Source organism: Pipra filicauda, unplaced genomic scaffold (assembly GCF_003945595.2).
Source record: "Pipra filicauda isolate LSUMZ 115617 unplaced genomic scaffold, ASM394559v2 scaffold2_size9829703_pilon, whole genome shotgun sequence".
NCBI lineage: Eukaryota > Metazoa > Chordata > Aves > Passeriformes > Pipridae > Pipra > Pipra filicauda.
In genome coordinates, this window is record NW_024104421.1 from 4,419,756 (window position 1) to 4,645,322 (window position 225,567).

The following is a 225,567-nucleotide window of genomic DNA, read 5'->3' on the forward strand; positions in this document are numbered from 1 at the left end:
CAAGATGGAAAGGGAAGTCAAACACCTCATTTATCCCCCTATTGTTCCAGTAGAACACAGTGGCCACAGAGTTCGTCTCAGCACTCTCAAATAAAGGCACCCTTTGAGTGTATTTCCCTGGAGTACAGTCTGGTACAAGTAGACATAGTTTCTTTTCTTTGTAGAGGTTCTCCAAAGTGAAATAAGATGCTGAATTCTCAGCAGGTTCCATACACACTCAGTATTAAGTTTTCTGACAATAAGAATACCCATCAAATTCCTGCTGCCTCCCCCCCCCATCCAGAAAGACTCATCTTTTATTTCTTGAACACCACCTCTGCATGAGGTGATTCACTGGAACACAGAAACAGTTGCTATAAACAAAGCCACCATTCAGTCACAGCCAAAGATGAAAAAACGAAATCAGGCTAAATTTAAATGTATTCCAAGTGTTGCAGTGAGCAGATTGTTTACTAAGGCTTTTGTTCACTGACACTTTGCCACAGAATCCAAAATATTGGTCCTTTTATTTTACCAGGATGAAATACTGTCCTGCACACAACCCAACCAAAATCTTACCTGCTCCTTTCAGAACTTGCCAACTCACCATGTTTGATTGTTTCAGCACCTCCCCAGCAGTGACTTGTCCTTGTGGGAGAGCTGCATCAGTCCTTGAGCTTCATGGGCAGAGAGGTGGGAGCCCTGGAAGTGGGAACAGCCAGGGAAGAGAAGAGGAGCCAGAGGTGGTGAAGCAGGTGATGGCCATGGCAGAGGGGTGTAGCTGGGGGTGACTGAAGGATTTGCAAGACAACTACCCCCCTCTTCTGGGCAGGAGAGATCAATGTGTCTTTCCCTACAACAGGCAGTGGGGAGCACCAGAGGGTACCCAGTCAACCTAAACCAGTGCCTCTCAAAGGTCTGGGACATTTGCTCGTGACTCCACGTGAGCTCACAAGAGTGGTGAAACTCCAGCTGGAGATATGGGGTTTATAGTCAGTCGCACTTCCACTGGGACAGACACCTGGGAGTTGTTGTCCTCCACCTGGTAAGGGCAGGAGCTCTGGTTCTCGAGACAGTGCTTGTGCCAGCTGCAGAGCACTCTGCTTTAGAAGCAGACTGTAACACAAATGGAAAGTTACAGGTTGAGAACACTTGCAAAGTTACTTTTAGCTGCCCTTTAAACCTTTGAATCACAGTTTAAACTCCCCACCTCCCTCCAAAAAAACCCCAAACCCACCAAACAAAAATAACAAACAAAAAACCCACCAAACCAAACCACCAAAACCAAACAAAAACCAACCAAACAAAAAAACCCACCCAGACCAAAGTACCTAGCCATACAAGAGTTCAAAATGCCATTTCAGTAGTCTTGGCACCTTGGCAGGCAAACCTTAATTAGGGTATATGGTAGGGAAAGTTAATAATTTGTATAATACAGTAGCCAGGTATAGGTACAAAAATGGGTCTCTCTGCTCCAGTTTGTCTCCAGTCTGATCCTCTCAGGCCAGTTCTCACTGATCTTCTTGATAATACCATATATTACAAATCCTTTTTTTCCCCCTGATATGGTCTTATTAAAAAAAAAAACAGCCAGCACTAGCTGCTCTAAAAGCATGCAAAATGTCTTTCAGGAGCTCTTAGTGATCTCTGCTTGACTTCAGTAAAATCTTTTCAGATGCTATTTCCTCAGGCTTCATCTCCATATTCTCCTTGTCTTCCCAAAGCCTGTCCTTCAGGCGTTTGTATTCTGAAGGAGAAAGAAGCAATCTCCTTGTCAGACAGAGACCACGAAGTCTTGTTTGTGTATGCAGGCTGCATCTTCCTTGCACTTTAGTATCCTTGTTCCCCATGAAAGAGTATGACTCTTGCATATTTTCAATGGTATTTATAAGCACTCAGATTAGTTCTGTACTAGTAAATCTGGTTCTCAATTACCTCTTAAAATAAAGGGAGACTGTGTTTTAAAGGCAGTCTCTCGAGCTCAGCAGAAGAATCTCTTTAAGATCTGGTAGCTTTTAAAAAAAAAAATCTAAATCATCCTAATTCCATTTTTCAGTAGACCTTTCAATACAGGATATCTGGGAGCGGATGTTACACTGTGGAATTTCTCTGGCAGCCCTTGAAAATGGCTGAATATTCTGTTCTTTGAAGCACAGCTCGTTACTCAGCCCCCTTCTGTGGTTCTGTGCCTGGCAAATGCAGATATGAAGGGCGTTACGAGACGCTCCAGTGCTGGATTCCCTATAGCAAAACCACAGGGAAATGCAAACAATGAGCCAACACTGCCATGTAGTCTCTGGCAAAAAAGCAAAGTATAAATATATCTGCACTTGAAACCATGGCTGTAGTGTCTCCTGATCTATCAGCATGAGTTCTATTGTTTTCTAAGTTGGTGTTTTGAAGAAATAGCTCGTTTTCAACAATTTCCTTTATCTCTGAGTTTTTATGAGGCTGCTACATGTACATAGCTTATGCTTACCATTTACATTTTTCTCTACCCATATGAGCCTGCTGAATTCTCCAAAGAATATCAGATTTCAATGCACTTTGCACTGCTCTTCCCTTACCTCTAACGACCAGGCCATTCTTTAAAGCAACCTCCAGTTTGAATTGGTAATGTGAGCTTGCTGTGTAATTCCCTGACTCCTTTACAGTGACAGCCCTAATGCCTTTTTATAATCTCTCATCTTTTACTGTGCCTCTGCAAATTTATTCCACATTTCTGAGAGCAACCTATTCCCTCTTCTCATATTTATGTGCACTGTATTTCTGGGTTCCTTTATCTTATATAAGTCATGTTTTCAAACCTAATATCAGCTCTTTCTTTCCAGCAGCTATAATAAACTAAATATACAACAAAGAGTGTAAAACCAGAGAAAGTATATATCTGTGCCCAGCTTGCTTAGACCTGCTCTCATTGTTCCTCTGAAAGATGCAATGTCTTCTTCTTTACAGTCCTTTTACTCTCTTCGACCCCAACACTGGCAGGAAATTAAGGCCCTTCAAAACTCCCTCCTCTGCCCCTCTATATGCATATATGTTTGGTAAAAACATAATTCTCCCTTTTCTGAAGGCTGGGATTCTTGTGTAAAATCACAGACTTTTAGACACAGAGGACTGAAGGGAAAGCTAAGGTCTCAAAAGAAAAAAAAGAGTCCCAAAAGACAGAAGCACTGCTTCTCCATCCCACTCCACCAGCTGCTTTTAGTGCCATCATTTCCTTCAGTCTGATCCCCCTGCAGCACATTACTTTATATAGGGAAAGCTGGTCCCCTCAGAGACTTACCATAACTCCACAGACAGAAGAAGACCAATATAGGCACACACAGGACAGAGGAGGTGCAGGGGCTGGATCCAGACACAAGCCAGATTGCTGATTTTGGAGACAAACAGCAGTTATGAATATAGGTTTATAATCCCACATTAAGATTGTGACACTCATGCTTAATTATTACAATGCAGTGAGACATATGGCAGGTGCCTGTGGCTCGTTTCTATAAAGCAGCAGCAGGAATGTCATGGAAGTCACCAGTGTCTGAGAAAGGTTCAGTCCTTGACTTGTGCTGATGGAGAATTCACTTTCCTGAAGACAGAAGTCACAGATGCTCACGTGGACCACTTACAACATCTAAGGCACTACACTGCAATGTTGTGGGAAGGTCTGTTGAAGAGGCATGTAAAAAACCTTGACTTTTGGACCATTTCTGGTTCCTGCCCCTTAGGTGACTGTCTAACCAGACAGGGTCCATGCTAACACTGAGCCATACCCACCCCTTGGGTAGAGAGGCAGTATCATAAGCACGAGTTTGCATAAACCTTTATCTCAAAGAAACAGTAATTCTCATTTATCAATGCAATAGTTGACATTAATATAATTATTTGAAACATAGGTATTATTACAGCTGGGTGCAAGATTAAGCTTAATGTCCTAGCTGTTACAAGGACTATCCTAAAAGCACTTCACATCAAGAATTTTGTGAATGATATTTAAGATTGCACATGATATTCTATATCTGAACTCGTACCAACTTGAATGGTTGAACTAACACTTAGGCTCTTATTAAAATATTTAATTGTGCCATATATAGCTTGGTGAGACATTAATTATTTCACTCACTTGGAACTAATCCATAAGTCTAAGGAGTTCACAGGTATATTGGGTAATAGAACCTCTATAAATTCCCAAGGACAAAGTGGAATGTATAATTTTATTTTCTCATTAATGTTAGATATGCCTTACATACAGCATCAAGTCTGGGCTGAAGAGAGAACTAGAAGTAAAAATGCCCTGAGCACATCTCTAGGTGTGCAAAGTTCACTGTATGGTTGTAAAAATGTAGTTGAAATTTGTACAGTAATGATGTCTGTGATACAGCCATTCATTGGGAATCTCTCTACGGTCTCCAAACTGGTGTATCCAGTAAATCCCATCTGTGTAATTAAAACCACTGCCACAGTTTCATGTTCCAGATATTGCAAGCGTGCAGCCAGATTGTCCTTTTCCATGCCAGCATCAGGTATGAAATCCATCTTTTTTTCCTTCAGTTTGGTATCTGTGACTTAATTTGACCCACAGGTTCTGCTTGCAGTCTACTCCCAGAGTATGTCCCCAGTGCTGAGTTTCTAGAGTAAACTTTGGTATAAATCCCCCTGATAGTTACCAATCCTGATTCAAAGTTTTTTCCAAGGTCTAGGGCACACATCTCTAGTCTTTCACAACAGTTTCTAATCTTAAAACACTCTTCAGTTGGAGTGACACACTGATTGAAGCAAAAAAATACCATTGCAGGAGTGCAGTGTTCGATTCTTATTTGTATATACCACAGCATTCTCATTTTCTTTTCATGGTTATTCAATGGTCTATCTTCAATGGTTTATTGCCTGATGGGTAATAGCTGCTTTCTAATCAATTTTAGATTATTTTTCTCCATATTTACTCCTATCTTCTTTTACAGCCCTTTTAAACCAAAATCAATTTCACTTTTGCCTCAAATAGCCCTCCTGGCTGTGCAAGCGTAGATTCTTGAGCTTCGTTCCTGGAATCTAAATTAGAGCATTCACCGTATTAATCCTGGTCCTAAACAGAGAAGCACACACACGTTCAACTTTTCTGAGATCCTGGCCAAGGCACACTGAAACCATCCACAATTTAGATCATGACTGCTGTGTCTGAACAGGGATCCCAAACAACTCTGGGGCACAGCTTTATGTTACAAGCACCCTAAGTCTGGGTTCACACCCAAGATGACAAACCCATCCCCAGGTGCTGTTCCAGTGCTAACAGCAGCTCTGTACCCAGTTAGCATGTGCAGTGCCATGCAAAGCACTGCTGTATGGCAATATCTTACGATGCTAAAAACACACTTATACCTACCCTGCCTTTGCATCACGCTGAACAAGAGCTACATCCAGCTTTCCCGCACTTACTCTGTGGAAAGAAAGCAGTGGAAGAACAACGTCCTTCACAGACTCATAGAATGGTTTGGGTTGGAAGGGACCTTAAAGATCAACTAGTTCTAAACCCCTGCTATGGGCAGGGATGCCACTCACTAGATCAGGTTGCTCAGGGCCCACCCATCCTGGCCTTGAACATGGAGCATCCACAACCTCTCTGGGCAATTTCCTGCTGTGCATCTGTAATCAAGCTCCTGATTGACCGTGACATCCCACCACTTTGCTGACTATCCTCTGTGCTCTGCTACAACTACACGGCACACTGGATCTCTCCAGGGATACAGATGTCTTTGCCCTGTGACTGCAGGTGGCAGGACCCATCCTACTGCCCTTGCATCCTCAAAGTGATATGGATCACATGGAGTACATCAAAAAACAGTGAGTCTCAGGAGGGAGGAGAGGACACAAAGCCTATTGGAGAACAGAGCAAGAGAAGGGGTGAATGCATACCTGGTGAGTGCTGCTGAATAGAAGAGGAATTTACTTGGAAAGCATGGGGCAATCCCAAAGCTGCCATGCTGTGTTGCCTGGTGCCCTGTGGTGACGTCACGGAGCTGTATGGTCTCCCAGGAAATGTCTTCTACAAAGACATCAAGTCCAACACCTCTCACAGCAGCACCCAACATGAAGATGAGCCACAGGAGAGACGAGCAAAACAAAACACAGGCCACGGGAGGAGGTCAGCATGAGGGCATGTGCATGCCCACAGTGCTGCAGCAGTGAGGGAGTCTGAGGAACTGGAACTGAGGTCTTCTCCTTGAGCAAAGGAGAAGGTCTGTGACAGCTCACAGACCATGGCCATGGGGAAAAGCAGGCCAAGAGACTATAGCAAGGAAATATACCCAGCAGCAGAGCATATGTGGTACCTTCACAGGAGCCCTGCAGTTCAGTATCATTATCCTTTCTTCACTCCTGCATCCTCTCTCTCCTCCCAATGAGGAGAAGGGATCATAACAAACCCTCCCTTTTGCAGCACTTATCTCTTGCATGCACAACCATTGCTGCATTGCAAAGAGGCTTCTCTGTTATTCACTGACAGGATCCATTCCTCCTCCTGGAGGCACCATGAGAGAAGGGGTTGTGGGTGCCCAATGCTCCCACAAAGTGGGAAAATTTTTGTGCCAACAAAAAAACTCTAATATATTTCTAAAAAATGAATAGAAACATTATTAACGACTAAGTAATACCCAAGGTGGCACTACCCAAACATAATCTGTCTCAGCTCTTTACCTCTTGTATTTATGGCTCTCTCAGTACAAGGCAGTAGATACACACTAATCCAGTCTCTAATTTACTTAGGGGCTCTCAGTGGTGTGGCATAGTGAAGTATGACATTTGAGTGAGTTGCATTCCCATATAAAAGCAGTTTCTTTTTGGAGGGTGCAAGTCTTTAGGTGAAGTGGGAGAAAAACCTAAAAACCTGGGTTGTAGATCTTAACAATTAGGAGCTCCTGGATGTCTCAGTGCTGAAGTTAGTTCCAAATGAAAGTCACTTTCTTCTCTGCAGTAGGGAAGTTAAAAGAAATAACCAGCAGGTGAGCAAAAACAACACTGTTTTAATGAAAAATGGAAGAGAGTCTAGACACCAAAGCTAACGCAGGGAAAAATAAGGCAGATTTCACATAAATGATGGAGAGAGAGAGAGGGAAGAAAGTAAAATCTTCAGAGGTCTGAAAAAAGTAGTAGCAGAAACATTCTTTATGTGTATGCGGGTAAATCCTGTTCTTTTCCTCCATCAGCAATTTATTGTAATAAATTAAGGGAAGTGGCTGATAACATTTAAAAGTGCAGATACTTGATACCCCCAGTTCTTTTTCCTGGCTAGGCATAAAGCTGTCTGCATCTGGAGACAATGAAGGGATGAACTGGTTTAAAGGTGAGGAAAGATTTAGTGCCGACTTTCCACCTAAGCGCCTGTGACCGTGAGGAAAGATAGTCGGGTCTTCACAGGTGTCCTCCCCCGCTCCTTTCCTCACCTCTCACGGGCAATGTGCTTTGTCCTAAGATAAGGACGCCGGGTGGGTTTGGCAGGAGGAACTGTCTGGATGCTTGCATAATTAATACATTCCAGGGGGGGAGAGCAGAGATGTTTCTGGGATCGGCTTTGATGCACATCTGCCTGCATAAGGTTGTAAAACGCTGCTGGAGACGGGGCAAATTCGCCTCCCAAGGTTACAGGCAGCTTCTGGGTGCAGTGCACTAGTATGGGCGGGGGAAGATGCTACAAAAATAGTGTGGGTGGGTGTGAATCCCCAAAACTTACCCTGAGAGCAACGAAGCTTAAGAAAAACCCTGTCATCCATTCAAACCAGGGGCAAGGTGTGAGCCCCCAGCTGGCTCAGCCGATGTCTCCCTGGGATGGCGGCGTTTCCCCACATGTCCTCTCACATGTCCTCTCAACCTCTTTTTGCTTCTTCTGTCTTTATGTGATCTCCTTCAATCTTCTCGTCATGGGTAGACATTCCAGATCGCATTCCACTTAGTTTAGGTACACCCTTTAACATTACTAAATCAGGATCATCTCATTTTACTACTTAACTTTTATAGATTTTTTTCATTTTTGTAATGAAAGTTTAAAAATAATCTGTGAGAAGAGTGCTTTGCAGAAAAGCATAAGAAAAACTGTTTTCTTAGAAATATGATGCGGTAATAAATTGGAGTGTATAAAACTGGAGAGATCATCTCTCTAAGGAGCTGTTCTGTGCTTGTTTAGACAATATCTTTTGAGGCAGCCAGCAGTTTTTCATTAAAAAAGAAGTATGATGTGGGGAGATAAGCCCAGGTTAATGGTGCTTAGGTGAGTGCCTGTTTGTTTAAGCATCTTCTCATGTTATGGTTCTTTGGAGAGGGGTCATATTGAAGAGCAGCTATTTGAGTGTAGTGCCCAGTGTGAGGATAAATTAAAAAAATAAAATTAAAAAAAAAAAAAAGGGAAATTACAGAGAGGGAAATTGTGGAGATGCAGGAGGAAAAAGTCCCCAGGAGAGTATTTTACGTAGGAAAACAATAAAAAAATGGAGGCAGAAAATGGGTAGAAGAGGAGAAAAGGAAGATCTGCTTCCCAGGACAAGAAAGGAGGTACCCAGCATCTTTATGAGGCCACTTCATCACCTTCAAATGTCTTGGTGATTGGGGAAGTCCCTGGTGACTGGAAAGACTATCACAGTCCTCACCAATACGAGCAGGAAGAATGATCCAGGGACAGACAGATCAGTCAGCCAGCCTCTGTCCCTGGGAAGGCTGCAAAGGAAATCCCAGCAAATGAATAACAGGGTGATTAGAAACAGCATGGACTTACCACAGCCTGGCCATGTCTGTGACTGCTGGTGACGGTGCAGTGATTGGTTTCTTTGGATGCAGAGTGTGGTTGATGCTGTTTCCTTGTCTGTAGTAAAGCTTTAAACATGGTCCTCTATAGCAGCCTTACAGCAAAAAGCTGGTGAAATGTATCCTGTCTTGATAATCACACCTGTCCCCATTTACATCTCCCTACCAGAGTCCATCCAGCTGGCACTCTTATTTTGTACTTCAAAGGTAACAACCCTCAGAAGGTCTTGGGTCTTGCCTTCTTGGGTGGACCTAGGTTTCTGTTCCTGTGCCTGGCAGATTTTTGGCCTCTGAATTGCTGAGAGCCGAGCGTTGACCCTCACGCTCCCAAGTGTGTTGTATGCAGCCGAGTGCTATTCTTGCTCAGATGAGAAGAGTTCTGGATAACTAGAGAGTAAAATGCTATTGTGAAATACTGGGCCTCCACACGTGGTTAATAAATCATGTTTTATAGGGTGATTTTTCTGTGTATCTGAAAAGCACCATATATTTATAACAGCAACGGTTCTGAGAAAGGTTAAACGTGTCACTGCTAAAGAAAATGCATTACAAAGCTGATATTGCTGGAAGGACAAGTGCTTTTTTTTGCAAGAAACCATAAGGTCTTGAAAAAGGACAGACAGGAGCAGGGGTCTCACAGTTCTGTCCCTAGATGGCACCAATAAATCTGAAGAGGAACAGAAATACTGTTTCAGATACTGATGTACAATGGTGGGCTGGGTTAGCCAGTTCTCAGACCATCACAGCAGCAGTAGCAGCTCTGTCTAACTCTTCCTAAGCTCCCCTAAGCTGAGCTTGTCATACAAATGCAAAGATGGAAGACTGAGATGCCACTACTTAGGCAGGCCCCTTTTTTGCAAGTCTCAGAATTATGGTGCCATTAGGATTAGAAGAATTATAAACAAGCCCTCAAACAAAATGCTCAAACACCTCATTCACCCCTTTGCTACTAATAACTAAGTCAAAGCTAATGCTGTAAAGAAATTTAACAGCACTTGAAAATGCAGTATACAGAGGTATTTTACAACCCACAATACTTCTTGCTACATGGGTGTGTTAGCAGTGTTTACCTACCAGAGCTAACTGCAGCTCTCACAGAAGAATATGCAGCAGTCTTGAAGGTCCAGCTACCTCATACTCCCAGAAGGCTTGGGAAATTGTTTATGGGAAGTTGGGTGTTTTGGTTGATTTGAGTTTTTTTAAGAAAAAGAGGTTCTCTGTCTTTTTAAGAAAAGGGATCATCTGAAAGCATATAAATCCAAAGGAACTATTGAGTAAGTTTATGGACAACTCTTCACACACCACACCCCCACCAGTAAACAATGCTGGAAAACTGGTAACAATGGACGAGGAGAAGGCTGAGGTACTCACGAGGTACTCAACAACTTTTTTGCCTGTCTTCAGGCAAACCTCTTGAGTGGATGGACAGCAGGATGGGGACTGGGGGAGCAAAGAGCTTTTACCCTGAAGAAATACAAATCACTCATGCCAGTACAAAACACTCAAGCATGTTTACTCGACTGAAAGAGTTGTTCCTCTATAAGCAGAAAGGAGAGAAGGCAGTGGTTATTGCTGAGCTGATTGGAATGACTTCCTAAATTCCATGCATGGGAGGGTATTTCCCATGGCTGCCACACTCAGATACGATGCTTTCCAGAAACAGGGAGGTTTCCATCACTCTTCCCAGCAAAATTTAGTATTCCAGACTTTGCACCTGGATATTCCAACAAAATGCCAAATCTGCTTTTCCAGTACAATTCATTACGCCCCTGGATCTCTTGGGAAGTAAGTAATGGAAACACACCAGCCCTACAACTGGAAAACACAGTATTTCAAATTCTCCTATATGAGTAAGAAATAGTCATGGCTTTTGTTTCGTCCTCCAGGGATTACTTCTCCAGTGTTTAACGTGGCAATCCATAACTTCTGAGCTCATCATCTGATGGATGATGTGCTTGGCAAAAAACAAACCTGAAAGCTTTGGATAGAACTTGGGCATTTTTCATCACATGTCTTCCCACAGACACCAATGCATCTCAAAATCCTTTATATTCCTTTTTCTGCAGAAAGTTTCCAAAGGATTCAACTATCTGAAGCCACAACAGACACTGCAGGATACCAGTGTTTCAGGGGCCCTCTGCATTGCTGTTACATTACATACTTATCTGGGAAAAAAAGGCCAACAAATTTGTTACCACTGCTTATGACTATCCACATTAATTTGCTCTGAGTAAACATGCTACTGGCACCACTTCACTGCAAAAACTTCAGATTAGAACTGAGATATTTAATTTTTATCTTGGCAAGGTGATGATTGAACTGTGTCCTCACAGACTTCTGCAGAAATTTAAAAAATACCTCAGAGCAACAAGTATTTTGATGGTGAAAATTATGGCAATCCCAAACAGTTGTGTATCCTGGATTTCTTCTTAGTATACAGGATCACTTTTGATCTATGGAGGCAGGGCTATTGTCCTGTGAAAAACTGCAGGAGGAGGAGAGGTAGAGACTAAGTGTTTTATTAGAATCACCATATAAAACATTACCAAAGGTATTGTAGGTTACATCTTCAAAACTGCTTTCAGTAGCGGGGTGAACCTACAAGATGGAGGATTCCAAAAAGTCTTATAAGAATGCACCTTAACACAATACACAGGATACTTCTGAGACTCTCAGAAGAAAAGCTGTGAAACAGTTAATCTACCATAGATGAAAAACTTCGAAGAAGCTGGGAAGAAAGACCAAGAGTTCTCCTAAGGGTGAAAGAGATGGTTAAAAATGGCCTTTCTCACCGTCAGTCTAAGAAGTGTATTAAATCTAAAGTAGGTCTGTTCTGAATAACTCTCATACAAACCAGGAGAGAGTTTTTTTACCCACACATTGAGGTGATAGTAGTCAAAAAGAGAGCAAAATTTAACTTTAGTCCAGTATATCCCCCATTATTTCACCAGTTATTCTCTTATATTTAAGAGAATAATTTTTATTACTCATGCTTTTTATGGGGGTCCTTTTTTTTGTTAGAAGTCTTGTCAAAAGCATGTTTGCTTTTAAGATGCTGAACGGTGTTTTTGAAATGGCTGCTACTAAATTGTCTAAGGCAGAACAGAATATAACTTCCCTCTGTTGGGCTGGTGAGCAGATTTAAGAGGCTCATATTTCTCTTAATGCAGCTGGACGGGCTTTCTTTCAGCAGAAGCAGGCTTTGAAAAGTGTTTGTTGCTATATCATCTCATTTTATACTCAGAGATTGCTTCTCAGAAAATATAAACCAGTAAACAATCTAGAAGGAAAATTCTAAAACTCTGAGGTGCAGAAGTATTTAGCACCAATCCTGGATATTTGCATCTGGATATTAGCATCCCCAAAAGCTTCTAGATGGAACAGAATGATGCAGGCTGTGTTCCTGTGAACACTGACTCCTCTGGTCCAAAAGCTGTTTTATCAAGGGAACAGGTATGATACAGATTGCAGAGGTGGAAACATCTAGTAAAGGCTATGGTGTCCTTCCAAGCAATGTTGTCAATACATTGCACAGTGAGATCTCAAGATCTGAGGAAAACAGAGAGGGAAAGAGTTCATCAGGTTCTCCCACACCAGCTTGGTTAAAAGTTTTTGTGCCCGAATTTTCCTCTCCAATAGGAAGCACTGGCACTGTTTGTCACTCAGAAGGCTTCATCCCTGTTGCACAGGTCAATAAATGCACCTCACTGCATGTAGAGATGCCACCAGGAAACTTATTTTATTGTCCTAGATCTGTGCACTACATGAGACCAACACGTGGCTTCTGAGAGAGATGTGTTTTCTTTTTCCCCTCCAGCTGAAGGCCAGTCCCCAACAGTAGACCCCAGGGGTTAATAGTGGGACCAATACTTCTTAACATCTTCATAAATGACCCAGACAAGAAGGCAAAGTGCACCCTCAGATGGTCCAAAATTGAGAGGAGAAACAACCCCATACACCAGTACAGGCTGGAGAAGACTCAGTGGGATCTTATCCATATGTATAAGCACCTGGTAGGAAGGAGTAAAGACAGAGCTAGTCACTTATCAGTGATGCTCAATGGAAGGATGAGAAGCAACAGGGACAAACTGAAATACAGGAAATTCCAATGAAATGAAAGAAAACCCTTTTTTTCCGTGAGAGTGGCCAGATACTGAACAGGTTGCCCAGAGTTGTGGAGTTTCCATCTTTGGAGATATTCAAACCTCACTAGAAACAGCCCTTTACCACCTGCTCGAGGTGACCCTGCTCTGGGCAGGGGTTGGACTGGAGACGTCCAGAGGTACCTTGACCCCGTGGCCATTCTGCAGTTTTGGAGTGATAATGGTCAGCCTGGCCCCAGGCAGCCAGGTGCACCAGGCCCTCTCTCAGGGCATTTTCTGTCTAAGGCACTCATGGACATCAGCCTTTTTAGGACATTCCTGTGACAGATCATAGAATCATAGAATCATAGAATCATAGAATCATAGAATCATAGAATCGATTGGGTTGGAAAAGACCTCCGAGATCATCGAGTCCAACCCTTGGTCCAAATCCAGTCCATTTACTAGATCATGGCACTCAGTGCCACGTCCTGTCTGCGTTTAAAAATCTCCAGGGATGGTGAATCCGCCACCTCTCTGGGCAGCCCATTCCAATGCCTGATTACTCTCTCTGTAAAGAATTTTCTCCTGAGATGGTAGCCCAGGGCTGAAACCAAAGACAGTCCCAGAGCAGCACAGAAACCCCATGTAGGTCTTTGATGCACCTGTTTCAGCTCATTCAATTTACCTTCAAGATGAGTCGAAGTTGGAAGTTTTTCTGAATTCTGGATTAGGATGTCTCTGAAGAGCAAAAGAAAATTCTGAATGTGTTCTGATCTTATTCTGTCGGCCAGTAGAGGGAGGAAAGAGAGAGAAAATTCTTGATTCTCTGAGACTGAATAGCAATTCTCTATCATATTGGCACCAGGACTTCACAGCCCCAGGGCCAAACTTGCTCTGTCAGAGCTATTGTAATGGATAAAACCACATGAGATTTAGTTATTCTTGTAGGTATTGTAACCACATGGAACAACCTGCTATGTGGCTAATATCAAGGACTGAACCCAGCTGTAATCTGTCCTGGTAGCTGACTTATCACTTTGAACAAGTTTCCCGTACACCCGGAGCAGCATTTGATGCATTAAAGTCTGTGTTTCATTTAAACGTTTTTCCTCTAACAAGGCTGTAAATTGATCAAACGAGACTGCTCCACTCCAGCCATTCAGAAGGGTGTTCTCTGATACAAAGTGAGGAGAAAGCACTCTCAAGGGATTTACTTCCAGCAACTACCCCTAAACTGCATCCTGGACTGAAAGGGGACAGGGGACAAGATCAGTCCTCCACCCCAACATTTCATTGCTTTCAACATTTCATTGCAGAGGAAAAGAGTACTGTTCTTTCCCTTTCTGATGCCCTATCACTAAGCGAAGTAATAAATACCTGGTGAGTGGTTTGCTCACGTGCAATACTGAAACAAGTTAGCCTCACAGAAGATAAGGTTGCAGGACCTACCCCAGCATGCCACCACTTCTAACAGAATTGCATCTGTATGTTGCTTTCTTATAGCAGCAGATTATAAATGATGCATTTAATGCTGGAAGTTATTGATGGAGAAATATAGGAAAATAAGTTATAGTTCAATATAAAATTACATTATCTTTGTCTGTATTCAATTTCAAATATGGTTATCCACTTGGCTCTGGCCTCAGTAAGTCCGAAGGGGAACAGGATCCAGGTTGTGCTGCTGCTCCAATGCTGTTCTGTCACCGAACTGCATGAGCTGCACCAGACATCTTCATTTCTCCCTCTTCTTCTCCAGAACTCCATGTTGGCAATTTTAATAGAGTTCTGCTCTCAAAATAGTATTTCCAGGACTGCATGAATGGTGTTGAGTCCCAAGTGCAATTTGCAGGGCTGAATGTATGGCACATAAAAGCCAGTCAATCAGCCCTCAGTGACACAGATTCTTCTGCATATAATTGCCTCATGAGCAGCCCTTTGGAAAAATTGTGCTCAGGCTTGAGCCTGACTTTTGATGGAGATGCCTGTGAAGCTTCTGTCTGATGTTTGTAACTTGCTATGCACACTCAGTTACTCTGCATAACCTTTTCTAGAGTGTGAAAAATGTACACCTTCTGGAACTTTTTCAGTAGAAAAATGGGAAAGTAAAACATGATGGAGATTCTCTCTCCTTGCTTTGTTATTTTAATATGTCAGATTCTTCCCAGCTGAATTTCATCGCAAATGAAGAAACATGTTGTGTACAGTTAAAAACTGCAATACAATCAAGGATAGGGGATATGCTTCTCAAAGATTAATACGAACCTTAATGAACACTGAGACGTGTCCACGTGGTGGCAGCAGAGGAGGAAAGTGAGGAAATACCTACGGGAAGCCCGAAGATAAAACATTAGTAACCTGATCTGAAGCATTTCTTAGTTAAGTGCATACTTAAAAGCCTGCATGTTCAAAATTAGGGCTGTGATCCAACGTGCTGAGCATCTGTGACTACTCTAATCCAGCCGGAAGACTCAATCACCATCACAATAAACAAACGTGGTCACCTGGCACACACACACTCATCTCCCTCTCAAGAAAACTGATTCAACTGTCACAAGTCAGGAATAAAGAAAAATGAGCTTAATAAAAAAGAGGTGGACAAGAAAAACCCTCAAGTAACTAAATCATGGTTTTCTACTCTGAGAAATATGCGGTATAATTGAGTCTGTTTTATTTTTTAAACAGTTAACTCTGCTTTGCCTCTTGCAAGCCAGGTGACTGTATTCTTCCTTCTGCATCACCACTCTGAAAGGCTCACATAGCTGGACAAGGCTCCCAGCACTCTCCAGACTCCTAACTGGTACGGAACCATGTGGATATACACAACCCAGTCATCTCTAGGCAAAACTCCCAGGGAATTACAAGGGAGGACCAGGACACAGCACAGACTTTTGCTAAATTTCATACTTTTACTTTGGAGGAAAAAGAATGTACTGAATTCCAGCCGAGCTAGAGAAGGAAGTGATAGAGTAAGATGCTCCTTAGGCTTTTCACAGGAACTGTATTTCCTGAGCAACTTCTGTGAGAGGAGAGGGACAATTACTGAGGAATTCAACTTAGACTGCCCCCACTGAAGTGTTTTAATTTCTTGATCACATAGTGAGAATAGCTCCCTCCCAACTGGTCTCATTACCAGATATCCCAAGCAATGCTGTGCTCACAGCAGAGCAAGGTCCTTTTTCCGACCCACACAGCATCAACATTAGCCAGTGCTGCCAGTTCCTCAAGAAATGGTGTCTGTTGGTGGTACCTTCACATACAACAGGGGAACACAAAGCAACTAATCCTTATTAGTGTGTGAGTGCAATCATTCCGCATCAAAAGAAAATATACACACGCAGAATGTGTCCCCAGGGCACAGGACAAGACAAATGTAGTTTGTTGTTAAGGATGGGGGCTGAGCACCAACATTAGTGTTTAGGGTAGCTCTATATCATGAAAATTCAAAACCCAGTTTGAGCACTGCCTGCAGTTTCCATTAACTAGGATTCTTCTCCATGGTCAGGGGAAAGAAAGGGAGCAAATAGCAGTGGTTAGGGACCCTGGGCAATCTGTCATGGACTGTCTTCACTGGTGACCAACCGCAAGTCTTCAGGACCTAGTTTTACTCTCCAACTTCCTGCTAGGACTGAAGAGTCCTCACTCCCGAATAAAACATCTGTACTCTCTCCTTCTGGAACCTGCTCTCTTTCTTGCAAGTCTAAACATGGAGTCTGTCATGATTTTAGAGCATGGTGTGCTCCTGCTGTCATGCCTTTACATACGAGTCCCCATCCTCTGCCTATGGCACACATTCCTTACACGTCTTCTATTCACTGTATCTTGTAGTGTTCCAGGTCTCCTGTCCCCTTCTAAGTATTAAATCTCACATACAAAGGCAAGTTAAATACAGTTTAGGATTCATGCTGGAAACTTTTGTCTGAAAACAGTGGAAAGCAGCACATCACTTGATAAGAGCCTGCCATTACAATTCACTGTAGTGAGCAGACATCTACCCATAACACACTGATTTTCACACACACGAATTCAAAGTGCTTGAATCTGGCACAACTCCACCTTGCTGGTCAGAGGCAGCAGCAGTGACCCATTTAAACTGCCTTGGACCAGACCTCCCTTGTAAATCAGTGGGGGTGATATAGGGTGATAGCATTTCTGTAAAATGCCTTAGACAGGGGAGAGAAAGGACCTGGAGCTTCAGACTGTACTTTGGAACCACATGGGAGAAACACAAGGCTGGCCATACCTTAGTACAGGGCAAGTAAATTAGCAATCATATCACTAAATGCTGTGAATTTTAAAAGGCATTTTGAATGGAAGCCAGTTCCTCCAAGCTCTGCTGAAGCTCCAGCTGACTTCTACCTTATATAACCACCTTTTTCAATAGACTGGGTAGAAGTTAGTATTTACTGAGCCAGAGACCACTTTTCTCTCCAAAATCGCACACTGAAACTATTTATGCTACCCTTGATATGCATGAATTTCAGGACCTGCTAGTCAGCAATAGATTTTTGCTGGGTTTTTTTTGCAGAAATATGGCATTTAATAGGTCCATTCAGGACTACCAGCCAAGCAACTGTGAGTTCCTCTTGAGCAGGCAGGCCCAGCTAATTTCAAAATGAATTGCTCTGTGAAGGAAGCATAGCACTTCCCAGCTCACAGAAATGGTTTACTGGCCCAAGTCTCATATAAAATAGTCTCTTGGTGAGAAGCTGCACAGTTTTTAAAAGTGTCAGAGAAACCATTAGGTGATAAAAATTCACAGAGCAATTTTGCCAAAGAAAAAGCGTAAATAAAAAGTGCATCATTTCTCTCCCAGACTTTCTCGCAAGTCAGCTGCATTCAAAGAGCTGTGCTGCAGCTACAGGCAAGCTAAAGGCAATTAAAAAGCTTTGGCTGCCTTGTGTCAAACCTTCAGCTTGTACTCATGCACTTTAATCAGAAAAGCAGCAATTACATAAACAGTGCCACTAAATTAGGGGAGAGCAGAGAGTACAGCAAGCATAGATCAAATCCTGTATGTGTCTTGAGAAGAAAATAGCAACTGATCCTTATTAGTATGTGAATGCATTCATTCTGCATGCAAAGAAAATATACATATGAAGAACTGGCTCTTGCAATGAAATGTAGATGCTAAAACAACAGCTTCCAGCCAGTTCAGGCTGTTTTGCTTCAAGGATATACGGATCTGCTTTTGAGTTTGTAAGGGTTTAGTTACGTCAAAAGTTACGGATTCTTCTTGGAGGCCTCTCAGTCCATGTAAAAATGTGACAGGTTACTTAGAGCATGAAAAGGAGGGTATCTGAGCCCCAACATTAAGCACAAGCTTTTCTGGGAGAAAAAAGTAATCAAAATTTCACGCCACTCATCTTAATCCAGCACTTGCTAAAATTTTAAAAATCTCTGCTTATAAAACCAGCAGCTTGTAGTTTCTTGTTAAGCTACTTTTAAGGAAAGACAAAAAAATCCACAAAGCGAGAGCAATGAATCAGGAGAACATCTTCATTGCAATTACATAGAACATCCCTCTTTGATAGGACAATCAACTTTGTGCAGCAACAAAGAGAAGGACATTTATAGCAGCATCAGGATGTGCTGCATTCCCAGCTACTTGAGAAATTGTAATGAGAAATCTGTTTGGGATTTCGTAGTCCCATTCCTTGTGCCACAAAAAGCTCACACACACCATTCAAGCACATCCAGCTAATGCCAGGCAGCAGCCCTCCTTCTCTCCCCAGACTTTAATATACAACCCCCAGAGCCCAAGGAACCGAAAAGCCAGGTTAGTTTGAACTGCAGCTTGGGCTGGTGGAGGAGTTGGTGGTCAGGAGAACCTTCTCCTGATTTTAAATTCCTGTGTTGATATTGTAGCCAAATGGCATAGAAGAGTTAAAGCTGGTGCAGCAAATACTTACTGTGCCCTCTTTAAGCATAAAAGCATCAGTGCTGTGGGATTTGTGCATGGATATTTCTGAAAGGATGAATCAGGAATAGCATTTGGAGTGTGGTAAAGCTGCTGTCCTGCAGTGAAGAGCTATTCTGCAAAAAAAAAAAAAAAAGAACAAACCACAAAAATCACACCTCAATGCTGTATAGATTAGTTTATGATCTACCCTTGCTTCAAACAAGTCTAGAACTAGAGAAAAGAGCTCATTAGAGTTCACACTTATGGGAATTACTTGTCACGCTTTAATTATGCAACCCTTCCCCAACATCTATGCCTCCTTCTTCAATATTGCAGTGCCTCTTCCTTCAAAAGATGCAAATAATTCTTGGATCTGCTGTTCCCTTTCCCTCAGAGGTAAATCTATAATATAAGATCCAGACTTGCTTGTAGAAAGCTGGAAAGGGAAAGCTCCTCTGTACAAAGTGCTGCACCTCAACCTGGATTGTGTCTCTTCTCTTACCAAATGCCTCTGCATCAAATAGGTGGTCCAAAAGGAGACCAGGCAGCAGATCTTGAGGGACAACATAAAGAGCAGATATCCTACATATTAATTTCAATTTTAGCTCTGCACTGTAAGTCCAAATTATTTTACATGGTGACACTTGCCTTAGCAGATTAGCAGTTACACCCCTCAGCACCTGGTTGCCCCTTTCTATGTCATAAAAAAAAAAAAAGTTCAGAGGAGTATTAATTTCTCTCCTTCAGGTTTGCCAGAAGCTTTCCTAACACTCTTCTCCCAGTGAAATTTAAGTTATAAAGTCCTGTGTGGCAGGCCAGGGGGTTCTGCTGCCACCACAAGCATGTCCCAGAGCCTGGTTTCACCCTGCAGCTCTGTCAATCTCCCAGGGCATAGACAGGACTATTCCTAGGACAAGGCTGTCACTTCACTGGGAAGCACATCCTCTTTCCAGATATAAGAAGTGGTGACTGGCACATCAGGAACCCTGGGGACAGGTTTCCTTCTGCCTACCTCCCTGCCACCAGGAGCAGGCATGGTGACCCATCCTGCCTCCACATCTTGGGAGAATAACATACTGACTGAAACCTTCAAAGGCCACACTTATTTTCACGATAGGAAGCCTCTCTGGTCTGTGATACAGCACCAAATTACAAACCCTAAGCTGCTCTATTTGCACAGCTGAAGACACATTGTGGAAATCACATCTTTAAGCCAAAACCACAACATATTTACTGTCATGATGGCAGAGCAGTTTTTTAAAGTTAGTTATAACACAACAAGTCAGTCATCAGCAACAGCAGCCTGACAAAATACTGCAATTTACAGCTCTGCTAGTTCAGGGGAACTATTATTTTTGTACAGATTGACTGATGTTTTCTGAATTGTGCTAGAATATGAGGTTTTCTTTCCAAAAGCAGCATGGGATGTGGATAAGAGAAAGAAGGGTTTCATTTAAGCAACAGAGACACTGCTATTTGGTACGTCCACTAAATCAAAAGTTACACACATGATTTTTTAAGTATTGTATGTATGTATGTATGTATTAACTATTAGCTATGTACCTGAATGACCTGGTGTAAGGGCAGGCTGCAGTTCTTCAGCCATTTAGCAGCAGATGGTTGCTAAGTTCACTTGTTTACATGACATCATGTTGCTTCATCACATAAACTCCTCTGTTTATATTTCCATATTTAAGTGGATTACAATATACAGCACAGAGATGGAAAAGAGCTTCCTATCTTCTGTTTAAAGAATGGATGTGTATGTAGTGCACAGTAGTGCTGAAACCAGAGGAGATGGATGCAGGCAGAGGTTTCCTGGCTTGTAATTTATTCATACATGTGATAGGGCTGAGCGTTAAAATCCTTCTTCACAAGCACATTTCACTTCCAAGTCTAATTTTGAGCTACCAGCTCACAGGAAAATTTAGGTAAGTCAGACACTACCTTTTCGCCCCCAAGAAGGTATATTTAAAAGAAAAAACAACCTTCTAGCAAATGGAATCATGTCAGTATGGTCTTCCTAATAGGAGAGACAAGACTAAAAGCTTGGCATAGATAAATCTCTCTGAAACCTGAAGGCATATTTACAATGGATGAGCTATCACACCAAGTTTCAGATCACTTCCTTTCCAGTAAAGCAACACTGCAGCCAAAGCAGTCCATCTTCTCTATCCATGCTGCTGCAGCAGCTACTTCCCTCTGGTAAATCAGATTATCCAAGAGGAACAGGGATACCAATCCTGACAGATGAATACCAGCTGTGTAAAGGACTTGACACTGGCCATGCACCCAGACGCTGAAGGATAATATTTCCTAGGCACCTTTCAGGAACTGAATTGATATCAGTGCCACAGCACCGCAAGGTTTACTGCAGTAGAAAAGAGGATTTCTGAAACAGAGCACTCAAGTCTGAACTTCCAAAGAGGAAGGGTTTGGAGGGACGTGATCCCGGTTACAAACCCGGTGTACATGACAACCTCTTTACTGAGCAAAAATGCACAAAAGCCTGAAAAGCTTCTGTTCTAGTTAATCAAATATTTTGTTCTGTGACTGGTGAAATCCAGTGTCTGAAGGCAGAAACCCTGGTGCAGACTGTCAGGGACCCTGGATGACACTTGTCACTGCCTCAGATTGCAATACTGACCAGCTTGTTGTGTCTGTCAAACAAACAGATCTGTGGCCACCCAGAATCTCCCTGAAAGAAGGAAAAGGGGAAGACGAGAGAAGGAGAAAGCAAGGGGTTATCACCTGTCAGCAGTGTCAAAAGCATCCACATCCAGGAAGCCAGGGAGGGACATGGCTTTGTGTCGTGGTTGTCTGCAGCACATTCCACACTCTCAGCTACACTGTGCTAAAAGTTGCCCCTGTAGCTCTCTCACAGATGTTAATCTCTTCAATATTTTGTCCCCAGGAGTCTCCCATAGCACAGGCCTCATGGGAAAGGAGAGAGATCTCCACTTGTTAGAGCTTGGCAACCAGTTCTTTCCCTGGAAAACCCAACATCATCAGCGAGTTTACAGGGGTAGGAGTCACAGCCCTTTAACTGCTCCTGGGAGGATATCAACACACTGTTGGGGACAGACCCCAGCTTGGGGTCTACATCCCTTTGCATGTGTGTTATTCATGTTTTTCATGTATTTCACGTATTTCATGTGCTTAAGGAGAAGGAGTCACTCTCCAGACAGTTGTATGGAGCCACCTTGGCTTTTGCTGTTGTGTTGCTTGGATCAAGGGGAGCCAAGCCCATCAGCCAGGAGCAGTAACAGGGTGTCAGTCAACAGTGGAAAGTGTGCATGATATGTTGAGGCCTATAGTCCCCATAACTCATCCTTGCTTCTTGCATGGGTCACCAAAAGAACAGAAATGTTGGGCCAAGCCCCTAAGAGAGAGTAAAGGTAGCACGCCACCAGGGATGGATGCCTCTTTGCAGGGCACAGATGATCACACACAAACCTTCTGACAGCATCCTCAAGTCTGTCACGAACTCACCAGCTGTTCCAGGTTACCTCCAGCCAGGTAAGTGGAGTGATTCCTTGCCACTATCTGTGCTAGACTTTGGCACAGGGGCCAGTCAGACAGGACACAGACCAGCTCTGTGCCAGCTGCACCCAGGCACGTGTATCCCACATTTCTTGGAAGAGGGTCAGTGGCTGTTTGGAATGAGGGGGTGGTACAGCTCTCTTCAGTTTGCAAATGGGGGAGCAGTTTCTCCTCCCCAGACAGAGACATCCCAAGGAGACATGAGGTATATGACCACACTGCCAAGCAGCAGTGGTGACATGGACCAGAGACCCTGGACACTCACTGTGAGTGTGATTTCATCTCCCTTGAGTTCATTCCCCTTTGCTCAGCTTCCATCTTGGCTTTGCCTTTCCCAAAGCTTCCCGGTTTTCCAACAGAAGAGACAGCCTCGCTCCTAGGTGGAAAATGTTTCATACACTGCAGGCAACACTTAGGGAGGAGGGGAAATCTCTCTTGGCACTGCTCTCAGTCTGAGCTGGCACTGCCCTCGATTGGTCATGATGCCCTTTGATGTCAGAGTAACCTGTACTCACTGTCAGCTCCTGTCTCTCCCCATCCTGTTGTTAAGACCTTGCAGCAGTGTTTGTTCCTCTCCACAGTGTGCCAGCAGCTGATTGTTCCTGTTGAACTGTCTGTGTTGGAAAGCAAATTCTCATCAACACCAGGTACATCTTTCCTGCTCTTACTTCTGTCAGCCCTCTGCTTTTCTTGCTTTTTAACTCGTTGCTTCATCTCCCCCCTCCTCCCAAATATCCCACAACAAGACTGCAGAACAGATGAGACAGAGCTTTAATAATGTATATGTTCCCTTGCTGTACTCGCTGGATGCCCAAGAGCACTGTTTTAATGAGTCAGATCAGGCTTTCTCCTGATACCACTGTTTGAGGCCACAGCACAGTCAAACTGAACATATTTTGAAGGCTGTTTCTAAGAAGATGAGAGAGGAGGCCCTCCAAAGTGACATGGATCCAGGGCCTTGAAGGAAGACACTTTCCTCAAGCCAGTTTGACCCAAGACTTCACTCCTTCAGTGCAGAAACCTCCCATCATCAGTGCACATAGTTAGACAGTTCTTTGAAGAACTGTGCTATTTTCTTTGTGGATACTATTAAGAGGACATGGCAAGATCCATGTGCTATAAAGCCTCCTTATTCACATGTTCTGTGCTTGTGCACTGGCTCTATTTACATTACATTTCCCTAATGCTTAACATTTGTCTTCCATTTTTATCCTTTCCTTCCTCCAGGTCCTGCCCCAAGCTGTACACAGCAAACTGGAAGGAGTAACTTCTCTCAGCTCTGTCCAAGCTTGGCACTTTTTTTATAAAAATCTAAATTATATACTGCAGCAAAATATTCCCCTAACAAGAATATTCTGGGGTTTAGACAAAGGGTATAGGCAACTTAACATCTTTCTTTTAAATTTCAGTTCCTGCTGTCTCAAACATTACTTTGTTACCAGCACAGAGGTGCATATTATGTTAGTCCTGTACATACCAGTCTTTATGAAGAAAAAAAAATAAGAACAGCTCCCTTGGGACATGCCTGCTTATTTTTGGCTCATTAACTTTAATGATGTCATAGTACAGCGGTAACAGGTTGGGAAGACAGGTAGAATAGGTGATCTTTTCTATTCTCTAGGTCATGTCTAGCCTGTACTTTTACCTTGAAGTCACATTCCTAACCCTCATTCTGTATTTTAGCCAGATAAGAGGAATCAATCCTGCCTGAAGGTTTGCTGTTCATTTCACCCCTACCATCCTTCACTGTGCAAGACACACAGATGTCTTCCCAAGCCCCTTCCCACACACATACTAAACACTGTGCCCCATGTCTGAAACCTATTATAATCATTAACCCTGGCACAGCTGAATGTGGTGGGACTACAAATGGCACATGGATCGATGTGTTTCTGCAGCTCCAGGAGTGCCAGGTCACTTCTGAGAGGAAACCCACCAAGACCACAGCCACACGTGGCTTTAGCAAGCAGAGGACTGACATCATTCACATCTGGCAACAAGTATTTGCTTCCCCACAACTGTTCTGTCTGAGCACTGGGCAAGGAAAAAGGAAAGCGAATACATTATTTCAGTCTAAAAAACCCTACAGTTCAGGCAACAGAAAGAGTTCACAGTTCACTTGCAGCATCTACTGCCGAACAACACTCACACTTCAAAACTTATAACCTTACCTCACAGAGACACCTTTGGGAATCCAAGTGGAGGTCTCAGTGCTTTGGGTGCTGTGCTGCCAGAGAACCTTGACTTGTACCTCTAAAGTTTTGCTGCTGTTACAATTAACACCGGGAGTCCAGAGGCGTGTGAGTCACTCACCTTCTCAGGCACCAGACCCCAGTGCAGATGGAGCTTACGTTGAAGCTACGGGTCTTGATGAAACATCTGAGACCTATGCCACCATCATAGGAATCCATGTAAAACAGAGATGAAGGTTCAACAGAAGGATGTGGTACCTCTGCCTAACTGAGGCCAGGAAGTACCTAATACAGCCATCAGCATGTCTGGGGGGGGGCAGAGGACAAGCTCTCCCAGGACTGCATGCATACATTAATTACCAGGTACACATCAAAGTCCATACTCCATCTCCACTGCCACCATTGCAAGCAGCACGGGATACTACACAGGAAGATTTAAGCTGCTGGAGGGCAGCTCTGCATGTACATCGACACGTGGGAGACAGCAAGCCCATCTCTCTTTTCCAGGATTGACAAGATGGCTATAGTAATGGCCCTGCCTGGAGGCTAGCAAGATGTGTACAGGCTGGCAACGTGTCCTGGGTGAGCAGCTCTCCACACATTTTTCAGGAAAACATATTCCGCACATGAGAATAATTTCCTGACCTTTTTAGCTGAAACAGTATTTATGAAGTGTTTCCACTACAGTAAGTCTTCATTTTCCAAAATCAGCTTGCTACAGCGTTCCCAACCATCTCCAGTAACAGCAAATTAAAGAGCACATAAACAACCTGTATCCCACAACTACCAGCTTCCACTGATCACAAGAGATGTCAGCACAAGAAAGGAAAGGAATGAAACTGGAAGGGAAGAGTATTTAGTTTCCTCAGAAACTAGTAAAATAGAAGATGAATCTGGGGGGGGGAAAGGTTTAACAGAAAATAAATCCATTAAAATCTTGTCAGTGGTAGAACTGGTACAGATAAACCTACTGAGAATTTTGAGGGCTGAGGTACAACACATCCCCCTATTTCCCCTCTTTTGGTGGATCACACTATGGGATCTAACACTAACCTTTTTGTAATGGACTCCCCCTCTCCCTTCTGTGTGCCACAGGAAAAGGCACAACCCTCTAATAAGAGCAGCCAAGCTCTCAAGCAAAAGTTAGCACAGATGGCTTAAACTGGTTTTTTTCTGCTTCCTGTTTGTAGTGTCGGGTTCCAGACAGTGGTTATTAATTAATCTGAGGTCAGTTACACGCTGAGACCAATCATTCCTCCCAATAAGCATCTGGTTTAAACAAAAGCAAGCCAATCCAAAAACTAGTTTAAATAATCACTCATTCCTCAGGGATGTTTCTGTACTTGCTTCAGTGGCAGTGTGAACTGCAGAGATACAGGGACTACCACCCAGTGTCGGGTGCCTGGGGTGAGCACTGAATTAACTCGCTGCAGTTTTGAATTCATCAGAGCATGGAAGAGTATCTTGAAATGATCTCAGACAGCAGCTTAAGGGAAAGTACATTCAGCAAATAAACAGTGTGATAACAACAGCACTGCTTTGTGTCTGTCACAGTTTAACCCCAGCTGGCAACTAAGCCCCATGCAGCACTCGCTCACTTCCCCACCAGCAGGATCAGGGAGAGAATTGGAAGAGTAAAAGTGAGAAAACTTGTGGGTTGAGATAAAGACAGTTTAATAGGTGAAGCAAATGCCATGCATCCAAGCAAAGCAAAACAAGGAATTCATTCACCACTTCCCGCTGGCAGGCAGGTGTTCTGCCATCCCCAGGAAAGCAGGGCTCCTCACGAGTAACAGTTACTTGGGAAGACAAACTCCACAACTCCAGATGTTCCCCCCCACTTCCTCCTTCTTCCACCAGCTTTATATGCTGAGCATGATGCCACATGGTATGGGATATTCCTTTGGTCAGCTGTCCTGGCTGTGTCCCCTCATAACTCCTTGTGCACCCCCAGCTTCCTCGCTGGCAGGGCCATATGAGAAGCAGAAAATGCCTTGACTCTGTGTAAGCACTGCTTAGCAGTAATAAAAAACATCTCTATTACCCAAAACCCTTTTCAGCACAAATCCAGAACACAGCCCCACACCAGCTACTTTCAAGAAAATTAACTCTGCCCCAGCCCAAACCAGCACAGTGACATATGCAGAGAAAGACCCAGAGTCTCACTTAACACTGGCTGCTGCCTTCCAGTTCACTTTGTGTTGGCTGCTCATACAACTCTACAAGAAGGATTTTGAGGCCCCTGTATCCTACAGTTTCATCAGTTTTGAAATGCAGGGTCAGGAAGCTGCTTTAACACAGAGAACATGCTGAAAGATTTTTCTGACAAAATAAATTGGCTGTGTTCAAGGCCAGGTTGGACGGGGCTTTGAGCAACTTGGTCTAGGGGAGGGTGTTCCTGCCCATGGCAGGGTGTTTGGAACTGTATCATCTTTGAGGTCCTTCCAACCCAAACCATTCTATGATTCTATGATGTTTTTGCCTTGCATTTATAGTTGCCACAAAGCTGATTAAAATGCAGAATGCAATGTTCTAGAGATGTGAACATTTTATTACATGGTTTGGTGGAATAGTCTACATTGTTTTCAGGAATTAAAAAAAAAAATAAAATTGACTACCATCACGCCCTGGTTTACTGGGGTGAAAGGAGAGTGGGTCTGACAGCATACTTTTTAGGGTGATGAGGGAAAGGAAACTGAGCTTGCTGGAAACATGAAAGTTGTAGAAGCTTGATAAGGATTTTAAACTTTCACCTTGAGGATCCCTCTGGCTGACAGCTGGGAACATGCTTCAGGCAGACTGGTCAACCTGGCTAAAGTTCAAGCCTTCATACAAAGTGCAGAGTTCTTAGATTCAACATATTTAAGATTTTTTGATTTAGCTAAGGTTTGGGACTTTTCTGGTGAGGTTTTGTTTTGTTGTTTGTGTTTTTTTTTTTTTCTTTCAAGTATCCATGCATTTCTCCAAACATATATAGCAGCCTTGGTAGCAAGAATTGAAAGTGAATACAGTAAAATAAGAATGTGAAGAATTAAGAAAGTACATTTAGTACTGACATGGCTAATGTTGTTGGTGACCATTTCATACCCAAATGTTGACACTTACCCATGACAGAGATTAACTCCCAAGCCATAAATATAGAATGTGCATAAAAAGAAGAGAAGGATTTTTTTTTTTTTAATAGGCTTTCTACTACTTCCCTCTCATCAGCTTTATGGAAAGTTAAAACCAGTTTTACCTCTGTCAGCAACCTCCATGTTTCCAGTTTCCTGACCTGAAAGGAGAGTGCTATCTTACCTGAGGTACACAAATACAAAGAGATTACAGACTATTCTGTGGAGGGGAGTCTGAGCCAAGAGGATTTTTTAGCCAGGCTGCAGGTGAATGGAAAAGGCATCTCCTCATTTTCAGAGCTAGGGTTTGAAGTTCATCTTGGAAAAGTGCATGTTTGCATGAAAAAGCAAACAGATCTCTGGTGACGCTGCTGTAAGGCTGATGCATTTTAATAAGAGAAATTTAATTGCTGTGATTTACTTCTGAAGCCCAACACACTTGCCCAAGCAGATGTGCTCATTCACACAGCAGTGAGGAGCACAGGTAGGACAGAAGAAAGGGGCATGGGAGAGGATTAGATGTGGCTCAAGTTGCTAGAAAGGCAAAATACTTTGCTTCCACAAACAGAAGAGTCAGATTGGACACATCTTTCCAGCTCCAAGTTTCTCTGATCTGAGGGATCAAAGTACTGATTTGCTTAATGGTGCCAGGGCAGTGCTGTTCACAGAGAAAACTGTCCACCCATGTCACCAGCTCTGTCCCTGCCTGGGAAATAAGAATGTGAGGGAGGTTTCCTTTGGTCTTTAAGCTTAGAGCCCAATTAACTGTGTAGCTCCCTGGGCGTGGGGCAGAGGTGAAGTCTGGGGAGGTAAGCAGTGGTAACAGCAGCACCTGGCAGCATTATTGCCTGCTAGGTGGAGAAGCAGAAGAGAGATTGTAGAAGGAATAACAGACAGACCACAGGGAGAGGGGATTCTGGTTTTGTAGAGCAGAATGGAAAGGGGCAGATAGAGAGCAACAGATAAGACAGGATCTCTTTTTTACAGGTTTATAGCAGGAAATGAGCACAGTAATTAGATCACTACTTGTGCATTCAATCAACACTCAAGGTCTCTAATAGATTTGTTATTAATAACCACCATTTCTCTTCAGAACAGATTTTTTTTTAATATATGTAACTGCAATACTTTAGGCTCTACTTCTTCACCCTCCCTACAAAATCATAATAGACTTATCCGATGGTGTTTCCTGAGTAGAGGAAGTTGAGAGAAAGCCTTTCATGGCTGCTGAAGTCCTGGAAGGGAAAGTCGCTGTCACTACTGAACCTCAAGATTTTATGGGATAGATAGAAGTGTCACCACTGAAGTTGCCTGCAAAATAGACCAGAATGGGTTGTGAGCCTTTTTCTCCTGAGAGCTGCAAGTCACAGTCTTTCAAAATGCAGTGTCAGAAAAGATTTCACTTTCTAAAAGCTTATTAACGCAAAATCCTGATGTCATTCAGCTTTGAGCTCATGCATTAGTCTACAAACATGGCCAGAAGAAAACTTGCTATACTTCTAACCAGAATGGTGACTTCCTTCAAACAGACAAATAGTTAAAGACACTCACTGTAACCACTACAAATCACTAGTGTCAAATCCCCACTGCCTGGACTACTCTGGTCAGAAGAAATCCCTGCCCTGACAGGCAACACCTCCCTCATGCTCTTTTGTGCAAGACACCGTGCAATGCTCACAAGGCTGCAGGACATCCATCTCCTCTGGGGAATAAGCCACTTGGGGCGTCTCACATAACTAAAATCTGGCACTGAAGAACCTTGTATCAATAAGTGCTCTTAACAGTTCAAATTTCCAGTCTGTGCTTTTTCTTCCATGTACAGAAGATAACTTACACAGCTTCGCGTCCCTGAAAATGTCCTACATAAGCCAATAGCTCCTTAGTGAGGTAGGCACCTTCCCTCACTTAGCAGGGCTGTAGGAAAAGCTTCCCTCCCTTTGGCCCCATCACTTTGACCTGCTGCCTTGTCTTTGGCACACAGCTTCAGACACACACAGCAACTTTCATGCTTCCAGTTAAAGTCTGAGAAAGAGCATCCTACACAGACTCACATTGTTCCAAGGCACAGCCATGCCATTATAAGGACCTTATATCCAACAAGTTTGATTGCAAAAATACTTATAGGATGGGAAAGATACTAGGCTAGCTGAAGTAACTCCAAGTATCAGAAATCCTTCCTGGAGCATGGAAGTGTGCCATGTAAAAATCCCTTGTCTGTCAGCAAAAGAAACTTGGTTAAGCTCCTCCATTTCTCTCACCCCAGAATTAAGATGAGCTCTCTTTTACCGAGTAACTCTTTCGTTAGTCCAAATCCTTCACACACCACCAGTTGGCCGTGACAATTAGACAGATTTCTTTCAGTCCAGAAAGTCCAGGACTTCAAGGCGAATAATGGATTTTAATGGGGCTACAATTCTCCTGTGGCAGCTGCAGCACAAAGCAAAGAACAAAGTCACAATGCTGGCATATTTAACAATTGGCTCTGATCTCCTAGGGATAGCGATCAAAATGTGAGCAAAGGCAAAAGGGATTGCAATGCCCATTAAAAAAAGAAAAGAAATAAAAAAATCAAAGGCGGGATATTGGTCCAAATCTATTTCGGTCATATGATTTATTACTTCTGAAGTTAACCTTCCAAATGCTTTAGAAGTCTGTGGTATTACCACCTGAATGGAAAGTTATCTCTTACCTTAACTAAGCACGATAAGGGAGGAAGAAAAGGAAATGGATGAAAGTGCCAAAAGATTTTTAGTGAAATAGTTTATTGTCCCCTTTTTTAGCCCTTCAGTTATGCCACATTCAGGCCTCTGACATGGTCAGAGCTTTTCCCAGAGGTGTCAGGTTTGTCTGCTCTTTGCTGCAAACAAAATACTGGCACCGACCAGCTTTCCCAACTCTCTTTGAGAAACTTGCCCAGTTTTCTAACATGAACTGAAGCACCCCTGGATTCATTAAAAAACACATCACAGATGTTTGCAGATTTCATGGGAGTTACAAAAGCCAGAAGAACTTGGGTGCTCACCTGGTGGCATTTGTGTATCTCACGTGGTATCCCAATGGCTGAATCATTCCTTCCCAATCTGTGAGTGACATCTATGCCTTGTGACAACTCCGAGCTCATCTGCTTGGGCATTTTTGGAGCATTGACAGTTTTTTGTCCTTGAAAGAATAAGAATGTAGAGCATTAAATTCAGCTTTAACATTAAGTTTTTGAAGGACTTGCACCAGTAAGAAGAATTCCTATGTGACCCTCATGGAAAAGCATAGATTATGGTTGAGATACAATCTGAAGAGCAAAACCTTGAAATACTCCTTTTGAAAGTTCATCTGGAAAAAGAGATGTGTTCAATTAGAGGTCAAACCAATCACAGAAACTTCTACATTCCCATTCTACCAGGCCAGATCTTGTTCATTATAATCCTACAAAAGTGGTTTCAAGATTCAGCATTGTGCATATCAGACAGTTTTATACAGGCTAGAGTTTCAGAGAGCTCTGTTTTTTCATACGTTTGGAGAACATCTGTCTGTGAAGTCTCTGGAAAGCCCATAAATGCATCTTGAAAACAAGTATGTTCCCGAAGCTTCAATCAAACATGTCAGTTAATCTTGTACAAGTGTTTGTACAGCTTGACTGTACCTTGGATCCTGAAGCAGAGCACCATCTTCATCCCAGGTCTGGGATTTGGGAGAACCACAGGAGACTGCACAGTACTGCACAGAACAGATAGAAGCAAATCCAAGCACAGTATCCCCGTAAAAACACCATTTGAGAAATGTAGGCCACAGTCATACAAGTTACTCTGTGGAAAGGTGAAAAAGCAAGGAACTATTCACATTTAAAAGACGTTCAGCTCCAGTAACATGGCAGTCCCCTCTTGACAAGGCAGCGCCTCCGGTCCCCGTCCTGCACTAGGTGACTTACTGCTGGCCAGCAAGGGTTTGCTCAGTTTACTGCACAGTATCAGCTGCCTCAAGTCTACCTGCAAGTCTAGGCATTTTATTTTCTTTATCTGTCCTGAAAAATTGCTTGACTACACATGGGTTTGTTCTTGGGCTTAAATTGAAAATTGGATGAGACAGGGAATTTCTGCCATTACTCCATCTCCACTGATAGGTACTTTCCATTGTTAAGCACACTAAATTATTTTCTGGTTACTTACTGGCTCTCTGAATTTTCCAGCCTCTTTCTTCCCTATCACAACATCATCCTAGAGTTCCAGCTCATACTGACATTAAAGCCTCATTCTGTGTTTTAGTTCCTTGGTTAAAAATAATTTGGTTTAGAGACAGGCACCCACAAACTTCTGTTATTCACCAACTCCGGAGAAGGAGGGGGGGGGGGGAAGAAAACAGGCTGTTTCAATATGTTGGCATATAAATAGTCATAGGAATCTAGTTTAATATACCCAGTCTTGAAAAACTGCCAGCCATAACAAATGCTATTACATAGCAGTGAGCCTGTGTGCTGGAGGACGCTCCAGGGAGCTATCTGTGAGACTCCTATTCAGGGAGAAGTTTGACTGATGGCCCCATTTCTGATAGTATTTTCCTCTGTCCTCCATGTAAATAGTTATGATAGTTAAACTGCTATTCTCAGCTGTAATAGACACAGGTTTAGATTTTTTTAATTGCCTTCTATAAATTAGTTCTTGGAAGAAAATAGCTGTGGAGTGCTCCAAGAGCTCCTTAGCATATCCTCTATCCTTCTCCTCTTCTGTGCTTTCACTCCCAACTCAGAGTTAACTGACATGCTAAACTGTAGATTTGTTGGGTTTTGGTTTTGTTCCTTAATGACAAAAACATTCCTAGCATGTTCCATTGCTCTAACAGTCTTCACTTGGAAGCATTACTACTGTATTTGGTAACAAAACAAAAGAGTGTTCTTGTTCAAGTGTCATGGAAGAACAGCTTATTTTCCCTTTAGCCCTCATCTACACCAAGACAGAAGTCAAATAGGGCCTCTTCTCTTGAGCATTAGCCATCACCACTAGTGTGATGTTAAGAGGATGAAGGTCCACACACAATAGCTATTATCTAAAAACTTTCTCCAAAGGCATCACTTAATTTTGGAAATATTTGGGGAACACGTACACTAAAACTTGTCCACAGGACTTCCAAAAGCTCACAGTGTATTTCTCCACCACATTGTCTACCAGTAAATAAGTGTGAGTATCTACCAAGAAGTTCTTCTGTATAACATCTGCAACCACAATAAACTAAACCTATACAGGGGTAGCATAAAGGAGGAGAAGGAAAAAACCCACAGTGAAAGGCTGGGAGGAGATGCTGGGGGAAGGAATAGAGATCCTTCAGCACACTCAATAAAACCTTTGCAAGATCTAGTTTCTTGAGTTTTCCCCCACTCATTTCCTACTACTTCCCCCTCCCCATTTACATTTTGTGCCAATAATTTCCAGTTAATTCCTTTTGCTTCCAAGTTTCTGCCTGATACAGCACTTCCTCCATTTCCTCCTTTTCCCCTACTCTGTGTACAGACTCTTCAAAACAGGAAACAAAAAAGCATTTCCTCCACGCATTTTGAAATGGAATTCCCGTGATGTTCTCCATCTCCTTGCCAGGCTGCACTTCCAACAAGATTTTACTTCTCTGCACAGCATGCTGTACACATGCAGACAGAAGGGCCTCCAGAAACTTAAACTTCCAAGTAAACAATGTTGAAGTTCTCCCTTTCTTTTTTATTTAGCTTTCTTTTAATTCTGAGGATTTTGTTAATCTAGACTGCTAGATGCTTGATGGGATTACACCTCAGCAGGGTCACGGTTAGCAAAACTATACCTTCTGCATAGAAGTTAATATATTTTTTGGTATGAAGAGTCACACCTATTTCCCAGCCCCTGATGCCTCAGTGTCGTTTATTCCAAGAGTCAAATCATATGTACCATCACTACATCTCACATGATTATCTCAGAGGATGTGGAGGAAGGGGGCTCGACTTTGAAAACTAAGCTGACAATATAGGAAGTCAGGAGTCACTTATATAGACAGGTGTCCCTGAGGGTTTGCTCAAACATCACAGTTTATTTCTATGTAGTCCCTTTTACTGGTCTCTAGGATACTAAGAGGGCTGTTCTCCTACTGGATCAATGCAGCACACTGACACAGGGATTAAGGTCTTCAGCCAACCTTACAGCCTGGGCTCTGAAGCTTAACTTAAGGCTGCCAACATGTCGAAGCCATGCAGCTGGGGCTTTCTGAAACTGGCCCAAGTGAAGGAGTGAAATTTCTAGGACTGAGTGTCCTCAGCTGGATCATTTGTTGTTACCTTGCGCTTTTCTTGCTCTCTGATTCTCTTCATAAATCCCAAGAAACTCCTCTTGGCGGTTCAGTGATGATGTTATTGACAGATTATAGTAATATAATCTTTGCCATGCCCTTCAGAGAGAGTCGGAGTATCCAAGAGCACTCTGTGCTTCCCACATAACGTGATGAAGAAGGAGCAGATATAAATCCCCAGGCTCTTCTAACTCCACTTCTGGTGCACATTCTGTGGATAAATGTGCACTTCAGTGATAAAAGCATTAAGACAAGACAGTAAGAGCTTTCCACAAAACCTGGCAGTCCTGCCCATGATCAAAGAGAGTCTAGCAGGTCAATAAAGTCAGTGGGAAATGGGTTTCCAACATTTAGTTTTCTAATTTTTTTTAAAACTGTTCCTCCCCTACCCCAGTATTACTGGACTTTCTGGAAGTCTGAAGATCCTGATATCACTAGCAAGGGCACAGATATTGCAGTCACTGCAAAGGCTACAGTGATAAAAGGCTTAACCTCCGTAGGGCACCTCTCTATCTATGTGTATAAATATTTAAAACGCATTCCTATCAGTTGGATCATTTCTTAGGGTCCAGCATTCGAGCTGGTACAAGCCTGAAGGAGCTCTCAAAGTGTACATGATCACAAGGCAGCCCTCTTGCCTTAACCTTGAAGAGCCAGGCAGAGACACAGGCTAGGCAGCACAAAGGAGTGAGCTGCCAGGCCTTAGGGGAAAGCAGACTTGCTTGCAAATTTGCTTTGAGCTGTGCTTTGAATCAATGCCTGGAAAAGAGATAAACAGATACCAAGTTGGTCACGTAGCTGGGCTAACAGACCTACCAACCTCAAATATTCGCTCACTACTGAGGAAGAAATGCAATTATTTTTTTTTTAAATTGACCTTGTGATCAGTTCTTGACAAGAGTTATGAAATATTATGCTTTTGTCTATGAACTCCCTGGTTCTCCAGAAACACAGGAGGAGAGCAGGCCTAGCCTGGAGCTGCATGCACACACAGTACAGTCAGATTCAGCACTCGTTAAATAAGAGACCAAATCAACAGGGAAATATTTGGAAGCATCTGAGTGGTTATAACAGAGCAGGAGGAGGGGAACAAGATCACTAATGAGAACTGCATGTCCCTTTAGTACCAAGCATAATAGGGTTGTTTGTCTCCCAAGGCAGCAATTTTTAAAGTCATACCCTCTGTAGAGCAGCTTGAATTCTGTTTAAGTGTGCTTCCTCCCACACCAATGCTTTATGGGCTTTCTGCTCAGATGGGATGCTGACACCACGCCGTGTCTCTGCGTACCTGCACGGGATACTGAGAGCACAGAGGGGAGGAGCTGAGCCCTCCTGCTGAGTAGAAATCCTTCAAATCCAAAAGGGAGATGAAGAACATTTGCCTCCTGAGGAAGGTGCTGCGTTGTGAACAGCTTTACATAGCAGTGCTTGTGAGAGGGCACGTGTAGGGAAGAGTGACTTGCCTTAACTCTCAGTGGAAGAGAGCACAAGGAGAGTACCCTTCCCCCAGGAGATCTAGCTTTAAAGAAATCCAAACCTCTTACACCATGGTCTAAGTTAAATGCAATGAGTTAATCACACAGTTTTGCACAAGCGCTCCTGCACATACCCAGCACTGTTGAAGGGTGAGGGCCCTGTGCTGGCATCAGGGGACAGCAGGGAATGCCAGTGTAGTGCGGGTGCTGCATCCTGGAAGAGGGTAAAGCCCAACAGGCTGAGCTACAAGGGTTTGTCTCTAGGTCCATTTTAAAAGCTGTTTTTTCATTCAGGTTGACACCAAATTCAGGTAAACACCCAATTCAGGTCATTGCAGCACCGTGCACTTGCCATGGCTTTGAGCTCACCCAGAGATGAGCAGTTCAGCTGAGCCAAGCCTGCTGCAGGGTGGGCAAGAGCCTTATGCACATTTCCAGCCTCTCCTAACCGGCCCTGGAGCTGCCGTGCTAATGATACCCCCAGAGTTTTTGGCTGTGCTGCACTTCCCTGTGGAGAGAAACCATGCCCACCTCCTATTGCTTACCACTTTGGGGAACCTATTTTTATCTCAGTAGTGTGATGTTGTGGAGCACCAGCAAGGATGCCAATGGGAAGAGGAGGAAAGCACACGCTGCATGCCAGCAGCCTGGCTACTGCACAAGTCTGCGAGCAGTACTGGTAGCACGTCCCCTCCTGAACAGATTGCTTTTTAAATTCGTGAGCAAATGAATTCTCCAATTTGTTGCCAAAGCTAGTGTCACCCAGTAACTGAGGGTACTTTAGCCTTTTCATCATTCTTCCTCCAACAGTGTTGGATGTGGAGAAACATTTAAACGCTTACTAGCCAGGAGGAGCCACATTAGTAGGACAGGGCTGTCTGTTGTGCTTCAAAAGCAGCAGTAAGCTGACAGTGTCTCACCCAAGACCATAGCTCTGTTTAAGCAAAGTAGATGCATAAGAAATTAAGTAGTTCTCTCTGCCCTGAGAAATTCAGTCTAAAACATGGAAGATGAAAAAGCAGTACCTTATTCCAGGTAAGGGAATGGTAAGGGAGAGAGAGAGCAGATTTAGCAACATATCCAAGGAATTCTGCAGCATCAGTGGTAATGGATCCTTGCTCCACTATGCAAGCCCCCTGCTTCTAGCTACAAGAGGGTCTTCCTTCCCTCGCCTCTGCTCACCAGCCTCCCTCCCTCCCCTCTCCCTGTGTACACACACACTTCCCAGGACAAAATCCAGAGAGCAGTATCCACTTGCACAGAGATGTTAGGAAACTCAGACCTGTTAGCAGTTACCACCCAGAGCTGATCCTGAACTGAACCAGCTCCGTTGCCTTCTGCAAACCAAGCACTGCCTCCCGTGGCACACGGGAGCTCCACACAGCTCTGCAGTCCCCCCGCCTGCACGCCTCTCCTGTTAGCTTTGAGGGCTCCTGTGCTGAGGTCTCTGGTGCACTGCCACTTCCCTGCAGCATGGTCTGCTCAGCATCTGAGGAGAGGCACAGCACGCTTAGAGACAGCTTAACACAGAACTCAGAATAGTCAGCATGGCCAAGCACTTCCCACAATAGGAAGACAATGACATGAAGGTCAGATAAAGGAGGCAAGTACCAGTATACTGATACTTTGAGTCAGTATCTGGCTCAAAGAGCCCTCAGGGCTTTGAACCTTTTGCATGAAAGTGTGTGTGAGAGCTGCATGCAACACTACAGGCTCCACCTCTGAGAAAGATTTATACTACAGAGCTGAGCAATTCCCTGCATGCCTGGCCATGAAAGCCATTACTGCCTTCAGAGTCAGTGGTCAGCAGCCAGTTGTGTCAGATCCAAGGGTATGGAAGATATCTAGCTAGCTCCCAGCTTATCTGTGGGGCTGGTCTGGCTGATGATCACCATACAAATGATGACTTGTTTTGTCACCTGGTTTTAGTTTAGAAGAAAGTTCTCTCTTAGCAGCACCTGTAGTAGCATTTCTGTTAGGTCAGCGTGGGATTATGAATGATGCCACAAGGGAGAAAGACTGGCTGCTGCAGCACAAAGCAGGAGAATCCAAGTGCTCATCTGACCTGAGAATAGAGCATTATTCACAACATGCCCTTTTCTTTAATATATACTTTAATTTCCTGCTCATAAGTGCAGCACACTTTATTCAGTATACAGGGAAAGGAGATTAAATTTATTCCTGTGAGCAGAAGTCTTCTATTTTCTGCTGGCAGCAAAAGGATAAAATGTAGGATGGGTAGATACACAAAAACTCTGTCCAGGATTAGGTTTTTCCTCTTAAGAAATGCTGTGGGACAACCACAGCTATTCACTAACATACTTGGCTGTATGTGTGCACACGCAGGGAAGGAGGATTGATAAAGCTCTGGAATACAAAGGTTTTGCATCAGCAGTATCCTAGTGCTACTACTTCAAGCCAAAGTGAAACATTTCTGTAGAATGACAAATCTATTTATTTAACATGGGGAAAAAAAAGACTTGAAGCTATCTGGTGTCTCTTTGAAATCTCTCAAATTTCATCAGATTAAACAAGATGAAGTGGTGGATTTCTCCATTTGCCAACGAAACTATAAAGCCAAATTCACCTTGACCTGAGGAGCCTCAGCAGGAAAGAAACATCTGGGAAAGAAGGAGAGAGAGAGTTGGTTCGGGGAAAGCAGTATGACAATGCTGAGTTCACGTGGGGCACTTCAAATAGGTTTGCTCCCCTAATTTCTTTGCATGAGAGCCCCTCCAGCTTAAGAACAGAGGCTTCTTCTTTTTGTAAGATGCCATCACTTTCATGCAATCAGTCCTTATTCACTAGCATATGCTACTCTTTCTCTGGCAAAATTTATCCTCCAGACTTCTGAATACGATGCTAATTATATCTAGATCCATAGATGCACAAGTTCAGTTTACTGCATTTCCCAAACTATTCTGCCCATCAAAGCATGGGGCTGGTAGGCATTTTCACAAGCAGCTGTTTTTTGCTGATAGAAGTATCTGTTCAAAGATTATGATCGATTTGACAGTCAAAGTGTTAAATTCAAGTCTTACACTTCTGGACCTTCCATTCTAATTTCCAGTAAGCTTTATTTAGGGGGGAGGCATGAGGAAGAGGAGGAAGTGGAGACTTTCTGCAGTAAGTCACCTGGACTTTTTTTCCTTCATCTTAAGCTGCCCTGAAAAGCCTATTAGACAAAACCTCAATGGACTTGGGATATTTTATACAAAGGCATGATATTCAGGACTCACCTCCCTTAGACAAAGAAAACTCACTTTTCTTCAGCAGTCCTATCCAGTCCATGAAAATCCTCACCCGTGAAACCAAAGAACCTTGGTTTCTTTGGGCTGGTACAGCAAACAGCCCAGCTGACAATGCTGTAAAGCATAAATGATCCATTTTCAGGGTTGCAAACCAAGGGGCCACCAGAACCATCCTGAAACCAAAAGATAGAGGACTCACAGGGGTCTCATTTGGCCTCTGCACTGCTGCAGCTAAAAGAGAGCTTTTGAAATCAGATGTGCCCGGAAAAGCCCTCCTGCAGGAACTGGGAACACAGCCACTGGTGCGACTCAGCCCCAGCCTGCAAAGAAGAGACTGATTTAAAGGCTTGCTTATCAGCATAAAGTGAAGACTGAGCACAGGCTGCAGACAAAATATGACTCAATAGTCCTCCTTAGTGTTACATATCATTTATTTGTCTGCCATTGGATTGCGTTATTGAGCAGAACTCACATTTTAGCTTGACAATGCCTCAGTCAGAATTACTTTGCCTTCTATTTACTCAGCTGTCCTTACCTGCTTGCCTTGTGATTTTGGAGACATTAGTCAGTTCTTGAACACTGCTCTGAATATAAGAGTTCTATAAAAACAATAGAAGTCGTAGTTTATCTTGACAAAAGAGTGCCATGAAAAAGAGTTCCAAGCAAGCTCCAATGGGAAATGTTTCAATGGGATCATAAATGGGTCTTGGGAAGTGCAAGGGAAGAACATCTCTCCTCCACAGGTCTCATAGAAATTACCATTCAAAGAAAGCTTTCTAAACTCTGTGGTCCCACTTAAGCAACACTGCACACTGCTTATATCTCCCATACAGATCGACTGTGTTGACTCCTGTAAGTGCATCCACTCCAGGGACAGCATGTTACTGGAGCTCTTAACTGTCACCTGCTGTTCTCCCTTCTGTCCTTCCCAGTCCCTTTCCCTAAGTGATCCACAGACATATATATGCAAACACTTTCAAGAGTGCTCACCTTTAATTTTACTTCACCTGACAAGAGTCCTGGCCTCCCACGGAAACAAAGCCTGTACAAAACATCCTGGCAGTGATCCCTCCAGGGTAACTGAAGTAGCAATTTATCTCACATATTTCGTTCTCAAGTACAGGTACTCATGTCTGCTGCAGCTCTAGCTTGGATCCCATCTGGTTGGAAAATAAATTTGAGGTTAGGTCTGGGCAGAAGAATAACATAGTTTTGATGGAGAAGTAAGTTCTGCTCATAAAGGGCAAACGTGCAAAATCAGAAGACCCACCTTCTTTGATGATGCCCATCCAGACACAGCATAGAGGGAAGAGAAGGATAATGTCTCTGTGCTGCTGGGCAGGCACACTGGCCTGACAGCAGTGTTGTACTCCAGAGAGATGTTGAGCTGCATCAGGACAATAGCTCAACATTCCAGAGTGCGGATACACCATGATGTGACTAGGGCAGAGAAGTGCATGCTGAAAGGGTATTTGTAAAGGAAGAGGGCAAAAATGACAAGTTATGGTCGAGCTCAAAATAGGTCATGAAGAGAAGTAAAAAAGGTGCAAGGACTTTGAAAAACAGATTCCCTACCTTGCCACTCAGTTGAGAAAATTGCTGGGATAGTTTATGTGGACCTCCTGAGGCTAAGGTGAAGGCTGACTACTTCACTGTGCAAATACAAGCCTCAAGGTTTTGCAGGAGACTAGTGTGAGTTACTTGAGCTTCTTTTCCTTTTGTCCCATTGGGAAAGAAGAGTCAGCAAGCTTTTTATAGACAGCTATATTGCTCGGCACCAAGGGAGTAAGATGCTGAAGACACTCAGTCGTCTCTGCTAGATTTTAAGACTTTTTACTGCTGGTAGTAAGAACCAGGTATAAAACATGCTTCCTTACACTGCAAGTTAGTTGAATGAGACCAGAGTTAATGGATTTCCTTTCTCATTCTTCAACCTGGGCTACATATCAGTCATTTTGCCTTGTTGTCAATGCTGTTTTATCTGTGCATATAAGTCTGTTTTGAGAAATATTGTAGGGTCAAATACACCAAAGTAAACATTTCTAATGGTACTGCTTGGGTTTTACCTGTTGTGTTGACCTTCTTAGGGCTCTATCATGGTCTCTTGCTGTCATAGTCCAGTGCAAGGGTTTATTGGATCTGTAGAATAAAAGCAAACATATTGGAACTACTTACAGTCAGTCATACAGATTCCTAATTCAGCAGTCATACATCCCTTCTGGGTCTTCTCTAATTAGTCACTTATTCCTAGGACTGCTGAGCGAGAGCTTCTCACCACGACAAGTGTGTTGCATCAGTTCTGGCTCTGATAGCAGATACTTCAATTAACTTTAATGGATCTCCTACAAGGAAGACCAAACTGTTCCCATCTCTAAAATCAGTGTTCATGGCGGAAGGGCAGAAGAAAGGCTTTTTTAGAGGACAAGAGGGTGTGAATATAATTTATAGCTGTGCACCCAGTCTGGAGGAGCAGGGGGAGTTCACAGCATGGGGAGAGGAGGAGAGTGTGCCTGGGAACATGCAGGTCACACTCACAGCTACACACAGTGGGCGGCTGTCAGCAGCCATGTAGGGCTGATGACAGTCCCACTGCACTGGGAGCGTTTCCAAGGAGCTTCAGGGAGGTGTGCCATGGCCAACAGTGAGGACAGGCCTCCTCAGCCCCACTAACATGCTTGAACAGCCACTGGGGAGTAACTGGGGAAAAACCACAGGTGTTTACCAGAGCCAGAAAACTAGCCATACTTCCACAGGCAAGTTTCCTGTTTTCCTAGATAACCTCATGCCATGGATATACAGCAAGGCCAAAGATGCAGGAGAGAGAAAATCTGTCTGCTCTGTCTGGAAGTGGTGGGGGTAGGAAAAACAGATACATGAAAGCTTGAATCCTAAGGCGGTGAGCCCTTCAGGGAGCAAGTGAGGCTCAGGCACTGAAAGCATTTCTCTCCCATTCTCTGCTTTGTCTCTGCTCCCAATAGGAAGTGCATGCAACTGAAAAGGAGAGGATGTACCACAAGTATGGATAATGAGTGGTGGAGCACCTGCCTATCACTTTTCACACATGAAAGTTCACAAAAGGAGAACTTGAGGTCAGAAAGCATCTACCTTACTGCATAAGCCTCTTATATGTGAGGAAAGCTCCTCAGACGAGATCAACTGAGCAGAATTTAATTTCTTTACCTAAGGGAACATCCTTCAAAGGCAACATTGGTGCAGTTAATGCAAAATCTTTTCTTCCTGCCTCCTCTGCAAGAGAAGAAAATAAGAGTTAGCTCTGACTTGGGCCAACAGCTCTGGCTTGTCCCCCCAAAGTCTCCACTCTGGAAGGGAAAAGTTATTCATCTGCCTCAAGCAGCAGCTGGCACACACTCATGAAAGTAGAAAACAACAATAGCAGACTAGTCCCCAGGATCAAGACTCTCCTCTATAATGAGGTTTTCAAGGGAAAAATCAGACTGACAATTAACAAGGCTGCTTGTTTCAGGTAGCAGAAGTCAGTCATTTCTCAGTGAAAATAAAAAAGCACATTTGATTCATCTCCCTAATTTAGCAAAGGGAGCTCTGCTACAAGTAGCTATTCTTTTTTAAAGTTACCTCGACAGAATGCAGCAGGATTAGCCTAAAAAGTAAGCTCAGGTATCTAAGAATAGCTGCAGATGATAAGGAAATTGTTAGACACAGCAAGCATCTCTCTACTAACCTGAATGAACCAAAGTGAGCTGGGCTCTAAACCCTCTGAAGCTGTTCTCCCCATCACTTTCAAAATGTACCAGCATGGTATTCCCTGAACTTGGCCCCGGCTTGGGAGCTGAGAATTCACAGAGATTAGCTGTGGGAGTGAACAAGAATCCATACTTTTAGGATGTCATCCTGTAAGGGCTTGTGGTTTTAGCTAATCTAGGCTTCTCAAAAAACAAACCATAAAGACTTGATGACTTTCTAATGAGAATAAGAACTTTTGATCTAACTTTTGCCCGCAAAGCAATGATAGTCAGTGATATCAGTAAGCAAGAGCAAGCAATAGTAGCCGGAATTAATCTACTGTAGTTACGTTACATGAACATGAAAGTAATCCTAATTTCCTCATAGTGGAATTACAAGTAATCTTCAACAGACAATTTGAATGCCCTCCATTGCATGAACCAAAACTCCAAACCACCAAACCATACCTGAGAATTGTGTCTGTCACCACTGAGGGCTGCAAGCAAAGTCTCTCTTGAATGGTCTGTGTACAGGTTGAGGACCTAGAGAGCAGCTCCTAGACTTTTCTTCCTATTGAGAGCATCCAGTTTACATAACAGCTGGAAGACCCATAATTCCAGCTGGATAGGAAGCTTGAACTTTACTCCAGATGAGCTTTCCTGTAAGAATCTGAATTTTTTATGGGAAAGTTGTTCTGGAAAGCATCGAGTGGAACTCTCCAGGATGCTGAAAGCTCTGCCCTGAAAGATTCCAGACCCAAATTTGTCAGCCTTCTTCCTCCTGCTTAAATACTCTTTTCCAATGGAAACCAGATTTCTTTTCATGAACTGCAGTGTTAATACTTATGCAGCATTTGGTAAACACATGCAACGAAATTACCACCACAAAATAGATGGGGAAAAAATAGAAGCATTTGCCAAAGATCACTTGTCAATGACAAACCCTGAACAACTCAAGCCTTTTACCCAGATTCCTTAGTGCAAAGAAAAGAGTGCCAGCCCCTGACCACTCTACTGTCTTTTGGTTGACATAGAGGTCTGTAAAGAAGTAGCTAGAATTCAATCAAATATCTTCCCTTCTGAGCACCAGATTGCTTTTCACTTTAAGAATAAATATCGAGCTCTGCAAAAGTGAGCATGGTGTCTGGAAGCTGTTTTTTTGAAAACGACAGGCTGTTACAATGTGGGTTTTTTTCATCCAGGTAGGGATAACATCTGGAAACATAGAAATTTAAAAAAAAAAAAAGGAAAGTTAAAAACATTTCTTTCACTAAAGTTAAAGATTTTTATATTGATGAAACTGAAGCAGATTTAAAGTGAGAAATTAAAAAATATTTGCTTCTGAAAGTATGGGAAAGAGATGCCCCAGGTTAGCAATTTTTCATTAATGAATTTCCAACAGTACTAGTTCAAGGTAATAAGAATTCACATCCATTTCAGTAGAATTAAACATGCACTAACAACTGTTCTTTCACTCTGCCTTACTTTGAACATTTGTCTTTTACAACGACACTTAGAGCCAAGTTGCTCTTGCTCTCTCCTTTGGGAGAGTGATGAAGAGCAGAGGCCAGATCCAGCAGCACACACTTGTGCACTCCACTGTCTCTGCAGCAGAACATGAGCCATGGTCTTATATTCAACCCTGCAACAGCAGCGAGACTTTGGACCAGGATGTGGGATCTCCTGTGCCAATGGCATGTTTGGCCGTCATGATGGGCAAGACAGATGGGCCTCAAAGCTACTGCAGAAGCCCTTTCAGTGGTACCAAATACCGTGTTACCAGAGAGAGCATATTTTGCTGATAAAACATGCCTGTTTCCACAGGATTTCTAATTTAAGTCTGAAACAATTAGCGCTCACACAGCTGGTTTTCTTCTTCATCACCATAAATAGTAACTGCATCATAAATGCAGCCTGGGCTAAGCCCTGTGGCAAAGTCTTGAAACTCCAGCTGCAAAGTGGACAAACAAGAGGGAATCGTCAAGATTGAAACAAACTTCTGAACCTCTGGAGAAAAGCTTGATTTTGGGAATTCTAGGAAGAATTTGGGCATGACTTCCCTTGGTGATCGTGTCACCCTTTGCATCAGAAGAGTCTATAGGGAATATTGGCATGACTGCTCCTTCCTGTGCGGGGCTACCGACAGGTCTGCAGAGGATGAAGGTGGCCTAAACTTTGTCTTAAGGCATTTCAGTTGTCATCTTTACTGCAGCACTCAATGCCTTGTACTTCTGAAAGGACTGTGCCCCATATGGATTGCCCTTTCAAGAGCTTTTCCTTCAAGCATGGGAAGTGGGTGATTTTTCATTTGTTTTGTTTTTCATCCAGACTGCAAGTTCTCACACCAGCAGAGCAGCAGCAAACCAAGCAACAGGTCTGCATATCCTCAGTCATCCCTAGGTTTAACACTGTGTCATGGTTTAACCACAGTTGGCGTCTAAGAACCATGGAGTCATGTGCTCACATCCCCATCCCTCCTCACTCCTGGTGGGATGAGGAAGAGAATTGCTAATAATAAAGATAAAACCTGTAGGCTTGAGTTAAGAACAGTTTAACAGTTGAAATAAAATTTAATAATAATAATAATAATAATATTATCAATAATAATTGCAATGAAACGGGAGACAGCAAAAAGAGACAGAGAGCAATAAAACCCCAGACAGACAAGAGTTGCACAATGCAATTGCTCACCACCCACTGACCAATGCCCAGCCCATTTCCCAGCACTGCTCTGTGGCTCCCAGCCAACACCCCCCCAGTTTATACACCGGGCTCAACATTCTATGATATGGAATATCCCTTTGGTCAGTTCACATCAGCTGTCCTGGCCACGCTCCCTGACACCTTCTTGTGCGTATCCTCACTGGCAGAGCATGTCCTTGACAGGGTAAGCACTACTTTAGCAACAACTAAGACATCAGTGTGTTATCAACACTATTCACATACTAAACCCAAAACACAGCACCAACTGCTGGAAGGAAATTAACTCTATCCTAGGCAAAACCAGGACACACCGTTTTCCACCCCTTAGCCAAGGCAACAGGGGAGGAGAGATGTTTCTGCTTTAAACAATGTCGGTGGCAACAGGACTCATCCTAAGCTTGGTGGGATGCTTGCTGCACACAAGATGCAGCAGGCAATAAAAAATAAGAGAGGTGCTGGTAGTAGGAGTGAGGACTATTGTCAGACAGCCCATGCACAATGAGAAGCAGACACTTTGGTATGGACTAAGAAGTAGCTTGTGGGGGAGGTTGACACTGCCTTGAGAAAAGAGCTGACTCTCTTGTTTGCAACATGCTCTCTGCCTTCCCTTTGTCCTCAAATCTGTGCTGGACTTCAAGATAAAGCTATCCTGGGATGAGGCCGGTGCCTATAGATTTCAAGCCCTTACAACAGTCACAGCCCCTTCACACAGGAGTTCAGAGGTGATGTCTAATTGACAAAATATGCCCTGCAAAGAATCAGTGACCTGGAGACTTTACAATTTGCAGTCTTGTGCGTCACAGATGTTTCTGGCAGGATTTTATTGAATTGCTCCCCTGAACAGTTCTCAGTGCAGAGGTTTAAGAGCAGTTTCTCTTTTTATTACCTTTACGACATACTCTGCTGGACCTTCAATGAGCCAGTGGCACTTCATGTCCCTGGGATACAAGCCAGGCTAATTAGCAGTATCAATCTTCCCCTCTTCCACTAACACTGCGACACTGCCACAGCCAGAGCCTGCAGTACTCAGATCGGAAAGGAGACAATTTAACACATGGGATTAGACAGTACTTTCAATAAACACAAATCAACAACTTGATTTTTAAAGAAACCAGGCACACTAAGGGTAGTTGTTATTTTAAAGGGGTCAGGAAGGAGAGGAAAGGAGTTTCTAACAGCATCAGCAAGATCACTTGCTTCGGAGTCCTTATGGGTGGCCATGAAGGTGAGCCCACAGCCACAGCCAGTGTTGCTCCCACCAGAAAAAAATATAACCGTGGCCTGGTCTGACTCTGCCAGCAGAGGGGCTGGGAAGACATCCCCGCAGGATTTACCTGAGGAAGACAAGTAGTTGTAAGGGTGGGCTGAACATACATTTATTCAGGCAGATCTCAGAGTGGTTCACTAGGCTAGATCCCATCAAGAAGGTCTCGTCTCAGACCAAGTGGAGGAACTATTTGACTTTCATTACCTCTAAAATATTTAGAGGTAGTACAAAGAAATTGAGGCAATTGGACTTCATCCAAAACAACCACATGAACAACAAATATTCCCAGTGGATGAATTGCATGACTAAGGATCAACATTATTGCCAACACATCACCATTACTAAGTTAAAGTGCAGAGGCAGTGAGTATTTTCAGGAAACTATTATCGTTTCAGAGGGACAATGGGCCACATTTCTTTGTCTCATCTGCATGGTTACCCAGTTAACTGTGTGCTTGTTATACCATATAACATAATTTCAAGCTAAGAACCAGCCCATGAGTTGTGTCTTCAACACATTACTGGCTACACTAACACATCAGAAGTCCACCTGGACACACACCAGCTAAGTAAGGCTAAGCACGCAGTTTCTTCTGCTACCCAAGGTCCGTAGGAGTAAAACGGGTATATTGGAGACAAGGCAGAGGGGGCATAGAATTATGCACAGTTGAAAGATGTTTTCGAGACACCCATCACACTGCACTAGGAGCCAGCACAAATATGAACATGACCCTCAGTCCTACCTGCCCTGCTCCATTTGGGTGTTTTCTCTAGTTCTTTAAATTCACGGTGGAAAATACAAATTGCTTTCAAAGGTCAGCTGGATTTGCTGCTCTTCATGACAATGAATGACAAGAAATTATACCCAATAACCCTTGCACCTCCAAGGCACCCAGACTTACTGATTAGTTCTCTTCCATTCAAATAGAGAGATGCATGGTCAGGGTCACATCCAAGTTGGTATCTACATCTAATTTAGTGAAGCACATCAAGATGATTTTGTCCTCTGGTACTGTTATATTCCAGGTGCACAGGTTAGAAGCAAGCAATAGTAAAGGCATGTTTCTGCGTGGCTGAGCTTTGCCCTTGTCAGTCCCACCATGAGCTGGGAGTCTCACCAGAAGCTGAAAACCGATGTCACCAGCTCCACCTGTTAAATTTTATGATCTTCCCTCTCAGCATAAGCCATCGGGGGAGAGAGTTACCAACAGCAGAGGACTGCCATGAATTTGATCAGCATCAGGTGGGGATTGATGCTTCCTTACAGCAGCAATAGTTTTGTGCCATGTGACTGATGCACCACCAGCCCAGTCCATCTTGTTCCCCTGCCTCCTGCAGGAGTTGAAAGCTTCTTTGTGTGAGCTGAGATTGATATGGGCAGACCAAAGGATAAAGGGTACAACAGATCTCTAGCCAGTCACAGCCATTTTGTGAGAGTGGCTTGTACAGGATCTGTATTACAAATAGACTTTTTGTCTTACTACCTTCCCCCGCAGCGTTATCCTGCCCAGCAAGCACAGCTGGAGATTTGCATTGCAGGGAACACACAGCTGCTGTTCATCCAGACACTACTGAGAGTGGTGCCTGGTCTGGCAGTGGCTGGGGCTTCCAAGCCCAGGGAAACACTTTGGTGGGTGCCATGAGGAAAATTCAGTGTTTGGCTACTACAGCCAAACTCCAGTTACCTGTTGTGAGGGACATTATGCTCCAGAGCCTGGGGGTACAGAATGAGATGATTTCCTCCAAAGAGCAGGATGCCTTGGGAACTACACTCTGCTGGTGCAGGGAGAGGGCTTGGCACAGCAGCTAGAGAGAGAAAAGGGTTATTGCAGTACAGGCACAACTGATTAAGCCACAGGCTACAGTACTGCAGTTGTTTCAAACACAAAGTGCTTGACATGCAGCTGAGAGATGCCTCAGATGAGAACACACGATTTCCATCCCAAAGTCCTACTTAAAAATCCCCAAACTTCCATTTGTCCCACTGACACCGTGGGCTTGCATTTGTCCAGCCTGCTAAGAGCTGACATGGCTAGTCCAAGCTCATTTTTAATGAAACACTACTTTTATGTCGGCCTCCCCTTCGTCTCCTCTGGGCATTTGGTCTGTGTGAATCCCGGCAGCTCTGCTTTGCGAGGGGTAATGCACCCACTTTGCAGCCACATGGCTTCTGCTCCTTGCAGTTGCTGCACCCAATTAAGAGACACCTTCTTGTCTGCAGACAGTCCCCCTTTGAAAGCATAATCATTAAGGATCCCTAGCAAAGCCATAACAGGTTGGGTATTAGTTAGTAGCAACACCTCAACTTTGATGGCTATGACAGAAATAACACTATCTCTTTAATAACTTGTATTAGCCCTGTAATTACCTGAACAGAAAAATACAAGTGGCCAGTGGGGAGTCACTAGACCTGTGCCTAGCTATAAAAGGCACTTCCAATAAGCCCAGAAAACTGTGGCACTTAATTCCATACCCCTCTTCCCTTTCATGTTCAAAGTTGTATTTGATGAGGAGATAACCCCTGATCAATCCTGCACACCGTTTCAGGAGCACAACAGCAGTTCAGATTTCAAGCTGGAAAGCATTCAAAGCAGACTTTTAATAGAGCAAGGCTGGTGTGCAGCACTCAAGGGACACCTCACTGAGCTGGAAGGGCTGCATTCAGCCAGAAAAAGGGCAGCTTGAGTAGCCTTCTGCTTCTCCTTCAGGGGATGCAGGGGTCAGACTTGCTATTATAACATGGTTTCTGAAAGGGAACTTATATGTTTAAACCTTTTGTTTTGCCATCCCAAATTAAAAGATAATACACCTTGCTGCTGATGCAGTGTCTGGAAACCAAACAGAAGTGCTGTGGGTGGAGAGGAGGGAGGCAGCAATAGCACGACAATTTGGATTCCTATGGTGCTAAACAGGTAGGAGTGGAAAAATACCTTCCCAGTACTCACACCTACCCTGTGTCATGTGTTGGGCAATGAAGTCACAAACAGCCACCTGTGAGAAGATGCCTGATGAGCTCTGGGCCATGGTGCTTCTCATGAGGGTATCCAAACCTGTAGCACAACCGACCCCCCAGGACACCACACTGGTCAGAGTTCAAGTGGCACCAGATATCAGACACACAAAGGGGCCTCCAGAGTCACCCTGTCCAAACTTCACTGGGGAGAAATTGTGACATTTATTCCTCCAAACTCCTCTATTGTAGGCAATTGCCCAGTGGGACTGTCTGAGCAAGGGTATCAGAAGGCTTGAGTGTGTGTAAGAGGAAGTGGTCACAGCACCAAGCCTGACGGAGTTCAAGATTCATTTCGACAATGCTCTCAGGCGCACGGTCTGACTCCTGGGGATGGTCCTGTGCAGGGCTAAGAGTTGGACTCAATGATCCCTGTGGGTCCCTTTCAACCTAGCTTATTCTGTGATTCTGTGACCTCAGGTGGGAGGTGGGAACTGCCTTCTTTACAGCCTCCTGGTAGCATTGCCCACGCCAGGTTCCCTTGCCCATGCCTGGAGTCCCACCACTGAAGGTCACCCCCGGTTTCAGTAGAGGTGGTGGCGCTTGTGTGCAGAGATGGAGGTCCTGCTGTTAGCAATGCCCAGGGCAGGTCTAGGCAAGAGGCCAATCATGATTCAGTCTCCTGCTCACATCCATACTCCCACCTGTAAAAGACTGCTCCTGCCTTCCTTATCCTGAAGCTCCTTGTAAAGCCCTTACTCAGAGAAGTGCTGACAGCACTTTCAGTGCTGTTGCTTCCCTTTCTCCTCAGGAGAGAAGAAGGTTTGTGGGTGGACAGGAACAGCCTGCTGCCCAGCAGGAGCCAGGGCAGACGAGCTGTTACCTTGCACACCATCAGCAAAGCCAGTGCACAGCAAAGAGCCCCACACCCTGCCCTCAGCACCATGCTGCGGGTCTGGCTCTCGATGAGGACAGCTCCACCTCCTGCAGGACAGGAGCCAGTGCTGCCACCTTGTAAGGATGGCTCTGCTTCCACAGGCTCCAATATGCACACATGAATATGCACAGCAGCAAAGTGCAACCTTCCCTAATGTGCTCCAAGGTCCCATGCTGCAGGAAAATGCTGATCTGCACATCCCTACAGGGGCTGGTCCTCTGACAAGCAGAGGAGACCCAATGAGCAAAGGGTACTTGAATATTCCATATGGCAGGAGTCACCTTCTCTTGCATTTCTATTTCTGAAAGGAAGTGTCTCCTTTCCCTTATCCATTATTCTGTTCCTGCAACTGTGACCAGAAGACTCTGCCATTTGACTCTCCCTCAGACACCTTGCCCCAGCCACTAGTCACACGCAGTGTCCCAGCACAGAAGTCTTCATCCTTTAACCTCATCCCCTGCAGAGGAAAGGGTACACAAACAAGTGCAGGAACCACATCCTTCCAGTAACCTTTCTGATTTACAGGCACAAACTGCCTTCAAGTCATACTGTTTCGATAATTCCCTTCCCAAAACATCATAGTCCCCTATGGGTATTCATAAAATGAGAATACAAACCAAAGTTAGCCACATTAAATTGAATATAGACATGCCAAATTGAGAGGAAGGAATCAGGAAGACTGAATGTTAACATAAGCACATGGATGCTTGGGAAGAGGACAAGGAGGTGGAACAGCCTAGCAGAGACAAGGAGACTGGATTGCCTCTATCCATCTCACATACTGTGGGAATGATTCTGTGTTTGTGAGAAACTCTTTACATCTTTCTCCCCAAAGACCAGTGTTTATCAGATCAAAGGAGTTATGTAGGACATGCAAAACTCAAGTTCAATCTAGAGTCATATTGGTTTGCTTTTCCTTGATATTGGGAGAAAAATGCATCATAGTTCTCCTTGGCAGCTTCAATGGGGCACTGGCAGTGCCCAGCCTTCAGAGCAAAGTAGGGACCCCTGAATTTTCCTCAGATGATGTCAAGCCCAGTTCACACCTGGATATATATATCTGCTTAACCACAGAGTACAGGCACATAGGCAGCCCTCAAGCAGCCTTCCTCATGCTGCCTGCCAGGATGTCTGAGCTCAGAAACAAACATTTATTTGGTCTTATTTCCCTTATTCTTTCCATTATGGGCAAACTGTAAGGCTATCACTGACCGAGCCAGTGTTTTGAGACATGACAGTGACAGAAGGTTATTTTGTGTTGGCTGATCTGCCATCTGATGGTCACAGGCAGTCATGGCCTGTATGATGGCTGTAACCCAGCATATCTCTACACAATACAAGAAATTGCCTTTGAAAAGACTTGTGCCACTTCCTTAACTCTGACACCCTCCAGTTGCCTCCAGAGGCTTTGCTTTTGCCTGCAGGAGTACTCAGAGCAAGCAGGTCCTAATCCAGGTGTTAATGCTTCTTGGTGGGCAGGACCCTTGCAGCCCACTGCTGGGTGCTAGCCCAGGGCTATGCCAGGGGGAAGCCAATGGCTTTCCAGCAGCTGGTGGAGAAGGAAACAATTGTACAAGGGCAACACAAAGGCACACAGGAATCTCACAAAGCAAGCACAGGCATAGCCAGAGAACAAACCCTCAGGGATAAGCTTCTGGGACAATTAATCAAAGCCTAGGACAAGAATTAACCCAGTTGTGATAAGAAGTAAAGGCATAACTGAGGGGACATGGAATCTGCAACCCTACGGTCTGGTTCTGCCCTGAGATCTGGGGCTGGCCTTCAGAAACAGGACTTTTGGCCAGGCTGATTTCACATTAGCAGCAATGCAGAAGTTTCCTGACTTCCAGCTGGAAAAACTGGACTTTCTTTCAAATGGATAGATTGGTTTCTTGTTTCATCTGCTATCCATCAAGGCACTGTTCATATTTGGGAAGCACAGAGCTGCCAGGAGAGGTGCCAGCAGATTTCACTGCAGCCAGCTTGGTACAGGGAAGAAGATAATTTATTCTTCACCTTGGGACTCACAGAGCCCTCCATTTTTGACCTTGAAACATCAAGCTCAGCCCTTGTTACCTGCAGTCTGGGATCCTAAAGGGGATAGGAGAAGCCTTAAAAACAACGGGAACTGATTGCTAAGTCATTTTGACCCCATAGATCCTCCTTTCTAATTTTGTTTTCAGTGCATTTAAGGAGATGAGCAGAGGCCTAGATCAGAGAGCTTTATGATGATTTTAAGCAGCTACATGTAGTTTGAGTTAACACTACACAAGCATATGCCCACTATGGGTTTTCTGCATATTTTATAAGCAGTATAATGTCACAGTTAAACTCAGAGTAATCAACTCCAGCAGAGTCAAAACAACATTCAGTACTTCTTTTAGCAATTAGGTAGATAGACCCACTATCAGAGCAGTTACCCAATAAATAGATGGGCAGTAGATCCCATCTTTAGCAAACCGGATCTCTAGCCCTTCTCTAGGGATTGCAGCAAGTGCTCTAGGGTGCAGGGTGGGACACTTTTGCACTCAGTGAGACATGCATTGGGTTCATTGATCTCTCTGATACCTGTCATTGTGAGAAATACTCACAGGAGTGGAAACTTGCCTGGGTTTCATCTGTCTGTGTTTTCCGTCACCATCTCTCACATCACAGTGTGAAACAGCAGTGAGCTCATTTTGAGATCTTTGCAATTAGGGCAGATGAAAGCTCTGCTGAATTATTGCCAGAATAGGACAAAACCCAGATTTGAAGCAGCTGCCCTTTCTCTCCAGACTACCTTCTCTCGAGAGTCCAAGAAACCCCAGTACTCAAACAAGAGCTTTGAAACCTATTTATCACTGATTTCTAGTAGATTTATAGGGTTTTGTTTTGTTTTTTTAACACCGCTTCTCTATGAGATTGCACCCCTTCAGGAAAGTCCAACTGGTGCAAATTACCACCACGCTATTTCACCCACGCAGCCTTTGGAGATGGCAAGTCCAGGCAGCCTGGCAGGCACACACTTTATTATGGCTCTCTGCCCCTGTAGTGTGGCCCCAAGCATTTTAAATCAAGATATCAAGGGTTCAACATGAGCCTTTGTTTCAATGTTTTCTAGTAAATCAAGATTTATTTTATTTTCCCACTCAGGGAAACCCTTACTTTCATTTTATAATCACTTCCAGCCATGAGCAACAGACCCACTAACAGTGCAGCTCAGCTTTAATCCCCAGGAGGCTGTTTACTGGAAATGGAAATTTCCCACACTTCCCAGCAAAGTCTGACACCAGGATTGCCTGGCAATGCAAATGCTGCAGTAATGGGAACAGAGGAACAGCACTGGCAGCATAACAGTGGAGAGTAAAAGCACTGACTAGTTTTGCACAGAATAGAGAAACAAGGAGGTTCCTCATTATCAAGGTTAATCTTGCGCATTGAAATTTTTATACCGTAGCAACTTTCTCATTATTCAACATTAGTCCTCAAAAATGATGCTCGAATTGAGCAAGAAACAGATGTGAAGATGACTGGTCTGCAATTACATTATAATGGATTATAAAAGGGCTGGCAAAGGGGCCACTTATATCATTGTCCCTGCCCATTAAGAGGTCTTTAGCATGGCCTGTGAAGCTGGTCTTGCATTAAAAGTACAGAAGACAACGTGACTGCTGAGTGATGGGATAGTTGCCAGGGCTGCTTTTACCAGGAAGGTGCAGTACTTCTCCTCCTGCCTCAGATATGCTTCTCTGGATGCTTGCTTAGGTCAGCAGGGTCTTTTAAAGACAAAACCATATAGAATTAGTGATTTAGACGTTTAGAAAACCATGGTAGCATGGGGATTTCCACACCCTGATTTCTGCCCCAGGGCTGCCCACATAGCACAGAGCTTCCCAGGCTTTGGAGAGAACAATGCAGAGATACAACAGGAGCAAGCAGGGCGCTGGGGTTGCACTTCAGCCCCATGGCTCTGGAGTGACACATCCCATGGACCTGACTGTGGCAGAGCACTGGCCTCGCTCAGCGCCGCAGAGGCCACTTCCCTCCCTAACTGGGACCGCATACCTGGGCTGGGAACAACCCGTGTCCTAAGGGGATTTTTTGTTGCAAGAGGTTTAAGAGTGAGTGAGGAGGTGAGACTGACTTACTGCTTCAGGTGGCCATGCAGTGGGCAGCAGTAATAGGCACATCTTCTTGGACCAGACTGGAAAGCTGAACAAGAAGGACTGTTAGTCCAACTTCTATTCCTGAGTGACCAGCATTCAGTGACTTGAGGATGAAGGAGAGATGGCTTCTTCCTCTCCTCCCCAATCCCAGACAGGTGGGCAGTATGCCACAACATGGACCTGACAGGGCTGCCCTCCAGGCTCCATCTTCCAACAACTAATCTCAGCTGCAGAGTATCCTCTGGGCTCCTCAGGTCAATGGGACAAACTCCACACTTCAGGACTACATAGAAGACCTGAAAAAAGAGTGTTTTTTCAGTGAGACAAGACCCCACATGCTCAAATGCATCAACTCAGACTCTTCTGGCAGGTAGTGAATTAATGGGACAAATCCCAGGTGCCATAGCTTTCCTGACTCTAGTCTGAGCTCCAAGCTGAAGGCAATTATATGGAGATAAATGAAACACACAGAAATTGCATTTTTTTTTGTAAGAATCTGATGTGTGCAAAGCTGAGGTCTCCTGTGACGTACTTTCATGGGGTGTGTGCACAGCCATAAAAAAGCAAATCTACATTTCATCCAGTAGCCTAATTATTCTTAATGAAATGCAACTGGGACTTACAAAATTAAGTAACAAACGCAACAGGTTGTAATGATACCACCAGACTACTCAAAGGTTATTTTTAAAAGCTTCCATACTTTAAGTGGCCCGGGACACTTAACCTGTGCCAGTAAAGTCATGATGAAAGATGTTGTCTCTGAACTGAGCTGGCCCTGCACTCAGTCTTGACTTTGGTCTGGAACACACCAGAGACACAGCTTTCTCACAGGGCTTCTGGCACCAATTGTGCCTTAGAGATGTGAGCAGTGAGCACAGAGATATTTTGACTCAGGGATGTCTGGGTATGGTTAAGTCTTAAGTGCTATCTTGAACTGTACAGTTTGAGATAAATCCATGGTGATCCCATTTATGTTTTCTGTGGAAAACCCCATCAGTCCTCAGCCAGCAGGGAGTGATGTGCACAGTGACAGGCCTGCCAGGGACCATGCTAGGTGGAGGAGGAAGGGGTGTGCTGTTCCCCTGGCCCAGCTCCAGAACACAACCATCACACCAAAGATCACACAGGAGGAGGGATCTCAAATGCCTGGGATGCAAAGAAAAGGGACCGACTGCAACTTCTCACACCAACTGGAGGTCTGCTTCTCCAGGCTGGGTAGTTGTGGGAAAGGGGTAGCATCAGGTCTCTGTCTTTCTTGCTGAGAAGAGGACAACAGCTCTTCCTCCATTCCTTTCAGCTGACCTGTGTCTGCACCAGCTAAAAATCGTGTTAATCACTCCTGTCCAATGTGTTTCTCATGCCAACAGGAGGGGTCCCCTGCCTCTCCCAAGCCAAGGCTGGGATAAGAGCTTAGTTCCCAGCCATGCAAATATAAGCAATACAATGCTCATGATTTGGGAGGTACCTGAACTGTGCTTGTCCTGGTGAGAGCCTGAAATAATTCACTGGAGTCACCAGGAGACTGAAACTGGATTACACCACTTGAGCCCTCTGTATAACTTTGGGTCTGTCCTCTGTGTAGGCTTGAAGGTGATGCTACTTGATAAAGTTGACAGGCATTAGAAAGCTCACCAGTTTCTCACACTACCTTATGAGAGTGCCAGTGCACTGAGGAGCCCATGTCTTTCTCCTCTACCCAGATGGCTATCCACCCCAAGACCTCAGCAGTAAAAAGTGGCAATCACCCACAAGGTTGTGGGGATCCTTGCACAACTCCTGCAGCACTCCAGGCTGTAGAGGGACTCAGCTACTTGCTGCCCTGTTCAGCCCAGCCTCTCTCTCTCCTCCTTTTTAAATAGAATTTTATCATATTCCCAGTTCACTTTCTGGCCCCAAAGCACTTGACTACTGCAAAGCTCAGGCACAATTTTCTAAGCCACTGACCTGGACCAAGCTCTCCCTAGCCCTTGGTGCTGACTAGCCTTTCCAACAGGAGACTGTGGTGATTATTGCTATAGCAGCGAGTCCACTAGAGAAGTAGAAAATAAATAGACTTTATCAGGGTGGTAAATGATGGAGAAAATACCATTCCCTTAGGTAGTGAGAGAAATAACATTAGCAACAGCAGAAGGACCAGCATCATATTGGAGCAGCGTGGGAAGGCTGGCAATGAGCTGGTTATCCCTTCTCTTGTCCCCGTAGATCAGGTGTTTTTAGCGTTGTCTTCATTACCAGGAGGAAGTTACTCTCAAGATCACCATTCTTCTGCCCAGCTTGATCCACTTCACAGCCTGCCTTGTGCTTGTTTCCCTCTCTTACCTATAAACAGCCTTGGGGCATAAATTTTCACATGGATGTGGGAGCAGGCCAGAGAGGGATTCATAAATACATTAGCCGCTGCAGAAGGATGTGCAAGGATTTGAGATCATACTGCCATCCATTGCTCTCCCAGGCACTGCTCTGACCTGGTGCCCCAAGGAGACCAGTTAGCAAATGCAGTGGGACCAAGCTATTTCTCTTTCTTGCACAGCCAAAGGACCACGTGGCAGCTGAGCAGCCTGCACAGGAAACGGCTCACCTGCCACAGCAGCCAAGGAGAGGGCTGTGGTGAGCAGCACCTGGATGGAGAGGGTATGAAAGGCTTCCAGTCTCAGCAGAGCTACAGAAAGGGCAGCCAAAAAATCACCCGTCAGTGGCAAGCACAACCAAGCATGACTTGTGAAAACTGAGTGGTTACAATCACTTGTTTCATACCTGAAAAGTGCAGACGATACCAGTGCTTGCTGCTGTAGCCCCCTCGCTGGGCACATCTCCTCACAGACCACGCACAGGACTCATCACATAGAGCAAGAAGGGACAAGAGCAGTGAGAGGAGCCCTGCTCTCACCACAGCCCAGGAAAAGTACCCAGTGCTGGAGCCCAGGCTGTGCTTCACACAGGAGAAACAACTCAGGTCCCAGCTAACTAGCCCCTTTAGTAGATGAGGTGTCAGTCAGGGCTGCAACACAGGTGGGTTTGGAGGCTCTGCGGCCATGTCTCACTGGGGATTTCCAGCTCCCTTGGCTCACCTGTTTGCAGTTTGCTGCCTCCTTCCATGGACAGCAGCAGGATCTAACATCTCCCCTCACCATTGCTGCCAGACCTGAGCTGCCTCAGCCCTTGCAGATGAGGGTTGGCACAGGCAAAGGCAAGTCCTGCCAAGTTCCTCGCTCCGTGGTCTCTGCTTGCCCAGGCTGGCCAGGAAGAGCACATTGATAAAGCATGGTGGTGTGCTTGCCTCCTCCTTCCCAGAGGACACCAAGAGAGCTGGACACCTCCAGCAGCTTTTCATCTGTGAAGCAATACATGGGGTTTACAGAGAGGCTCAAGTAGCTGTCATAAGGATGAAAATTATTTGACCTTTTTTTTTACAGAGAGAGCTGCTATCCACATGCTGCCAGGGCAACTAAAGCATGGAGCTGTCTTTCCTTTTTGGGCCGGGAACCAGAGGGACCTCCAGGTGCTGCGGTGCCTCCAGGCACACAGGGCCCTGGCATCACCCATGGAAGAGGAGACATCTCCACCCCACCTCAGGAGCCCCTGAGCAGCCGGGGGGCTGCACAAGCACTGTCCAGCCTGTTCCCACTCGCCAGGGCACTGCCCATCCCTGATGTATTCCTTGTTCTGCCGAAGGGCAAGAACTACACACTGATCCACAGGGCAGGATCCAGGCTATGACCTGGATGTACATCTCATTTCTTCATCAGTACAAACGAGGATCTGGGTAGGTGGGCGCTGGATAGAAGCTCCATTAAGAAACTCTGCACTGTTGGGATCTGGGAGAACTTCAGGATGTATGGCCTGACTTCTGAGTGAGCCTACAATTCCCCTTCATGCTAAGTTCTGCACACAGCAGGATGGCACAAAACACTGTGGCACATGTTCAGGGCTTTTGATTCTCTTTCAGGTCCATTTTCAGTAGAGGTGTTTTATCACCATCACGATCCCCCGAGTGAACTCAAACACTAGAAGGATGCTGGAGTATGTCTGCCAGGAAGAAGGGATTTACAATGAAATTAGTTTCTTTTTAATTTCTTTTTTTTTTTCTCTTCACACTCTTTAGACTTGTTTGACACACTCCTGACAGAGGCATAAAGCCTGACATGAAGAGCTTATGTCAGAATAACATGTCCAACCATCAGGACCATGTAAGCACCAGCCCACATCTTTTCTCATGCTCAGGCTCCAAAAAAATGCCTCCTCCAATATTTTTATATGCCCACAGTCAAATACACGTGCTGCACAGTTGCTCCTATATGACCAATAACTGGCACTCCAGGGGCAGTAAAACATAAGTGGAGTAAGAAACTCTGGCCCTTCCACCTCCAGAAGAACTTGTTCATGGTTGGTCCTAAAGAAAGAGAACAAAACCAGGCACAGCACTTACTTTTCTTACTTTTTATATAAAATAGACATTTACATACATTTTCTTTTGCAAAGACTTTGAGCATAACTCCTTTATGTGAAATCTAGCCATTAATCCCACAGTGAAAAAAGCAAAGACTTTGCAAATTCCTGTATCGCTGACATACATCCAGCTAAGTGCGAATTTATTTTTAAAATATCTCTATTCCATGGGCTGCTTTCTTATTTTTGTTTTTCTTTTTTTTTAAAGATATGCACGACTAATTTAAAAAAAATTAGATACAGAAATAAGAACCATATGAACAGCAGGCAATGCAAACGACTCCTGCATGAGAGGAACACACAGAGTGACATCCACTTCAGGCAGAGATTTCTACAGTAATACAGTTGTAGAAGCCATAACTTTTACAGAGGATACCACTGGAGGTATCTTCCAGAAGAAAAAATTTTCAGCAAGTCAGTACAAGCATGGCAATGAACTTTTGCACAAAGTTATCAAGGTTACCTGAAGCAATTTTGCCACCATAAAACACTAGTGAATGCCAAGCGCTTTTTTTTCTCTTTTCCTTTTTTTCTATTTTTTTTTTTTTTTTTTTGCTGCTGGGTTTAAATACACATGAAAGCAAAATGGTGCATTTTGCTGCAAGAGACTGAAGGCTGGGGGAAAAAACCCTGTAAGGGCTAATTTTGTCCAAAGATTGTGCATAATTGCATATATGAAAGATAGAAATTGAGCACTTGGTAAACTTAATCACAAAAAGATTGAGGCGATTTAAGCATACGCCAACTGCTTCACTGAATTGGAGGACAAGTGGGGCAAAAGACCATACAATGATATTCTGAATTGCCGAATTACTAAATCAGAATGACAATTATCTTCTTTCACCAAATATTGTACACCATATCTGGCCTGGCTTCTATAACTGCTGAGAAGCTTTCAAAGTTTTTAGATAATTTTAGGGGTATCCAGCCTCCCCTGCAAGTTAGGCTCTTTATTTTGAATTTTTTTTTTTTACTTATGCTTCTTTCCACCTACACGCATGCACAGCCCCCTGTCCTCATCAAGATCTCTGGAATGAAGGCCATTTGCACTGCTGCATTCACTTACTGTTTGGCCAAAACAAATTGCCTACACATTTGTTGGAAAATCTAGTACAAGGATTCTATGAGAGAGAGAAAATACCCCCCCACTGCATAATTTATCCTGGGGGACAGAAAAAGGATGGAAGCAAAGAATGTTGGAATTTAAATGAGAAATAAAATAAAACAAAATCCATCAGCTGCAAATATTATTCATGGAGAAAGGAAAAAGCAACAAAATTATTATGTTTCTTATTTAGAATTAAAATGCACAGTGAGTACATGAGAGTCCTGTCTAACCAGCTTTCCGTTAATTCTCTGCTTTAATATTGGTGAGCACTGAGGTTTAGCCAATGCAACTTGCAGAGAGCATGAACTCTCCCCCACCAGGCAGAGCTTCAGCCATTTATTAATTTGCAATCTCTGCTAACCATGCTGAGCACTGGACTTGGCAGAAAACAATGTATTTGTAACTCATTATTTTAGAAGCTGTGCAATGCTAGAGGAAGAGGACATTTCCTATGATTAATTAAGATAACATACAGTTTATCACAAGGTAAGTCGCTCCATTTATCTTTCACAATAGCATTCCATTTTGGTGGAGGTAACCCATTTCATATCATACTCCATTATTCTTCTTTGACTGCAATAAACCTTTCACATGATTAATGCCCTGAACAAACACAGTGTTTCAGCACGGGCACCAACAAGACAGGGAGTCAGCTCAGAACTTCACAAGGGTTTAGCTGCTTTGGTAGCTCACGGTCTGTGCCATTCTCCAAATATGCTGCCAGTTTGCAGACTGTCATCCTGCATAGATGGGGTATAAAGTGCTGGTTCAAGAAAGTGGGGTTCATTAGTGAGCCCTCCTCTCTCCATAACTACCATAAACCCAGCTCCAAAACATGGAGAGTCACCCTTTCAGCATACAAAAACTGGTCCACCTGGGATTAAAGTCTATGGATCTGTTATCTGTCTAATTCAGGCAAGTGGATGAACACATGCCATGCTTTCCAACCAAACCACCTCCCTTACTGGGAGGATGGTCTCATTTTTCTCCATTGTTCTGCAAGTAAAACAGTGTTGCACAAATGGTAATCCTTCTCCAGGATCTGGGAGAGGGGCACCCAAAGCTATACTATAGTTCTATACATGCACCAGTTTTAAGAGGTCAAGATGGCTTTGATCGGGTTCTAGGACAAGAAGGAGACAATAATTTCTACCAGGTCTCTCAGGAAAGACAAACTAATATTTAAGCTGAAGTTAAAAACATAAAACTAAGTCTTCCCTCTCACAAAGCATTGCTATAAAAAAATACAACTTCTTCTGTATTTGAAAAAATACGTTTCATTGGCCACAATTTTAAAGCCACACACTGCAGTGAGGCTTGTAGAATATACAGTATTTATTTAATATATCTTTATGAGGCAAAGTTTATAGTTGATACGCATTTTTCAAGGAGGCATATCTCCCCCCACCCCTATCCCCCATGCTTTGGCTGGCTGTTGGAGCACTCTGCAGATGCTCCAGGGGGGGCTTTGCATGGTACCACTGTTTGGGGCTGCACCAAACACTGTTCTGCCAGCCCCCAAACTCACTGCCACGCGGTGGAACCGCAGGCAGCCGGCCAGCCTGGGATCATGGGGCTTTGGGGAAGCTGCCCTGAAGGCAGGCTCACCTTGGGGAGAGGCAGAGAGCTTTATGGTCCAGGTATCTCCGAATATCCCAGTAAAGAACTGGCAACAGCCTCGCAATGAATGACCCCGTCTCCTCCTGGACATCTTGGTAGCCCAGGGCTGTGCAAAGTTATTTGTGCATGGTATCCAGCAGAGCACCTGCACTAGGGACCTGCAGAGACATCAGTTCAGCAAGTCCATGGCCACAAAAGTCGTGTGAAAAGACAAGAGAGGGTTGCTGACCCAGCTCCAGGAGCTCAAACCTGCCCTTGGCCATGCAAAGCAAAGTAGGCTGCTTGGGCTGGGGCAGAAGAGAAAATTTGCCAGCAAAAGACTTGCTTATTCTGGTCGCAGCTGATCCCCTGGAAAGCTGGTTTGGTGGGAGAGAGCCCAGAAACATGTTACTGCTTCTTCTCCCACAGTGGTCTCTCTCCCTCCCACCTCTGCCCAGCTGTGGGCACTGGCTGGTCTCCTTGGCTCTCCAAGCCCTGGCAGGGCAGACAACTGCATCAGTCTGGACTCCCTCTGAGCTCCAAACACAGCTGGAGTCACATCAATAACTTGTCAGTAATTTGACCACCAGTAGCAGCTAGACACCAAGCTTTGAAAATTAAACCAGTGAAGCCACCAGCACATCTGTCCCATCACACTGAGTGAACCTGGAGCTTGCTGAGGTGCCATGGCCAGCACCAGTTAAATCCAAACACCACATGGGTACCTGCCACACAGGCTTTTCCTGACAGATGTGTTTTAAGGCATGGCATACCTAATCTCAGCTGTCCTTTACTAATAATGCCAAATCCCGGGCTGCTTTTCTGCAGGGACTGGCCACAGTCAAACTCAAATAAAACAACTTTTATAGCAGTTTCCTGCTGCAAGAGGAACAAACTGATGACCTACCCTGATGTCCAAACCCAAAGGCGCCAAGCACAGTCCCACTAACACTGTCTGCGAACTGGTACAAACCCCGGTAGAAGCAGCAGAAGTGCTGTTATTGCAGGGACAGTGTGGTCCAATGTGCTCTGCAGCCATTTACCTTGGAATCCTTAGATGGAATTATTCGAGCACGCCCCAGTGGTACTGCGTTTTAATAACTTCAGACAATACAAGTCACAAAGCCCAGCCATGTGGCCAGCTGTGAAGGATATTGCCCAATTCATATAAAACAGAGAAAATATATTAATTATTTGATTATTATAAGTTAAATAAATAAAGCTCAGCAATATAAGCCCCAGTTTTGAAGAGAATTTGTTTTCCCACTTCAGTATTTAAAAATATAGATTTATGACTGATTGGCTATAGGTCATTTTCTGTATCTCTCAGGGGAGGGGGTGAGAACACTTTGACAAAGTGTTTTGTCAGCGTTATCACCATGATAAGTGGGTTTTGTCCCTGCATACCCATAGAAGAGCCTCCTTAGTACCTTTCCAGGCTAGGAAATCTTCCCTAATCTCTCTGTGGCTTTATTTTACCTCCTGTATTGATCTGATATGTTGTTTGTTTTTCATACTGGGGACTGAGCAGGAGGATAAATAATCCTAGAGCTTCCTAGATGCTTCCATTTTTTTCAGAGTAATAACTATTTGCCTGGAGGGAGAGGGCAAAGGATAAAGCCACATGATATTTGACGAAACTGTTATCATGAACCTGAATTACTACAAAATTAATGAGTAAAACATTCAGGTTAGGTTTTCCCTCAAAGGATCATTTGCCCTACTTGTGGAATCATCCTTCCAGGGCGATATTTAGATAGTTTCCCTTTCTATAGGATATTTTTCAAGTCTCATTTAGAGCTATAAAAGTGGCCACCATTTCCTCAGCATTAACCCCTTGGAACCTTTTTATGTGACCATTATGACCATCTTTCCTGTCTGCAGCAGGACCTGGCAGCACTTGCAATGAAGTCCATCAGTAGTACCCTACATGGACAAGGTGAGCCTGTGTTGAGTAAGAGGAGGTGCTACTTCACCCCTGCTGCAATGGATGAGTGCTTTGTCTCCATGGTTTCCCCAGTGATAACCAAGATATTGAAGGTACATGTCCCACCCACACTCCCAGCGTGATTAAAATGGGTTCAGCCTAAACACAAATCTTGATTAAAGGAAGGTTTTCATTAATTCTCCAGCATGTCCCACAGGAGTCCAGTGTCTCCTGTAACTTTGGTCAAACATAAGCATGCGCTCAAAATCTGCCTTCCATAATTCTGAGTCCTATCAAAGTTCCTCCAGTATCACTCTGAGCAACAGGCTTCCACCATACTCTTCTCCAAGGGGCACGAGTGTCTTTCCACTGGTGACTAAACGCTATGTTTGGTCTTTTTCCTGGACTTCCTGAAACCGTTTCTCCAAGCGATCCAGTTTGGCCAGATTCTCCTTCAGCAGCTTGCTGTTTGGAACCAGCTGTAAGGCTTTCTCATAGTAGTCACGGGCAGTAACGTAGCTCCCCTACAAAGAAAATGAGTGACAGATCTCATTTGCATTCCCTGACACAGAAAATTCATTTCTAGGGAAAGGTGAAGACCATAATACAGGGGAAACAGGGTTTCTAGAACTTGACACTGTTAGGTTTACGAGAATTACGAAATAGATCACTGAGTGCTGTTTGTTAGCTTAAACTTGATGAAACACAGTCGGCAAGAAGGAGATTTACATTTTTCTGTTATGTTGTACCAGGAGAGTTAATTTTACCCAGCAACAGGATAGCTTAAGGACATCACACAATGTGACTCCTTAAGACCCAAATCATAATGATATGCTAAAGTATTCAAAAAAATAAGCAACCACAGGGCAGGCTGTCTATTTCCATAATTTTATGCCAGTATTCTGCATTAGACAACTTTACTAAATTAATTAGGGAGAGAGGAACGTTAAAAGTCAACTCATGGTGACATTTTTCTCAGGTAGGTCAACAACTGAAGCAGGAAAGGTTTAGGGATGGGCAGGTTGTTCCTTGCAGCCTGCCCTTCTAAAATGTGAGATTTACATTACAGGATGCATATTAACAAGCAGCCTGGTTGGGAAATCCTAGTTGGGGTGGAGAGACTTTCCTCCTTTTTGGATAAAAAATGTCAGGGACACTCGCTGTTCACAAACATGCAACTCTTGGCAGTCTGAAACCAATTTAGCTTTCTATCCTGAGTAGTAGTCTCTGCACTTGACAGCTTAAGGAAAAGCAAAATTATCATACCTTGATGTGCTCGATGCCTCCCATATTCATCCAGGCCTGTGCTTGGTCTGGGTTGAGCTCCACAGCCCGTTTATAGCTCTACACAAACATGAAACATTTTTAGGTTAAAAGTCTGACTCTTCAAACAAAACCAGTGCTGGAGGGGAAAGAGAAACAAAGTTTCCTCTCCTGAAGCCATTTAAAATGTAATTTCAAATTCTTCTCATATAAAATGCACAAACTGAATTTCAGTTTCTTTACAGCAGAGGCAATATAATTTACTGCTTCAAGGCTGAGTTCATCTCACGAGTTTTTCCTGCCAACAGCACTGTGTGGGGAGCTGTACCTGCTGTTCTCTCCCTGCCCCTTGCACCACTGGGGTCTCCCACACATCAGGGTCAGTGACAACCACAATGCCTGCCAACCACAAGCCATGTGGTTGCTCTTTATCTGCAAGGCTTTAATTTGGAGCTGGCAGCAGACTACGGTACAGCCACTTGCGTGGAGGTTTCACAAGGACCTGAGGGCAGTGCCATTGCTTCTGCCATTGTGGGAGAAGAAGCAGCAAGGACCTTCTGGACACTGTCAAACAGCACTGTTTTTACAGTCTCACAACAGGAAGGGATTCAAATGAGGACTAAACATCTCTAGGATATTGAGACTATTCAGAACTGTCCTAATATTCTCTGAATAAGAGAATAATAGAATGGTTTGGGTTGGAAGGAACCTTAAAGATCATCTAGTTCCAGTTCCCCTGCCATGGGCAGGGATGCCTTCCACTTGCCCAGGTTGCTTCTGTACTATTATTTAATACTAACATAATTTCTGAGCTACCAAACTTCCTGTTCCACGGTTAAAGCCCATCTCTCAGCTGATAGTTAATGAGATGAGATTTAACAGCATGGTGAGTACTCACAGGTCCCCAAGTTTCCAATTGAGTTACATGGGGTTGGTCATAGACAGCAAAAGAGGCTGGGGCTGGATCGATTAAGGGTCTGATCAATGAGAAAAGGCTCCTCCATAACCCCACCACAACTCTGTACTTACATATCCCAGAGCAGGGAGCTGTATTTCCATACAGGAATGAGGAGAAAAGGTGCAATTAAGTCTGGTAAAGTTAGCTGGCCCATAGCTTTCCCTTGTACCAGTGATGAACTCTGAGCTCCTACAGTCAATAGCCAAGGTGTACGCACCAGCAAGTATTAAATGCAATGAGCTAACTCTATCTTTTACAAAACTATCCATAGGTCTTAGAGCAGTCATACCTCAAAAGCCTTGTCAAGGAGGTTCTGTTCTCTTAGCTGGTTTCCTTTTGTGAAAAAAAGCTCTGATATGACTTTTGGATCCTTTGGTTTTAGCTGAAGCGCTTTTTCTATAGCTTCAAGTGCCTGTGAAAAAGCAAGAAGACGCTGCGTTACCATATTCAGTGCCTTTCCACATCTCATTCTCTCCTCACCACTGAGGAATCCCAGCATAAGAGTCTTCTTCCTCCTTCCCTTGTTTGCCCCACATCGTTAACATATGTGGAAATGATTTTTTTATATGCCTGGGGCTGATGGGCAGTGGGGCTCACAGCAGCAGGAGCCGTAAGCAACAAGAAAACTACACCACTTAGCCTCAGTGCCAGCACATAGATATACAGAAGGTTTTAGTGAAGAAATAATCTACTGGATGTGCACTAAGACACGTGATGTGTCTCTGGAGAGACGGAGTGTAAAATTCAACCTCTGTGTGCAAGTCCTAGGGACAAGGGTACCCCATGGCCATAGTACCTTGGCATAGTGCTCCTGCTTGCTGTAGATGGCTGACAGAAGGCGGTAGCACTCCAGACATTCCACGTCCTCACTGAGTATATGGTTCATCATCTTTTCGGCTTCCTTCGTTCGCCCCATCATTGCTAAAACCTGAGCCTACGGAGACACATTATAAAGGATTATGATCTTAAAAAGCTCAACACTCAGCTAATACATGATGCTGCACCCAGTGGCTGGTGCTCCCCTTTTGCAGCCCTGCCCTGGCCCCACACTCACCAGCGCCAGTCGGATCTCTCTGTTCGAAGGCTGCAGCGACGCCGCCTCTCTGTAAACCTGCAGCGCTTCCTCGTAGCGCCCCGTGTTGTAATACAGAGCCCCCAGCGGGGAAAGGATTTCGGCCTTCCGGGATACCTTCAGGGCCCTGGAATTTGGGAAAAAGAGATGCTTCCAAGTGGTGTGGGGATCAAAGTGGAAGAGCGAGGTGTTGCTTGCGCTGGGATGGAGCAGCGAAGCTCTGCGCCCCGCTCATCCCAGTCTGGGAAGGACAAATTTAAGGTCCCAGGAAGGGACACAGCAGCAATCCCTCTGGCCACTTGAGAAGGGGAAAGGGCCACCTCCAAAGTGCACACGAGCATGCAGCAGGGGCGGGGATGGCTGATGGCAGTGGAACCTGGGGACTGAGAGCATAAATCTATGTGACAAAAAGGAGGCAAAAAAACCCCACCAGTCTGCTCTACTGCATACTGCGAGTCAGAGCCTGCCTGCTGGCACATTGCTGGGAAGAGCCAGAGTTCCTGATGGTGCCAAGGGTTTGGTGCTGGGCTGAGCAGTGTTTATGGCTGTTACTGGTGCAACACCCACAGATTAGCTTCCAGCAGGCTAGGAGTTGTGCTCACAATCTGCTCATGCCCCCGAAAAACCTCCAACTTTATCATTAGAGCATCCCCCAGCTAAAAGCAGCAGTATCCATCCTGGGGGCTTGGGAATGGTCCAGGAAAGTCAACACTGCCTGAAGCCAGGCTGCCTCTCCAAGCACTCCTCAAAAATAGCCAAATCTAGTTTCAAACAGATAGAGAATGAAGAGAGGAAACCCCAAACATGCCCTGATAGATTCATGTATCAGAAACTCTTTAGCAAAGACAGCCATATGGGGAGGAGGAAAACCTCCGTCTCCCATCCCAAATCCTTACCTCTTGTACCACACCTCAGCCTCTTTGTTCTGCCCCAGGGAGCGGTGAAGCCTGCCCAGGTTCACCATGGCCACATGGTGAGCGGGGCTCAGACGGATGGCCTGCCTGTAGTGGGACATGGCTCGCTCGGGAGACCCTGGAGAGGAAAACAGTTTATTAAACTGGTGCATCAGAAAAATCCTGTCACTAATTCAGCACACAGTAATGCTCTGGGTTTTCATTCACCTATTGCTCTATGCATGGGAAACATTTTGAGAAAGAAATCCTACCTCAGCCTTTTGAAACTAAGTGTAAGAAAAACTGCTGTCCAAACTAAGATTCAGACTGCAATATTCAGAGATGATCCCGAGAAACAGATTTTCTAGGGATGCGGTTTTGCAAGTCAAGGGTATAGTCACCAGAAGATGACTCCTGACTGAAAGCACCCTCTGACCATGCTGCAGGGGGGATGTACCCACTGTGCTAAGGACAGAGCTCACCCCAGAGAAGGGGCTGGGGCATGTGTGCCATCTCCTGGTAGAGCATTCTTCCACCAGGCCCACTGGAGAGACAGGCAGCAGTGAACAGAGAACAAGCCACCCAGTATTTCCCACACCACCACCAGAGCCACAAATGCTTTCAGCTCTTTCCAAACAGAGACTATTTCCTCCACCTCTGCTGTGTTGCTGTGAGCTCCAGCTCAGTCTCCGTGCATTGCTCAACAAGACTGGGAGTAGCTGCCAGTGACCAGCTAATTCCCACCTGGGGGCAATAAGTCCCAGACCAGAGGTGTTCAGGTGCCTATTTTGGAGCACAAAGGCACCATCTCTGTGCTGCAGAGGAGCCATTGGGTGGCACTGCTTCGCTGTGTGAAAACGTCTACCGATGCAAGGTCCTGCAGCCCATGACATCACCGAGCACCACAACAAAATACAATGCAAAAAGAACGGTGAGAGACCACTAGCCCAAAATCCTGGTTTTAGTATCATACTTGTGTTTAGGTAAAAAACGGTAAAAGTATAAAGTTTCAGCATTTCAGCAATGCATTTAAACCCAGAGCTCATTTAATTGGTTTGCAAACTCCGGACCAGGTAATCTGATGGAAACCAATACTCATGGAGCTTTGTCCACAAACAAAGCTTTTGAGTGTTGGCTTTTTTTTAAACCAAATCACTTCACAATGTATTTCTAGCTGGAAAGCAGATCTGGAAAACAGCCTGTGCATTTTGAAGCATTGTACATATGCTACTGTGAGGATTTTATTTTCATAGCTTTTCAGATCTAGTTTGTTTTTCTGAGTCCATCTATGCAACTTCAAAGTCGCATGGACACTTCTCAGCATCTTCTTTACAGCAGAGAGGAGGAACATCTGTAGGGAGATTTAGAAGTGCTTAAGATTCACCCAAGGCTGACAACGTACCGTTCAAGGTATGACTTTTTGAAAACATCCAGCAGCAGCCTCAGTCTTTCCCCACCACTGAGCAGGCAGATGTTTCTGAAAATTATATCTACAAAATTCCCTGGGAAGCAGCTGAGCACACACCTCGGTCTGCTCAGCACACGGGAGTAATGTGCATCATTAAGGGAGACACATCAAGTGTCTGTGACCACTGCAGAGCTGTCTAGAGTTGTGGCTCCCCAGAGCTGACACTTGCTGGAGGCTTGTTGCACAAAATCCTGCAAGTTAATTGGTGTGGTGCTTCACAGCATCTCCCTGTGCCGCTGGGGAAGAGCGCAGCCTGTGACGGGCTCACTACCAGCCACTTCCTTCATGCCTTGTCACGTCTCTAGGAGGGTTATTGACACATCATGCCTGAAGTACCAAAAGTCAGAGGGATTTTTTTTCCCTGTTGTTTGTGTGTAGGAAAGCGTAGGAGTAAACCAGGAAATGTTAGTTTTGACTTTGGCAGAGTACACAAGTGCAAAAAACAGAAAGTGCTCTGTACTACATTTGAATCACAAATTTTGGCAGGAATGGGACAGTTTATCATGGTTGGCAAGCAAAGATGAGTACAACATCAGAGTGAAATTACTCGGGAATTCTTATTATTTGCAAGCTTGAATTTTGCCAGGGCACAAATTCAGAACCTCAACCTCTGTCGCTAATGCCATGATGCCTTTTTTGATTATGAATGCTCATTTTGGTTCTGTATTTGTTTCACACTGGTACTACAGAAGAGTGATGGCTAAGCATCAGCTCAGAGGTAGAACAGCCAGCTGCAGACTGACAGACACCATCATCCTTTCTTCCCAAGCACCACAGAGCTGGACACAGTGTGAAAGGGGAAGAACGGGTAGCAACCACACAGTTTAAGCCTACACTATTTCTTCACTTCCTGGCCCCTTTCTGGAGGGACCAAAGTGAGATAGTAGTCCGTTTCCACCAGTCATTTGTCAAACTTGCCCTTGCTTATAAATCTGTCAATAAAAGGTGGCAAGTACAGTGACATTTTTGTTGGTGTTATGTGAATGCCATAAAGTGCCAAGGAAGTTGGATGGGAACCAGGAGCCCAGAAAATAAAGGATGCCATTATAGAGCTCTTGAAAAATCAGTTCACCCCACAGTATATAAGGTTTTGTTTTCACAGATGATTGTTGTTTAAAAGCCATGTTCATTTTTATAGCAATGGCATTCAACCCTTACAGTCAAAGAGCTGCTTCGTCACCAAGTAGGGCTGCACGTGCCCCAAAGACTGTCATGATCCATTTGTGTGCCTGTGATTTGGTTTGATGTGGCCATGCCTTCCTGGAGAAATGGCAGTATTGTCAGGGTGCTGCCCAGCTCTCACTGAAGAGGACAAGTGCCTGTGCGAAGACGGTGAGAAACACCGAAGGAGACAGCCAGGCTGGATGCCACTGCCACACAGTGCCTGCTCTGATTACAAATTTCATTATGCTGTGCCATCTCAGCAGCACAGGGATACTTATTTCCAACCTACTGTGGAGGCACATCTATTACTTGGAAGCTTTTGACACCCTTTTAGATGTGTACTGCTGAATATAATAAATCAAAGCAAAGAAGGCAGAGAGGGGAAAATCCCTTGCTCCTTCTCACTTACCTGTATCAACCAAGAAAACCCCATAGTTGTTATGCAGATCAGAGCTCTCTGGACAATTCTCTATGCCAGCCTTATAGACCTCCTCCGCTTCCTTAAGCCGTTCCTTAAAAGAGAAGGAGATTTCTTAGCCACAGCAGAAAGGCTGTCAGCACCATTTGCTGCACACCTGCAGTCTGTGACAACTCCCTCCTGAGCTGGGAGCTTGGGCCACCAGCCCAACCCACCTTCTAGGAGGGCAAAATTTTACCCCAGGGCATGGGTGTGATACAGCTGCCATCTGGTACCCCAGAGCAATGCAGACAGCTTTCCCCCCTACCTTTGCAATTGTAGCTACCTGTAAAAAGGTGGCTCCCGTGCAACATCAGTGAGCCCCCCCCAGCTGGGCACACACCCAGCCAGGAAAAACACAGAGCCAGGGATTATGTTTGTTCTGTTGAGGAAAATCTGTCATCTGGGAGGTGATGTCTTTTGATTTATTTGTTTAATGAGCATCTCACTGGCTAACTTTTCCCCTCAGGAGCTCTGCTGTTCATTCTCTAAGCAGTGGGGAAGACACAAGGAATGAAAGCTTGGGGGGGGGGGTGTGATAGCTGGGGGGTAGGAAGCAAGTACAGGGGAATAAAGGAAGATGGAGAAGGGTGGAGGGCAATGAAAGAGTGAGGAAAATCTGACAGATTCAGATTAAAATGAAGCCTTGTCAATGTCTGAGGTGTAGTTCAGTGGGATTGATGACACATGCCACCTTGCTGATTCCCACATGCACTGAGCCTTTACATTTTGCACAGATTTCAAGGAGGTTTGTTGGTGCTGAGCATTTCTAGAAAATACACATCTTTCTTTGGGAACACCCCATCTACAGAAAGCATCCCACTGGCTGGGCTCTATCTAGCCTGAGCTACAGGTAGCCCAGTCCTGAAACAAAAACAGGGAGTCTTGTTTGGATCAAATAGCAACTTAATAAGGTTTCCATTTCCCTCTAGTCAGACAGTGCGTGCCCACCGCCTGCATGCTCTCTAAAACGGGTTACTGCAGTCTGCCTTTCCCCCTGCCCTCAGAGCTTTGCTGTCAGGTGTATTTACGGAAGGAGGCTGTGAACAGCAGAGACAAGCACAGTGCAGAGGGGTGGCAGGCAAGCCTCCAGCACCAAAGACGCTTTTTTCAATTCTTCCCCTTCTGCAGAGCAGCACAGCCCTACAGCAACAAACTCCACAGCCTCCCGACAATGCTCCCAAGTAAAATCAGCCAACCGGGTCTCTGCTGAGGAGGGCCTGGAGCTCCCAGTGCAGAATTCCTGCTCAGGAGCTGAATCCACACCGAAGTATGAGGTTGGTCTATTCCCAGCTATAGACTCTCCTCAAGTCCTGCAAATAGTGGAGCCTCCTGGGCTTTCTCTGAATTTAAAGGGTGTACCTGACAGGAGCTTTTGGCTCTATAGCTGCTTAATGTGAGGACTCTTTTCTCACCTCCGATTTCAGAACTGGAGAGCTGGAATTAATTTGAAGAGTATAGGAAGAGTATGACTTGATCACAGAATCACACAGTTTGCACAGCTAAGTCCTTTCACATTTACATGATAAAGGTCAGCCAGCAAAAAAAGATAGTGTGCAATAAAACGCAGAATAATGTTTTTAAAAAGTGCTTAAGTTTGGACATTTTGGATATACTGACATGACTTTGACAACATTGTCCTGCAGAGTCAGGAGAAGTGTAATGATCGTCAGAATTGACTAAAATGAAGAGCAATTTTTTTAGCATATTTTCCATAATTTAAGTATTAGTTTCTTTTCCTCTGATTTTAATTTGCAGCCAAGTTATGAGGCTTTGGGTGCACGCATGTCAGCTTGTTCATTTTATTTACCGATCATAAACCCGCAAGGAAGGGCTGTGTTAAACTGGATTAGCAGTGTTCCACGTCAAAACATTCACATTCACCAATATTGAGCACTTTTAGCACTTTCAGCACGGTTGCATTGCTTTTTTGGCACCTCACATCCTGACCCTGCACGCCTCGGGCTCAGCGCCCAGTCTGGGATGATTTCTCTCACAAATTGTTTGCATTAAGCACAGTCAGAAAGTCGGAAGGATGGAACCAGCTTCTTGTGCCAGAGCTTTCCCTCCTTACAACCTCTCCTCTTCTTAGGAGAAATGCTCTAAGTTCATCAAGGCTTGATTCTCATTAACACTTAATAATTCCACTCCCAGACCTTCATGAAACATTCATCAACCTCACGAAATTCATAAGATTGGCTTATAAAATGTATGAGATTTTTATGATATTAAAAAAATTATGCATGTGAGAATCTTTCAGTTGAGCTCCAGGGTTTTAAGTCTGGGTTTCATATAGCTCAGTTTTTCAGTCTGCTTATGACTGAGTAGGCTCTCTTCTGGGTCAAAAAGTTCCTTTTTCTAAGAAACACGCAGAGAAAATCAGTTGAAACCAGGACCTGAAAAGAGTCATCAAGTAGCACGAAATGGTGGATGAAACTGCAAGAGCTGGGACTAAGGTGCTGTTCAAGTGCATCAGAGTAAATCCTGAAGAACCAGTGTCACAGGAATGTTGTAAAAACAACCAGCAAAAATGTTTGATTTCTGTTATCAGCACCACTGCAGCGATCATGGAAAATAAGGAAAAGCACAATATGTTGCAACTGAGTTACGATTCCCAGCAGAAAGAGCAGTCAGAAGAGCAAGCATTTATAAAAGGCACAAACAAGCCAAACTCTTTTATACAATCCAGCAGTTTTTCTTCCATGTCAGCTCTGTCTTCAGAATCAGTTACCAAGGAGAGCAAAGGGCAATTACACCAAGTTACAGGTTAATTCTCTGGCACACGAGACATTCCTCTTTGCAGCATTCTTTACAGGTGTAGAAGGAAACAAGCCATAAAGACCTATTTCAGATTCATCTCCTTTAAGATGGGGAATGTGCTGTGTGGGACCAGTCAAGGCAATCCTGGTGCTATTTCACAGAAACCCCTACAGCTGTGAGACAGGTTCTGGGCCACAAGTAGACAAAAAAACCAGGTTTGTATCTTTTAGCCATTTTCAAGACTATTGCTTGCGCAAAGAGGAAAACCCCAAAACTAAAAATGGGCTCCTTCAGCTCTTTTGGGCTGAAGATGCCAAAACTTCTGCCTGTACCCCTAGAGGGTAAGATTCTGCAGCTCACAGCCACAGGCAGCAGCATGCATTTGTAGGGCAGAACCTACTGTGGTCACTAGGATGGGTGAGCAAGGCAGGAGGTGCACAGTCATTTGCTGTGGCTTAACATGAGAAGGTGTTAAAAGCCTGCAGAAAATTGCTGTTTGCTGAGGAAATTTTACTATCTTTTTTCCCTACCACTTACTCAAGTCACAAGAGGATGAACAATCTATACGTAAGAGAGATGAATAATTGCTGGATTTACTAATGGCACTTGCTTTGGGCAGAAGGTCTCAGGACTCTATAATGGTTTTATTGCTCTGCTGACCTTACAATCGATGGTTCTAATTAATAATTTCAATTAATATTAAAACCAGGTATTACTGCAGAGGACTCATTTCCTTTACTTGCAGGAGAGTCTTCATTGATAGGCTTATTCAAAACACGGTTCCCATTCAAAAAGGCTTGTCTTTCAATTCATAGACTATATTTCTAGATCCATGCAGGTAATACTGATAATATTTGGAATTCACTTAAAAGGGAAAATAAAACATAATATCTTTCAGTAATCCACATATATCATAGGTGAGTTTTGCAGAGAGTCCACATCATTAAAGAAGGATAAACCAGAACAAGACCTCCACTGAAATTTATACACTTCCCTTACAGAGAGAAGATTTCACTAACCAGATCAATGGAAAACAGCAAAAGATGATACTGTTTTGCTTTGTCTGTATTTACATTTGGCAACCTTTTAAGAAAGCTTTAGCACACCATGCTGTGGAACAGTTAGATCTGAAAATTGAAGGAGAAAAAAATCAGTTTCCAAAAGGTTCTGCAGAGGTGTGCTGGAGCTGTGCAGTTAGGGGGACCTTGTCATCTGCCCTTGTTGCCCACTGGTTGTGGCCACAGTCCATGGGCGCAATGCCCAAAGCACAGCATCCCTCATCTGCTGCTGCAGGGCTTGGTGGTCTCAACATGGGCACCCATGCTTCCTGGCTTCTTCTGAACTCAAGGATTTTGTGCCTCACCTTCTCTTTTCCTCTATGGGGACAATATTTCACCTCACAGGGATGTTGAAGAAATAAATTACCTAACCACAGAGAGTAGGGAGAGCCCGAGTAATGAGCGTGGAGAACAAGCCTGAAAGGAAATGAGTAATCCTGCCTCCAGAGCTCAGTCTGGGCCATGCACACTAAATAAGGCCTGGAGGCACATGAACAATGAGGTTAAATAAAATTGCTCATTAAGAGCAACGTAAAGCCAGTGAGCCTTCCCACTCCCTACGTGTGGTCACCTACCATGGTAATTAAGGGCTGTACCCCAATGGGTGCATGCAAGGGGCAGAATTCGGGCTGCAGAGGCCAACTGGTTTCTGACATTTCCCAGCATTCGAGTGATTTATTATGCAATCTCAAGGTTATCTATGGAGGTGTGTGTGTCTGAGGGGGAAGTGCTCGCTTACCCTGCTGTCACAACATCCAAGGTGCAATGGACTTTGCCCACAGACACCAGGAGCTGCAGAGAGGGGATTTACTCACAACTTCAGCAGTGATTTAATTCAGAGCCACACCGTGTGGGTGTAATTACTCACTGTGAATGAGTTGCCTCCCATCCTGAAAAAGCCATCTGTAAAAGCAGCCTGGGAGCTCTCTGCAGAGAGCCGTGGACCCACTCCTGCCACCACGTGTGCAAGGCAAGGGTGCTCCACTGGGATGTGCAGGAGGTGCTGTGGCTGTGGCAGCAGTGCATACACATGCACAGAAGGCATGAGAGCTCAAGTGATGCCTGTTACCTGTTCAGCCAGCAGTGAGGCCAAGCTTGAGTAAGCATCTGCAAACTCAGGGCCATATTTAATGGAGTCCCGCAGTAAGATTACAGCTTCCTCCTTCTTCCCTTGGGACCTGCAGGACAGAGAAGGAGGAAAAAAACAGAAAGGAATATTCCTGTAAGCACACGTTTAGGTTATCCCACTGAATAACTACTTTAAAGAGACATGGAAGTCCCCAGCTTGACCTTTTCAGCAAAGACTAAATGATTCACTCGTGTCTCCTCTCCTCAGTGTGCACACCCAGCATGTCCTCAGCTCATTGCTGTTTCCGTGTGTTATTCTCAAGAGCTGGGAGGATATGGGCTTTGATGAATCAATGTATATAAGCATCTGAAGGGAGGGTGCCAAGAGGATGGAGGTACTATGACCTGGAAACAGGACATTTGCTCTCAAAAACTCTGCTCTCACATCAGTAGGTTGGAGACACCACAACACTTCACTTCCTTTAAAAAAACCCTGCAGAGTCTCTGCATGTTCCTAGACAATAAGTACTGTTATAGATCCATTTATGACTTTGTTAAATTAAAACTTTGAAATTAAAATATCTCTATGTTAAATCTGCCTGGGATCTCTAAATAATTCCTTAGCAAGTCAATCATTAGGCTAGAGGAGTCTGCTCTTCAGATCCTAAGGATTCTGAACAGAGATAGTTGAGAGACACTGATGAGCCTGTTTTTTTCCCAGTACTGCTCTGCTTTTTTTGCCATGGAAAATGGAAATAGTTTCCCTAACAAAAATCTTGGGATGTTTATTTATTTGAACTACAACTTCTTCGGTATGACTCTGTATTTCTCTCCTTTGATAAATGAGAAGGTTTCCTGAACAAACATCTAAGGATGTTTAGCTGGACTGAAACAACATTTTCCTTGTGCAGGGTCTACAAAGAATATGAATAGCAGGGCTTACAAAAAAAAACAGAGGGCTCGGGGGAAACAGAAAATACGTGAACACCTTGCTGCTTTGGCCTTAGATTTCATCTGAGGGACATGGTCAAGTAACCAGATCTTGTTTATAAGGTGCAAATTTCAGCTGATAACATATGTGGCTTTGCAGATATTTTCTCTTTCTAGTTGTGTAACTGGAAGAATATTTTGCTTGTGAATTAAGCTAAGTAAAACCAGTTGTGCTAGTCTTTTTCTTCTTCCAGTGGTGTTCCATAAATTATACGAATCAAGCAAAAACAAATAAAGAACCACTTTTCTCCTACACTAATTAAAGACTAGCTAGCTTGTCAATTTATAAAACTTTTGGATCCCTTGGCTGGAGTTTCATGACACATTTTTATAAATCAAAAACAGATGCCTGTTTTATAAAGGTATTGATGTTTGGTAAAAAAACTTAGGAAATGCCAGCTACAGAAATAAAAGAATTAAGTGATCCACTCAGCAGCAGTAGAAGTTCCCATTAACCACAAGCATGCACTCTGAACACAGGGCAGCCCTCTTAATTACTCTTTTTTTTCCAAATGGCCTCTTTTTTTTCTCCATTTGATCCAAGAACAATGTTTGTCTCCCTAAAGTGGGGGTAAAGAGGGAAAGATTATGGCATCTTTTTATGTGACAGACTGAATTACATTAAAAAAAGCAGATCTAGTAGTTTCTCAGAGGGCTTAGGCCTGCAAAATACCAAGTGCTCTGGCCAAGCACTTAAACATGCACTTAACTTTTATGTATGCAAGTTGAAAATTAATTACTAGTTGAAGTGCTTTCCTGGATCAAGGCCAACACTTTGCAGGATCAAGGCCATCGCTTATATAAATCTCCTGCAATTTGGGAGAGCACAAAGCATTGGAGAACAGTCCAATACACTAATTTATCAAAAACTGGGGATCTGGAGTAGGAGTACCTAAGTAATGTATACCTTCACTATGACAGAGAGAAGAACAAATTCAACTGTGATCACTTAATCCAATTTTTACCTCAATTACCTTGCCTAATAAAAGGCACTCTCCGAGAGCGAAATTTGCACCTTATAAACGAGATCTCTTCTACTCAAGCTCCCAGCCTCCCCTCTACAATGAGCATGATCAAGCTGAGAGCAAGGAACAGCTCTTTCATTAGGACCATCTCTTCCATATTTTTGCAAGTGTCCCACAGTTGGAGAAGCACCAGGTTGAACCATCCCACCAAAGTCTGACAACACACAGGGCTATTAGCACTGGAGAACAAGAGTTAGTTGCTCTAGAGGACTTTGTAACTTTCAAAATTTGGGGTTTTTTGTGCAGTTAGTTAGACTGTACTAAAACCAGAAAGACAGAACTCAACAAAGGTTCCACAACTGTTCTGACAAATTTTTACGACGGGATGTAGTGACAGGACAAGGGGAATGGCTTTAAACTGAAAGAGAGTAGGTTTAGATTGGATGTTAGAAAGAAATTCCTTACTGTGAGGGTGGTGAGGCACTGGATTAGGTTTCCCAGAGAAGCTGAGGATGCCCCATCCCTGGAAATGTTCAAGGCCATGTTGGATGGGATCCTGAGCAACCTGGTCTAGTGGAAGGTATCCCTGCCCATGGGGTCCTGTTGGAAAACAAGTTGACTATGGGCCAGCAACATACTCTGTATAGCAAACAAAGTCAAGAGTGGGTCCAGGGAAGTGATTCTTCCACTTTACATGATACTTGTGGGACGACATCTGAAGCAACATCTGTCCAGAGCTGCAAGAAACGCATGGAGTTACTGGAGAAAGCCAATCAGAGGGCCAGTAAAGAAGGTCAGAGCTAGAGCACCCATTGCGTTGAGGACAGGCTGAGCAAGCCATGTCTGTGCAGCCCAGAGAAGAGAAGAGAAGAGAAGGGTTGGGGTGACTTCAGTGCTGCTGGCAACTCCCTGGTCAAACAACACAGAAAAGCCAGAGACAAACTCTTCTCGGAGGTACACAGTGACAGGACAAGAGGCAAAAGACACGAGTAGGAACATGGGACATTCTGATTAGAGAGAAAGAAAAATATTTTTCACCCCAGGGATGGTCAAACAGTAGAACAGGTTACATGGAGGGATTGTGGCATCTCTGTCCTTGGAAGTGTTCAAGATTCAGCTGGACGCAGCCCTGAGCAACCTGATCCAATCAGACTTGCTCTGAGCAGCTGGTTTGATCTCCAAATGATCTTCAAAGAGCTGTTCCAATATAAGTTATTTTTTAATCTATTGTGAATTTCACTGCCAGAGTTTGTGGTTTTTTTTAACAACAGGCTACAATGTGTATGTAAACAGAAAACTACAGTACTTCATGCCACACAGACTATGCTAACCAGAGACCATCCAGAAAGCCAGATGCAGTATCACTGAACATTATCACTTGGTTTGCTTCTCTGAATGAAAGGAGGGAACATTCACTAGCTAAAATACCTTAAATCTCAATACACGTAATATCTGTCTGATGTTTTTCAGCATCTTCAGACAGTTACACAGATCTGTGTCAGCACATTCACACACATCCAGAAGCCTGTATCAGAGAGGGCACACAGTCCTCCTTTCTCAGAATAGATGGGTTTGCTACACTTGGACTAGATCACAACAGCAAACACTCAGGACAAGTTGTGTGTTACTCTACATTCAGAACAGAATCAGTCCTTTGGGTAAACTCAAGATTCAGTGGAGATTGTTTCTAGGCATTTCACTTTCCCCTTGAAAATGAAGCCATAACGCTCTCAAAGCACGTAAGAGTTCTGAGGCCTTTATTCATAAGAAATAGTGTACTGAATATTGCAGTGCTTTAGGTAATGGATTGATACAGTACTGCCAATAAGTTCTTGTCCATTCTTCCTGCAACAGAAAGCTGAGATAAATATTTACTTCAAATGTTCATGATATTTTATTTCTTGTCCCTTTACAGAATAATCCACAGGCTATAAGTTTGTGAGGTATTTTGAATGATATTTATCTGTATCCCACAAAACTGAATTTATATAGGGGAATTAAATATTCAAAACACAAGAAAGCATCAGGCTGCTCTATGTCACTGATCACAGACCATGCAAGCAAAGAGATTTCTGACTTTTAGATAGGCCATCTTTTGGGTCTATTTTAAGTAAGAAATCTGTTGGCACTGTTGAATTATCTACTCTCTAATATTTATATAAGGCAAGAAAATGATGACATACAACTTTATTTTAGGATATGTAAACAAAACTAGAGGCTTATTCAGCCACTACCCTGCAATGCTTCCTGAGAACATTCATCTTCTGGCACATAGCTGTCTTCATTATGTGCAAACAGAAAATGGAAACATCCTTTATCATCTAGGACTTCCACAGAAAAGAACTTAAAAATTCCACCCTGTTGTCATCAAAACAGTTTTTGCCTTAAGTTTAAAGCACAAGCAATGGATACTTAAATGGCTTATTTACATGGAACAATGAAAGGCAGATTCCCACACGGAAATAACATACCCATCCTTCCAAAATCCTGGAGTTCACCTTTCTCGGTACTCCAGAGGAGATGAAATCTGATATCTGCCATCAGATTTCCACCTTATGAGCAGGAGTGGGTATAAGAATCTCAGCAGAATTCAAGTGGGAATTCCCCATGCCAGAAGTTTCATTACATGCCCCAGCACAAGCAGTGCTGTTACTGGACATGCTTTAAGTGTTGAAGCTCCGGCTCTTCCTGAGCTGTACCATGGACTGAAGCCTCTGCAAAGAGGGTAGAAAATGCTTTTATGGCTTGATTATTTATCTTCTCTCTGACACATGTTTAAAAATCAAAACGTTCTTCATAATGTCTCATAACACAGCCAGAAAGTAGTATCTGTCTGTAATATTCTGCAGATTTTCATTTTATTTCATTTATTACCTAGATTATACTAGCATTTAGTGTCTGCAGAATGCTGCTTGCCATATATGTGTATATATATATATATATATATATGAAAGGATAATTTGGAGACCAAGGTAGGAAACATGAATAAAGACAAAGTTGTAGGAAGGAGGAACTTGAAATCTCTGCCTCATGCCTGTCTGGTCATCTCACAAGTCACTTCATGCTCCAGCATGGATGATGCTCTCTGCCAAGCTGATGGATGATCTAGGAAAGGTGCTGGCAAAGAGATTTGGGCTAGCATTTTAGGGGAGACAATCACATGGGATCTGCCCACACAGTATCTGCTTTATGTATGTGCTAATCTCTCCACCGTGAACTCTACCTATTTTCTGCAGGATTTTTAAAGCTGAATAGGGAGATGAGGGCACCCAGTTTCCACAATAATTAATTCTATTGCTTTGTCCAGATGCACTGGACACTGGAAGCCTAAAGAAAGTTTAGAAAATGGGAGCAAATGGATGTGGGAATAGGGCAGGTGGAACCTTAACACATTCTTTGGACAAGTTTAGCACAAGCATCACACACATTTAACATACTGCGAAATATGGCACCACAGAAGGATGCAGAGCACATACAATCCAACAGGACACAAAATATCTTAACTATCACATTGGGAAAAACACATGACATATTGCACAGAAGACAAACAGCAGTTCTAAGAGATTTTTCCCACATGCCTCCTTTGTGCTTTTCCAGTTCAACAAATCCAGTTTTTACCCATCTGCTGGGTCATAAGAGCCCACTGGCAGTCCAGATTTAAGCATAACTGCATGGGATGTCCTGGTGCTTCTTCTGTCTTACATTCTTTTGTATTAATATTTTATATTAAAAAAACATAACAGAGAATAATAACTAAGGCAAACATGATGGATTAAAAGGACAACATGTATTTTTAAACATCATTGCCACCTAAGATTAATTTCAATCAACCAAATCTGATGAATAATACAAAGACCTTTCATTTCTCTTGTCATAAGACTCTATTATTTTCCTTCCTTCTATTTCCAGTAAAACACTTTCCTATTTTCTATTTAAGATTGTTTACTTGTAATATTATTCTGATAATTTCTCCACTATTGAATACACCAGGCAGAACTTCAGCAACCCACTTAATATCCTTTATAAAAACTCATAGTCAAAGCAACATTTTAGAACCAGAAAGATCAAGTAAGTTTTAATAACACAGTGCCACTTTAAAACCAGTCCCACACTAAAGCCTGTCATGGTTTAACCAGCACAAAGCCCAGTCTGCTCTAAAAGATCTACTAGAGATCTATTATCAGCAAAATAAGGGCAGTTTATATCAGCAAAAATGTATTTTTACAGCTGTAGTTTCTGCAGTTCTGTCAGCAAATAATACTATATCCTCACAAAAACAAGGACGTTTTTGCTGCTGCTAAATAGAGATATTTTACTTTTTTTCATTGAACCCTTAGCAGATTTTATCACACTGGCTTCTTGTACTGATCTAAGTTCAGTCTTTAGATATAGTTAGTCAAATGAATTTGCATGATTATGGTTGTTTGCTATTCTCCTTGCTAATGGCTGACACTCTAAATAACAACAAGTGAAATACTGATCTGATTAACTTGTTTTCTTGCTCAGCAGAGTAATCGTGCAGGGATACAAACCGGCTTCCCCCTCAAATCCAGACATGCTGTGCAATAGAATGAACTTTCTGCTGCTCTGAGCATCTCAGTGTTCGGTGCTTATGCCTAAACAATCTTCCATGTAGCTAATGAGGAGAAGTGGGAACTTGCAGAGAGGGATTTGTTGGATCTGTGTTATTTATTATCTCTGCATCTGATACCTGTCTTTGAACAATATAACTTCCTCCACTGGAAAGGCTTACACATCTCGACAAAGATGGGAATCTCAGGTGACTATTTGGGTTTAGGCAACTCATTTTGGATGCCTGATTTGGAAAAAGTGAATTCCCTAAAATTGAAAGACGCTTGTGAACAGCACCTGAAGGGATGTGGCAGATAGCATAAGGATATCCAGACTAAGCCTCACCTATGTGCTGGCACTCCTGGACATCAATAAGAAATACCACCATTCCTTCACGAGTTGGCAGCAAAAACTACTTTGGTGATGTGTGTAAAGGGAATGTGAATTTTCTTGGTGCCAGTTCTGCAGTCAACTTACTTGAGCAGGTTACCAAGATTGAAGAGAGCTCGATTGTGCTGAGGGTTTAACTGAAGGGCCCGTCTGTAGTAGTCCTTTGCCTCCACCACATCTTTGGTCAACGTCCCCAAGTTGTTGAGAGCACTTGCGTGACGAGGGTACAGTCTAGGAAAAATGAAATATCAAGTTACAGACGCTCATTAATAGACAAATAAAGTCGAGTTCACTAATGCTGCCACCACTGCTGTTTGGCACTCAGTAAAGGGAAGGATGTCTGCTAGAAAACCCTGTTTTCCCTTCATTTGCTGCAGGTCGGATGGGATCCTCAGCAACCTTTTCAACTCCCAAAGAGATTGCAAATCAGATCTTCTCCTACAGTTCCTATATATCTCCAGGGCAAAAGGGAACACTGAGCAGCTTTGAAAGCTTATTTTACCCTCTAAGTAAAAGGCAAAGTCACTAAAGCAGCCTGAATGCTTTCATTCAAAATGTTTTTCAAACAAGCAAGAACTGCTTTGTCAAAAAATGTTTCCAATGGAAATATGTTATGACATATACAGAAGCCAACACAACTCTGTTTAAATTGATTTGCTGGGGTTTTTTAAATCATTTTTCCACAATAAAAGTGATAATAAAGTGCAAAAGGAAACCTGAAATCAGCTCTTGAACAATGCTTTCAGGACCAAGCAAAATGGTAAAAGAATCTGGAAAAAGACTGCTTAACAGTATGAATTTTCTAAGCTTCTTGTATCATTTGGTTCAGTACAGTTCTTTTATTTGACCTGTTGATCTTTACATCTGCCTGTTTCAGTTGAAGATTACATATTGGGCCCAATGTGTCTCTGTTAAAATGCTCCATGAATTAAGCAGCACATCATGGTCCATTCAGCAGCCCAAATTCTCACAGTTGTGCTCCTACATTAATATTGGCCTTTCATCAGAAAACTCCAGTGGTGAAAGTGATCCAGGGCAAGATTTAAGTATTCTGGACCCTTTGTATGATAGACAGGTGAAAACTAAGGCTCATTATAATAAAGAAATAAATTTCTGACGATAGCCCACAAAGATCCCTGGGAAGCTGGGAGAGGTCTGATGCTCTGGTGTGAAACACCACAGAACACCTCCAGATGTTCATTTCATTTGTGATAGGGAGGAAGCAGGTTAAGGTGGTCAAGTCTTGAGTTCAAGAAGACCCCAGTCACAAATCCTGCTGCCACTGCAGACTTTTTATTTTGGATGAGGACAAGTTATCTGACGTTTCTTGCCTTTGGTCCCTGTTCATGGGAAGGTGATGTGGATAATGACATTAAAAGTAGTCGGCTATGATAGCACAAGGTACAGCATGAGGAGGGGCATTTAAAGGAAGATGGGATTAAGACTCCATAATATAGCCTGACTCTAAAGTTTGCAACTGTTTTCAATCCCAGACTTTCCACGGTGAGGGATTTTTTTTGCCTGGAGTTTTTCACTCTGTCAGGTCAGCCCTGGGATTTTCCGTGCTTAAGTACCATGAATAATTTAGCATTTTTTACACTGCTGCAACATTTGTATCAGTCACATTTTCACTGCACAGCACATAAGTGATTTTGGCAAGGTCTTATTTGGGGGTGAAGCTGGGAACATTCGAGGGAACTGTGGGAGAAATGGACATGCACCAGTAACAAACCCAGGATGCTTCCTACAATTAAATAAGAAAAGAGCACAAAGTTCTTTTTCCACACAGCACCAAGCCTAGCAGACAAGGACTGCAAAGCCACATATTTGAGGAGAGATCCTTCAGGGATGCAGCCACATCTGTTTTTTATAACTTGGCCTGTTCCGGTACCAAAAGACAAACATAGTGATCACTACTCATAGTAACTAATGACTGCAGACTGTCAACATCCTTCTCATACAGATGAGCATCCCGTCTCAGAAATAACCAGTTCTCCTGGTGCAAGCCTTTGAGTGCATTGCCCAGTGTCCCCATTCACCCACACTACCTGCATTTGCTGCTCGAGTGACTATTAAAGAAATCCCTGACTGATCTTGTCACAGAGTAGCAAAGAGTAGGAAATCTGTGGCGAGACTGCAGCTGACACAGAAATAGCATCACTTTCCAGCACTGGAGCTACCCAGTGGGCCTGATGCATTTTGGCGTGTGAGGCTTCCTCCACTTGGAGAAGCAGCAGCAAAAGACAAGACAGTGATGAAGGTGTAGTGTTGAGTCTTAACCTTGGCCCTAAAATCCACTGGTCATCAAGGCTAAGTCTCCCCAGCTGAAGCAGGCTGGGAAAAATGCTTTCCATAGCAACAGCAGGGGAAGAAAGGAAAGGATCAAGCTTGCTTGCACTTTAGCAATTGGGAGGCAGCTCTGTGTGACACCTTGACCAGAATCTTGAGCAAAGAATGTCTTACAGCAAGTGACCAAGGGCTCAGTTTTGTTTCCTACTTTTCTGTGGATTTTTTAACATCATTTTGGACCCGAAAAAGGTCTGGGAGTTACATTTTTGAGGCTTTTTTAACAGTTGGCTATGATAAAAGCTGTGCACTACTACTGTCAGTACTCACACATAAAACAGCTCTAATATCTGACATGAAGTTACTTGACTTATGAGTGGGTAAAAGTATTTCTGACAATCCTTGGGAAAGTCAGAAACAGATTTAACATTTTACAGCCCTAAACCCGATGGTTTTGCTCTCAAACTTTCAGAAATTAATTCTGTTCTTGGCCTTTAGTGCTCCCATGGCATTTTAGGCTCAGGAGATTTGCTTGCACCAATTTGGAGCGGAATGAAAACTCAAGATTAAAAAAGAGAACTGATTTCACCTTTAAATTGCACAGTCCTGACCAGCAGCTCCATAAACACACTTCTGAGTTCAGTGCTAAAACCTCTCACCAGCAAATCACAGGATGCAAACACATTTCCCATGTATCCTGGGCTTTATTTCTTGTGTTTTACATTTATTCATTACATCTCATTGCCCTTTCCAAGAAATACAACTGAAACCCCAGAACCTCAGCTAGCACAAACTGTCAGCTTAAATCTGCTTATTATCTGGCCTGAAGAACTTAAGACATTTGCAATTTTACATATCTGAACAAACATTAAGAGAAAAATCTGAACACAGCGAGGTAAGGCAGTGGTGTTGGAGTTTGCCATTAGGGTTCAGTTCTTTTTTTTCCTGTCCAAATATTTTATTGGGAATATTACTTTATTATAGTGGTACAGCAAGCTGCCACTCAACTGAGTTCAGATGAAAGTATAACCAGGTCCTAAGAGAGCATCACCTCTGGTAAAGTAGCCAGAGTCAGAGTCTGAGCCCATGACCATCCATGCTGTTACAAAATCATTGAATCACAGAATGGTTTGGGACATAAGGGACCTTAAAGACCATCTATTCCAACTCCTATCCACTATGGGTAGGGACACCTTCCATTAGACCAGGTTGTTCAAAGCCCCATCCAACCTGACCTTGAATGCTTCCAGGAATGGGGCATCCACAGCTTCTATGAGCAACCTGTTCCAGTGCCTCACCACCTTCACAGTAAAGAATTTCTTCCTAATATTTAATCTAAACCTGCCCTCTTTCAGTTTATACTGTTGAAATGATCCCTAGCAGTTTCACACCACCCTTAAATAGTTCTGTCCCAGGAGCTGTCCAGCCCTAAGCCCACATCAGGGTTGGGACCCAAAAGCCATCCTGGACTTGCCCACTGTCTCTCAGAGGATATAAACACTGACTGAATACTTTCAGGTCAGTTTATGCCAGTTGGCCTCAGGGCTAGAGAATGGGGACCAGACTATTATTTTATTTCTTAATAAGGATGTTGAATAAAGGACTAATGGCCCCATTCAAACTACCCTCCGTTCAGGCACACCCACTGCTGTCAATAACAGCTCCCTGGGAATAAAACCAGAGCAGAACAAAGTCTTGTGGCTGGATTTAAAGAAAAGCATAAAGCTTGACCACGAGTTACTAATTAAAGCAACATTTACTCAAGAACTATCAAAATGTTTCTGAAAACTTGCAGATACACCATTTGCAAACCTGTTTGCTTTTTGCTGTTTGTGGTCTGTTGCTGTAAGGGATGGAGGCATATGTACTTTTCTTATTTTTAAGTTATCAGGAGGTTTGTGCTGATTTTCGAGGCTTTTGGAATTGCTCTCAATGATTCCTGATATCTACTTTGATTATTTTGATCATGAGCTCTGTAATGCAAACATTGTCTCTTCCCCACATGTATTTATTTCTTAAAAGGGTTAGAAACACATTGCCAGGACACGGAGGTCTCCATTTAACCTGGAGTTCCTTCATACCATAATAATGATACAGTCAGAATCCAGACTTTGTTTTACAAACTGTCAGGACAATCTGAGATGCAAGGAATCAGCTGTTAGAACATATATAGCTTGTCTTGCACTTCTCTTGAGAAACAAAGCCTCCTATCTGGACACACATGGGCTGTACTTTCCTCACCACCACCATTGATAATGGTAACAGTCTGCAGGCAATATCCTTTTTGCTATGCATCTGATTAGGCAGAAATTCCTCTAGGCTTCACCTAATCAAATGCAAGTACTGCATTATTTATGAAAGCAAGCTGAATTTCATTAAACTTACTCTACAAGTAGCAGTTCATGTAAAAAAATCAGTTTATCCTTTTTTTTAGAAATCAGAATAATTTTCTTTAAAAATCTACATTCAAGGATAATTATAATAGAAGTCTTGAAATGGCAAAATTACTTTAAATTAAAGGAAAGCAACCCATAAAAGTATATTTTAAATCAGGCTGAGATTTCATTTCTAAAGAGAAGACAAGTGGGATGTTTCCTTGTTGCAGAATGAATAATTCAAATGACTCCTCCAGTGCTGTATCTGCAATTGTCAGAATAAATTTCAGCAGCTTTCCCTTTAACTATTACAGGTATGCACTGCACAAAAACTCCTGTTAGTAATTATCTCCTCTTCTTTTAGGCTACCAAAATTGCCTCTAATACCACTGAACAAAAGACTTAGACTTGCACAGTCAAGAGATTTCCAGTTTCACAAGAAGATAACAGGTATAAAATATATACAGTCACCAAAATTCAGATGACCATTTATTCTGCTTTTTAATGTAATGCCTCTACTACCTGAAACATTAGTTTTTAAAAAAAAAATGTGAGGGACTTTGTTTGGCACCATATCTGAACCACAAGCCAATTCCAGAAAGAAGAGAAAGGGAGGGAATTTGTTGTCATGACTGCAACGTATAACCCACCAAGAATTTTAATTCTTTTAATTCAGATCGAGAGAGACCACTTAAACAACTGGCAAGCTCTGCTTGCGGTCCTGCCTTTAAAAGGCCCTTGGTCTGGTGCCAGAGGTATTCAGGGGGAGAAAGGCATTAGCCTGACAACTCCCCACTTGCTCTTAAGAGCGCTCCGTGGTTCCTGCCCAGTCATCGCTGTGTGGGCAGTGAGCAGCAGGGGATGGGGCCAGACTAACATGCAATTAGTCTGGGAAACTACCACAGACAGCACGCAAAAGGCTGTAATAACGTTTTTCAGGGGTCTGGGCAGCCCCCTGCAGCCACTGCATGATAAGAGAGGTTATTGAAACCAGCCCAGCTTCCCAGAGTTGGGATGGCTCCAAGATGTCATGCATGAGGGTGGCTCTCCCTCATACCTCAGCCCAGTGCCCAGCCCCTCACCACCCTCCAAGTGCTGATGATAAACTTGTCGAAAGCACATTCCCAGTGACTTCAGATATGGGTTCTTAAAGCCATTATAAAAATTGTAAGCAACAACAGCCATCATTAACCTCACGGCCACGCCACGGCAGCAGCAGCAGAAAGAAAAAACCTGCCCGCATTATCTTGCATAATATTCAAAGGGACTCCTAGAAATTAAAATCAGCAACTGATTCAGTTGGGGACATCCAGTGTGCCCGTTTTTTTAAATGTATCTTTTGATTAAATAATGCATTTAAACTTAGCACTTGCAGGGACTGCTCCACCTTTGAAGCAGCTCTGATAGATTACCCCTCTGCACTGCCCTGACAAAACAGGTTGTGTTACCTCCCTGTGTCAAGAGGAGAGGACAGGTTGAAGAGCCCTGGGACAGAGCTCCTCTCACCAGTCCAGGTATCCAGGACACCTCCCTGATACACACTCTTTGCCTCTCCCTGTGCCCATGCATCCCTACTGCAACATTCAGCATCCACAAGGCTGGCTTCAGCCAGATTAAGCACACGGAGTCAGGCCTTAATTACCCAAACCCAATTACTTGCTGGCAGCATGGCAACTTGTTTTTAAGGCACGTTTTGCCCCATTCCAACACATACTGTAATTATTGGCATAGTTTTGCCAACAAAAGTAAGAATGTTACATGAATAATGTTTCTATCTGTGCCAAGTTTTAATACTGCCCATTTTATATTTACTCCAGTATACTATTTCAAGCCAATTTTCCAACTTCAATATTACATCACACTCATTTTCATGTATTTATATAATTCTCAATAAAGCTCTATGTCAGGTTGAATTAAAACTCGATTTGATGTAATTCCGAGACCAGTCGGATCCCCACCAGGGATGCAATCCTGCACCAGCAACAACTTGGGTCATGGCCTCGTGATACTGTGGTACCTTGTTCCAAGAGCTGCTCTACACGATGTGGACATGTGTAGGTCATGGAGGCAGATCCTATGCCTTTCTCAAAAAGATCTTCAATTTGCAACCTTTGAATTCCTTTTATAGAGGGAGAGGTGATCCTGCAATATCAAGCAGCATCTGGTTTTTCTCTTGACGAGTTTCAGTAGTTGCATCAATATTTCCTAAAAGGTAACACCCTTCAGCTTGGCAGATGGTTTGTGGCAGGCTGGGATTTTTTGTATTTTAAAAAAAAGGCACCTGGAAATCCTGTTGAAAGTCAGGCAAGTGAGAGATCTAATGCTTTTAGGTTCCTTTGAAAGCCTCAGGCATAATCTTCTTCAGTGGAAGCGTGACAAAGCAGTCAGACTCCTGGCTGTACACAGCACAGCCCGGAGTAGGGCATTACATCACACCCATTTCCACACACTCAGCTGTGAGGTGATCCAGCTCAGGGCCTGACACAAGGCTAGGAATAAGACAGGGAGTGATCACATCCCAGTCTGGTGCTGGGGGCTGTCAGAGCATCCTTGAGGAGTTCTGTGTGCCCTATTAGGGTCCTCATAGCTGTTACATGGGTCAGCTCAGGCCCCGATGGAGGTCCTGTTCAAGAAGTCAGCATGCCTGATCAAACAGTGTCTACAAGTCTTTCAGAGACACCTAAACAGGGTATCTTTCCCCTGCTGCTGCCGAAGGGTTTGTGTGAGGGGGTCCAACACCGATGCTTTGGGTATCCCACCCCATCTCAAACGTCTTCTACCTTCCTGCAGACAGAAGTCACCCACATTATGGCACCGAGTACCTGCAATGTGGATACTGAGAAACAGTGCTCACCTCTGCCACGTTTTCCCTGTGGCCTAGGACAACTCTGTCTCTCAGGAGCTCCATATCCTGTCACCCAAGCGACAACAATAAAACCTCCCTGCCCTGTACAATTGCCTTTCCTCACAGCCGAAGTGCTCTGTGGCGATGACAATCTCCAGCTAGAGTCAGTGGTTGGCACAGCAGGATCTTGATCTAACCTGGGATCTCCAGAGGGCAATTTGGTATAAATAGCAAGTGCTGAATCGCAGCCAGATATCAGTGGAAGGAAGAAAGGTCCTGGCTGTATGGCTTCTCCCCCTGCCCAGCAGCCCAGCTGGCAGGAACAGCAGCCCACAGGTGCCCTGCAAACCCTTCCACCATGGTGAGCCTCCAAGGTTGAAGGACAGAGTACAGGGAATGGCAGCCATGCTGTACCCTGATATCAAGGGAAACCTCTCCAGGACAGAAATTCAAACAAAAAACAGAGAAGCTGAATAGGTTTAATTTGTAAATTGACAAAAGCCTCATGAATTCTTTGAGCTTGATGTCCGTTAAGAGAAAAAAAAAACAGCCCACAACAATATTCAGAAGCATGCAATTTAAATAACCAACATGTAGCACCTTAAACAATATTACAATTTATGAATTTTCATTAAATTTTCAAACTTGGGCAGGGATAGAAGCCTAAGAGATAGAGTTGAGGAGAAAAAGAGGATTTTAAGTCAAACAATGTCACACTTGAATATAAATAAATAAAACCTTTCATGCTAAACTCACATGTTACCTGCAGTGTCAAGGCAACATGAGGTTATCAAACTGGGCTGTCTGCTACTCTCTTGCATAAAGAATTTATGCAGGATCCACATAAGTCCTGAAAATCCCAGAAACCACTCAAGTCCAACTAAGGACTAATAATTCACAACACGCCTGACTTACAGACAGTGTGAACAGTGCAGGCGCCTCCACAGAGCTCACAGGTTCTTGAGGGATCCCATAGCAAACAAGAGACCATCTTGTGAGTTCTTCAATCAAACATTACACAAGAGGATAAAATAACAACATGCTCCCACCTAAGCAGGTGGGGGTGAAATCACACCTGCCATCTCCTGAGGCTCACAGGCGCCAGAGGAAGTTGTACAGCCCCATTCTGCCACCCGTGATCACGGCTGTCTCCGAGATGTCTGGGAGTTGCCTCAGAATTCGGTGTAAATCAGAACAGTCCCATTCCAGCACTGCCCAAATTCCTCAAAGGGGCCATTAGAAAGTCTGGGGATAAGCAGAGTGCCTCAACCACTTCTGTGAAGCCTTCACAGGAAGTCTCAAGGTTATCCTTGACAGTCATTCATTGGGAACCAGTTTTTCAGCTAAGCCTTCGTAAGGACCAGAGAAATCATCTCTCATGATGTAGCATAACAATAATCAGTGCTATCTGGTCATTTTTCGAGCAAAGTTTTAATAAAGACAAGGAAATCAGGCTAAGAAAAAAGGAATGGCTGTGGGAATGAGTAACTAATCCTTGGATTTGAAGTTATCATTAGCCAAAAGTGGAAGGTAAGACTTGAACATGTGCAAAATACAGCTCTGCATAGCCCACATAAAAATAAAAATAGATGCCGTGTCCTAATAAGAAAACAGCTTTTCATTAGGGAAGCATTCTCCATTCCCCAGATTTTTTGTATCAGTTCCCAATATGTAAGTAGGTAGAGCCATAACGCAGTGGCCAAGGAAGGCTATAGAGCCATCATTCTCATAGCTGATGGAGGTTTTTCTCTAAGAAGATATGCTTGAAAAGCCAGCAAGTCCCTGAAGGGCAGTGTAAAAGGACTTGCACCCACAACAGACCTCACAGTGTAGGAATGGACCCTACCTGTAACTACAGGTGTCCAGGGTTGAGTTATAAACGTGTCCATCTCAGCAGGCACATCCATCTTCCATCGCTGTCAATGCAGTTACACTGCACACGTACTGCCTCTGCGTCAGGGCTCATGGTTGTACCAGTTCAGTTTTTGAGTAAATAAAAGCCTGTGTCTGGACTGATTGTTATTTGATCACTAAAAAGCAGAAAAACTTAGCAGAGGTGGAGCACACCCCAAAACAGTCAGGGATTAGCACTTTTATAGAAAACAGGTTCAATAACAAATTACACTGGCTGAAGTAATTTGGCCATCGCCCCACGCAATATGTTGTAAAGGCCATTAAGCCTCTGATTCAAATTATCAGGCAGCCTTTTCAGCCATCAATTACCATTAAATTATTCAACAATTCTCTCCAGCTTCAGGACAGCCACCATACACCTACACAAGAGCACCAATTACCCCTTAAGCCTACTGTCAAAGCGCGATTCAGAAGAACACCACACAAAGATGCTTCCGACCGCTTGGACGTGATCTGTCTCAAGCCTGTAACATCCACTAACACAGGGTATTACGTGAGGTCTCCATGAAGATGTTTCATCAAATGCCTAACCAGAGGGCTTGCTCCAAGGGCCTGACCTAAGTAACATTAAGTGTCAGAAGGGCACTCACGGTTTCAGGAGCAAACGCAGCCCTGGCAGTCACAGTAAAGCAGCGCTGCACATTTTTTTACTCACTGTAAAAACAGGCTAACAAATGGTGCTGGTATTTTAATTCTTCCCAGAAATAAATCACAGATGGTATCCAAGGCCACCTGCAGTCCATGCTGAGAGGCATTTTCAAGGCACACACATAGACACACACACATAAAGGGCTGTAAGAATATAGTTTTTTTTACTGCATGGAGAGTGCAATTTAACTGAATTTAAACAATCTCAGATACTGTTGATTTAAGATATATAAAAACCCAGCAGGAAGGTATGTGGGAAAGCTTAGGAAGAAACCTGAGTCGCCCTTACAGCATCAGGGCTTTATTTCTAAAGTGGAGTGAGGAGAAAGAGCAGCCTCGTTTGTTCCTTTTCTACCCATTCCAGTGATGCTATGAACCAATTTTACTCCCTCAGTGAGGGATACAGATAAGCTACTCACACTGTTTTCTCCTTCCTTCTCCTCCATCTAGCCTGTGTTTGAGTACCAAAGATACTTAACCTTAATTTCATGATGCTTATTGCTCTGAGCAATGCTCTAAGATACATTATTTGCAAGCTCTGCAAGAGCCAGACCACACATGTTGCGGCCCCAAGTGTTTTCCTATAGGTTCCTCTGCCTCTTTGCTCACTCTCTCCCCTCTCTCAAGGCTGAGCAGCAGGACAGCTCCCTGACCTGCAAAGAAAGCCAGCCCAAGGGTTCCTACTTGCTATCCAAAGGCTCCCTTCCCTGGCAGACACCACAAGGGAGAACTAAGGTTTCTGCATAGCATGCTGGTCCCCTTCCTGCTCTGTTTGGCCAGCACTGTTTGGCGGGGAAGCCTAAAAGGAGCTTGTGGCTATGAACTTGGTGGTGGATGTGCACACACACCAGGCACACTGCAGAAGTGTGTGGACTCTCAGGTACACACACCAGTGCATTTATGTACATATTTATATCACAGTATTACACATGTGGTGGACACCTCCTGCAGGACTCTGTAGTGATGTTAAGGGTCAGTTCACACACACTTGCCTGTGCTTCCCTTGGGAAAGAGCAGCACCCCAGAGAGCAGCCCTGGGTTACCCCAATGCACCTAAAACTTTCAGGGCCAGCTTGTGTGTCTCTCTCCCTCTCTCCTGCCTCCAGCTTTACTGTCTGTGTATCTTTCTTTCCAGTACTTTTTCTTTTTTAGTTGCCCAATCCCACCTCATTTCTGTAACTTTCATCAGGAAAAAAATCAGTTATGAAGAAATAATTCAGTTATGATTCAACCATTTTTTATCTGCCTTCACACAAAGATAGCTCTTTCTCCCCCACTATTAACCTAAACACAATACTCTACAGTCACGTTTTAATTAAGGGCAAACCTGAATGTCCAGAAGAGCAAACATGAATTTTTAGGTGTTGACCTTTTTCCAGACACAGAAACGTAGCTTGGATAGCACAGAACTATTATTAGCATGGTTATTCATCCAACTCCTGCAAGAAACTCAGCAACCTCCATCAGCCCCACCTGCTGTTGCTCACATTGATCTGCCATCCATGGGAAGCACAACCCTGGCAACAAACACGGAGAAGGATGGTAAGACAGAACTGCTCTGGGAATTAAAATGTTGTTGAAGAGTGCAATCGTAGGAGGGAAGGTGAATTATTTTTCCCCTCTCCATTGTTAAAAGGAGATTGATTTGATTGATAATGAATGTTTATCACACAGGTTTTAAGGCTCTGCTGTTTTTCTCTCTCTGCATGTCAGCCCATGTGCGTTCCTGAGGAGAGAGAAAACAGTCTCAACAGTAATGTCAAGGCTGGGGAGAAGCAGGACAAAAGCTTGCTTACTATCAACAGTGGCAAAAATGTCTTCATTAGCACATCAGAGTTGTTCTTCCTGTTTGCATGAGGTTGCATGACCTCATATTCCCACTCATAAATGCGAGAGTGGCAAGACAAGTTTTATTTCAGATAAGATCATCACTGTTTGATCTCCAGGAGCAGAAGTTCTCCGAAATTCCTAACAGCAGCCTTAAACCTACAGCAGAAGCAGCAGCAAGAATGTTAAGACCAGCTTTCAGAGCAGCCATGGTCAACACACGCCTCAGACAGAGTATTTCTGGCCTTTACTTTCTGCAGGAAAAGAAACAGCAAGTATCTCCTGGGGTCACTACCTTACGTCTGGCAAACCAGTGAAGCAGTCTAATCCAACACTGTGTTTTTCTTGTTTTACTGTAGGTAAGCTGAAAGGTTTATAACCCACTCTCCAATTGCAGAATGCCAGCTGTTCATCAGGTCTGTTTTATGGGTAACTCATCTTGCATCTCTGAAGGGCTCTCTTTTAGGAACTACATATATAGGAGGAGCTTTTTCTACATATGCAGAATTTTTTTCTTTTCATTCTTGCCATCTCCAAATCAAATGTCATTCTCCATTTTTGCATTTCATTTCAGTTTTCATTTCCCCCACTCTTGGACAGTATAACTAGATTGCACTAATTACCTAAGTCTGGCTAGGTCAGGGTGTTGTGTCACTGGCCCCTGGGCTGGGGTGAGGAATGAGTTTTCTGATGGGCCACCTGCAATGGCATCAATGAGTGGTTGTTGGGATTGATTGCCATGTTTGCCTTGGAAACCTGCCCTGCAGTTTCACTATGAGAGAAAACACATGCTTCTTCTCCACCACTTATCTGTCCTGAAGCTAACAGAGTTACATCAACATATGCCAGCAGAGGATCCCACCTGCCTTTGAAAGCAGGAATGGGAGCAAGCAATTAAAGCACTGGGGATCAACTTTCCCAGGATTTAGTATCAATTCTTGTTATTTCATTAGGTAGCCTGTGCCCACTTCAACATCTTTTCCAACAGATATAGCTACAATTTCACGGGAGCAATGGGTTGCTCTGCTTAACAGCCACATGGCAATCAGCACTTCTGGCAGAGCAGGAATGCATGGAAGTGCATCCTTATGTTGGTGGAATGGTAATTGCATTCGGTTCAAGCAGCGGGGTGCCCACTGACAAGATCACTTTTGTTTAGCAAACAATTAACTCATTCACCAGAGATCAAGCAGACCTGGCCTGTCGTTTGGCACAAGCTTTAGAAGCAAGCTGGAATAGTGGATGAGCCATCCCCCACATGCCTCAGATGGAGCCGGTATGAGGCGATACCACTCTCCCTTTCCTACCTCCCAGGAGCTTCTAGGCAGCAACAGCCCATGTCCTTATCGACTCCATTTCCTTATTAATTCCCTTTTGATCTGCTCACTGAGCACTAGGCAGATATAATATTTTTATCTTCTGTACTTCTGATGGTGCCGCCACTGGATTGTGAAGCCTCTTGAGTAGCTTGGGTTAACTGTAACCTGGGAAGTATGTAACCACCTGGACTCACTTGGAGAGCAGACACTCAGTGAGGGGTACCTGGGGGAAATCATGGAAGCTTGTTGTGCAAATACCTCAGCTGCTGGTCTGCCTACTCCCTGATGAGGACATTTACAGCATGGTAATTCAGCTTCCCAGGTCAAGCCAAAATACCCTAAATCATCAAAATCTGGTCAGGGTATTACAGATACTACTTCCTTCTCTCTAAATGTAGAAATTGGTCTACAATCAGAGTAGCAATTGAAGAGCTGGTGTCTGTGAGGATGGATAAACAGCTTGGACGTGACATCTGTTTTCTGTGATACCTGTCTAAGGTCTTCCACTATATCCATCAACATGCTGCCTGTCCCACACTCAGCACCTTCTCCAGCACTTCGACACAGCCATAATACGTAGGAACCCAGTGGAGGCTGCAAGGCCCACGCACAACAGGCATTTCAGACATGTCTGTCTGAGGGAAAAACATAGAATGCAATTCTCAACAGGAGAACTTGCTACACTTTTTACTTACACTGTTCTATTTCTTATTACACAGGCTCCAAATAACTTCCCTGTGACAGAGGTGGGAAGAAGGGGTCAGAATAAGGAAAGTGTAAGTGCAGAGATACAAGGTGATAGGAACAAGTAGTGCAGCTTCCCAGTGATGGAGCCAGCAGGAGGCTCTCAACTCCTGGTCTGCACTATTGGGTCAGAAAGCAAATGTGCCAGGTGGGGGCAGAGCTTTGCTCTTCCAAAGTGCCAACTAATCCTGAAATTACTGAAGCAAGTGAAGCACTAGCACTGGTGCCACTGAGACACTGAGCACGGCTGGTTCTGTGTGGCTCCAAGCCCTGCCCAGGCTTCAGATGCTCTATAAACAATACCATCAACACAAACTGTGCTATGTAATACAGTTGAGAAAATGTTTGCAATCAGTTCTCAAACCAGACTCTTTCATAATTGAAATACTGCAGAGCAGAAAACAGCATTATAATTATAATAAATGGGTGTTGCTGAGTTAGAGAAGGGCAAAATCTTTTGTCAGCAAATCCCATTTACACAAGCAGAGGCAATGTTGGCAGGAGCAGTTACATTACTCTGTGTACTAGCACATTCATTGCAGGGCTTGGATAATTTTTGTTAGTCCCTCTTTCTTTTTAACTTGAAATGGGCTTTTCTGGTGTCTTGGAGAAAGGTGAGATACTAGCTAGAAGACGGACTGGAGGACTGCAGAAGCTCACATAACACTGAAAACACCAGCAGCAGGTTAAGAGATGTTAAGGGATCTTTCTATGGAACACAGACTTTTAGCAATGGGATATTCAGTGCGGCATTGAAAGGTGTAAACAAATTCAATGACTGGAAGCTGGTGTTACACAAATCAGTCTAAAAATAAAGGAAAACATTTTCAACAGCCAAGGTAATTAACCTTCAGTACAGTTTATTGATGGTTGTGCTGGATTTTCCATTCCTGGAAACATTAAAAAAATAGGAGTTTTTTCTAAATGGTTTCCTAAATGCCCAGCATGGTAACACAGAACAGGATGCTGCTCAAAAAAGCTAAAAATCACCTTCACCCAGGTTCAGGCTCTCATCAGTGACAATGAACTCCAGTCCTCCCAGCTTAACCTGGGTGGGTTAGGAGCCCTCAGAAAGCCTTTATCATAACCCTGTCATCTGGCCAAAAGACAAAAACATACATGTAATTTCTAGAGTTTTCTGTCACACCACATGTCAGGAAAGAACCTTTCTTGCACCTCCTGACATGCCCTATTGGAGCTGAGCTTTGCCCTTGCTGTCCATTAGAGCTACTTCTCACTTTGTCTGTCCTTCCCAAATATGCTTCTATTCCTGAAAACATTATCTGCACACTATTTAATTTGCTACCACCCCATTCCCTGCACCATTTTCCCTGCACTCATTCCTCAGAGGGGTTGTCCCTTCTCCCAAGCCCCAAGGAGCAAAGTGGAGAGGTTTGGGGAACTGAGGTGACCTGTTCGGTGCAGTGAGTGGTGCCTGGGAAGCAGAGAGCAGCTGATGCCCCAGCTGAGCTACACCAACAGCACTGTCAGGAATGGCAAGCAGAGGGAAGCTGCTGGCAGGGAATAACCCCATCTATGAGTGAAGGAAGGGTCCTTCAGAGATACCACAGGATATGTCCCATATTACAAGCCCAGCCCTGGTCCTTGATTTACCATTCATCTCTAGGCAAGGTAATTCATCCTCCTGCTTCAGCTTCCCTGTGTACAGAACCACAGCAATGATATTTGCCCTATGACTGCACAGGAGCATTTTCAGGATCAATTAGTTTAGTGTTCATGCAAAGCTCTGTGGACAGAAGCCTCAGTACAAGTACTGAGCACTATTATTGTTACTGCACTTCAGATGGCTACCGCACTGACATTTTCCAGGCGTGCACCATTAACAATTTACTAAGATAAATGGCCCAGGAACCTGAAAATGTATTTAGGACAACTACCTCCTGCTTACCAGCATACCTTCAGCTGCGTAAATGACACCTCATTGCTCAATGTGTAGCTATGGTAACATTTCTATCTCATATATTGAAGTGCACGCACACACACATACACACACATACATACACACACGTGGAGCTGGAGGGAAGCCAGGTTACCTCATTTAATTACACACAAACACCGAGCCAGAGAACTTTCCCAGGCTCTGAAAGCCAAGCTGCTCCCCAGAGCCAGGGCTGAGGAGCAGGCAATTTGCCCTATGCCTGTCAGGAACAGGATGGGTTAACAGCAGGCTGCACCACAAAGCCAGAGCCCCAGTAGGCCCCCAGGGGACTTACTTGAGAGCAGTTTTGTAGTGGTAGATAGCCTCGATGTTACGGCCCTGGTCCTTCAGAAAATTGGCATAGTTGTAGTGCACCTTGGCATTGTGGGGCAGGGTCTTCACTCCTGAGCTGCGGAGAGGAACAGAAGCAGCACAGTGTTAGCAGCCAGGTTACCCCACCTTCCCCTAGGCCCACCTTCTTCTCATGGTCCCTTTCCCTGAAAAGCTTGCTCATAATCTGAGCACCTTGTCACCTCCTGTGCACTTTTGTCAACACAACTCATGTTATAACCCCAAGCTTGTCCCACGCGCTGGTACAGCGAGTGCCCCGGGCAGACATAAATACGTGGCAGCAATTCAACTTCTCCTGGCTGCCGTCACCACAGGCACTTCTAGCACCAACACTGCAACACCCCCCGTGGCCAGATGCTGTTGTATTTTAAAATCTGAATTATTCAACTGAAAGACAATCTCCCTCTCCCCAAAAAAAGCTAATATTTAGAGGGAAAGCATGTAGTACCTTCTAATAACAGGGTCCCTGTTAAAACTTGAGTGTCATGAAGCCCCTTACGAAAATCTTGATTTAGACATGCCAGTTGCAGATACCAAAAAGAAGGTATCTTTTCCATATGCATCAGCCACTAGAGGGGAGGCATGGCATAGTCCAATAGCCAGCCAGCACTTATGCACCACTTAGCACTGAGCAGAGTATGGCTGGGAGGTGAGGGCTAATGGGACTCTCACCCCTACGGGGCAAGTCCTAACACTCTGGCAATATAATATATGACCAAGGATATCTGGTTGCACAGCCACCCTATCCCTCCCCTTCATCTCCCCTGACACGTGTAGACTGAACTCAACATTTGGAATTAATAATGAGAGCACAAAGACAAAAGAAGAAGAGCAAGCACATGCTTATTTACTTAATTGAGAGCGCAGAAAGCAAGGTACACCTTGCACAGCTAGAGGAAATGCTGTTTCAAGGTTAAAGAGAGAAAGAAGTCACAGGAGCATGTACACCATGGAAACATTTCCCCTGCAAGAATCCAGAGAAGTCAGTCCTCTGTTTAATGGGGAAATCCTTTCCAGCACATAAATGGGGGCTCTCTGAGGTAACAGGAAATAAGGACGGATAAATTTGTTCATGTAAAAGCAGACAAAGAGGTGTTTCTTGCTCACAAGCAGATTCCTGCCAGCTGCTCGCTTTTCAACACTCAGCATCTCTAACCCTGCTACTTCAGGTAGGAAAAGCAAGGATTAGAAAATTCCCAAGTCTTGTTGCTTTGCCTTGTCTGTCTCTCCTGTTTAACTTTGGTGAGCATGGAAGTTAATCATAATGAGACAGGGTCACACACAGCCCCTACAGCAGGGTGCACACCCTCTCCCATGGAAAGAACACACCCAGAGCTGCAAGAAACCCTTTGTCAGGGATTTCATTGTAAAAGGTGCTGAGGAATTGCAGTGGCAAATCCCTTTGGTTATCAGCAGCCAGTGGTATCAAGCATCGCTAAGGCCTACTTGTGAGAGCTTCCAAAGCTTTGCCCACAGCAGCCTTATGGAGTTCCACCCATCACAACCCTGGTTTGCCTGCTGAAATTAAAAATACACCTTGCATTTGGCTTCCTAATCGTCAGGTATTTCCAAATTACTTACTGGGAGCACTACAGGAATAAGACATTTTGTGACTAATCGCTGAATTAAATCAGTTAATTGATGCTATTCTTAAGAGAATGATTTTCTATATTAGTTTTCACAAAGATATACTGCACCAGCAGCAAGTAATGTGTGACTGCTATGGCTGTGTTAATTTTCACTGGCCTTGGGAGCTATTAACTACAAGCTTACAACCTCTGGGCATTACTGGAATATTAATTCTTATACAAAGAGGGTTTCATTACATCAACGCCAGCATTACAGGCAGAGACACAGCACTCAAAACTGCTGCTCTCTCAGAGCTACATGAAATGAGTTGCTGGCTCTGCTACAGCCTCTGCTGAAACAGAGCAGACTGAGTTAACAGTGAGGAGTACATTGCATATGCACAAGCACTTCAGTTCTAATGAGATACAGTTTTAACACTAAGATGCATATGTTTGAATATTTTAATTCTGGACTGTTTCCCTTTAAGTAGAATTTATTTTTAATTCTGCTGGTCCCACTTATTATAACATCACTAATAAAGCTTCTTTCATCTGCGTGCTTCTGCTGGTGGTGGGGGTGACATAGGAAAGGCAGAAGTGGGTTTGGGTTCTTAAGATGCTGTCTTCTGCATCACACTCCCTGACCTATTTATTCTCCTTGCACAGGCGGGGAGGGGGGTGTTTCATTTTGCAAATGCACATAGCAATGACTGAGGCTGCTTGGAGTCTCTGCACTGTGGGAGGTAGCAGCAAATACAGTGTCGGACCCAGAGGGGAATTTTCAGGAGAGTTTAGGCAAACACTCCTGCTAACTGACTCTTGACCAGTTAAGAACACTGTTTGCTCATTGACAGAGGAAACAATAATGTCCATAGTGAAAGCCAAGAAGGAAAGGGTGGAGTATAAATAACAAAGTAGAACACTATGTTTTTTCCATTTCTCTTCCCACAAGCCCCCAGTCTCTCACAATTCCAATATAACTTTCCAATGTGCTTTTCCAAACCCTCCTATTTCCCTGTTCCCCAGCCCAGCACACACATGCCCTTCTGAAAACCTATGGCACTGATCTGGCTCCAGCCAGAAACAAGCCCACTGAGATGGGACATCATTTCTCCAGAGGATTTCCTTCCCTTTTGACTTCTACGACAGCAGTAAGTGACATAAAAGAAAAATAAACAATAGGCAAACCCTTTTACGTAACACTTCCTCTCCGTGGAAAGGTAAAAACCTATTAGCCATAAATCAGAGAAATAAAATACCACTGATACTTTCCAACCTCAAATACCAGCATTATCCAAATTCCACTTCGGTTGGGAAAAGTCTCCTGTGATCCCCTCTGATGTTTTCCTAAGTGCATGTTCTGCTCTTCAAAGTGACTGGGTGCAGGCAGAGGCTTCACTGATTTTCTGTGATTTCCATATGAAAAGTGCTCATTTTGCAAGGAAATGAGGCCACTCCTGCCTCAGCAGGAGCCCTGGAAAACCGATGGGATCTCCTCTGCTTTGGGAATCATTATCATCCATAAATGTTTTCTATACCAAATTATTCTCTGGATGACACAATCACTTTCCTTGGCCTCCTACCCTTTTATTGATTTCACAGATATCGATGTTGGGCCATATTAAACTGTCCTATAGAAGATGTCCAAAATGCAAACTGGGACTTGCTCTCCTCAGCTGAGTGAGCTTTCAGAATTAACAAAACACAGCAGTTTATGTCACATTTGGGGCTGGGGCAGTTTTTGTAAATTACTGAAGTCACCAGACCTGGCTTAGGAAGGAGAACTGGTGACTAAGAAAGTGTCACTTTTATACAGTTCCTTTGCTGGTTACAAGCGAGCCTGGCGTGTTTCCAGGTTCTGTCACAAATGTGGGCAGTGTGTGCAGATGCTTTCCAGGAGCAACAGGAAACATGGCAGCTCGACAAACCTTGAAAAGGTCAGTATAGTGGACACAGAGGTCAGTCCGCAGCCCTCACCTCCCTTTCCTTGGCTTCAGACATTAACACTGACCGCAGCTGGAGTCTGTGGAGACTGACCTTCTAGCCTGTGCATTCACTCAACAGGGTAGTTCCTTAAATAATTAACAAATAAGTCCTCTCTGCCCACCTGCCAATACAGTAAGAAAAACTGCTTGGGGCTTCTGTTGATGTCTTAGAATAATACGTCTCAAATATTTAGATCTCTACATATTTAGCCACTTTTTATACTTGTGGTTTATTTACTTCTTATTTAGCCCTTGTACATATGCTTGTGCACCTATGTGGAGACGCATCATTTCCTGAGACATCAGCATCCTTCCCCATACTACTGCTTTCAGCCAGGACCTGGCAGGATTTCTGTATCCAGAAAACTTGGTCTCTGGGCTACAGATTGAGAGTGGCAACAGTGCTGCCACACAATGTCAAATCAGGGCAAGTCTTAAGAAAGGGACAGAGTGGGGTACAATCACAAAACTAGTAACACACTGAGTACAAAAACGTCTCCTGGACCAGCACAGGAAAAGCATATTTAACAGAACAGGCCCCAGCGAAGGGAATCAAGACAGATTGACTCTGAAGAAACACATCCAAGCAAATGGAGGAATGAAAAGTAGAGGTGAAGGAAAAAAAACTAAGTGGAGGGAAAAAGCAGTAATTAATTAAAGCAGAACAGAAAGAGGAATGAAGAACTAGGAATGTGAGTAAAGATTCTCTCAGCACATACTTCTTGAAAAAAAAAACAACTTCAACACACAGAGACTACCAAGTAGGTTGACTTATGTCTCCTTTCCCACATCTACAGATTTGCTCTGTTTTGTTATTATTTTCCCTCATACCTCTTTTACTGTTCCTTATCTCCTCTTCCACTTCTGTCCATTTAAATCTACTCCTGTTTCATGCGTCTCCGCCCACTTCTCCCTCCTCTACTCATCAGCTATATACAGCCTCCTCCTTCTGCCCCAAAGAGGAGATCTCTCACTCCTGGGGTGACATTATCTTCTTGCTATACTATTCTTCTTTTGCATTTCCTTCCCATCAACAAGAAGGGTCCTACCACAATAGAGACTCGGAGAGATGTGTAACTCCTATCAAAGATCTTAAAAAGACAACAAAAAGGGCAATAAGGGTAAACAGAACAGTAAATAAAGCTGTGAGAAATGAGAAATGAAAAACACCATTTAAAAAGTGAACACAGACCTAAAGAATGAAAAAGGAAAAAAAGAGCATAAACGTCAGCCAGTTAACATAAACCATAATTAGGCAGACCAAGAGAGATTTAAAGAAAAACTTGCTAAAGCCATCAAAGCTAATAATGGAATATATAAGATCTGCCAAAGATCCCCTAAGGCAAATAGACGATGGAGGTCTAAAAGTAGTGCTTGAAGAAGAAAAGAATACAGCAGAAAAGTTAAATGGATTCTCTGCACCAGTGCTCACTACAGGGAAACCGAAGGAGGTTGCCACACAGGAGCCTGTCCTCACAGGAGCAAGACTGAAGCACTGTCTGTAACTGAAGTGGCAGTAAAAGAGGCTTTTAAACAAATCAACACCAAGAACAGTTATAAATCCATTGGGCCTGGTAGTATGCATCCAAAGGAAATCAAGTATGAAGCTACTAGCTGTGGTAGGTAGCCTATAATTTAAATGAGACTGGCGCTAGAGGAATGGGAGGTGACGAACATGATATCATTTGGCTCCAGGGAAGGGATCTTGGGGGGAAAACAGAGCAGCAAGTCTGACTTCCACTCCAGGTTATTTGGGAAAACCCATAATAAAGCCTAGTTTTAGCAAACTTCTGGGTAACTACAGTCCAACAGGGAAGAATTAGCCTCGTATATTGCAGAAAGAAATTTGTTGGGCGGATCTGTTGTTCTTTGATAGATTCAACAGGTACCTGGTGCTTTAACTATAGAAAGCTTTTATGAATATTTAAATATAGCCCAAGTCAATCAAAATCAAAAATATCAATGTTGTGCACTTAAATGTTCAAAGAGGGTTTTTTTGATAAAATCCCTCACTTGAAGACTTCCAATTTCTTCAAGGCATCATGGGGTAAGAGGGAAGGTCCACTCCTGAATCAATACCTAATTGGAAGACAGCAAGGAAAGAGCATGAGAACAGTTTTTACAACTGGAGAAGACTGCAAGCAGGGCTCTCCAGGGACATGTGACGGCATCTCAGCTGCTTCCCATGTTCACAAAGGATCTTGAAAAGGGAGCAAACAGGGAGGCAACATGTTTGCTGGTGACACCGACATGAATCACACGGCAGTAATTAAAACTAACCACACTTTGTCACAGAAGGATCCCACAGTATTGAAGCCTGGGCAAGAAGATGGCACATGAAATGCAATTCTGGTACAGACACAAGTATCAGAGAGTGTGTACACAGACCGATGTCTATGAATCAAATATTTCCAATCACAATAGGTGTCTTGGGGGTTTGTATGGACAGTGCCGTGAAATTATCACCCAAGGCAAATAGAAGATCAGGATTTAGTAGGAGAAGAGAATACAAACAAGAAAGCATTCCTACGTTTCTGTGCTGCACATATCTCTTGAAAGGAGATTCTGGTCTCCTTCTCAAAAGGATGGATCAGAGTTTGAAAGTATCCAGCGAAGACTGACAAGAGGGATCAGAAATGCACAGCTTCCATATGAGGAGACCTCAAATCCAGCAGATTCTAGCATAAAAAGGAGACAGCCTTAGGTGAGGACATGGGGGTTGAAGGCACAGAAGTGCCTTTATCCTAAGTGACAAGCTGATAGTTACTCACTACTCATTCAGAGTACACACCAGAACTAGGGGACAACAAACCAGATAATCAGGCAGGAGGCTCAGAGCACACAGAAGGGAAATCTTAGTGTGCACACTGTGTAATTTAACGACAGAGCCCAGCGCACAGGATGCTGTAGGAGCCAAAACTATAAATAGATTTGAAAAAGCAGTCAGAGACATTATGGAAGAAAAGTCCATCAGTGGCTGTTAAAAGCAAAAATAGCAAGTAACTCCTGACTCAGGAAGTCTTTAAACTGCAGATTACTGCAAGCTGGGAAAGAACTGGAGAGAGGCATCATTGTTGCTGGCCCTGTTCTTACATCACTTTTCTCGGCAGCTGCTGCTGATTGCTCTCAGGGGCAAGCCAAAATACGAGGTGACCCAGCAGGAACACATCTACAATGTCGTTGTCTTCTCAAAAGACCAGGGCAGATCTCTCTCCTGCAAGTGTCCCCAAAAGACCTGAGCTGAAGAGTGAGCTTGCTCAACCCAAGCCACTGAGCTACCCCAGATCCCTCCCCTGAGGCAAGGCGTGTTAGCCCCAGTTCAGTGCTGCATTGAAGCTTTGGAATTTGAACTGGCTGTGGATGGCCACCCTGCTTTGAATGGCAGTAGGAAGGACAGAAATCCATTTGCACCCAACTAAGCAAACAAAATCTTACCCTTGTCTTCTACGACAGAGCCCCTGGCACCCCATATCATCCCAAGAGTGCTCCTTAGCAGGAGGAAATGTCCTTCTGTCATCTGCTCCAGTTTGACCTCATCGTTATTAAACATGGGTGACCATAGCCATATGCAACACACAATACCATACGATGCCTGCAAATCAGCACATGAAACTGTCATATTCCTGTCTCCCTTTCAGTAAGAGGGTTGTCCAACTTGGAAATCATCCTACTTTCTCCAAGTGGCCATTGTTAGCCAGAAGGTTTGGACTGGAGGTGCGTCTCATGTGGATTGCTGTGTGAGCCCAGATTGGTCACCATGGCTGCTGTTTGAACAGCAAAGAGTGTTTCAGGGAGACAAGCAGTGAATCATGGCAGAGGGAAGAAACCTCTATTCCAGATTTTTTGGAAAAAGTCCCACTTAGAGAGCTCCAATGACTTCAGTAGTGTTTCCTGAAGACCAAAGGTTACACATAAAAAAAATTTCATACTTTCAGTGCTGCATAAATTAAACTTTGCTCTGGTTAATAAGTTAGAAAATAAAGCTAAGCAACCCATGTGCAGATCACCTGTGTTTCTGCAATTACTTCACAATTAGACAACTGCTGAAAGCAGCTGGAGGCAAATGCAATACATTTTCTAGCAAAACACAAAATGAAACAGTCTGTTTCAGTGCAAGAAAATACATAAATGAGGTTGTAAAGAGAGCTGTTTGGCAAAGAGTAATCAAATAAAATGAAATATGGTACATTAGGTTCAGTACTTCATGGCATTTCATTTTTGTCATTAGAACATTGCTATAGAAAATTCAATATATTCAGTAGCGTTACTATGCTGTTCTGGAGGGTTGCAACAAACTTTTGCTATGTCTTTAAAAAGGAAAGTGTTGCACTATTGTTAAATCTACAGAATCAAAATTATTTAAAAACAGCATGTATTAAAAATGTGATTGTCAGAACCAAAGTTTGTGCATAAGCATATGAAGTGCTGACATCAGTTTCTGTACAACTACCAAAAAACCAGAAAGTAGGTGTTATCTTATGATAATAAAAATATTAATTATATTGATGCATCAGTAGCAGGACTTGTGGTAAAGAAAACTATTCCATGTAACAAACTTATTTTAAACAATATAAAAATGTAAGTATTCTCTCGTGGTCGGTCATACCTGAAAAGGGATTCTCGTGACAGCCAGATTTCGTTCTGTTTCACCGTCTTCCAAGAGAAGAGCAGCAGCAGTAAAGCAAAGAGGGTCAGAACAGTAATTCTCCATTTATTTAACCATGTAGACAGCTTTTTTAGACCGTGGACAAAAAGGATGCAGTACCCCATACTGGGAAAAAAAAAAAAAAATAGGAAAGGGAAAATGTACCAAAAGTTATATTTCAGGAGTCTGTTTTATACGCAAGAACATTCAGTATCGCGTTTATTATGCAATTACAGGGGGTTTTGGACTAATGATATTTTCTGGGCTAATAAACTTCAATTCAACAGCAGATTTCCTCAAGTTACTACGCAATTTCCAAATTAATCTAAATGATAGACCCGGATGCCAGAAGTACAGTAGCGTACATAATACCACCCAGTGTAATGGCAGCTTACACCAGCCCGCGGAAGGCAGCTGCTTTTCTGAACAGCAAGCTAAGAAAGCATCATGTAATAACAGTAATACTGAGCACTACTGGAGCAGTGTGGAAATGAAAAGCATTTTAACAGAGGGAAGTCTCTAAACAATCCCAGTGGTGGCAGCTTTTAATTCCAGTTTACAGATTGCGAAGCTGAGGCAGGGGAGCAAGTGTTGTAGTCAACGCCGCAGCAGGAGCGGGTGACAGAGACCACGTCAAAAGGCAGGAGTCCATCTGGGTCTTGCCCTTCTGCATGAGGGCCAGCCCATCCCTTCTAGTGCCCAGCCCAGAACAGCTGAGATGCCCTAGCAGAGCTTCCTTACTGCCCTTCCATGAACCAACACACGAGTCTTCTCCAGCCCCCGGCCCCCAGGCACTTCCATGGCTCTCCAGGAATAACTACAGCAGCATTTTTACAAACCACATTGGGACTGAAGTCTTATTCCTGTATAACTTTAAATAAATTCCATAATTATTTACCTTAATTCAAGAGTTATGCTAATTCTTCCAGTGATGCCCCTCTGAGTTGGAAATCCAGTGCTTTCAGTTGCCATACTTAGTAAGCCACTAATTCTACTCGGCATTTTTTAAAAGGAATTTCAATTTCTGTTGCTCAATGAATTTCATTAGCTTATGTACAACTCTTCAAATTACTTAGCACCTGATTTAGTGTTAGAGTTAAAACCTATCTTAGTCCAGGGAGCTCCCCCTGATAAAAAAAGGAGCAGAAGGCTCTGGAATAACACTTGGGGATGATCTATATATAGGAACAAAAGAGCACCCCTCCCCAAACCAGCACACCTTGAACCCCAGCTGAATCCTACACTTGAATGAAGGTAGGCAGGAGGCAGAGATGATTACACCCACCCACACTCCAGTCAGAGATCCACAGTCTTTCCTGGCCTGTACTTAAACATCTGAGCAATTTCCCTGTGAGACTGCTACGAGGTAAGAAGAACTAAGAACACAATTCCCCCATCAGAGGTGACCTTGCAAGGAAGCACACGATATGGTGAAAGTCAATGTGGAAATCGGAAAAACGTTCCATATTTGAGGAGCTGTGTGCCTGCTTCTTAGCATAGTTTTTCTGCCCTCTAGGAGAGCCAGGCACATTGCTATTGTTTAGTCTTCCTAAGGATGGAGAGGGACAAGAATTCTTCCTTTCACTGAGGAAAAAAGTATGTACTGTGATACACCAGCATTGTCACTGGCACAGTACAGGTGCCTTATAGAACATAGAGAAGTATAGACATAGGGGGAAAATCCAGAGACAACATTAGATCTGGTGATCATTCAAAACTCCTTCATTGTTGTTTTTGAGTTCTCCCATTTTTCAGAAGTGGTTATCTATATATTTTCTTCACTTAAGTATGCTTGCACCTCACTGCAACACATTTCTGTGTCACTTGCACTGTTTTTTTCCATTAACTCTTCTACACATATATGTTTATTGCACCTACATTAACTGCAAGCATTTAGAGCTACAAACAGAGATGCTGGTGCCAAACATTCCAGCCTTCATACCTATTGAACCCTACTTTAAAACCTCTGAAAAGCTGATCTCTGTAATAATCCTTCCCTTTCCAACAAAAAAAATGCCTCAAAAAGACTGCAGACGGGTTTTCACTCTGTTATTTTGCCTTTCTGCAATTTTATCCTTCCCTTGGAATTAATTATCTGACATAAATATTATTTAATTGCTTTAGCACAAGGCCGTTTTCAAAGTAATTTCCCTACACCTTCACATATTCAAGAACAGGCCCTTTGTACAGAATTGTGAACACACCCAGAAAACAAAAAATGCAAACGTCAATGTCTTGGTATTTATGTCAAATCCTGTCCCAGCTGTTGGGAATTTCTGCCTTAGCAGCAGTACTCAGTCTGCTTGTCTGAGGCACAGCCAGCATCACGTTACACCTTACACAGCCACTGGGAAAGGTGCTGCTTCCAGAGGTTGTTCTCCAACATCTGCAGTGCATTGCCAGAACAGTTACAGAGAGATGGTGAGGAGAAGAGTTCAGCTCAGATGGCAGCTCCCATCCCAGCTGCCCTGGCAGTGACACAGTGCAGGTTTGTAGCAGTGCCCAGCTCCACATAGCACTTCCCATCAGGGCCTCCTAAAGCACTTTGTAAGGGAGGTCTGCTGCAATCTTTCTCTTAGGGAGCAGGAACCTGTAACATGGCAATAAAGTGATTTGCTCTGCTGAAAGGGAACTGGCAAACGCGGCAATGAAGCTGCAGTCCAGGACTCTTACCCATAACACGAGGAGTATGCCATGGAAACCAAGATATCTTGCTCAACAGAGCACAGGACTCTCCAACAGATAAAACAGGTAAGTAACCCAAAAGCAGGCTGCACACTCAGCAAGGCAACAAGACTATAGGGTTCAGCAGTAAGTCCAAACATACAGTCCAAACAGAGGAGAATGGGTTCCCAAATGGCTGCTGAGTGGGAATGTGTAGCTCATGAAGCACCAGCATTTCAAACCACAAAGCTGCCACTTGTAAGGTTAAAGGGCAAGGCTGAAGCATGATTTACAATTCAATAAGAGAGAGATAACTTTGATAACGTTAGGACTGAGTTAGGACTGAATTCTGCCACAATTAGAGTGTAACTATCCTACAGTCGATGTCCCTGCACTGTAAAGTGCACGGGATCCAAAAGAAAGGAAAAGAAGGGGAAGGATCAGACAGCATGAACTAGATGAATATTTTCATTTTCAGAACCTGGTGAGTTTGGCTTAAAACTTCAGACCATTTCCTGTCACAGATCATCAAGGAAAGGGTGGGGAGGACACACCCATGCTAGGACCTTTCAGTGCAGATGTCAGGTGGAGCCTCATCTTTTTGCACGGCCTTTTTAATGACATGGTCAGTTCAAGCCCATCCCCTGGCCGAGGGCAGATGTTACATTCCTGACTACAGGTCTTTTGCAGGCCAAGGACTTCCAGAAGCACAGAAAGCACTCACATGTCCTTTGCTGCCAGGAAAGAATGTGCATTTGTGATTCTACGCCACAAACAGTTTGCAAAACAATTCCCTGCAACATCCCCAAAGCCATAATCCTTAGTAATTTTTGCATCTCTTTTTACATTTCTACCTTAAGGCCAAATAGCTATGATGAAATCAGGGCAAATCCAGACTCCTCCAGATCTCATGGTCTGCTCTAAACAAAACAAATGTCTACACCAATGTATTATAGCCTCTGTCAAAAAATATCCCATAATTATATTACTATTGTTTCCTAGTTCCAAAACCACATAATCCCTCATACCTTAAAACACATGTGTTTCACACTAGACTCAGCAGTTCCAGTACAGAAATTAGGTTTAGTACAGAGATCATGTAGTTTTGAACCAGTGAAGCACCAAGCTTGCAAAGATAGAGCTGCTGCAGCAGCAACATTCCCTGACAATCACTGGAGAGCACCCTCCACCATCATGTTTCACCCCCCAGATGCAAGTTCATCCCACTTCCCTTGATCCCCACCTCATCAGGCTTCAGGTAAGCCCTTGGAAGCTGCTCTGAGTTTCAGCAAGTCAGCAGCAGCCCAAGCAAGCCGTGGTACCCTGGTGGAAAGGGCCACACAGGTGAGGCTGCAGTTAATTCAAGAAGGAAACTTGCCAGGTAATGTTTCCTATGTGGTTAATTCTGCCATGACCCTGCCATCACCCACAAACACAAAGAACATTTCAAATATGTCATCTTTTGTTTTCTCAGGGTGATAGGGAGTCAACTCCATATCAAACCTTACCACTGGCTCACCAGGAAAGCAGTTTTTACTTGCAGACATTTACAGCAAAAAAATGAAAATGTCTCAAAAGGACCTTTCATCAAAGACCTGTTTGCCACTTGAAAAACCTGTCCTTAAGTACTACATTCCAGATATCTTCGTAGCTACCTGCATATGTATTGAGGCTGCAAGGTTGTGGGTTTGGGGTTTGTTTGGTTTTTTAGTTAACTCTAGCATTTCCTAGGGAGGGAACCATTTCTCCTGCAGGGCTTCTGTCTTGGCATTGTCATGCAAGCACTTTTCTGAAATACTTTGTAGCAAAACCAAAACAATGGGAAACAAGCAAAATCCCCAACCCACTTTTCTTCTTTTAAGTCCATTTTCCACTGGATTACTGTAAAACTGCTAAGCTTTTTTTTTGCCCTTTTTTTTTCTTCCATAGGATAAGCAACAACCTGCTACAGCAGGCTACAACAACCTGTTCCCCGCTGGGAAAAGTCCATGCAAGCTTGGTCTGAGGGTCCTGCAACGCAGGACCTGAGGAACAGCCCAGCAGGTGAACATGATATTTTTTCTGTGAGCTCACAATGAGCACACTTATTAAGGGAGAACCTGTGGCTTCAGAAATTCAGTGATGCAGCAGGAAAGCTGCACAGATGGGCCAGCAGGCCAATGGTTTCATGCTTCCTCACGTTTCAATCTCCTGAGGTACTAAAGTGGTACCTTAGGCATGCCCTGAATTGCAGTGAGGGCAGGGATGCACGCAGCAGGGAAACCCTCTGCGCCACTGCCATGTGTTTTTTGGCAGATTGCACACAGGGAGCTGTACAATGACAGATTTTTGTCTGTAATTTCTTTGGGTTAATATTGTTCCACCTGCAAAGAAGCAAAGTGATAGGAGGCACAAGCAGATGGCAACGAGGTGGCACACAGACCCCATTTTCCGTGGGACTCTACATGTATCACCCAATTAAAACTAGAGCCAAACCAGCAGATATTTAATATTTGCAAACACTTGGGTAATTAGATTACAAATTCAGCTTTTCCTTTGGCCATTATGGCTCCTTTCCCAAGGCAAGGCTGTTACTGACAATGCTTACACACAGTTCTGCTCTCACTCTGTGGATCACGTTTCTCTCAGATTTTAGTAAAAGTCAGGAACAGTTCTCACTGCATTTGGCTCTTGGTGATGGCATCTAATTAAAGACATGTGTTGCTAGTGCTGTAGCCCAAGATTATCAGGATGTTCTGCTACAGCAATCTGCCTGCATCAGAAACCATCTTACCCCCTCCATAAATTGCTTAGAGACATACTGCTGCACAAAGCTCCTGAAAAACCATGTTCTAGTCAGGCATTCTATTGTATTTTCCAAGTTGTGACTTTGCACAGCGCAGGTTTCCACTCCATAGAGGACTGCATGGGCAGAACAGGCTGAGAGCTGCAGTTCTGAGGGAACAGGCCTGTAAACCAGCAGTGCAGCTCCAGCCTTTTCTAACTCAGCCAGATAGAGCTGTAACCTCAGGAGTCGAAACAGGTGGGAGAAACTATGCAGAAAAGATGCCTTCCTTACACTTCTTAATGGTAATTTTGTGAATATCAAAACTTGTGAAGTAGTTGTTTGTGGGTTATTTAAAACTGATTTAATCTCAACTACACACATGTAAACTCAGAGTAAATCCACTGATCTCATCATACTGCAGATTTCAGAGCTCAGCCCAGAGAAGAATCCAGGTGCATAGATGCATACCTATCGGTTTGGAAAAGAGTTGCCTCTAAGCAGCCTGTCAAACCACGGAAGAAACACTGCCCTGTTCAGGGGCTGCTAATGCAACAAAAGGGATTATCTCAAAATTATACTGAGACCAGAAAATGCACTTGGCTTTGACATTTCACCCCGGAGGCTCTTTTTGGGCTGCAAAACTCCTTCCTGATTTCCAGCACTTATTTAAGATGACTCCCTTTCCCTCCATAAAAACCAACCCTCACTTTGAAGCTGCTCTGAAGCAAGTTTAACCCTTGTGTTCATGACTAAATACATACCCTGCTGCTGCCCTTCAGAGAACGAGCGCAGCCTGTCTGCTGCCAGGTCCAAATGCTGAACACAAACATTTTATTCTCTCAGTTTTATAGTTCCCCACAAGCTTCTGAGCCCCAGTCCCACACATATATTACCTGGCACAACACTCTTTATGTGCTCCTAGTCCCAGCCATTCCAGCTCTGCAGCCTGAGCAGAGGAAACACACTGAGAGGAAGAGCCAAAGTCAGCTGAAATGCAGCTTGCAGGCAGGGCTGTTGCTGCAGGGGAAAAGGCAGTTCATCCCTGTTAAACTCATCGGCTCTGCTCACACTTCTCTAATGGAGAGTAATTGATTGCAAAAAGCACACTTGGCATGCCCTGTGGGCTGTTCCTGCCTCACCAGAGCAGTCAGATGTGGAAAGGAGCACTGGCAAAAATAAGCATGGCCAGGGTGGCTCTTTCTGCCCCAAAATGCACTCTCAGGCACGCAGCTCCAGTGATCAGCTGTGCTGGCAGAGTAGCAAAGATGCTGTTTTATGAAAAATGTCAAGTTTTTCAAAGCTGGAGCTGTTTGGGCCAGGATAAAATCTGCACTTTAAAAAAAAAAAGTTTCCATCTAGAAAAAGAGTGTATTTGTATGTGCATGCTAGCTTGCACTTGAGTCATAAAATCATAGAATCATTAAAGTTGGAAAATACCTCCAAGGTCATAAAGTCCAACCTTTCAACAAACAAAAACATTTCCTGAGTCACACACAAAAGCCAGAAACTCAGAAGCTGGTGCACTCCCTGCAAATTGGATCACCTGGGTTCAAAACACTGTGCCAGGTGAGGCCCAGAGCTGGGGGTGCAGTGGGTGCACATGCAGAGTTTTGAGCTTGGGGTCCACAAAATTCCCCAGCCATGAAAGCCGGTGTGCTGATCTGAAATAACCACACTCCACAGCTGCAAATGTTTTCCAGAATTTTTAAAAAGTTTACTTTGCACTGCCAAACTTACTGCTGGATCAAGACTTTCCCTCACAGGTGGTACAAGGCTAGTCTAAGTTACAAGCTGGCTAACTGGACAAGAGTGCAATCATGGGCCTAGAACTGGTCTACGTTAAACTGCCACCGTGGAGTGGTCCAGCACGGTGTAGATCAGCACCAACAGTCCTGAAGAAATGCTGATGTGTGGCAGATGAACCCTGATGTCCCAACTCTCAGATGAGTGTTGTGTGTCCCCAAAGAGGCAATTCTGGGCCACTCTACCCAACTGTCCATTTCTGTTGTTCATCTCCTTTTGACTGTAAACTCCATCCTGGCCTGGAGAAATCTTTTGGTTTCCAACCTTTTTATCTAAAGTTTCATTATAGTCAGCAAACCTTGGCAAAAAGTTTTGGATTAACTGAAATGTCATATTTTTCATGGGAAAATGTTGCACCAAAACTTTCTCAATCAGATAGTACTACCAGTGAAAAACCTGTTTTAACAGTCATGTTTTAGACTAAATGTCCAAAGGCAAAGAGGATGCAGGATGTGTCTCTGTCACATGCAGACAATTAGCAGCATTCACTGGTACTGAGTTTTGGGGACAACGGGGAAAAGCGTTGTTTAAATTGCCTATCTCTTGGTAATGATGACCTGGAATTGATAAAGTTTTTCTTGGTTACTAGAGGTTTTAAAAAACTTAAGGAACACCACCAAGGTATAATATTTAACATACAAAAAAAAATCCCATTGGAAAAAAAACAGCTTTACAGCTCAGAAATATCAGTGTGACACCAAGGAACTGGCAGTGTACTTAACTTACTACTGAGTCTGCTGAATAGAATGTCAAATTTTCACTGCAATTAAGCAGGCTTTTCCTGGAATAGGCTGCAGGTTGTAATACAAAGACAGAGAGAACCACAAGCACTGGCAGAATACAGCTAATTTGGAAGGGTACCTTATGAGTTAGTGTTAAGACTTTGTCATTGGCTCTAAATTAAAAGCTATGCAGGCCTGTATTAAAGACACTTAGACATGATCAGCTAAGTCATCAAAATGATTTGCCTCCAGAAGCAATGTGGTCCTCTAGGCAGAACGTGATGTAATTAGAGGAAATACAGGAACTCTTCCTTATTAGAGAGAAAATATGCACTAGAAATTAATGATTCTGCTAACCCTTGAATGGCTATTCCAGCATTTGGACACATTTCCCTTCCTTTCCTTCCAAAAAGTCACGTGATAAACAAGCCCCCGTCATCAGAGTCTTTGAGTCCAAGATTTCACTTCCAACAGATTTCTATCTGAAATATTTACAGGTAATACAGAAACCTTTGAGGTTTTTCATTACTATATGAATTATGGAAAGAAAACATTTTATCAATGAAAAATCCTACACAATGCCATGGGAATTCCACAGAAATTTCCCTAAATCTTATACGCTTTAATGGGGAAGGGTCTGTATGATACAGTTTTAATTTAAATTCTGTAATAACTTCTGGAATTCTGTAGTAGGGACATAATTTTTCATTCAATTCCATCGCAAATCTCTAAAAACTCCATGTAAGAGTATTTTCTATTTAATTTCACAAGGCATCTTCTTAAGGCCCTTGTAAATAAGAACTCTTCTTTTAATCAACATGACCAAGTAGAATACTTCTACAAGATGACATTAACTTAATTTATTATTTTTAAAATCAATATCTTTAGCTATTTGTATAATTTTCAATAGCAGAATAAATGAATTTGAAGGTTTTCCTTTAACTTAATCTATCACAGCAAACCCAGAAATCTTTCCAGTATAGCCACTAATGTCCATAACTCCACACAAATTTAGCCTTCCCCTGAATCGATTGTACCTGTCCGAAAGGCAACACATTTCTCAAAAGCATGTTTTAAATTTAGTTAAAATAACGCAATATCACAGTCTAGACCAAATGTGCCATGAGCTAATCTTTTTCTGCTTTGCAGAATAAGTTCAGTTTTTATTCCTACAACTTTACTGCCTTTTGCCAAAATATATGGCACTAGCATCTCAGCATTTCTTGCCTGCATTAACAGGGAACGGCTGCTTTGATTTCTCCTTGAAGTGTTCAATAGGGATCGGGTAAGCCTTCCAAAACTAAAAGCAAAGTTTGGATATGCATCTGCAAGGTAGCTGCTCATAGCATTTAGCCTTCCTATAAGGAGTTATTTCTCATTAATTAATGAGAACTCTCTTTGCCCCCTTCTGAAAGGCAGAGTGGAGTTATTATCTCTGTTTCATAGATGGGGAAGCAGAACCAGAATCACTTCTCTCAGCTCAAGTCCTGACCACCTCACCTCCAGCCACGAGCCATTTTCCAGACTGCTGCTCAAATTGATACCCTGGGGCAGGGACAGGCACCCCCTCACAGTAAAGAGGGACTCAGCTGGGCCTGGGGTCTGATTGCCATCACATAATTCCCGCCCTTTCACTCCCAATGCCCTCAGGTCCATAGCTGAATTACAGGGAATATAATCCAATCCACTGCTTTTGAACTTCAGCTGCTCCATGGCCCTTGCAAGAACAGCAGCAACAGAGTACATAGATGAAATCATGTTTGTTTTAAGTAAATGGAACAGGTGTAGCTTACATTCCATATACAAATCCCAAATGAATCGTGGACTTAACTTGAAAACTGGTAAAAAGCTTAATTATGTTGCTGAATTGAGATCAGGGAGAAGATAAACAGGCTCCATGGAGCCAATGGGACTTTCATTGCTGACTTTGCTGGGGTCAGTGTTTGACTCCAATTGAAAAGAGAAGCTTCTTCTGTAAATCAGATGATCCCTTACAGGATCTGATCTAATACTGAAGGAATTCTGAAAGGTAAGCAGAAATTCAGCTCCTGGTGAACTTGTAGCTTCAAATAACAGTAAAGATTGGCAAAGAGAAAGCCACTCAGAAAGAGCAGCAAAGGAAACTGAAAATACATCACCACTCCATTGCACAGTTGGTCTTTAAGAAAAGGACAATAATGTAGAGAACATAACATGCTCCCAACAGAAAGAAGCAGCAGTAAATCCCATCCTCAACTGTCTGCCTTGTAAGCAATGGGGACTTCTGCTCAGGAATTACAGGGTTCATAAAAGTTACAGACAATTCCATTACCTACCACATTATTTTTCTAATCTCCAATCACAAAAGTTAATAATGTATAGAATTACACTAACTGGTAAAAATGCATTAGCACAAAGAATTGAAAACATGCTCCATGCAAAGGCAAAAATTCATATGGTCTCTACTTTGCTATGGCGTGGGGAAAGCTTTAACATGATGTGTTAAGTTACTGAAAAATACAAGTGTGCTTTTTTCCTGAATACTGGCTTTCTTGCAGATTTTGAGATAGATGGTGAAGCAAATGCTTCACTCCTGTATACAGCAGTGATCTCATCTTCTAGTATCGACAATTAAGGTTGCAACATCAACTCTTGATATAGAGAGGAGCTGGTAAAAAAAATGACAGCAACCCATAATTGCCTGTGCTAGGAAAGAGTAACTGTGCACTCTGCAACCCACTCACTGCATTACCCACCACAAACGAGTTGCCATAACAATGCTGCAGGTACCACTGGATTGCCTATTGCTGTCAGCAAATTGGAAATAACCCATGTAGCAATGTTTTGGTTGATTTGTTGGTTCACATGAGGTTGGGAAAACAGTATATGCTGTCCAGTTATGATACAGCAGCTCAGCCAGGAGCCACTGCTATCAGGCTAGCAGTGGAAGATGAAGAAAACACAGAAATTGCTGTGGTAGGTAAGGTGTGATCCCACAAGATGAGAGCAGGCTCAGCTCTGTTGGTCCATCAGGAGGGATGCAGCTCCTAGACAGTCCAAGAGTTTGCATTGCCTCTCCTTGTTTCTGCATGGTGAAGGGCTACACAGAGGAAGAGCTGGTGCTCCTGTGTAAGTACAGACAAATTGCTCACAACTCAAAATAACTGGATGCACAGTTGTTCTGGATTTTCAAACAATTAGGCTGCCTGTGGTGTTCTGAGCAGAGTTAACATGGACACTTTGAAGAGGGGAAAACCTCTGGTTTAAGACTTTCACTGATCTAGCTATTTATTGTGATGCTTCTTTGAAAAATTGTAGAGAGTTGTATCCTGTCCACCACTCCCAAGGCAAGTATTTCACACCCCTTGCCCTCCTGAAAACAAGCCTTCCCCTCTTATGGGCAATAAAACAACAACAAAAAAATTTTAAAGTTAAAAGACAACAAGTTGTTTTCCAATTAAATTTTTCAGGCTAAAGCAATACTATTATTAAAAATTCCTGATTTAAACAAGTAAGTGCTTGTAACCCTGAAATGAAAAATAAATACAAGAAATATTTTCTCCAAATATTTCTGTTTAGCTAAACCCAATTAAAGAAAACATTGAACCATTTTGGTATAGCTTATATGTCTCTCCCCCGAGGCAGGGCAGCATACAGAAGAGGAATTGTTCCAAATACCCATCAATCCCCAGAAGACAAGACCCAGCCATATAATTACACATCAAGTAAAAGGCTTATTTCTTGCTTCTTTCTATTTACAACATCTTTTACATAAATTCTTGGGTCCTTACTTAACTTTTATTGAAAAGAAAATGATTGACATTTTCCCCAGGTAACGACTGAGCAACACTGAACTAGGATTTAAGGCTGTGACACACACAGACAACTGTCACATCCATAATACCCGTGTCACATCCATAAATATTAATAAAAGGCTATTACTCGAAACAGAGATAGAAAAGCATCTTCCAGCATAAGCCCAAAAACATAAATCACGGAGTCCTCTCCATCTGACTGAGGACTTTTGTGTAAATAAAGCTGAATGACAACCTCTGATTTGCTGTGTTTTAGAGAAGGAATGGTGAAGGATAGGAAAACCCCTTTTCAAGATGTAATATGAGAAAATTGCTAAAGGCTGTTCTAAATAAAGAACACAAGCACTTCCCAAAGCCAGCGTTACTAAACTCCATGTTCCCAAGGGGAAAAAACAAAACAAAACAAAATCACATTATTTTTGTGCTGCCATAGTCATGAATGTTTGCAGAAGTCCCCCCCATCACTCATGCCATTTTGCATCTGGAGGATGCTCAGCTCTCTCCAGATCCTTTGGCTGGAAACTGCCCACCTCTCCCATCCACTGCCAGGGTTTGCCTTCCCTTTTCATGCCAGGTACCTGCCAGCCTGAGCTAAGAGCAAAAACCAAATATTGCAAAGCAGGACAGGACTGATCCGAGCAAAGTATGAGATTCAGGGACTCTGACACAGATTTACTCCAGAGTAATCATTTAATCCTCCTGCCTCAGTTTTCCTAACTGTAAAAAAGAAAAAAAAAGTAGCAACTATCAATTACCTACTTTGTAGGTCATATATTTGCAAAGCCCTCAGGGAAATGAAAAGCATTATACAAACTATATGCACACATGTTAACGCTGATTAATTTTCTCTGTGCAAACATACCCTTTTTTCTTCTTCATTGCCCCTCCTCTCATTATATCAGCAGTCTCATCTGGAGGAGGACAAGGAACTGCTGACAGCTGAAGTATTTCCCCGCAGTTGTTCTTTTGAGATTCAGAAAAGCAACCACTCAACACAGCCCTGTGCTCAGCTGACTGTTTCCTTAATAGCCTTGCGCTTTCATGTGTTTCCTCATTTTCTGTTACATGAATTTAAAGCAATCTGATTTCCAAGTTAATTTGAAATGATGCAAGATCCATTAGTTGAGGGTATCATCTGCAAAATAACTCTGAGGGACAACTTTCACTCACTATACTTTCAAGTACACTCCCAGCAAACAAAGGAAGGGCTAGTGATGTGAATAAAGTCAGCAGGATTTGACCTAAAAAGCATGTCAGTATATAGAGGCACAGGAATGCAGCCTAACTGCATAAGAAGTTTGTAATAAATGTAATAGCTCCTACACAGCCTGAGTTTTACACCAGTGAGCAGCCCTTTTGTGGTAGTGCTTACACAAATGACAATCAGAATATATACAGTTTTGCAAAAGACCATCTATAAGCATTTTTCTTAGGACGTTTGGATCCACAATTTCTGAGGAATACAATTTAAACATTTTGTGGAATAAACCTTTTGTTTCAGTTGTCACAAATCCAGAGTGAAATGGGGTACTTGTGCTGGTCAACAGCTCCACAGTGGCAGTTCCCATTAGATATAACTCATGTTGGCCCTCTGCATCCAAGGGTAGAAGTTGGCTTTCTGACTTGCAGCGTCCATTTATGATCATGGATGGAACAAACTGCAGTGGCAGATGTTGCTCAGAGAGGCTGTGGAGTCTCCCTTTTTGGACATACTCAGAGCTGCTTGTACATGTCCTAGGCAACAGTATCTGCTTGCACGCGGGATTTCTATCAGATCCCAAGGTCCTTTCCAACCTCAACCAGCCTGTGTTTCTGTGAAATGGGCAATGGTCTGGTGCCTCTTGGATGCATGGCCTCTGACTGCCACTGCATCCTCTGGTCTGGATACTTTAGAGATGTCAGAAGTAACACCTCAAAGTTGTCCTTGAGTAAATGCAACTGGAAGCACCCAGACTGCTGAACTGTTAGAGACTGAAAGCTGTGGGAAATTTCAGGGCACTGGCCAAGGAGTGGAGACGTGGCTGGATTTTCCTCACCCTGTTCAACAGCTGCAAATCCTCCACTCTTAGATATGCAGTCAATAGCTTACAAGCAGGAGTTCATGCTCCTATTCCACAACTGAAGCCAGCAGCCTTTTAAGCAATAGGCTCCTGACCACCTAATGTAGTGGGAAAGCTGAACAATACCACAATAACAATATCACAGGTTAACTTTTCAGCTACTGTCCTTAAGTAAAGACATCAAACAATTTAATTTGATAATGCTACCAAGAAAGAAAATCTTCGGGGACAATGCCCAAGAAAGACTACCTCATCTCTGTATTGAGCTGTGACAAGTATACCAAAAAAAAAATCCATGTTCAAAAAAAAAAAAAAGAAGGGATTTTAGGTAGCTTTGCTCCTGCCAAGCAATCTGCTCTCAGCTGACTGTAAAATCTCTCATGCTATCACACCAAAACTAAAAGGCAGAGAATACACTAACTAGCAGTGTGATGTTTGAAGTATTTAAAAGTGAAGAAGCAATTATGCCTGCTTTTAGAAAATGAGATAGTGGTCTCATCAGAAACAAATTCAATTGCAGTAGTTACCTTGGCATGTAAAGGACTCGCTCTGCCACAACAAATCCCACCCTGAAGAAGAGGTTGCTGGCTGGGATGAATGGGAAAACCAGGAACAACAAGCCAACCAAAACTTCTTTGTGTTCCAGTTTCTGCAATAATACAAAATGAAACAAGAATCAACTAAAAAAATCCACTTGATTCACCACTAACTTTCCCCTTTCCTTTTGGGAGTCATAAAAAAAGCAACTTAGATTAACGTTCGATATGTTTTGCATTTAAAAGAAATTATTCCAAGACATTGTTCTTTGATATTTATGCAGTTTGTGCATTTAATATGCCCAGAAAGTGCACAAACATTATACACAGTGTCTATTATTACCCTCGGTATCTTTTCCAAGGTCAGCTCTCCCATATGCATGGTATAGCCAGTACTGAGGATATAACCCACAATGGTAATATATAAGTATAGAACAGTGTAAATATATACATTAGTATGTCTATAGCAGTGTGACTGTATGTAAATACACAAATGCATATCACATACACACAGAGTGCTGTGTTCAATCCTAAATGTTTATAACAGAGAAAAAACCGTTCAGTCAGACACATTTTGTGTAAAGAAAACTAGCCCCAAATGACACATTAATGCAGTCATTTTATCCCTTTCAAGGAAATATCTAAACTTGAAATGATACTTTTGCACACAAGGTCTCCATACTCACACAGAGTCAGAAATCTGAGACACACTGTATGCTAAAATTAATGTTTTTCACTTGAGCTCAGTTAATGCCCTTCACTTGTGCTCACTTCAATGTTAGTTCACTCTTTGAACAGAAATCAAATTACTACATGCAATTCAAAACAACTGTGATCTGTGTGGCCAACACAAGTGTCTCAGGATGCCGCGATCAGCAGCGGCCACTGATCCCGCCATGGAGAGACCCAAGCCTCCTTGGGCGAGTTGAATTTCAGATTTAGCTCCACACCAAGAAGGCAAAGCAGCTCTTGCTTTCTTCTGATGTTCTTAAAGAATGACATCAGGCTAACAGAAGTGTAGCTTTAGGCCTGCTCAATCACTCAGGCAGCCATCTGTGCTTTCATGCCCCGCGATACCGCTCCTCATCAGCCGCCCGATGAAGAAGCTTTGTCACGCTTAGAAACAGATGCAACCAGAATCACTTAATGGTTGCGGTACTTTCTAATTGTTGTGGGCAATTTCTCAACTTTGGAGAGCAAATTGACTTCTCTGCTGGAGGGAGCTAAATTTAGGATCGCTGAACAAGATTTTTGAGCAGAGAAAGGGAGACCAATCAATGATGCTGGGCCAAGCAGTACAACCTGTCTTGCTTTTGCAAAGCTACAGACTGCAACACCAGTTACCACTGGTCTAGACAGTGGCTGAAATTCAGAAGCCTTACTATTAAAATATATTCATTCTATTCTATGGGAAAGACAATGAACATTTTCTATGGGTACCAAATGCACAGGTCCAAGTCAGGAGGCTCTGATGTTGCTTTAGAGGAGCTGAACCCTAGGATCACAAAAAAGTGCACTAGTTTCCCCTGTCTCAAAGAGGAAAGATGAGACAGAGAGAGGAGTAGAATTGATGTCCCCAGACTTCTTTATCAATATCTGCTTTAAACAGCACCACAGTTATCTGTGGTGCTTCTAGTATCCACTTTTTCAGTGTCTTGGAATTACAGTTACTAGTGCCTACATGCAGTCACAAGAACACCTAAAATATATTGTTCTCAGAGCTGAAGCTGACACCAATCCATAAAGCTGATGAGCAGAGCTGCCCAGTAATGGTCATTTTGGCTTCTAATTACAATAGAAAATCGAACAGAAAAAAAAAGGATTAAAAATTATTTCTCAACTCTGAATGCAAATTATCAGTCCTCAGCTCAACTCCAACTTTCCTCCCATTCAGCTCTGGAAATATACTCCATTTTCTCCTGCCATTTGGCACTTCCTTCCCACCTTGTCTGACTTAATTATGGTGCCCATTTTCTGCCACTACTCTACCCCAGGGGTTTAGCCACAAAAACCCGGAGGCACAAGAAGGTATGTTGGGCCAAAGGGAGTGCACTGCTAATGCATAAAATGTTCTCTGCCACCAAGATATGCACTTGCTTTCAAATAAACCAGTTATCGAATACTTCTCCAATTATTGTTCATTAAATCAATAATTGGGAAAACAACCTCTAGTTAAAAATCTCTAGGAAGGACATGGTGTTACTCAAGGCTGCAACACTGTAGATAAGCAAAGGAAACTGAATGCTAGAGAAAGACAAAACTTGTACATCAAATGGGAAAGAGGAAAATGTGGGAATTAGCTCAGCTGAAGGAGAAAACAGTACTGCATGCACAGTTCTTCACAACACGTCACAACTCTGGGTTAATGCCATTGAGGGCTGCCAGCTCAGTCCCTTGGGCAGGGCTCAAAGACAGCAGACCAGCACTCACAAACCAGCCTCATGAAGCAGCAGAACCCTCCACGGTGCTACTGATTTCTGAAACAAAAAATAACTGGCAGTGGCCTTTCTGAAGCATTCCATTGAGGCAGAGGCTTTTGTGAAGAGCTGGTCCTCGAAGGCCAGGCTGCAGCTGGTTTTGTGCTACGCGTGGTCCTGCCTGTGAGCCGACAGGTCAAACTGCTGTGGTCATCCCAGAGCTCACTCTGGGCTTCTCTCCTCTGCCCAGATAGTAATGTCTCCAAAATTTGTCCAGGGACTTCATGTATGACATCTTGGCACTGTGGTTGGGTCCTGCCTGGGAGGAGAGGCTGGGGAGACCCTCCAGGCAGGGCAGGACAAATAGGTGTGGTTGGTGGGCATGTGAAACTCATCCGTGGCCATCAGCAACACAGTCTGGATGCAGCCTCTGGCTCAAGCAACTTCCAAGTGACTGGCTGCCCACAGTTTGGAATTCATACTGGAGGACAAAGCTCCCCTGTTCACGGCCAGATCTTATCTCTCACTTCCCTAAACAGTTTCTACTGACCAATTAGATACTGACAAAACCGGCCTTTGCCCTGACCAGAGAGCTGCACATTCTTCTATCCCAGCCTTGCCAGGGCACAGCAGAGCTACCTGTCCCTGCCTTTCCAGCAAGGGCTAACATCTGCCAACCTGGGCAGCTCAGGGAAAACAGAAGGACAGAAACGCAACCACAATGTGTTGAAAGGATTGTATGTACCAGGGGTGATAACTGTAGACAGCTAAAAGCTAACAGCACAAGTCATAAGATACCATATTCTTCTTTATCCTTTTTCCCAACAAATTTACTTAGGATTCCCCTTCTATTCCCCTTTTCCCTGGAGGGACTGACAGATTTATAAATAAGTAAGTAAGCAGGACAGAATGGCACAAGATCCTCAGGGAGTGGTACCGTAGGGTTGCAGGAACAGAGGACAGCAGGATCTCCCATGCAACTCAAGCCAGAGGAGATGCTTTTCACCTGTCTTTTAAATAAAACAGACTCAATCTGTTACATTTTCCAGGCAAGGAAATAAAAGAAATATTGGGACCATATATTTGGTTTAACTACTTTGGTCATATGAGCCCACCTGAAACAGCTGAGCTAAAGGTGTCAGAATCAGCATCTTTCGGGTACCCAGAGCAGTAGTAAAAGCTTTTAAAGAGTAATAGGCAATTTTGTTTGTCTTCCTTTTTCCTTTGGTCAAAAAAAGCTAGGACTAGAAATTACAGATCACTTCATTCCTTTTACAGAGAGACAATTCCTTTCATCTTAAAGGAAGTGCTTTCTTTTGGAAATACAAAACTTATCTTTCTGTCAGAGAGGTCTCTCTCTGGGAGGGAAAAAAAATAATCAATGAACACCTTTGAATTAACCTTAGAACAATTCCTCCTGTTAAGGACAAGCTGACTTCAAATCAAAATAGCATTTCTTATAGTAAATAGCTTGGTGGGAGAGAGGAGTTTTCAAATTCACATCTAACTCATTACAATTAAGCCTTCAATATACTGTAACCAAAAAAAACCCAACAACAAACCAACGAACCAAACAAAAAACCAATCAAGAAAAGAGCCTTTTAAATTACTTTTCATAGACTTATCAAAGAACTAAAGAACACTACTTCTCCCAAGTAAAGTGTCACACTATCTCAAACAAAATATCAAAGAATCACTCCAAGGTCAAACATCATCAATACAGCAATAAATCTCAAAAATTGCTTCCTTGGCAACTTGGGGGAAAACGGAGAAACCCTTGATTTCACAACTGAAAGAAGTCCTTCCATATTACATAGAAGACATTCCTGAGCCATAAATAAGTATTTGCTGACTACGGCTAAATCACAAGTCTTCTACAAGTCAGAGCCCTCAAAGTATGAGTGCAGGAGGTGCACAGATTACTTCAACATATCTGTCCTAACTGTGGACCTGCATAAGCCCACTGTAAATTCCTTACTTTTTCCCTTGAGAAAACATCGTCTGAGGTGCCAGATCCATCAAGTCCCAGATCCATTAAGTCTAGACTGTGATGACAGGACTGATGTTCACATCCCCTGGCACCTCCAAGGGCCGAGGCATTGGAAAGCAGAGCCATGAGGACAGCATTCCTTTTGGCTGGATTAAGTTGCACCTCAGGGAAGACAGCAGCTGGGCAAACAAACCTAAGCAAATTCCATTCTGTTCTACCTCTGAGTATTTCCAAAAGTGTTTATACATGCTTGCCTGTTTGATGGGAAGGTAGCAATCAAATGGGTTTAATTTCTTCCTCTAACAGTTTATTTTGAGAATGAGGCAAGTGCCACCTCTTCACCATTTAGAACCAACAGCTCCATGGAATAAAGACTTCCTTCCTACCAAATGCATCAATCACCCTCAGACAGTGAGCTCTGGATGGCCATTGCAGCCAGTGAGATGTTGTGCTTGGAACATCTAACTGCATGCACAGAAAAGCTGGCATCCAGGAAAGTTGGGAGTGCATGGCTGTATAAAAGCAGTGATTGCTATTCCTCATTTTCAAATGCTTGCAGGTCTAGGAGGTAAGTGCATTATCCATCAAAAGAGACACAGAGATTCAAAGAGGCTATGTGATGGCCTGTAGACCACAGACAGAGGATGACACTTCTTCAGTTTATTCCTAACAGCCATTTGTGCAAGCTCTTAGTGCAGACAGCACACAAACCTAGTTCATGTATTCCTGCTGTACCACTCTCTCATGAAGCCACAAGTAGCTTGGCAACACAACTCCTCACCAGCCTGCATCAAACCACTGGCAGTGTCTCACCTGGCAAGAGGTCAGGATCTGCAAACATCTACTCTTGCACTTTCCACATCTACAGTATTAAAGATAAAAGGGACGGTGTAGGATGCACATCAAATTCACTCTGCATTCATGATGATAAAAAGAAAGCATAAGCTAATCAGGGATTCATTTCTTCACAGGAAAAAAAAATCCCTGTGGTTGTAAAGCTCCCAGAAGCAAGCACTGGGTGCTCCCAATCCAACCTCACTGGTGCAGGCACAGATAGGTCATGGCACAGCTGTACCATCCTCCATGTACCATCAGCATGGTCTCCTTTAGGTCACCAGCAGAAATCAGGATGAGACATGCACATCTTTATCTTCTGTGACCAAACAGGTGGGCACTGTGGAGCTGAGGCTGTTTCACTCTGCTGCCTGTGCCACTATTTCTAAGTGAATGATGCCAAAAGTCAGGTGTCAACAGATGGTCTGAAAAACTCAAACATTTGGTAAGGCAAAGGTAACTTCCCAGCTTCAAATCTGGCTCAGACATCTGGTTTAATCAGCTTGCTCCTACAAATAGAGCCACAAATTCTGTAATCACTACAATTTATCAGTTTTATTCTTTCATCTCATTTAAAAAAATTAAAAAATCAGCATCTTCAGTAGCACCAGCTGCTTGAATGCCAGGCTTATCAAGTCACTGACTTCCTAAAATAACTCAATTTTCCTTGGCGATCATCTAGTTTTGATAGAAATCACTCACAGTTACTACTGACTAGAATTAATCACATTTTATACTTCACAGATAGTCCAGAGCCGTGGAGATTTACAACACTATTTTGACCATCACTTCTGTTTGCTTATTAACTACCTGACACACTGATACTATTTCAAGTATTTGGCAACAACAAAACCTACTTTCCAGTTCACCAGCTGCAGCACCTGGTGTACCTGCAGGAACTGGTGTACAGGCAAACACACACCAGTCAGGATCTGAATAAAAACCCTTGAAAGTAGCATTGTCTTCCCAACCCAGGATTATACGAAGAGGAATCCTTGGCACGTATCTCAGACCACCCTAACAAGATCTTTCCAATTCCAGAAGGAATCAAGTCCTGGTCTGTAAAACAGGTAAAACAGCATTTTTTTCAGAAGTGCTGAAAGTGCCTAAAAAGTTTACATCAATGGGAGCTGTGGACACTCAGCAGCTCTGGAAATCAGTCTTTCAATTATAGAATAAAAGCAGAAAATAGTCCTTTCTCACTCCTATAACCAACAGCATGACATAGAAGTATATTCTACAATACTTCACTTTTTACTTTAGTGTCTTATAGTAAAATTTTGATATCTATTATTTTCTTTTCCCCTGTAGACGTCAGCTACCCATCCATTCAGCTGCGTGTTTACAGTCTTTTTAACCCAGGTTTCTACAACTCCCTGAAGATATAAGCTCATTTTCCTAATCCTTAATCTCTGCAACCTCTAATTCCACTTGACAAGCCAATTTGAGCAAGATGAAGGAGCACACACATCTTTGAAAGAGAAGTGAAACATTCCAAAAGGAAATAGGAAAATCAACAAATTGCTCCAGGAATTCAAATAATGCTTTTGACCTTCTGGTGGTTTTTCCCTCTTCCCTTTCATTCTATGACTGCAGGCTGTTTCACCAAGTGGGGAAAACAAAACAAAACAGGCAAAATCTAAGGCACACTGCTTGCAGTACATAAAAGAATGATCTTTGGAAAAGCAACTCTGTTCTTGGCAAGTTTGCTCTTAAGAAGGGAACAAGGAACAAGAGGATTCTAACAAATATAGCACAATCGCTTGGCACCCTAATGTTTTACTAAGGCCAAATTGCCACGATGAGCACCATTACCTCCCCCAGCTATAAATTTCTTGGTCCTCATTTCCCCTACCCTCTCCTACTCACCCCTATTACTGTGCCACTCCAAACCTTTCAGCTCTGAGCGGGCCTTGAAACATTAACTCAAATCAGAAGAAGAAAATGGTAGAATAAAAGGAGTATTTCAGTGTTAATATACTGAAAATGGCAGAACTACCTGCCCCTATGAAAATGACCTTCCTAGCGTGACAAACTCCTGCAGGTGTTAAGAGCCTGTTTGGTGAGATGCTGAATATATTCATGGTGAGCCAAATCAGAAGTACTACAGCTATGGTTATAATTACTCACGAGTGTATCACACTCCCAACCCGTTATTTCAAACATCTACTGAGAAAAAGAGCGAGGTGTTTTGATAGTTCTTGTGTTTGCTTTTTTGATCCAGAATAGCAGTCACAAACATACTAAGGAAGGATTTTCCTTTCACTTGAGTCTGTCAGCTGGCACAACAAGCACCCTGGGAAGGCTTTCCTGTTTCTTCCAGCCCCACCAGGGACCTGCACACAGCTGATCCGTTTGCAGCAGTCGACAGAGCAGAAATGCAGCCACAGAGGCACTCGGGGTGCCCGCAAGGGACTCCCCCCCTTCCCCCAGCTTTCACTAAACAGAGTCTTTCTGGCTTATTACTCTCTCCCTGCAGCAAATATTAACAACAGAAGCAGCATAGAAAAAACTCACTGCTAAGGATTAAGAACATCAGCCCTGACCTTCTCTCTCTCTGTGGAAGGAATTCAAGTGGCCCTCAGGAAAATGAAAGCAGGATTTATTTTAAATGGACCTTTTATGAAAATGACTGTGGTTTCCAGCTCGTCAGATAGACTCCATCAGTGAATAGCCTTATTCACCTTGCTGTGCCTTTGACGTAGGTATTGTTCTGGAAGTGTTATGGCATATAAATTTTGCTAGGCATACTTTCTAACTATGCTGGTACTACTGTAGAATATTATAAAAGGCAATTGTTCCCCAGAAAGGTCCATAAGCTGTGATTTATTAAGGAAATGCCAACCTGGGAAACGAGGCAAGGGCCTCAAGAGTGCAGGGTAAAGTAAATAGCATAACAGAATACACACAGTGAGTGCTAGCAAAAACAACAGAAACACGCACACAAAGAAGAGATACAAATGAATTCCACTCCTTGATGGAATTGAACATTGTCAGCTAAGAAATTTAGCCTTCAAGTGACTGAAGAATATACTCAGATGATTTTCATACATATAATCTACCAGAAAAATGGCAGTATGATGCCAATTACAGCACGAATTAAAGTCATCATAATTTGGTATAAAATGCTTTGTCTTGGCTAAGAAGCACTATGCAGGGAAATTTAAAGAGGCAGCATTACCTTTAAAATTAGACTCAAAGTAAAAAACTACCAACTGTAGAATATGAAAGATCAGGATAATATGTATCTCAGTCGCATTTAATGAACATAACCTGAAAACCATCACAACTTCCTGTACCATATGTAGCCACATCACACAGAGCAGAAGAGTGTGTTCTTTGAAAAGGTATATCCTAGAGGACACTAGACATATCTTTTTAACTGACGTGAAACGTAAGCAGCACTCCCTCCTCAGACATGAGACTGCTGCACATCATCATGTGTTCCTGCTGAACAGGTAGAAGGTGCTGTGAACCACCATAAGGTCCCTCCATAGTGCTGGTCATGAGCACAGATGCATGATGGCCAAGCAATATGAGGCACGATACGTTCCCCCAAAGTGGTCAGGTACAAAAGCTACTGTTTCAAATTAGTTTTCCAGGTCAGCTGGCTCTGAACTAGCCCATGGCACACACACGTGAGGTATCCCACTATCAGCCCTCCGTGTATGAGGTACTAATGGAAAGTGGAATCCCATCCATCATGTACTCTGTACATACACATTCACGGCTACAACTACAGGACAAGCCGCATTTTAATCACACTGCTAATTAAGCAGCGACCTAAAAATGCCATGCAGAGTGGCACCTGAAGGGTCTTCCTTTCATGCTCGTTGAGTTATTATGACATGTCAAAGAAATAACTGTCACCCTGATGATAATGCCAAGAATTGTTGTCCTCCCTTCAGTTCTCCAGGTGCTCGCCGTTTCTTCCAGGATAGGAAGGCAGCCCTGTGGGCCCCTGGGTAGGCCAGTGGCCATTTGAAGCACCAGATTATTTCTCTGACCTTGCAACTGGCATGCTTGACACGCAATAAGAGAGTCAGTCATTTCCTGGTGCCTTTGTAACCCATCTAGTCCCAAAGCTGGAAGTCCGACCACATCCATTCCTCGCAGCTGAGGCTGTCTTTGAAAATGAATGATAAATAAATGTCATTCTCTTTTCCCAGCTATTAATATATCTCCAGGGTGCAGGTGTTTGCAATAACATCCCCAGCCTTTGTCACATCCCCAGCACACTACTTGAAGCCTGTGTGAGGAAATTTACTGCAAAGAGCTGAGCAGAACCTGCGGATTTTGAGACAAACCAGTGACTCCTGGTACCTTGGCTAGAAAAGCTCCAGAGAGGCCAATTTGCAGAGCATGCTGGGCATCTGCATGGTGAAAAATCAAGTCCCAAATGGTTTCAAAGAGCTGCTTAATGGTGGACTGCCACTTTGCCACATTAGTCACTACGGAAAAATCTTGGCCAGAGGTGACAGCAAGGTCCTTTCCTCCCCCAGTGGGAGATGCAACAAGGAGCTGGCCTTTTTTTTTTACTCCCACCAGACCTCCTGAAGATGGGCATTAATTGTGACATGTGATAGGGATGGATGCAGCAAGACACAAGCATGGCTGTGCACCTCAACACTGTGCAGGGCAACAAGTCCTACTTGGGGAGCTGCTCACAGGGAGCTCTCTGGCCAAAAGGCAAGAGGGATTCGCACTACACAGAAGAAGTGACCCAGAGAATGGAAATTCTATACAAGATATTAAGAAAGCAATTTTTTCAAGCGACTTCCTCATTAAGTAAGGTGGAGGCCAACAGTGAAAGTGCACGTGGAGTATAAGAAGGGATGCTTGTCTCTCCAAACAAACTGGAGAGTTGCCTTCTGCATTTCTGCAGTTCTCAGCATTAAAACCCCATCTAGTAACAGACATGCTCCAAGAAAAGCACCTATGGACAGAAATCTTCCACTGTTTCTTCTCCTTTAGAGGTATAACAATGCTCACAAAATGAAACTGAACAAGAAAGCTTCATGCCTTAGACGTCCTTTATCAGCCCTACACATACATGACAACAGAGTTATTACCCTAATCAAAACAGCAACAACAAATTAGCCCTGTTTAAAATTCGATGGCACCAAAGGCAGAAATCCAATCCATGTATTCCCTAATTACAGTCCATGCAATACATTCTGCAAGTCTCCTGTGAGCCTGTGTTGTGGATGCACACGCATCATCTCTTGCCACAGACAATCAGTTCAGAGTTCACTGGACAAATGTCCTCACTGCTGCCAAAACAATTTCTAGCATTTCCATTCTCCATGCCACAGAAAGGAAAGTGACAGTGCCAATGAGAATGAATGAGGTTTTGTCCTCTCTTACCCCTGCACACCTACACTCTCAGACAAAAGGCACACAAACTGCATATCTGTTCACTCAAAAATAATTCCTTGGAAAATTCCAAGCTATCTCTTCCAGGTTGGAGTTTGCAATGAAAAAGGAGAGAAAAATGGCTTCTGAGAAAGTTCTGTGTGTTTGCTTTAAAAGAAAGCAGAACATCTTACACTTTATGAAGTGGGAAAAATCAACAGATGTGTCTTGTGCTGCCTACAAGCTGTAAAATACAGAGAAATAGCCTGTCTGGGGCTTAACTGAAAGATGGTCCTTCTCGAGGAAAGCAATGTCATATAAAAGGCCACTGCTGTTGCACCTAGAAAAGTGCTTTCTTAAGAGCCTAATATAATCAGTTTTGCCTGCAGTTCGTGTCCTGAACTTCCCTCTCTCCATTGTAAAAGGGAGTGTTTGAAGACGAACAGGATAATTTATTTCCAGGAAAAAGGGCACTTCCTGCTGTTTGCTTTCCTCAGTAATGCACGCTACTCAGCACAACACAATCTTCATACAATTTTCATACAACTTAAAGGCAGTATCACAACTGGGTGACTATGTGAGTTGTTAAAAATAAAACAGAAAAAAGCTTCAGAAATCAGAAATTTAGAATTTCCTGAAAAGCAAAATATTTCAGCTCTCTCCAATTATACCTCTAATTATATGCATATATATGCTCCATCCCTGGAAGTGTTCAAGGCCAGGTTGGATGGAGCTCTGAGCAACCTGGTCTAGTGGAAGGTGTCCCTGCCCCTGGCAGGGGGGTTGGAACTAGATGATCTTAAGGTCCCTCTCAACCAAACCATTCTGTGATTCTATGATTCTATACCTAGGGCTGGGGGAAGCATGTCCAAGGTGATCCCCAGGAATCATTACCAGTTCCATGTTCACAGTGGGTTTGTTGGAGGCTGCAACCGGAGACTGTCAAGATGGTTCTAGTTTTACTGAACTAGACACAAAAGCAGATTGCTTCAGGTCCAACTGATTCAGTGTTTGGGGTTTTCAAGAATAAACACAAAGAAATTTGTAAGATGAATTTCAAAGCATCCAGTAAGTAAATGTCCAAAGAGTGAAATTCATATTGTTTAATAACATTAACAGTGGTCAAGAGCAAAACTGAACTTCTCACAAAAAATTACAAGTTGTAGTTTCAAATCAAACAGTGGTATTTCTAAATCCAGATTGATTTGTTTTGATTTAAAAAAAAAAAAAAATATTATAAAATCTAGACATTTAATACATAAAATGTTTTGAAGTATTTTGTTTTGCAGTTTGACAGAAGACAAATGACTCATTTACCCAAAGGAATCCTTTTGGATTATTATTTTACCCAAAATAAAGTAACACAAAATGTCTTCAGATAATTCTGAAATATTTTTTCCAAGCAAACCAACAATATTATTCTTACACACAGTTCAAATTCTGACAACAGGAGAAGAAATAAAAATGAAATGAAACTTCAAAGAACATGGACTAAGATTTTTCAGAAGTCTTCAGTACTGGGCTAATGAGAATTTTATCATTAACTTTCCTGGGAATGGGATTAGGTATAATACAAACAGTTCTGAATATCGCTAGCAGTGAATAATGAAAGCAGGAGGAATACGAGATGATGTACAACCTGCAGGTAGAACTAGTGAATACCTAATAGGGTATTTTCCCATATTTCCTACACAGCATCCGCCAATGTATTATCTAAATTAATGACTCTGCAGCCTCAAACTGTTTGGTTCATTTTCTTTCTCTTATCAGGAGCACAAGGAAGACTGCCAGGGTAGACGGAAGCATGTACATGACCTGCACATTTCAGCATAACACAGGTATTAAAAACCTGTCACTCTTCTACTATGCTTTTCAGTGATACATATATTTAAGAGAGAGAAACTTTTGTACTGTTTCCAAAATGACTACCAACACCTTTCTTAAAGAAGCTTCCACAACACAGCTGAAGGAGGAACAGCTTGTAAGTTCCTATGATCCACAAAAAACCCCCTTTCCATATAAGTGCATATCTGATCTCTGACAAGGCTAGTACAATCTCACTTCCATGTCTGTAATACAATTAATGGTGCCTCTGAGATGCTGAATTGTAAAGTATGGCTTACCAACTATTTATTTACGCTAAAGAACAATTTCCAGATCATTTCAGATTTCCCACATTCCATTACTCTGCTGACAAAAAAATCTTCTCATCGAGATGTATCCAACATTTAGGTTTTAGAAGCATAGCAGAGGTGCAATACAAGAATTGATTTTATTTTCAAATGGCTCTGCAGATGACAGTTCCCAGCCCTGTTTGAAGTAAGTGACAAAAAGCCTAATGACTATGGGAGAGGCAGAGATGCTTAACAACTTCAGTGGGGTTTGGATCATTAACAGTAATCGAATGCAGGATTCCAGGTCAAGTTTTGCCCTCAAATCAGACCAATTAGAGACCGAGACATTCAACTAGAAAGATATTCTCATCTGTTAAGCTTGCCTGCATCAGTTATTAATGGTAAGTTTCTTTCATCTCAATCCAATGCATTCCAGAGGAAAACTTGTGCTTAACCAACCATTTCATCTGAAGATCATAGAATCATAGAATAGAATCATAGAATCAGTTGGGTTGGAAGAGACCTCCGAGATCATCAAGTCCAATCCTTGATCCAACACCACTGTGGTTACTAGACCGTGGCACTAAATGCCACATCCAGTCACCTTAAAAACCTCCAGGGATGGAGAATCCACCACTTCCCTCGGCAACCCATTCCAATGCCTGATTACCCCCTCTGTAAAGAATTTCCTCCTATTATCTAACCTAAACCTTCCCTGGCACAGCTTAAGACCATGCCCTCTTGTCTTACTGATAGTTGCCTGGCAGAAGAGACCAACCCCCACCTGGCTACAACCTCCTTTCAGGGAGCTGTAGAGAGTGAGGAGGTCTCCCCTGAGCCTCCTCTTCTCCAGGTTGAACAACCCCAGCTCCCTCAGCCTCTCCTCACAGGACTTGTGCTCGAGTCCCTTCACCAGCCTCGTTGCTCTTCTCTGGACATATCATGCAGTCATGGGAGAGTGCATCGAAGACCGCAAGAGAAAATGAGAATCATCAGCAAGCACGGAAGACCTGGAATCACAAGCACCTAAAATCATCTCTGAAGCAAAAAAGACACATGTCCGGATGAATGTTACATCAGGAAGCCTGGAGGCCTTTGGGGGTGATGTGTTCTAAAGGAGACATGGAGACCTCTGATCTGATAAGCTGTGTTGCTGACCTGCAGTACGAAAAGATTAGGAAACAAAACATCTTTATTTTTTTAAATGTTGTACTGCATGTGTTTTGGTGTTACCTTGAATGCAGCAATGCAGTGTAGGCTGAGTAATGCCAGCACCAGCACCAGGAACACTGTGGCTAAGTTCCTTGCATCCCAGATGGACTCGACCAGAGGGATGCTGCCAACCTGCCAGTCGTAGCACAGGGTGATTGGGGCCAGCAGAAGCCACGCGTTGAAGGCCAGAAGGTAGGAATAAGTTAAAAACCTGCAAATGAAAACAGGTAATGTAATACATGGAATGACTGCCAACACAGGAAACGTTTTCCTTTGGCAATTGCCACATACTGTGTGGGAGGAGGAAAAAACAAAACAACCAGCCAGCAACACTCTGCACACACAGGCGACACCACACCTCTCTGTCAACAAGGAGATGCCAACATAGGCAAGAGGCACTTTAACAGACTGTTTAAAGAAATAACATAAGATCAGCAATATTTACACAGTTTCTATGCACCAGCCTTTGGAAAACTAACAGACCTTCATCTCCCATTTGAATGTTGGACTTTTGAAGTGACTTTCTGCCAGCTTCAAGAATAAATGAATAGTAACTAAGCAGGTACACACATGTATTGAATTTTTACACTGTTCACTACATCACTGCTGCAATACAAAAGATCCTTCTAGCTGGGTTTGACTTAAACTTTAGGATTTCTTCTATATGCACATCAAGCAACTAAAGAAAGACTCCTCTCTTTTCTCTTTGCAAACCAAGGCATGGAGAGAAAATACAGAAGAAAGGAGGCAGAGGTAATTTTTGGCTGATCCCACCACAGCTTATTAGGGCTGGGGACAGATTGCACGAGATGTGCTACAGAAATATGAAGAAGTAGGGAACCTTTCAAATTGTTGCAATCTCCAATAATTGTTAGTCTCAATAGAGAGGAAATTAATGGGGAATGGAAATGGGGAGCATGTTGCCCAATGGGAAGTATGCAGGGCTTTCAGAAGACTGAACAAGAACAGCATGTGTGTGACTGGGCTAAAGAAAACAAGAAAAAAATAAAAATCAAACCCACATCCCTCTCCCCCCCCAGGATTTTGCTTCTTGGCATCTACTTGCCAAAAAGTGCATCTGAAATTGAAATACTTTTGAGTGCAAGAGATTGGAGATTATTCCAGCAATCACAAAATCAACCAAGCAAAATTGCAACAGCCTTTGAATAGACAAACTCTTCCTTGGCTCACAAACAGAAAAATCCACATTGTGCACAGCACCAAAAATGGCAAATACTAAAAAAAAAAAAATAAAAAAAAAATATATTCTATCCTGCATAGGATTTCTTCCATCTGAGCCTGCTTTGGCAGTTGTTATCACACCCAGTTGCCATGGTACCTCAGCAGCTTTATTAAAATGATAACAAAGGATGGCAGAGACGTCAAGCCATGTAGACAGAGGATTGTTTCACTTGCCATTTACAAACATGCCTCTTTGGGGTCAAAATGTAGCCCCTTACAATAGCACTTATAACATTATATTAAATTTGTGGCAGAACAGTAAGACACTGAAGCTAAATGTGACTCCAGGCAGGCAGGATGGAAGTTCCCAGGTGGGTGTTGGGCCCTAAATTTCTGTGAAAACGTTTTTAATTAACTACAAACTGCTGGGATATCAGTTTCTCTTCTCATCCGAAAAACAAACGACTCCAGCAGCACAGTGACCCAAAAGCAGGGAGGCTTACAGAGCAGGAATAATGTTTCATTGCAAACAGTCAAAGAGGCACATTCTTATTTTCCCACAAATCTTTCTAAGCTCCCAATTCTGGTGAAAAGTAGAATATTCCCACATTTTTAAGGTTTTCAGCCATGTCGTAAACTTCTCTACCATCCCTCCCTCTTCCTCACCTTCCCCATCCTGAGGTACTAAACAAGGGTAAAAGTGAGAACAAAATCCATTTTCTCTCTTAACAGAGGCAGCGATTAGAAAGCCAGTTTCTATTTAAGAAAGCATCCCTCAAAAACATGAACTAATTTTACTCAAACTCTTCTTGCAATTTTGATTGTTCACTCTTTCTAAAGAAACAAATGTGTTTTCTAGTCACCAATCCAATCTCTTCCGGACCACATTACAGAGGAACACAGCAACACAAAATCTGGTTGGGTTTAATCAGGCCAAGGCATTCACTTGTTATGTTATGTGTGGCCTGACCCACCTCTGCTCAGCCATAAACAGACTTCTCTATCAGCCTCAACACAACATCAGTTCAGAAAAGGCTGCCAGCACTCATTTACAGCTTAAAAGCCAAACTGAGATCCATTTCTAGCTTTACTTTTAAAAGAAAAAGCATGTCTATTTAGGTCAATCTGAATAACGTCATGACATACGATACCGTTACTACAAGTGCATATTGAACAGGATTTTCAGAAGCGTTGAGTTAGTTTCGCACTTGATGCTTTAGGAGAGCCCAGTTTTTGCAGTGAGTGTCCTTTTAAGCTGTGGCATATTAATATTCTCAGTAAGCTTCACAATATTGATGGAAGATTGTACGTAAACCACAGCACACACCAGAAACCCTCCCCTACTCACTCAGATGGGCTGCTGGGTAGGAAGGAATGAGAAGACATTTGGGATCTTTGCAAACTGCAGCACTGCAGTTAAAGACAGACTAGTTGCTTTTCTGCATCTTCACTGATAAGGCAGGAGCTGATAAATCCTTACACAGCACAGAATAAATAAACACAGTTTGCCACCATAACAAATTGAGTCAGTTTAACAATCTAAGAGGAACTCAGGGTAGCCAGAGCAGTGTGCAGTAATGCATTTCTGCTGGAAGGTTTGGACAAGCTGCTGTTGAAGATGAGAAGTCCCTCTCCAGGACCCACACTGATCAGGAGAGGTTTGTAAACAAATGCCTATTTTCAAGTGCTTGTGAGGTTTCAGTCTTCCTTGGGAACCATGTGCACAACTTGCTGCCAGAGGTGGGTCCCAAAGGAGATGGACAATCGCTCTGTTCCACTATGGCAATAAGTAGTCTTTTAACATGCTCTTCCAGCAGCAGTGAAGTATTTTAAAGCCTGTGACAGTCATTACCATCTAAGTACAGTCAAGTGGTTCACCTCTCCAGACACCCTTGTGGAGAACCCTTGGCCACATCTCGTTTCCAAGCCTGAGCACCCTCATTGAACACGCACGTGCTGTTAGCAGACATGGTAGTAAGATCCATGAGGGCACTGCCTGATTTTAGGAGGCATTTGTAAGCTGCAAAAAAGCCTTGAGCGAGCTCTGATTCCAGCAAAAGTTTGGCTACGCTTTCAGCATTGGTAACCTGTCCTTGAACATGATGGATGGCTGCATAAAATAAAGCACTACAAACTATCGCTATTCTATGTACTAGAACAGAAAAATAACATGATGCTAATAATAGTTACTGACAATTCAGTGCTGCTTTTTATTTATGGCTCTCAAAAGCACATGATATTCCTTTACATCTATGCAGTTCTCATGTCACAAGGCTAACCAGGGAGAAAGAGAAACACGGGAGAAAGATAAACACGAGAGAAAGATAAACACAGGAGAAACTTTGGAAGAAACCTCTCACCAAAGCTGACGTCTCTAGGAAATAATTTGCAAATTTTTAAAAGTCTTGAAGATTCATGAAATCATTCCAGGAGCTAATTACATTTCAGCAGCCTACCTGCAAATGGCGACAAAAGTGTTTTCTTTTAATTAGTTGACTGAGTGAATTATATTTTAAATTAATGATCTTCTCTATATTGCTGCTCGTGTCTGCTGGAATTCTAAGGGAGAAAAATCCCTGCCTATAACATCTCCTGCTCTCTCAGCTAATCCCATGGAAAACAGAGTATTATTAGTGAGGTGACAGGAAGAATTTGCCTCTTAGCAGGCAAACAGTTTTCCCCCAGGCTGGGTAAAAGCATTTGCATTGCGGCAAATTTTTTATTTGCAAATTGAACATGGAAATCCAAGTTAGAGCGGGTATCAAGTGTTCCTTTACACTTCTCACTATCTCTGGCATGCTCAGAAAAACACAGCTCCTCCCGTAGGTAGCTGGAGTTGTCATGGCAATCTGGTTTGTTTAGTTTTAAATATTTTAGTTTAAATGTACTGTTGCGAGCTTTGATGACTCATACCTAGAACCTGTTGCAGAACTATCTGAACTTATTGTTTCTGCTGCAAAAATGAAAGTAAAAGATACTACTTAAAGCCATAAACAATATGACAGGAAAATACTTGAGGAATTGTATAACAGACCTTTTGCTGAGCTTGGAAAAGCTCTCGTCTCAGCACTGCCAAACCCAGGCAATTAGACCACAAGGATTGTGAGACTAGGGAAAAAACCACAAGATTTATAGAAATTTATGAGGCATTTCATTTGTTTTCTGATTTTGGAGCATTTAAAGCTTTTCTCCACAGCTTCCAGGGACTAAGATTACAGATTTCTTTTCAAAACTGTGCTACACAAGTTATCACAAAGGTCCAACCGTGTCCCACCAAAGCTGCATGGAAAAGTGGGGGGCAGTGATCCTATTTTTTCTAGGTGCATACAACAGTGTAACCTACTGCCTACCCAGTTCTGGGACAACTGTCCTATTCCTGACAGACAACCCTAATCCCAAAGACCCAGTGGGAAGCATCCATTTGCAAGTGGAATATTTGCCAGCACTGGGAGTTTTATGAAGGCAAAGGCAAAGCATTCTCCTGGTTGCAAAAATAAATGGGCCTATCTAGAAGACAGGTGGTAAAAGTGCACTTAACTAGTATTTGGAAAAAGAAGGGGATGTACAAAGCAGATGGGGATCTGAAACAGCAGCAGGAAGATAGCTGTTGCCCTTTCAGAAGTCACAGACCTTGGTTATGCTCTTCTGAGAAGACCTCCACGTTGCCAGGCACTCTGGGAGGTTTCGGTTCACTATTAAGGGTAAGAAAAGCTTTCTTATTAGGGAAAGCTTCTTTTTCTCTTGTATTAACAGCTGAATTGATTGCAGCCCAAGGCTCTCTTCATCCTCTACGAAGCCCTAAACCCAAGTGTGTTTAACAAGTCACTTCACAATAATGTCCTCCTAGGGCACATGTGGCTGCAATTATAGCCAGGTGGTGGCATTTAGGGATATAATCTTAAAATTGTATATATTTGCACTTCCCCTGGGGAACTGTCAGTCCAGTCATGCCTTCCCATATGAGTTTATTTTCCTGCTCTGTATATTGTCAGCCTAAACATTTGCTTTTCGGAGCCTTAGAAGAAAAAAATTCCCACTCCATCTATCCAGCTCACTTGGCGACGGTGGAGTAAGACTATACAAACAAGCAACAGACTACTACCATTTAACATCCAAATGTGACTATAAGCTACACAGAAAATACTTGTAACTGAAGGAAGTACCTATGTATTCCCTTTCATCAAACCTTTTGCATTTAGGGGAAAAAGAGATGCCAGTCAGTAGGAGATAGGAATAGGAAAGACAAAGATAGGGATAAACAGACAGCTGCAGCTTGATAAATAGCAAGGTAACTCTTCTGCATGGGGGGCTTGGGGGAACCAGGGGCACAGGAAGAAAAGCAGCCTATGTTGTCTTCTGTAGCTACACAGCCTGAAGAGCTTTAATCTGGTGAATGGCTCTCTATCAGTTGTTTCAACTCTGGGTCTAACAATTTGAAAAATATCGAATTCTTGAAGAGTAAAGACTTTCAAAGAGCCTGTGAGTTTCCAGTGAAACCCGAGCCTGCTGTCAGGGTCTCAATGCTGGAAAACCTGGGACTGATCTCATATTGTTTTCCCTCTGCAAACCCCCATGTGCTGTGGGTGAGGGCATGTCTTGCCATCAGACCTGATCCTCTGCTCGTCACTGACAGCAGCACGCTCCAGAAGTCACACAGCCCAAATCCCCCAGCCACCGGTGGGCAACTGCTTCTGAAGAGGCAGCAGCAGATGGAGGGTCCTCTAGACAGCCACTGAAATGCTGGTGGCTGATCCTCAGGAAATTAACAGCCAGACCTCATAAACCCACTGGGATAATCTTTCTGGAAATGGGCCATTGTATTCCAGGGCATTCCCATACTGATGGGAACCAAAGGGATGTCCTAGGCACGCTGCTTTGCCTCAGAGACTGCCTCAGAGTCTTCCCCTTCTGTATGGAAGTATTTTGGAAAGCAAAATGCATGGCCTATAGGGGTCAATGGCCTCTGCTTTGGCTGCACCCTCTCTATTCCATATGCCGGCTTTTTGGCAGGAAAGGCTTTTTGTGTAACCAGCACTTGCAGCAAGCACTATGACCCATTAAAATGCCCATCAGACTGATTTCCAGAGCAGCACTACCTATCAGGGTCTATTCATCAAGCCAAGAAAACTTAACTGAGAGAGATGCTGAAATCTTTCACGTGGCTCTGGGAAAGCCATTTTCTCTGTAGGGTCGCCTTTGCTTTGGAGCATCATCTTCCAGACAGGTTCTTCCCTATCCTCAGCCCCCTTGAAATATTTGCACTTAACGTATGGCCTGTCTGGCCCCTGGGAAGGCACGAGAGCAATTCTTATCAATACTGTTGTTCTCCCTTTTGCCTAGAAGTGAATGCTGGGTGCCTGCAGAGATTACATGTAGGGCTGAAGTTAAGCACCTTTGGGCACACGATAGAAAGCACTGGCATAACAGGCAGAACTTGACCACCACTCAAGTAGCATGTGCAAGCCTGGCTGATTAAGAGCTGATATGTCACAGGGGTCCATTTTAATACCAGCTCCTAGCCTAAGGTCAGTGACAACCCCATACCAGAGTAGTTGCTATGCTTGACTTCTGTTACCTTGGCAGAACTGGCTGGCACAGGGACCAGTTTTTCCAGCACAGGTCCATGGTCTGCCTCTTGGTAGTTCATTCCCTTTGAAGTTACAACTGGGATGATTAAATGCATCGCTCAGAAAACAGTCACAAATCTCTGTGAAAAGGATTATGTGCCAGTTTTTATGTATAAGCACTTCTTCAGCTTTCTGCGGCACTGAATTCTCATTTACCTGATTGAAACAGCAAAGAAATACAGAAAGCCAGCTTACAGAGAGAGCAGTTCAACCATAGGACAATTCTATCTCAAGGCAGTCCTAGTAGAAATGCATTAACTATTTAAGGAAACACCACATAAAACCTGCTTCATGCTCAGTGATCAGCCTACGGAGGTCACAAGGCAAATGCCAGCAAAGATTAATATAACTTGACTCCCAAAGACATAGGTTTTTTTTAAAAAAACCCATACTTTTAGTTTGAAATTACAGGTAAGATTTAATCTGTTTTGCACACCTTAAGACATGCTGCACAATGGACTTTTCCTTTGTCACACCACAGTGTTAGTAATACAATCTGTTTATCCAAAGGCCTCCTACTTCTTTCCCCTCCAGAATGGCAGAAGAAAGAAACATTGTGCAAAACGTTTGAAGCATGTCAGCCCACTGCTCAACACCCTCCTAACTCTTGAGCTGCACTTCAGTATACTGTTTACCCAAAGCTGGGTAATTCTCCAAACCTTTCTAATTACATTCTTCCCCAGATTCTGTCTAATACAAGCAAGAATGTTTGAACAGAGGTTTGGGATTGGTTTTCCTATTTCAAATATAGCCTACCCATAGCAGATTTTGATAATAAAGTCTGTGTTCTTTTAAGGTAGGCTACTGGAGAAGGTACATCTTTCCTGCAGTGTACAACAGCCTGTGTGGACAGGCTTTAATGGCAGGGCTTACGAATAGCAGGATTCCCAACACCTTCATTTCTGCCTCTGCTGAGAAAGGGAATGGTGGACACATCTCATCTTCTCAGATCCCCTTTGCCAAGCAACACACTGAAGGCCATGGAAATGTGGCTTTCATTTATGTCACTAAGTTTTGGGAATATCACTTGTAATTTTAAGGACAGTAATTTAGCAAATGATGGACAAATGACTGTTTTTAAAGACTGAAAAACTGTCACTATTTCAGCATATTTAGCCTTTCAATTGTTAAATAAATCATTATCTGTCTACTTTGATTTATACATTCATGTTGTCCAAGACTGGAGACAGGTTACACAGAACATATAGGCATGTTCCAAGGCCAAACTAAGCCACACCAAAGATCTATCCAGACCAGGATCCTCCCTCCAGCAGTGACCAAAAGTTAATGCCAAGCAAAATATGTAAGAAGATGACAATTTTTTCCCTCCATCTCTAGCTAGCATGATGTCTCCCAGCTGGATGTGGTTTCTGCACATTTAGTAGCATGGATTTCTTTTTTCAATTGGCAAATCTCTTTGAGCCTGCATAAACTTTCAGCACATTCCCAGTGTCCTGCAGGAAGAAGCTCCCCAACTCAACTACCTCTTGCAAGCTACCTCCTTGGCTTGCTTTGAACCTGTCTCCTCTTAGATTCATTTGATACACCCTAAGCTCTCTATGCTCCCCTCTGACCTCATGACTCACTATTTTTTCAAACCCACGACTTACACCTACCCCTAATGTTGGTTCCAATAACCTTTGCCAGCCTTGGGACGCCTCACCAGCTGACACATAAACCTTACAAAAGTTAACAATACTCCTTTGGGTTCATCCTATGTCAGCCAGACCCCCAACTCCATATCTAACTTTATGCATTTCACAAAAACTGCAACACATTTCAAAACTATTGTTTTCCTTTTTTTATTCCACTGTTATCAGCCTTCCTCCTAGTCCGACAGAACTGGTCAAGTCTTACAATAATTTTCAACTCTGTTGAAAACCATAACATTTACCCTGAGGAGACATGCACAAAAACCACATTTCCAGCTCAGTGCAAATAAAGACAACTCCTTGAAAACAGAAACTCCCATTTGTGACCTGCATGATCTTCAGAGTTACAAAACAACCTACCCGCTGCCTGAGCACTAACCCTTGCTTCAACTACAATTATGGTGTTAGTAATCACCTCGACATCACCACCCAAACCTGATCTTTCTTTTAGTTTCACGGGGCTTCTCCCTTCTGGTCTTGGCACCAAACTTAGCTCTTCCACTCTCTTCTTCCAAACTCAACCCAAACTGCAAATAACATCCTGTCCTAGACCCTAACCTAATGTCACTCCTAATACCAGGGCCAGTAAGTTATATCACTTCCAAACCACCCTCAAGCAGTTTACTCAGGTAATACCACTTCTTATTTCCACCCTGTGGAAATGCCAGGCTTTAAAAACAGTATTATCTCTTCAGCCACCCTCTTCCTTGCACCTAAGCTGGACACCAACCCTGCATCTCAGACTCACCATCCTGCTGGCCAGACACACAGATCATCGAATCATCAAATAGTTTGGGATGGAAAACACCTTTAAAGGCCATCCAGTCCAACCCTTCTGCGATAAGCAGGGAAATCTGCAACTAGATTAGGTTGCTTAAAGCTCCATCCAACCTGACCTTGTGTGTATCTAGAGATGTGGCACCTACCACCTCTCTGTGCAACCTGTTCCAGAGCCTCACCACACTCATCATAAAGAATTTCTTCCTTAAAGCTACTCTAAATCGATCCTCCTTCAGCTTCAAACCATTACCCCTTATTCTATTGCAACAGACCATGCTAAAAAGTTTGTGTCTTTCTTTCTTTTAAGCCTCCTTTAGGTACTGGAAGATGCTTGAAGGTCCCCCCAGATCCCTCTCTTATCCAGGCTGAACAACCCCAACTCTCCCAGCCTTTCCTGATAGCAGAGGTGTTCCATCCCACTAATCATTTTCATGGCCCTCCTCTGGACTCACTCCAACAGGTCCATGTCTTTCCTGTGATAAGGATCCCAGAACTGGACACAGCATGCCAGGAGGGGTCTCATAAGAACAGAGCAGAGGGGCAGAATCACCTTCCTCGACACCACACCTGTGCCACTTCAACCCTGCTAGCTCCATCTGACATCCCAGCCCTGCACTTAGGATGACTGGCACAACGTCAGTTCTGCAGCAATAGCTCAGCTCTGACCATGGCAAGATAAAGTCTCAGGTGAAGTTACAGGTCGAGTCTGAAAGAGGAGGTGAGGAAGAAAAAGGTTTGCTGCCAAGATAGGGGCCGTGGTCAGTGGGTGCATCATGGGCTGTCAGTTCAGAGACAGTCACTGCATCTCTGTCTACCTGCAGGACTGACATTGAGGCCTGCTGGAAGGATGGGTTTCCTGAATGGAAGATATGGGCTTCTGGGTAAATTGGCTAAAATGAGGATTAAGACCAAGCTCAGCAGAAGTGGAAGAAGTGGGATATCTACAGGGTTTTAGAATCCCTTCAGAATAGTAATACTGTTTTTTACTGGCATGGATTTCCTTAATTAGGTTTGGAGCGGGTAGGTGTTGCTGGACTGTAGATGAAGCCAGGGCTGCTGCTGATGCCAAGGGAGGACCTCAGCCAGTAGCAGTCTGACTTGTTTTTCCCAAGGCTATTAATAAAATTCACAGTGCCAGTGGTAAAAATAGTCACTTTTTCATCCCTCAAGAATGACTTAGCTTTTGGGTTTAAAAAAACCTTCCCCTGTCACTACAAGATGTAAAGAGACAAACATGCAAAAGACACATGCAGCACAGAACAGATAACTGAAATCAAGCCAGGACCATTTATGACTTGATGACCCCCATCTCAGCACAAATATATGAAAAAGGGACAGCAGCAAATCCTTCACACTGTGCTGCACCGAGTCTGATATTAATGACTCCACCAGAAACACTGCAAACACATCAGAGCTTTCCAAATCAGACAAAGTGCTTCCTGGAAGCACTTTTAGCCTTGATGGTAAAAGGAGCTGTTGCCACATTATCATAAAGATCCCCAAATGAGATCCCGCCCGATTCTGCAGCAAATGTTGAATAAGGATTGATCTTAATCTGTGTCTCAGCTGCAATTCCACTGTTGGAATGAGGAGCCAGCAAGGCCAGAAAGTGGCACAGAGGAGGACTGCTCCCATTTTCATTTGAGACTTCAGGAAATTCCTCCAGAAGGATCCAGTAGCCAACCAGAGCAAACATTTATGCACATGGCCCTTCCACCTTCACTGATCAGTCACTGATATTCCACCAACAGCCCTGGTCATCCCTTTTTTACACAAACTTCAGCTGAAGCCAAAACTCTGAATGCATCCCATATGTCAGGAGCATCCAGTTCTAAGGTTTAGGATTAGACTTCAACCACTGGGCTTTCCAGTCCTGTGCTCAGGCAATTAAACTACATTTTTTGAACTTTGCATAAAAATAAGTGCACATATTTCAGTAAGAAAGCATCTCTAATATAACTCTATAGGACCAGGAGCGTGCTATGGTTGCTTTCTATTCTAGACAGAGCAATTAAGGAGTAGACAACAAAACAAGTCTTCTCAATTGCCATTTGTAAACCATTTTAGTGCAGGAAAAAAATAACATCAAGACTACATTTTTGAAAACTTCTGTGTGATCACTGGCACTGTACCTCGTCAGGAAATAGGGTGAGAATGAAGCTGGATTGTCCTGCTCCGAAAACATCGGCATGGATCCTCCCATTATCCAGAGGCGGAAATACAACAGGAGAATCACCTTCAAAGAAGAACATCTCTGTTAGCAATGCACTACTAAGAAGAACTAAGGCCTTCAGCAAATATTTTTGCTCTGTAAAGTGAGGCAAGCTCAGCAGTTTGGGCAAAATTCAAGTCTGCCCCCCTATGCAGGGCGACAAACCTGCGAACCCTCAGCACAGACAGCACACTGTAATGTTGTATCTCCCTCTTCCATGTCTGCCTTACTGACAGCAACTGGCACATCTCGGCTACCCACCACAAAGGCAGCATTTTGAAGGACAAATCCGTCACCCTGCTGCAGCACAGACTGCAGAGTTTTGCTATTGACCTCTACCTAAATACAGAGGAGAAAATCATGGCTGATGTTCTTAAAAGCTCTTATCATTCATTCATGCTGGCACAGGTGTAAGGACAAGCTCCATTGGTGCTTCTCATGATGTGTACTCCTAATTCCTGGAAGGATTTCTGTGAGCTGGCACTCCTCCACCTTTCTGGTAACCCTTATCAAAGGACAAGCAAGGGGATCCAGCTCCTAGAGCAGCACAGGGAGCTGCACACTCAGCACACCCCCACAGTGGGGCTTGTCTTCTCCCCTGCAACATGTCAAGCCCTGCCCATCAAGTAGCAGGTATTTGCAGGAAAAGTTTTCCTTATGACTCTTACTGAGCCCTGCACTGGCATTAACAGCATGCCACTGACAAGGCAGTCCAGTGCCAGAGAGTCCCCTGTATTTAGGGCAGGAAATACTTGCAGGTGATTACATGGTTGTAAGGGCAACCACTGTAAATCAAAAAAAAATTTGAACTGAAAACACAGTAATATTCTTGTTTCTGACCAGTTGAAATTTTCTAGGCTGATTTCCAAGACTAACTTTGTATTAAGATCTACCATTTAAGTTCCTGAGTCTTTTGGGATACCACTACACATTGTTCATTCTTGTCAAATACACAGAAATACATGGTCAAGTCCATTCATACTTACATAGCTTATCACCAAAGCAGCTCTCTTCAAAAAAGGCCTTGCGGTATACAAGAAATTCTGGTTGTTATTTGCAGTCAGGTAGCTGAAATATGAGGAAACAAATATTTGTTGTAATGCTTTTGAAACCAAAGCTCGTTTTTCAAATGGAGAAAAAACTGTACATTATTTTAACCAACCTGAACTAATGATGCAGTAATGACATCAACTCTTCAAAGATCTTTCCACATAACTTAAGTAAAATACAGTGACTAGTTCAGGTAATACACACTATAATACACTGGAGTTTTCCCATCAAAATCTGGTTTGGGTCTGTTTGTTGGTTTGGGTTTTTTTCTTCAAATCTTCAATTAACTCCTTAATCCTCAGAAAAATCCCATGTGTGTCTCAGTAAGATTGCTGTCTTCAGACTCCCAGAAGACTACACCGAGACACATTTTTAAAAGGTCACCCAAACAGAACAATTCAATTTTAGACCGTGATTAAAATGCAAAAACTCCTTGTTCCCAGCTCTCCGCTCAGTCCCTAGAGATGAAAATAACTATCTGGGAGAACTGATTTTAAGCACTTTTTTGGAATGTATTCTGCATGCCTAAGTTTCATTATATGTCTGCTGACAAAGTGGTATGATAATTAATTGCACAGAGACAAACACACAGGTGGTTTACTGTTGTAGGAATGTTCATAAAACCCTTCCTGTTTCTCAATGAGTAAAATTAAACTGTATCTGAAGCCAAAACTACACATTTATTTTAATATAGAGTAGAAGCACTTGCCAAAGTCTAAGGAGCTTTCTTAATATAACAAACAGTGCCATACCCATGACATTAATTCCATGATAATTCCATTTCTATTGAACCTTATAGATGCTTCATTATTGTAATAAAACAATGACAAAAAGAAATACAGAAGAGACAACAGGAATATTTTAGGCATATAGGAGCTAGAAAACTATTGAAAAAATGACAAGTTATTTTAAGAAGTTATAAATACCAAGTAAACAAAATAAATTCAGAAGGAAGACATTACACATTCTTCTGTGGAACATACAATCAGTACCAGGATACTCTATTTAAATGATTTACAAAAACTGCAGCTTGTATTGCAACACCTTCAAGCAAGTTACCTTTCCAAGCATGAACTCATCATATGTTTCGCCTGTGAACATCTAGGCATGTAAAACATATCTTATTTCCTCTCCAAATTCCTCAAGACAGTCTATCATCTGATTGCTTCCACCCTTCAAGTCTTTGAAAAAAACAAGATTGAAGCATTTCCTGATGCAGCCAAGAGCCTTTAATATCTGGCTTTTTGTTCAAATTTTCTATAGTAGGAAGTTTGCAAGCCTGGTCACCATGGTGAGATGAAAAAAAGATTATACTGGAGAAAAAAAGCACCAGGGCAAAGCCGGGAAGACACAGAGGCAGCATTTAAAAAGAGGAAACAAGTACATCTGGGTCCTCTCTACAAAGTAACTCTCTTCAGAAAACTTTCCGTAAGTGTCATGCTTAAAACTAGGCAACTAAACCATACAATGTAAAGCAAGCCAGATGACTTTCAGTCTTTGGTGTCTACTTATTGTCAAATGTTGATATTTAAGCACCAAACCTGACTTAAATGTCAGACTAATCTTCAAGGGCTGAACGCCTCAAAGTGCAAAGTTTCTCGAGCTCCCACTGATTTTAATCAGGCTCCAGCAAGTACAAGTGAGATGAAACTAAGCCTTCAGCTTCCTCTCCCCATGAAAGGTCAGGTTGGCCTTCAAGTGTTCACCATGGCCCTACTCCAAAGCCCACTGGAACCAAAGGGAAAGCCTCTCACTGACTTTAATAGCATTTGGACCAAACCCCAGTCTTTTGTTCCCTACTGGAACCTTTCATGAAACTCAACCACCTCATGATTTGCAGCAGGAACAGAAGTGCTTGGTTGCACTTTGTTTACATTTGTATGTGTGGAGAGAGGAGAGCCCTCTATTTATCACGCTGTGTGACTCTTTTCAAGAACCTGTTTTCACTCACTCATAGTTTTATCTCACTGCAACACTTTAGGCAGGAATTTTCCATTACAAATATTTGCTTTACGTGGAATTATTCTGGGAAAAGATCAACTAGAACAGTTCAACTCTTTCACCAAGGCTTCAGTTACAGACAAAGGAGCACTTTTATCAGTGTCAAGGAGTCTGACAACTTCATCCTTGAGAAATTGCATCACTTGTTGCTCGTTCATTCTTTGCAGTACGGTGAAGGAATACTTACTCTTTAAAAGTCTTGATTTTGAATTCTTTTGTTTGCCTATGAGGAACTAAATGCTGCCCACATATTGTACCTTCCTTGCAGCAAGCCTAAGACCATGCAGGCTACCAAGCACAGTTTCAAGATATGAGTCTGTCACAGAATCATAGAATGGTTTGGGTTTGAGGGTAGCTTAAAGATCATCTGTCTAAAGATCATCCAAAGATCATCCAAAGGTCATCCAAAGATCATCCAAAGATCATCCAAAGATCATCCAAAGATCATCCAAAGTTCCTGTCCTCCCTGCCACAGGAGGACAGGACACCTTCCACTAGAATCATGTTGCTCAAAGCCCCATCCAACCTAGCTTTGAACATTTCCAGGGATGTGGCATCCACAACTTCTCTGGCCAGCCTGTTACAGTGTCTCACCACCCTCACAGTAAAGAATTTCTTCCTAATATCTAATCTAAACCTGCCCTCCTTCAATCTAAAGGTCCTTGTCCTATGACTACATGCCCTTGTAAAAAGTCCCTCTCCAACTTTTTCATAGACCCCCTTTAGCTACTGGAAGGTGCTCTAAGGTCTCCCAGAGTCCCCTGTTCTCCAGCCTGAAGAACCCAAACTCCCTTAGTCTGTCTTCATAGTAGAGGTGCTCACTCCAGCCCTCTGACCATCTTCATGGCCTTCCTCTGGACTCGCTCCAACAGGTCCACGTCCTTATCTGCAACTCAAAGTTTATCCGAAAGGTTCAATCAGATTGCAGTGTAGCTCTGGCCACTGCAGAGCAGGCCTTTTGAAAGCATTTCAGAAAACCCTGACGGGCCCTCTCAGTTTGTGTTGTGGAGCAGTAACACCTCCAGGAAAAAAGAAAAGCCTGCATTGACACTAACTGCAAATCACCACTCTGTGCTAGAGAGGAGATGAGGAGCAACAAGAAGGAACCAGAATGAAAGCAGTGGGTAACTGGTGAAGGAAGAGTTCAGAGAGCTCTGAGCTTTCTGATCCTTCCTCCAAATGCTTTTGCTACTTTGCAGCTTCAGTTAAGAAATTTTTTTTTCCACAATAATTCAGTTAAGAAGTTAAGCTCTTCCATTTTGAGAAGGCTGCTGTCCTGAAGTCTGTCTGGAAATCCCAAAAGATAACATGGTTCATTGCTCAGTAATCCTGCTCTCCACCCATCAGATTGATCTGTGGGAGTGGCATAAACGGACAGGTTATGCTCAATGCCTCAAAGCTTTATGAGAACCACGTGGTTTTCCAGAGCATCTTAACAGAGCTACTACTTGTGTCAGGGAAGGTAACTATTACAACATCTCGTGTCTGGTGCAGGCAAAGAACAACACTCAGTTTGTGTCTTAAAATAAAATGAACTGCAAACAGGACCTGGATGAGGAAGTTTGCTATATGTCAGTGACACACAACAAGTATAATGAAGTAGTTTTTTACATGTAAAATTGCAGCTTGCAAATACATCTAAGGTTACACTGAACTTTGCTCAGGCAACCTTAAGATCATCAACAAAAGCTTTTAATTTGCCTTTAGCCAGGAGAAGCAAAGAAATCACCACTATAACAGTTAAATTGTTTTATACCCTTTTTAAACAGCTGCCTTGTAAAAAATCACTTACAGGTCAGATTTCCATGCATTTGACAACCTCTCTAGGCTGCCAAACATCCCTCTGTTCATGGGAACCACTCCCTATCACCTGCTCCACCCCAACCAGCGCAGTGTAGCTCCCAGTGCCAGGACACGCACATGCCTTCATTCCCACAGGAGAGCGGGTGTGGGACACAGGTAGGGAAAGTGTACTGATAGTAGCACCACATAGGAAAATGCTACCTCCAGAGTAGGTGAACATTTCAAGGTGTGGTTCTTCAAGATTTTCCTAAGAAAATTATAAAATTTGAGGAGGAAATCCAGACTGCCAGCTTCATTAAATGAGTACGAAAAGAGCCCATCTGGGCAGAGGTTCCACTTCTGCTTCGTGCCAGCCTTCCCACAAAGTAAACCAGCATGTAATTGCCTACTTGCTGTCTTTTAAAAGCCTTTCAGGAATACTCCCCAAAGCAACCAGAATCACAACAAACAATAAATCCAAGAAAAGCTTAATAATGCAGGGACTTCTCTCGTGAAGTTCGAGTGGAGGCCAGGACAGATATTTGGCAGCTCCTGCTTCCTGAAAAGCACAGCTCATCCTGAAATCAGTTACATCATCAGGGCACTGTGAGGTTTTATAATTGAAGACCGCAGGGTAGGTGGCCTAGTAAAATTCAATACCATGCATTTTACAGGAACATAAACTTTGCTGGTACCATATGGACTCTGTGTTAATCAAAACAAACTTCTCCAAGAAGCAGGCAGCTTTTTTAATTTGCCTGTACCATTGGAGGCATCCAGAGTTTACAGAACAGTGTGGAGCAGCACTGCTGCTGCTGTTCATTGCCATGGCTGCGTGAGCTATTGCAGACCACTATGGGCAACACATTTATCCCACACTGCAGCTGACTCAGCTTTGGTGTAAAACATGAACTTGCTTTGTGTTCTCTTTGAAGGCAATTAAGATCTATGATAGATGCTCCCAATTAGGAACACCTAAAACACCATGATAAGTATGCAGTAGAATCAGTTTTGGCATTTCAAGAGCATGTTTTGGTCAAGTCCCACCACTGTGAGAAGATCATTGCTCCCATTTATATTCTTCTCAGGAAACAGATCCAAGTTCCCAGCAACCACCAGAGTTTTGAACTAACACTTTCAAACCCCTAATAATAAAAGAAGATATTGGAAGGACGAGTATAGAAGCAAGGCTATTCTCTTATTCTCAATTATTGATAACAGTAAGACATCTCTAATCAAGACATTTTTAAACTCAGAAGGGGCTATTTTAAGTGCATGTCAAAGCTTTAGATCATGGATAGATGCACACCTAATTCCAAACCAGTTTGACAGACTCTCCTGGTGAGAATGAGCAAGTTTTACAGGAGCCATACTCTGTCTATAGAGACCACCTTACCTTTTCTTCTTAAAGAGGACTTCCCTATCGTCTGTCCAGCCAGCTGCATCTTATATTGGAGAAATATCTTTTCCACCTAGCTCAGCCTACACTCTCCTTGAGGACAACCATTGAAGGGCAAATGTATATGAAATCCCAAGGAGAAAATAGGAATGAAAATCCATCATGGAGTAAAAAAATTGAAGTAAAAAAAAAAAAAGAAAAGAAAAATCAATATATTCCAGACACGTCTGGATATTTAACTTGCTTAAAATACCTGTCAGTGCAGGGAAATAAAATACCAGTCATAACTACAGGTTTTGCAAGGAAGAAGAAAAGCCCTCCTGCTTCCTTCTTTATGAGTAGTCTTGACATTCCTCACAGCATGTGTGTGGTATCTTTGCTCCTTATCTCCCAAGAGAGCTCTAAAGCCCAGCTACCACTACCCACACAGAGCCAGATGCGTAAACACACACAAACAGAAGCAGTTTTACAGACTCTTTTGGGAGCCATGAAGAGATTTTATGAAAAGTCACAAATGTTTTAACTGATTTGCACTGATAATGTCATGTGCTCTTTGTGTACATTTTCAGTTGTGACCATATTTGGAGTTATTGCCGTTTACTGGACTTTTGGAGAAAGCAAAAGCAGGGCATAACTGCACTGGCATATACAGCAGAGGTGGTGATCCGACTCATGGCTTTTCCTTATCCTCTTAGGTAATACATACCCCATTCTGTGTGGGATGAAAGTAGAGGAAGAAAACTGGGAGGAGCAGGGAAAGGAGGAGAGAGAGGCACAGTAAAGGATCAGGAATAGAAAGAGAAAAAAGGAAAGTAGCAAAATGCACTTAACGGATCAAAGATGTGACCAAGAAGATGAAAAAGAGTTTCTCTTCATACCAGACATTCCACAGACATGACAAGGAGACAAGGTGGAGGAGGGCTAACAGGAAAAATAAGACTTCATCAAAGCATGGTCACCTTCTGCCAGATCTCAGGAAACCAAAGCACTGTGCCTGCAATTTAAAGCTTCCATCGATTTCAGCCATTTTATTTCCCTCACATCACACACACCTGAGGCATTGAAATCTTCCACTAGGCTCATTATTCCCTGTCCTAGCCCAGTGAAGGGCTGGTGTAGGGGTATTTCAAGTAACCGCATTATAAGCAGCACTGATAGCAGCTTTGGCTGCTCCCCACATTCAACTACAAATCCGTATTTTCAGCTGTTTGTGCTTTTGACAAGCTTTATTCATTCAGGCTGAAAATTCTGCATTCCAGGAGCTTGTGTCAAGCTGAAACTCTGTTCTTCCTCGAAAGTATCCGGTAAAATAGTTAGGCTGTTCCTGAAAAAGCAATTAGAGAGATTGGCCCATATCAACAACATCGTGCAACCACTTCACTGGGAAAGCTTCAGTGGTTCTGTACTTTGGAGCAGGGATTTGAGGTTTAGTAGAGGGACTGCAGAGATGCTGCTGTTGTTGATTTCGGTAACAACTGACTCTGCTTCTGGGCATGTGACAAGCCACTGGGAAAAGAACTCCATTTGCAACACTCACTAGAGATCTGTAGCAATTCTCCAGGGTCTCCAGCCCTAACAAACACCTTCTAGAAGGAACAGCATCAGATTCTCTTTGCATTGCTCCTGCAAAGCCATTGATAGGAAACTCTCCTGCAATGCCTGTATCCAGCCTGGAGGAGACCATTTGCTTGGACTGTAGAGGGCTGAAAATTTGTGTCTGAAGAGAAGGCTACCTGAGCATGTGTTACAAGGAAGAGATGGGATATAAAGGGACAAGAAAGGAAGGTAGGCCCAAAGAGGAAAGGGACAGGGAAAAAGATGAGCCAGGAGGAAAAAGATAGAGTTACGTGGAGATATTCAGACCTCTCCTGCTGTCAGAGATCTAGCAGCAGTATCCAAAAAATCTGCTGCCACTGGAGTTCCATTCACTGGTGTCCCCAGTGAGCACTCAGGAGCTGGACTGCAGCACAGGAGGCAGGAAAACCCCTGCTTTCCCCAGAGCAGCTCCACTTGTGAAAGCAGCTGTGCTGTTGACGAACCAGCCTAGAACAAGCAGATGGACCCAAAACCACAGAGGACAGCCAGGACTCCTACAGACTGACTGCTGCCTTTTCAGCTGCACAGGAAAGATCAGGCAGCACTCAAATACAGCCGTCCCCAAGACACACCACAACATCCATGGACCACGCTCACTCTGCATGGCCAGGCTGGGTGAGGGGGCTGCTTGCACAGGCAGGGAGCATGAGGTCTGTGAGGTATCTAAAACACACTCCCTAATCACAAAAAAACTAGCTTACTCAGCAGCTTTTATGTGGAGAAGGGAGGAGGTTATCCTCCACTCATGCACAAGGCTCTGTTATCATGGCTGTAAATTATTGAGGTGTCCCTGGGAAGCAAGTGTCCTAGTAAAAATTTACAAACAAGCCATAAAAGATGTGGAGGTGTGCTGCCCTGCCTTGATGTTCTCTGTAAAGTGTTTCATGCGACTAAATACACACTGATCCCACTAGTCTGCTAATTTACAGAGGGAACCAGGGTGGCTTTAAAACTATGTATGTGTAATTAGGGAATTAAGACTAACTTTTTGCTGTTGTCTTTGACAAGGATGCCAGTGAGCAAACTTAAAAAAAAAATCAACAACAAAAAATAGCAGAAAAAGGGCACAGAAATCATTGTCTGTGAGACTGTCACTATTTTTGTGACCCTCCTTTCTCCTCCACACATCAACTCTAAAAATGGGATAGGCACTGATAAGAAGCATAGGGGTAGGTAAGGGTCAACTGGTCCCAATCCCAAACCTGAAACAACTTTTTAAGGAATTTAAAACATTCTACCGGTACAGAGTTTGACTTGAGGAAGGAGGGGAAGAAAGAGAACTTTTACAGGCGAACCTGTTCTCAATCAGGGCAAATTCTCAGTTGTGGGTTGTTGGGTTTTTTCCTTAAATATATTGCTCAACTGAGTTGTACTTCATAAATCATCATTTAGGGTTGGCTCGAAAAAATCCTTTTTGCAATGCTTGGAGAGGCACATAACATTTTAGTTGTGAGCATTTCTGGTAAATCAAATAGAAGTGGTAAGCAAAAGTCTGTTTTCAGAGGGAAACATGGGCACAATTTGCAAAGAAATGCAGGGAGAAAACAGCACCCAAACCTCCTGTAAATGTAGCCTGAAGAGCATTGCTTTATTCCAAAACCTATTTGTTAGGATTTTTTTTTTAATTCTTACATAATTTATTTGTAATCTGAAACTACACGTAAAATTCAATTTAAATCCACATTTTGCACTTAACTGGGGAGGGGGGAAAAAGTCAGGCATCTACAATTTGAATCCTTGACTTTGAGATAAGAGGATGAAAAGAGGAGCAGTTATCACATTGCTGTGATGGGGGAGGGGGACTGTGGACCTTCAGGACAGTCAAACAGGGTATGTTTGGGGAGTTCACCAGCACTAAGGTCCAATAACCAATTTATGGACATAGATTAAAAAACAGCAAGTGAAAATGAGAAAATAAGTAAAAACAAGTCAAAAGCAAAATTCAGGCAGGGACATTCATGCATGTGATAATTATCTTTCCTCCTCCTCCCTTGGCTGTCTCTGCCTTAAGACAGTGAGGTCCAAGTGGACTAAAGGACCATGTTGGCACAGGCTTTACGAGAGCGGGAGAGAGCAAGTACTGTGAAAAAGGTGCTACTGCAACAGCAATGGTTTTCTTATTGAAGCGTTAAGGAAGATGGAAAAGCTCACATGGTTTCTTTGGAAGATGCCCACTAAATTAAAGGAGGTTATAACCTAATCATTTATAGCAGAATCTTCCCAAATTCACGACAGATAGGAAAGAGATGGTCCTCGTTTGGATCCAGAATTTCTGTTACAAGCCACAGGTGGCAGAGACACTAAATTCAATTGCATCATCCTCAAACTGAAGCTTGGTCCCTTTGCCACAAGCTTTTCCTTCAAATTGAAACCCATCCTCCACCTACTTAAAACACAGTTGACTGCATGTTAGTGCTAAATACTTCAGGAAGAAGATACTTCCTTTCTGGAAAACTCTTAATTTGACATTTGCTCTACCATGTCCCTTTGCTTCTGCCAGATTAAATAACGCTATCTGTAAATATGTCACAGCCATCTCTGAAGACAAAATAAATAGTAAAAAAAACCCCAGGCTTCCTCACTCTTTTCCCTTAGAAAATGGTCTGTTATTTTTAACATCCTCAAAAATAGCTTGTTCTTTTTAAATATGAATGACATGAGTCTGTTAGCAATATAGTGAGGAATCAAAATAACATTCTTCAGAGCTGATATCCCTTCAGAGAAACTTTTTGATGTTTGCAATCAAATGCAACTCAATGCCAAAGTTATACTGCAACACAGAGAGAATCTGAAAGAAAACAATTCGAAAATTGGCAGCAAATTACTTCTTTTGTCAGCAGCCCTGTAAGTAAATCGTGCCTGTGCTATTACTGTTGGCATGAAATACCAAACACTACATTTCCAACAACTTTTATCTCTGTTACTTTTCCATGCAAACATCTACAAATCCTTAAATTCTTCAAATTAAAAATGGACCAGCTCTTTCATCACAGGCACTTGTGGTTCAGTTATGATAGGGTTCATCCATAAAAAATAAAAATTAAAATCTGCAATAGCCAGTAAAGATTAGTGGCTTACTTTAAATGGATTTCCTCTGCAAAGCTATTCTTTATATCTCATCTAAACAGATAATAAATGCTAAAAGCCAAAAGCACATCAATAAAAAAATAATTCTGGAACTTGGCAGAATTAGAAAAAATAATTACATTTTATCCTATTTCGACCACAATTCAGTCTCATCTACTGCCAGAAAAATAAAACCACAAATGTTTCAGTCTTCTTTAAGTCACTAAGATATTTGCTTTCAACTGCATTGGCAAGTTCCAAAAAATAAGCAGTAGCAAGAAAACAACATAATTTTGTAGTCTCCATCTCCACGGAAGTAGGCTTAAATTCTGATATTTAAAAGCCTGGCAAGCATGAAAGATCCCGCACAGTTTCTCACATGAACGTTTATGGGATATTGCACTCAGCCAAAAATATGAGCAGCTTCTGCCTTGAGGATTTTCCCACAGCCTGTAACACACCCCCAGCCACATCAAACTTTTACAGGGTGGGGCTGGAGCTGACACTGAGTAACCACACCTTTCCACCTAACTGAGAGCCTCTCTGCCCCAGGCACCCCAGGCTAAAAGTGTGTCACCCGCTTGGCTACAGGGAAACCCATGGAAACACATCGGGAATTTTGTTCAAGGCTTTGCTCCCCTCCAATCTAGCCATGTTCTGGGTCATTCTGGTAGACCATAACCAAGATCACTTTAACAAGGTCAATTGGTAACAAATGTCCCTTCCACAGCCCTACTGTGCAATGCAGCTCCACAGTGCTGAAGGGATACCTGCTCTGGCACCGCATCCTCTGGCACTGCAGCTGTCCCACAAGCCAGCAAAAAGGAGAGTGCAAGGGTGTGGGCAGGCAGGCCCTGAAGGAGCCACACATCATGGGAAAGGTTGTAGGACACTCAGAGGACCCACAGTTTGTGTTTGTCTGGACTTCAAACAGTGATGGGATCTGGTCAAAAACGACGCAGCTGTGCAGACAACAAGGTCATGGAGGAGGGTGAAGGTCAAAAGCTGTATCTGTGCTACCACAAACACATCCACTCATTCCTAAGGGATGGTGGTGGCTCTTGCAGGACCACTGCTGTACAGTGGACACAACCAGGACCTGGACCTCAAAGGCCACCAGAAGAGTTGCTGTGGAAGAACAGCAGCACAGACTCTGCTCCGCAGCACAGCAGCAGTCTCATTGCAGCTAAAGGAGGAGAACCTTTTCTCCCAAAAATCACTTGTAAAGAAGCCCCAGGACATGCAGCGCTGCAACAAAACTGACCTAGAGAGTCTTGCATAGATTTACTCACAGAAAACAGGTATTTGCATTAAACTAACCAATTCTTTTTCTTTTCTTGATGCCCTTCAATATTTGCACTGCATATATCTGATCCTATTATTAAACACAATAAATAGCCCTTGTTGAAAAACCGAAAGTACCAGCCAGCATGGGTAATGTTGGCAACCAAGACTGAAGACAGAGAGCTGCCGTTATTTCTGTATTTGAGTTATTGATTAAATGTAACATCCGCAAAGCAGCAATCAGAATTGCTATTCCACAAACATTCCCAGAGAAACAGAGACTTATTCCAAGGGCCAATCACATGCGCTCTTGTGGTTAAAATGCAATTAAACAAGTAAAGCATCCAATATACCCACAAGCCAAACAAAAACAAATCACAGGAACCAAAACTGGGGAGTGAAAACAAAGGGAAGATTTTTAAAACATAATTCAAAAATGAGAAGTATCAATACAGCTTGTTGTTTGTAAGTCATTGAAAAAACTTTGAGGTTGCACGTATATGTATTACTTATACACAAGCAAAAGGGCCTTTTTCCAAAATATGTCTCAGTAGGAAAAATCTTGTGAAACAGTAACGCTTTACTTATTCCAGAATACTGTCCTTCTTTCTTATGCTTCCTGGTTTACTTTTGAAGTCTTTTTAAGCGATGAAACGGGTGGGAAGAAAAACATTCCTGAATTAACCATGTAAAACTCTTGCCCTCAGACCCTGAAGAAAGGTTATTCTGAGAAAAATAAGAGAGTAAGAATAATACCAAACAAATGTACAGTTCTAGCACTCTCTGTTTGATTGTATCAGAAACTAATACAGAGAACAACATCCTCACCAAGAGCAAAGAGTCAGAGGCAGAAGCCATGCTGGGGGGACACCAGGGACAGCTCCATGGAGACCCCGCAGGACAGCCAAGGGCATAGTGAGCCTGTGCACTGCCATCTCCCTTGGATGGAACAGGCCAGGTGTTTTGGAAGAGTACAGCCACTCTGAGAGCAAGCACAAGATTTCAAATCACACCTGCCTTGTGGATCCACATGGATAAGAAAGGCGCAACCTCCAAACCAGCAGCACTTGCTATTAAATTTGGCCATCACACCCCTCTGGCGGTGCTCAGCACAGGGGGCACCTACGATCCAGACACCAGCCCCGGCTCAGAGCTTCTCCTCCCTGGTGAGGAGTCTCTAACCTGCCCTGCCTGGAGCAGGGGGCTGCCGCGGTGTTTTCTGGGGAGGGGGGAAGCAGTAGCGTGGAGTTCACCTAAGCGGCTGCTGCCTGTCAAGGCTTCCTCCACAGAAAGCATCAGCTCACCCAAGCGCACTTTACTTGAGCAAAGCTATTTTGTCTGCTTCAGGTTTGTTTCCTTGAATTGATAGCTCAGGGCTATGATGGAGAAGACAGAAAAGGGCACTTTTCACAAGGGCCAGTAAGAAACAGATTTTACAAGATGGATGGAGTGAAACAAGGCAAAGCCTTGCTGAATATTCTGTGCTTCAGGCAACTTAATAAAACTCACATTACAAAAATCACTATAAATTATCTGCAAGAGTTTAAATTCTCAACCAAACCATACACGCTGTGTTACCCCATGGGCAGCTCACCTCAGGGAAAACGAAAAATTCTGCCCAATTTACCGGTACCTATTACAGAGCAATAACACACTGCTCCCTTTTTTGTTTACTGGGGTTTTTTTAACTCTAATGAGCTTGTTTAAGTGCCCTGGGTAGATTCAGGAGTCCCTCCTTTCGCAAACAGCCACCTGACAGCACACCAGAGCAGCTGTCTCCAGAATTAGGACAGAGACATCGAAACACACAGAGGCAAATTGATCCGATCGATCTCTCACAGACTTGAGAAGCAGACAGCCCTCAGAGACCTTTATTTTTTCAATCTGCAATGAAAGGGCCTGGCAGTAAACTGGAAAGAGCCAGTTTTATAAGCTGGGAGGAAAATGATTATAGAATATTATAGAACTGTAGCAGTTCAGGGATCTTCCAGATAGTTTAAATGATTTGGCTTCCTTATGAACATATTGAAAGGGAAAAAAAGGAAAAACTTCTGAAGGTCAGCCAGGAGTGCTGTAGGTACCGCATGGAGTTCCCGATTTATTCTCAAGCTGTTAACGTAAAGATGGGAACAGAAGGAGGAAGGAGGAATACAGAGTGGGAACAGAGGGAGGAAGGAGGAATACAGAGTGGGAACAGAAGTTAGTGCATCCATAGAAAAATATGGATTAAGTAATACCTTACACAAATGAGCAAAATCAAGACAGGGACCAGAGGCAACACTTGAGTTCCCCTGAGCTCCCTGATCACCCTGAGCTCCACTGACCACGGCGGGTAAGCAGTCAGGTGTAAATTCAGACTTCCCCAGAAAAGTGCTGAACTGACCCCGCTCTGCTCCAGCTCAAAAGGTGGCTTTTGCTGCTGAGTGAAATACCACTTCCCAAAGAGAACAGGGGCTGATTCTTTTGGCTTTCTTTTGGTTTTCCTGTTTTATTACACAGGCTTAGCTATTACATGTGCCATACTGATAGTTTCACAGGGAAGCAGTAACATTTCTAAAATGCTTGGAGAGGAAGGGAGTGTTTGAGTTTAAACTTCTTGGTTATTTCAAGCCAGATTTGCAAATACCTTTGCCAGACCCACACTGCACTTTTGTAAGCTCCACAAGAAAAATACGTGGAGTTGCATTGACCAGCCTTCAGCAATCCAGGCTGGTGGAGACAAGGAGCAGCATCTTAATAGCCTCCTCTTTCTATTCCATCCCTGGGAAAAGTGTGACTGTTATTGAATGTAGCTCTTTTTCTACATTTCTTATTTAGACAATGGCCAAAATAGAAACAAAACATGTTGTTCACTGAGAAATGCTTTTTTTTGCTTTTCCTTTTGCATTTTGGTGGGTTTTTTTTGTGTAGATGGTTAGGGTTAATAAAAAGCAATTTCACCTAAGCAAAGCTTTATAGGATGTCCACGTGGGAGTGTTTTGTGTTTGGTTTTTTTTTCATTAGGATGAATCTAATAAATTAATTTTCACCCTACTGGGAGTCAACAGGAGCTTGTTCTTGTTCCCTCCTTCCTCCAAGGTCAGCAGGCCACACTCTGCTTTGGTTCTTTGCTGGCACAGGCTGCACACTGATTTTGGAAGCTCCTGTGCTGGCTGGAACACTGCAAACCCAAGGCTGCCCCCACTGCCTGCTCATCTGCCTGGACATCAGCAGCCACCTCCAGCAGATGTTACAAGACCACTCCTGCACAGAGGCTCTCCATGCCTTTCTCCTGTGGCCTGGGCACAGAGCAAGGCTTACAGCTGACTGTGGTTTTGAACTGATGCAAACATTGGTGTTTGTGGAAGCCTTTCAAACATGTAACTGGGATCCTGCATACGTCCCTCTGGAAATATATCCAGAATAAGGACTGTACTATACCATATCACGCTCCTTGCCTCAGCAACCATGCCCCAATCACACACAAGCTCACTTAAAATATCAATCATGCCAGATACCTCATTTATTTCAATTTCTCTTTCTCTCTAACTGATCTGTCTTCCTGACTCTGCAAGGCCAGATCTGATAAAAATAATATCAGCATCCACCAAGTTATGGTAACGGAAGTTGAAACCCTACAGACTCCATCACACTTTCACTTCTGTCAGCAGCTGGTTCTTGCTGACTTCACAGCAGGAATCATAACTTCTTTCCCCTTCTTTATTATTATTTTTTAGAACAACTTTTGGTAGAGAGCCAGCACTTGATAAAGAACAGGACAATGCCACCGGGTGCTATTCATCAGTGTCCTGCCAGCATTCCTGGTGCTAATCAACCCACTGCTCAGGATTTACAATGGTTGTGCAAGCACAAGCCTGCTCAGGATCATCAACCCCCACCCAGGAAGGGATGCTCCCTCTCCTGTCCTCTTTGCTCTGCCTCGCACACCGTGCATTGGGAATTTGGCAGATCAGTCTACTCTCACTAAACAAAGCACTCCAAGCCACACACTAAAATCCTAGCGAAAGCTGTTAGAAACCCCTGCAAGAACAGTGGCAGCAGAGGGGGTATTCAGAAAGGGTAACTTTTGTTAGGGGAAACGAACACCCCATGCACCTTTTTTTGATCAGCAGTGAATGGGGGATGCAGAGCCATCCTTCCCTCTGAGTCACCTCCTGGGGACCCTCTTCCTCTCCATCGGCTACAGAGAGAGCTCACCTCCCATGGACTATGTTCCCTCAAACCACTCACTGTCCAAACATGGCTCAGGCTCTGACAAAAATAATTAAGAGTTACTAATGGAGAAAAACCACCTTTTGGGTCTGGTATTTCTTGTGCACAAGAGTGCAGGATACTTCCACCTTCTTGGCACCCCTGCCTTTGAGTTTCCAGCAACTGATGCCAGCTTTGATGGAAAAATATGTTGCTGAGCCTCAAAAGGCAAAGAGCTAGCTTTCCCTTTGTTGCTCTGTGGGTCAATCAAAGAGACAGATTCATAAAAGGAAAAGCTGCTGTCACCTCATAATACCAGCACACAGACAAGGCTGCCTCTTGACAGGGAAAAAAATGACTACAAATAACGTTGATATGGGAACACATGCTTAAAATCAATAATGAGAAGGCCAGAGGAGAGCTTATCCAGAGTCCCAAGTGCCAGCCAGTCTTACAGAACTTTGGCAGAGGCAACTCTGGAAAAACAAGGTAGGGATAGTTGCTTTACGGCTTGCAGGTTGTCTGTGTCAATGCAGTCATACCTCAGTCATCTGCTTCAGCCAAAATCCAGAGACCAAACACTTCCCAAGATGCTGAACTCAGACGGGCTCTTTGGGACCACACACTTTGGGACTGAGAGGGGAGTATCTGACTGCCCCTCAGGTGCTGAATCCCACCAGAGCCTCCATCCCTCAATCACTGTCAAGTCCATCAGAGCCACGCTGCTGGGCTTCTCCTCAGAGACATATTTTGGTAACTATCACCTCTGTCTCTTTGTATGTAAGCAAGCTGTCCACCCCAGAGCCCACCACAGTACTCATCCAATGCTCTCCAGGAATGTATCACAGTCATGGTCATACTTCCCATCAAAAGTTTCAAGGACTTCACCTCCAGAGTGGCAGAGTGGATTCAATGGAAAAATCCACAGCAATGCCTAGCACAGAAAAAATGGCAACATCACCACCACTGGAAATTAAATGGGAGGACAGAGGACACAAAAATCCTTGTGCTTTCAAAAAAAAGGACCTAGGGAGTACGCTTAGTATAATGCATCTTTACCAGCAAGTAAACTTTTTGTAACAAACAGCTTTCCATCTCAAATAGCTTCCCTGTATTTTGCAGAAGTACCAGTTATCCAGCCTTCCAGATGTCCTCAAGCTGCTTCATGGCCACTTTTCGGAACAAGCATGTGGAAAATGTAGAACTGTTCCCAAAATGAAGCTAACCATTTTACAGGAACTGCAGATGTGACTCCTAACATTCATAACACTTGTTTCCTTAATCGTATTTTGTAAGCAGCCACTTAAGCCAATCATGCCAAAAAAATCCCCAAACCAACACTCTTATCAGAATGATAGCTTCAACAAAAAAACCATATAAAAAACAACATTAAAAAAAAACAGAAAACCCACTTAATCGGTGTTTCTTCAGGACTTCTCCATCCGTGCAGTCACAGGGAATTTGTCAGACTCTGCAGCATCTGTGGCAGGCATACCCACTCTTACTCAGCAGCTCATGCTGCTGGGGCATTGCAAGAGCCTTGGTTGTTGGAGACTCTGGGACACCACAGTCTCCCTGTAACACACTGCAAACACCATTCTTACGTTTGGATCAACACTGACAAATGGGTGACGACTTCACCAGTTTTATCCTGCTGCCGATTTACATCTCAGCACTGTGGTAACAACCTGAAATGGAAACCTGCTTCAAAGCATTAATATTGGAGACTGAGAAAGAGGGCTGGCATCGACAGACCTGGCATACTTTATATAGGACAGGTTCAGGATGTTTACCCCGCTGTGGACTGACAGCAATCCAGAGGGTTTTGTGGTTTCCATTCCTTTAACTGCTTAAAAAAAGGATGGGCTCCATCTTTGTTAAGACAACAGCTGACACATTTAAAAGTTTCCTTTTAATTTCTATCATGAGAATAGAGAACAGTAAGGCTGTGTAAGGAAATAGTGTGGTGGAAATAAACCACGAACATTGTTCCTAAGATTTCAACAGGGATGACTCCCAACTCCAGGAGGAAAGACACCCCACACCATTTACTAAAAAAACCCCAAGCTGTTATGCAACTAAAACCTGAGATTACATGAGTTTAATAAAAGCAATTTTTTTACCCCACTAAGTTGGGTTTTTTTAACCTGTCTATTTCTAACACTAAAAACCTGTTAGGTTGTTTTTTTTCCTAGACTCTAAGGTATACGCTTTTCTCCAGGAGACTGAACCACTGCCAAAACCACACTGCTATCCAAGGATCTTAACACACTTTGCAAAAACATTAATTAAAACTCAGGCAGCAAGAAGAAGGGAGGTAAGGCGGGATCTTTTATTTCACAGTAAAGAAAACACCACTACCAAAAAAAAAAAAAGACAAAAAGATTTGACAACATACCAAGCATCTCAGAGAAAGCATGCTGCAGAGAACAGCAGAGGGGATGCTGGGAGGGCAGGAAGGTGGGGGAGGAAGAGTAAAATCCAGCATTTTATCTCTTGGCACTGCTTGTACTAGACTGTGCTCCTATTATGCAATATTAAGTTGGTTGAGATTGAAAATGGGGATTCAAGAGTCAGTTTTTTTAAACCCGGCCCTCCTCTGCTTTCTCACCACACCTACGTAATTGCCACACAAATCTGCACCATCCGAAACAAAGCAGTTGCTAATTATCGTCTCTCATTACAAGGACGCCTCATCTATACTTCTTTTGAGATTTATCACACAGTCATTATTTCTCTCTGCAGCATGATTTCCCACTCAAGTGTGAGAAAATGAAGGCAATAGTTATTTAAATGCAATTTGCAACATGGTCTGTATGTATTAATTTCTTCCTGTCTTCTGGGAAGATGGTACCTAATCCATAAATATACGTCCATTTGCTTAACAATTTTGTGGACAAAAGAAAAGTAGAACTAAAGGGACAATTTAATTTCTATTGAATTGTACACATTTGTTACTTTATAATACATAAACACCATTCCATCAAAGTCAGCTAAGGTTAGGAAAGCCATTAATATATCCTTACCAACATGGCAGGGCTAGAAAGGAAAATAAAGGCAGCTCGATCACATCAGAGGTAAATTGCTGCTTTTGTAATTGTTATTTCCCTTAAAAATAACAAACAAAAGTAGCTTCTTGGGGACTGGGAACTGGTCAGTACTCCTGCAGACAGAAAGGACAACCTGAAAAGCTGAGAGTTCAGCAGGAGAACGACGATGCTTTCCCAAAGGCAGCAGGTCAGGGAACATTGCAATTCATCACACACTGCAGTAGGTCTCTATCCAAAAGGCTCTCGCACATCCTGAGCAAAGGTCCTATCCACTTGAGGCGCCCAGAGCAAGGACAGCACGAGGCAGGAGGGAGGAGTAAAGCAGGTGAAAGTGGGGAGCAGAGCTGTTTAGGCTCTGTTTCTTAATGTTAATAGCTCCATATAATAGATTTTACTGAACCAGAAAACCAGAAGACTAAAGAAGAAATCTGAAACTCCTTACACTCATACATTTTCAGCTCTTTGTACCCCAGTACACAACTGATACCATGCTGTTACTCAGAGCAGATAGTGTGGTATCCCTGCATTGTCATCTACTGCTTGACACCACAGGCACCTCTTTGCAACAGAAATGTTCAGTCTTCACATCAGAACTAGAGACTGGTTAACACACAGTCTATTTTTGTTACAGAAAAGAGTGTTTTCAGAACAAATTTGTTTCCAAAACAAAGGAATTCACCTCCCAAAGCCTGCCAGGGAGAGGGGAGGACAACATTCCTTCCTCTGCTCTCAGGAAATTAGTTACCCAACTGCTAGGAGGTGTTAAGAAGAATGAGTCTCTTCCTGATGCCAATACTGAAAGGTGTCAAATGCCTTCATATCACACTGCTGCCAGAGAATGGTGAGGGAGCTGAGCACCACACATCCAAGCTCATGCAGAAAGTTTATTTTGTCTCCTCTGAACCAGAAACACTTCAGATCCCTACTATATGCAGCTCCAAGTTAGTTATTTCCTCTCTAGTTTTTTTTTTGCATTAGCTAAAAAGGAGTTGGTACCATTGCTGAGTGATGGGTGCTGCTTAGTGAAGAGTTGGAGAGCCATTCATCTGAAGCTGATGCTCAACAGCTGACCGACAGAACAACCCAGCCCACAGAGGACTTCCCTCACCCAACACCAACCTAAACTACAACCCATCAAGCAGCAGCTACTGTATTGTCTCATGTGTCCATAGAGGCCAGATGCAGCCAAGGGAAGACCCCAGCTTCACCTAATAGCTGAAGAAAAGTCAGCCTGGGGTTGTGCAAGGTGTGGGGATGACCATGTCTACACATCTTCCGAAGGGGACAGAGATTATAGAGGTGCACACCCCTCCCACAGAAATTCAGAATCCTGTTTAGACTGTACAGCCAAAAAGGAGCAAACCACCCTTCTCCAGTAAAAGGCAGTCTTTCTATTGGACTTTGTGGATGGAAATCCATGGCAAAGATAGCAAAAAAGCCAGACGTCCCTCTGGGAAGTAGAAATACACCACCAGGAAAAGAAAGACAATCATCCTTTTCTTAAACTATGATTCATATTATCTCTGCTTACAGGCTAAATTATTTTCACAATCATTCAGGCTCTGGTACAACGGGCAAGAAGTACCCCATTGGCATGGCAAAGGACGTCTATCCAACACACTCATGAAAAGGGAACTGGGGTCTCCAAAAGGTCTGACAGAATGAGAACTAACGCCTCTGGGAGTCCAGAAGAAAGCAAGAAGCAGCAAGTTTCTTCAATAACTTGTCAGGAACATGTTGATATCTAAACTTTTGATCCAGCTTTAAGTTTCAGTTCTCACCTTACTTAGACGTGTTTCGCAGTAGTGTACAACGGGGCATAAGCACGAGCCACTATCCAAAACAGTTCAGCTTCATTTTTTCCTGCTTGCCAGTTGCCAAGATAAAGCAGGAGGTTCTCTACTGTTTCACTCTCCTATAAAAGGATCTTAAACATATCTGGTGGGTATACTGGTGGTATTTTTTTCATCCCTCACATTTGCAGTTGCTGATGTTTTTGTTCTTTGCTTTCTCAAAATGGCTGCAAGTCAGAATGAAAAGCTTAAGTTTCTGAAACTGCTGATATTCTCATGGCACTTGACCAAAGTAAATAAATAAAAATAAAAACAAGCACTCCAAACATAGGTTTCTCCTTGGTAAAAGCAAAGGCAGCTTCTCTGGAGTGTCTCAGCCATAGTCACTACACAAAGCCTGCCTAGACAATGCCAGTAAGAAGGTTATTATGTTATTTAGTAACGGCAATGGCAATCCTCTGTCTCCCCTCCCCAGGAAATAATGAGTTCATTCTGGATTCTCAGACTTTAACCCCAGTTTTGTACCTCACTTGACAGTCTCTTTAGTTTTGTGTGCTCACACCTTAACACACAGGCACGAAAAGGAAGGAAGACAAAAGTGACACACAAACACAAGGGTTAAGTGGGCAAAAATTGGCCATCGAGGCATTTAGGCAAGGAAACGAAAGCTTCCCAGGCAAACTTGCACTTTATAGAGTAGCCTTTCAAGGGGAGCCTTGGAGACAATCCAACTGGACACAGGCAGCACTGAGCTAGTCTATGAAAGGGATTAGATAACTGGCCATGCACGATAACAGAGGTTCTATGTCTGATAAGCCAAGCAGTCCCTTATCATCTGATGGTCCTTTGACAGAAATGACCATTTGCAGACTATCTTCTGGATTGTGTTGGTTTCTTTAGGTTTGTGGGGTTTTTTTCTTTTACTGAACCAGAGAGTGTATCTCTCTTCTTGCTAAAGCCACAGCAACTCCCATCAGAGAAGCAACCTAAGAAAACAAGCACTAACAGGTTGGAAAAGGCCTTTAAAATCAATGATCTAAAATTCACCCGGCCTAGTTTAAGAAGGTGAGAAGAATCTCACAGGCCGGCTTAGTAAGCCGGTGAGATCTGCTCTGTTGGCCACCCCATTCACTAAGCTTGCAGGGGCCTGAGTCTTATCACGAGGATACAGGAGATGTGGAAACCTCTTCTGTGCTGAACACGAACAGAACTACGGCGATCGACACCAGCTGTTCGGCGGCAATGACCCAGTAATCACTGTGATTATGTGTCCCACTTACCGGAGGGCTCTGCTAGAGGGATTAGCAGATCGTGATCATCACACTAAGCTCTACTGAAAAAAGCATTAAACATGAGGACTAGACATTCAAAATAATTTCCTGCTTAAGTACCTCAATGTTTGGGGAGCCCAAAAGAAGACAATTCCTAATTGGCAGAGAGCATTACCGCTGCAAGTGATTGCGCTGGGAATGCCACATCTCAAAAGCAGGCCCTGGAAGCACCATCTGGACTCACTCAAGAGCCCTGCAATGTTATCCAGTTGAAAAGGCTTTAGCAAATCCTTTGATACCGTCTCCCTGGAGCATTCCTCTGGAGAAGATGGCTGCTCGCAGCTTGAACAGGTGCACTGTTTGCTGGCTAAAAAACTGTCTGGATGGCCAGGCCCAGAGAGCAGTGGGGAAAGAAGATCCATCCAACTGGTGGCCTGTCACCCGTGATGATCCCCAGGGCTCAGTGTTCGGGCCAGTCCTGTTTAATATCTTTTATTCACGATCTGGACAAGGGGATCAAGTGCACCCTCAGTGAGTTTGCAAACGACACCAAGTTGGGTGGGAGTGTTGATCTGATGCAGGGCAGGAAGGCCCTGCAGAGTGATCTGGACAGGCTGGATTGATTGGCCAAAGCCAATGGTATGAGGGTCAGCAAGTCAAAGTGGCAGGTCCTGCACTAGAGCCACAACAACCCCCTGCAGTGCTGAAGGAGGTTGTAGTGAACTGGGGGTTGATGTCTTCTCTCAGGTAACAAACCACAGGTCAAGAGGAAATGGCATAAAGTTTCAACAGAGGAGGTTTAGATTGGATAGTAGGAAAAAATTCTTTACTAAAAGTGTGGTCAGGCATTGGAATGGGCTGCCCAGGGAAGGGGTAGAACCACCAACCCTGGAAAGGTTTGAAAGATGTGTAGCTATAGCACTTGGGGATACGGTTTAATGGCAAACAGAGTGGTGCTGTTGGCCTCCATGATCTTAGAGGTCCTTTCCAACCTCAATGATTCTATGAAAACTAAAGTCTTCTTCAAATGTAACTGGGGGGATGACCACACCACACTGAATTCCCAAGACTCCTGCCTCCCCTGAAGCCTCTTTCATGTCCTGACAGAATTACCAGGGGCCAAATAACACACTGAACCTCTACACTAAATCAATGTTAGTAACCCCAAATTCTGGGCCATGGCAGGGAGACGTCTTTTGTCAAAACATCTGCCTTGATTTTGATATGGAAACAGCTCCCTTTTTCATATGTTTTCTTCCTTAATAGATTTTTTAAGAACATAAGATCTGCCACCTACTAAAATATAAGCTTTGAAGGTAGAAAACACTTCCAGAAATTATACTGGCAATCTTACTGGACTTTATCAAATTTGGAGTCATCATTCTTTCCATACAAGTGTGCACTTCATTACTTGGTAATGGAACAATAATTGCTCTTCAGTTATGCAAGATGCACCTTTAATTTGCAAGGGGTTTCTAGAGAAGTAATGACAGATGCTTAAAAAAATCAAATATGAGAATATGAAACTTGTTATGTAAAAGATAATGGTACCCACAGAGTAGTCTGCCAGCTGGGTCACGGTCTCAGCTGGTATAAAGGCACAATGCTGATGTTTTGTCTTATGCATTCTTAAAACACTGAACCTGAAGCCAAATTAATCATATTACTTTGAGCTTTAATCTAACTGAATCTCACAAATGAAGCATCACCAGCATAGGTCAACACCTGACATCCCTGCTTTCCTGACAGCTTCCTACGCATTCTAGGTAAGGCTGCCAGCAACTCAGCAGAAGGCATTTTCCCCCACTGAAATTATACTTCCTGATGATAAAACATATTGAGTGTGAAATAAAGATATCAAGCTATATATTTTCTTGCTTCTACAACTAAATTCAATATAAAACCTCCTAGGAACTACACTGTGAGAGAAAATCTTGAGTTAAAAATGACGATTGTTCCAAATTTTCTCCATTTTCTTTTCCCCAACTTCACCACTGTGAACGGGGGCTCAGTGCAGCATTTCAAAGACCACGTGTTTGCTCACAGCCTTTCCAGACAAAATGTCAACTCCAGACTCCGAGCACTTGCGTTCGTTGATGCGTGGCAATGCTCGTAAGATCGGGAGCAGCACACCATCCAAATGTCATCTGTGTGTGCAGATGCACTATCAAGTGCACCTCCTCATATGACTAATTTTCCAATTAAGATTGAAACTCTGTTGTGCTAGAAACACAACAAACACATGGGAGGACCTTGTTCTTGCTCCGTAGGGATTTACTATCAAAGACACACTAATTTTACTCTAATCTACTTGTTTTTACTCAGCAAAGCACTGGCTTTTGCAATATGTCAATTTTGTGCTGCAAAACTTGACTGTATTTTACTGTTTTGAAGCAGTTTAGCATGACATCCAGTGGGAAAAATGAAAAAAAAAAAAAAAAAAAAAAAAAACAAAGCTTGGCAAACGCTTAGAAAGCTTGCTTCACCCACTCTGATCTCCATGCCAGTGCAGACATATCATTAGCAGGACCCAACTATCTAATCTGAGATTGTTCAGATCCAAATACATAAACTGCATCACAACAGCAACTGCTGAGTAGACATACCCTGAGGAAGCCCAGCCTTTCAGTCTGCCTGGAAGGACGATAAAACAACGATCAGAGACTGCACAACTTTCAGCAAGGAGAGCCCTGTTTAATCTACTGGAAAAAGACATAATGAGATGCAGTGCTTGGAAGCTGAAATTAGATAAATCAGACTAGAAATAGGCACATTTTTAACTGCTGCAACCATCCACCTTAGGATATTTCACATATACCGTCACGTCAAGTCTTTAAAGTCAGGGCTGCTGACAGATGTGCGACACAGCTCACAGAGAAACGCAGGCTTCATACAGTAATTCTTAGACAAAGCTCTGTCTCTCGCACCACGCTCCAGCTCAAATTAGATGACCACAAATGGTCCCTCTTGACCTTAAAAATCTACAATGACACTCGAGTAATGGTAAAAATGTCTTCAAGGAGTTGTGGCTCTGCACAACCCCGAGAGATCGCAAATGCATGACAGTTCTGTGCCAATAGCCTGTGCCACTTCCATCCCATACAAACTGGCTGAGGGCCAGTGACACAGCCAGGCTGGACACCTGGCAGTCGGGAATCAAATTTAGTTCCTTGCTCTTGGGTTAGCAGCAGCTCAAAGGACTATAAAAAAACTACCATGTACCTTGATGAAGCAGCTTCTCCCCAAAACATCAGCTGCCTGAAGTGTCAGGGACTTTGAAAAGTAAGGAAGAAAAACGGGTCTAATTCACATTTCCCAGCTGAGGGTTGCTACAGCGTGGTCTTTATAAAAATGGCACAGCAAGAACGACAAAAAATTCTCTCTTTCGCAAATAACCAAGCAAATTTAAAATAGTTAATCCTGGAAACATTTTCAAAAGATTAGCCATGGCTCAACAAACTTTAACGATGATAATTTTTAATTTAATTTAAAGTTGAACATCCTTGTGTAATAATGGCAGAGATGGAGGACTATTAGGGAATAATCTTGTTTACGGATCAGTGAACTCAGAAAATTGCCAAGGCACTGTGAAACATATTCCTTATTCACACCTCATAATTAACTGAGTGTTCTGCTGCAATATTAAAGTCATCTTTGTTATGTGAAAGCTGCTCATTTGGGCTGGGATGCCACTGAGGGGGTCTCATTTGGTTCTGGCATTTCCAAACTCTTGGGAAAAAGCACCTTCAACCCATAAAAACAGACTCCCAAAGTGTAAGGGAGGGCAGAGAAAGCCTTTGGTCCATGACAAAAGCAAGGCTTACGCAGAGAAAAAAAACCACCTCCCTCTTTCCCTAATGCCATCTGGGAGCATTTCTCTTTTAAAGGCAATTGAAAGAAGAAAATACAGTTCTCTTAATTAATTCACATTGAAAGGCGCTTTTGACAGAGTCAAGAGGCCAAATCAGATCAAAGTAAATAATGCAACAAACAGTGACATGAAAGCCCTGGGACAGCAGCTATCATGACTTGCACTGTCTAGAGCTTCATACTCAAAAAAAATCTAAATGCTGAAGCTTTCAGCTTTAGAAAAGCGGAGGAGGATAGGGGGGGCTCTATCCTTTCAGAAAATTTTAGGAAAGAAATTGTCAATTTATTGGAAGGAAGACTTTTGTTGAGGTAGATCTGCTTAAGACTTGGGAAATCCTGGATTGTGTCATGGATTACTTTATGTCAGATTTTATGTCTGTGAATTTGGGTAAATGCTCAGACTTTCTGCCCCTTGGTTTATAGAGGTAACACTTCTATAACTGACAGAGCATAGACAAGAGGTGATCCTGCCCCTCTACGCAGCCCTGGTGAGGCCACATCTGGAGTGCTCTGTCCAGTTCTGGGCTCCCCAGTACAGGAGAGACACGAAGCTCCTGGAATGGGTCCAGTGGAGGGCAACAAAGATGATGAGGGGGCTGGAGCATCTCTCTTACAAGGAAAGACTGAGCTGGGCCTGTTCAGCCTCAAGAAGAGAAGACTGAGAGGGAATATCAATGTCTGTTAGTATCTGAAGGGAGGTTGTCAAGAGGATGGAGCCATACTCTTCTTGGTGCTGCTGAGTAATAGGACAAGAGGTAACAGGCAGAAACCGATGCAAAGGAAGTTTCAGCTGAACAGGAGGAAGAACTTCATTACTGGGCAGATGACTGACCACTGGTCCCTTCCAGCCTTACCCATTCTGTGACATGCACACCCTGGTTCCCAGGCAGCTAAGATAGCAGCTGCAGCTCCCCTGCACTGTAACTACACTGCAGGGGAGAAAAGAAAACTGCTGAAGCCAGGGAAAAGCAATGAAGAGGACTCTGGGGAGGATATATTGTAAACCCATATCTAGGTAACTGAGCCCCAGATACAGCAGCTACAGATTTCAATGGTGTCATCTCTGGCCCCAAAATTATCCAGGCCCATCTCAGCTTAGTTCAGCATCTTGCTCCAGCCTTTCCCCTCTAATGGGGAACAGGTCAGGCAGTTGGAGGATGCTCCTCAGCCAAAGTCAGTACACAGAATTCAAAACACAGTAATAAAACATACTCAGATTTTCCATTCAAATTTTTACTGTACATATTACCTAAACATACTGCAGTCAGAGCAAAATAATAAACAATAAAGGAAAAAAAAAGTGTGATGCCATAAATCAGCACTGAAAAAATGCAACTTTTGAATAGCACATTTATAACAGAAACAACAAGCAATAATACTCTGAATAAAAACTCAAATCCCACCATCTGGAGTACTGCATGTTATTCTGAGACCTCCCCTTCCTCTGCCCAATTCCCAAAGGATCCAACAGAGATCGAAGAGGTACACGAAAGGGTAATAAGGCTCATCAGACACATGGAATGGTGTTTGCGTGAGGAGACAGTCAAGAGAACAGGGCTCTCCACCCTGGAAAGGGAGTACACACAGAAATACTATAAAATTATGAAGGGCTTGGGGAAGTGAACCAGAGAAATTACTTTCTACTTCTTATCACACAAAGTCAAAGGGCTCCCGATGAAATTATCGGTTTTCAAGGAAACAAAAAGATTCCTTCAGAAGGTGTGTAATTAAAATCACAGAACTCATTGCGACAAGATGCCCTCGAAGTCGGAGGAGAGAAGGGTTCTAAAAAGGAAATTAGGCAACTCCACAGAGGACAGGTCCATGGAGAGTCTTAAACACAGTGCTCTAGATACAGCACTGAGATCCACAGACTCTAAATCACTGACTGGCACACGTTCAGCAGGCACAGTGAGGAGAGATAACCCTGTACTGGCCCTGTTCCCATTCTTTTCTTCTCTGTAAGCATCTAGTAATGACCACAGCCAGAAAACTGATACCAGAGCTAGATGGACCAACGGTTTGATATGGTGTTCCCACAATGTTCTTCTGTTATGTTAAATATACTGATATGAGTTTAATGGACAAGTCCTAATTGAAAGTAAAAGGAGTTCTTCGGTTTTGTTTCCCCAAAGAAATATCATGCAAAAATTCCTCTATTTATATTAATGCATAGCACTAGACTAAATGCATGAACAAATGCTTTCTGGGTGGAAAGCTATCCATCACTTCCAAAAGCTTATACCAGCAATGAATGAAGGAATTTGGTTTTCCACACTGAGTAATTCCATGATGGAGATACCATTCAGGATCATAAGCAGGGTCATCATAGTGAATCCACAGTATGTCAGCCAAGATCAGCAAAAGAATGCTGATCATAAGAGATTGATTAGAAAGATCAGCATTAGCAGCCATTTAGATCACAGACCAGGCAACAGCTTTCTAAAATGAAAATTTTAGAAAGTGTACCAAAACCATTTGTAGACTAAGAAATTCATCTGCTGAAATAAATGTGTGACATAATGAACAGTGCAGAGAACAGGGGAGAAGAGGGAAAACAACAACAACAAATGAATTGAGCTTACTACCAGAACACAAAAGAAACATCTCTGCTTCAAACATTTACAGACAACTCACAGGGACTGCAGCAGTGATACAAGCTGCTGCCACGAGATTAGGCAGAGATTACAGCAAATGCAATTAAATTAACTCATGTCAAAATATTCCAAGAGAACCAAGACCATCATATTACAGCAGCTTTGTCTTCTACAGGAATTCCTAACATGGTCTTGTAAGAACAGTATGTGTAATTGTTTTGTGTGATTAGATAAAATTGCACTTTATGGCAGGGAAATAACAGTAATGGTCCCTCTCCCTTCCACCCCTAACTGATAACTACTCCTTCCCTGAATTTCGTTTTGAACCATCAATGAAGTCCTTGCATCCATGGAAAACTTTCTTCTCGAGTTTTTCCTGCTAATTTTTCTCTGCTAAAATGAACACCCAGAGGGTTTGCTGGCATCTTTCATAGATTAAATGAAACTGTATTTTATTCCATGCTTTTTGTGCTACTACAGCCAAAGTGCAATCATAGTTAGTTTCAAAGTACTAATTTTACATTTAATATTTCCTTACTCTAGAGTTCATTTGCAGAACCAAGGGATTTCACAGATCACAAAAGGAGAGATTTGAACAGACTTTCAGCCCCCAGCCTGAACAGAGGAGCTACAGCAAACATGCTGCCAACCAAAGCTTTAAACAGAGGGACCAACCGCATTGTCCACACAGCAAAAGAATGATACTTTCTTAAGACAACCAAACCAAACTTTAAGAAAGGAGGTTAAAAATAAATAAAAATAACAACCACAACATATTTCAGTGGAAGATTATCATTGAAGTCACTCCGTGACCAGTTGTAGCAGGTCATGAGAATTCAAAAGGCAAAGCAGAGTATCACCAGATGCTGTGAGACCTATCAGACCTGGAAAGCAAACACTCGACAGCAGCATTCCAACAGCCCAAGCACAAACCTTGTCTTTCACGGCTTACTTTGGACAGTATCTGAGTTTCAGCACGGATGTTTGGGAATGTGGAATGCATTTACAAGAGTCCCTTCTGCGCTGCAGTTTCCTGGATATTCACATTCTGGAAATTGCTTAAAAGAACAGAAACAGAAAATCTGCACTTCAAAGATCTGCAGTCAGGAGAGAAACGTGTGTTCCAGCATTTCCAAGCCAAGTAGAGGATTAAGGTTTCTAATGCACTAGTTGGAAAAGAATATTGGGATAACTGCATTAGAAATGTGAAAGAGGATTTACTACTCTTCTTTAGATTAAGTTGAAGATTAAGTTTCTAGTCAGAGAAGAATCTGTTCATCTTGGAAAGCATACAGGGAAGATGGGAGAAACATTAAACATGCTAGCAGATTTTGTCTTTTTTAACCAAATATTAAATCTCAACAGCTACTTCACATTAAAAAAAATCAAAGTAACGCTCATCACAGAACTGAAGTCATCTACCTGAAGTCTCATTTGATGAGATTAGCATCCTCATGGTTTTGAGCAAATAATTGCTTTTATCAGCCTTTGAACACCTAAAGCCACATAACTTAGTCCTGAGAGCCTGCTGTCCTTCACTTAATACATGCTGTGATTGCCAGGTTCACAGAGGAGACATGGATCAGCTTGGAAAGCATCAGTCATTAATGAGGTAGGTAGTTACAGCTGAATCCTTCACTCCTGAGAACAGCCTCAAAGTTTCCACTAGATGTCCAAAAATGTGCCTGGAAGTCAAAGTGTAAGAGAGAAATTGTTCAATTAGATTAGCTATCCAGGGAAATACTTGCAACAATATGGGTATCATCTATCTTCAGGTGTTGTGGTTGTTGGTTTTTTTTTTTATTTCCTGGGTGACTGAAATTCCGTGTCAAACTAACCTAGATTTACTGCAAGGAAAATGACCTGGGAAGCCATTAGGGTTTTTTCTTGTTTCTCAGCTGCTGTTAATTCCTTGACACTGGTTTACAGGGCTCTCAGAGAAAGCCAATGAACACGGGCACACTGCTATTTCAAACGCTGGTTTAATGAGACTGCCATGAACTGTGAATAGAAAGGCAGTCCTGTGAAGTAAAGGGAATGAACAGAGACTCCTGTGAGTCAGCTCTGGGACACACAGACTGCACCTACAAATTGGGGATTTCCAATTAGCAGCACAGGGAACAGAAGAGGCCGACATACAATGAAGTGACTGCGACTTCAGGGCTTAAACCGCAACTCCCGCTAATGAGAGAAAAAGACCCCCTTTCCCTCTGCACACGAATGAATAAGCCATCAGCATCTTCCAGAAGATGCAGGAACAAAAAAAAAAAACCCAAAAGCGGTTGCTAACTTTTCCTCCCGATTCTGTTTTGCGCAGCATGGTTCTGTCCCAGGCACAGTTTCCACTCATGAATTCACAAAAATGGATTTTCACAAACTAAATGAAAGTCTAAAAGATTTTTAAAAGATTAAAAAGTCTTCCCTAAAAAACCCTCCCCAAAAAAGGCAACAAAAAAAGTTAAAACATGTTGGGACATCAACAGCTAAGAAAAATAACATCAGATTCAGTCGTGTCCCTTTTTTCTGACATTCAATCTACATGAAGCCAAACTACTTCAGTATATTTGTTGTTTACAAATATAGGCTCTCTTGGTACTGTCACTGTCTGGGGGATATTATTTACTTTCCAATTCCTTCTCAGAAGGATTTAAAAAGAGGGAGAGAGGTGTTTTTCTGTACTGCAAGACAAAAAAAAACCCCAACCCTATCCAGAACAATGGGTGAAATACAGATCCAATAAAAGGTGTCAAATTTAAAACTAAGCCTCTTCTGTGCAAACAAGTGCTTGTACAAGTGCCTGTTTTTCCATCCTCAAAGAAGAATGAGAGCAACTGTGGCTCCACACCACCTCAAGCTCCAGAGCAGAGCAGGTTCCTGGTTTCTGCCTGGCTCTCCAAGCTCTGTCCTCCTCAAACTCAAGTAGCAAGCACAGGGAAAACTCCTGAGTTAGCTATAGGGCAGAGGAGAGCCAAACCCCAAAGCTGGAGAAATGAGGTCAAAAAAACTGGGCAGCCCTAGGAGCTGAAACCCATGCAGGAGGGGCGAGGAGGAGACAAGCACAGACAGCAAGTGGTGATAGCTGGAAAAGCCCAGAGGGATCTCATTCCCTCGATGGACAAAGCTCCTACAAGCAGAAGACTAAACTGGAGAAATGGGAGCTGTGGGGAGCGCATAAATGATGCAACAGGCAGTACAAAGGCATAGGTTGGGGCCCTTGAATTGGCTGGGCAAGGACTTATGGGCCAGGAGTATGGGAGGGACCTTGGGAGTTAGATTTAATCACAGTAGCTTTTGAGGAAAGCAGCAAGATCCAAAAGGCAAAACCTGAGGAGCAAAGATTGGAAGCAATTAAATGAGTAAGGAGAAGCAAGCAAGGGAAGAGATGAGGGTTGGCTGGAATAGATGAGGCAGGACAACAAACTGGGGAGAGAGGAAGGGGCTGCCAGAAGAAACTGCACATGCCGGGGTTCATTCCTCTCCAAGTCTGGAAGGGAACATAAGAGGACATGATGTTCCTCTGCAAGGAAATATCTAAAGGAAAAGGTCCCTCATCTCTTAATACTGACCGCTATAGAGCACAATCTACTGCTGCCACCAGCTAGTCTACTTGCTCAAGTGACAGATGTTGATGAGATAGATCCAAAGGTTTCAACCCAACTGTTAATACCCCACTACAAAATTTCTGGCTATTCACTTTACTTGTTCTGAATAGTAAGGAAGTTACACATCCAGAAACTATGCCAAAAGTACTTTAAAAGATTACAGACTGAAGCAACAAACTGCAAGGAAATACCAGCACTCGGTAGTCTGTACACAGAGAAATTATCTAGAAGCTGTAAATCTGTATCAAGAGCAGAACTTGAATAACTCAAAGTAAATAGGGCATGGGGCCATGCTTTGGACAAGGAAGAAACAAAATACTGAATGGTTACTTATTAAGTGAGCACCATCCATTCTGGGCAATGAATCAAGCAGGGAACATGCAGCAAAAAAATTGCTATGTGATAGTGCAATTAACGACTGTCACAATATTCACCCACAAGGAGGCCAAAATTTAATCAGGTCTTTCTTACCTGGTGCAGCATAATGAGGTCTAAACATGTCTTTTTGTGTGTGCATGCAACATGATGTTAGTCATCACCATACCAAAGCAGTGCTGTTTTTAAGTAAACTTTAGTCAGCCAGCAATGAGTTCAGTTACTTGCACTGAAACTGCACTTGCAGATTTCAAAGATTAAGACACATAATGCCACAAGTATGCATAAGAGATAGTCCTTGGCTTTGTTTCCTTTTTTTTCTTTTTTTTTTTGGAGGGGGGGAGAAGTCTTGAAACAACAACCATATCACACAAATGGAGGTGGGAAAGGAGCATGTATTACTGCACCTCATCTTCCAGCACACGCCATGGGAACAGAGAGATGTAATTATTTTGCCAAGATTACACAAGGGTTCTCTGGACGACAATTGCAGGCCAGAGCGTGTAAATCCTTGGCTGAATGCAAGGCTGTAAGCACAGGGGCACCCACCTCTCACATGTTTCTAGACTTTAGCAGAGCCTTCTGGGGGCCTCAAGTGTCATCTGTGCATGACAATAAGTATCATCACTGACTGCAGGCAAGTTCATGGAATTCAGGAAGATTCATTCAACATTTCCTAAACAGACAGGACATGGACACAGCAGTAGATAGAGCTATTGCTCAGACTCGTTTGTGTTGTCCTATTCTCAGTTCAGTTTTAAATATCAATCAAAAAAAAGGAAAATAAATCAGTCCAGGCCAGTGACAATTCAGCACTTCCTTTTCTCTCCTTTTGCACAAAGCATCACGGACTAGAAGCTTGATCCTTTATTTTCGAAACCTCACAACCCTCAGGAGACCACCAAGAAAAGAGGAAGGGAAAAGCCCTGGATGACTCCACTGCTTAATGTTCCAGATTAGGCATTTTGCTTTCCTAGAGAAGAAAATCATTTTGACTGCTAGGGTCCCAAACCTTTTTCAGCACAGGCTGAATCCCACACTGTCCTGGAATTTCTCCACCAGCTATTGCTGTTGTGTTTGCAAAGCCTTTTATCACTTCCTTGCTATTTTGCTCTTGCACAGCACAGACTTTTCAGGCCAGTGACAAGCATCCAGGCTTTTCTTTTGGTCAGGAGCAAATGTATAAAATAATAGTTACCTTATTGTTTACTCAGAGGCACACAATGCTTTTTACTGCTGTGCTTTGCATATGAACACGACCGCCACTGACTTCCAGAGCGTGTAAGTGCAACTATGAACAATTTACCAAAGTTTAAACAAGTTGTACCACATTTAACATAAAGTGTCTTCCTCGCACTTCTATAACCCAGGCAGCTTCATATCCTCAGCCACACCTTCCTATAAAACACCCTCTAACAAATTCAAGAAAAAGTAAAGTTAGCACACATGAAATCCCACATCTGGGAAACCGGTCACACTACTCTGCCCATATCAGTTACAAATCTAGGATGTAGCACTACACTGTGTGGCAAGGGAAAGCACTAGAAATGCAGCTGAGGCTTCTGCTTTTTGAACAGTAACTTCATGTTGAAGCAGAAATGTACTATCACATTAGTTTAAAAAAAAAATTTAAAACTCATAGCTACAAAAGACTTGGAAATAGAAGCACCCAGCGAGGAAAAGCCAAGTCAGCACCAGGGAACTGCTACGTAGTCACATGTTGTGTGCCAGTGCTTTCCCGCCCCTCTCCCTTTGCTCTTCCTTCATCCCGAAGAACAGCATCTGTTTCAGCTCAAACACTGACCACGCACGCTGTGCAGGGACTCAGGGAAGATACATTATGACCTCAACATATTTTCCCTCATAGTCTATCAATCCTTGGGCCAGCACAGCCATCCCTGGAATGCACCACGTTCTCTACAGCATTTATATTTTTCTTCCCTTGCTACTGTAAAAGGAAACAACAGTTTAGTTGTTTAGCTGCTGGTTTAGTGATCAGATAATATTTATCCCTGCTATAGCCTTAAGGATTTCATTGAATTTTGGATCAATGGGGTCTTGAGCCTGGATCCCACAGAGCTAACAAGCAGTGAGCTCCCTCACTCTCTTTTGCACACACACAGAGATTTAAAGTGATACTGTTGGGCACAGCTCCAAGTACACTTGCTTCTTCTGTAACCTAGCAAAAAAATTTCAAGTAAAATAAATACATTAAAGTAACCCTTAAAAAATTAATGCAACAGTTCATATACATAGAAAACATTAAAAAACAGTCTATTGTCCGTTCCAAGGGAAGAGTCTCTCCAGCTAAGTCACCAACAGCAAGCAGATGCAACAAAAACGAGCTTATAGGACACCAAAGAGAAACGTATTTCAGTTTCAAAAGTATGCAAGCTATTGTGAAGTCTTGTTTTTCAAGAAGCATCGACTGTGAGCCCACCACAGGCTCATTTGCAAAGCTCAAAACGCTCAGAGTGATTAGGTGCTACGAGGGTGTTCATAGGCTGGACAGCATTTAGCAATGCTGAGTGTGAGGCACATATGACATGACAGGACCACAACTAACTAAAAAAACTGAAAAGGTCAAAAAATAGATCTCCATTTTCAGTGAGTTCAACAAATCATGAAAAAGAGAATGTGACAATAAAAATGGACGCAACTCCCACAGGGCACTGTGACAGCTTGTTTTTTATGCATATATATAATCCTTATCAAATGTGATCATGGATGTGACAGAGTATTGCTGTGGTGAGCAATGAGGTGTTGGTATTGATACTGCTTTTTGACAGGGTCCATATATTTACATTGCACCATCACAGTGAAAGCACTGAGGCCTTATCCCAAACAGAAGTACAAGCCTGATGTGAAAGTTCTCATCTGCCCTTCTCCATTTCTGTCATATGGGAGGGCACATATGGTCACAACCTTCTTTCAGATTTTGAAACCCATGGAGGTTGATCAAACCCAAAAGAGATTCTAGTTACCTCTTTTCAGTAGCACATGCCAGCATTCCCCAAAATTGCAATAAATTGTGGGGATAAAACCTACAATTTCATCCAGATTAACTCATTCTTTACTCCTCAAGGCAGCCAGGACTGCAACCCACATATTCACTGGATAGCTGAAGATAAGAGCAAGTGACAATAAAAAACAAAAACCTCTCTGCACCAAGAATTTACATAACCAGCTCCAGTTACAGCTAATTAGACTGATTCCCTTAACTCCTCCATTACATCTTCCTGCATTTTTCAGTTAGCTCTAGTAAGAAGGTGTACAATAAATTATTATTAAATAGAAACCAAATTGATCACTTTATAAGTACTTAAAAGCATAGATTAATCAGTGCACTACTATTTTATTCTAATTAAGACCTTACAATTAGTAATGTGGTGTATTAAATAAGGTACCTGAAGCTAACTCACTGTGCCAAATCTGCCCTCCAGCTTTGGAGCTTTTGAAATATTTAAAACTTTCCCTCCCTCCCTTTTGCCATGGAAAAAGACCTACACAAGTCAGACAAATGTGAATTACAAGGAAAAATTGTGTCATTAATCTTACAGACTTGAGAGCGACTTCATTTTTTTTTCTTCTTTTTTCATCTACAGCAAGGGTGCTTCCTACTTCTTATCATATAATATGCCAAGAGCACTGAAGAAAGACTGTGTACAGAAAGTATTTCAACTATTTTAATCTGTCCTGCGAGGACTCAGCAAAGAATTCAGTAAGAAGACCACAGTCATATGATAGCTTAGTGATCCACAGATAGTGGACAGTGAGCTGCGATACACTTAACCTTACTGTTCCACACTACCAAAAGCACTGTCCATGTGGTGAGAATTGAGATCACTTGAAATCACAAATGCTGTAGCAGCACACTTATTTGTCAGTGACCAGTGAACACTGACATTAGACAAGCAGGCACTGGTCACATTGCCTAGGCTCTACGAGGCTGTCATTCCATACAGCAGGAAGTTAGCCAGCATTATTCTGCCTTCAGAGGAAGCAGGAATTCAGAGCAAGGGAAAAACTAGTGGTTGCCAACAGTGTTTTAGCGAAGTTTCTTCCAAAGTCGTATCCATTAACCCAGTGAGGCTTTCTCACAGGGCTCTCAAGCACCACTCTCACACACGTGTGGCAGCAGGCTTCCCTCTCAGCCACTGGGACCAAGCCAGCTCTACTTTGGGCATTCCACAACAAAGCATCACACAACAAGTCGTTGCAAGTGTGTTGTACACAGTCAGTCACTTGAGAAAAGAAGTTGAGCAGCTTACACCATGAGAGCCCCTTTTTAAAAAGAAAGCAGCTATGTACATGCCAAGCTTGATTTGCCATGTGCAGACACCCTTCACAACACTTGAAGAGGCAGCTGCCGAAAAGCAAATGCCAACTGGCAGCGTGGATGAGTTCTCTCTGAAGGCATCCCACATGCGCAGTCTCTCCAACACAACTTCTCTGGCCTCTCCTGAAGAGGCTGGAAAACCAGAGGCTTTCCCCTTGGTGTGACAAAGGGACCTTCCCAAAAGCTGGGGCAGAGGAGTACAAAGTACAAAGCAAAGGACGGGAGAAAGGAGCAGCAGGAAGAAAGGAAGAAACAGGAGTAAAAGAAGCAAGGAACAAGAAGATGAAGCAAGACAAGAGATGGTTTTGAATTGATACCCCCCTCCATTGTAGGTGTCAGTCTATTCTCCCAACTAACAAGCAATAGGACAAGAAAAAATGGCCTCAAGTTGTGCCAGGGAAGTTTTAAATTGCATATTAGGAAAAAATTCTTCTCTGAAAGGGTTGTCAACAGGCTGCCCAATGAAGCAGTGGAGTCACCATCGTTGGAGGTGCTTAAAAGATGTGTAGAGGTGGCACTTGGGGACATGGTTTAGGGTTTGTCCTGGCAGTACTGGGGTAACAGTTGGACTCGATAATTCTAGAGGTCTTTTCCAACCTAAACAATTCTATCATAGTATACACCAGGGAAAATAGAGACAAATATAAGTATCAAAGAGAACAAAATCACTGAGAGAAATGCGGAGGGATCACAACTTAAGCGTTGTGCTCAGGTTACTCCTTCCCACCAGGTCTTAAACTTCAGAGACAAGATGTAAAATGAGGCTTCTAGACAGCCCACTCTGGTCTGGAGCATCAGAAGGCACCAGGGTCACTCACACTTTCAAATTTTGCTACTCATTTGTGGATATAGCAGAAGAAATAAACAACTTTAAAGCTGTTCCCAACATCCAGAAGAGCCTCTGTGCCAGAGCAGCTACCACTTACCCATCCTAAAAAAAGTCTTTAATTCCTTGCCATTATCGTGTCACAGATTCCTACAGGGAGAGAGGCAACACAACCAAACCCACTGCCTTCCTTGTTAAAAACAAAACTAAAAACCCAACCATCCCCAAGTCACACCAATCAGGAAAAATATCTGCAGGACAGAAGCTCTAAAGTGGGTTGGACATCTGAAATACAGGTGGAGGAAACAGACTCTGATTTGAGAAGTGACAGATCTGTAATGCCTATATGCCATCAGTACTGATGCAGCAACCAGATTAATTAAAACAAACAAAACCAACAACAAACAAACAGTTCCTACTGAAATGCATACTAAGGGGTGTTACATGGGAATAAAACATTCCCTTTCCCAGGCTTCAGGAGTTCTACATGGGGAGAACCGCAGCAGGTAATTCCTGATCTAAATAAAGAACAAAACACTTTCTCCAAGGAATAGGCAGTGCAGGGCAACACATTATTACAGGTCTCCAAATTATATCACACTGTGAGTGCTTTATAGCTAGAACCAAAAGTCAGCAACAAAGGGCAAGCTAGGCAAGGGCTACCAGGGATATTGTACAAAGGTCAAGGCTAAAAGGAAAAAAACCTCACATGCTGGCACAGACCCATGGGGTGGCTGCTGCGTCATATCCCTTTAAATGCTTCTTGCTAACTCCGTTTCACAGGAATAAAGGAATCAAGCGCTATTCTTGTGCCAGAGCATGGCCCTGGAGTCCTTCCTTCCCAAAGAAGATGCCAAGAACTGCTGGACGAGACCAGTGGAAAATCCTTCTGTTATTACCTGAGCCCAGCTCCCACTGTTACATGCACATTCTAAGGCACAAAGCAGAAGTAAGCATCACCTCTGCTTTCATACATATATATAAATATGGACATATTCTACAAGTATGTGTACACGTGCAGAAATTATATCCACAAACATACATATAGATACACAGCAATATCCCTTAATAAGCTACTTGCACTGCACTCACCTCACTTCAAGCATTATTGTATACATGTGCATACTCCTCCCTCTTCACATTCAAAACAACATGACAGTTTTTGCTTTCTCCATGGAGAAGCTGGGAAGAAAAGCATTGCCTGCCAGTACCATATTAGGACAGAGAATTCCTAGACACGGAAAGTCCTCGGATACTCTCCTCTTTCTTCCCTGGACATTCCTTCTACCTTCTCCTCTCTTCCTTCCCCGGTAGCATAAGAAATATTGCAGCGCATTTCAGGATAAAAACGGCTAAAACAAAGTGACTTGACATTTTAAGGTAGGATCAGCTGCAGGTAGCCAGCAGTACCTCCGAATGGCCCACATGGCTCTGCTGGGCACAGAAAGGCCACCGCTCCGCTGCTCCTCAGATGACGCCGGATGGCAGGAGCTCCAGGTGCCCCGGTGAGCAAAGCGATGCTTCCCGTTCTCCCGACTGGCCAGGGGGACCTGCAGCGGGGCAGAGGGAGAAGCCACGGGCTGCCGGGCAGGTCTCTGGTGGATCCCTCCATTTCTCCTGATTACACATGCAGAGAAAAGGGAAAACAAGAAGGGGAAGGGGAAAGAAAAGGATTTAAGGATTTTCCTTTTCCCACTTTTACTTATCAAAAGGTTGACCATTATGAAATCAGCACAACAAGATATCTAACTACAAGAGGTGACATTTTATTTAATCCAAAAGACAAAGTCTTTGCATGCCGGGAGGGAAGGATTTATTAGCTCCAAACTGGATCTAAAGGAAGAGACTTAACAGCAACAGAAGAGGAGCAGTCCTGTATCAAGCTGTCTTCTGAAACTCTGGTAAGATGGGAAGCACTGTGAGGAAGAATATGATGCCCTTCCTAATTTTTTGCTTCAGAAAATAATTGATGTTCCACCTCTTTTAAACAGAAAACAAATCTGTACAGGTTAGAGGAAGGAGCAGGGGCTGAGTTTGAGCAGCACATAGAAGGCTGTTTATTTTCTGCTGTCCCTTAAAGTCAAATGCAGGAAAGATGTCCTGAGCAGCACAAACAACAAATGAGTGCACAATACACAGAACCAGAGCAGATATGAAAATGTAGCACATCTGGACTACAGAACTTCATTTCTACAAGCTATGTAAGTGCCACATCTGGGCAACTGGATGCCATTAAAGCAAAGAAATAACTTGAAGAGGGCACTGGAATGTGAACCTGTTGGAAGGGGGAGATTGAGGGAAGGGGGAAGGCACAGATTTTCCACCAATTAATTAACAGTTGTGTTCCCTTTACCCAGGCAGCTCTTGGAACACGCCTGTCAGACTGTAAATGCAAGTGTTAACAAGCGTGCTGGCTGTCAGTCCCCAGAAATCTTCCTGGCTACTTGCCCACCATTATGAATTACTTATGCAGTCAAAAGAGGAGAAATCCTTTGCTGATCCATCATACCTGCCCTCTGATTGCTATTGCTGCTAGAGGGGCCAGAGGGAGGGCAGGGGAGCCTAAAACGTGGTCTATACCCTGTTAGGATCTAGAGAAAGGGCTGAAATGGGAGGGAAGCCAGATGGTCCTGAAAGAGCAGAGTCCTTCTCCTCCCTACATTTGCTGCTCTCGCATTGTGCCAACTCTGGCATTCCCCAAACACCTCTAGGAGCTGATTCAATTCACTGTGGCAGAAAACATGATTTCGGTATCCTTTTTTATGGTGTCTTGGGTTTTTTATAACCCAGATACACGAGCACACACGGGGGCGTGCAGGTTCCAGAGCTGACGGGGCAGCACCGGTGGGAACACAAGAAGTTATAGCAGGAACAAGACCTCCCATTCTCAGTGGCAGTAAACTCTTACATTCACTCATTGACAGATCTGCACCAGAGATGTTTTGGCAGAGAAACAGATAAAAAACTCAGTGCCTATAAAACAAAGGACTTCTGACTTTTAATGGAGATAGCGAATAGCATAGTTATTTGTGACACTGAGTGGATGAGGGGTACAAACTTCAAAGTTTTTAATTTTTCTCCAGCAACTGCTGAGAGCTGCTAATTATTCCAATCATTCCAGAACTGGATGGATATCTTCCCCCTTCTTCTGTTCTGCAAGGACAGAAAAAAAATCAAACCTGATTTTACTACTAATCATCATACGATATTTCTAAACCCATGACATTGTGATTGAACAGTCAAGCAGGCATTGCTAATGAAAGGAGTTAAGCCAGAGATATCTAAAGATGTTGATGCTTCGGTCAGAACTCCCACAGAAAACATAAATGTTAGTCTTGCCAGAGCATTTTAGGGATCAGTTCTTCACATCTGGTCTATCTATCCAGCAGAAGTTATTCAGGCCACAAGAGAGCAACAAACAAAAAGAGAAAACAAACATCCTTTCCCTCAAAAAAAACCCAACAAAAAACCCAAACAAAAAACCCACAGAATAAAACCTTGGTGCCTCCAAATTTGTCAAATGTGTCCCATTTAATTCAGCAGGGCAAGTCCATCTTCCCCAGTGCTATATATAATAATATATATTTTGGACTCGCAGGTGGAAACACTTGAAAAGCATAGCGAGCACAACAGGTTACTTACAGTTTGAGTCCATTGTAGGAGAGGGAAAAGAAGTCATAAACCAAGCACACACCAAACACAGTGACTCCAGTTTCTTTCACCAGCATTGCACACGTCCCAAGGAATAAACTAAGCAGCAAAAAGAATGGGGAGGCAGTGGGAGGGAAATGTTCCCCAACATAAAGCTGATCCACACTCCTGAAAAATAGAATTGACAGAAACTATCTCAACTTCTCTGTTATTTTCATGTTTACTACATTCACACAAATACTGAGACACTTCCTTAATTTCCTGAGATGCTGACATGAACATGTTAAGACATGAACAATCTACACTGTTTGCTGATGAGTGAAGAAAGGTTTAGACACAGAACGGGAAAGTAAAACACAAATAATGGAGCTGCTCGAATTCTTGGTGCACAAGAGGGGAAAAAAAAGACAAGCAGAAAAATAAAATGGACTTGAAACAGCCAGAGGAAGGCAGAGTAAGTACAAAGACAGTGAGGGCAGAAAAACACCTGCTTTCTGTCATCTAGAACATACATGCTTAATTTTCCTTATGTGACAAAGAGCACTAGGCAAGCAAAGATTCCTCCATTCTACCCATGTCCCCTGAATCAAAGATGTGTCCTAATCATTAACAGACTGGGCAGTAAGCCTGTGTCAGAGGGGAGAAGGCAAGAAAGAACCGAAATCAACAGGCAGATTCTTGTGGGGTCACTACCAGTTTTACACACACTGAAACCTTCTGATGAAAACAGCATTGTTGGTTTGTAGCAAACAGCCCAAGAGGTATATAGGGATATGTGCAGATTTCCCCATGGCCGTGATGACACAGTGCTATTTCTAAATGCAAACAATGTTATTTCTAAATGTAAACAATGCAAAAGGCACAGAAACCCCACCCAAGTAAGCTATTTCTGTATCTATACTTGTTCAGTCACAGTTTTAGAACACAGACCAGCAAACAGTGCCAAGTTTTCATCTGAAAAGGATGACTAATGGTCTGGACACAATCTTCAACTCTCCCAGACCAGGTATTTCAGAGTCCTACAGTCATAGCATGTATTTCAAGGGCAGGCAAGCATTTGTCTGTTCTTCACTCTACATTCAGGCAATTTGTCTTCTGTTGAAAACATTTCTTTATAATTTTTAGCTCTACACACCATCCTCTGGTGTATGGTCAGCTGTCATGTCAATGGAAAAGGGAACTATAAATGCTGACTTCTGGTTTTATGTTTATTTGTTCTCATAAGCATCACCGTAGTGAAAGCAGGGGCCAGGACACTTCCGTGCAGCAGTGCTGGGGGAAGTACCTCAGCCAACAACAACCAAAAACTGACAGGTTTCCCTTTGCTCCCCTCCTCAGACCAGAGAATCTCACAATGTTACCACATACCTATTATAGGAGAGAAAAGCCAACAGAAAGAGTAGACAGGCCAGGACATCTGCTCTGCCTACTATACCTGTTACCTGAAAGGAAAAGACACACAGGTGTAAAAACACATACATAAAAAGGCATGAACACTCAGTGACTGCCTCAACAATCCATGCTAACTACTATTTTAAGCTTTTTATCTTTCAGTGTTATCCTCCCTCACTACAGCAAAACGTTACTTGGAGAGTGTAGGATATGTCCAGTTTTGCCTGCTGCATTTCTCACTTGGTAAAACAAATGAGTAAGCCAACAGTTAAGTCATTCCTTATTTTCCTATTAAAATATTAATAAAGTTGCATAGAGAATGCCAATGTTAGGAATCAGTTTTAATTTTGTATAATAAGGCTCAGATGAGAAATGCATCCAATTCCAAGAACTGATATTTGTTAAAGAAAAAGACTACTGAAACAGCAACTCTTTGGAAAAGATTTATTATATAGGAATGAATTAATAAATAATATTTGAATGAACTTTATCACCAAAAAGGGATACAGTGATATATAATTTATTCTCTTTATGAACAGTCTGAGTTTATGGGAGATTTTTCTACATATTAATTAACCAAATCTTTTCGTAAAAAAGGGAATAATGAAGAAGAATGTATAAACACTCTTTTTTACAATTATTTCAATATCCTATTTCATAAAGATCTAAAAATCACCCATAAAGCGAATAAAAGGCCCTTTGAAATTTCGCCCCTTTTGAGATTATATAATTAAGCCATATCCAGCGCTCTGGCATTTATTTTAACCTTTTAAAGTTCTGACCCAGACAAAAATAAATTCAAAGAGTGCCTCTTCTAAAACCTCCCTTATAGTATAAAAGCTGTATTATCAAAAGCAGCCTAGCTGATTAGTTCACACAACACAGCACAAGGAGTAACTGTAAAGCTTGTGGTTTTTTGTTATTAAGGTAATCTCTCCTCAAAAGTTCTGGGTGCAGCAGCCATTTCCCCCTCACTCGTTTACAAAGGCTTGTAATGAGAGCAGGTGATGTCAGTGGGATCTCAGCTAAGGAGTGCATTCCTTTTTTTTAGCTACAGGAGTGTCTCCTCATGTTAATAGACTGCAGTTTTAGAATGACAACGCCTTAAAACATTTCCTTGTAAGAACAGAAAAATGTCCAATATGAGCCGTTGCTCCGTAAACTTATCCTGACGTTCATTAAGCTAACAAGTTGTGTTTTTTCCTAAGATGATACTCCTGGCTTTTAACTGAAATCAATATAAATTAATCCATGGGTCAGATCACCTCCATCTGAGCGAGCTCCTCCAGAATAATGCTCCCTTCACTTTTTCTCCCTTAAATTGATGACTACAGGAGATGACTGAAGGCATGTAACAATGTCCCAGCAGGAGAGCACGGCCTCACTGAGGTCTTTGGTTTCAGAAGACTCATGACTGTCCATTTATTCCCAGCATTGCTGATTAGGACCATCATTGAGAATTTAGTGCCAGAACAGAAAGACTGCAAGTATGAATACACGTTTTTCTTAATGACTCCTGCAAATTACTTTAAATATAGTACATTCTCACTTCTGCTCCTCCACAGCAAAAATCACAAGTACCATATTTTGTATGACTCAGAGGTTTCCTTAAAAAAAATTAAAATTTTAAAGAATGAATTTATTTTTAGCTTTTGTGCCACATACTTACAGCCTCGGTGTGAATGGGATGCACAGCAAAGAACAGCGCCGTGACAAAAGCAAGTCGACAGTCCTTGAACACAGCTTTGTCACAAGTGTACATCAGCACAACAGTCACCAGACAGTGTAAAATTACATTCACTGCGTGGAAATAGAAGGGGTTCATACCAGCCAGCAATATGTTTAATCTGTAAGGAAACAAAACCGTTACTAGATTTGGAGAGGTCTTGTAATAGCAGGACATCTTTCAAACAGTCTAAAATACGCCTATTGCCCGATTTGCAGTCTTCTAACATATATGCTACTCAACTAATTACTGAAAAATCGCTCTAAACTCCTGGTTTATCTGATTAAAGAGAAATCACTTCCCCAATTATTATAATATGTTGTTGCATTTGGCAACCTTCTTTACACAGAGATAGGAGAGGCTTGTGCCCTCCCAGCACAGTTTACTGTAGTGAGACAATGCCCGTGCTTCCTCAGCAGCAAATAACCCCGGCCAACATCAGAAATATGGCACTGGTCCTATTTCCCTGTTGGCACCTTCTGCAGTCCTGTTGGACATGTGGCAGCTTTACAACACAGGTAGTTATTTTCTACTATGGAATAGATGTTTGTGCTTGGGAACAGCCAGGGATTGGTAAGGCACTGGAGCATCTGCGTAGCATTACAGGGGCATTTATTCCCATTTAACTTCCAGAATACTTCCACATAATGAAGGTTAAGCATTTATTTAAATGCTTTACTGACTTGGGGACTACATAAAGAAGCTCATCTAAGAGTGACCATCATTTTTATAAGGACATTGACAGTAAAGATAAGATAGCTAACATGACCCTAGATTCCATGAGACAATTAGGGTTCATTATTTGTGTCGATCACAACAAAAAATAAAATGTAACAAGCTGTTATGACATTTGTTTGACAGCATGTATTAACACATTTTTCTGGTCACTGTTTTTTACAGCCAGCTTGCTTAACAGCTGCTGACAAGTTTGACTTAGATGCAGTTGCAGATAATTCTCTCTAGTATTAACAGCATCTGTACATTTGGACACATATATATATACTCACACATATATACACACATACACATGGAGTCTATGTCTAGGGAACACTCCATATATGAACAAGGAATTCGGGAAAATGCCCCTTAACTAATGCTAAAGGGCATTTTTTAAAAAAAAAACTACAAGATACCCAGGGAAAAGACAACTCAATCTAAATATTTTGCATGTAGATGTAAACATGCTATAGGGTCAGTAATCCTTCCTGTTGTTACTCAGAGACTCCAGGTCTCCCATGACATACACGACCCAACAGCAAAGCCACTGAGCTGTTGCTACTGTGCAAACACCTTAGTTTTTTTTGTGAGACAGAGGAGGTGTGGAGAGGTCTGTGACGGCCAGACAACATATGTTTTTTATAAATAACTCTCTACATTCCTTATTCATAAGCAACAGAGTGCTAGCTGTCCTGGGTTGCATTTTCCAGGCCAATCTAACTTGACCAGAACCAGGAGCCTTACTTGTGCATTCCTGCTGTGCTCCCACTGGAGTGTTTGTGGAGGCAACAGCTGAAACTCAGAAAGTTTGGGAAAAAGTGAGATTTTTAGAATGACTTGACCTTTCCCTTTGAAGTATGGGTTGATGCAGTTACATTTTGACAAGACATCAGACTGTGTGGTTCAAGAATACATGAAGAGTTGGGGCTTTTTCTTTTTTTATCCCATTTCTCCTGCAAGCCACTTCAGGGCAGCAACATCCATCACTTTCCCTCATTTCTACCAGTGCTGAATGACAAACCACAACGAATGGCAGTAACAGACATCCAGCCAGAGTTTCAGCTGCAAATACACTGCAGCAGCAGGAACCCCCAGGCTTAAACCTTGCTTTCAGTGCACAGAGGGGAACAAGGGGCAGTACAGTGCCCCCCCCCCGTCCCAAAGGAGCCAAAGATCCTGCTCAGAGACACCTGCAGATGTGCACAATGTCAGGGATCACCTGCAGGACACGCTCTTTATAACAGTGAATCATTTCTGGCTGTAAATCAGCCGGAGCACAGTTGTTGCCATCGTTCTCCCTCAAATGCCAAAGTGTGCTCTGGTAACCTGATTTCTGGAGTGAGCAGGTGCAGCAGGTGAGGACGGTGAAGACAAAGTGCTCAGGCTATCAGGTGATATGAACCTATGGACAAAAATGTGAGAGATTCTCATTTATTTATTTATTTGGCCAAGTTGTGAAAATTAATCACTAAACCCATGACATCTGACAACACCCTTGAAAAAAATCTATCATTAGTCTTCATGGAACACACCTGATCCCTTCCCATCCTGCAAAACAGTTCTACTGGCAGGAGAGGCAGAACCTTACAGGGAAGGAATCTTCCTGCCCCCCATCAGGTCCCCTATCCCAAAGGCAGGGTGTGCTCCTCATGCCCCTTCTTAGGGTGAACACATCAAGTCAATGAGGCTTGTAAGCTGTGAGTTACCTGATGTAAATTATTGAAAACAGCTCTGTAAGAGCATCAGCTGAGCAGCTTGGCTGTTCCCCAGTGTATTTTTTGTATAAACTAAATAAAAGCAGAACAAAACACAGACATAACGATACCGTGTTATTCAGATAAGCCTTCCAATAAACACCAAAATCAGACTGCAAGCATACTTCAGTGTATGGTTTAAACACCATCTTTGGTGGTCCATGAACACTAAACATGAGTGTGTGCAGGTGCTATATTCACACCAGTGTTTTTTTGCTGCCAAAGCTCTTTGTCATAAGAAATTAGGCCACACGGCAACAAAGGAAACATTCTTTCGTCCTGAAACAGTCCCAGCAGAATGATGTTGAAACATTAGCAGTGGTTGAATTTATTGTACGTCAAATGGGTGAGCAAATCTGGGTCTCCAAACAGCTTTAATTCAAGTCACAAGAACTCCCCAGCACGCTCACATACCCATGGGGGGGAAAAGGCAGCCTGCAGTGGAGCAAATTTGGCTTTCCATAGTAGAGGAACTATGGAGCAACTTCTAGCCAAGGGACCAGGAGAGGATGGGTAAACAAAAAATTACTTCTCCCTTCTTAAACTTTAATACCCTTGTCTTTGTTTACTGGCAGCAGCATGTAGCAATTATACACAACACACAGCTCAGTAAACAAAGGAAGTAAAACAGAGATATGAATCTCAAAATTAAGGAAGAAACGGTCTTTCTCCAACATAATGTTCATGAACAAAAGTTCTGGCAAGCAACAACCATACTCCGTTGGAAGGGGTGAGGGTGGTATTGTCCTTGTATTTCCATATTTAAACTGGCCAGAAATGGGGAAATTCAGATCATGTGGGCTGGAAGACCTTAGCCACTTCTGCATGAAGATCATAACATCTGTCTGAGCTTGTAAGGTATGTGTTACAGGCTTGGTAGAGCACACAGCTAGGAGAGCAGATGCTTTGGGCTGGCTGGCCAGGCTTTTTGAACTGATTGCTTGTCAAACCAGAGACCTGCTTGCAAACAGCATTCTAAAGATCTGGGGCTGAATAGAGCAAGTGATAGTGCTCCTCGAAATAGAGACATCTGAAAGAGGAGACACAACCATCTCAGACAAGGAGGTCTTTCCTCAAGGGAGCCACCCACAAAATACATGGAGAAGTTTTTCATTGCTTCAACACCTCTGCTGGAAGAGGCCCTGGAGTCAAAGAGTGCACTTAGCCTCCTGGGAAACGGCAAATGGCAGTTCAGACACAAAGGCCCTCAAAAGACACAAGATAAAGGAGGAGAAGAGCACATATACCAAAGAGCAGCCTCTCCATGCTAGGTGACATTGACAGGTATCTTCCAAAAGATCTGATAAGCATCAGCCAGGCTGCAACCAAAATAAAAACTGATAGCAGAAATCTCAGCATCAATTGCACGCCTCACCAGGGAGAGAAGTCTGCAATGAAACACGTACACAAGCCAAGACTCTCGTCCCAACACTTGTCTTTGTGTCCAAGTGTTGTAGCACGTGTGGTTCAGCATGTCACACCCAATGCAGAGCACTGCCAAAACTACCTGCCCAAGCAGGAGGTATACTAAAATAAGAAATATATCTAACATAAAAATCACTTGATTTTGTTAAGGCTAATGGATGTTTTCCAGGAACAGCAGCATAGTTTGCTTGCCACCTACAGTAGCTTTTCCGTTCCTTCACCATCCACTCTAGGAAAAGGAATTACACAGCTCCACTCTCAGAAAGAGACTTTCACAGGCACCAGCTGTTGAAGGTTCACTGAGTAGAGCCTGTAAAACAGCTCTCCAGAAGTGGTAAATCATTCTGGTTCTTAAAAGAAAAGTGACATCTATCAGAACCCACAGTTAACCACCAGCCCTCCATCCCACTGGCACAGCCACCCCAAAGAATGGCATTTGTAGAGCAGGGACCATGCTACCCTCAAGCCACAGGAACTCACACCTCCTCTAGATAAGTCATCAGACAGGGACACATCTGGGCAAGCAATTCCCTATAGAGAGGGTCTGGAAATAGAGTGGGACTCAGTGACTTCATCCTCACAGACCCAGAACCAGAGGGGTCTATGATGCAAGAGACAAATCCCAAAAATATCCAGTGACTGTATATAATCACCAGCACTCCCAGGTTCTAATATAGTGCTTTTCATCCACTTGTACACACGAAGACTCATTCAACCCTTTTTAAGGCCTCTTATGATTTAATAATATTGTAAACTATAATTGGCAAGTTTCTCTTTTTATAGACTTCATTATTATCCCTGGGCAGCTCTTGTTTAGTTTAATCTGTTTTATGATTTTCAAAAGACTAACAGAGAAACACAACATGTTATGAAACAGAAATGCACAGGATAATAATGGTAATTTGTTATAGCAAGTAACACTTAATGGAAAGTCTCAGAGCATCCTACACCTCATAAAACTCCTACAGTTTTTATAAAGGAAAGCTCACATGTAGATTTATATAAATTAATCTTAACATAAGAATGCATTAAGTTTCCTGTGATCTTCTTTTCCTGTTGAAATTGTGTGTTATATATGGCAAACTTTATGCAAAGTAATACCCAATTTCAGTGTATGGTGAAATCTACTTATAAACTCCACAGATGCATGTACTGCGTGCCAGGAAAATGAGCATTTGCACTCCAAAAGAGGTGCAGCTGCATCAGTGGCAATAATGGTTAAAGCTCTTTGTGGAAACAGCTTAAAGATTAATGAGAAACCTGTAGCAGTAAACAGAAAATAAGCGCCTTTGCAGAAGTGTTAGTGCAACAGCCAGCACAAGCAGGGCAGAGTTTCCACCACAGTGCAACAGCACTTTGTGCTGATTTGTGCTGGTAATCTTTCCATAGTACAGTACAATGCCTCAGAATTAAATGGACAATAAGGCTTAAATGGTTTGTTCCTTGATTTGCTATAATGGTGACTGAGAAGACAGAGGCCGTATCAATTCCCAAGCTACAGCAACTCCCTTAGAGCGCAGCAGTCATCACTTACAAGAGCACTAGTTAAGTGCTGGCATTCAAAGCAGGTTACTGCTTTCCAGCAGAGTTAGGAAAAGAAAATAGAAATCACAATTAGACTGGGAAGAAGCAGCACCTCGAAAGCAGCAAATATGCCAGGTCAAAAATTCCTAGTGAAACCCCAGGAAGTGTGGTGTGATGATCGTCCCTGTGTTAAGAATAACGAAAGCATCATTCACATGACTTTAGATCTGCCTCCACAAACTTGGAAAACTTAAAAAAAAAAAAAAAAAACAGATGATGGTAAGTTACAAACCGACAAACCAGGTGTCATTTTATCTGGATACTGAACAAAAGGAAGTTTTGTCTTCAAAAATTATTCTTGAACAGTATCTCAGCAAGAGCAATGCACTGACGGAAACTCACATCTCGTGAAACTCTTCAGCAGCCATCAATCAGGCAGTCCTCTTCCCAGTGCAGGGAGAGATGAGACGTGATCAAGAACCAAGCTGGCACAGTCACTCATCAACAAGAGAAAGCAACACTAACAGAAATCTAGTATGAAGTTATTAGGCCTAAAGACAGTTTTTCAAACCAGGTATAATAGATTTCCACCGAATTTGAAATTAGTTTGAAATAAGCTGCAGACTATGAAGGAATTGCCGTTTTAATATACAGAAGCAAAGAGAAACAAAACAAAACCAAGCATAGTGAGTGAAAAGAGAACAGCCCTTTTTCTTTTCCCTTTCTTTCTTTAAATCCGTGAGACAATAAATGAGAAAGGCCAGGAAAGCAGTCAGAAACAGAGCAAGCAAATGCAGAGAAATGCCTTTAGCTCACCAGCAGCAGCCAGAGCACTTTATTTTCATGGACTCTAAAGAGTATTGACAGGGATGCTCCTGTGGGTAAGAAGGTTGGTCGAAAGCTGAGCCTTTTAGGTAAAAGATGACCAAAGAAAATTAAGGGTGACATTGGTGCAAGAGGAATAGAATGCCCAATGAGAGAAAATCCCCAGGAACTGGTAGGTGTTAAATAGAGACAAAACACCCCTGAAGCAAGCAGCAAAAATAACCGTGGCTGAACTCACCTCAGCCAAGTCATTCAGGAGAATTAGTGAACTCTTCCCCTCATAAAAGGCTTTTAATTCAAGAGACAGGCAAATTTTATTGAGGAGTGAGAAAATGTAACTAGGCAGAAGTCCTAAATTTTTTGTACACACCTCTCCTACTGGGCAGATCCTCATCTCTGGGCTCAGCTGCAAGCAGCCTGACAGCATGGACCCTCAGCCAGGCCTGTGCCCCCCATCCCTGGGCAGGGAGCTCTCCCTGACCCTCCCCAGCAGTCCTGTCCTCCTTCCAGGGAGTGCAAGCAACCCTAGAGAAACACAGTCCCAACCTGCAACCAAAAGAATCAGACACCTGCTATGAAAATTTCATTTGTGTGGGAGACTTCTGTGCACCTGGAAAAAAACCCTAAGCTTTGAGGCACCAAGCTTTGGGAGAAACCTGAAATGGCAGCAAGGCATTCTGCTCTGAGTCAAAAGAAAAGCTTACATGCTTAGAGATGTGTCTGTATATTCCAACTACAACACAACTAGTCTAATAAAAGCATCTGCTTCTCTTTACAAACTGCACCTCACCCCGTGTGGCTACACCAGTACTACATCAATTTCATGGCAGGTATCACAGTATCAATGTGGAGAGTGATTGCCACAGCTTGGGTCGAAATAGTAGACTAAGCTGTACAAGAGAAATACTGGCACAATCTTAAACATTGTGATGTACAGAGTGAAGAAAATACTTGTGCACTGTGTATTTAACCTGACACATTATAGCTCCACTATATTACCCTGCGATGTCAAACTGTAATACAGCATTAAATCAAGAACAAAGAAAACCTAAGGTCTTTTTTCCTTCCCCAGGTTGTTTAGGTTTTCTTAAGCTCCCTGTCCTTGAAACTCATGCCACTGATACAGCTGAAAAAACAGAAGGATCAGCTGTAAACAACTAGATAGATCAGAAGGCTGGCAGTGAATTATTGAATCAGTTCTCTCTTTGGGTATGTATTCACATCTAATCCAAGCTTACAGTCACTTAAGGCTTTGATCTGAAGTCACTGGTAGTCTTACGTTAGGCTCTTGGTGCCCACCAAGAATACTGAACTGCTGCTGAAGGGTCCCATTTACTTCCCAGCAAGGTACCTACCCAAGCCATCACTGGACAGTAGCCTTGATGGGCAGATCTGGAGTGTTATCCATTCTGCAGTCAGCACCTGAACACAGCCCAGACTTTTTAATTTATCTTTTCCCCCATTTTTTTTCCCCATCTGAAATACTAGTAGGATAGCTCTGTGCACAAATTGTGCACATCTTTTCTGGTGGGAGAGCTGCATTCCCTTTTGCAGTTTATCTCCCACAGCTCCTCTCCTCCTCAACCACCAGAGCCACCCAGCAGCAGCTGGAGTAGATAACTTTTACACCCTTCCCACAGAGCCAAGCATATTCCATGTGAACAGTCACTTTCTCCTCCTAGGAAGACCAGGTATTTGCTGTGCTTCTCTGCCCAATGCCATCCTCCCAAGTCTTTGTCATGGCTACATGTCCTAGACCTGTCACTACCATTCTCTTGTCCCTGGTGAACTGTTACTTGAGGCACCTCCCTCACCAGCATCTGCCTTGGCACCACCAACGAGGTTGAGCAGGCAGGACCTTCACTTCTCAACCACCTGCAAACCAGGAGGCTCAAATCTGATTAAAAGTCTTTAAATCTTGGCATCCGTGGGGACTTCAAAAAGCTTCACTCTCCCCATTCCCTACCACTGGACACCTTCAGGCCAAGTCCACTGTGCTGCTGACTACACCAAATCTTCATCACCTGTTTGTTTCTGGGTTGAAAAATCTACCAAAATGGGGATCTGGCAGACAAAAAGAGAAAGAGGGAGTGAGACAGCACTGAGGATTGCACCTTCTGCTTCAACAGCTGAGAAACATTTTTGCAAAACCACTGGAACCAAGGAGTAACTTAAGTGCTACTGAGGGAATAAATGATTCAGTGAACTTCTGTTAGTGGAGACAAGGTGTAAGACAGAAAGCACCCAGTTTAAATATAAAATCCTGAGTGAATTACAGAACTGGCAGTTCTTTTTTTTTCCTACCCTTCATCTTAACATTTTATAAGGAAGACACCAAGAAATAGTATATCTTAAGTCCAAAAAAAGTCACCTTCTTTAGAAAGAACTATACTGAATCACTGCTTGGAGAAGAAAATATCTGCAGGTGAACACCTCTGAGTGACAGCAACTAGAGAGCATGAAGTAAGTTTTCCCTAAGGACTAAGCAAAACCATTGCCTACCATCTCACCTCCTGTGCAGATGAGGAGTTGTGCTGGACCTGTCACCTAACAGTTATCCACGTGTAATAGGAATGCTTCTGAACCAACTAGTTTTAACACTCCTTTACTTTATAGAAGTCAAGAGAAAAGGTAAGAGAAGTTCAAAGACACAAGGCAAGCATTATTTAATTCAACAGTTCATATGCAGGCTTTTTTCCCCCCCTTCTGATGCTAACCTACACAAAGAAATGCAGCAGTTCTATGAATATTTTAAGTTTTGCTTAATGGTTCCAGTAACAGAGGCCACTCTTATTTTCCTCTGATCATTCATACTGTCAGATACGGTGTGAATGATGTCAAATACTTGAGCTCTTTTCACTGTTTGGCTCCAGAGCATTCGTCTACTGGAATGAGGACTGTCACTTATGATTTCCAATTCATCAGGGACACTGAACTACTGTTACACAATTTCAGCAATGTCTGCTTCAGATTTTTCTGACAGATGGGTGATAAATTTTTTTAATTGAGATCATTTCAGGAACACGTAGCTTATACATAGGCTATGTTCAGCCTAATGAAAAGTCCACAGGGCATCATGAGTCCTTCCTCTTACTTTCACAGCCACAAAAGGCAGAAAAGAGACTAAGTTTCTGTAGATTGATGGATCTGTAGATATAAATTTCAGCCCACCCTTCACATCTGTTCTGTGCATGCGGTTTGGAGATCTCCCAGATTCTTTAATCTTAGTACAGCAAGATGCAAAACAAGCCTTTACAGATTAAAGTTTCATGCAAGAGAAGCAGAGTCACTAGGCAGGTATAAAGATTCATGCTGCTACTAAAATGCCTTGGATTTGACCAAGGTAGCACAACAATGAAATAAATAAAACAAGTGAATTAAAAAAGTAAAGATACAAGAATACTTTGGTCCCTTCTCCCCTCCCTCAGCAAGATCCTGCAAAGCACGTCACAGAGTTTTCTCAAGTATCCTAAGTGGATGCAGTAAATTCTAACAAAAGTATTAGCAACATTCCTTTCCATTCAGTTAGGAGTCAATTTTTGTTGAGCACTCTACAAGCATCAGGGTAAAAATCCTTTTTCCTTCTGCAGGAGGAGAGAGAGCAGCCAGCAACCTCCTGCTGGGCAAGGCAGGGGTGGATGGCTCAGGCAGGCAGAGCACGGCTCAACCACAGGCTCAGTACCACTTGGCAAAAGCTCCCTGAGGCTTCTTTGGAAGCGCTAGGTTTGGAGGATCCACTCCACCCAGTTCTTAACATCTTACTCTGCCACCCCACTGGTAGAAATTAAATGGAAAGAATGTGGAAACTGGATGGCTGAAAGGATAATTGGGACACTGTGGAAATAATCTTCCTCTGCAGCCAGGGAAGATAAACGATTCCTTCCCTATTCCAAATGCAATGCCAAATGGGGAACAAATGATTCTGCCTTTGACCCAATGTCTTTGCTGTATGGTTATTATAAGCATTAAGGATGAAATCTTGCTCACAAAATTAGTCTCACTTCCCTTCCAAAAAGGACTAGACAGAGACAGCACTTCATCCTTTTTTGAGACATGCACGCACCTTTCAACAGCAAAGGCAAAACCAGTTCAAATACAGACAAATCAGAACGAAAGCATTCCATTATTAAACTTGAAGACTCTTTTGCTCATTAGCATAACATAACCTCAATCCTGCAACCTGATCTAGGAGGCCAAGTCCAGCACTAATACTGCATGCCATGCAGTCAGTGGTGACACGCACAGGTTCGCGCACATCTCACATTACCCCCAGATGTACTGTTTGACGAATGGATTAATTAGACAGATCGCCAACTACAGCAGTTTGGCTGGATAGACGCTGGAGAAGGCACTCAGTGTGCACAAAGACAGCTCTGCCCGTGGCAACCTACACCCGCATCGTTCCTTACAGAAACGTGCTGAGACACCCCTCAAGGAGAAGGCACAAAACCTGTTCTAAACAATCCAGTCTAAAAGCGTTTGTGCTGTTCAGCTATACTTTATCAGGGATATGCCACCCTGTGCCCATCCAGCTCTGCTTCCCCAGACCAATGGCTCTTGGCTCCAAGCCCACCTTTACAACAGAAGGACAGCACGTGTTCCCTGGGAATCCCAAAGGAATGTCTCATTCCCAAAAACCACTCTTGCTTCACAGACACATGTGATTTCCACGTAGTTTGTGAAATTCTATTTATATATCAGATCTTTTAAAGAACTGCTCAATTAGCAGAGTCAACACACCCTCCTGGCATACTTGTTACTGTCCACATAGTTTATTCCTTATGCCTACCATAGTTTGTAAAGAGCATCTACTGACCACCTGCAAACAGGACCAGAGTGCTAAACATTGCCCAACTACGCCAGTTCTTCAGCACAGCTCCCTGCAAACACGGGTATCATTTTTAAATACTAACACGTGCTAAATATTCACCATCATTAAGGCTTCATCAGAATAAATTAAAAAGAGAAAAACCTAATGGAAAGAATGACAAACTGTATGGATTGTAGCTAAACTGATCTGCAACAAATTCTTTTCCTCGTGGAGAGAGGCAAGCAAGGGTTTTCTTTCTAGGATTAGCGATGGTAACTGTCAATTTGTTGCTGTTCAATTTCTCTTCATTCCTATAAAACCGAAACTCCTCCTCAACGACTCTGCCCGGTACACAGGGAACATCTGAAGCAGCGAGGCTGCCGGGGAACTCCGCGACTGACACGAGAGGCTGGGAGCTGCCAGGAGGGATGCACAGAACGGCGCGGAGCCCGCGAGGCTGAACCCCTCGCTTAGCGGTAAGAAGAAAGGTAGGGATGACTACGAGTCTGCTTCAAAACAGAACGCGGGAAGTTTCTGCCGCGATCACTCAATTGCGGAGAAAAAGTACTGGAGATAAAGCAGAGGAGGAACTCGCGAAGACATTATGTGAACACCTTTCTCAGTCAATAGCGCTTTCCAAAACGCTCTGATTTCACTTTTATCCCCCCGGCAGCTTGGGGAAGAGGCGCCACCTGTTCCCAAACCACCAGGGAAGCGGGGCACTTGCCGGGAGAGCGACGGGCTCTCACGGAGCGGCGCCTCATCGCTCCTCACCTCCCGCAAACTTCCACCGGGCCGAGCCGCGGGATCGCCCCGGCGGCTGAGCCCCCTGCCCGCCCCCGGGGCGCCCCCCGTCCCGCACAGCTCCGGGCAGAAATGCTGAATCACGAAGCCGAGGGTGCGGGACGGGTGCCGCGGGACTCCCTCGACCCCCTCCCGGGTCCGGCCGGCCCCCTCCGCCCGGGCGCGGAGCCGGGAGAGGGTCCGGGCGGAGCGGGATCCGCGGCGCCGGGCACTCACTTGAAGGTGAGGACGCAGAGGGGCCGGTAGGACTTGTGGCTGGTGTTCTCGGCCATGCGCTTGCCCCAGAAGTCGTTGGCGAAGGCGGCGGACACGGGGGCGGCCGCCCGCACGTCAGGGTTGTTCACGATGGCCCAGACGTCGTCGTGCACGAACTCGCCCCGCAGCGAGTTGCCGTAGCACAGGGCGCACAGCCCCGCCAGCACCGCCGCCGCCGCCGCCCCGCCGCGCCGCCCGCCCGCCGGCGGGGACGGGGACGGGGCCGGCGCGGCTCGGTCCCGGCTGCGGGAGCCCCGTACCGAGCCCGTCACCGCCATGGCGCGGGGCGCCGCCAGGGCTGCCCCGGCTCCGGCTCCGCCGCGGCGCGGGGAGGCAGCGGCGCCCGCATGGTGCGGGGCGGGCAGCGGGACCGCCGCCGGCCACTCGCGCTCTGCCGAGGCGCTGCCTGCCCGGCTGCAAATAAACAGCGGCCGCCTCCCCGCGCCATCCCTCCCCTCCTCCTCTTCCTCCTCCTCCTCCTCCTCCTCCCTCTCGCAACCCCCCCTCCCGCACGCATGCTCCTTGCCGCGCTGTCACACCGCCGCCACCTCCTCAGCCCGTCGGCGGGGTGGGCTCAGCCCGCGGTGCCCCCCGCGCACCGGGGAGGGGGATGCGCCAGGGCACGGCAGCTCCCACGCGGGGCCGCGCCGCCCGCGGGCGGGGAGCGCTGCGGGGCGCGGAGCGCAGCCCGCTGCCCCGGGTCGCCCTGTCCGTCCTCTCCCAGGGCTGCCCTGCCGCCTGGCGCCAGCGCCTCCTCCGACCTCCCCGCGGGCACCCCCCTCCATGGCCGGTCGCAGCCTTTCTGTGGGCCAGACTCACCTGGGGCGCGGGAACATCCCAGCCCGCTCCACGGCACCCGCGCTGTTCCACAGCATCCACAGCGTGCGTGCTGATCCAGTATCGATGCTGCTGCACCGCATCCACGCTGCTCCACAGCATCAGTGCTCGCCCACACCCTCCACGCTGCAGCATCAGCTGTGCCAAACAGTCCCCCGCTGTGTCCTGCTGGAGGGGAAAGCGTTTTGGTGCCATGGAACTTGTTTTCTCTACTCTGGTCCAGCCCCTGTCTCTCTTTCAAAATCATTTGAGACCTGCAGTGAGTCCATCCCCTCCCATACATGACCTTTCTTGTCTTAGTGACAACTCCCAGTAACTTTCACTTAAGGAAAGGTTGTGGTCAGATCCTCTATTCAGCCCTGTACAAAAGGTATGTAATCATGGATTTTTCAAAAAACATGAAAACACGGACTCTATTAATGAGGTTTTGCCATTTAGAGAAAGCCTCCTGCTTATAACCAACCAAAGCAATAACACCGCTTGGCAAAGCAGCTTAGATTCAATTAGGTGAATGAACACGCTGGACATACTTTGAATTTGTTCTTGAGAAACGATACACTGAGCACGGTTCACCACCAGCCTGTGCAGTTCCAAGCTGCTCTCCGTGCGTGCATGTGAGCAAGCCTGCCTGCTTGTGGGAAAAAGAGGGGAGCGGAAGCCGTGGAGAGTTCATGCAGACTGTCTGGGGCAAGCCCGCTCCAGGAATGCTTTTTCCCCCAGCATATTTGGCACTTCGAGTGATCTGGTATTTTCCAAGTGCAACAGAACAGGCTTTTCAGATGCACTTTTGTCATAGCTAAAAATAACAGTTAACTCCAACTAGGACAGTGTTTATATCCGGGACGGGAGGAAACTCCACCAGAAGCAGAGTCATCAATTCAAAGTTTCTCTTTAAGTTGCTGATGACATTTAGGCAGTTGGCTACCTGGAGCTTTCACCAGCATGGGACACCATTCATGGAGGTGTGTTAGTGTTCATTTTCACCAAAGTTTCAAAGTTTGGGTGTGTAAAACTAGACTTCAACATCTGTGTATGGGCATGGGAAGAGAAACAGCCTGGTATCCTGAGGCATTGAAGTACCAAAGCCCACAAGTGCCCAGCAGCTCTGGAAATTAAGTGCCTAAAGGTGGAATTGGGACTTTTTGTTGACATAAATTAAAATGGTGACAGTTGGGGGGGGGGGGGAAGAGAAAGAATAGGCTATAATGTTGATGAAAGCAAAGACAATGTGTAGGATTTAAATGTTGAAATTGCCTTACAGTAGGCTGAAGGTAATTGAAATTCTGATTTACTCCACCAAAAATCTTCAATCCTCTGTAGTTCTGAAATGGGCAGCTGAGAGTCCAGCTATTCTCTGGGGCGTATGTACTGCACGTGGGTGAGCCAGGCAGCCTAAAGGGGGGTCAGCAGCACTGCTATGTGACCCCAACAAACCCAATATACTCAGCAGCCCAGCTGCTCCTCAGCAGGCTGTCCCTCCCCCTGTACCTCTGGTCTACTCACCCATGGATCAGGGTCCACACAGCCTTTCTCACCAATGTCTTTCAGCCTTCTGTCCTTCTCTGTCATCACAGGTTGGGGACAGCCCACCTGCTCCTGCCACAAAACAGGGCCCAGGGCTGCCATCAGGCAACCGGACAGGTCTCTCCATTTGTTATCCAGGACTGTGGTAGATGTCCCTGCTGTGCCACAAGTCCTGCTGTTCACTCTTTGAGCTTAACTAGTTCTTCACATAAAGCTCACCAAAAATGCAGAGTTCTAAAATGGTAAATGATGAAGAGGTGATAAAAAGTAATTTTCCCATCAAGGAATTTCCTGTCAATATCTTATGACAGGATCATACACAGCCATCTAATGTCACATAGTACAACAGGCACACTCTGTGGAATAAATAACATTGCTTCTTATACAGATCTACAATTTCCTGTTCGCTTTCATCACCTACCGTGCTTGATAACACCTAAAAGAGAGAGATGGCAGTCCTGACCAATTCAGGACTCCTTACCCTTACTCTCCATAGGAGGGCACCAACACTGGCCATTAGCTTTCATCTGGCACAGAAACCTAGAGTTTGCAAGGGAGAAAATCCCTATTTATTTTTGAAACTGTTTTCTCATATGCTTATTGAAATTATATGCATAAAGTGTTCTTTTGCATACATTTTATATTTTGCATTGATATTTGTACATTTTGTACACTGATTTGCCAAGTTTCTTGTACGAGAAGAAAATCTATTCTCACTTCTCCAAGACTGATTAGATCTTTCCTTTCTTCCCTCAAGCGAACATCGGAAAGAGACAAAGCAATGCTCCAGTCAGCCATGGAGGAAGGCCTCCTGTTTTTCACACCAAGACCTGCTGAAATACAAACATATCACCTTCTCCTTTCCCTACAAAGGGAAACATTACCTTGTCGTGCAGCAGTCACCATCACAAATTGAATTCAATTTGTCTATTGCTAGAAGTCCTGACCACCTATAAATAAACTAAAAGCAAAAAGAATTCAGAGAGCAGAAGAACACGTACTGAACACTGCTGAACACTGGTTGTCAAGTCTGTACATATGTATGCAGGCATATACATAGAGGGAGAGGAAAGAGAGAAAGAAGAGAATACAGCAGAGATAATTTGCTCCAAAGCGGCTTTACCACTTCCAAAAATGTGTGGTCTAATAAGTATTTCTTCCTTCTGCAAGGCTTGATTCTTTCTCTACCTAAAGTAGCCATGTCATCGCTCCTGAAATGTGAAGCCAAATTGGTTCTCAGAAAAGCCTAGCTGAGTTCTAGAGAACAGTGTGTAGTTGAAGCACTCCAGCTATTTGACTGCCTCCTTGTATTTGAATCACAAGTTCTGTGCCAGCTATATAAAAAAGATTAGCAAATGGCTGTTAAAACTAGAGACCTTGAAACTAATTATGTGCGATGCTCAAAAAAACCTGGCTCTGCTAATTGAGCAGAGCTCGTTACTTCTGAAACAGGAAAGTTTAGGCTCCACTTGGAGTAAAACATACGGCAGCGTATGCAAGGCAGGAGACACATTTGAACGGATACACTTCAAAGGGTTGAGCACTGATTGATCTGTTATTATCTGAAGATGGCAACTGCTCAAAGGCAGAGAGAAACTGCAAGTGTTTTGAGTTTCAGGCTTAAACGCGGAGTTCTGAGGAGTTTAGCTTTGCATTGACTGATTAAAGTATAAGAATGCAGTAAATACAATTTAAAAGTTAAATTACCATATGGTCATAGCTAGAGGTAAATTTCAAAAGTAGCACATGTAAATAGTTTCTTGCTGTCTGAACAAATAATTTTACATTTAAACTAAGTCATTTGGTAACTGGTCCAATTGATTTCTGCTTGTAGTCAGTTACTGAACAGTTCTGCAATTCATTTCAGTAGCCCCGGGATGAAACTCTGTATCTGCCATGCATATAATCTTCAGTTGATACCAATTATGTTCATACGGTTAAAAGCAAAAAAAAGTAAAAAATAAATAAACTAAGGAATGAGGTAGCACCAGGTTCTGCTAGCTATTAAAGGAAATTGCCATCCTAAATGAGGGAGCATTGCAACTCTGGAACTAAGTTTGGTATCTTTAATCCAATATGCTGTCTGTGCTGGAAGAGCTTTGGAGAGACAGAGAGCAATCCATGTGGTACAGAGCCCCTTCAAGGAGTTCAGTGCAGGCATAATTCTGTTTAGTAAGTGGGATTTGAACTTTGGAGTTATTGGGAGCACTACAACAGTGAAAAACTGTATTGGGTTGGAAAAATCCTAATTATGATCCTTTTTTCCTTGTTACCAAATTGCTTCTAGGTCTATGCAGATGACAGAAAGTTTCTCTTTTTGAATTGTTCCTGAAGTCCAGCAAAAGTTCCTGTGGCTTTGCTTTCACTTTCAACTGTGGCCAAGAGCCAGAAGTAGTATAAACAGGAGAGGAAGACTTTTTAGTATCCTGGTTCTGAGATCCTTAGAAGACAAAGAAATCCAATATCCTCAGGATGACCTCTCCTTTTCAATAGGGATATAGTATTTCAAGTTCAGCCCACAACCCCTCCTAAGCCTTCTTACCATGGCAGTCAGAGTGTGTGCTAAATATCAGCCCTGAAAATTCAAACCCCTCAGTATTTACAAAGTGATATCAACAAGAAGATATCACATGGTAAGCACGGTTTGGTGGATCCTCACGGATGCTCATTTCCCATCCCTGACACAGATGGCAAGTAACACAGAATCCTCTGTGACCCATTTTCATATCCATTTGTCACCTTCTTCATATGCTTGTACAAAATGAGAGATTTCAAGCCGAGAAAAAGCTTGCCATCGTTGTTACTGGATTAGAGGGAATCTCTTTTTCAGCTCACGAAACAAATGCACTTTCCGCCTTTGAAGAAACCCGGGTTAAGCCTTAGTCTGTGGGCAGGATTGTACAGAGTCTTTGAATCTCCACAGTGGATGGAACATCCACGATGTGACAGAGGGGAGGCACCCAGCAAGTGGTACAGAGTGACTTGTGCTTGGTAGTCACAATTTAAAGGTCAGGGACAATACAAAGGTGGGACAATCCGCAGTAATGAGAAGAACTGGATTCTTCACCTACCAAGTGGAGGCAGACTGTGGCAGAGGAGCCTGAGGTTGCCCACTCCAGCAGATTCACTCATCAGGTGAGGAGATTAGTATTTTCCATTTTTGTGTGTGTGTGATTTGGGTGTTCAGAACCCTGTGAAGAAATGGCAAGTGGAGGAGTGAAAGCATTTCTCTCTCCCTACTGAGCATGGATCTGCACTTTTGCTATGCTGGAAGCGTTGCAAAAGAAATTTCCCAAAGCCAAAGAAAGTCCTCAGTCTTGCCCTTGTCTGACAGATCTTTTTTATTGCAGCAGAGCAAGGGAAAAGTGCAGGCTATAGGGCTTGAGTCATAAGAGTTATCACTTATAACATTCATCTACTTATTGAGCTGAATTTTTATGCATTTCATGGAAATCAGTTAATGGCTCAGAACCACAGAAATTAAAAAGGGAAAACCCAATTCAAGATAGGCCCACTTCTGGATAAGCAAATGAGGGATTCTTAAAGGACCCACCATTTTTTTCCACTTACACTGCATAGCCCTGGATGACATTTTCACTCTACCTGGAACATTGTTTCTGAGTACAAGCAGATGAGTGTGAGGCTGGTTAAAGCAGAGATCTGGCTAGAGAGACGTTGTTTTAAAAGGATAGCTTTCCCAGGAAATGGATATTAGTAAGTCAGACACCATATACTTCCTACAAGACTGCGAAAGGGAATTGTCGTGTAGCTGTACAGCTGGATGCTGAGCTGCTGAGGGCACTGGAGTCAAACACAGGGTAAGAAACTCTAATCAATATTTAGTGGTTGGGATTCATATTGCTCCTGTAGGGAGGCATTGGATTCAGAAGATGAATTTGATTTTGGTGAGATAAAGGAGGCATCTTCAACTTGGACTGGACTGAATCAGTTAATTTGACCCTAGACTCAGTCTTCAGAGTTGGCTGTATGTTCCCCAACGCAATTGTCTCTTGCCAGTTCATGTGTCAAAATAAAAACAGAGATTAAAGACCCCAAGTCTGTTCCCTATTCAGATTCAGTTGGTCTTGTTTTCTGTAATATCTGAGCTGAAATGCAGCAGCAGTTCTCTCCTAAAAGTAACTGATTTATACATGAGATCTTCTAGCATCCCCAGACTCAATTGAATTGCAGTCACTGCAAATGGTCTGATAAAATCAGGCTCTTGGATAAAATCAGGAAATCTCTACATTTATTCTCTGATTACCGAGCAAGCTCAATTTCATCATGGTAAAGTAGAAGCCAGTGGTTACAATTACCTTTCTTTCTTTTCATCTATTTTTTAATATTTGGGTTTAAAATGGAAAAATTACAAATTAATAAATCTGCACCAGGTCCATTCAAGACTCTTTATAATAATATTATTCATATCTCCATGATTAGCAACAGCTGGAATAAATTTTAGCAAAAATATTAAAATCTATATTGTAGAATAAGCCACATAGAGTCATGGTAATTTGAGGAGGGGGAAAGTTTCCTTAAAAGCTACTGGGAAAGGAATATGACTTTTTTTTTTTTTCAGGTGACTTCTTTGTATTTTATTTTTGCAAGCAGCTACAGTTTTATTTTACAATGCTTAACTTTCTAGTGTTTATGTTGAACAAACACTCCAGATAAAACAACGCTTCAATCAGTCACTCTGGGCTCTGCTTCTTCTCTCTAGTCCTCTTACACCAAGGTGTACTGAGGAGCTCTGGCTGCGTTAAAGCAAAGGTAAGTTCTCGAGCACAATTACAACCCCCTAAGCCAGCTATGCTAGCTGGAAAGCCATCACACCAGTCAGCTTTTGACTGGTTCTGTTTCTGCTCTTTTCCCAAGGCAGTTGAGAAATTCACAGACAACTAATAGATCTGTTGAAAAGCAAAGCATTAAAACCTTCTACGACTTCTCAGAGGAAACAATTTGAAAGCCTGGTGGAGAAGGACAGCGTCAGGAAGAAGCGGGATGGAGAGGGAGGCAGTTCGGAATTATTGGAGTAGCTTTTCTGTGTTCCCTTTTCCCTCTCCATTGTTCCCACAGACCATGCATCTAAGTGACCCTCAAACTGGTAATAGGATAAATTGGACCCTTCCCAGTTATCCTTGCTCTCCAGCACTCACCTGCACTCCTGTGAGTCTGCTGCAGGCAGGTAAAACATGTTGTAATACTCGAGGAATTCTTAATAAAAATATCAAGCCCATTCTAAATGAAAGTGATTATCTAGATGTGGAAGCACTAGAAGGAGCAGTAGAAGAAGTGCTGTGAGAATGGTAGGTGCAGATGTCACCTAGGGCATCAAGATGCCATCACATCCATGTGCAGCTTATCAGGACCTCCTTAAACTGAAGACAGACTACACACAGAGTGAAACAGAAGGCAGAGTATAAACCAAAGCCCTAAAGAAGTGATGTGAGGAAGCAAAGAACAGGCTTAGAGCCACCAAACACCCAGATGAGGAGAGAAAAATAAATCCTAATCCAGGGGTGGAATAGGATGAAGAACACATGAGGGTGTGAGAGCACATGCAAATCTTGTTTCGTTTTGGCCAAAATCACCTTTCTCTCCTCTTCTAGCACACTGAGGTTTGATACACTGTTACTGCAGAGTTCTGGGGCTACAAACCTGGCAATGTAAAGAATTATGAGCCATATGCTCTAACAATACTTACACACCTTTTATCCCAGGGAACATGAAATCTTGGCTCACCTGAAATACTCTGGAGAGACCTATATGTGACTTTTCCCAGCTTTCCCCTAGATGGGTGCACACTTAGGAGCTCAGGGTTTTCAGCTCCTACTACTAACAAGGAACACAGAACTTCCTTCTTTCAGAGTCTCTCCAAGGAGATGAGCCTCCCTTACTTTCTTTTGCCAACTCACACTCTCTTCATGTGTTTTGCAGGATTTCTCCTGCCTAATTCCACTCCAGCTTTCTTCTCAGTCAATAGGAACATGTAACCTTTGAATTTCTATTGTTAAACATTTTAAAAATGTTTAAACATTAAAAAGTTACTGAGCTGGTTCAGAGCTTAGAAAATTTCCCATGGCTTCAGCCCAAAGCCCAAAGTCATCTGCAGTTCAGCTGAAACACTCCTAGGATCCCTCAATAGGAATCTGGAAGCTTCCCAGACAGCATTTGGAACCTGGAAGGCCTAGAAATAAAACAAAAAGTTGTAGTTTGAGAGCAAATCTAACACACTCGCTGTTATTAAACCTGCTTGGCAACTCCTCTCTGTAGGGTTTTCTGTCATCTCTAGTAGGCCACTTTCAGCAGAGGACATCAGTCCCTTTCTTTCATCCTTGGGACATCACATTAAATTCAGGGCCCTGGCTTGAGGTTCATCTGACCTCACTGCCATATCCTAGGTTCTTATGAGTTTTTCCTGCAGGCTTTCAGAGATGCTCCATGGCCCAGCATATCTTAACTATTACCAAGTTCATGCCAGAGTTCTGTTCCTCAGGCACAAGGCAACCCTTTTTGCTTGTAGAGTAGAGGTCACATACGCTGAGACAGAGCTTCCCTGGAAGCTGCTTCAAGAATAATAGTTGATTCTCTGCAAGACCTAAGGATTTTTGTGACCCTCATCAATATTATCCTCTCACTGCCAAAAGGCCAACACCCTCCAGTATAAACAAAAAGGATAATAATAGCAAACAAACCACTCTACCAAACCATAGTACACTTCTATACTCTTAATCATTCCCCGGGAAAAGATGGAGAGAAAAAACTTAATTACCTGAGAGTTAATATCATTTACATCACTGCTGCTTAAAGAGATCTGTTGATAAAAAGGGTAAAACCAGATCAAACTCTGAATAGTTTTATAAAGGAAAGGACTGGAGAGGAGCCCGAAGGAAAACTCAGGCATAGCACAAGTTCAAAGAAGTGCTGCAGAGATCCACACTCTGTAATTTGGGCCTGTTTCTAGTTATCTCTGTACTTGCACAGACTGACAATTGTGAAGAAGAGAAGAATCATAAAGATGGGGTTAGTCTTTTTTGGCATGAGGCTGGCATCTGCCATGGGAAATTAATCCATGCTAAGCTGCAGTAAGCTGAGCTGCTGAGTTTGTATTCGTGTCACTAAGACTGCTTATACTCACCGCTGGTCTATAAACTCTTATTAGTCAGACCTGACAGTGGGTGACATCTTGATGAGAAGAATAGCCTATAGATCACCATCCATTCAATAACCAGTTATAAAAATGATTTTAAATGAGCCGTTTTTCCAAAGACCACGCACCAAAATATTTTGGGGAGATAAATAAAGTGATACTGGGGCTTTATTTCTTTCCCTTTTTTGTTTTTTTTGAGAAGGGGATTAGAAGGTCCCAGAGTACTTTGTCACTGAAATAACCACATTTGTCAGCTAAATTGGCAGAGCTATTATATTTAGATTCTAGAAAGGGTTCCTTAGATGTTGAGGTCTTGGATACCTCCCAGAAGATTTGCTCTCTGGACAGTTGAAGCAAAATAAAATTAGAGGGGAAAAGTAGTTCACAGCCACAGCTAGTGTTTTCATTTTTTCTCAATATCACATGGTCTGAGATGTTGATGAGAAAAGACGGACTTATGAGGGGTGACTTGACAGGAATCATATTTTCATTTCCTTCATAAAATTTTGTGAGATTTTTCTCTCTCTCCAGTGGCCACCTTGCTCTTGTTGCCTTTTGGGGGCCCATATGATCCTCCCTATGAGAAAAACATATCCCAAGGCATTTCCTTTTTTCTTTTGCAAGATGCAGATAGAGGATTCCATTAAATTTTTTAATTTGTTTAACTGGCTTCTAATTTTGCAGACTCCTGTCATGCCATAAAACTGACTGATGAATAACAGGGCCCTGCTAGGTTTAGCTGGGGTGTAATGTGAGCTAGCAGGGCTGGAAACAATAAAACACAATTTTCTGAGAAATGGGGTTTTGCAAGGGACTGCTAGCTCTGACTTCACCACACTCTTTCATTTTGTTAGCTACAGTTCAGCAAGTTACTCCTGGATTTTGTTACATTTTCTGTCATTATAAGTCCTCTGCTCACAAAAGTCAGAGAGAATCCTCCAGGTAGCTCAAGGTCATTTAGGAAGATAGTTGATGAGTGCCATGCTGGGGACTTGCCCTGCATGTATGGGAGTCAGTGTGTGGGCTGTGGATGGGACAGCCAAGGCTCAAACAGCGCAGTTCATAAGAGAGAATTTCAGATGAGTCAAAAGGCAGCCTCTCACCTCCCACACTGACCTTCTTTGGAGCTGCCCTACACTGAAAATCCTCTCTCTTTCCAGCTATCTATACATTTTCAGAGGACCATGGGTTGAAAAGAACAAAGAAACAAACACTAGAGTCCGTCTTTCAGCTATCATTGTGACATACTGGTTTTGGAAACTAAGTGACAAGATGTTCATGACACAATTCAGTTCATTGTCATTAACGCGGTCGAGTTGTCCTGGAAGAGAAGCTTCCTCAGAATTAAATATTGCTTCCCTGGCTTTCTACGTAAACCTGATCAGATCTGACTCATTCCTGCAGAATATCCTCCTCTACATCCAGGCAAAGACAACAATAAATAGTTTTGCCTTGTCAGGCTGCCTGCAAATAATCTAATCAGGTCTGGAACATTTTAATCCATAATGAATTGGTCCATCTAGACGAAAGTGTAACTAAGCAACTGCAACAGCAAGCCTCCAACTTTGTGGACCACCCTGCCAGCTGTGCCAGCCTGGTCTCCTAGCTGTGCCATCAGGAGCACAGACACCAATCTCTCCACAGGACTCGGGAGGTACCTGCACCCTTGTTACAACCCTGGCCCTTGTTAAAACCACCCAGAGAGCTGCAAGACCTCATACCTGCCCGGTGAAAGTCTCCTGTCCCAAACTAGGCAGGGGAACAAGGCAAAGAAATGGTGGAAGAAAACAAGCAACAGAGCAACAGAGCAACAGAGCAACAGAGCAACAGAGCAACAGAGATGCAGGAAGGCTAAGAGATGTGCCCGAAGATAGAAAGGAATGCAGGCAGAAAATAACACATCTCCTGATTTCAAGGCCATTTTCTGCCTGAGGGCACACAAGGACTGGGAGGAGAAAGACCTGCATGCAGCACAAAGGCTCCCCACTCCAGATTTCACTGGCTCTTGCATTCTGGCTTGCAGTGGCAGGAGGAGACAAGAGTGGGGAAACAGCATCAGTGTGCTGGGGCTTCTGCAAGAGCTTCAGTAGCAGCTGATGTCAGAGGTCCCAACAGCGCCAGCTATTTCTCTGCCCTGGCCAAGCACCACCACAGTGCACAGGAGAGGCTGGAACCAACCTTTCTGAAGTTTTCATATAGAATTTTTCAGTCTTTGCATTACAGGATTTTGAGGTAGGAGTGAGACAGGACTTGCTTGGGAGGCAAAATCCTGAGCCATGCCCCTAAAATCCTGTGCCCTCCAGCTGCTGACCTCGGGACAAGATTAACTGCAAATCAACCCTAGAGCAAAATCCACAATGGGGAGTAGGATAGGATTGTCACTTCCCTGTAGCATCTTGCAGCAGCAGCCTGTGTTTGTGTCAGAGTCTGCAAAGCAGGAATGCTTATGCCCTTACAGTGACAGCATAGGAGATTTTGTTTTGGTTTTGAATAAAAGATTGATAGGATAAAGGCAACTGTGGGGGACAGGTCAAATACAGCTAATGAAAAAAAAAAGTAGGCTCAGTCTTCATCCTGTTATATTGCTTGCTAATGGAGTAGTGTTTAGCAATAGCTTGTGTGTTGTAAGGCTTAAGGTTATCAGCAGAGTGACTGCAGAGAGCTAGTTAGAATTCACCCTGCATCTGTGACTGTAATCTGGCAATTTAAACGAAAACATGTTCTCTGCATAGGTGCATGACACAGGCTATTACTATCATTAATACAGTAGTAGTCATAATAAATCACAGATCTAGCATGTTTGTTATTCCAAGGAAAACTTAATTATCATTTCCAAGCTGGCAGCATTTGATTTATTTTTTTGCTATCTCTGAAACTGTATAATTAGTTCCGAAGTTACAATTGCAAAATCTCTGCCTTGGTGACGGTAGGAGATGTGGAGTTACAGCTGCAGCCATTGCTCTGGCAAAGACAGCTTTCTCTGGGGACTATTAATTTTTAACATGAAAATAATAATAAAAAAAGAGTAAAAGTACCCTAAAAAGCGGGAGAATACTTGGAAGGTGCCTCTGAGGGAGCCTCCCCTTGCATTGCTGAGCTGTTTTTGGTAAAAGGAGCTCTCTAGTGTCCAGCTGTAATAGTGCAGTTTGAGAAGAAGATGCTATGAGCACACAACCTGATCGAACAGATGTGCCAATGGAAGGCCTGGCTCTCTTCTTTTGGGCACTCAGTGCTAACGTACAGTGTGAGAAGTGCTACTTAACATCACTATCGTCCAAACCCATACTGCGCTTAAGAGTTTCAAGGCACAGCACAGAAGTCTCCTTCATTCCCACCTATCCTTCTCCACCTGTTTCTTAAAGGAACTTCTGATGCACTGATGAAGTGGCTCCTGCTCAGACTGCGGGTCAAGGATATGTGTGCATGTCTGCTGGCATCCAGGCCATGGAAAAAAAAGGTTTGAATTGTTACTGTGCTCTCCAGGGACAGCAAAGTGCCTGCCATTTGGGGATCTAAGGCCACATGCTCATAGTGGCCTGAGGTATTTGGTCTGAGTGAATGCCCAACTGCAACCACTGACTTTCAGTTTCTGCACCTGATTATGTGAAATTATCTCATGCCAGAAAAAACATCGCCATGATCACTAACCCCAGAAAGAAAATTGAAAAAAGTATGTGTGGATAGTAGTGTACAAAGGCAAATCACCCCTCTGTCTTTCTAAAGTGAATATATTAATATTTTAATTGGCACTTTTGCAGGTTTGAGTACATGCTAGAATAACAATATATTTTCTTCACAGTGTTTTTAAAGCTTGTGTTTTGGTTTTTTTCAACACCTTAGTGATGAGCTCACTAGTGTTGATAAAAATGAATTAAAAATCTATTTGGTTATCACTGGGTATCACAGATGGAGAATAATGACTTGACAAATTGGCAAACTGAGATTATCTGCAAATATTATGAGAGGCGCTTGAAGCTCTTATAAAATACACCATCATTTTTAATAGCATTTTGCTATTATGGTACCTCCCTTGTGGATTCTGAGGTTTAATATTGCAAAAAACATTGCCATAGTCAAAGCTTTGCCACTGAAAGGCACCATCTTGTGTTTCCTGTGCTCTGCTTCCCACAGCAAGGCTTATTATTCTACGGTAGAAAGTAAATTAAGATGTAATAATTAACTAAACGTGTTTCAAAGGCAAGAAATCCCACACAGGGGTAAGATGCTCACCTTTAATCACTGCAAACAAAATGACAGTGTCTTTCCCATAAGTTGCTGTGAGCCAGAGGCTTAAACCTTTTGCCTTTAGATGGGTTTGCAGCAGGTTTTTCTCTTCCTGTTATTCACCTTCATTTTCTGAGCTCAGCTTTCAGAGAAGCCACAGTTCTAGTAGCTGAAAAACAAATTTCAAAAATATAAGCCACAAACAACAAAGAATCCTGCCAGATTCAGGTCAGTCTTGACAATCATAGTTTTTCCTCCACTTGGGTTTGAGCTCAGTATTAAGGTGATCACTCTTGATAAATGCAAAACCTATCAGTACATTATTATGTCTAAGCACTCTGGAATATCTAGGATACAGCAGCCCATTTTCCCTTTATTTTTGTAAACCTGCAGACATGGTGGCAATGGTTTTACTGTTTTCCTGTTGTTTTTTTTTTTTCAAAAAAAAACAAACTGTTGATATTTTCAGACCAGAAAATTAAAGGAGGATTGCCTCCTCAGAAGACTCTTTGTAAAAAGAGTTAATCTCAAAAATGTGGGTCCCTTTTTCATCAAGATTTAGGTTATAAGGGACTGTTAAGATCTTCTGGTTTGAACTTCTACATAATGCAGCATGTGTAGGATTTCAGCGAAGTCCATGACTAATTACAGTTTTATTTGCAGTGTTGGGTCCTTGCAACACACAGAGCCCTTGTTGACCCCTGCTGAGGGGGTTGTTAATGAATTCAAGAGCCTTAGAGAAAAGAGCAGTAAGTGGAGTCCCATCACTATTTGTCGGGTAGAACCTGGTATTTTATACTCACTCTATCATGTTACAAAGTGATAAATCAGAAGATGTGTCAAATGTGTTTTAACAAGAAGAATAAAATCCATAATTCAGGACAGCACAGAAAGCACCTGGTTTTATGCTTTGTTTCCATTTTAAAACATAGAAGAGGCTCAGAGAAGCATCTGCTGAGCTTCTCAATGGGTTTGAATCAGCTGCAAGCACCCATTTGCCAAATGCAAGTCCAACTCAGACACAAAACCAGGCAAATCTCAGCGATGCTGGGTCAGTTTCACATTTAGATCCCAAACCAACAGCAAGTCTGGATTGGTGGCAAATGGATCTGACCAAAAAAAACCCCAAAAAACCAAAACAACACACACACAAAAAACCCCCAAACCCTCAAAAGAAACAAAAAAACCCCAGAAGCTTTTCATGTCCTGTACTAAATGAGATTCCTCAATATCAGACAGCTGGGAAAAAAAGGATGTACTTAACCATTTGGGGATTAATTTCTGTTTTTCTTTCTCTGTATTGATGGATCTTCATCTCCATCTGATGAAGATTTCCAAGTGCAGGAGGATATTGTTGTTCCATGAATAGTTTCAATAGGTTAAGTATGTATCTCGTGTTAAACTTCAGACTCTGGGGTACCCACAGTATCTACCTGAGATCACTGAGCTACAGCCTGAGGGCACAACAGTTACAGTGGAAACTCCAAAGAGCAAATCAGAATTTTTAGACTGCCACTGACTGTAACAGAAGAAACATCTTAATTTGTTTGGTGTAGAGGGCCCCCTGAAAAAAAAAACATTGCTTGTAATACAGAAATAACAAGAAGTGCTCATCTTGCTCTCAGCTCAGCTGTGAGGTTTTACTCTCCTCAGTGGGGTGCAGTGTACAGCTGGTGAAGGAACAGGCGTGCTATGTGTATGTCTGGAATCACTTCTGATCTGCCACAGGCAGCATGGATCAGCCAGACCTGGCAAAAGCCAAGTTCTGTGTCATCCCCCAGGGACTAGTAAGCAGATACCCACCTGTAGCACCTTCCTCCACCCACACAGACACCATCAGAGTGATCTCAGGCCTCAAATCTGAAGGGAACCACTGCAAGTATGACCATAACGAGGAACAAGAGGCTTGTGGGCATGGGGTGACACGGTGACACCACTAAATGCAACACCACAAGTCTGCTGAGTCAGAAATGCAGAGGTAGCACAGGGTCCATCTGTGCTGCCCCGGGCACAGGGACAGTGTGACACCTCCAGGGAGGCAGGCACAGCTTAGGTATCAGCTCTAGAAGATCAGCAGAGTCCTGATGCCCCTGAACTCACCATCCCAACTCACCAGGGCTACTTACTGGGTGCAACCACAGCTTCAGAGATGGTTTGGTCTCTGCTGCTGCGAGAAGACTTGTTGTGTGGAGCCTTGCAAGGTGTCTCTGCCCAGCACTGGTCATGGCTTCTCTTCCCAGGGTGATAGATGTTTGCAAATCCATAACATCTGCCTTTTCCCTAAGCGAAAGTGATGATTTTGAAACAGGATCTAAGCTGCTTTTAGATTCTCATCCCAATACAGAATTATGCATATAGCATGTAAACAACATTATCAAATTCTAAAACAAGGGCAAATTCTTTCTTATTTTTACCAACTAGGAAGGCACTTCACAGAGCAAGGAAAATACGAATTCTCTGGTCAGACCAGAAGTTTGGAAAAGAAGTTCACAGGTTTAAAAGCTTAATTTCTAGGTAAAAATTAATAATCATATTAATTTTTCTTAAAAAAGGACAATCCAACTACCTAGTTGAGAAGTTCTCTAAAGAATCGTGAAAGCTTTCCTTTGCCAACAAGCTGGACACAATGGCACACCCTTTAAGGCTTCTGCCCATCACCTTGCAAAATTGCTTAGACTTCCGTGAGCTCTTGTTTGGAGTTGCCAGGATTAGTGTGAGCATCACATCTGAATCCTTGTGCTCCTTGGCAGACCTCCTGCAGCCAGCAGCACTGCGGTGGCAGGGTAAGTGTCCACGATAGGAGATGCCAAAAGGCAAAGAATCTGGTCTTGTTGCTAGTGTTAGTGTTCACAGTGTGTCACTCAGCTGCCCCTGCTGAAAATTACTCTCTCTTTCCCTCTCTCTCTTTCCCTCTCTCTCTCCAATTCTGATGAATATTGATGAATTTCACAGCATCAAAGGAAGCAAAGGCAGGACAGCTGTTTGAGGGGACAAACATTTCAGTTCTGGACTGGGAAAAAAAAAAAGAGACAGACAGGGGAGTGGTTGTGATGAGCCAAGACAGCCTTCTCCCTCGTTTGTCAAAATGTGATTTACAGACATTCTTCCATTCACCCTGTGGCTGCCAGTTTCCACATCCTATATTCACAAATCTCTCTTGCTAATTGGATAGGCAATTTGTGGGCTGCCTCCTCTATAAAAAGCTTTTTTGAACTGGGACGCTTCCCAGCTCATTTTAATAAATCATGACTGTAATTAAGTTCTTTTGCTGCATATTTCTGCAATAAAATCTGCATCATTCACTTACTGGCCTTCTTTACTGTCCAGTTATCATTTTGTCTTGCATCTGAAGCTGCCTTTCTTGCCCGGTCATTCAAACGACGCCATTTGCTTTGAAGCCCTAATCTAATTCTGCTGCTTTTTCCTTATCTTCAGAGCCTCTCCTCATTCTGTCCATTGTAACAATCCCACTCGTGCCTCTGGCCACCGTCTCTGCCATCAGTGACCACTTCAATTCTCTCTTGATGGTTCTTCTCACTAGGGCTGTCCCACTGCCTCAAGAGCCGCTTCCACCAGCGGCAACAAGTGCATCTGAAGCTGCCTCTTCCCAGTGGCCAGCTGGTAAAAGTACTTATTTACATAACAAAACCCCTTTGTCGATGGAATTTGTTCCTCTTTTCGGGAAGTGTCTGTTCTCTCCTAAGGACTTTAACGCACCACGAGGGTCACTGCAAAGCAAGCAGAGTAACCATCCCCACTCGAATGAAAGACTGCCCCAGAGCTTTGCCAGACTCTCTAATAGAAAGTGCAGCCTGGAGCTGCATTGCCCTCAGGGCTGTGCTGGGAGGGGAAACAGAGCCTCTGAAACACTTGTGCTGGTTGCTGTGAGAAAGAAGTCAAGAGGTTAGATTTGCTGAAGTTCCTCATAGCTGTAATTTCCCCAGAACATGGGGAGGATGCCCTGAGCTGGATGCTTACGCTCCCTTTGAGTTTGGACTTGAAGTGCTGCCAGGAGAAGAACCCTGAAGCTTCAACCCTCAGCTTTAAACTTCACTCAGTCATCACAAAACTTCTCTTGGTTTTCATTTTCCTAAAGGTTCTGCCAGTCCTAGTGTCTGGAGATAATAGGACTAATCTTAGGAGTCATGTTTTGGAAAAAAATGGCAAAAAAAAAAAATTACAAAGAAGAAAAAAAGTAACTGAGAAGCTGGATGGGACATGGGTCAGATAAAACATTGTAAACATCCAGTCTTCTTTAAATCAACCAGAGTTTCAGACATGAATGTGTGAGGTAGCATCTTGTTTTATGGTTCTCCAGAAAACTTACTGGTTTGTTTTTTTTAAAAGAGTAATTTTTAAAAGTGAAGATTTTGTCCTTCACCACCTCAAAAGCACAATGTAAGAAGTTTTAATGTGTAAATAATGTGGGTTTGTTTTTATACTGATACTTGGTTGGTTTCAGATTCAAAACAGATTGAGATATGCCTCTTTTTTGCATAACTCCAAGCTCAGCTTCAAACTTGTAAGTGGGAAAATTAACATTAAAATGAATCCTTTAACTGCAATTACTTGGAAGATGCAGAGCATGAAGCATTCAAATGGCTCTCATTTAGTGACCCAGTTAAAATATACAGAGCAGTACTGCAACTTGGTTGCAAACTTTTCAGAGACTTGAGGATGTGGAGGCTTTACCCTGCTCCCAGCTTTACTCTACTCTTGGTACTCTAATGCATCCCAAAGAAACAAATAGATGTCCAAAACACTTTTGCCTTGAATGCATTTCCATTAGGTTGTTATCTTCCTCAGGCTTTATGTGGGAACAGCAAAATACTCAAGAGAGCAGATGAGCTTTAGAGATGTGTCAAAGTATCATACTGGTCATATGATGCAGGTACTGTTTACACTGGAACTGAAAATTCAACTGCTGTGCCACATTATTGTGAAGTAAAAATGTATTCTATCAGAAAAAAGAGAAATAAAATCTCAGTATTTTCCATTACAACAAAATGGCCTTGTTGAAAGAGGCTCTGGTGAAAGTATCATCTAAATTCTAAAAACAGAAAATTAATTCCTTTTCCCCCCCCCATCTATTAGAAAAGACATATTCCAGATACACCAAGCAATGGAGGGAGATAATATAAAGCACTACAGTGCTGTGTTAATATGAAAACAGAGTGCCCTTGCCCTGCAAAAGAGCACACAATCAGCATGAAGGACCTCATGAAACTTTACCCTCAGGATTCCCAAGTTGCCTGACCTCCTGCAAAAAAATTCTCAGACCATTACCAAGGGAGCAGAAGTGACAAAGCTGTCGTCTTTTCCCCTCTCTTTTTTCTCCTTGTGACCATCCTTGCTATTTTTAAGGCAAAATGCAGGGAAGCTTACAGCCACTGTAACACCCCTGGCAGGGTAACACAGGAAAGGAGGGACTCCAATAACTCCAGCCCCAGACTTCTCAAAAGTCTTTTCCTTTGAAAACCAAAGGAATAACCTCATCAGCTGACAGCCACAGCAAAGGCTTGTTCTCCCTGAGGGTTATCTGCTAGTGGAAAAGGATATATTTGGCAAACATACACATTTTCATTGCAATAACACATCACGGCTGCATTCCCCTTCTTTCCAACACTGGCTTCAGGTTTCATTTCTTTTTTCCTTCCATATTCACTCAAAGCCACGGGGCAGGGTCTGAAGGAAGCCTGGTGCAGTAGTCACGGGTGTGACCTTTCCCATAGCTCAGCAAGGATGAGCTGTGGCTGAGATAAGCAGCCTGATGTTTTCCAGGCATCTCCGCTGCGGCTCTCCTGCTGACATCATTCGGGAACTAATGCCAACACCTCCCTGCAGCTCCTGGTCACATTCATCTCAAAGAGCTGCTTTCTCCTTCCTCTGCTCAGCAAAGCAGGCTCTTGTGGTGCTCTCTTTAATTGCCTTTGCAAATGACAGATTGTCTGATACAGAGGCGAGCTGTGAAACAGTAACCTGCCTGCTGCTGCCCACGTGGGGAAGCATCCATCAGCTTCTCCTTTCCTGGTAGTTTGAAAGCGTTCCCGCCTCTCCTCCAGCCATCTACAGCTGGCCCTCACCACAGGGCTTTGCCCTTTCGGTTGGATCAGGGCCACACAAGCAGTTAATCTGACATTTGGCACGGGTGAGGTGATGAGAGGGTTCTTCAGGGGAGCAGGGGCACATGGTGGGGCACAGTGGCTCACTGGGAACCTGCCAGAGAATTCCACAGCCCTGCTCCATAGTCATGTACCACAGCCCTGTCTACTATTGCAGGGACTGGAAGACAAGTGAAGGAGTGGCAACCACTAGTGAGGGAACAGAAACTGTAACAGGGGTATTTTTTTTCCCAAAATCATCAATTATGATTGAAAGGCAAAATGAACACACTTATGTGAAATTTATATTTAAGGAGCAGCCACACAATGCTGTAAGGCAAAAGGTCATGTCTGAAAGCACTCACTTCTGTAAAAAGTTAACGTTTTGTTCTGTAAGAAAGCTCTAAGGATGTCAATAAAAAATAAATATCAATAGTGATAGAGCCATCCTCTCTGAAGCCACTGAACACTGCGTTTGCATTCAGTGAGGGCAGGGTTAGACATACAATGCATAGCACCAAGGGATGCCTAGGTGTTCACAGGCTTAGGTCCACACCTATGTGAGTTGTAGGTCACATGTATATCCTTTGTAAGAGACCATGAACAGCTATAACTTGAATATCTAACAGTCTGACAGAGAAATCTGATGAGCAAGGAAAAGACTAATAACACTGAATAAAAGTGAAGCATAGAACAGTAAGGAGGATGTTTAGTTCATTCCATTCGAAGCAGGACTACCTTCAAAATTTGCTCAGTTTGCTCAGGGCCTTGCACAGTCAAGTTTTGATGATGTTCAAGGCCTTCAGCCTCTCTGGGAACTTCTTCAGTGCTGCATCCCTCTCTGAGTGAAAAACGTTTTCCTCAGACACAGTAGGAATTTCCCCTGGTACAGTTGTGCCTGGTGCCTCTTGTAATTTCTGTCTGGGCACCTCTCAGAAGCTCTGTTGTCTCTGTAACCCCCCTTTGGTAGTTCAAGGCAACAATAAGGTTCCACCTGAGTCTTTTCTCAAGAACAAACCCAACTCCCTCAGCCTTTCCCTGAGCATTGTGAAATCCTGCCCCCGACCACGTGAGTTACCATTCACTAATATTGCTCCAGTTTTTCAATGCTTTTTCATACTTTCTGGGAGATGAATTACTCCAGGTGCATTACTCCAGGTGTGGCCTCACAAGTGCTGAATAGAGGAGAACAATCACTGCCACGGACCCGCCAGCTGTGCTGGTATTGTTGTACCTCATGTCTGGTGTGGGTGGCTCTCATTGTTGAAATGGCACATTTTTGACTCATGTTTGGCTTCATGTCCATCAAGACCTCAAAGTCCTTTCACTTTGGGCTGATTGCTAGTCAGGCAGTCCCCAGATTTTACTGTTGGAGGGGGTTATTATTTCCCAGGTGCAGGACCTTGCTTTTGCCTTCTTGAATTTCATGATGCCTCTGTCATCCAGTTTCTGCAGCTTTTTCATGTCCCTTTGAATGACAGCAGCCTTGCTCTCCAGCATATCAGCTACTCCCAGTAAATGAAATAACTGGAAGCAACATCATGAAAGAGATGATAGTCAGCCTAATGGTACTGTATAAACTCAGAATGGAGCAGGACTGACAGCTATGCTGTATTCATCCTTCCGCTGGAAAACAGCCTGTGCTGCTGTCCTTCAGAGGGTAGTTGATTTCCTTACTTCTGAAGATGAAACCAAAGGATGATGCAGTTTACAGAGGAAGCTTATAGAATTCCTCTGAGAAGCTTTAGCATGGACTAGTAGAATTAAGGTGCCTTTTTATCTCTACCTTCTGTCCCAGAGATCAGAATTATTAGCATGTGCATGAAGCGCATCATCTAATCTGGGAAAAAAGATGCACTTTCCTGTGACCTTAACTCAGTCACATAGGTCAGGCAGCAAAAACGAGTTGCTAAAAATAACATCTAAGTTGAGCTTCTCTGCATTTGTCCACAGGAGAAAAAAAAGGAAAACACCAAACGGCTATATTTACTCTTCAGAACTGCTTATTCATTCAAATAAAAAGACAACAGCTAGGCAAGAGTTAAAGAGAAGATAATGCTGAGTTTTTAGTCGTGCAAAACCTAAATACCTATTGCTTAGACCAAAGGAGAAAATGG

General features: G+C 43.2%; 2 protein-coding genes across 3 annotated transcripts; both read right to left on the reverse strand.

Annotated features, from left to right (window-relative positions):
• Nucleotides 1-21,277: 21,277 nt before the first annotated feature.
• On the reverse strand, nt 21,278-57,432 carry OVCH1 (ovochymase 1). Its single transcript, XM_039383135.1, is given in 39 exon segments — nt 21,278-21,442; nt 21,610-21,704; nt 25,277-25,372; nt 26,651-26,769; nt 28,750-28,903; nt 29,879-29,960; nt 29,962-30,019; nt 30,615-30,680; nt 30,682-30,751; nt 31,230-31,392; nt 32,719-32,792; nt 33,876-33,963; nt 33,965-34,068; nt 34,071-34,097; nt 38,625-38,679; nt 38,681-38,785; nt 39,620-39,754; nt 39,862-40,012; nt 40,014-40,052; nt 40,665-40,751; nt 41,148-41,212; nt 41,215-41,330; nt 41,793-41,858; nt 42,313-42,441; nt 44,174-44,264; nt 45,903-46,033; nt 46,210-46,350; nt 47,185-47,247; nt 47,250-47,317; nt 47,968-48,088; nt 49,234-49,432; nt 50,116-50,204; nt 50,207-50,256; nt 50,547-50,626; nt 54,500-54,597; nt 55,506-55,622; nt 56,893-56,973; nt 57,069-57,124; nt 57,383-57,432. Coding segments are annotated over 39 exon segments (3,744 nt in total).
• Nucleotides 57,433-58,736: 1,304 nt separating this feature from the next.
• Nucleotides 58,737-204,549, reverse strand: TMTC1 (transmembrane O-mannosyltransferase targeting cadherins 1). Of its 2 annotated transcripts, none has more exons than XM_039383164.1 (20): nt 204,434-204,549; nt 191,444-191,621; nt 189,751-189,824; nt 188,374-188,550; nt 186,142-186,348; nt 147,626-147,707; nt 146,560-146,663; nt 135,208-135,397; nt 121,256-121,377; nt 106,880-107,044; nt 98,665-98,778; nt 82,560-82,703; nt 75,557-75,665; nt 70,622-70,724; nt 67,584-67,719; nt 66,670-66,814; nt 66,412-66,549; nt 65,905-66,027; nt 64,661-64,738; nt 58,737-63,918 (listed from the first exon to the last, which is right to left on the reverse strand). In XM_039383164.1, exons 1-20 carry the CDS (start codon nt 204,532-204,534, stop codon nt 63,778-63,780), a joined length of 2,631 nt encoding a protein of 876 aa, XP_039239098.1. In that variant the 5' UTR covers nt 204,535-204,549; the 3' UTR covers nt 58,737-63,777. The 2 variants fall into 2 exon arrangements, with proteins under 2 accessions (XP_039239098.1, XP_027582448.1); XM_027726647.2 differs by lacking the exon at nt 204,434-204,549 and adding an exon at nt 203,576-204,025.
• Between the last annotated feature and the right edge of the window lie 21,018 nt (nt 204,550-225,567).

Bases quoted from the DNA above. Each gene is read 5' to 3' on its own strand.
- TMTC1 (XM_027726647.2), bottom strand. From the start codon at position 203,892: ATGGCGGTGACGGGCTCGGTACGGGGCTCCCGCAGCCGGGACCGAGCC. The intron at 146,664-147,625 runs GTAAGTATGAAT...TCTTCTTTGAAG, and splicing joins CTGCTTTGGTGATAAGCTAT to GTGATTCTCCTGTTGTATTT. The intron at 107,045-121,255 runs GTAACTACTGCA...TTTTTTTCCCAG, and splicing joins CGAGTCCTTTACATGCCAAG to TATGGGGTACTGCATCCTTT.